General features: G+C 34.8%; 13 protein-coding genes, 10 long non-coding RNA genes and 1 pseudogene across 54 annotated transcripts; 20 read left to right on the plus strand and 4 right to left on the minus strand.

The window, feature by feature from the left end:
- The first annotated feature begins 255 nt into the window (after positions 1-255).
- On the plus strand, positions 256-4,445 carry LOC149923498 (uncharacterized). 3 transcript variants are annotated; one of them, XR_016476980.1, is made up of 6 exons: positions 256-507; positions 1,193-1,573; positions 2,166-2,408; positions 2,490-2,557; positions 2,954-3,684; positions 4,184-4,445. It is a non-coding gene; the product is annotated as an uncharacterized LOC149923498 (long non-coding RNA). The 3 variants fall into 3 exon arrangements; XR_016476981.1 differs by lacking the exon at positions 256-507 and having other exon boundaries at positions 1,144-1,573; XR_016476982.1 differs by lacking the exons at positions 256-507; positions 1,193-1,573 and adding an exon at positions 1,610-1,639.
- Positions 4,446-7,951: 3,506 nt separating this feature from the next.
- On the plus strand, positions 7,952-8,346 carry LOC149923499 (uncharacterized). Its single transcript, XM_090161939.1, has 2 exons — positions 7,952-8,000; positions 8,062-8,346. Exons 1-2 carry the CDS (start codon positions 7,989-7,991, stop codon positions 8,305-8,307), a joined length of 258 nt encoding a protein of 85 aa, XP_090018065.1. The 5' UTR covers positions 7,952-7,988; the 3' UTR covers positions 8,308-8,346.
- Positions 8,347-8,472: 126 nt separating this feature from the next.
- Positions 8,473-9,162, plus strand: LOC149923500 (FLYWCH-type zinc finger-containing protein 1-like). The gene is made up of 2 exons (XM_090161316.1): positions 8,473-8,515; positions 8,580-9,162. The coding sequence occupies exons 1-2, from the start codon at positions 8,483-8,485 to the stop codon at positions 8,865-8,867; spliced, it is 321 nt and encodes a 106-aa protein (XP_090017442.1). The 5' UTR covers positions 8,473-8,482; the 3' UTR covers positions 8,868-9,162.
- A 686-nt stretch (positions 9,163-9,848) lies between these two features.
- Positions 9,849-12,769, plus strand: LOC149923501 (uncharacterized). The gene is made up of 6 exons (XR_016477103.1): positions 9,849-9,923; positions 10,101-10,877; positions 10,945-11,305; positions 11,788-12,059; positions 12,231-12,310; positions 12,545-12,769. It is a non-coding gene; the product is annotated as an uncharacterized LOC149923501 (long non-coding RNA).
- A 4,200-nt stretch (positions 12,770-16,969) lies between these two features.
- LOC149923502 (uncharacterized) lies at positions 16,970-17,826 on the plus strand. Its single transcript, XR_016477060.1, has 4 exons — positions 16,970-17,024; positions 17,108-17,346; positions 17,444-17,502; positions 17,571-17,826. It is a non-coding gene; the product is annotated as an uncharacterized LOC149923502 (long non-coding RNA).
- Positions 17,827-18,831: 1,005 nt separating this feature from the next.
- LOC149923503 (uncharacterized) lies at positions 18,832-20,974 on the plus strand. Of its 2 annotated transcripts, XM_090160603.1 has the most exons (5): positions 18,832-18,889; positions 18,944-19,800; positions 19,873-20,456; positions 20,565-20,620; positions 20,685-20,974. In XM_090160603.1, the coding sequence occupies exons 2-3, from the start codon at positions 19,741-19,743 to the stop codon at positions 20,116-20,118; spliced, it is 306 nt and encodes a 101-aa protein (XP_090016729.1). In that variant the 5' UTR covers positions 18,832-18,889; positions 18,944-19,740; the 3' UTR covers positions 20,119-20,456; positions 20,565-20,620; positions 20,685-20,974. The 2 variants fall into 2 exon arrangements, with proteins under 2 accessions (XP_090016729.1, XP_090016728.1); XM_090160602.1 differs by having other exon boundaries at positions 19,873-20,620.
- A 1,784-nt stretch (positions 20,975-22,758) lies between these two features.
- LOC149923504 (uncharacterized) lies at positions 22,759-24,254 on the plus strand. 2 transcript variants are annotated; one of them, XR_016477070.1, is made up of 3 exons: positions 22,759-22,810; positions 22,872-23,488; positions 24,047-24,254. It is a non-coding gene; the product is annotated as an uncharacterized LOC149923504 (long non-coding RNA). The 2 variants fall into 2 exon arrangements; XR_016477071.1 differs by having other exon boundaries at positions 22,768-22,810; positions 22,875-23,488.
- An 88-nt stretch (positions 24,255-24,342) lies between these two features.
- On the plus strand, positions 24,343-24,870 carry LOC149923505 (uncharacterized). Its single transcript, XR_016477114.1, has 2 exons — positions 24,343-24,483; positions 24,544-24,870. It is a non-coding gene; the product is annotated as an uncharacterized LOC149923505 (long non-coding RNA).
- Positions 24,871-25,983: 1,113 nt separating this feature from the next.
- On the plus strand, positions 25,984-27,737 carry LOC149923506 (uncharacterized). Its single transcript, XR_016477026.1, has 4 exons — positions 25,984-26,085; positions 26,148-26,625; positions 26,695-26,931; positions 27,136-27,737. It is a non-coding gene; the product is annotated as an uncharacterized LOC149923506 (long non-coding RNA).
- A 9,612-nt stretch (positions 27,738-37,349) lies between these two features.
- Positions 37,350-76,435, plus strand: LOC149923507 (uncharacterized). Of its 4 annotated transcripts, none has more exons than XM_090159869.1 (10): positions 37,350-37,727; positions 40,623-41,388; positions 41,465-41,581; positions 41,667-41,865; positions 44,633-44,821; positions 74,161-74,403; positions 74,497-74,826; positions 74,886-75,368; positions 75,439-76,068; positions 76,306-76,435. In XM_090159869.1, exons 2-9 carry the CDS (start codon positions 40,675-40,677, stop codon positions 76,065-76,067), a joined length of 2,904 nt encoding a protein of 967 aa, XP_090015995.1. In that variant the 5' UTR covers positions 37,350-37,727; positions 40,623-40,674; the 3' UTR covers position 76,068; positions 76,306-76,435. The 4 variants fall into 4 exon arrangements, with proteins under 4 accessions (XP_090015995.1, XP_090015997.1, XP_090015998.1 ...); XM_090159871.1 differs by having other exon boundaries at positions 75,442-76,068; XM_090159872.1 differs by having other exon boundaries at positions 74,497-74,820.
- Positions 76,436-93,230: 16,795 nt separating this feature from the next.
- On the plus strand, positions 93,231-94,068 carry LOC149923508 (uncharacterized). The gene is made up of 2 exons (XM_090159877.1): positions 93,231-93,354; positions 93,418-94,068. The coding sequence occupies exons 1-2, from the start codon at positions 93,291-93,293 to the stop codon at positions 93,801-93,803; spliced, it is 450 nt and encodes a 149-aa protein (XP_090016003.1). The 5' UTR covers positions 93,231-93,290; the 3' UTR covers positions 93,804-94,068.
- Positions 94,069-105,825: 11,757 nt separating this feature from the next.
- LOC149923509 (uncharacterized) lies at positions 105,826-108,034 on the plus strand. Its single transcript, XM_090159873.1, has 2 exons — positions 105,826-106,955; positions 107,344-108,034. Exons 1-2 carry the CDS (start codon positions 106,199-106,201, stop codon positions 107,592-107,594), a joined length of 1,008 nt encoding a protein of 335 aa, XP_090015999.1. The 5' UTR covers positions 105,826-106,198; the 3' UTR covers positions 107,595-108,034.
- Positions 108,035-116,028: 7,994 nt separating this feature from the next.
- Positions 116,029-117,627, plus strand: LOC149923510 (uncharacterized). Of its 2 annotated transcripts, none has more exons than XM_090159880.1 (2): positions 116,029-116,402; positions 116,453-117,627. In XM_090159880.1, exons 1-2 carry the CDS (start codon positions 116,345-116,347, stop codon positions 116,647-116,649), a joined length of 255 nt encoding a protein of 84 aa, XP_090016006.1. In that variant the 5' UTR covers positions 116,029-116,344; the 3' UTR covers positions 116,650-117,627. The 2 variants fall into 2 exon arrangements, with proteins under 2 accessions (XP_090016006.1, XP_090016004.1); XM_090159878.1 differs by having other exon boundaries at positions 116,029-116,340.
- Positions 116,913-120,221, minus strand: LOC149923511 (uncharacterized). The gene is made up of 3 exons (XR_016476850.1): positions 119,959-120,221; positions 119,702-119,884; positions 116,913-117,119 (listed from the first exon to the last, which is right to left on the minus strand). It is a non-coding gene; the product is annotated as an uncharacterized LOC149923511 (long non-coding RNA).
- A 14,700-nt stretch (positions 120,222-134,921) lies between these two features.
- On the plus strand, positions 134,922-135,618 carry LOC149923512 (uncharacterized). The gene is made up of 2 exons (XR_016477092.1): positions 134,922-135,127; positions 135,377-135,618. It is a non-coding gene; the product is annotated as an uncharacterized LOC149923512 (long non-coding RNA).
- A 4,249-nt stretch (positions 135,619-139,867) lies between these two features.
- LOC149923513 (uncharacterized) lies at positions 139,868-142,757 on the plus strand. Of its 2 annotated transcripts, XR_016476849.1 has the most exons (4): positions 139,868-141,610; positions 141,955-142,007; positions 142,078-142,146; positions 142,340-142,757. It is a non-coding gene; the product is annotated as an uncharacterized LOC149923513 (long non-coding RNA). The 2 variants fall into 2 exon arrangements; XR_016476848.1 differs by lacking the exon at positions 142,340-142,757 and having other exon boundaries at positions 142,078-142,176.
- Positions 142,758-143,968: 1,211 nt separating this feature from the next.
- LOC149923514 (uncharacterized) lies at positions 143,969-147,358 on the plus strand. 3 transcript variants are annotated; one of them, XM_090159875.1, is made up of 5 exons: positions 143,969-144,339; positions 144,475-144,758; positions 145,816-146,355; positions 146,418-146,646; positions 146,815-147,357. In XM_090159875.1, exons 2-4 carry the CDS (start codon positions 144,731-144,733, stop codon positions 146,618-146,620), a joined length of 771 nt encoding a protein of 256 aa, XP_090016001.1. In that variant the 5' UTR covers positions 143,969-144,339; positions 144,475-144,730; the 3' UTR covers positions 146,621-146,646; positions 146,815-147,357. The 3 variants fall into 3 exon arrangements, with proteins under 3 accessions (XP_090016001.1, XP_090016000.1, XP_090016002.1); XM_090159874.1 differs by having other exon boundaries at positions 143,970-144,339; positions 146,418-147,358; XM_090159876.1 differs by lacking the exon at positions 143,969-144,339 and having other exon boundaries at positions 144,409-144,758; positions 146,418-147,358.
- Positions 147,359-169,939: 22,581 nt separating this feature from the next.
- On the plus strand, positions 169,940-171,121 carry LOC149923515 (uncharacterized). Its single transcript, XR_016477030.1, has 3 exons — positions 169,940-170,240; positions 170,348-170,491; positions 170,842-171,121. It is a non-coding gene; the product is annotated as an uncharacterized LOC149923515 (long non-coding RNA).
- Positions 171,122-172,497: 1,376 nt separating this feature from the next.
- On the plus strand, positions 172,498-211,419 carry LOC149923516 (uncharacterized). Of its 15 annotated transcripts, XM_090160987.1 has the most exons (7): positions 172,499-172,634; positions 173,157-173,871; positions 173,938-174,027; positions 174,088-174,229; positions 175,217-175,402; positions 203,818-203,949; positions 204,022-204,240. In XM_090160987.1, exons 2-7 carry the CDS (start codon positions 173,197-173,199, stop codon positions 204,219-204,221), a joined length of 1,425 nt encoding a protein of 474 aa, XP_090017113.1. In that variant the 5' UTR covers positions 172,499-172,634; positions 173,157-173,196; the 3' UTR covers positions 204,222-204,240. The 15 variants fall into 15 exon arrangements, with proteins under 15 accessions (XP_090017110.1, XP_090017117.1, XP_090017113.1 ...); XM_090160984.1 differs by lacking the exons at positions 203,818-203,949; positions 204,022-204,240 and adding an exon at positions 204,994-205,424 and having other exon boundaries at positions 172,498-172,634; XM_090160990.1 differs by lacking the exons at positions 203,818-203,949; positions 204,022-204,240 and adding an exon at positions 211,085-211,419.
- A 3,138-nt stretch (positions 211,420-214,557) lies between these two features.
- LOC149923517 (cytochrome c oxidase assembly protein COX18, mitochondrial) lies at positions 214,558-215,753 on the minus strand. Its single transcript, XM_090160529.1, has one exon. It carries the CDS (start codon positions 215,614-215,616, stop codon positions 214,609-214,611), a length of 1,008 nt encoding a protein of 335 aa, XP_090016655.1. The 5' UTR covers positions 215,617-215,753; the 3' UTR covers positions 214,558-214,608.
- Positions 215,754-218,691: 2,938 nt separating this feature from the next.
- La (La autoantigen-like) lies at positions 218,692-222,863 on the plus strand. Of its 3 annotated transcripts, none has more exons than XM_090161101.1 (11): positions 218,692-218,836; positions 219,068-219,228; positions 219,290-219,359; positions 219,424-219,620; positions 219,692-219,909; positions 219,965-220,100; positions 220,167-220,307; positions 220,369-220,492; positions 221,983-222,057; positions 222,117-222,176; positions 222,749-222,863. In XM_090161101.1, exons 2-11 carry the CDS (start codon positions 219,070-219,072, stop codon positions 222,820-222,822), a joined length of 1,254 nt encoding a protein of 417 aa, XP_090017227.1. In that variant the 5' UTR covers positions 218,692-218,836; positions 219,068-219,069; the 3' UTR covers positions 222,823-222,863. The 3 variants fall into 3 exon arrangements, with proteins under 3 accessions (XP_090017227.1, XP_090017229.1, XP_090017228.1); XM_090161103.1 differs by having other exon boundaries at positions 218,760-218,836; positions 219,056-219,228; XM_090161102.1 differs by lacking the exon at positions 218,692-218,836 and having other exon boundaries at positions 218,976-219,228.
- A 4,467-nt stretch (positions 222,864-227,330) lies between these two features.
- Positions 227,331-230,691, plus strand: RabGGTb (geranylgeranyl transferase type-2 subunit beta). Of its 4 annotated transcripts, none has more exons than XM_090160113.1 (10): positions 227,331-227,457; positions 227,537-227,903; positions 227,988-228,221; positions 228,290-228,487; positions 228,548-228,653; positions 228,714-228,766; positions 228,824-228,934; positions 228,997-229,108; positions 229,164-229,252; positions 230,431-230,691. In XM_090160113.1, the coding sequence occupies exons 3-10, from the start codon at positions 228,123-228,125 to the stop codon at positions 230,647-230,649; spliced, it is 987 nt and encodes a 328-aa protein (XP_090016239.1). In that variant the 5' UTR covers positions 227,331-227,457; positions 227,537-227,903; positions 227,988-228,122; the 3' UTR covers positions 230,650-230,691. The 4 variants fall into 4 exon arrangements, with proteins under 4 accessions (XP_090016239.1, XP_090016241.1, XP_090016240.1 ...); XM_090160115.1 differs by having other exon boundaries at positions 228,036-228,221; XM_090160114.1 differs by having other exon boundaries at positions 227,735-227,903.
- Positions 230,686-233,961, minus strand: O-fut1 (O-fucosyltransferase 1). Its single transcript, XM_090160112.1, has 7 exons — positions 233,793-233,961; positions 233,427-233,542; positions 233,229-233,352; positions 232,996-233,164; positions 232,738-232,933; positions 232,451-232,684; positions 230,686-231,061 (listed from the first exon to the last, which is right to left on the minus strand). Exons 1-7 carry the CDS (start codon positions 233,911-233,913, stop codon positions 230,864-230,866), a joined length of 1,158 nt encoding a protein of 385 aa, XP_090016238.1. The 5' UTR covers positions 233,914-233,961; the 3' UTR covers positions 230,686-230,863.
- A 10,082-nt stretch (positions 233,962-244,043) lies between these two features.
- Positions 244,044-244,737, minus strand: LOC149923521 (activated RNA polymerase II transcriptional coactivator p15 pseudogene; annotated as a pseudogene). Its single transcript, XR_016476954.1, has 2 exons — positions 244,647-244,737; positions 244,044-244,565 (listed from the first exon to the last, which is right to left on the minus strand). The product of XR_016476954.1 is annotated as an activated RNA polymerase II transcriptional coactivator p15 pseudogene (transcript).
- Between the last annotated feature and the right edge of the window lie 30,127 nt (positions 244,738-274,864).

The following is a 274,864-nucleotide window of genomic DNA, read 5'->3' on the forward strand; positions in this document are numbered from 1 at the left end:
ATGTCATACTTAGGGGTATTATGTTACTTATGTTAAAAGATATAGCGTTTTTAAATCGATCAATTGCAGGTGTTGGAGTTCTGTACAAACGCCAGAGGAAAGATCGGTTTGCGGTACCAAGGATTCCAATTCAACAGGGAGCGTGAAAACAAGGAGTACACATACTGGAATTGCAAAGATTACTACAAATATAAGTGCCACGTTAGGCTAAAGACGAGAGGCAATCAACTGGTTTGCAAAATTCACCAACATAACCATCTTTCCGACTTGTACTACTCGAAATAAATAACTTTTTGAAAATTAATGTTTACCCCACATTTGCATTAGATATTTGTATTATTTGAATTAGATATTTGTATTATTTGAAATCCTGGCAATTTAACCGGCTCCCGCGTCCCGTACATGGCAACATTTTAGAATTGTTATTATATTTTAGGGTATGTCATCAGAAGGGCCAAACCTAATAGATACCTCATCTCCAATGCGGATAGGTCGAATACCAACGACGTAAGTTGAAAACGAGGGGCAGCTCACTAACGTTATTAGTAAACTGATTAAATGGATCCAGCCATGATTAAAAAGTTTAAATCATAATTAAGTTTTTAGTTCACGATTGAAGTGTATTAAATCATGATTAAATTGATAGTTCACGATTGAAGTATATCAAATAATGATTGAACGGATTAAATCGTGATTGAACGGATTAAATCACGATTGAACGGATTAAATCGCGATTGAACGGATTAAATCGCGATTGAACGGATTAAATCGTGATTGAACGGATTAAATCGCGATTGAACGGATTAAATCACGATTGAACGGATTAAATCGCGATTGAACGGATTAAATCACGATTGAATGGATTAAATCACGATTGAACGGATTAAATCGTGATTGAACAGATTAAATTATGATTAAATAGAATAAATTATGATTAAATAGAATAAATACCGTTGGTAATGATTAAGTTGTTTTTAAAAATTTTACGACTAAATCATTTCGATAGTAATTTCATCATTTCAATCGTAAATTAAACCAGTTAACGAATTTAATCGTGAACTAAACATTTCATCATAATTTAATACATATCATAATTAATAGGACATCGTAATGCATAGCGTCCTTCCCCTTGGTTGACAAATATAGAAAAGCTAATCGCAAAACACTAATGGCAACTACGACAATTTTGTAGGTGTTATCGTTCGTAGTCAACCCAAAAGGAAACCCAGCGATTCTGTACCAAGGATATACTTTCTACAAAGAGCGAATGTATGCCGGTTACGCTTACTGGTATTGCAAGAACTACTACAAAAGCAAATGCCACGTTCGACTGAAGACCCAAGACGATCGACTAGTACGCAAAATCGACGACCATAATCATCCAGCGGATATCGCATTTTAAATATGTAATCGTTCTTAAATAAATACTCTCGATATGAAAATGTGTTGATTAGTTTCGAAACCGGATTCGAACTAAGCTTACGACTTGAGTCTAATTTTTATCTTAATTGGTTCAGGTTTCGTGAAGATTATTGTCAAGGATGGAAACTGACCATTAACTTTGGATAGTGGAGTAAGTTTCATTTTTACTGTCTTAATGATCTACCTCTCGAAAGACAAAAAGTTAATACTTCACAAGGTTGAACAATATTAACTCTTAATTAATTATAATTAAATAGATATTTTTACGGGAAAGAGCCACTAATGGTCATTGAATTATGTATAAAGTTATATATTAATTTTAATAAGCAAAAATGCAATACTTCGGCAGAATATGCCTTAGAGGCGGTTACAAAATTAGGAGTCGAAGGCATATTCTGCCAAAGTACTGCGTTATTCCTTATTTAAATTAACGGTAATATTTCCATTGTTTTACATTAAAGGGGTTTAATCGTTAATGATAGATTAAATCGTGATTTAAAAATGCTTTAATCGTGATTCAAAAACGCTTAAATTGTCGTTCAAAAATGCTTAAATCGTCATTTAAAAGTGGTTAAATCGTTATTCAATTATGTTCATTTTGCAAACTATTAACTTCTAATTGAAATTAATAATTTTTAATCACGATTAACTTTTTTATCAATAAAATTCTTTAATTCTTATTTGGACTTTTTATCAAGATTTTTTATTTATAGTATATATTACAACGGCATTATTCTTTTTAGGAAATTATTTTGATCCGCAGTAAAAGGGGACAGGAGAAGATGGTTTACAACTGCAACATCTATTACAAGCAAATGAGTGGTCCCACGTACGACCACTTTAGGTATGGCGCTCAAATGAAGAAAATCAAGTTCCGGGCGCGAATGCGAAGTCTTGAATATCTCAAACAAAGCTGAACATAACCACCTAGCGGACCTTCACCGTATTCTTACAACAATAAATTGATTTCTAAATTCGTTCACGTTGTATTTATTTCTTCCCAATTTCTTAAAACGCGGGTTTTTTCGAACTGCCTTCGTTAATTCGTTTTACGATCTACTTTCTAGAAATAAATAAAATTCTGAGAGGACGCACTATGTCGCAGTGGTCATACGTGATGGCACCCAACCCCAGCGTGAGTGACCTACCAGGGTGACCAGACTAACTATATTTCCTATTTATTTTCAATGTCTAACTATAAATTCTATTAATGTCACCTTTTTTTCGTATATCTTGCTTATTTTCCAGTCATTTTACTGGTTGTGCTTATTTTATTTTCAATTTTATTTAGTTCCGTGTTTCTAGAAGCTCCTTTGAGCAATGTATTCATTTATTCCCCTTTTTTATCTTCCAATTTGTATTATTTTTGCTTTTTGGGTTCATATGTTAAGCCTATTTTCTTTTGTATATTTTCCTTTTCGCCTCTAAATTTCCTACAAAAGTTTCGACGCATTTCTCTGGTCACACTGGGCTACTTTTAAAGCGTCATTCGCTTTTGGTAATAACGCTGAAGGTGATTTCATTTCATTAGAACCTCAAGTACGCTCTTAGTCAAAGGGGCAACGATTTGCTGATTTACAACGGCTTCAGCTTCTACAAACAAAACGCGAACGAAGCGAAATACAACAATTACTGGAGGTGCTCCGAATACCAAAAATCCAAGTGCAAAGTGATCATAAAGACCGTCGATGGCCTCATTTACGAGAACAACGTGCATCATAGTCATAGCCCGAGTCAAATCACCACGCGCGATCACCTATGGTGAAAAATTCATCAATTTAAATAAGATGTCGATATCAAAGATTGAATTAAAATGCTATTTCACGAATTATTCGCTAGTCCTTCATTTGAAGTCGCCATTTTGATGTATCGTATCAAGAATGTATTGAGGTTAACACGGAGAATATGAAGCCGCAACTATAGCCACTGTTTCCATGATCCCCGGATGATATTATCCACCTACAAAGAGAGAGAGAGATAAAGAGCCTGAACGAACCTGAGTGTTCTCCCCCCTTACACAGTGAAAGGGGGAAAGTTTACACTGAGAGGAAAAGCAGAGGGACCTAACTTTTCTTCCGGGAATCACTTGGCGAACATGGTGCTGCCCACCTAAATACGTTCTTGATCATACGAAACATGTTTGTTTGTTTAATCTGAATCTTTAATTATTTATTTTCAGCCGTGACCGAACCATTTGCGCATAATCGCGCCTTCAGTTTGTCCACGATTAGCTACAGACCCGAACCGGGCACTCAAATTCCTGTAAGCTATGCTCATGAATGTTTTCATTTCTACCATAAATATCGGACGATATTAGGTAGTCTGTCCTTGGTTTTGTTATTATGACGTTAGTTATGAAATTGTTTTGAAACTTTGCTATTTTTATTGGCAAGGCTTAACGCGAAATAAATTTTATCACTCATCGATTGAGCAAAATTATGTGAAAATTTTAATATCACACACCATTGTACTCGTATTTCTAGTGGTATTTTTCTACGCTTTACAAGTAATTATCTACGTAAGTTAAAAATCCCAATACCAGAAACGTTTTGTACATCGAGTCAACAATACAAATCTGTCCTCTGATTTACGTAAAATGCGGAAAGGCACCATCCATCCAAGCCCCAGATTGTAGAAAGGTTAATAATGATATAGGTTGATATACATGGTAAAAATTAATACATTCGTGCCATGTTGATCGGGACAGGACGGATAAGGGATTAGCAATGACAAAAATTAACACGTGTTCCGGTTCCCGCAGAAATACACTAAGAGTGTTCGGGGTAACGACATGATGATCTACGAAGGATTTCATTTTTACAAGCAACTCTTTGGTCCCAAGACGGACAACTACTGGGCCTGTTCGGAGTACCAGAAAGCCAAATGCCGTGTCAAAGTAAAAACCATCAACGGTTTAGCGTATTCCAATAATAAAGAACATAATCATTCGCCGCCTCCCGATCGAAATTGCAATTTGACTTTATTGTAGTCACCGTGCCATTGTAATAATTTCTTTACTGTAAACGCGCGAATAACTTTCACGAAGTCAAATAAAGTATTTATGAATTATTTACTTTTCTTGTAGTTTAAGAATAGTCGACTCACGCTTATATTAAAAAAACATATCTCCATAAATTAACAATAACTGCTCTTTACAGGAATAGGTGCGTTAGAAAATTACGTCCAGCTCACTAGGTTGTTAGAGCAGGGTGGACCAAGGCGCAAATGTCCACAGGTATTAAACAAATCTCTCGTTTGATGATCGTAATTTAACGTTTTCCTTTTTCAGGGTGAATATTACTTTACGATGACGCAACGAAATCAACCGAAACTTATTTTCAACGGTCACGATTACATGAAGTACCGCATAGGTCCCGAAGGCACTTATTGGCGATGCAGCCAATACTGCAAACTCAGTTGTAAAGCCCGGGCCGTGTCCGATTGCAATAATATAATCATTCAAACATTCTCCAGTCACAATCATGGCGTAATCGAATCCAGAAAGTAGTCCTATAATTTAGTCGGGTTAATAACTAAACACAATATTTAAAATTTTTATCATCACAACAAAAAGGTGTACAAATTTTGTGCTAATTAATGTAATTGAAATAAACAACGATTTATAAATTGAAAGGTTCACTTTGCGTCGCGTGTTGAACTGTTCTCGGAACTTACTGTTTGATGGAGGTTTTCCTTTTTTAGGTCTTGAAAGTGGATATTATTTCTTATTTTGTATTTTACGCGTGATTATACACTCTTTTTCGTGCCTTTATTTGACCCCTCTTACTCGCCTCCCGCTCGTCGGCCATGCCTCTGCCCTTTGCGGCGAGTCTAGCATCCACTCTTTGGGTTCTTGTAATGGGGGATGGGGCTGAAAGGGGGAAAACCAAACATGGAAAATACCGCGAAAAAGAGTGTATACTTTTGGCAAGAATGTTTCTGTTCAGGGAAAATGACCCCCGGCACGAGAGGGAGGAGGAAAAACTTCAACGTCGTGTGCTTCAGTGGCGTCATAAGACGTTAGTTTGATGTAACAAATGATTAAAGGGAAAGAGCTGACTTAACAGTGTGAGGTGGATTTTTTATATACACTAAAATTGTCCATACATTATCATTGCAAGACTGATATATGTCCCGATCGTTTAAAAACGACCAAAGGTGGTCGAGATGGTTTTCGATCACAATCATTTCCTTCAACAACTGTAAACATTTACCTTTAAAATAAAAATTTTTTGAAAAAAATGACACGCGAGTTATTTAAGTTTAAAACTCGTAACATAAGGTAATATTATTTTAAAACGTATGTATTTAAAGGGACTAAAACCTATTTCCTACAGGTAACTACGACGACATTGCCATCAGTTTTATAATCCGGCCGAAAGGGAAACCTATTATGACATACGCGGGTCATTATTACTATAATGAAAGAACACATCGTGGAACAACCTACTGGGTTTGCAGACGCCATAGTAGCATTCATTGTAAAGGGCGCGTGAAAACGCGAGGCAATGTTGTAGTCGCGGTAAGCGGAAATCACAATCACCCTATGCAAGAGTTGTAAACAGTACCAAAGATCCTGTATGTAAGGAGGATGAGAAGCTTGCCATAAAACGTGTCTTAGAATGTACAGCTTTTTCTCGCTCGCTTCTCATTCTTCGTACATGGTGGAACCTGCTAACAAATACATCTACACAGTTGACAAATAAAATGTGTTTGAAACCGTGACTAATTCTTTTACTGGAGTCATATCACACCTACTTTTATGTAAGTATATTTGATGCGCACTTACATTTCCCTTCAGGTAACGTGATCAGTTTCATTAGCCGTCTGAATGCAAACCCAATGATGACGTACGCAGGACATTTTTACTACAGCGAAAGGGTTTATCATGGTACAACCTACTGGGTCTGTCGACGTTACAAGCGTCATAAATGTAGAAGTCGACTTAAAACGCGAGACAACATTGTGGTCTCTCAAATCGGAGTTCACAATCACCCGCGAGAAAAATTGTAAATTATCGCAAAATCATCTTCATATTCGTTATTTATTTTTTGTCGAATAAAATACTGTTATTAAAAATGTCGCATTTATTTTACTTATGCCACAAGTAAATAATATACCTCTTACAGTAAAGTATTCATCACCTTATACTGCTTGAAACACGCGAGTTCGCGGCCCCCTACGGATTTTTCAAAATGTTTTGATTAATACACGTCACATATTTGGATCTTCGATGTGTATGCTTCCGCGGTTTGGCGGGAAAATCGCGCAAATTAAAATTGCATCTAGTTTTGTAAATGTTACATGATTTTTACATCCTATAGGGATACTTATCTTGTAAGAGATAAATTATATACTTCGTTTCATTTTGATACTGGTATAGCATCCACGTTTATTTTACTAACAATGTTTTTGTTTTTTTGCTATGTTCAGCTGACTACCAAAACTATATACTAAGTAGAACCATCGGTCTTATCAGCAGTAAGAATAGAAAACACATTGCGACGTACAATGGTTATCATTACTACAGACAGAGAGAGCATCGAGACAAAACCTACTGGATATGCCGCCGATATAAAACACAGAAATGTCGTGGACGTTTAACCACTCGCGGCGATTTGGTGGTCGCCATAGTCGGACAACACGATCACCATTTTGAAAACGTTTAAAAATTCTGGTTAAATAAAGTATTTTGCTTGTTTATTGTTAAATCAATTCTCATACATTTAAAACTGTAGTTAACCGTTTAAGTTCCAGTTCCACGACCTTTGCCTTTTCTCTTTAGTATTTCTTCAAATGATTTGGATGATTTTTAGTTGATCAGTTAGTGAAATATAATGCAAATGTCGTGTTCTTCTTTTATATTTTCAAAATCGTAAAAATTAAATGTTTTCATCTTGGTTAAAACTAGATTAAAATTTAAATAATGTTTGGGCATTTAAGATGCATTTTAATTGTTCAAAAATAAAATGTACTAACACAATGAAGTATCCGTCATTTTGTAAGTTCAATAACATCTAAATTTGAATTCTTTGGGTGTTTGTGCGTTTTGTTTTGACACGATTATTACCAGAAAGGTAAAAATTTTAGCAAGACATCAATTTCCTGCATATTTTGTAATTATCTTGCATACTTTTTTTACAATTTACTAAAACATTTTGTGTAGATAAAATATTTTTTTTACAATTTACTAAAACATTTTGTGTAGATAAAATATTTTTTTTACAATTTACTAAAACATTTTGTGTAAATAAAATATTTTATACAAAATAGATTAATTTGTAATTTTTTTAATTTAATAATAATCTTCTTCAATGTTTGCCTAAGATCAAAGTGTAGTAGCTTTTAGTAGCGTGTCAACTATTGAATTTAAAATTGTCCAAACATTTTTACCCATAGAGGATAGTATTTTCTATACTAATGTAAAAAGTGCTAAATTCCAAAATAAAGGGGTGGTACTGGAACTATAGACAAGGCAAATATTATAGTACCCTTCCCTCCTAAAATGCAACTACCCTCCTTCCCCAGGTCTCAATAAAGAAGAAGACGCTATCAGACCTGATCTTATGCATCTAGATGTAAGCGTCACTCGCTATACTATCTCATTTAGAGCTTATTTAATTGAACGATTACTTTCAGAAAGCCACTTTTACGGAGAATACCAGAGGTTCCTCGTGCTTAGTTTACAAGGGTTACACTTTCTACAAGCACATGATCAACGACAGAAATAAGGTCACTTACTGGCACTGCACGCAGTACCGTAACCTGAGATGCCACGCCCGCGTTAAAACTATCCAGGATTTCATCGTTGGTACCGTCAATGACCATATACACCCCATATCAACCCCAGTATGCGTTTTACGGAGCCGCACAGACTCAAAATAATCTCTTTAATGTACGCCTAAAATAAATTTGTCAATGAAAAATTCATCGAATTAAAGTTATTTTTTGAGCAAAAATATCTCCCGAGTGAAATTAATACGTTACAAATAAATACGCTTATCCTTGGAACAAATAGTGATGTGTGTTGTTTTTCTCAGGTACATTTATTCCGGAACCGATGACTTTAAGAGGGCTGGCAGTGTTGGACCAAGTACGCAATTTCCATATTTTAAAATTGAAGGTATATTTTAACCCATTGTGTTATTCGATTGCAGAATTTTAAAATGGTCCGTACCAGGAGTAACAATTATCAGTTAATATACGACGGGCATCTATTTACCAAGAATCGAACTACGAATGATGTTGTCTACTGGTTGTGCTCTTGTTACAGCAGACTCAACTGCCGGGCCAGGGTGACGCAAGCCGACGGCAAGATCGTTAGTTATAAAGGGGAACACGTCCACGAACGAGACCCGGTCACCATCCGAAAGGTCACTGAAATGGCCGAAGTTAATAACCTGATCATTTTTCCACGACCCCCCAATTTCAACGTACAGTTTTAGCATAAGTCTATGACTGCATTCAATAAGTGTGTCGTTTAATAATTACTGACAGCTGTGTGAATGACGTAAAACGTACATCATATCCCAATAAAGATAAGTGCCTAAGATTATGTGGTGTTGGTTATTTGCTCCCCGCTCGCTCACTGTGACACAAAGAGCGCCTATTAGGCTTAATGACTTAAAGGTTGTAGAATCTAAATCGAAAAATCGTCTGATAACCCGCGATACGACTAGCGTTAATCATCTCTAGCGTCTGTTAAACATGGAAGTTCACACCCTTTAAGTCAAACGATCACCAAAATGTGTGTCATTCTCGAAATGGCTCTCAGTAAAGATTAATCACAGTCATAGCATTTAGCAAACCGACACACTTACGCGAATGTACTTATAAACTTATGGTTTTTGTACCCACGAAAATTTACAAACACGGACGCCTGAAAATTTCTATAGTTCGGCTTATAAAAATTGTCACGCAGTTACCTGTTACAAAACGAAATATTAAAGTGTAGGTCCAAAAAGTTGAACAACGTGAAGGACTGTTTATTTGGCTACGATTTTCATGTTTGTATATTTTGGGGGGTGGCTAAAACTGTAATATTTCACTTTCCTGAACGGAAATACCTCTGGTGTGTATACATCATTTATATTTGTCTTTCCAACTGAAGAAAATAAAGAAATACCAAATGCAAGATATATTTTTCAATACGTAGTCTTAAATTCTTTTAAATTATACCAGAAGCATATTTTACGAGAGGAGTATCCATTTCGGGCATAAACGTAGGATCGAGGCAGGGCTCCAAAGGGTTCAATCTACAGAGGTACGCATTTCAAGAAAATAACCTTAGCAGTATCGGGAGATGGATACTTCTCAAAGAGACATATTATGTACTTCTGATTTTAACAATCTATATTATCAACTTCGTCATATCAACGCCTAAAAACCTAGTAGAACCGACACTAATATTTATTACATTTATATATTATTCAGTGTATGTCTTCGACGAATTGGGCCGAGAAATTCAAACTTTAACGCGCATTGCTAATCCCCTGAACCAGGTATCGTTGCTCAGTGAGGTTTAAAACCCTCTTCAGAACGTTTACGGGTACGCGTAGAAAGCTCAAGTATATTCTATTTTTCTACGCGTATACGTAGACGCGTTGGAAGAGCGTTATACGAAGCCTCGTTTATTGTTTTATCTCGAAGGATTGTTAATGAAGCTGGAAACATTTCAGACTTTCCATTACGTTAGCAGCCGCAAAGATAAGGCGATTTTGGTCTACGACGGATTCCGCTTCAACAAAAATAGGTGCAATCGTCAAATGAATTCCGTCTATTGGAAGTGTACCGAGTACGGCAAACAGAATTGCAGAGCGCGCGTTATCATGACGGATGGAGAAATTTCCAGCTACAGAGCTTATCACAATCATCCCAGATAAAGGACGCAATGCCAGATAGCGTACTCTCTAACGCTTTTATTTGCAATTCATCTTTGTAAAGCTTTGTTTATACATATTGTAGGTTGGGAAATTATAGTGCTTAGATATAGTTTATCTATTTGGTATCTGACGGAAATTTACAAGGGGTTTGAAAGGTTAGAGGGTAAAATTGTCATTTATACTGTATAACCATAAGTATATAATTGCGTTCAACGTAAACGTGTCAGTACTTTTACTAAGATACATTTCTAAAATGACATCATTTGTAGTTTTAACACTAATTGATTAGGTCTCGCTGTCCATAGTGAGTATGTGCACGCGACTAACTGACACAATGATGAAAATTAATTATAGACGTATGGTACAATCTATATTAAAAATCGAATGTTTAAAAACTGCCCAATTTGTGTGCCAAAGTCAGAAAATTTATTTGATTAAAGTCGTCAACGAAAACAGTACAATCAAACGTTGGGGATGAGTAAAGTCTCGCAATCACACTTTCAATATATATATGGATAAATCAGATAAACTATTTTTGTACAATTATATGGGCTTATATATGATGCTAGTGAGGTGCTAAAGATTTTTTAAATCAAAACAAATATATATTTGTAATAATTGAAAATTTAATTTTTCGCAGATTTGGAAATAAATAAAATATATTTCCTTAAAGCGTCGTTTTTTTCCTTCAGTTTTCCCTTTTGAGAGAATGAAAGGGAGAGACACTTCGCTGTCGAAACGAATTTCGCGAATCTCCGAGAAACGTTTGGAGAGCTCGCTTGCTCCTCCGTCACTATCGCTCGATTCTTCGACCAGGTCGGGGTTGAACGACCTAGGGTAACAAACAAGACGGGCCTAGACCATTATGATCGTTTCACACCATATACAGTTAATTTAATCCTCCCATTTTTCGGAATTTTGGCTTTCCAGGTGACTTTTACGAGAGTGTTGAAGACGTGGATAGGTGGCTGGATTATAAGCGTCCTCCTATTCCATCCAGGGTGAGATGCCAACTTTATTAACAGGGTGACCACATTTTCAATGTCCGTCTACAACGTCCTATAATTTCACTATTTTTCTATCGTAATTGTTTAACAACAATTAGTTTTGTATTTGTAACCCATATTTTTCGGTAGTAGAGACTTGGCAGCATGACGTCACGCCATAGCTTTGCTGGTATTCTTTTTTTTCAATTGGAAAAAGCATGGGTGAGGTATTATCTACGTCACGCTGCCAAGTCCCTATTTCACAAAAATTAACTCATATTTTCAAAAACAACTATAAAGTCCTCAAAATCGCATACTAATTTTCTTTAAAAACCATGTGTTTTCATTTCATGGCATCCCATTTATTTATTTTTAAAAAATATGTATAATAATCCTAAAATTTTTTGTCTTTTTTCCTATATTTTTCGTATTTCTGTGGTCATCCTGGATGAATTAAATGGTAGAGCGGATACTTCATTCTTTTTTATTTCTCGTAGGATTTCAAGTATTTCGCGGGCCTGACGGGTGGACGTTACTTGGTCTTCGACGACTACGTCTTCCACAAGACGAGAGACGGTATCCGTCTTAGACAAATGAAGGACGTCAGCTATTGGCGATGCAAAGAATACAGACGTGTTAAGTGCAGAGCCAGTCTCGTCATTGAAAACGACGTTATCATTAGTTTCACCAAAGGTCACATTCACGAACCACCGAATAGGCCTTAGTCTTCACAGATTAGCGCTTTTTTTCGGGTATTGTTTCAATAAATGTACGATTATTATTAAGAATGTTGGTTGTTATTTTGCGCTTTTTTGGCTTCACGTGACATTTTGTGACTGTTAAAGATGTGTATATCATATGACTCAGGCGTTGTAATTGTGTTTTAAAGCGTTTAACTTAAATGTGGGAATTTACATTATTGTATTTTTCTATACTTTAGTGGCCTTGGCACTGTTTCGAGGTAAACCATGGATGACCGGTAACGCTTGCATTTCTTTGACGAAGAATATCGCCACTAAGGTAAATACGGCGCGAAATGGCCCCCAAAACGGGCTCAGATTAACAGAGAATACGAAGCCTGACTACAGCATCTGAGTGTATCGTACCTTGAAGATATGATTAGCCTACCGTTAGAAAGGGGGAAGATTATGCGAAGAAAAGTCGTAGGGGCGTGGTTTTTTCCGGGAATCAACAGACGTGTATTCTCTGTTCACCAGAATATATTCTTTTTGCTAATAGGGTTGTTATTTTTAGGACTTTTATTACGTGAAGAATAAGCAAGGAAAGGACTTTCTGGTGTACAACGGGTACACTTTCCACAAGACTTCCGGCAAAAAGGAAGCCACCAGCGTCTACTGGCGATGCGTAGAGTACTTCCACATTAAATGCCGAGCTAGTTTGGTTGTTGTAAACGGATCAATTGTGAAATTTTCCAAAGCTCACATTCACCCGCCTAATGCGAATTTGTACGATAAATAAAGAAACTTTTTTCCGCTCTTGGTCCAAATGCGTATTCTTCTACCGTAATTCGGGCGAGGGTTCTAAACGTTAACAAAGCCGTAACTAAAAGTTATAATGCATTTCAGATAATCTCCACCAAGTGCTAGCGTCACGGACATCGTCCCAAGCGCAAAATGATAAAGTAAACACGACTCGTACAATTAGCGTCGGTGAGTGTAGAAATGGCCTGATGCCTGTTGTGTTTTCAGACTTACACGTTCTTGCAAAGCTCACGAAATAAGCCTTTGCTGGCCTACGACGGCTTCCTTTTCAGGAAAACGGGCAGTTCGTCGACGTCCACCTATTGGGGCTGCGTCAATGACAGGAACGATTTTAAATGTCGTTCTAGGGTCGTTATCAATCACGGACAGATACACCTCGGAAATTACGACCACAACCACCCGAAAGATATCACGATGTAGCCCTAGTTTCAAATAAAATAAAAGTTTTATTTAGATTTTGAGACGTTTATTTATCAAAGTACCCTGGTGGGTTTCTGCGCCTATCGCGTTTGGATTCACTCTACGAGTGTTTTTGGGCAATTTCTGCCCCTATAATGTGTCGACCGACCAATCTTAATCTTTCATCACCAAAAGCATCGGGTCTAAATTACATCATAAGTTTATAAGTATGTTTCACATAAGTTCGGCAGTTTCGCGTGTTATTTCAACAATTACCAGACATTTTTGGTAAACTTCGGACTAAGTCGCGGGGATTTTAATGGACCACATTATCATTAAAATTCCACTTATTTCCTGTACCACTAGTCTCCGAGAATCAGACAGTGGAAAATGCCAATTTTGTATTCGTTGATTCTGCTAAGACGAGGAGAAGCTACCTGAAATTCGGGCTGAATTTTTCAAATAATTCTGTCGCGTATTTTTTATCATTAGAGACGCTTATCTTTTCGGGTATGACGTCAATTCAATGTTACTCTACACGTAGTTATCAGTGATTTTTCAATTAACTGACACACTTAAGGAACATAATTATAGACTCATGGTAAAAGTTTTCGCAATGACGATTTGTTGTTGTGTTCTTTTTTTAGATGACGTTTTTGAGGCGTACGACATCAATAAATTTTCACCGGTAATTTCATACATAAAAATATATAACTTGAAATGGTTTATAATCTGTAGACATTTTTGCAGGATTTTTGTTTGATTCGCAGTTCCAGATCCGATTTGCCGTCTTTACTATTCAAAGGATTCGTTTTCCGTACTCACAAACGATACGGGAAAACCGGAACGATGTACTTGCATTGCAAAACTAAGAATTGTCCCGCCCGAATGATCATCAGGAACGACTGTTTGTGTCCGTTCAACTTGAGCCATAACCATGAAAAACCAGATATTGACGGAGTCGAACTTTACTGTCCAGCTGTATAGTTTGATTTTCGTGATAAAGATACTCAAATTCTTTTAGTTTTGTTTAATTTCTTTTAATCTTGCACTGTCAATCGTCAGTAGCGAATTAACTTCCAGTCGGGGCCCGTTTTTATTTTAAGGACACACTCCACCGTCCGCTTAAGCCTTTGTGTTACAATGGCAGGTTTGGCAGCGCCACAAATTTCTCTAGGGCTCTACAAATTTACTTGAGGTGGCCTTTCCGGCGCCCCCTTGAAATAGATTTGTGGACCACCCATATAGCGTGAATAATAGGCTCTAGCCTGCGAAACCTAACCGTGGCGCTGCTACTGGTTCCTTAATGCACCCAATTTTGCTTCTTCTTATTAACCGTTTGCGTTTTATTTTAGAAAAATATGAACGATCTTATGAAGTTACAGAATTTTCATCGTAAATATTTTTGTCTCCGTTGAGTAATCGTTGAGTCTGGTTGCTCAATCTACGGATATTAGCGGCACGTTGTCCATCTTGCACAACGAAGTTACCGACTGAAAATTCAGATAATGCTTTCCCCACAAGAGGTAGGCGCCATTTCATATAAATGTCCAGGATCGGAAAAGCGTGCAGTAAGAGTTGACCAACGGTCTGAACAATTTTTTTCATGTAACGGACAAACAGGGCCGTGCAGAATTATCCTGGGGCCCGGGGTCAAACTTACTCGCGGGCCCTTTCAAATTGCACCCCCCCTCAAGCCCTGAAAACGTTTCCCAGGTTATCTTGATTTGCACCCCCCCTTTCCCCCTTTGAGCTTCTTCGATGGGCCCTACAGCTACGGGGTCCCTCGTGGGCCCTATTCGCCTGGGCTCCGTTTATACCAAATTATATTTAATTAACACGATAAAGTGTTTATTTGTAGGATTTCCATTTCGTTCCTAGTGCCAGATCGAATGTACAGTCGGTGGTTTTCAAAATATGTTTGTTTCAGCTGAACAAAGTTAGTAAAATAACGGGACAAATTAATGATAGAACTGCAATCCATCTCGACTGTTCGTCCATGGCGATATCCTCTATTCCGTCACCATACAGCATAGTCCCTCGCCGCGTTTATATAAGAAAGGTTTTAACTATATCGGTCCTAAACCACCTATACCACAAGTATATAGTATAACTCTTAAAGGGCAACGCAAGTGGCCATGCAAGGGGTAAATTATCTTATAGATAAAAAGAACGACTGCGCATGCGCTATCTGCCATAGCGCTTCCCTTTGTAACAAAAGCAGAACCATATTGGCCGCGTTTATTTTGTATAAATCCGCCTATCGTGGTTCTTATGCGGTAGCAAAATCCATGCATTCTTTACTAATTTTTGGTCGCGAAAATAACCGAGGAAAGTGAAGTCTTCGAGCTTACCGACAAATCGGATCCTTTATACAAAAAAGTAATGCAATTATTCAAAAGAAATATAATAAAACAAATGATTGTAAATATTCAATTGGCAAATAATTTTTTCCCAAAACATTGTTAAATCTAAAATATCAACGTCAAATTCTCGGAAACTAACTCAGTTCTTTTCTCCATAATAAAAAAATGAATCTTAGCTAAGCCTAAAATCCTGGGTTCGTTGGCGGTGAGCTAAGAAAATCGAAAAATCCGCGAATGAGAGCGAATTGTCACCACGTGGTTTCACCAAGGAGAATAATGTTTTCTCTCGGTAAAACTCTCCTTGGAAAACCAACTAACGCTAATCAAGTGCCCGACGCTCCCCCCTACATGGCCATTTGCGTTGCCCTTAAAAGAGAAGTGTTCTTCTCTTAAAACTTGTATCTATAATTTTAACATTTTACACCGTTATTAATTATTATTTTACTTTTATCAATTATTCTTTCCCTTTTTAAATATTATTTTCCTTTCTTAATTATTCTTTCACTTTATTAATTATTATTTCCCCTTTATTAATTATTGTTTCCCTGTATTAATTATTATTTCCCTTTTATTAATTATTCTTTCCCTTTTATTCATTATTCTTTCCTTTTTATTAATTATTATTTCCCTTTTATTAATTATTTTTTGATTAATTATTCTTCCCCTTTATTAATTATTATTTCCTTTTTATTAATTATTCTTTCCTTTTTATTAATTATTATTCCTTTTTTATGAATTATTATTCTTTTTTATTAATTATTCTTTCCCTTTTAATAATTATAATTTCCTTTTTAATAATTATTATTTCATTTTTAATAATTATTATTTCCTTTTAATAATTATTATTTCCTTTTTAATAATTATTATTTCCTTTTAATAATTATTATTTATTTTTTAAAAATTATTATTTCCTTTTTAATAATGATTATTTCCTTTTTAATAATTATTATTTCCTTTTTAATAAATATTATTTCCTTTTAATAATTATTTCCTTTTTAATAATTATTTCCTTTTTAATAATTATTATTTCATTTTTAATAATATTATTTCCTTTTAATAATTATTTCCTTTTTAATAATTATTATTTCCTTTTTAATAATTATTATTTCCTTTTTAATAATTATTATTTCCTTTTAAATAATTATTATTTCCTTCTTAATAATTATTATTTCCTTTTTAATAATTATTCTTTCCCTTTTATAGGTGTATTAAGACCATGCCTTAAATCTGGTGTACCACACGATGGATATTTGTTTTTTTGTGTGTCAGAAATAAAACTATTATGATTTTGTGTATATTTTTTAGTTACGATTAGCAAACTGTAGTAGAGGCAAATTATTCTAGTTCTATTACATCCCCATCGTATACGTAACGTGTCTAATAACATGTATGACGCGGTTGTTAACAGGTGGAAACTATTTCATGCTCGAAGATAAATGTACTAGAAGCGGCTCCGACGACTCGCAGGTACAATAAATCGTTAAAAGTGTGTACGTATACTATAGTTCATTAGTAATTGAAAATTGCACGGTTTTATTGTCAAATTGCAGGCTTTCAAATATCAGTATAAATTTAGCATTTCAAATCCTAACGTTCTGTGGTACGATAACAACGTATTTCGTCGAAGTAAAACAACGGAAGGCGGATCCTCCTATTGGAAATGTTCGGCTTTCACCAAAACCCGGTGCTGTTCCACATTGGTTCTTCGACATTCCATGATTGTCGCTTACAACGCCGACCACAATCACGAATAATTTGTTATAGCCATTAACTGATTTTGCGAATAAAAGTTGGCGTCTTTTCGTTTTATTCTGTTCTAGTATTTATTGAACACGCGGACGGTATTCCGCGTACTGTCATTAACGCAATTTGATTTGATTCTACAGCCAGATTTCATCAGGAGCAACATGTCCGTCCTCTATCGACGATCAAGTCTATCATTACTGTAAATTTACTGTAGCTTTTCTTTTTGGTTTATTGTTTATTAATTTGATCAAATTTCGCGTGTGTTAGAACGTAAACAACAATAAATTCAATGAGAGAAAGAAGAGGAATCAGATTTTCCACGAAGGCTGCGGTTTCAATTTCAATACGAAATGGGGCGACAAGGCATATTGGAAATGTATCGAATACGGCCGTATCGGATGCAGGGCTCGGTTGATCACTAAAAACGGTGTCTTGATCAAAGCTACAACCAGCCATAACCATACCAGCTTGTAATTGTAACCAACATGCTTTTATTCGCTCAATAAATGTTATTTTATTTGGATTACCTTGACATGAAGGTCATTTCACCGTCTTTTGGAAGATCGCGTTAGTTCACTGCCTAGGCCTAATTGATTCTTTTCTATTTTTAGTCCTGGTTCCTTGGGAAGAATTCGGCGAAATTCAAGACGTTACCTCCGTACGTATCACGCCATCCACGCCGGTGTTTCTGGTTCAGATTCTTAATACGAAAGGTCTTCTTTTTGCAGGAGTTTCGATTCGGAACGTCGAAATTTCATAATCTAAGTATTTTGATCTTCCGTGATTACGCTTACAGCAAGATCAAAGATAACGCGTTGTCAAAGAGAAGTTATTGGCGGTGTTGCGAGGCTCGTAAAAAGACCAAATGCCCTGCCAAGTTGGCTTTCGAATCCGGACAATTACGGTCTGCCAACGGGGTCCACAACCATTCGCCAAACGCCGCTAAATACTCTATTAACTGAGACTCTCGTGTAGAGACACCCAATGTTACAAATAAAATATTTTGAACTAATCTGGGGCGTTACTTTCGCCGTTGAGTGTGTTAGGCCCGAAGAGAGACGGTTGCTCCAAAAATGCTTTGCGTTAATGGTCAGAATTTATTTAAATTTAGGGTCTAACGTTCCTTGTTTACCTCAATTACCGACCATGGATCCAACGTACAAGAAGTCGGCGTATCTGTGGGCTGGTAAATGTTACGCGGGGGATAGAAACTTGATGTACGACGGGTACGTATTCCAGGTCAACAGGGTCACCTATGAGACCACGTATTTTAGATGTCAGAAATCCAGATGTAAAGGGATTAAGTGTCCAGCTACTATAGTCGTCAAAAACGGAACCGTCACAAACTATTTTAATAATCATAATCACCCGAAATGTTAATGTAAATAAAGTGGTTTTAGAAATAAAATCATTTTACACTTCTTTCATAGCTATTGTTAGTCTTTTCTTTAAAAGCATGATTTATTTTTTAAGCCTAATGCATATACGGGCGTTGTTGATTAGTTGTTTATAATAACACATGTGTTGCAGTACGCTTTTTTGGAGAAATGGATATAAACACTTCTTCTGTAACGGAATTAAGACAGGTACGTGCTTTTGTAAATGGATCGCCAGTAAGTACTGAACTTATTATTTTCTAGGATTTTTCAATCGTACAAAATAGTAGGGGAAGCGACGTTCTTCTGCACGCTAACGAAGCCTTCCTGCGACACAAGGTGGTGTCCAAATACGGGACCATTTATTGGAGGTGTCGCCTACACCAAACTAAAGTCAAATGTCCAGCCAGGTTAACGACGCATCACGGTGTTATCATCAACTATTTCAACGCCCATAACCATTCCCCTCTAGCACCGTGTACACTGACAAATGACACTTTAAATAGCATATCTTCATAAATCTTTGGCGGTTACAAAATTTCAAAGTCCGTTGCGAAATAAAGCATTTTCTTCATTGAAGTCTCATTTTTGTTTACATACATTTCCATTCACATTTTTTACAGAATTGCTATTAATCAGTACTTTAATGTAGGTGACGATGCGCTCTTGCCGTTATGGGAAACAGACGATTCGAATGTCCCTCCCGAATTAACCACGCGAAGGACGAGGAACGGCAAGGATATGTTGATTTTCGAAGGCAATGAATACATTTTGAATCGCACTTCTGGTTCGGTGGCTTATTGGCGGTGTCGACAGTATAAATCGCTTTATAAATGTACCGCCAAAGTGACCGTTATGGAAAGTAACATGTTCTTCAAAACGTCGGGCTCCCACAATCATCCCAATGTACTACAATAAACACCGGTATTTTCCGTTCTTGTCCAATAAATAATTTTCCTCAGCGTTATTGCTTTGTTATTGTTTTATCATTTACATTAAAGTAATCGATACTTTTACGGTATCATTATCTACAACGAAACTATCTTCCAGGAATAGTTTCAATGTCTGTCCCATCGACACCGTATAAGTACGTGTGTAATTCGGATGAAGCTGCTGCCAAAGTAATTAAACGATTGTTGACTAACCGAATTGGTGGGTTCGTTGCTATTGAACCTCTTTTCCAATTGATCCAGGACTACGAATTTGTGATTGGTCGAAGAGGAAAGAATGTCCTTCTGTACGACGGCGACTATTATTACGAATACTTCCGGAACGTCAATACGTCATCGTGGCGTTGTGCTGAGTACAAGTCCAAATGCGGTGCCAAGGTCACCTTGAGTCACGAAGGGAAGATAGTGCGGTACAAGAATGACCACAATCACGCCCAAATGCGCGATAAACACCGATTTTCCGTTTTTCCACAAATTACTTTCGAATAAGATTTTGAAAAGAAACTCGTTATAATTATATGATTTTATATTATAGTTCATGTCTAAGAAATTTGCTATCATAATATTTTATAATTTTTGGCGTATTGCAATATTAAAGGTATAAAAATTGCATTTGTTTTAATTAGCACGTCACAATTATATCCAAGAATGTATTTATACGTAGGTAGAATGACTATATGTTGAGACAATTTTTAGCGTTTACGCAAATCTATCCCACGGTCAGTCAGTATGCTTAAAAGTGACGTTTCTCCTTGTCCCCCTCTCGTGGCCGGGAAAAATTGGACCTTGGCACCATCGGATCGTCTCAACATAGTCATTTTACCTAAGTATAAATAAATATATAAAATTATCATTATATTATCTAATATTTAAACAGCTTCACTAGTTTAATCGAGATATAATTGGACCTAGATTTGAAATGATTTTTATTGTAGGGTACCAATTCATTCTACATGCTGAAGAAACGTGGTCGTTACCCGAACCGTCCAACGTAAGAATCTCATCCGAATTTCTTAATATCCGTAGAGTTATATCGTTTTTCAATAATTCTATAGGACTACATTTTTTCGAAGTCCAAAATGGGAAACCATGTCTTACTCTACGACGGATACAAATTTGTCTTGAACAGGCGATCTCGAAATACTAACGTCAGTTATTACCGATGTCATCGTACGCAGACCAAAGTCAAGTGTCCTTCCAGATTGACTCTCAGAGATGGTGCTATTACCAATTATAATCACTGTCACAACCACACTAGATGCTAGTTTCGGAGTTAGTTTGTTAATACAACACAAATTAAAAGCTATATTTTGATTCAACTGCGGAAGTCGGCACCTTGATTACCAGTGGTTTAGCTGGGGGGGGGGGGGGCGATTGTTTAGTTTATGAAGCAAGTTTTTTATTAAGTTTTTAAACAAATTGCAGCTATTCTATCACTGCATTAACTGTAAACTGTAGCGTTTTAAACTTTTTAAACTACAAACATTTAAATGTAGATTATGTTGTTAATAAAATGGTTTTTTTTCGCAGTTTTTTATTTCAATGTAGAAATAAGCAAATGTGGAGAACATGACTCCTAAAACCTCGAAAACATATGATAATACCAAGAGCGTACTTACGTTACGGAGAACGTACAAGTCGAGCCCTTTACAGCAGTAAGAAGTACTACCTAGGCCAAACTTTAATTTTTATGTCCAATTGAAACAGTAACGCCATATGTTGGGCACTAGTTATTTTCTTGACACAATAATTGATAATCTACCAACTATTTTGTTATTTATGATGGATTAATTTAAATTAGTGTAAGTGGTGGCTCCAAAAAAAAACCCTTTCCAGTTCTTCCAGCAATCCTATAATTCCTATATTTTCCTATACTTCTGAAATGATCCTATAAAGTCTTATAATTTCATTTTTTATCTTATATTTCCTATATTTTTAGCATATTCGGTTAAAACCCAACTGATAAAATTTTAAAAGATTTATAATCAACAAGAAATATTAAATTTGTCATTTTTACCGTGAAAATTAAATCATAAAGGAGCAGACTATAAAATATTTTTCGATTTGTCTTACAATGTTACGACTCCTTTTAAATACACACTTTAAAACCTCCGTATTTCCTTATTTTAACCCTAAAACATATTTTAATTTTACCACCCGACTAAAGCCGTCATTTGCTTTAAATCCTTTAATTAAAGTTACACGAACTGAATTAATAGTTAAATTAATTCTACTCTACGATAAAACAAAACTCCAAAAAAATAGTGTACATTTTTTCAATAATTAGAACTGTGCACTATATATCTTTTAATATAAATCAGAAAAGTGGTGTTACATGTTTCGGTGATAGGCGAGAACACCGCTGTTTTCAATACTAATACAACTCGTTTTGTTGAAAGAAAACTTCGGACCCATAACTAGATGGCATTTCCGTTTCAGTGGAATTCGTACGTTCTCAGTTAACCTAAATAAGTTCATAAATAGATACATTCCGGCAGATTGTTTGATTACATCACGCACGTGTATTACAAATGATTATTTAAGAAAATAATTTTCAATAGTCACGTTAGTGTAATCAAAACATTCGCGTGCTACACTTCATTACGATAAAGTTAGGTTTTGTATCAGAATTTCCCCTTTGGTGTAATTTAGGTCAATTTATTAAATGGTGCAAGGTCATACATAAAATATATTTAAACGTCGCATATAGTTATCGTAATTTTAATTTATCGGCCTTCTAATGTTCTCAATAAGTATTAATAGTAATTTATATATGTATACACTTGGAATGTCTAAGGCATACTATGATGATTATCATAGAAACGGGCGTGGTTTGCGCGTGTAGCCTAAACCAGAACCGTCCCTTGGGTAGGGCGAGAGGGGCAGGGGCCCAGTGCGCCAAAATGTTAAAGGGCGCAAAATCGATGATTTTCATTTAAATTAGATATTGAAAATTTAAAAATTTCTACTTAAGGTTCTGGGGCGCCATTTTAGTTTTTGGCCCAGGGCGCCATTTGTACTAAGTACGGCTCTGGCCTAAACTCCACCCGTTTCTCCAGGTGCATTCGCGGCAAAATTTCAAGTGTATACTTGTTTGATTTCCGGATATTAACCATGTAATTTCGCTTTAGGTGTTATGGCAAGTCCTGGGATTTTAATATCAGATTCAAAGAGTTTACAAGTAAGATTTGAATACTAGAGTATCAAATTTATTACCACGGCTTATAACGGATTTTAAATAGCAGACTGAAATACCAGAAAATACCATAGAGTTTGAAGGAGAATGGTTTTACTATCTTTACGCCGACTTGAAATGGACAGAATGGAAATGCGTTCGCTCTTTGACCAGTCCGTGCACCGCCAGAGTTAAAACCAGCAACGACGGTAGTAGGCTTCATTTTATAGGTCGACACAAACACGATGTCTTGTAAATGGACGATGTCATTTGATCAAAATAAAAGCTTAACCGTTATAAACGCGCCGTCCAATTTATTTATTTTATTATACATATATACTGCATATGATTACATCAAGAACTCATTCGGGTACCTAAGTATATGGGAAGGCAGAGATTCTAAGCCAATCCTCCCAATTTCTTTGTAGCGAAAGTTCGTGAGAATCTTTGACACAGACGATCTCCATCTAATTGTTTACATTTTTTGATTAAAAAGCATACAAACGTACGCTCGGAAGTATTCCAGGATGGTACCACCGGCTAATAACTCCCATATTCTTAGTGACCCAATATATTCTTGGTCTCATTAATAACAGACATCAGACTTCTTGCATCCATTAATATGTGTACTTTGTAGGCTGTGAAGACATGGATGAATCTGTTGATCTCGGTGAATCGTCGGAGGTATAGTTAATTTAGAGAGATAACGAGGGGGTAGTTACTCGTAAAACGTATGTACCTGATACCCTGATTTGCTAAAAACATTGTGTAATAGACGCCTCAATAAAACCGATTAAGTGACTCGCTAGGAAGTATTTATACCCAAAGCCTAGATGTGCAAGTTACTCTTTATATGGTACTTGCCACTTGGGCTTAAGACGTTGCCAGAAATAAGGGCGTTTTTTAAAAGACGAAAAAACACGGCGCAGGCGAGCTTTAATACAAAATAAGTTATGTTAGGACTAACGGAGATTTTCTGCGTCGACGCTTAGCTTCAAGCCGTTTTTATATTTTGAAAAATTAAACCAGCCCTAAATAATGTCGAACCTACTTGACTTGATACTAATCTGGTAACCGACCAACCAATAATATTTTGTCGAATGGCTACGAAGGCGTGACACTAAGAGTTTTATTGAAGCGTCTATTTCTACTGATTACTAAGAACCTATGAGTTGTGACTACACCCTCACGACAATTCGTTATAAACTATCCTAAGTCTAACACGAGTATTTGCTTTCGCAGCTTTTCCGCAAAACGGCTCAATTCGACGGCCACTGTTTTTTCGAGCACGTCAAAGGTCCCAAATGGACCGTTTGGAAATGCGTCAATGTGGTGTGTCACGCGAAAGTGAAAGAAAGCAACGATGGGAAAATGCTTCACTTTGTGGGCACTCACACCCATTCCAAAAATGAAGCCGAAGAGATGTCCGATTTTCCTTTTCCTTTGTGATTCGAGTTTTGTTGTAATTGTAACCCCAATAAAATACGTGGGTCATTGTGTTTTACATTCCCTCCCGTATCTTATTCAATCATTTTACACTATAAATTTGGCAGCGTCGTAGAAATAATTAGCGTGTCGATGATGTTAAATCACTAGAACATTAACCTCTGTTTTCCTCCCCCACGGCAGTGCTACATCGTCTTCGAAGAAATCAGGACAATATGGTGGCCAAAGAGAAGGTAATCTAATGATATTATTATAGTTGGTATGGCAATGTCTCATATTACGATTTCAACTAGAATTTCAAGTACATCAGAAGCCGTCGAGGCACCGAGATGTTAGTCTACGAAGACCAAGTGTACTACAAGTACGGCGCCAGCGACACCACCATGTCACACTGGCGATGCGCCCATTTCAAAGAAAAATGCCCCTCGAAAGTCACCATTCTTGACGGTGTCATCGTTCGCTTTCCGTCTAATCACTTCCATCTTAAAACGACAAAAAATAGAAATTTTTTACAAGTTTTTTATTAGACTGTAAGAAAATGAACTGTTGTATTACGCTGAATCAAAGAAATCCAAGCTAGTCCAGACATTTAGTATTTTAAGAAATCACCTTGTGTTTAAAAAGGCGTTCACTGTTTTGTATTTTGTGCACTATTCGTGTAATATTACCGTGTATTTGTCTCTCAATAAATTTCCTCCTATATATTGCTTTAGGTATGCTTACTTTTAATGTAATAAATAAATTAAATAGTAATAGTTATAAGTTGAAGCTCTTGTATTAACCAATATTAAATAAATTCCGTTTCAGGTCGCTTCGTTCAGTTTCGTTCGTCCAAAATTTCATTCCCGGATGATAAGGTAATGCTGCTATATCTTACCGCAGTGGCGTAGCCAGGATTTTGTTCTGGAGGGGGGAGGACACATTGTAAAAATTGAAAATCCAATTTGCCATTACAACCATATGTTTCGGAGGGGAACGTGACCTCGATGCCTCTCCTCTGGGTACGCCACTGTCTTGATGAGTGGAATCCAGATCATCCAGTCGTTGAAGATCTTCGTTTCCGTGTAGAATTTCAGGATGATCAGGAGTCAAAAAGGCAAAAACCTGCTGATGTACGGAAACAACTTGTTCTATCAGTATCGCTCGAATCCCAATACGGGAATGAGCAACTGGAGGTGCACGAAATACAAGTACAAATGCCACGCCCGGGTGGTCTTACGTAACAACGTCATATTTAGCAGTGCCAACGAACACTCACACCCCGATCACGGAGCCGAAGAAAGACCTCTTTCTTTACCTTATTAAGTGTCAGCTCCAATTTGCGATATCAATGTCTTCAAGTGTGTAGATAGATATACAAGAAAAATAAAGTCATTCTACGTTACGCTAGTTTATTTTTAACTTCTTAAGCTTGTTACAAATTAACATCCAATGGAAGTATAAAATATATCTCTTTCGAGATAAGTATCTATCTATTATAATACATATTTCAATGGGCTCTATTTTTTAGACTGAAAATATACTTATCAACCTTATTTTCCGATATAAAAGTCCTAGAAAATTAGAATGCAATGTATTTCGCCTTGTAAGATGGCGAAAGTGTATATTTCAAGAAATAACACTATCAGTATAGGGAGATGAATACTTATCTTTCAGAGAAATATTATATAATTCTAGTTTAATTTTAACTTTCGGCCTTGTAAGATATTTTTCAATGCGTATTAATTAACGCAGGCAGTTTGGGTACTAATTGGATGACGAAAGATTATTCATCAGTTTCTGGTAAAAGTTTCGAAGCCAATGACGATTTTACGTTCACGGATACGACTACCGCAGTACGTCATGTCGATTTAATTATTTCAAAGATTCAGATTTAACCACCTTTTTATTTTAGCAGGGTTTTAAGTTGGTCAGGAGTAAGGCTGGGAAATTGTCAATTTTTTACGACCGAAACAAGTTCGGACGGGATCGAGTTCTCTATAATAGAGGCATTCCCAGAACAGTATTTAGATGCTTCGAATATTTTCGATCGAGATGCCAATCCAAGTTGCACATTTCGGAACAAGGAACCATTCTCAAATACGCCAACATTCACAACCACGAAAATAAATTATAAATTAGCTTTAAACAAATCTTCAATCTAAGGTCCAAATAAATGATTTTGATCAAATCAGTTTTGATTTTATTGATGCTTTTTGGGTACTTGAGAAGTTGAGCACCATCAGGCTATTGGCACGCACGGGATACGGGCTAACTTTAGGTAATTCACTACTTAACTGCCTCCACTTTTAGACTGGTCAATCGAAAGTGAATGTTCGATGGAACTGATAAACGCCGACAAAAATGATTTTTACAACTCCGCACTTCAGAATAGGGTATGTATCACCCTCTCTAGTTCTTCAAAACGCCTCCAATCTAAAAAAAGACTATTTTCTTTTCAATAGAATTTTAGGTGCCAAAACGGAAGTAATGGGAAACCGGTCATGTATTTTGACAACAATAGATTCGGCCTGGAAAGGGAATACAACGGAAAAGAAATATACCGATGCCACGAATATTATCGGACCAAATGTCGATCTAGGCTTCATTTTTCCACGGAGTATGGAGTCATTCTCAAGTACAGAGAGGTTCATAACCACGAAAATAAATGCGTATCCTAGGAAGGCTTTTAAACAGAAAATGTGATATTTTTTATTTTTATGTATGATATGTTTGTCTCGTCTCAACGCTATCCGCAAGCTAACTATACGACGTGTACTTTATAAAAACCATTTGCGAATAAATAAATTTGCGTTTTAGCGAAAATAATTAACGTGTTAATGTGACGAGCTAGTTAAGGCTTTTCCGTTTTAGACTAATTTTCCTATTTTTTTTTAATTTTTCAGTGTATCGTTGCAACATTTGCGGAAAAACTAAGAAGTCGTTTAAGTTCCAATGGCATCTGCAACGTCACATTAACTTAGTTCACCGTCGCGAAAGACTCTGCAACATTTGTAACAAGTATTACCCCAAAGTGCACTCGATCGAAGAACACGCGCTGTATTGTACCAAATTTCCTACTGTTTAGTAACGTTTTAGCGGAAGTTTTAAAACATTTCCTTATTTATTAACGATGTACAAATAAAACGGAATTTTTTCAAACCCATATTTGTGTCTTATAAAATAACGCCTAATTTAATATTAATTTTTTTATTTGACTAATTCGTGTGGATTTTTCTTTACGTTTTGTAGAACCGGAGCGTTTGAAAACGGGAGATTATCCCAAAATACACCAGTGTACTCTGTGTGGACTGAAAAAGAAATCTTTCGAGCGCTACTGGTGCTTGTGGCGTCATATTAAATTGGTGCACGAGGAGAACAGATTCTGTAGACTCTGTAATAGTTACTACTCAAAAACCATCCCAACGAAAGCGCACAGAGTCGTTTGTTCCAAAAGACTTTTGAAACGATAACGTGGGCGTTTGTAAATGTATTTATACCCGGTGTTTAAAATAAACGGCATTTGAAATGTTTGGCGTTGATTTTGCGTTTTTTGTAACGTTAACAAAGCTCTCAATACTACTCATCTGACGAAATTTATCCGTATTTTTCAGTGTGTTGTCCAATATGCGGAAAACGCTCTAAGAATTTTAGACACCAGTCGAAATTAAAACGGCATATTATGTGCGTTCACGGAGGTGCCCGACAGACCAATTTCTGCAGCGTTTGCTCCACTTATTTCCCGGCTGATTTTTGTATGGTGGAACATTCTTTTAGGTGCCCTTCCCAATAATTTTCGCGTTCTAAGAAATGACTATTTTCTTATCAGTTTTCCATGTACGGAATCACGCGCTATTTATGACAAATAAATATCGTTGCAATATTCGTATTACGTTATTTTTTAAACCACTTAAAACACTTTCCTTGTAGATTGCTCAATTTAGTGTTTGATAAAACGAGGTAAAGTGAACATTTTATTTCAGAGACATCATTCAGTCCCAGTTGCCCCATTTGTGGTAAAATCAGCGAAAATTTCAGGTTCGAGTCGCATTTGAAGCGTCACATAATGTGCGTCCACGGTAAAAAACGGCAATCGAATTACTGCGCCGATTGTAGAACTTACTTACCAGCAACAGAAAGTCTCAAAAATCACGCCATGTCTTGCCCTAAAACCAAATGGCTTTTTTAATTAAGATCAATAGCTTTATTTCCCAATAAAAATCTTAAAATTTTAACCAAAACGTTGTTCTTTCATTTCACCTCTCGAAAATTTGTGGTTTTCATTTGGTGTGTACCGTTTTTTCGACCCATATAGCGATTCCGTTTATGTCGGTGTTTATTTAATGAACTAACAATAATTGGATCGTTATAGACAACCAGGAACCTCCAAGCTGCCCCATCTGCGGTAAACAAATGTGGAACTTCAAATGGAAGTCGTATCTTAGAAGACACATCGATTGCGTTCACGGCGGTGCTCAACAAAAACAATACTGTCGTGGTTGTTGCAAATATTTTCCCGCCTCTGTGTCTATGCCCGACCATTTCGCTATTTGTCCAATGTTGGTCGGCCAAACGTCCCCCAACGTAATTGCGCTACCAGGAACTAACCTGGGCCTTTTCCCATTTATCCCCAAATCGAATTAACGCGTATTTTAGTTCCTATAGTGATTTTATTGTCAATAAAAATTTGGTGCAACAACGCGTCATTTTAATTTCTAGAATTAGGCCATTTACACATTAATTAGTTAGCGTAGTTTTTTTTGGGGGATGTTTAATTTCTGACTGACGAATTGCGCGGTTTAATTACAGCCAGTTGTCCAATGTGTGGCAAGACCAGCGAATATTTCAAATGGGGTTCGCATCTGAAACGACACATTATGTGTGTCCACGGTGGAAAACGACAGTCCAACTATTGCGTCGCTTGCGGCAATTACCTACCGCATACGGAAACCCTGAAGAGCCATTCCCTAAAGTGTTCGAAGAGAAAATTAGAGCTAGCCGTCCTATCTACCGTCATTGGGACGACCATAGTCCCATCCCTCGACGCTAACCTGATAGAATTTTGCGACGATGCGCTTTAGACATTTTATACTGGACAATTATTTCAATTTTAAACGATTCAATTTTACCATTTGTTATATATTCACTCGTAAGTATACCTCTGTATAACATTTCTATAAAAAAATATACACTTAGTGGATCCAAAAAAGAAAAATTCTTATATTCCATGGGCTATTGAAAAGGTTACCATGGAACCAAGAACCCATAGACGTACTAAGAACACGTAATCATAGCTTTAGCCCGTCGTGGAGCCTCCTAATCTATATTTTCAAAATAAGCCCCGCCTTTTTATATTTTCCGCCTGTAGTAACTTAAGTAACCAAAAAAATAAGCGGTCTAAGAACTACTTAAACTAACTAAAAACCTACTTAAAAACCACTTAAAACCAACTTTAATTTCGCTTAATGGAGGACACTTAAGGCCAACTTAGAGTAAACTTTAAACTTAATAACAACAACTTAAAGCCAACTTGAATCCAGCAAAATTTCCTTTCCTCTGTTCTTGGTAGGTCTATGGTTTCTTGATGGAACTAAACTACGTAGATTATCGTAGTATAATTCCGCCGGTTTTCAAAATCCGCCTCAATAACATCCATTACTCGTCTATAAAGTTGATGAGGCGTTTTTCGTCACTGAGTCGGACGGATAACGTAAATTACGTCATATCACGTGAACAAGTCTTCATTCAAGAAATGGCTTTTATGACATACTTACGAGTTATTATGTTACAAATTTATCTACCAATTTGTTTGTAAATATTTTTAGGCCAAAGTAAAATTAATTTTTATATAGGCCTTTTTTCATATTCGCTTAAAGGGAATATAACCTCCAACGCGTTCTTTACGGAAAGTCCCAACAATCATAACAAGCCACAAAACAAATACGGAAATACTTGATGCTATATTCCCTTTAATTAAAGGTGCTTATATCATTAAAAAAATTATTTTTCCAATCAACAATTCTCTTTCCTTCCGGTATTCAACAAACAGGAAAAGATGAGCCCAGTTGTTATATTTGCGGTAAGAAGAACAAATTCTTTAGATGGACGTCACACCTCAAGAGACACATTGATTCCGTACACGCGGGACAACGCAAACGCCATTACTGTCCGTATTGTCCCCAGCAATACTCCAAAGCGTCGTACATTTTAATTCACATGAAAAATTGTGCTCGTAGGTTTAATAAAACTCAGTAAATGCATTTTGCAACTTTCAATTAAAAAAATACCGAATGATTTTGTATATATTTTAATTTATATTTAAATTTACATTCGAATGTATTTTTCATAAATAAATATCGGCGAATAGAAGTGCGAATAACTCTTTATTACGTAAACATTGTGAAGCTAAACGTGTCATTTGAGAAAATTCTGCAGAAACTGGATATACACGGTTTCCCGAGGGCGATGAACTTTTAGCTATAGATCCCAAATTGAATCTTGCGTAAACAATTTCCCAGAGCGCGTGTTATGGTAGGAATTTTTGCTACGGCTTCAATTTTTGACTGGCTGCTCGTAAGCAACCCCCCTCCATCATAAAGAGGGGGAACTGCGTTAACAAGGCTCGTGTACGAGGTAAGAATAGCCGTCTTGTTACGTAGTTTATAACAAATCATTTTGCGTTTCTGGGACATCTTGTTTCCCGTTATATTTCCGGCGAAAACTCGGACTCCAAAATATATTTTGCGTAATCAATACTACAGGTTCAATTATGCAATTTGGGCAAATGTATACGTTTTGGTGTGGCGAGGGGGTCTGCTTAGTTTTAAAATAAACCTTTGGATCGATAGACGCATTACAATTTTACCGCGTCTCTTCGAATGCGACGCGCCTTCCCTCTACCCCGTAAAAATAAATATTCATTTCCTCACAAATTAAAAATGTGTTTTATATGTTCATCTATTTTAAATAATATGTAAATTTTTGGCAGCCTCGGCGTCGCGGTCTCGCCGAAATGCAGACTCCATCGCCTTCTTTTTGTTGGTATTTAAAGTAAACGAAGTTTCGAGAAGAAAAACGCGCCTCCTATCTTCTAACGAATCCCCCGCAGCTTACCCTTCGCGAGTACCATTTCGCGTCTCAAGTCTATCACGTTGTATACGCCATGACGTAAAATCGCCCTCCCCCCCCGTAGACAGCGTAGGGGGGCTGCATGAGCTTTTGAGAAGATGGGGATATTTTCTCTCTCTCTCTTCATACGCGGGTGAGCTCTTGCGTGAAACATGGGTCACGTAGGCTTCTAGAAATGTCATAATACCGGTACCCTGTTTTCCTCCTACCCCTACCTCTCACTCGTGTACGCTGGGATACCAGTTCCTTGCCAGTATGTCTCGATTCATCTATCGGTATAAATTGAAAACTGCGTTTTTTGTCAGGTTCCATTCCGTTCTTTGATAGGCTACGTTTTTACAGGTGCTATATTTACTTTGAGTGTTTATGGACAAAAAAAGGAAGGATCCGAATTCGCGTTTCGATGTTGTGGCTGGTCTAAACTACGGGCCCTAATAAGGTTCGAAAATAATAAGACTAGGGAACAGCTGGATCGACGCGATTTTTACAAAAAGGAGTACGGGTTTTCCTAAACTAGGGAGGGGGAAGGGGTATAGAGGATGGGGGCTGTAAAATTGTATATACATCTCGTGTATTGTATACGAGGGGGTTGGGTGGATTGCGTAAGTTGAAACATAGCTCTTTCGTGCCAGGCCCGGGCCGCCGGATTTTGTCGGCTCACTCCAGGCCGCTGCAGAAACATAATAAACCGAGACCATGCTCATTCCGCGAAATGAGGGAGATTCGCGAAGTGTGGGTACCGGTACCACGTACCCCCCCCCCCCCCCGTTAAGTTCCCTTTTAGGCGAAAACTTTTGACCCGTCTCCCGAGCAGTTTACGGGCAATTTCAAGCTACACTTTTGCCGGGACTAATGATAACAATTTGGTAATGCTGTAGCACAACTAATCGCTTGCCCAGATTTGGTTTTACGCTTAATTATTTTTTTAATTAGTATACTTTTTAATATCACGAAAATTGTTATTTCAAATTAGATATTTTCTTTAGCCTCGTGAGATGATATTAATGGACGGTTAATCTTGAGGCAAATGATAAAAAGCACTTTTCTAGTTTATCGAAAATGTGGTACCAATATTTAAGAGATAGGCCTACAATTTCATTTTTTCTGTGGATTTTTACTCTAATATCACAAAGATCTGTTGTAACTCTTCATAACTTCAATACAGCTATATAATGGGGGAAATTTAAATTTTTTGTTAGTTTAACCATTAGTAACATAATACCCCGAATTTGGTCTTAACCAACTTGTTAAAATGGGAAAACACACTCACGTGACTAGTTGAATACCATATCACAGCCAACTTCCATTCGGTAACTCGTGTTCATAGTTGGCCGTGCGACGGTAAGGAAAAAAAAAATGATTCCTTCCAGATACTGCAGACAGCTAATTAATAATAATAATAATCAGCTAGGCAATACCTTGGGCCTAAGTCATCTAGCGACTTTTAATGCATAAATCATAATTTAAACCGAAATAAGAAAAAGAAAATGAATAATTGTTCGTATTTCTTAGGATAGATGGCGCGGCAGTTCTCCACAAAGTCATGTCACTACCATCTTTTCAGCCCCCCTGGACTTTATAGTTTCACCTATTAACCGAATAATTCGGTCAAATATCGAGATGAATAACCGTTTCGCAATTCGTTTAACGCTTCTTTTGGTATTTGATCGAATATCGAAAAACATTTCTATTATTCGGCTAATATTCGGAAAAAATTTACTCTTATTCCCGCCTCCTCAATCAGCCTAGGCCACATTATAGCTGTGTACGGGGTGGGTGAATCCAAAACCTTTTTTGGGGGGAGGAAATTCTATAGTAGAGCTCTAACTTAGCAATTCTATTTAAAAGAACATACGTAATTGGTCACCTATGACGTCATTAAATAATTCAGTTCTATCTTTTAGATATTAAAATTTAAAATATTTTGACCTGTTATTCGACTAATATTTGGGCCTATTATTCGACGAAACGCCTAACTAATCGGTATTTCGTTCGAAAACTACTATTTTCTCGGTATTCGATCATAAAATATTTGGGTATTCGATATTCGTCTCGATAGGCTAAAAGTGCTATTCGCCCAGCCTTAATTTTCTCTTACTACATCCTTTCTTCACCAAAGATAAATCAGTAAAACGACTACCAACTCGGTTACCCGGAAGTTTAACCTTCTTTGTGATTTGAATTTTTCTATAAAGGTTTAAAGATTTTATTGAAGCCGTTGAACAGCGAGAAGCAACAAACACAAGGAGAACGCGGCTAGTACAAATTTCATTGGACGAGCCTTCACACAGAACGTTTTACGGAACGGGGGAAGACAATTTCCGAATTTTTCCCTTACAAATGAAAACTGAACACAAGAAAATGCACGACTTTTCACGGGTCGCGTGCTCCTTGTGTGGGGTGCTGTGTTTGGTGCTCCTAGCCGTCAGAAAGACACCCTTTTGAAACCGGCGGCTCTACAAAAATGAGCGCGGCAAATACCATATTTAAATATACATACAAACTGAGATATACCAATTTCAGTGCAGATATGTATTTTTGGATAGCAAATATTATTTAATTAAAAGACAATAGCTGAAATGTAATTAAGCTAAAGAATAAAGAAATGAAGTATTAAATTTAATTGTAGGTAACATGGTGATATTCTTTTGAAGTTTTTAAGTTTCTAGTGTTTATAAATTATTTAATGATTTATTTAACTCATAAATTTTGCATTTGCGAGACGTCGTGTTCCCTGCCACCTGCGAAGGATCACGCTTACTTTCGATGGTTTCCAAGTGACGAGTTTCAGTATTGGCTTATCTCACCTCCATTCCGCGATATCCTCGGATATGGTTTCTGCACAGTCTAATAGTCTTATGTCGTATGTCGTCTTTGGATGCACCACAGAGGCGACAGTTAGGGGTAAACCAAATAACTCTGATTGCCTAGAGCTTGTAAGTAGGGAACCCGTCCTAGCTTGGAATCAGTGGCGTCGCCAGGGGTGGAAGTTTGGGGGCGCTTAAGCCACAAACCCTGGAGGGATGTCCGTTGGGGGGAGGGAGTGGGAGTATCACCCCTAAAGTTTAGTTTTCGATGAACCTTTTTTGGACCAATTAACTCTTTTCAAGACAAATTCCAAGATTTCGCCAAAATTAAGAAGGAGTTGGCGCATTCCTTTTGTTTAGAATAGGAGGGTAAGGAGAGTAGCCAGTAAACATAGAAATAAAGGTATATAACGACACATTTGAAAAACTCAAGAGCGAAGCGGGACACACTTTTGATGGTTTTACTAGAATTTTTCGGAAATTTTAGTAGAAGCAATAGTTTCAATTTAGGAGGCGTTTATAAGAAATTTTAGGTGGCGCTTTTAAGAAATTTTAGGTGGCGCTTCTGAAATATTACAGGTGGCTCAAGCGCCTCCTAAAACAGCCTAGCGACGCCACTGCTTGGAATAGAAGTCCACTACTCCAGGTACCCCTGTAAAACTATTCCTTTCGTGGTTTTGTTTTAACAGGGTACATAGTCAGACTTCGTTTTGCTTTAATGTCAGCGCGCCATTTGATTTCGGCATGAGCGTTAGCTTCCCTCGTGATCAACTGTTTCCAATCATTGTAAATGAAGGCATTTCCTCTCGTTGTACCGATTCCGAAAACACGATCTAACTGAGCTACTCATGTAGTCCAAACTTATATGAAGGCCATTTTTCCTGATGTGAGAAGATAAGATAGTTTGCTTTTGGCCTCTCGTGCAACCATTGAGGTTCACTTTGAACCGAAGCTTTCGCGGGAAAAGGGCTAGCGTTTAAGGGGGTCTTACCAACTTCCGATTGGGTTATCTCCAAAATATCTATGACACGTGGGGATAATCAAAACACCTCATTAACATATGTTATTGCCGGAACAGCAATCACTTTCCTTAATTGGTCATCCAAATGGAGTCTGAGTTCAAATTCAGCCAATCATATAGTACTCCAAAAAAATCGTCTGTTGCGTAACCATAGTACGGCTATATACGCATTAAGCCTAAAAATTGTGGTATTCAAATTCCGGGAATATCACGTTAACGGAAGTTGGGTTAGATTAGTAATTCATGGCGCCGCTGCCGAGTGGTGCTATTTATAAAAAAAATTGGCATCACTGTGAAGAAAGGATGTAGAAAAAAATTTCCTTATGTCATACTTATAAGTATTATGTTACTTATGGCTTAACGCGAATGGAGTAAATTTAATGTTTCGATTTCTACGCCTACAATTCATTTTACAAATCAATTATATCATTGTTCAACAATTAATTTGGTTCTATGAAATTAAACATATTACCATAAGTCTACTATATTTTTTCGCAAGTCTGACTCAGACCGTTTAGCGGGCTGCGTCAGCCTGTGCGTCCATTCTCTCTCACGTAGAGTTTGACAGGGCCCCGCTGGAGGCGTTTTCCTTCCTATGATGACGTTACTCCGTGAAAATCTCTTAGTAAAACATATCCCATCAGGAATCCATAACGCTACTTGGAATGAGTATCTCCCCATATCCCCTGTGGTATTTTGTGGCGGAACATTGTGGGAGGGGCTAAAACGCTTATGCTGCCTTAAATGACGTCAAATTCAGTGACAAACAAAGGCTTATAAGCTCCGCCTACTATGTTCCGCCACAACGGCGGGGAATCGAAGCCGTTATTCATTCCAAGTAGCGTTATGGATTCCTGATCCCATAGATAGACTTACGGAGTGATATTATAGACTTATGGTAGTACCGTTAGGACGGTATTCCTAGTGAAACCCCTTCCCTTTTACGTGTAGGTCTGTACGCGCTAACTTCTGCCGTGATTTAATGATTAAGATGGATTAAATTGCGTGGAGCTTGATTATAGAACTTGTGCAGAAGGCGGCCTAGGCTTAACTTTTCGGTGTCCCCTAGGGATAGCGTCCTCCCTCTCTTTACGTAAGAGCCAACCTAGCATGGGCAAAATCGCGAAGGCAAAATGGACGGGAGCCTGTCTCTGAAGGAGGGGGGGGGGCAAAGAAGGGTGCGTATAAAGGGTTGTAGCTTACGCTTCGTTCAGGGTTCGAGGGGCCGATGCTTCAGTGATAAGCGAGAAGGAGGGGGAGGGGGAGGCAAGGTCTGAACGAGGGATGGAGGTGCGCAGGAGGGTCAAAATCCCTTTCTCTCAACCCAAAAGCGCTGCCATAACGGAAATCGATATTTCTTTTTGGATCTGCGCTAAAAAGATGGGATTCTCTGGCGGCGAGCATAAAGCGAATTTTTTCTTTATCTTCTAGAAAGAGCACCGAAGCGGGAAAATCTGGTCCAAAATTTCGCGAAGAATTTGGCGGGGATGAAAATAAAAGCGGAGAAAACTTGGATGGGGGATCATTTTTTTTCGGGGAGTTCTTTATTCAGAAGCCAAATCCCCTTTCTTCTTCTTTCGCCCTTGAGAGCGAGAGGGAGAGAGAGAGTAGGCCTATGTATTTGTTGCCGGGAAGAAAAAAGAGACTGATGCACCTTCGGGTTCAGCAGCGGCTCAGTTTATGCGCGACCTTGGGTTCCCAAAAACTTTTTCCTTTCAATGTCAAGGTCGTTAAAGCGGAAGTATATGGAAGATGTTGGATTCCAGAGAGGATCTCCTCACTTCCGCGTATAGAAGCGGACAACTACTTTTTTAGTGTTCCAGACATTTTTTTCTTTCCATTTTTGGTGTGACAGTTGGTGATTTTCAGGCTTATTTGTTTTATAAAACAGCAGGCGAAGGGCTTAAAATAATCGTGCCGACTGACATTTCGGAGCCAGGTCACTCTCCTTTTTTGCATCGCGAATTATGGAATTATTATATTCTACAGGATCCGTCGTATGAAATCTCTTTTACATCATATGTTATGTCTCTCGATAAATTATCTTGGAATAGGTCGCATTAGAGGCTTCTTTCCCCACCCACTCTTGCCCCTGCGCATTGGTCCCTCTTGCGGAGGTGCATGATGCACATTGCAGGGAAGCCCGCTGACCGTGAGCCTGCGCTGCTACTGCTGTAGCTTCAACATTACATTATTCACATTCACGAAGCAAAAGCCTCTCTAACCCCCAAATTTCTAGCGGCTCATTGGTCGAATTCACCGGGTTTGTTAGTTTGGAACCGAACCCCCTGAAGTCTTCGCCGGGTCGCCCGGAATTTTCATCCCCATGTAACCCCTCTATTTCCGTAGCTGTATTGACTATGCACACCCCGTGTCCCCGCACCCGCCACCCGAAACTGGTCTATCGCTGCACCCCGCGATAGGCCGAAAACCGAAAATCCGGCTCCTAAAGAGGCGCTCTTTTGTTTAGCGCTAGTAGAATCTCCCGTGCCTCGGAGAGGAAGTGGACGCCACACCGTGGAGAGGCGAAATTTTAAGTCAAGTAAGAACGATTTCTCGATATACCGGGGCTTATGCCAAATTTTTTACGCGACTGAATGCTATTTTAACGATTTATATACGGTATTTCGTTAAAATAAAGCTTTAAAAGAAAGATACGCTTGTGTAGTAAACTGAAACGTCTCCGGAGCCAAGCCTTTGCGCAGAAATCAGTTTTTCTAAGATGGCGGAGTTCGCGCTTCCTCCCCATTTTCTGTTCCGCACGTTAGCGTTAGCGAGCCGCGTCATGTCGGACGAAAGGGCCTACCTATCGTAGACGCCATATTGAAAAACTAAAAATAGGTCGCGTTCAAGATTAAACTTTTTTAAATTTGATTGAACATTTACTATCGTCCGAACCTTTCGCGGCTTTGGTCCGACCTCATTCTTGTAGCTTTGGGTTAGGTCTGCCGCTGTCAAAATGCCAATATTATTGGGACCCATAGGGCCCGTGTTTTGAAACATCTTGTCATTCGTTTTCTGAATAATGATTAAGGTAATGTAGATAAACGCTTATTTAAAGGGTATCCCTTGTTTTGTTAATGATTAACAGTAACTTTTTATCCAGTTCTAAACAATTAGCTTTCTTGTTTTTGGGTAACTAAGTGTTGAACAATACTGGTTTTAAATCCTGGCATGCTACCATTAAGTGTTCAAAAATAGTTGTGGAAATTGATTGCATGCTTAATTTTAATCTACTAGTAGCAAGTTTGTTATTAAAATCTTATATATTTTGCTGTTTTAAAACTCCACTCCCAGTAGTTCTGATTCTGAAACTATCAAATCCACTGCAAAATTAAAGTCTTCTACAGAATTTTTAATAAATTTAAATTTGGGGCAAATTGTATTGAGAAACTTAGAATTTCTTTTATGAGAGAAAATAGATTTCTGATATTTGTTTTCAACAAAAGTTTATCAGGAATATGACATGAGCCATCACTAACATCATGAATTTAACCCATGAATATTTAAAAGTAATACCATAGCTACACTCTCAAGGTGGTAGTTGTTAATTTTTAATTAATAGTTAAGCCACGATATATGTATTATTTCTCCCTATTTTAAAGGCGGCTTTTGGAAATAATATGGGACCTTTTAAAACAAAACTTATGTTATTGTACAATTTCCAGGGATGTTGAAAGAGGAAAACCATTGGTTTTTACATTACACTTTGGGTACTAACATATTTAACTTGTGACTCGTTATCCACAATTTGCAATAGTATTTCATCAATTTGATATATATCCTCAATTTCCCATAATTTATTTATTTTGCCCCATAAATGGTTTCTTCAAAATAATTTAAATGTATGAACAATTATTAATAAGAATATTGGATGTTATTATTAATCTAATTTTGCAAAAGGCTTACGGCATTTTACAAACAGAAATGGAAAATAAACTGAATTATCATCACTTATAGAGTACTCCAAAACCAAAAAATCTTTTATCACATTCATAGCTATCTGGCCATTATAATGATTGAGAAGCGTACCAGATTATTTGAAATACCACCATTAAATGTCCTTGATACATGATTGGTGGTACCATATCTGGTTGTCAACTGTATTTTCTATTTTAAGTGAAGTGCAGGGGGGGGGGGGGGAATTGGTAGACTCTGTACGAGATGCATTATATCATAATCTAATCTGGGATGTAGCGTTGTAAAACTGCAGATTTTTCAACATAAAGGAGCTGATACCTTTTGCATCAATCGTTTTTTTGTAAGTGCATGTGGTGACTAAAATGTTAAATGAGTTTGCTTGGTTAGGTAATTTTTACCTAGTGGTTAGCAAACCTTAATAATAAATAAATATATACGGAGTGCTTGTCAAAGTCTTTTTAATACTGCAAGCCTAAATTTTTGGGGAGGTGGAAAATCTTTCAATTTTCATTAACAGCTCATCCAGGTCGAAATTAGGGTGACTGTAAATAAATTCATCCAGTTGATATGAGTTGTTGTGATATTGTATGAAGGAATGGGGGAGACCCCTCTAATTTTAAATTCAATTCAGTTTTACCGAAATTTTCAAACTAGGTCTAAATTGAGAGGAAAACCAGTTTGGCGCAGTTGGCCAACTTAAATCAGATTTTTTTTTAAATATTGCTTATAAATTGCAATAAATGATAAAAAACCATATCGAAGATATCCAAATAACCAAGTATTTTATTATTCCTCAAGTCCAGACCAGAAAAATGTTTCACGTTTTATTTTAAAATATTTCATAATTTAGTATCTGTCATATTTTCAATGTTTATTGATTTTAAAATATATTTCGTTCGGATTTCCAGTTTTTAGTTCTATATTGAAGATTTATAAAGATAATCAATCTAGTTTATGAATAATGCAGCAGTTACTTCAATCGAACAGTACTGCTGTAAAAATTATGTGGCTTAGTTATATACTACAGGATCGTACGCAACCTGGAAAAGTCGGGGGGAATTTGAAAATTTTCCCAAACAGTCAGGGAATTTGAAAATGATTCCAAAATGTCAGGGAAAAATCAAGGAATTTGAAAATGGTCCCAAAAAGTAAGGGAATTTTAAAATGACCCGTAAAAAATCCGGCAATAAATTTTTGAAAGAAAATCTTTTTCAAGATTTTTACCTCAAACCATTCTTTTATTCTACAAAAATGGTCAGGGAAAACTTGGCAATTTGGCCAGGGAAAACTTGGAAATGTCAGGGAATTTAATCCCAGAAATTTTGTGCGAACCCTGTACTAGTAGAAAGAGGTTGAAAACATTTCATGTAAGCTTTCTTTATCATTGAGAGGCTGCTACGCAGGGATAGCTTAACTACACTGGTGTATCATTCTTATGAAATACAGTCGTTAAATAACGAAATTAAAAGTTAGTATTTTGTAATATATTCTGATAGGTTTTCTAATTCTTTTTTAGGAAGCCTGCCAAAGTTTTCTAGTCTAGTGGGAACTTCACAGTGATAACAAAAATGGGTACGCAACAGTTTTGTTTAAAATGGAACAATCATCATTCGAACATGCTAAATGTATTTGAGCACCTTTTATCGAGCGAGGCACTCGTGGACGTTACTTTAGCCTGCGAAGGGCTGAGTTTAAAAGCACACAAAATGGTTCTTTCCGCGTGTAGTCCTTTCTTCCAGAGCTTGTTTTTGGAAAATCCATGCAAGCATCCTATTGTGATTTTAAAAGACATGAGGTACGCGGATTTAAAAGCTATCATAGACTTCATGTATCGGGGTGAAGTGAATGTTTCGCAGAATCAACTTTCAGCTTTGTTAAAAACAGCTGAAACGTTGAAGGTAAAAGGACTAGCTGAGGTTTCGGGTGAAGATGGCCAATCCAACGGCAGTGGTGTAGTGCAACAAGAAGTGGTCCAACAAACTGTCCCACAGGCGACTGTGGTTCCAGGGGGTGGAAGCGCGTCTCAAACAACGACGACGCCGTCCGGCAGTACACGGGCAGAAACACCGCCTCTGTCCAGGCGAAAAAGAGGACGTCCTAGACGAAGATCCTTGAGTGACTCTAATCGTAGTGATAGTGAAGATCAAGTGCCAGCAAAAATTAGGGAAGCAGAATCACCTGAAGTAATTGAGGATAGGGACATGGACACATCATCATCGACTGTAGGGGCAGCGGAAGGGACAAACGGAGTACAAAAATTACCATTACCTTTACAAACTCAGGTCAGATGCATTTTAAATTAATAGATTACTTAAAAATTAAGCCTTAGGCTATAACCAAAAAATTTGTGTTTTGTAGACACAAACACAATCGCAACAAGAGTCTAGACTTACAATTGATGAAGTCACATCAGGCGATGAAGGAGATTTTGTAGAACCTTCCAAACTAATGGAGCAGTCTATGACAACAGAAAATGTAGGTTTATATTCTAAATAGATAAAAATGTGTAACAAATTTTTTGTAATAAAACTAAAAGAAAACTTAACTTATATTCTCTTAGGTGCCAGTTTTCCCCGATGGCCAGTCCTCCGGTTCAACACTATCACCTGTCCCTTCCCAACGCCTAGTGTTAGGTTCTTCGAGTTTAGTTGAAAGGTCATTACAAGGACCTTCAACCAGTGATAGTCAAGCGCTAGTTCCTGTTTCCCTGTCATCTGAAATATCTGTGGCAGGACACTCTTCCCAGGACATACCTGAAGGTAATTACAAGTTTGGTTTTTCTTCAAGGATTATTTCAAGTCAACCACTTATTGAAATAACCTACTTTGCATAAGTAGTAAGTTATGATTTTAGCCAGTCTACCTGCCATTCGTCATTTAAAAAAGATAAAATAATTGTGCTAGCCAAATTTCCATTTTAAATGAGTTTTTTTGGTGTATTGTGGCTTCCTTTCTTTGAAAAAACTATAAAATTGTTATTTGGTAGGTAGACAGGCTAATTTTTTAGACTTAAGACTACTTACTAAATAAATGAGTGAACCTAAATACTAAAAAACCATAAAGCGGGGTACTTCACCAACCTCATTAAAAAATGCCAATCAGAATATATCGCACCATTAATAAAGAATAGTCGAATCCAGCAGAAAAATTAATATTGACTCGAATGCTGGCTGAATTCATAACTGAATCTTAGTCTATAAAAAAAAAATTGAAAAATCATAAGTGTGATTTTTCTGATTGGCAGATGATGGTGGTTGTAAAGTAAAATCCGAACCGGAACAATCGACTTCTCCGAAAGAAGTCATGCTTCCCTTGTCACATCTACCTCTCTTGCCGTCATTTCTTGTACCTCTATACACTACATCTACTAAAGTTGGTAAATCAAAGGAGGGTGTCTCTATGAAATATTTAGTTGAGTCGGAGCTGGAAGCCTTGTATAGGCGTAGCCAAAATGCTCGGCAATTTGCTGTTAACATTGCCAAAGCATTATTTTCCCCGGAAGAAATGCGACATTCAAATTGTCGGGGTGCGCGGGATAAACAACAGTTAGATAATGAGAAACTGGTTTATATTCAACATGCTGTATTTAGATATTATAATGTTGCCCCTTTCGCCGCCTCTGATGTTTGGAAAGTTTGTTGCCAAAGTATAGATGCTCATTGCCGCCATGAGAGACGGTTACATAAAAAGTCTTTAGTTCAAGACTTGAGTTACATGATAAATACAGCTCAGCTACCTCTAACATAATTAAACGGTGTGTCAAGATCGCGGTAGTCATTAATTATTTACAAACTGGGTATGAATATATGGATTTCTTAACATTTTTGTCCGCAATGTAGTAAGAATGCGATAGGCGTATCTTTAATTTTGTTTGCAATATAACCCAGTGTTGATAAATAATTCTAGTCTGTTACGGTAATCAGGTACGAGAATTGTATTTGTAATTCAGGTTTTAAATCTAATAACCCCTCTTAAGATATTATTTCTGTTTGTTTTTTTCAAAATATTGTATTAATAGGCAATTTAAGACGGTTAAAAGTACAAAACGTGGGGAAGTAAAATTCCGCTTTCCCTAATTATAATTTGACGTTAAGTTTTAAAATTTTACTGTCGCTTAAATTAGTCAAAAGAGAAAAAAATGTTACAACGTGTTGTATATTAGCTACATATACGTCTGCGCTTTATTTATACTTTGTGTTAAATTTATTTTCTTATATGTATCACTTTGTTTTATGTAAATTGGGTGAATGGAAGATAAAGACCTAAGAATAATGTCTGTAAAAATACAAATCTTAAATACAGGAAATAAAGGAGTAAAAATGTTCAAAGTTTTTTTTTATTTTGTAATATGTCAAAACAAAAAAAATGTATTTTATATAAGCCCAGAATTGAGTTTGAGGCAAGCTGGGTTTCTACCCCTTGTGAGAAAGCTGATTTTATTTTTGCAGACTGGAAGGCTTCACGTTTTCACTATCAACCGCTGTCGACGTTCACACCAAAACGTGAGTCTGTTACCATAGACGCTAGTCGAATTGGAAAAGCTAATATATCAAAGCATGGAGCACTTGTAAAAACAGCCTTACCATCCTTCAGAATAAAGGCTAAATTTCATCAGAGAAGAATTATAGAAAGAGGAGATAATTATGGGGAAATGATGAATGCTGCAGTTTATAGTGTTGTATATGGAGGATTGGGATTAAGAAAAGCCGCTTGTAAATACAATGTCCCCCTAACTTCATTGTGGGCAAAGGTTAAAAAGAAGAAAGAAACTATGAATACTTAGAATTTATTCGTACTTGTATAGTAAATTAATGGTATTTAATAAAAGCACTCATTATCAATAATTCAAAACTTTCATTAGCTCCTTAGAACATCTTAAACAAATGTTCAAATTTAATGCCTGGAAATTGATGTCGGTTTATTTAATCTTGCAGATGTTTATGTTCTTAAGAAATGGAAGGACTATTCTGTGCCTAGTGGAAATATTAGAAACTTAAAAAATTATCCGATCGAAAAAGTTGAATCTGCTGCTGATTTTGTAATAGGCAGATTGCGGTGGGGTAATCAAGAGAGAAAATGGTCACGCGAGTCGCTTAAAGGAGCCCTAATTAGAGTGTTTACTACTGATATAAATATTAAAAGAACTGCTGACGAATATAGAATGCCTGTTGTAACTTTATGGCGTTATGTCCAAGAAATGAAAGACATTTTGGCCAATATGGCCTCGTAAAATGTGACAATGGAAGCATCATTGTCCTTCAGACAATTTTGGTTGCACAGTATCTATTTTTTAGTTGTGTTTAACAATGTGGTTTTCTTATAAAGGACATTAAAATATTAAAAATTGAATATGGTGGTTGTTTTTAGGTTCACCAAAATATTTAAAATGTTTCTGTGGCAAAATTAAGAGAAAGCTCTTACTTTTGCCACTGAAAGTACCATTGCAATGTCGTTCTGATTTCTACATGGGTGATATTATTTTAGAACCGAAAATATTTTGCGTTTTCTCCTCCTTCCCAAAACCCAGATATCAAACCAACGGGACTAGTATCATACGATGAACCTTCACTATCACCAGTTGCTGGTCCCTCACACCATAGTCAAGATGGTAGCGCCATGATGATGTATATGGATTCTTCCGGTGTGCCCGCTATCCCAGGCCCTAGCAATTATCAACCAGACAACAAATCCTCCTCGCAACCTCAGCCATCTCAAGGTAAGACGGAATTTTCTTAATTCCTTTGTTTTAAATACGCAACCAAATGAATATTGGGAAATCTTGTAAAATTTAAACTTTGACGTTATAAATTATTACTTTAAAAATTTTCTTTAAATTTCTAAATCCCATCTTGAAAAATTTGGTTGCTAAACCTGTGCTTTTTAATAGTGTTTTGTTTGTCTATGGTGGCTTATGTGTGAGTTTTAGGGTTCTCTATATTAATAAGCACAGGTAATTTGTAAGCTTAGTTTGTAAGAGAAGTGTTTCCCAATGCAAATTGTTAAGATATTGTTCCGCTCTAATAACCGTGGCCATGCAATGTTTTTTAATCTTTGTCCCTAAGAGCTAATTGTATCAGGTAAGTTTTAAGTTTGCAGTTTGGGAAAGGCTTTGTGCATTGTTTACTTTGATAAGGTTGAGTTTAAAAAAACAAATGTTAAGTGAAGCAGTGAATGGTATGTTGGTTTTTAAAATTTAAGAAAAACCAAAAAGTCACAGTGAAGTAAAGGTGGCAAAATATGAACCCATGGTGTTGTAGCTAGATTTAAGTTAGCTTTAAGTATGTTATTTTATTGTACGATTGTAAAATTATTGATCTTATTACTTTTAATAAAGAAAGTTTCTTAACTAGGGGAAAAGGGATTTACTGACTCCCATTTTTTTTTGCATGCTGTTTTACGGTTTGAGTAGAAACATTACGGCATAGATTTTATTTTTAAAATCGTGCTATATCGGTTTGAAACGTGTATCGCGCAACATGTGGAGCTCATTCCAATTCTGAGGTGACAATGGTGATAATTACAGAGAAGATCTATTTATATGGTGGGTATTGATTTTTTTACTTGGTCAAACTACTATAAGCCTACCAAATTGCCTATGTAATATTTTAAGCACATTTCCTACAATTAGTGTAAGCACATGTCCTTTACCATGAAATTTAAGTTCCAGAATAGTTTATATTATTCTGGAATAATCTTTACTTTTAAGCCAACACATATGTCACATGTAAGTATTGGTAGTGTTTAGTACTCCTCCCCCCCCCCTCAGTACTAAGGACTACGGTTATCTCCTGCCACTGAGCTGACTGTAGGACCATTGCCAAATTCCATGCTTGTCAAACTGAAGGTGGGTAACAATTATTGTTACTTTTTCCTTTAAGTTGTTTGTCAATCTGTCTATTTGAGCACCTTCTTAATCCAGTTTTTTAAAAAAGCCCAGTTGAATTTACCAATTTCTTGTTATTGAAAAAACTTATTTCACTTTTTTTTAAATGAAAAGACCAGACTTCTTCACGAAGTATAAGTCTTGTACTTTCCTCATTATTTTCATCGTAAATCAACACTTGTTACAAGGAGCTGAGCTTATGGCGGATAGTTTGAAATGCAGGCTTCCGTAAATTTTTAAAATATTTATTAAATATTGTCACTTTTGTTGTTTATTGGTGTTATATCTCACCTTGGCTTTAGTAAAATGTATTTTTTTTTAAACTTACTAGCTAACAATGTTTAGCTACAATTCCATCATTTGCAAAATTGTTAAGAATAATTTAGCCTATTTTCCAGGAATATCACCTGAGTAAACATTGCACAAGAAAGTCGCAATTCTACCAAAAATCAGCCTTATTGGTTATGGCCAATGGCAAAACTTAGTTTAGATTGTTTTTATCTAACTGAGGCTAGAGTTAACCTAGGGAGTGTTTTCCTTTTGACCACCCTTCAGATAACACCTATTGTAACTGGAAAGTAAGAGAATCTCTTAGAAGTCGCTACCAAGAGATGCTGGCTCTCAGGTATTCCGGGGGGTGCTGTAAAAGAGGAAAATACAACAGTGAAAAGATTTTTCCAGTACCCCCAGTCAACAATTCAGTTTCCCATTTCGTCAATGAAGAGGATAAAAAAATTAACCCAGAAGGTAGTTACCGCATGTTCACCTATGCCTTTCTTTAAGGCCTAACTTTTAGAATGTAAAGTGTTTTTTGGGTTAGAATGGGGTTTTGGGAAGGTATTTTTGAATGGGATTGAAAATGTAGTTACAAAGCATTGGCCCAGAATCCAATATTTATTTTAAGTACTAAAGAATAGTAATTTTGCTTTTGAAATTAAGGTTTCCGTTTTAAAGTTGGTTTTTTTCTAAATGGTCATAATCTGGTTTTGAATAAGGAATGAAAATTTCTTGCAATGGTTACCTTCATTCTAATAGTACTATCGTGGAGAAGTTTTTCAATGTTAGAGCTCTAAAAAGAAATATTAAATGCTTTATTATACAAACACTTTGAAACTGGGTATTTTAAATATGAAAGTTTAGTTTCATGAGATATTGGTCAAGATAGTTGCTGTGGATTGATGGCAAAGTGTTTTGGCGGAAAGGCAATGACACTAGACATCAACTGTAAAATCAGTGATATTGGTTTTTAAATGAGTTAATGTGGAAAAGAGATGATACTATACTCAAAATCAATAATGCCTAAGACTACTAAGGTATTTTATAACTAAGTTATCTTTCTTTTTTGACAGAGCTGTGTTTAAATAGTATAGACCGATATATAAAAATCTCACATGCCTACACAATGAAAATTAACATGGTAATATTAAAATTAAGGGTTTTAGAAGTCTTTGGTATAACTAGATTTATTTCTTGAAAAGAAATCCACAGGAACTTCAGTAAGAGAAAGAATAATGATTTCTTTAATTCCTTTTCTGGTAAGTTCATTTTCTGAGTAGTACGTGTCTTTCATTTTATTCTTGAAAGTCTTACTTATGATATAGTTTAGGCTGTATCCGGATGCATTCGCAGTGTGAATGAAATAGATTATTCGCATAATTTCCTGATTTAATTATTTTAATATTATATTACTTTAGATCTATTATCTAGTGGACAAAATTCCCAGTAGAAGCCAAAACTCCCTACCTTTAGTAGTGGTTGCAGGTAACCGTGATTTCGAGTTTAGCCATCCACTATTAAAATGAAGGTTTGCAAGATCCTTACCCGCCCCCAGAAAATATTCACTTAAGATATTATATTCTTAATAAATTTCAAGAGGTGAATGCCATTTAAAATCGAAATAACGTTTCTGAAATCTTATATAAAAATAACATTGCCATATAATTTAGTTCCTTTTAGGACTCAAAAGTAAAGCACCACGCACACACTCAAAAGTAAAGCACCACACACACAATTTTCTGCAGTTTGGTAATTAAAATATAAGAATTGTAGGTATCAAGGTGAAATAGTGTGCGCACAATTTCAGAGTTAGTCTCCTCAATACTTCAAGAATAATTTAAATTATAGGAAATATAATGAGTTATATTGTAGGATTAATTAAAAAAGTAATTTCTACACCATATCCTATTTTGCCAGAGTTTACACTGTACAAATATTAACTATAATTAAGTTAATTGAATGCGATTCTTCATGTTTGAAAGTTTTTACAAAGAAGTTACTTTGGCCAAGAAATGTATTAGGCTATATTGAAGGTTATTTTGGTGAGAAACCACACTCCTCCGCATTTCCTTGTATAAGATTTCCTTCGTAGTCCCAGCCAGTAAGGGGAAAGACACTTGGTACAAATGTATGCTCTCTTTCGAAGCGGATATTATTTTCTGGGAATCATAAAAACAGGCTATTGCTGCAAACTTCATATTATCTGCTAGTCTGAATACATTGTAGTTACTACAGTTCGTAAATACTACTTTTCTAAATTTTTCTGTGAAAAGAAACATTATCCCGCATTCCCAGATTCAACCACAAAATTTCACTACTTGGGTTGGGGTCTGGCTACGAACACTAAGGGGAAAGACCAAAAGCAGTTTGCTGTTAGGTGGTTTCTACCCACCAATAGGCAAAACTATAAAGTCCAAGGGGGGCTGAAAAGATGGTAGTCACGTGACTTTGTGGAGAACTGCAGTGCCATCTATCCTAAGAAATACGAACTATTATTCATTTTATTTTGCTAATGGCGGTTTAAATTTTGATCAATTCATCTAAATTACCTAATTATAATTATTATTTAAACCATTTTGTAATAGAAAAGTGTAAGTTAGTTAGATCAGCGGTTCCCAATTTTATTTTGCGGAACCCCAACTCATTTTTTTTACTCATCTTAAACTCTTGACACAAACAAAGATGGCCACGCTGCGAATTCTCGGAACCCCTGTGACCCTTTTACGGAACCCCAGGGTTCCGCGGAACACCTTTTGGGAACCGCTGAGTTAGTTGTCTGCAGAATTTACTGTATTTGGAAGGAATAATTTTTTTCCCTAAAGTTGCATGGCCAACTATGAACATGAGTTACCGAATCGAAGTTGGCTGTGAAATGGTAGTCACGTGATTTTATTTTCCCATTTTAACAAGTTAGCTAAGACCAAATTTACTTTATAGTTTCGCCTATTTAATAGATAAAAAGGTTGAAGAAAGTGGACTGATAAATATGATAAATTTTCGTAGTCTGTGGTGCCATTCCCTGCTAGTGGAAGTTATTGAGCCTAAAATCCATACTGGCATGTTTCTCCCTCACGTGGCTGGTTTGAACCCCTTTTTTAAAAAAAATTTAATGTTTCTGAAGTATTTTTTGGTAAGATAATTTTGGTTTGCCAAAATGTGACTTAAATTTTTTTAGTTTATGTGCTAAGGTTCCTATTTTGTGAAAAATTTTGGGTTAAAGTGGGCCATTTTTCACAATTATCCTGAAACTTTACTTACTTGCACTTAAACTATAAAATAGGAAATTATTAACGACTCTTAACTCAAACTCTTAGACTTGTTAAAGTTTGAGACTGTGACATAAGCGCTACATTAATAAAAGCCAAATTCCCAAAAATTTTAAAAGATTACGTGAATATTGTATATAAATTCCACAGGTATTAAAATAACTCAAAAGTGCAATATTGATCCCTTAAATAGTATGGTTCTAGAAATGGGTTAAGGGAAAGGATGCAAATTTGACAACCGTAGAGTACCGTAACTTTCCTGTGGCGGTTTTCTCTAAAATTTGTTAATGGAAACATTCTTGGATTCAAAACTTTTTATGAATGGAAATTTTAGATTTCTAACTTGATCAATCAAGTGATTTGAGTTAGAAGTCACCACTGTAAGGATTAAAATGCATTTGGGCTTATATGCTTCACAAGATTTAAAATAAGTAACCCTTGTCACACTTGTGTAAATTGTTTTACACCATCTTTCCTTTGGTAATGACTTCCATGCATTTAATTTGAAGCAAAAGTTAAAACTAAAACTTGAGCAAAATAATTATGAATTTTTGAGTTACAACATAAAGTTGATAATTTAAAAATGCTTGGTGTCTAGATGTAATATTTTTTGCGATTTGAGGTCTCAAATGTATTTTTGGTTCTTACCCATCAATGTACCAATAAGAAACGGCCAAACACTACTGAATTTCCCTTGCATAAGTATAAACTCTGTGAACTTGTCCCAAAGCTACTGATTTAAGAGGCTCATTTCCTAATCCCCTTATGAATATTTATGATCTATGGTTTAAAATTACTATAATTAAATATGGCAAGTATGATCCAATGAATTTCTTCTCTAGGCATATGGGCAACTTCTGAAATGAGTCAAAACTTACAAGATTAGAAATATTGAATCTTGTGCATAGTGTGTATTTTACTCACAGGCTTGAGCAGCAGTCTTACAGTACCTATTATACCCTAATGGCCTATTAATAACTAATAATTAAAAAGTGATGGCTGAGCCCATTTCTACGAGCTTCATCACGGCCGTCAAAATCTTCCTTAGACATTACATGTGTATACCTATATAGTTTCCTGCTTTAATTTATAATAGAGAAACTGACCAGTAGACTTCCATATTACGTGTATATGGGCAAGGTCTGAAATATCACTCTTTCAGCAGCCCTATTTCGTATATTTCTGACCAGCTAGAGGTAAGGTCTGAAAGGAGACATCATTAATAAGAATAGTATAAGGATACTTAATTGAGAGGTTAATTACTAATTAGCCAATTTACTTAAAGGCATTACCAAACTAACAGGGTTGGCTGGTACTGTTTTTTTTTAACTTTGCTACTATTTACTCTCAAATTATTCCCAATTATTTGTACATTTCCTTACCAAAACGCAAGGAAACTAAAAATATTTTTTAGTTAATAAAGAACAGTTTGTACAGTTAAAAATAATTAACACAAGCAAAGAAATAGTTTAGAAGTAATATATAACAGTGTTTTAATAAACGTGGCATGAGGTATGATTTAATGGAACTGTTAGTTAGTTTTATAGCGTTTTCTATTGGGACTGCTCTTGGATTGATTCAGATTTGAGTGACATCACAGATTTAGTTTTTGGGTGGCAGGAGTGCAAGATAGTCTCTCCCAATAAAATACCAATTTTTAACAGAGTGGTGTATCGTCTGCTATCTTCCGAAAGTCAAGCAAAACTATGTCAAGTTCGTATTCCATTTGCGATCAAAGCGATTTTAAAATGTCGCTCAACCTCTAGACTGAGCAGTTCGGATCAATCTGCGAGCGAGGAACAGGGTCAATGGAAGGCGTGAATCAGTCTTGGAGCTGCTACTTTTTCCCTAATGGAATAAGTTTCTGTTTTCGGACTATCTGAGACTGCTCGGAGCATCCCAATGGAAAACTCTTTAAATCTGTTCATTGGGGCACAATTTTGCTTAAATAAGGAAAGTTATCATTCATCTGAGGGTCCTTCATATAGTGTCTTCACCTAATGTTAAATATGTTTGTCCGTACACAATTTCCAGAGTTTCTGCTGCATAAAGCCATAAATGTAAGGGTGGTAATATAATTTCTAACTTTATGGGATATAATGAACATAGGAAGAAATTTATTTATAGCAGTCATAGCTATTATGATAATATCTTGATTAAGGATAGGCCCTTCAGCTTTGGGCACTAGTTCAAGAGAGTTTCATGTATAATATAGTTTGTATTATAAGGCCCCAATAAGTAAAGGTTTGAACCTTATTTTGAGATGATCATACATCTGTCATAAAGTGTTAGGTATCTTAAAAAGACATCCTGGTGGCACGATGACCTCATCTAGAGACATTTTTCAAAACCAGTTTGACCCATGCAGATTAATAACTTATAAATAAGCTATCACTCTCTACAAATTCTATATAGTCGCCTTTTATTTTGGCAATAATAACAAATTATTGGAATATTTGACTATTTTTAACAACAAGAATATATTTATACTTGCAGTCAAAGGCTATGTTGAGACACTTTTAATGCCTTTAATTCAGGTAGCTGGGTTATACTGCGTAAGAGGGTAGTGGAAAGCACATGGTGCCACACGACATAACAGCTCATTACTCTCACTATTTAACAATTTGTGGTTTCTCGCAATCCACGTCACTATTCCAGTATGCCATTTTCTTTAATTGACATAGTATCTCATTGTTTTCTTAAAATCATGCAACATGATTGAAACATACTTAGCTTAATTGTTTCTTTGTCTATCATGCTGGAGGAAAACTAAACTACATAGTCATTCTCTCCAAGTATAGTTTTTTAATCGATATAGAAGCCCATTTAATCTTTAAAAATGTTGCTCAATGTAAGGACATTTTACTTTTTAGCATTTTTAGTTTATAATGATCTAATTAATTAATAAATGGTATAGCATTTGTAAAATTTTGTATTTAAGCTCAGATTGTTTTTTAGTTATTGAGATAGTCCCTTATACTAGAGCATGGATATCAGTTTGTAGAGCTATTTATTACTAGGTTGTCCAATATTTAAGTTGTGTCACAGGCAAGGTGGTGAGTGTAAGGTATTTCTCTGCCTTGAGCTCTCTTTTTGGTTTATTAAACCTTGCTTAAACCCATCAATGTAGCTTTGCTATCTGTACGAAGTTTGTAGTATTGCCAAGCCAATTAAGACATTTTTAAAATTTTTAGAAAAGTAGGAATCGCTAAGCCTAAACCTGGGGGTGCGTTGTTTTCAACTTTTATAATGATGGAAAATTTTACTTAAAAAATTCCTATTTTATTTTTAAAGATTAATACTAAGTAAATTTAATATTTTATGCCTCGGTATCCTTCTTATTAGTAGAATCCCATATTTGGGAGAGGCTAGGCTCGGTTCTTGAAAATGATTTGTAGAATGGGTTAAGGCATACTTTGAATGGCTCGCAAACTGTTAAGATAATTAATTTATAAAAGCTAATAATCGTTAAAATTCTTGCTCTTGAATCAAGAGGTTAATATTTAACTAATATTGTTTCATAAGTCTATCACTTTAGGGAATATTTTACTGAGAGCTAGTAACGGAGTTAGCAAACGCTCGCAAAACGGCTACAAAGCCCTTTATCCAGTCTGTCTTGTGACTAGCTCTCAGTAAAACATTTGCATGTAAAGAATAGGAAGTGTCCCTTACCAAAAAATAAGTTGGCTAAAAACCACTTACGACAACTTGTATTTCAACTTGGTTTTCAGTTTGTATTTGGGACAAATGCCTACTAATAATTAACTTAAATCGTCTTTATTAATCAACTTATTTCCAACTAAACCAGAATCAACATTTACATTTAACTACTTAAAACCAACTTAAATCCTACTAGGGAAACATCTAAAAACCAACTTAAAAATATTATGTAATTTCCTGACTACTAAAAACCAACTAATTATAAACTTAGCAAAAGCAGTATTTTCTTACCAACTGAATAACAACTTATTACCCCTTTAATAGTAACTTGAAATATGCTGACAACTTGAGCCTACTTAATACCAACTCAATATCAACTAATAATGTGTATACAAACTAAATACAAACTGAAATCCAACTTATTTTTTGGTAAGGGGTCATACTTACGTGAGAATATTATACACTTATGCTTGTATTAATACAACATAGTAGGTCTTAAAATTGGACATCAGAGAGGATACTTATTGAACAACAATATATCACTATTTTATTGATTCTGAAAATCATAATTCAATATTCATTTGATTGAGTCATAGCTTTTCAGAGTGATTTAAGCAATGTCATTGGTCTCAAACATATATGAAAGAAACTTCTATCGTTTTCGATTTCAGATTTTGTTACCTTATCTAAAATAAACGTCTATTGTGATAAAAAATTATTTATTAATCCAAAAACCTTTAAAATTGGAAAAGTATTTATCTTAAAATTTATTTTGCTGTGTAGACAAATTGTTTTAAGGAAGACTCAGTGCAAGCAAACTGTTAAAACAGTTTTTGTGGAGAAAGTTGAAACAGGTTTGAATTTCTGACAATTCTTCCATTACCTGAAATTAAGCTATATTTGGCAGCTACTCCTAAGCCTTGGCTCAAATGAAGTTGGCATTTTTCGCTCACAATGGGAACTTTTTGCTGCCTATAGAAAATTAGCATAACACACAACCTCTCATATTTTATAGAAAAGTCTTGTAATTTCTTATATCATTTGTCTTGGTAATGTTTGGCAAACTAATGGTGTCCATTGGATGTCAGTGAATTTGAAAATGTATTCTACATCTTGTAAAGCTTAAGAGAAGCTTAAAACTATGTTTACAGTACTTGTTGGCAGTCACAGCCATAATAATAATAAAAATCATCTTTATTGAGGATATCAGTCTTAGCATAGCTATTTTACATAGGGTCCTCCCTAATTAAATAAACAATTAAAATTTAATAAAGACAATAAGGTAAAATGGACGTAAGAATACTGTTGTCAGTTGTCGAAGTAGAATAAGCTTAGGGATTTTTTTAAAGTATTATATATTATATGATATGGTAAAGAAATGCCAAATTATAAATTAAGTTTCCAGCCATGGTGTATTGAAGCTGGCTTGAATGGCTCAACAAGGTGGTACTTACTTGTATTGATTTCTTTGAAAACTATGTGAATACATTTATTTCAGACTGGAATGTAGGTAACATTTCTTTTAATCTTGTCATATTTAAGGTCATTGCCACTAGGTGAGCAAAATATTTATTATATTAATTGAATAATAGTCCGCTGCCCATCAGTCGCCTATATTATATACCACTTAGCTCATTTCAACTAATTGTCATTCAAACATATCTAAATTACATAAATTAACATAATACTAATTGTTTACTAATTATGTTAAGTGAGTTGATTTTATTTTCACCACAAACACGTGGGAAAGATGGTTTGGGTATACATATGTTATTAGCATTACATCACTGGTTTCAAGCTTTACAAAAACAAATTGCTGCAAACTAATAATAGTTCTGTTATTCATGTAAGTTCTTTCAAACTTGAAATACCATATGGCCCCTTTTGCTAAAATAATTAAATATAGGCCTATAAATTATGTAAAAGTCTTATGATCAGCACTTTCTACTCCAATTTAGTAGGTCTTTAAGCCATAGCAAATCAATAGCTACAGTATTTAATTTGTTCTTATCTGTATTAATGAACAATTAGATTTTGTGACTTGGAATTTTGGTAATAGAAATTAATTCATGGGTGTTTTCAATTCCTTCTCATATATGTTCATTTTCTGTGCCTACCTACTCCATATTTTTGTGGCTGCATTTAGATGAAACTATTTTATTTTTAAAACAACCCTTACCGAAATTATAATAATAAATTGCTTCTTTATTGGAATACCTTTCAAGAAAAACTTATTTACAAAAGGATCCGCCTGGTTGATAAAATTATTTAATTTCATTAGAATAATTATTAATTATCTAAAATTTCGTTCTTTTATTCAAATATTTGGTGATCTGGCGTTTAAACCCTTACCAAAAAATAGTTGGATTTCAGTTTGTATTTAGTTGTTATACACATTTTAGTTGATATTAAGTTGGTTTTAAGTAGGCACAAGTTGTCAGCATATTTCAATAGTTAAAGGGGTAATAAGTTGTTATTAAGTTGGTGGGAAAACACTTTTCTTTAAGTTGGTAATTAGTTTGTAGTCAGAAAATTACATTATTTTTAAGTTCTTTAGTTCTTTAGTTCTTTCCCTTACCAAAAAATAAGTTGGCTAAAAACCACTTACGACAACATGTATTTCAACTTGGTTTTCAGTTTGTATTTGGGACAAATGCCTACTAATAATTAACTTAAATCGTCTTTATTAATCAACTTATTTCCAACTAAACCAGAATCAACATTTACATTTAACTACTTAAAACCAACTTAAAAATAATATGTAACTTCCTGACTACTAAAAACCAACTAATTACAAACTTAGCAAAAGAAGTATTTTCCTACCAACTGAATAACAACTTATTTACCCCTTCAACTAGTAACTTGAAATATGCTGACAACTTGAGCTTACTTAATACCAAGTTAATATCAACTAATAATGTGTATACAAACTGAATCCAACTTATTTTTTGGTAAGGGATTTATTTCTCAACAAGAGGTCTAAGACCCATCACGTTAAGACAGTGGACAATATAATTATACATATACAGAGGAGATATTATATACAGTTTGTATGTACAGGAAAACAGTACAATGTGAGGGAGATACAAGGGAAATAAAACAAAATAAAGGAGTTACATTCCCTTACCAAAAAATAAGTTGGCTAAAAACCACTTAGGACAACTTGTTTTTCAGTTTGTATTTGGGACAAATGCCTACTTAAAAATAACTTAAATCCTCTTTATTAATCAACTTATTTCCAACTAAACCAGAATCAACATTTACACTTAACTACTTAAAAGCAACTTAAATCCTACTAGGGAAACATCTAAAATCCAACTTAAAAATATGTAATTTCCTGACTACTAAAAACTAACTAATTATAAACTTAGCAAAAGCAGTATTTTCCTACCAGCTGAATAACAACTTATTACCCCTTTAATAGTAACTTGAAATATGCTGACAACTTGAGCCTACTTAATACCAACTCAATATCAACTAATAATATGTATTCTGGTTTAATTGGAAATAAGTTGATTAATAAAGAGGATTTAAGTTATTTTTAACTAGGCATTTGTCCCAAATACAAACTGAAAACCAAGTTGAAATACAAGTTGTCCTAAGTGGTTTTTAGCCAACTTATTTTTTGGTAAGGGGCGAAGAGGGAAGGAAGGAGAGCCTGCGAACGGAAAGTCGAAAGTCAGGAAGAATGAGGGCCGCGGATTTCATTGCCAAGACGAGATGGCGGACGTAAGCGGGGCTAGGGCTCCGTTGGAGCGGTGAATAATACTGTTTACTATTGCGAGGCGTTTGACGCGGCGACGGTCCGAGAGGGAATCCCACTTGAAGTTTTTCAAGACAAAACGGAGGGCTTTACGTTGGATGGTTTCAATGGTATGCATGCTGCTGGCGGTGTTGGGGGACCAGACTGGGGAACAATACTCCAGAATGGGGAGGACATATGTTTTAATAGCAAGGGTTTTTGTCTGAAAGGAGCAATGTGAGAGGTGTCGGCGCACAAAACCTAGGGTACGGGTGGCTTTGGAAGTGACGGTCGAGATATGAGGATTCCAATCAAGGGTACAGGATAGCGTTACCCCAAGGTATTTAAGTTGGTTTTAAGTTGTCTTTATTAAGGAAGTTTTAAGTTTAGTTGGTGTGAAGTTGTTTTTAAGTAGGTTTTTAGTTAATATTTAGTTGGTATTTGTCTCAAATACAAACTTATAACTAACTTTTAACTAAATTCAATTTATATAAGTTTAAGTAGTTCCTAGACAACTTAATTTTTGGAAAGGGAAGAGACTGAGAGTACTGCTTGATTTAAGTTCATTTGGGAGTTGATTCCTAAGTTCTACTACATTGAATCTTACACTTTTATCCCTAAAATTTTACATATTTTTACCTAAAAATTATTTTTATGGCCTCTGGTAATTAATCCCTGATCAGGAACAGGTTATGGTGGGAAAATAAAGATTTAATAAAGTAATTGAAGTCTAAAATAAAACTTGGTAAGGAAAACAAAAGCTGAAAGCTTTGTAATCATGGTTTACTTAATTAAGTTACAATTTACCATTTTAAGTAGTGTTATGGATTATGCTGTCACTTTAGAAATGTAACAGGGTTGCCACAAGTCAGGGATTTTAAAAATGGGCCGGACAAGTTGGAATTTAATGAATTTATGAAAGGTCCGGGAATTAGCTTTTCTCTTGACACTTTTTGAAGGTAATTTTACTATAGATCTATGACAAATTCTATGATTATCATTTATTTCTTTGAAATTTTGGCAAATTTTTTCAACATTGCAATAGCTTTTTCACTGAAATATCAGTCCATTTAAATTTATTAACTTCAATGGTAGACCTCTGGTATGTAAATGTTTTTTGGTATATGAGTTAAGAACCTGGAATAGTGAAGGAATAAATTTTATTTACCTTACAGTTTTCTAGATTGGGAAATTTTACTTTCAAATTTCTAGTCAGTTTTTAATAGTCATTAATGAATTATTCTCTTTGATAAAAGTAAGGCTTCAGGGTGAAGCTCAACAGTGGAAATTCAAAAACATTTGGATCTAACATACTATATTCCGACTTTCTTCCTATAACTATTTATTTTATGTACTTTGCGCTTTGCTTTCAAAGTGTCAATATAGTGTTAAAGTTCAATAGTAGGTGCTCAAAAACAGCCAGTTTTTTACTAAAGCAATAATTTCATTGGCTTTTAATGCTGGCTGGTTTTTAAAAATGTTTCCTTAATGCATATATCTAGCAAGTAATATTGCTACAGAGCCAGAGTTCTTCTAAAAGCATTTATTATATTTTTATTTAAGTTATTCCTATAATATCCTATAAATTCACCTAAACGTTACTATAATTTCCTATAGGTACTTAAATATTATATTTCATATAAAATGACTACGAATTTACGGTTTCCTATTGGATGGTTTCCTGTGGTCACCCTGAACATTCTGAACTTATAATTCTTCAAAAATTAAATTAAATAATTTTTAATTTGTTACCTAAAATACCTTAAACTTTCTCCCATCATTACTAGTATTAGATTTTAGCACGAAGTTTACCAATTCCTTCTGAGATATGTGCATTCAACAATAGCTTCACCTCCTATCCACTCACGAGGGTACCTCCCCTTACCAAAAAATAAGTTGGACTTTAGTTGGTATACACATTTTAGTTGACATTAAGTTGGTTTTAAGTAGGCTCAAGTGGTCAGTATATTTCAATAAACAAGTTAAAGGGGTAATAAGTTGGTGGGAAAATACTTTGGTTTTTTAAGTTGGTTTTTAGTGGTCAGAAAATTACATATTATTTTTAAGTAGGTTTTTAGTAGGTATTTGTCTCATACAAAACTTAAAACGAATTTAAAGTATTTCCTAGACAACTTATTTTTTGGTAAAGTGTTTTTTTTCCGAATATTCGCCGAATATTAATGTTATTCAATATTTGATCAAATATCAAAAGAAGCGTGAAACGAATATCAAGATGGTTATTAGTCTCTATATTTGCCCAGCTGTAATTAAAGTGCTTTAAATTATTGTACAATTTCTTTTTCGTGAAAAAAGTGACAGTCACAGTTATTAAATAATCACCCTGATAGTCAGCTCATGTTTTGTTTGTTGAATTATATTAGGGTAGAAAAAACTTTCAATAAACTAGCATTCCTTATTGTTTAAAGATTTCTTGTTTCACTTCCACTTCCCACCAAAAAGCATATGAATTCATCACTACGCTTTGATGTAACTTGTTTCCAGAGCTGTTTAGTAACTAGGGGCTTATATAAGACGTATGAAACCAGCATAAATATTACACTTATATACATCGCAATTTGGGTCAAATCAGGTGACTAATTTGTAGTTTTTCAACGGCCCAAGCTAAATCTCAGGGATAGATGTCCCCAGCTCAAAAGGACAGTGCCAAAATCTTGCTCTACACTCTTTAAGTTTCAGGCTACCACCCTTAACCCTTTTTGATACAGGAGTATTTTCTTTAGAGTGCCAACCAAGTTTATGTGCATAAGTTTATAACATTTGCTCAAGTGTTTCATAAATTTTGTCATTGTCGTATCAGTTTTTTCTATATTTTATTTAGTGCAAATTTTGTTAGGAATAGTTTCAATTGGGTTTCTAGGTTGAGATTATACACTTCAAATGTCTAAGGAAACCATAGATGATTTCCTTAGAAACTTATTTGTTTACAACTTAGTTTTTAACTCATTGTATATGACTAAGCTTAGCACTGATTTTACTTATCACATTTGCTCTTTTTTTTTTAACAATCAAAATTTATGTGACTAGTTTCATGAAGAGCAATATAAATAAGAAATTCTTCTATAAAATCAGTTTGGATTTTTTTTGCTGCGATTGCCAGCCAATTAACATAAAAATGTTGGTCTCATTTGATGAAGTTTGTGGCCCATCCATTTCTCTGGGTCCATTTGCAGCACTGTTGCAATTGAGCCTGAACAGGTTACTCATTATGGAAATTATGGGATTCAATGGACTGATGCAGTATACCAAAATGTGTTGTTTATTTTTCAGATGGTGGGCTTAGGTTTCTATAAAAATTAATTAGGTATTAGGGTTAAAGATTAATTAATGGTACTATTCGGCTGTCCCATGGCAAAACCTTTTAACCAACACTAACGTAATTTTGAGATATTTGACTTTTTCAAAAGCTAAGTTATAAGATTTTAACGTGGTTTTTAAAGCAAAAATTATAAAATCCAAAACCATTTTTTAAGTCATAAATAGTTAAATATTTGACTTTTACCTCGAACTTTTACAGTACTTTTGTGCATGCCTTAGTAGTACTGATGCGTAAAATCTAATTAAAAAAAATTTGTTGGTTATAAGGTTTTGCCATGGGGCAGCCGTATTGTTTTACCAACCACAGTTTTTTTCTTTTGATAATATGCTACAGTGGCGTATATAAATATAGATGTTTCGTTTTGTGTGAAGATAATTTTGAGCATAATGCTGAATGTTATAGGTTATTAATTCTTAATTTTGTGTAGCCAATAGGCCATTCCCTAAAATGCAACTTTTCCTCTATTTGAAAACCCAATTTTTAGTTTGGGTCAAAATTGTCTCACTTAAATTATTAATACCTGTTTCAAAATTAAGAAACAGGAATCATAAAAACTTCAATCTTGTTTAGATCGTATAATATAAGAATAGAAAAACAAGTAAAAGGATGGTTTTTATATTATTTCCTAGTATACATAAGTTTGGAGGAGTTAAGAAGTAATTGTTAAGATAGGGCTGCTAGTGGTTAGCTGTAACACCATTACTCTCGCACTCAAATAATTTTTTCCGGTGGAACAGTAATCAGTGTCTCTGTGGGCTGTTATATAAACTTATTTATGCATAGTCATAGTCTAGTGAAATTGAATCCAAATTCATATTGTGTGTGTGTGTGTGTTATTTCAAATGAGTTTTTAACAATTGGTAGTATTAACGCAATGTGTCTATTTAAATGTATTGATAGATACATTGTGAAGCTTGGTGAAATATTAAATTGTGAGGTTTATTCTATAATCTGTGTGAATTTTTGTGTGCAAAACAAGAAAAACTTACCCATAAATTGATGATCTAGATCTAAACTATTGGGACAATAAAAAAATAAAATTTTGTTAGCCAACTTAACTATAATTTTATTTAAAACTTCCTGCTATAGTTGCATTGGGGGTCGTTTTAGTTCAGTTTTGGAGAGACCCACAACATGCACACAACTGAGGGATGGCACAATATTATAAGAATTTACAGGTTATTCATTTTTAAATTTTGTGTAACATTAAAAAAAGGGGAAAATGAAACCAACCGCTTTTCGGCAACTACTTATATATCAAATATTAACTTAGTACCCACTAGGGAATATTTTATAAAATTACACATTCTATTTCGAGTAGGGCCACCAAGGCAATACTTTTGAAGATATTTGGTTTATGCTTCACCATACATTCAAATTTTTTATCTGCAAAATTTAATTGGTTTTATACACTGTTATTGGAAAATCAGTAAATAGGGAAGCTAAAATATTAGATTGAACTTTACAGTTCTAAATAATATCACTTATGAACGTTGCAAATTTACTGGTAAAAGTCTTAAGTGAGCAAGGATTATTCCATCCAAAATGAATGGTAAAGTATTGTTCTTTGTATTTAGTTGCATGTGATACTAGTTTGTCTCTTGGGATATCTTTAATTGTTATATCAATTATTAGCAACCAAGTGCTTGGGATAAAAGTTTTAATTTTGTGAAACATAGTGAAATATAAGAAAAACTAAATGATATTATTATTATTATTAATGAGAGGGGAGAAGGGCAAAAGACATGTCCATTTGCGCAATTCGACCAGTGGTCCATTGTGCAACCTCAAACCTTATGACTTAAAAAGTCTGATATCCGACACAAAACTGAGAATCCTCTTGGCCGGCATGTTATGGAAATCAGAGGTTTCCAACTGATGCATACCAAGATGCTCTAACTAAATGATAGTTAACCTCTGTGACTAAGGAATTGGGGCAGTTTACAGAACATGTAACACACCAAAATTTTACTCCCCACACACTCATAACCATAAAAAGTGAAAAGAATCCTGCTTCCATAGTTATGTAGCAAATACTCAAATTGTGTAATAAATACGATAACAACGATTAGGTAAATACTGTGACTCCCTTATTAATATTTACCCCATAATTACTCTCTAAAATTATTAATTGTATTCAGAATTCAGCCTATTTCTGGTTTTACCTTTAGGAAACTTCTCACACTTACAAATGAAAAAGCTGGCTTGGGTATGAAGTTAATCACTCCTTCAAACCGTTTATGAAACCAAATTTTTTTAAAGTAAATTAAAGCTTTCTTATAGAGATTTAATCAGCTTATGCTTTGTATGGAAGTTTTCTGTTGACGTATTTTTACTTTATTTATTGCTCTGGGAGATAATTTGCTTAAAATTTAGTCTAGTATCCCCATATTATCCATTTAGTCTTTTATGTTTTTGATTTCAGTCCTGAGTGAAGAACAAGAATTGAAGAACTTCAAAATATCTCTGGAGTATAGAAAAGCACAGCTCTTTATTAAAAAAGACAGCCCCAAACAGGCCAGAAATATGTATAGAAAGAAACCTTCTTGTCCACGGTGTCTTAGAATATTCTATGACAAAAGTACTCTTAATCGGCACATGACTAAAACCTGCTATGCAGATTCGGTTACCTCCAATGTATCTAATTCCATTCCAGATCCCTCCTTGCTTGATCTTCCCACAACAAACTTTTCCTTCAATACTCACCAGTCTTCAGCTGCTTTTAATATGATTTTACAAGATTCAAGAAAAAGTTATTCATCAAACTTTGGTGTTCCTCTTGTTAAAAATTTGGAAACAAAGTCTGAAAATAATAGTTCTGTACCGGGAATTCAACATTGTTCTTTAATTCCCAAAACTAAACTTAGACTAGTTTCAAATTCCAGGAATTCCTTGGAGCAAGGGCTCTCTGCTACCATTCCCCCTCCAAAACGTTTTTCTTGGGCAATTGCTACTGATTATGCTTTGCCTCCTAAATCAAAAATGTCATAGTTGTTAAAATACAAGGTTTAATTTCTTATTACTTATGAAGTATAATCTTATCAAGATTTGTTTTAAAATTCATTTGTTGTTTCATGTATATTTTAGTTACAATGTTTTTAAGCTCCTCAAGCTGTTCATTATTGTATTGCTATATTTTTGGTTCCTATAGATAATAAATAGTAGGAAATCTAGGTTATATATATTAATGTTTTCTAAGTTCCCAGTGATAACTTTTAATTCGTTTGCTTCTGACAATACCTTATATATTTACCTATTCAACATATATTGATGTTCATAGTACTTTGTGATAACCTCCATTTTAATTGAGGTTTTTGAAGAAACTCCTTTTAATTATCATTTATGTGTATGTATGCTTTGTGTCAGGGTGTACAAACAATTAGAAGTTGGAGGGGAAAAGTATATTCAAACCCTGTCGAGGGAACAGAGTTCAGGTAATTTTCTTTCCTAAAAGCCAAAACTCTCCAGGTTTAATATTTTTTGGCCTTAATGGAAACTTTAATACTAATTTGTAGTTAAATAGTTTGAATTTTAATTATAATTTCATACAAAAACCATATTTATATTTAACCAAACTCTGCACAGATAATCAAATTACCAGGAGTGCTTAGTTTTCTTGTATGCTGTTAATTCATTAAGCATTTTATGTATGTTAACTCTTAAGTTTTAATTTTTGAAACAAAGTTGGAGGATGCAATTATAACCCAGGAAAAGTTTTGAAGTATACAATCGTCCCCCTTTTTTTCCAAGTTTTTATGCCCATGTTTGTGTAAATATTTGAAAATACTGTTTCAAGTTAAGGGATCTGAAATTTTACAATGAAGCTGTGATGAAAATTACTTGGTTAGGATATTTTGAAATTTTTGGACATTTAAATGGTACAATAATATAATACAATTAGATGTATATATATACATCTAATTGTATTATATTATTTGAAGAATAGCTTAACCACTATAGTTCTCTGATTATAACTGTTATATGTGCTGTAAAATGATCAAAATATATCTAGTAAAATAATTGACAGGCTGCTATTCGATTGAATTAAATCAAATGTGGTTGTTCATGTTTCTTAAATAACATTATTATTCACTAAGGTTGTAATGCAACTTTTCCCTACTTATTATAAATATTGACGATAAGCTCTATGAAGAATAAATAAATGTTAACTGCTTAAAATTCTAAATTTCCTGATTTTGTTGTGTGCCAAAATAATTAATTACATAATAATTTTTTATATATTGTTAAGCACAATTTTTTTAAATTATACAAAGGTAGCTTGGAATCCTTGTTAATACGAGGATGGGCAATGTAATAATATTAACTTTATTCATGGTGGTATGTGAGAATTCTGCTGTTGCAAGAGTGCCTAAATTTCACAGGCACCAAATTTGAATTTTTCGTCCTTCGTAATAAATGCGTAAATTTAACATACATGCCTTTGTTTGTATTTTTCGCAAGAAACCAAATTTGTTATAGTTTTGGCCCTATTGTTTTATGCTATAATTTGGTAAACACAAAACTTTAGGAGCTTAATTACAGGTAACTTCTCTCCTACCGGCACTTAACTGGGCATACCTTCTTCCTTCCCAAAGCACGTGAGTCTGTAGCCTCACCCTCTAAATTGAAATTATTATTTTTTTTTTATTAGCTAGTCTAATACCCTTGGCAACACCTTAGGCACATATCATCTAGCAACTTATAATGCCTGTAAATCAGGTGGCCGGGTCAAATGCGTAGGAGGGTGGTGACAACAGCTCCCAACACTAACTATTACCGTTAGCCTCAAACTTTTTACGGGAAGGGGAAACCGAAGAACTCATGGTGAAACCTCTGTAACCAGTGGGGAGAGAAGTTCCGAACTCTACACAGGAGCTGCTCCGTGTTTTTACCTAGTGCCATAACATGGCACTGAACCTGTTTCCTCTTTTTATAAGGTGAAAGTGCTAACCATGCACTATGCCACCCTTAGCCTTGGCTGTGGACAGTGGCATCTGGTGGAACAACTTTATACAAATTTTTTTTATTCGATTCTCAATATGTAATGCGAGAGTACTTCATTCGTATCCCATTTCTAGTGAATATGAAAAGATATTTTTTTCCTCATCTTGAAATTGTACACAAACCACATTTTGGACCAAAAACTTTTTTCTTTACTGATGGTGAATGACTTTTTGCCAAATTCACTCGTGTTATGCCAGTACACTCCTCTCCTGAAGATTCAATCAATTCATAGGTTCCTGGTTTATTAATTATTTAATTCCAAGTAAATGTGGCCCTCCATTGTATCAGAGTTCGTTGATTTATACTTCCATTTATAGAAAGGTAGTGGTTATTCCAACACCCTTGTGTGGGGGTGTATATCTAGCGGATGTCTACCACCTTCTTAGTATCCTTTGTAATATGTAGACAGGGGATAGTACTGTGAAAATATACTGAATAATTTTTGTAGTTATGGCATGCAGGTTGAAATTAAATTTAAGAATAGTTAATCTGAAATTTAAGTTTATGATGCATGGGAATAGGTCTTCTGTTAAGTAATGTAAACAAGTTAATTTCTTGTTTTAATGAAGCTTTTTCATCACTATCTCTTACTTTTGAAAATCTAAATGGTGTGAAGAATTTTGGATTTTCTATCATGCGTGCAAAGACTACCAATAAATCGTCTTCTGATGTTAAAGCAACATGTTATTTCTATTTTATGTTCAAATTATTTTATAAAATCATAAGGTACCCATAAGTAATGGTCTAGCATAGAGCCCCATGTTTATGGCATTGTCCATGCGAGAAGAAAATTAACATACGACGATAGTGCAGTAGCGACATTTTCTTTCTCAAAATTTCTACGTCTTAAATATTATCTTACTTGGTAGAGCAGCCACACTCGGATTGATATATGCCACACAAAACGCATCTCAAATTTGAAAAATAAATACCTTCAGAAACACAACTCTTATTTCTAATAGCCCGTTTTAGGTTCTGATTAATCATTTGGCAAATATAAGTGTTAATTTTAAGTTTTAAAGCTATAAAATTGTGAATAAGCCTTGGCTACAGTGCTAATGGCTCGCGGCGGATATTTCTCCGGCGTGGTTCTAAGTTTAAAAACGTTCGCACACAGCTTGTGCGCATTCATAATGCATTTAGCAAAATTTATTTCAGAAATGCATAGTTGAGGACGTAGCCACTAGGTGGTGCAGATTTTGAATACTACCTCACAATCACATTCCTGTTATTAAGATCTTAATAACGGGAATGTGATTGTCAAAAATTTGGCCTAAACCTTTGCTTATGGGGACCTTATGATAGGCTTATGGTAAAATCTATAATCCATCTATTTCCAATTAGAACTGGGTACCAAATCTATAAAATGATAAACTTAACTAAAAAAAATTAACCTTTTTTAAAAATGCACCCTTATGCTATTGGTAATAAATTTGTATTTTATGAACATTATCAGAAGTATATATAATACATATCTCAGAGAAAAGTATTCATCTTCCTATAGTACAAATTTTATTCGCTTGTTTTTCTATAACCATTACATCAATAAACAACTGGCCCTAGGCAGTAATCTTTGTTTAAGTTTTGTGAAAGTACAAGTTTTCTAAACTTTCATTTTAATTGCCTAGGTGAATACTTCTCTCATATTATTTACTTGTAAAGAATGGATTGCGTTTCTTTTGTTTTTTACAGCAATACATTGGCTTCAGACCTATTTGTAACCTTAGAAATTACTCCTATTGGGCAACTTCTAATGCCGTTAATTCAGGTGGCCATGTTATACCGCGTAGGAGGCGAGCCCGTTCATTTAATATTAAGTTAGATATAGTAAGAAAATCGTGCTGTCATTGAGAACCATATTAAAATTATTGTATTGAATAATAAACAAAATTGATCAATTCTAATGAAGCTATAGGCTTCAAGCTTAGGAATAATAGCACCATCTGCTTAAATGCCTGTCAACTGAATCGTTGAGGAAATAGTATTAGTTTCTGGTCAAACTTTAAGCTGTTGTGCAGAGAATTTTTAATGACCAGAAAGCTTTCACGCATTCAATTTAGAACTCAAATCTAAAATTTAATGAAACCTTGTTTCACATGGCCAAGGGACCAAAATGGAAATGTCTTATAATTATTGATGTTGAAGTTTTGTTTCATGGTTGGTTTTATACAATTAGAAGTTCTAAACATTATAAAAGAAACTGCTACTTCATGGAGGTAAATAAAAATCCATATTATTAAAAGGAGCTTCCGGGTTTTGATCCTTCTTCAGCTAAAATTAATCTTACATTAAATTTTGTCTTATAATCCTTGTGTTATTGAAAAGTGTTCATGATCACGTGGCATGCGCTAAGCTATATATTAAATAGTAAAGCCAGAAACACGAGGAATTATAAATTTTAAAATAGATTATGATGTCAGCTTATGAATTCTAAAATCAACCTAAAACTGGGAATCTTAATATCAGTCAGTGATTAAAAAACTTTGTAAATCCAAGTTTTTGTTGTCATCGCAAAATCACCCTGGTATTTTGGAAATGTTTGGAATTTTAACTCCCCTACCCAAATTGATCAATGTCTGATATTTGGTGTTAGGTAGTAAGGGCTGGCTGATTTAAATCAACTTGATTTTAATCACGATTTTAATCAATGATTTTTTTTTAAAAAAATCATTGATTTAAATCAATTTTATAAAGTATTTTTGAAAAAGAAAAAGCCTCGCCAATTGCTATAATTTTGGTTTAATTATAATATTTCTGGTATTTTTCCCCTAATGTTGCATTGGATTCTACCTGTTTTGTGAAGTACCAAAATAGGTTTTAAAAAATAAAAACTTCTATGTATGATTATTAGCTTAAATTTAACAAATTCATTATACATATTAGTCTTTAAAAATTAAAACATATTTGATTTAGGTAAAATTATTATACTAAATTATATAAAACTTTGAAATTTTAATTAAAATCAAATAAATCAAAAAAATCAATAAAAATCCAATTTAAATAAAAAAAATCGATTTATTTGATTTTTTTTAAAAAATCTAAAAATTGCCAACCCTGTAGGTAGTTATTTTTCAGCTAACAAATACAAATCTAAAAATAGATCATCATTGAATAATGAGTAGTTTATAGGCATTTAAAAATATATTTAAAAAAATGAAATTGTAAAAATAATACAATTTTGTTTTCTCTCTCCATGTATATAGCTTTTTTAGGTTAGTCTCTACAGACCAAATGCGCTTTCAAACCAGTATTTCAACATAATTCTATTCTATCTGAAGTTTCATTTAGGCCTTCAGCAAATCAGATTCTCCAAAATTGTGTAAAACAAAATCGTAATCAACCTGAGAATAATAGAACTTGCCCGGTGTGATTCACGTCATTTTATGTTGTAAGCTACTTTAAAAGACGCATACAGATACTTTTTGTAAAAAGGAAAACCTTCTTTTGCATGTACTGCCAAGAGATTTTCATTGATAACTTACTTATAAGACAAAAAAATGCATAGCAATAGTGTTAGATTTGGTAAATGTGGGAGTTGAAATTTGCATGATTTTTAAATGTTTTTTTTTCTAGAACGTTTGTAGCTAATTTTGAAAGGATAAAATATCAGGATTACACTCTTCCGGCTCATAAATTGGGTGATTCACTTCCAAGCTCCTCTGTTAATAATACAAATAGCAGAAGATGCTATTTACTGTCTAATCCATGGGAAAGAAATTTAAATTTACCTGTGATGAAACCACCTAAAAGTGAACGAACCTGTCCAGTGTGTCTTAAATCATTTTATGATAAAAGTAATATGAAAAGACACATACAAGTGCATAATTCGTTGAAACAAAGTTTTACTTGTACATATTGTTTGAAAGGTTTTGTTTGGAAAACCCATCCAGCGACTCATATTAGAAAGAGGCATTATTTTTTGTAAAACATTCAATAAACTAAAAGTTCCTATTTTAACATTAAAATGACTTATTAATAATACATGAACCTTTTAAGTTTAAAATTTCATCTTTCAGTCAATAAGTCAAGTTGTTTTAACTTTAGTATCCTTTACTCTTTTTTTTAAATATACAGCTCAATACGAAATATTTGAGAATTTCTGCTATCCCCAACTGCCACCCTCTCTGCAAGATCAACAAGAGTATAACCGTGGCCATGGCCAGAGAAAAATTGGAAAAAGTGGGAAGACCCTGAATCGTTTTAAAAATAGTGACTTTGACTTTAAAGAATCTACTTGCCCTGTGTGTTTCAAAACTTTTTATAATGTAAGCAATATGAAACGCCACACTGAAATTCATAGGGTTAAGAGAAAGAACTTCCTTTGCGTATATTGCCACCATCGATTTTCTTGGAAAACCCACTTAATGAGCCATATTAAGCATAGGCATAGTAATATGAAATGAGCTGAATTAAATTGTTAAACTGACTCACTTCAAATCTTGTTTGTATTAAAAATATATTCATATGAAACATTAAGTTCCTAATTTCCTTTTTTATATGTGCAATTATTGGTGTTTGTTCATTGCTTAAAGTTGATAGGAAAACTTTAACTGTACAAAAATTGTGCCATATATATGTGTTAAAATCAACTTAATCATTTTAGTCGGACGTTTATGGATAAATATATGTATTAAAGGAAAATGTAACATAGTTGAATTAAATATTATTTAATACCAAAGTTTTGGTTTTGCATCATTTTCCTGCTCTTTAATTTTGGTTTCTATGTCCAATAATCAAAGCAGCTGGCTAATTAATATTTTATGAAACTTCAACCACCATTAGGCTACTGCTTTTATTAAATGGAAATGACAATCAGAAAATACTAACTTATTTTTAGGGTTTGAAGTATAAATAATTTTGTCTATGAATTACAGATTTAATACATCCTTATTTAGTAAAGAAACCTGATTGCAAGGGTAAATTCCAATGCTCCACATGTTTCAAATATTTTACTGAAAAGGGTAATTTAAAGAGGCACCTTAAAATCCATGAAGATATAAGAACATTGTTTCATTGTCAGTATTGTACGCGTTACTTTACTTGGAAAGATAATTTAGATCGACATGTTAGAATGGATCATCCTGAAATTAAATCTAGGCCATATTGAAGATATTTTGGTTTTGTACTATTTATTAGAGCACTGTATGTATACACACCAGTTCCTTAAATAAATGTGATAATTTCATTTGAAGTCTGTATTCTTGAATAAACCTTATCATTAACAATCCAAAGTGTGCAAGATCCTTTTGGAGTTATATGCAGTGACAACGCTGACAATTCCTATATTGTATTTCAGAAAAAAGGAATTTGGATCATAGTAATGTCACTTCCACAGCTTACGATACTCGTTCCAGAGCATTCTGTCACGTATGTAAAAAGCCATTTTTCAGCAAACAAACGCTGCGCCGTCATATGGAAAGTCACAACTCGCAAAGACACTTATACAAATGTGATATTTGTTTCAAAACTTACGCATTTGTAACTGGCCTGTATAGTCATCGTAAAAAACATTTTAATCTCGAAATTTTACCCAGATAGTAAACTTAGTTTTAGAATGTGATATAAAATAGTTCCTGTATTTTCTTCCATACCAAATAAATTAGTGTTTAATTTTATCATGTGTTGTTTAATAATTCCTTATCAAACAGACCCAGATAAGAAATGTGTTTTTTCTCATAATTTCTGCATAGCATTTAAGTGGTCCTTGTGTTTTTAGGCAATTTTGTTTACCTTTCCACGGAGCGTAGTGTTGCTGCGCCAAATTTTGGAGGCTCCTTTGCCAGAAAAACGAAGAATTCTTTGAACAAGCCAATGTGCCTTGTATGCCATAAACGATTTTTTAGTAATCAAACTCTAAGGCGTCACATGGCAACCCACAGTGAAGCAAGAAGTTTGTTTCAATGTGATATATGCTTCAAAGTGTACACATATGAAACTGGTTTGGCTGAACATAAACGCATACATAGAGACGAGGGTGTTGGTGCCACTTGCCCTTTTTGCCAAAAAAATTTTCTTCATCGTCATTCACTTTCGAGACATATAAGATCAAATCATAGAGCTCTTAAAAAACGATTCAGTTGACCTAACTATTAATTTATCTGTCACTTTAGTTTCTTACGAACCAATTTTTTTAGTTTTTAATGTGTTAAACAATTTTGCTGTTTTGTACTAAAGATGATGTTTGTTCAATGGTTTTTATTTCCTGGAATGTTCTACGTTTATAAGTTGGGGGATACTGTTGTAATTTTTACATCACCCTTTACAGGGTTTTTAGGGATTGCCACTGATCCTCGTTGGAATATAAGTAGAGATTTTCAGAAGAACTGTATAGGGAATGGAATAAGTTGTTCAATTTGCCATAAGCAATTCCAGAACAAAGCTTTGCTCGGGCAGCATATGCATTCTCATAGCACGAAAACCTACAAATGCCCGTTGTGTTCGGAGGAATTTAAATGGAAAAAATCCTTGCCAGTGCATATGAGGAGATCGTGTCCAAAACGGCATGATAACCAAGGACTTTTGAATTCAAATATTCTATAAACTATCTAAATTGAAGTGTTGAATCTAGTGCTTCAGTGTATTAGTAATATGATAAAAGTATTAAAATTTTAATCACCAAACTTGATTCATCTAATTTTTGATACATGAAACAATCACATTACGTTGTAATTTTTTTATCAGTTACTCAGTTTATAATCACAGTAAAGAACACCATTTGGCGCTTCCTTGATAAATACATACAATGTGGAACATTTTTTTCTCTCTTAGGGTTGATTTGCCTGAAACAAGTACCAGTAGGGTCTCGGCGTTATTTTGCGAAATGTCCTAAATGTGTTCAAATTTTCAAGAGCAAAGAAGGTTTAGCCAATCATGTATGTAAGAAGCGAGAAGTACGTTGTAAAATATGCTATAAACTAGTGGCATCACGAAGTTACCTAGCCTTGCATATGGCCCAACATGATTCAGTGCGAGAAGTGTTTCGCTGTGACATTTGCGAAAAGACTTTTTTAACTAGAAACTATGTTGAACAACATAAATTAAAAAAACATCCTGAGGATGTTTAGTTTTTCGCAACTTACTTCCAATGTTCTTTAATCGTGCTTAGAATACAATTAGTTGTCTTACAAGCTATATTATCGTACTCGATATTCAACGTTGTTCCTCATTTGATGTTGCTATAAATAAAGGTACTAGTCAGGTCCATGAAGAAGTACTGATACTTTAACAGAAATCTAAAGTTCCTATATGCGATAACACTTCAGTCAATTTGCAAAGTTCCTTATGCGAATAAATTGTCTTATGAAAATGAGGTTACCTTACTTTTATAAATCCATGTGGTAATAGTCATATATGTATATACGTATGTAATAATTAGAAAAGGATTACTACAAAGCTCTATCAGAATTATATTAGTGTCTTCCGTTAGCTTCAATTTCTGAAAAAGGTTATTAGGGTGTAAACATTGTATTCCACAATATTGAAAAATAAATTTGATGTGCATAAATTTATAATTTTATCTTGTCTGTAAAAGTTTTTGGTTCTTAAATATTAACAACAAAAGCTATTCTAGAATTTTTGTTAGAAGAAGGCTTCTTTTTATAGGATGGGGAAAAAGCGTGTATTAATTGCTTTACATTTATTTTTTAATTTAACCGAATGACATACTTCAATTAGAGCTCCCAATGGTTGTAGAATTTGTAATAAATTTGAATCACTTATAAAGGCATGAAAATAATTAAAAAGGTCAAATAAATTTTTCTTGATGAAATTGTATGTTTCTGGGTTTTAAAAATATTAAACTAACTAAATTGGTATTGATAAAATTTAACCAAAAATGTAAATTTGATGTCTATAAGCTAGCAGCTTTAGCACGTTGGGTTTTTGCCTTGGTAATAGATGTTTATATGTTTTAGGACAGGAAAAACCTGTGGCTTCAGTGTCTTCAATTTATGAAAACATCTGTACCTTGTGCGGTAGATCTTTTAGTTCTCGTGGGAGTCTTAAAAGACACATGGATATGCATGCTCCAGTTAGACCTCGTTATCGTTGTAAAACTTGTAACCGTGATTTTTCTTGGAGGCATCACTTACAAAGACACACAAGAAATGTACATCAAGCTCAAGTTGGGCTAGAGCAGTGGGTAGCTGATACTTTTCAATTTGGATCGGGAATGTAATATAAAGAACTCTAAAAAACATGATATTATTTTGTATGAAACTGATATTTTTTTATTTTTCAACTATTAAGTTAATTAAAAGAGTATTGGAATATTAAGGCAGTTAGTTATAAAGCTATAATGTAAATGTGCCGCTTTAAATATATATACTTTCGTCCACTGTTTTTGTGCAGTAATTAAGCTACTTTACCGTTTCAATCATGTTTTTGTGTTGCCAAAGAAGTTTGACATGGATACAGACAAGTGGTTAAAAATATTTTGCAGATGGTGAAGGAATTCTTGGATTATTGACTGGTTACCCTCCACTGTTTTGCGCACTCTGCAGCAAACAATTTACTAATAGGCGTAACTTTCGAACACATTTAAGCAAGCATGGATCTGCACCAGAAAAATTTGCATGCTCACAGTGCGATAGAACATTTTTTTGGCAGAGTAATTTATCCAGACATCGTTTAGTTCATCGCAAAATGGATAAATGAATTTTAATACTAATAACATCTAGTCATAATAAAAAGTGCCAATTTTTATTTGGGCTTCACAAATGTTAATCCAATTTGCCATATATGATATATATTATTAAAATTTTGATCGAAACCTAGTTTGACGTTTTTACTAGTGATGTTAATTTTATTCAATATTTACAAATTGATGTTTGATTTCTGAAAGAATTTTTAATTAAGGTGTAATTGTTTAAATTTTATTAAAATTAAGGAGTGGCGAGTGGACTGGAAGTGAAACTTGGTCGGCGCCCAATTCCTCATGTTTGCAAACTTTGTGGAAAATTCTTTCAAAGCACATTCGAATATCGCCGACATCTGATAGTTCATCGATGTGGCCGTCAAAAACTTCCTTGCCAGTACTGCTCGCAATCCTTCTATTGGAAAAGCACACTTTATCGTCATGTTAGGGAAGTTCACAACGTAGAACCACCCCCTTCCTCAACCCCAACATCTGGTAATTGTCATTTGATTCTTAAATTTTGCTTTCAAAATGACTGATTTAAACACAACATCACTGACTTTAGAAAAAACTTGTTGTTTTGTACAGTTCCCATTGATCAACTTAGTTACATCTCTTTTTCACCCGGTGGAAGTAAAAAGAGGGGAAGGCAACCCGGAAGCCGCTTATGTGGCATATGTAAAAAAGTTTTCAATAGCTCTTCTGAATACAATGAACATGTAGCAATGCATTGGAAAAGTGGGGTGATGGAAGAATTTTCAGCTGACAGCAATAGCAAACCAGGAATTGGCGCTTGTATCTCTAATGCTGCTCTAAAATTACCTCCTCCTATTCAAACTAAACCTGTGATGGGTGTTGATTCAACTAACCCAAATGCATCTATGAGTGATTTTGGGGATTCAGATTCAAGTGGTATAGGTTAGGTTTTATGGTCGCCTACAAATAAAATGTTTAGTAACTCCTCTTTTTGCCTACAGAATTTGCTGCTATGAATATCAAACCACCAGCTACTTGTATTGCTTGCCATACCAAACTTGGTTCTTTCTCAAGCTTTAGCTACCATCTAATGGCCAGCACAAATTGTAGGGTGAAACAGTTCAACTGTAGTATTTGCGAAAAGTCATTTATTTGGCCAGCTACTTTATTAAGACATTTGAAAGAGCAACATACTAGTGACTATGGAAAATCTCTTCAAAGTTTTCATTCTCTAAATTCAACATCTCCCCTATCACATACACCAGAACCCTTGTCTAAGGACTGGTATTTTTGCGACATTTGCCATAAAGCTTTTTTAAACAAAACTGGTATTGGCTTGCACATTAAAAAATACCATCCAGAAAAGTTGCCTAGTTCACAGGAAAAGTTGGCTTCAGATGACCAGGGTAATGAATTGCCAGACCCTTCTGGTGTTGGTAGATTGAGTTCATCACCAACCAGCTATTTGGGATATTCGGGAGTTGGTCAGTAAATAGTTTTCATTGAAAATCGGAATGTATTTAATAGGCCTACAACATTCTTTATATGTTTTAGTAGATTATTTACTCAGTCAAAAGAAAAGGGGCAGAAAACCAGGCACCCGTGTTTGCAAAATGTGCAAAAAAGCATTTGCTGGGCCTGATACCCTACTGATGCATTTGCAGCACTGCCATAAAGAAATCGCATATGCTGAAAATAAATATGAACAACATTTTGAGGACCTTCAGTATGATTCTAGAAGTAGCTTATCAGCTATAGAGCCTTCACAATCCTTGAGACTTCCTTCCGTGTCTTCTATTCCTCAACTCCATCAACATACTCAGTCATCTCACATCTCATCTTCTGTACAGGCTACTCTGAGTGCTTATCCTATTGACACTTCTGGGCCTCTTTCATCTTTCAAACCTCCAATTACGCTGGATAATAACCCGGGCACTGTAATTCCCGTTACTTACAGTCCAGAAAAGGATGAAGAAGAAGACATTGATGATGATGATGATGATGAAGAAGAATGTGGGATTCCTTTGCCTGAAAACCTGTTGATCAGTAAAGCTTGTGAACCTAGTATCCATAGAAAAATGGACAAACTTCATCCTCAAATCAGTTCTGTGAATGACCCATCTTTGATTGATGCCATCAGCTTGCTTTCAACAAACAATTCTGGATTACATTCCAACAGCTAGGGTAAAGCTTTATCAAATGTTTATATTCTTTGCCAAAACTTGTCATTTGCACACAACTGGTTTATTACAATTTTTGCACTGTTTCTTTTTTTCTCGGTTTGAATTTTAGTATTTTGTTTTATTTATCTTATGACACAATTTCAAGGTGTTTATCTTTGTATCAGGCTTTTGTTCTAGCAATTTTTTAAGTAGTCTTATTTTTTAATTAAGGCTATAGTTTTTTTTGCGTGATTCTTAGGTTATTCCACCAAGGATGGTACTTGGCGAGTAGCAGCTGCTCCTCTTATGTCCTCTTTCAAGCAGATGCGACATCTTGGAAATAAATTACCAGATAGCGGTTTTCAAGAGCGATTACCTTGTGACTTGTGCCATAAAGTATTTAATAGTAAAAGACTGTTGCAGCAACATACAAACTTACACTTACCTCATCGCCGAGAATATCCTTGTAATATATGTGGTAAAACATTTCTTTGGAAGAATAATATGTATGCACACAAGAAGAAATACCATCAGACCACACCTTGTGTGTTGTCCATAGGGCCTTTACGTCCAAAATAGGTCATAGCATGTGTTTGATTGTATTTAACTAGTTGAACTTATGCAATATATTATTGGAAAAAAATTTGAAGCATTATTGCTGTCTATGTAAATCAGATTAAGATAAAATCCCAATGAGCTTTGTTGATCTCCATGCAGGGTTGTTGATTTCTTTAGTATTTTGAAAAAATAAAATACTATTTATTTGATACAAATCAAATTTATTTGTGTTAACAACATATACAATTTTGTACATAAATCTGATATGTTCCGGGGCCAAATAATTGTAGTTAAATCAGAATTTTCTAATATATATCTTACAAGATAAATATTCTTTTAGGCCATTAAGATACCTTCATTTCATCTCCATTGTGTATTACTTGGTCTTCACTTAGGGATATTTACCTATTTAAAAACCATATTTACTGATGTAAATTAAGTTTTGAAACGTTTGGAATCTTGTCTATTTAACCCATAAAACTACTGTATCTTCCAAAATGTGTTTTTTTTTAAACAAGGTACATATTTTAGGTACATGTTACCAGAGTAGGGAGATGGATACTTTTCTCACAAGAGATATATTACATAATTCTGTTAATAACCATAAGAACCTTCTCAATCTGTTTGGATTGTCTTGTTCTTTAATATTAAATTAATCAATAAATGTATTGTATCATTAATTTTAAATTGTAGCTTTCTCTAGCTGTTTTACTCTTAATACTGACCTGGTATGCAAATTTATTTTTAATGAAATGTTTCAGAGTGCCTTTGTTTACCTATAGCAACCACAAAATGCTTAATTGTTAAGTTTTGTCATGAATATATCTAGCTATGAATATCCAACCCTACGATATAGCCCTTCTATCATGTCGATTTGATTTGGGTGGCAACGTTCGAGACCAGTGAAGCGTTTTCCGCCAATCAGGAGACTGAAGGAAATGACGGCATGCTCCTCACTCGGTCGGTGATTGATCACGTGACTAGATAAGCCCAACCCAAATTTTAGCGGGAGGTTAGAGAGGCTATTGCTATTGTATATTCATAGCTAGATATATTCATGGTTTTGTAAGTGTCTAGTGGCTTATAAAAACATTTCAGTCAGGGATCTATGTAGAAAAGAATCAAACAGTAGTTGGTGATGTTCTAGAGTATAATTTTCAATGCGCTGTAACCTTTTTTTTCCAAATATTTGATGCGCTTATTTATGGCTTTGATTGTGAAGAAATGATATTTATATAAACTTGTATGGAATTGTATTGATATATGATGTTAATTTCCGAATTAATTGTAAAAAAATATAATCATATATGGTCTTTAAAGTAAGTGTTACTGCGTTAAATGTTTCAAATACATTTGGTAATGCAATTTTAGCTAAAGTTATAATTACTACAAGTAACTTTGTAGAAAATATTTTATCTGTGCGCACTATATGTAACTTTAAGTCTGTAGGGTTTTAATCATAAATTGTGTTTTGAAAAGAAATACAGTAGTATTTTTGTAGCTTTACCTTAATTGTACAATCTTAAATCTTTGGAGATTTAATTTTGTGTAAGTACCTAACAAGGTTTATAATTGATTAAAGCCCTCATATAGGCAGCTATCTGTGTAAAATACTTGATTATGTACCTAATTTGGTTGTTTCTCTGTCAGTGGTGTTCCTTTGGTCAAGTTTTTTATAATTGACATTTCAATTTATTAATAATAGCTTTTGGTGCTAATGTATAATGTCAGGAATTACATCCATGATTATAGTAACCTTATTTATAATTTTCAAAGTTTTTTTAGAATGTTGAATGTTGAATACTATTAACCAAGCAGAGAGTGCTTCCACTGACAAAAATAAAATAGTTTTAAGTGTAACTTTATATCTTTCATTCCTTTTAGGTATATTTCCCTTCTATGTGTTAATGGTGCTTATATCTCAAAAGAGAAATGGAAGTATTGCTGAGACACACCTTTTTAAATATGTTAAATATAATATTACAGTACCTTCCAACATGTTCACAAATAGTTTGCAAGGGTGTTAATTTTCTTCATATCCCACACTAATATTCTTCATACTAACACTTTTCTTTATTCTCTACTTATAGCTATCAAAGGAAGTGAAGATGTATATTTTTACAGAAGAAAACTAGTCTATCAATATGATTAATATTAGTTGAATCTTAGTTTCTCAGTATATTTTGAATACCATGTTTATATGTAGAATTTGTCACCTTTATCAGTGTGTTATTTTAAGATGTTTTGTCTTGTGTTTATAAGCCTTAATTTTCTCACTTTGCTAAAACTTGGCCTTGCTTGCTTTTTTTCCCTTTACAGAAAGTCAGCCACCCAGCCGTATTGAAATGCCAAGTCCAGAATCCTATTATTTTTGCGATCGTTGCAACGCATCTTTTAGCGATCAAGACCTTTTTGAACACCACCGAAATGCTCATAATGCAGCCGCTTTGGCTGCAGCTGCTGCTGCAGCTGCCGCTGCTGCAGTAGCTTCAGCCGCATCTCCGGGAACTAGTACTTCGTCTAGTACCTCGTCAGGCCAGGCAGCTGGTAGCAGCGAATACCAATACTTCTGTGATATCTGCAATAAATCATTCAGAATGCTTAGTAATGTTTTTGCTCACAAGTGGAGTGTCCACGGAGATCGTCATCAGCAACAAGGCCGCCATGGAGACCGAGAGAGCCCTTCTTCTTCAGAGGGTCCTAAATACTCCCATTTTTGTCATATTTGCAACAAGTCATTTCGTGCTCAAAGCGCTGTTAATGTTCACATGTGGAAAGTGCACCAAGTGCATACAGAGAAACATTGAAAATGTCATGTATAGTTTAAAGAAAATGCCAAGCTTTTTAAACGCTGTAAAACAGTTTAAAAAGAGTACTGAATTTTATATATAATGGGATAGAGCCTTTAAGTTCCCAAAATTGCATCTGATGCGCAAGTTTACACAAAATCAATTTTTATTTTTTACTTGGATAGATGGTGTTGTTTCAAAGCTCACTTATAAATTAATTTGTTTCAAAACACCAATTGAGGATAAGGTTTTTTTTCAAAAAGGAGTTTTAATGTTAACTAATATGGTTCTATGTAGTTAAAAATGTTGTGATGCAACATTAATAGGCCAACTATATAATGAAGGATCCTATAAAAGTTTATGGAAGTAGAATTTTTTTTAAAACTGCTCTTTAGCATAGTTATTATAACCTACAGTTTCATTCATTCTATTAAGAAATGTTCTCACTTCTTAGTTCTTCAATTTTGTTTAGTGTAGATAGTGATTGTCATAAAAATGCTTCGCATCACATGTCCAACAGAATCAAATGCTCTTAAAACCGTATAAATTGGTTTGAGCTATATCCAAAACAAAATCAAACGACTTTTTATAGTGTGGTGATATTGCTATATTAAATATAAATCCAAGGAAAGTCATATGTTATTTAGTCATTTTGAATGTTGTTAATGTCATTTATATAGGTTGAAACGCACTTTTATTTTCTTTCATTGGTGCACGTTAAAATAGAAGAGTACAAGAGTTTTAAATTTTACTTAAGTTTATTTTAAGTGGTATTGTCTTTTTTCAGGCAGGCCACCAAAATTTATTTTACTTTTATTTGCTGTGATAAATAAGTTAAAATCACCACTTGTTTTGCCAAAAAAAATGCATCTTTTAAGAAAAGAAATTGATTTGTTGACTGTCTATAACAAAAACACATGCCAAACAGTCAATTTATTAAAATTTTACCCGGCTAATTTCATCGACAAATTTTAAAGTATGCCATAGGAAATTACTCGACTGCGTAAGGATTATCTAGGAAGTTTTAAAGTAGGAAGATACTAATTTGTACAAATTGTTATATGTGCTGGGTTTCAGCATAGGTGTAGATTTTGATTAGATCTATTTTTTGAATACCTGATCAAACGGCTGAAGATTTTTCAAAAAAAACCCCTACCAACTTGTGTGTGTGATGTGTGTACGTGTTTTACCAAATAAGCCATATCATACAAATGACAGCTTTTTTCGATAAGCTGCGCTCATATATAGAGACATTATATTTTGTTCGAAAAGAAATTTTAGGTACCGGTACCAAACCCAGTATTTACACATTTTTTTCATATATGCATATTTTATTTTTCTTGTATTGTTCCGTCTTCAAGACAGTTTTGTGTCAAAAGATTAGAGTAGAAATATTTCAAGTATTTGTAAGAGATTTGGGTCTTTAAGGCTATGAAGTTTTGAAAAACTTAATGGTCTAAAAGACAAAAACGAAAAAAAGTTTGAAACATTGTCTTGTGAGGTTTTGCTCTCACCATTTAATGGTGTATAATATTAACTATGTGATCATTATATATAATATTGATATAATATATCAAACTGTGATTTGCTGTGTTTCTCAGCTACCAAAATTCGTGCTTTGCTCGCTTGATAAAAATATTTACGCTCTGCTTTTTAATAGAATAATAATAGATAACAAAAATGCTATGTGATATTTATGCTGCGCTTTTAGTATTGTTGGCTATGATTATTATATATTTTTAAAATCGCTCAATGTCTAGATGCATAAATTATGCTTAATCGCTGCTTGTTAAATTTTTATTATGCTCTGCAGATTGTTGGAAATATTAAATATGCTTAAAGAAAGATGTATCATTGTCACTTTAAATGCTAATAAAATTTGCTACGATGCACTACGTAATCAAAAACGTTTTAAAGCCTCTATCATACCTAAACTACTATACACACATGTTCGAATTATTGTTTATCGTCTCATTATACTGGATATTAGCTATGAAATTTAAATGTTTTACAGCCTCACTCTAATTAAATAGTTTTTTTTAAGGTGAGACTTTATCTGTAGTGTTAATTATCATTTAGGGCAGGTATTAATTTTTCTTTTTTGTTTTTCTTTATGCCTCATTTCCCCAAACTCCTCTAGATATTAGAAGAAGAGGAAGGCCTCCAGTCTTAGGACATGGCTCTGTATCCAGTGAATATGTCTGTCCTGTGTGTCACAAATCATTTTCCACCAAAAGCAACTTGTCTGGTCACCTTGACATGCATCGTACATATCGCAAAAAGTACTTTTGTGAAATATGCAATAAGGAATTTCTATGGCGTAACAATGTTTATGCTCATAAAAGAAAGGTACATAATTTGCCTTCAACAAGACAAGTGTTTCCTTTTTCATCTCATGGATACGTCGCAAGTACTTTGAGGAACTCTGCATTAAAACCTCTGGAAATTAGAAATTATACTACACAAGTACCATCTGAAAACAGCGGCAATATATAATGAAATGTTTTGGCAAGAGCTAAATGATTTTTTGTTGGATTATAAATTGCGAATTTGGTCACTATAATATATGCCTACTTCTATGACCTGTTAAAAGATTGTCGCTATTTTTTGGATATTATGCAATATAGGTCTCAAGTATTATTTTGTATCAGTAAGAATGAAAATTCATTGATTTAAGTATTTATCCCATTTAAGGCTTTATTTATGGTTATTTTAGTGCCATATGTAGACTTATGGTAATGATGGAATTCAGTGATGTAATGGTAATGTAATTAAACTAGTATTTTAGTAACAATTTAGAATTACAATACGAAATTAGATTATACTGGAACTTTAAATTGTGAGGGAAAAGAATGATGTTTGTGGAGTGATTAGACAAATGATCTGGTTATAAAGCTATTTATTAATCTGGTTAATTATTATCTTCCCAATCGTTTCTATAATGAAGATACTTCATATTGGTTGTAAACCAGAAGTACAATACCTCATAGTTAAAAAAGAGTATATTGATTCTTTATGACACTTCTTAGACAATTGTATGCATGTTTTAGAGATAATTATTGTGTGTATTTGAAAATGACTTGGATCTCCCAATTTGCCCAAAAAAACTTAATCTTAAAACACAAATAGATTTGTGATAAAATGTAAATTTGGTAAATATTCAAAGACCCAGTCTTTTATAAAAGTGCCAAAATTATTTTTAGCTGTCTTCTTTTACCTTCACTGCTGGCAGCAATATGTTGTTAGTTAATCACTTTGTTGTAACCTGAAATTAATAGAATTAGAATGAAATTGGTAACTAAGCGTAGCCTTAAAACTGTACACAAACTGTGTGGAATGGAAATTAATTTTTTTTTTTTTAGTTCTGGAACCTGGAAATAATGAAGTTGCAAATGTGGAGGAATTTTTACAAAAGTACACTTCGTACTTGCAACAAATTCGTCATCCAGCTGCCCTCGCTCTGCTACCTTCCATGGAAAATGTTTGCCCAATATGCTTGAAGACGTATTCAACCAAACACAGTGTGAAACGACATCTTCTGATGCACAAGCCCTTTAGTCGACGCTTTCAATGCTATATCTGTCAGGTATGCTTTGGGTTGCAGGATCAAAATGCTCATTTTTCATTTTTTTATTACAGAAATTTTTTTACAGAAATTATTTAACTGGCCTGGAAATCTCAAAACCCATATCCAGACTGTTCACCGTTTGCTTCCTAGCAGACGCGACCGGGTTATAGCCCCGAAGAATGGAAATTCCTCTCGCACTGCCAATGCCCCATCTCCCAATAGTAGTGGTAATGGTGGAAAATTAGGAACAGCATTTCGCGCCAACCCATCGCCTAACAATTCTTCCAAGGAAGAAAAGTAAATTAGTACCTCAGCAACTGAGTGCCAAAGATAAGAAAAAAATAATCTTTTTATAGAAAATTATATAGGGTAAACAAATAAAGATAGATTAAAAAAAAATATATATATCTGGGGTGTATAATTGTTATTAATATAGTGTCACTAATTATTTACCAGTAGTTGTATTGTTAAGTTGGTGAACATGAGCTTGATGGTTAGTTAACTCCAGTTTAAAAACCGGGGACAAACTTCTATGCCTCTTATAGATAATTTATCATCAACATACTGGTGATTGATTTTCAAATGTTTATAGAAGCTAGTATTCCAAGGATGTTTATGTGGGAATCGAAAGAGGAACTACATCCATCTTTGTTGTAACAAAAATCACAATTTTTTCAGCATTACAGGGTTAGTAATTAAAGCTTAAATGTAGGCTAATATGTTGTAAACGGGTATTATATTAGGTTTTGTACTGGTTTCTGCTACGCAATGTGTACAGTAGGTTGACATATAATCACTTTTTTATTAGATAACTAATAACCAAACTACATAGTGTTATATACAAGGCCAACAAGATAATTATTGTAAATTGAACGTTGGCTTAGATATAAAAAAATAACAGGGTTGGCATTTTTTAAGATTTAAATCAGTTGTTTTTACTGTTTCAATTGATTTTTGTTCTTTTTTTTTGCCCTTTTCGTGACTGGTAGATACTTAAGTTCTATATATTTATGGAATCTAAAGTTTTGAATTCTTACAGAACCTTTTTGGTCATTTTCTAGTTACGTGATTTGTTAAAATCCCTTAATTTAAATCAGTCATGGATTATTTAACTCACAAGAATTTCCTTTTCTGGCGCAAATCGTTTGCTAATGGTGTTTTAGTGAAAAGAATATGCTAAAATATATTGCACACTGGCGAAAAGCAAAGCGCAGAATTTATCTAGGTGTATACCCAGTTTTTCGTGAAGGCACATATATAGTTAAGCATTTTCTTGGAGCTAAACTGCCACTAACAAAGGTTTTTGCGTTTTATTTGAGCTGGAATATCCTTGTGCCATAATTAATCCATGAATCAGCCAACCCTGTTTTTTAGTCTTGAATTATGTTGTGCTGGAGACAATATGTAACACTGAACCTCTATTTAATCAGTAGTGTCTGACAGTTTTGTAGTGGAGGTATATAGATGTTTTACCCAATTTAGGAGCCATGCCGTAGTTTTAAATCTAAATATTTGAGTAATTTCACTCTTATGGCTTTTTTGGTTATTGTTTAGATGTATAGGCCTATAAGTCTAGTCTTTATGAAGATGACATTATATTATTAGATTTCTAACTTAAGCATTTTAAATTATAAAATAAATATTGTTAATAGTTAACTACCTAATTTTTTATATATTTACTGGTAGTGGTCAATTACCCATGAGAGCTTGTGATTATTAAATGTATATGTTATAGCGATATTCATTTCATTTTGGTGAGATTAATTATATAGAAATAGTTTTATATGTAAAATTTACAATATGCAAGTAATTATTCTTACAGAAAATATCTCATTTCCACTTGTTTTTAACATGTGTTTTTGAGCATTGTAAATTTGTTCTATTTTGTGTTTTATAGCTTTTCTACATTACACTTATAATAGAGGTGTAATTATAAATTCTTAACATGTATATGGTATGGCCAAGCTAAATTGTTATATTTAGATTTTTTAATTCATTTTAACTCTGAAATGCAGTCATTTGGCAACTACATTGGCTTCTACTTTCTGTACGTTTTAAAGTAGTGTGTTAACATTTACGATAAAAGTTTTCAACTATATTGCAATTATATAGCTCTACATAGCTTAGCCTCATAGGTACTACCTCTGCGCATAAATTACAGGTAACCATGTTTTGGCAACTTAAAAATTCTTACACTTTACACTGTATAACCTCAAATGTGTTACGGGTGTTTTTCACTTTTTGTTTCTATCAACGAAAATATACATATACTGGTAATAGCTAGTTTATTAATGCTAAAATGCCAGTTTCAAATCAGGAAACCTAAGTTTTTGTCTTAATTTTTCTGGCTGTTTGTCTAGTATTTTCAAATTAGTCTTAATTTTACTGTTAATTAACCAGATCTGTCATTTCTGCTACAACTGAATTGTTTATATTATCTGCTATAAAGCTATTCGTTTCCTGTTTTCATTTTTCTTGTGGTACTTATATTAACTCTGATTCTTGGTACGATCTTTCCATTCCATGTCTTTTAAATTATATCCATAGTCTATTCCATGTTTGTCTTCCATGTGTTATCAAATGTTAGCAAAATTAAGCTGTAGCTATGAAAGTCAAGAAATTTACCAAAAACAGTGTATGGGAAACGGGTAATATATTAATTGTAGAAATCAGCTAAAGTCTAATATTTGACTTAGAAGGGATGGTTGGGGGCTGTAATTATATCATAAAACAAATGCTACAGTTACATCAAAGTAAATTTGCAATTTTATTTTATTTGCAAAATTTTTTACACAAGTTGCAGCAAAGTTCAGTAATTTTTATTTATCATTATGAGATATAGTCAAATAGCAGGATTTATAAATCTGAAGTATAATTTATACTATAATTATAAAGATCAAACTTGTTGTTTGATGCTAAAGTAGTGCAATCAAAAACTATTCCAGTGTTTTTGTTTGAATGCTATAAAAGTAATGTTATTCAGACTGGGCTTGGAAATTTGTAAACGTGTTGCTTGAAATAATTGGCTTGAGCATATATAGTTGTTTCCTCTCAAATATTTACGCTTGGTGTATTGACATATCAGAATATGATCAATTCGCCTATGGTCTTTAAGTAGTTTGAAAAACTACAGTTAAATTGCTGTTAATGGTAATATCTATATGCTAATATCATAGAGGTGTATATTACTGATAATCTAACAAGATTTAGAAATAGCCCCTTTGGTAGAAAAATGTCAGTGTTTATTCGGAAAAAGTGTTAAATGGGTGTTTGTTAAGATAAAAGTTACTGTTTATAAACAGCTTTAATAAACCCTTTCTGTATCTTTGAACAAAGATTAATGTACCACTAAGTATAGAATGGTTCATTAGGGAGACTGCAAACCCAATTTTGAATATAAAACAAGAGTTTTTTTTGTAACTGAGCAATAGTATGTTTATCGAATGTAAGTTACAAGGCCCTTTTCCCAGACCCCAAATACTTGAAATAAAACTATTAATGCAGTTTTACTTTTGAATTTAATTACATACTAAATATTACATAAAGACATCACCATGGATTAAGCATATGCGTGTAAGACCTCTGTTCAATGTCTACTTTAGCGTGATACCAACAGCTGGTGTACTGTATTTGAAGAGGCGTAGTTGCACAAAGCTGGGATTCACATATGAAAGTAGCTAGGAATGTTATATTTTTACTTCAGTCTTCTACTTATGGAAGTTGTTTGGGTAAAGAGGTCTTCTATGCCTATACTTTTTCCTCCATGTCAATTACATATAAAGTTGACAATAACTTTTGTTCTAATAAAACAGTGTCCTAATAAACATTTCTCTCATCAGGTTTTCGTGTTTCTACTACTCCATCATACCATCGTTTGAATGATTTATTCCAGTGTCTTCTTTGTTTTAGAACATTCCGACAACTAAGTTCTTTAAGGTATATTTATACAATTTTTAATTTGCCAATTGAATTCTATTTTTTAAATACTCTTAAGGGCCCATCACCACTACACTCATCTAAACGGACGTTTTGGTTGTAAAATATGTAAAAAGACTTTTAGCAGAAAAAGATCTTTATTGGAACATTATCGAAAGAGCTCTCAGTGTGCGGAGTTAGCCATTCAGAATCTCACATTCTGAGGAATTTGTCTAGTTTTTTAGATAAACAATAACATATTTCAGTAATCCTTGGCCAAAACACTTTCTACATGAATATTTTTCAGTTGGTATTTACATCGTTGAATTTCAACTTAAAGTTATCTAAAAATGAATTGCTAAATTTCCGTCCTATATATGATTGTCTAATTCCACATTTTCCATTTATTTTCTTGAAAGTATTAATCATAATTATATGCTGGTGCCAGAGTAGAGCATAAAAAGAATCTTGTTTCTTTACTCTCTTTAATTTACAATGGTTATTTGAGCAAAAACTCTTAAGATTATAGAGGTTTTTAAGTTGGCAAAGCGTTTTTGCCCAGCCTGAAAGTGCTCTGCTGCTTACATTTATTTCTTTTCCACTGTAAAATAAGACGACTGTCAGTTTAAGGAATATACCAGCCACTTAAGCGAATAAATATTGGCTCTATCCTGATTTTGCCCAAAGGAGTGATAATTTAGGTATGCCTAATAAATTAGCCTTATCAGCCGCACCCTTTGCAGTTCTAAAATAAAATCAGGACAGGCTCCCCTTATGTAAATGGTGGAGCCTTTTAGGCCACACTTTCAATTGCATTTAAAATCATGGAGAATAGGATGGAAATTACTGTAATTCAGGGCCATAGCCAGGCTATAGATGTAGACCGGGCGAACCGTAATTTAGGAGGGGCGAGTAGTATACAGTGCCGTCTTTCTAGATTTAGTTCAAGGAACCCCAAGTTGGGCGAAAAAAATTCCAGTACGGGCGCCGCCAGTAACTACCACCCCCCCCCTTGGCTACGGGCCTGCTGTAATTTCAAGGTTAGTTTATATTACGGGCTTGATACATTTGAGGTTTAGTGTCTCATATTTTCTATGAAAACTATTGACTGTTGATAAAGCATTTATTTTTAAATAAAATCTTTTATTTCTTATTTTGTTTTTGCCTGCTTAGTTATTTTATTTTCCACAATAACAACATTACAACCATAACAGGGTTTTTCAACTAGAACAAGTTAGTTTTATTTATCAGCTAGTTAATATTAAATTTTTTCCTATATACCCATTCTCAGATAGTGAGTTAACTGGACGAGCCCAACTATTGTCATTTATACGACAAACTCATAAAAGAAACCAGCATAACCAGGATCAAAATGAAGGTGTTCTGGCAGTAGGTGCAGAGTTGCAATTGTACGAGGATGAAAATAGCAACTACTGTAGTATATGTCAAAAGCGTTATTCCAATCGCTATAATTACCGCCGTCATCTTGTGGTTCATAAACCAATGCGAAATAAGTTTGCATGTCCATTTCCATCATGTGAAAAAAAATTTAGCTGGCCCGGTGATTGTACCACTCATTTAAGGACTATCCACGGCACAAGGTCTTCGTATAGAACAATAAAATTACAACCTAAACCCTCTAAATAAAAGATTAATAAATAATTTTTGTAACATTATTAGTGACAGGTATAAAGTCTATTTTTTTACTTGATTTTTTTAGGCCGAAGGTCGGGTGTTTTATTTTTTCAAATAAGTATGAAGTTACAATGTTACATACCAGAGTTTCTGTCTTATAACCATTAAGAAAAATCATTACACTTTAAAAAACTTCACAATTGGTTCAAATAAGCTGTGACTCATAGGACAGAAGTTGTGGTATTTAAAAATATATCGACGAATGTATAAAATTTTTATAGAAATGAAATATATATCATCATAAGTTTATAGTAAATTTCTTTTAGGGGCAAATGTTTTCTATTACACCCATGTTCAAAATGTTTAATCTTTTTACAGCTAAAACTATAGAATTAACTTCATTAGTCAAATATAAAGGTAATCATTTTTCCTGACCTTGAAAAAGTTGACACTTCAGTATACTAGTCTGAAGTAGGAATTTTTGCTTTTTTAGTTAATTTATCAGCTGGCTTTCATCTCAAATGTTTACATTCATGACTCGTAATGTGTCAAAGAATGTTTCAAATAGTTGGAAACTTTTCCCCTTTTAGGGGTGTATTATACACTTATGATATTATTGACTTATGTAATCATTCCTTACGGTCTGTTAGTAATGGTAGATAAATTTATTGTTGGGTTTATATTTTTGGTTATGGGTAAATTTTGGTTGGTGAGAAATGTATAAAAATGTTAAAGCATTAAACAGGTTACGAATTATATTTGTTGTTATTTATTACCACTTTTTTGTTTTTACATGTCCTTGAATGGCAAAGGCCTTATCAAAATCAAGAGGAATAGTTCTGAAACTTAATCCTATTTTCACAGAAAATTGGAACTCATGTGTTTTCATTGCTATAAACCAATTTTGTAACCTAGGTTATTTACATCAACGTTTAAGACTACCTTCTGCAAGCATGAAAAAGCACAAATGTTTCACCTGTGGCCGGGAATTCAGTTGGCGAAGTGCATTGAAACGACATCAAGGTGTTCATGTTCCAAGCCATTTTAAGACACAATGTTCAATTTGCTTATCCGTGTTTAGCCATCATAGCTATTATAAAACTCACATGAGAGTAGTGCATAAATTAATTGTGGAAAAATAAATGGTATTAGTTTAATACATCTTAATAACCCAACTGGTGTATATTGTTATGCTTCCAAAAACCTGTTTTGATCTTTTTCAAACTCACTTTGTCTTCCTTTAGTTTTCAGCCAAATAATCCAAATGACTATTTTAATCCATAACACAGTGGTCCATACTCATTTGAATATATACTAATACTTTTTTCTTTTAGATATTCAATGCACTGATATTTTCATTGTTCCAAAGAAGAGACTTAGAATAATGCCAAAGAAAATTTATCTGTCAACTGATGATGTTAAGAAAGCTTATTGTCCAGACTGCAAACACGAATTTTCATCAACAAAATATTTGGAAGATCATTTGAAACTTCATGGAAATGTTCAAAGGCCAATATTTACTTGCAAATCTTGCAAAAAAGTTTACTATTGGAAAAGTGCTCTCTTGAGGCATCAAAATCAAAAAGAAAGATGTCCTTTTTGTTTCCTAAGATTACATTCCTGCTGTAAAATCAAAGACCACCTTAAAAATTGTCACCAATATCCTTAAATATTTAACATTATTTAGATCATAAGAAGTCTTCCTTTACATATGATCACCTTTAGTTTTTATAAGCCTTAGATTCAAAATTGCAATACCAAAGGCAATATTGGCTTTAGGTCACCAAAATATTACATTTTATTTCATTTTTCTTAGGCATTACCAACCATAGTGCTATATTTGAAGAACAGATGGCATTTGACAACCAACTGATATTATCATCTCAAGTTCTTAGAGTTAAGCCAAAGCATGTTTCATTATCCGCTGATAACCTTAAAAATGCTTACTGTCCAGTTTGCCAAAAAACGTTTTCTTCAATTAACTACTTAAAAAACCACATGAAACTTCATTGGAGCAACATTAGACCAAGTTTCCCATGTCCTACTTGTTCAAAAACCTTTTCATGGAAAAGCACGTTGATTAGACACACAAACAAAAGGAGTAGCAGTTGTTTCCTTGGAAATTCCTTGAGAAAATAGAATTTACCTAATAACTAAATGTTCCTATATTGTATTTATGCATAAATATTTGTGTATTTGTACTGGCAAGACAAGTATTGTGTTATTCATCTTTTTTAAGAAGAAAATAAAATATTAAGTTCAAAGCTTTTATAACAATGATACACTTTTTTGAACAAATAGGGTTACCATTAAATTGTAAGTAATGTTTTGTTTTCAAAAATGGTTTTGTCTAACATTTGGGTTTTGGTACTCTTAACATGGTGAAGAGATTAATTTTATTTTGCTTTAATTTAATAAACTCTGACCAATCTTTATTTTTTTCTCTTTTGTCAAAGGGTTGGTGTATTATAGTAACGGAGGGAAAGTCAATAATGAAGATGACCAAGATCCGTCTTACTGTCCTCATTGTGAAAAGAAGTTCTCTTCAAAATATTATTTAAAAAAGCATATGCTTCGCCATGGACCATCTATAAAACTACACAAATGCCCGCTTTGTCCAAAAACATTTACTTTTAAGAGTGCCCAAGCCAGACACATTATGGAAGCTCATGATAGTTTGAAGAATCGGTGTCCAATTTGCGATGAAAAAATTGAACATGGTTATGGCAAACTTCATGTTCATATGACACTCAAGCACAGTATGAAGATAGGAAAATAAACTCTTTCGGAATTCGTGGTTTTTTCATTTGATTATGTTTTTATTCCGTAAGTAAAATGCACTCACTTTTTCATAAAGGTGTTTGGGTTTATATTTTGAACACTGCTATTGGGCTAGTGTTTTCGTGTGCCTTTTCTTATTTACGTGGATGTGATTCTTGTAATGAACGTCCCACTTTTGTAGGTGATTTAGCACACAAATCCTTATTTAAGCAATACATTTTGTTGTTACAGGTTTTCCCAATGAGATTGCATGCATGGAGAATGCTTGTGAATCCATAGGCATTATGAGTTTAAAAACATTTTGTATGATATGCAACCGGTCCTTTTCAACTAGATCGTACCTTCTTCAGCACCAAGCGCAAATGCATAGGAGCAAAAAACGTTATACGTGTACTCTCTGCTCTAAAGATTTCAGCTGGGCAAGCGGGCTATCCCGTCATTTAGTGCTCATACATCGCAGCCAAGAAAAACTACATTGTGAAATTTGTGAAAAAAAATTTACATGGCCTTCAAACCTAAAGGCACATGTTAAAGCCCGACACACCTGAGCTATTCTGGTTTTAATATCGTAGTACTTATCCCATGTATAGACCACTTACATAATCGACTTGATCTATATGCTTAAGTAAATAAGATAATTTTATCACAAGAGCAATTTCAGTATAAAATGTAAATCTAATCAATTCAAACATAAATAGTTGTGTTATTTGTCTTATACAAAAAAGGCCAAAAAATGTGAAAGCATTTCTTAAATACCAATATGGTTCCTACATTTTTGACATTAATAATGTCAAGAAACTTACTGTGAATATTTTCATAGGCATAGCTTTAAAGTTAGACAACCATCACAATTTAAACTCTTAACAAACCATAAATGTAAATCTTAATAAGCTTCTGGTTTATAGTTTAAGCAATTTATGATTCAAACTAAATCATTATAATTTTTGTTATATTGTATCAGCAATAAGTTATCTAAAGGTAGTACTTGAATAGTATCCCAGACTTGTTTGTCTTTGTTTAATATAAAATTTAGAAGAAAAAAGTGTTTTTTGTGCAGTTCATATCTTATAGCATCGTACATGATTATTTCTATCCCAATTTCCTTAAGATGTATAATACTATAAGAATGGAAATAACAATACATGCAATATAAAAGCTTCAATTTAAGATATATGTGCCCATAACATTTTCACTCTGCTTACAATTTAAACCTAGTCAAGGCCAAAAAAAGTGATACATGGTCTATACAAGGTATAAATAATTTGTTTTAATACAATACAACAAAAGAATATATAATGTAAATTTTAATGAAAGTGCAGCTAAAGCTTTTAAGTCATTTTGTCACCGGATATAAAGGATATAATAAAGCAAGTTCTCGGACACTGAAAAAAATTAAATGATTTCTCAACTGATAGGTTACTCCAATGTTATTAGGTTATACTTTAAAATCCCAAAGCCACTAAAAAAAATTTTGACAAATATTTTTGCAGGCCATTATTCTTCACGTTTGTGGAAATCTTACTCATTTGCAAAGAAAAGGAACATTTCAGATTTTGTTTGCAATATTTGTAATCGGGTTTTCACAGCCAAATCCAGTTTACAACGCCACAGCGCAATGCACGGAGTTCGAACTAGCTATCCCTGTCCTTCTTGTCCTAAAGTTTTCAATTGGGTAGGGAATTTAAGACGTCATGCAGAAGTTCATAAGCCTGTTAGGAGAAAGTACAGTTGCCCACAATGCGACAAAGCATTTGCATGGAAAAGTGATGTTGTCGTCCACTTTCGTCGAATTCATGCATCATTTTCATAACCCCCCCTTACCATTAATGTTGTAATTTGTTGATACAAAATTGTTTATTTTAATTGAATAAAACTTGTCAAAATCAATTTCATTTAAGTTATTATAATTCTTGATGCTTAAAATCATTTGAGAGAATATGTTTTAAAAGGCTTTCTGTTATTGCAGATTGTATAGTGGTTGTTGACCCTATACGTTCAATGACAAGTATGGCAATTCCTTTCACTTATCCCAATTTGCCCTCTACTGCGTCTGTATACCAACGTAAGTAATGAAACTACAGAATGAAAAGCACCTTTGCTCCTTATCAAGTGGCATTTTCTTTAGAATCTCATGGCTTTAGGTCTCAAGGATACTCTGGTAGCAAACTAATGCATAAGACATTCTATTCTCGTTCTAACACCAATATGCATAGACTTATGCATTCTGGATCAAGTAGTAGAAAAGAATCTACATCTAGTAATATTTTTCAAGGTCAAGCTGCCACTTATAAGCCGGGCGATACTTATTGCCATATTTGCAACCGTTCATTCAGTACATCATCAAGTTTAAAGAGACATTCAATGCTTCATCAGTCTTTTAGAACCAAGTTTAAATGCCCCTTTTGCCCAAAAGAGTTTAGCTGGCAGGGTGATGTAGTTACTCATAAAAGAGTGGAGCATGCTATAATATCAAAAAGGGGAGCTAAATCTTTGGGTAGACCATATCGATAATTAAAAATTTATTTAATTTATTTATGTACTATAATATCTCTTATGACGCAAGAAAGTGAATTATTTTTGAAAGAACAGCTGTTTGTATACATGTATAAAATTAACTTTTAAGTTGATTTATTTGTCACAATGTAATAAAGTCTTACAAGTTGGCTGAGGCCAATTTTACGTTTTTTATAAGCATATTTCACCACCTTCTTTTAATTTAAGATCGCAGACAACTGTTTCAGCAGTTTTATCTTATTGGTGGTTGAAGTTCTTTTGCATTGACGTTTTATTTATTTTTTTCCAAGTTGTATGACCATAGAGCATGCATACACATTGAAGGCCGCTTCTGTTCTCTTTTTGGTGTAAGATTTAAGTGAAAACTGAATGCTCTTATAGTGTCTTATTTATTCCATTTCTCAGCTTAGAGCAAGACTTCAAACTATTAAAGCCCACATGGTGGCACGCTTCTCTGCAAATTTGCATTTTTTAATTTCAGATGTTGCGTCTCATATAGAGAAAGCTCTTACCATTGCCTAAAAACCAAAACCATGCAACTTGATCAGAGTTATTTAAATTCTGTAATGATTTCTGATAGTAATAACTAAAATTGTAGCTATTAATCACAAAAATATTTAAAAAGATAAAGCATGTGATCACAATTCCCTATTCTATCAAATATGCAAATTTATACTTTTCAAAATGCTTGTTTATGGTTTTTTTCTTTCACAGAATGTTAAATGCATATGCTTACTCTATGGTGTTAAATAGGATTTGGGCAGTTTATATGTAAAAGATTATTTTAACAACGTTTTTATTGGCGTGGCTTATACACCTCGGATTTACAGCATTCTAGATTTGTTAAAAAAAATTCAAATTATAGGAATGCTTTTTTCATTGCTTGTAAGTTACCATTAAAAGGCCCACAATGGCTTTAAACAGCTCTAATGAACATTTTTCTGTTTCAGGATCAAAATTTGAATGTCCTAACTGTAAACAATTATTTACTCATTTATCAAATTTGCGAAGACATGTCAAGTTTCAACATAACTCTAGAACTTGTAAATGCCCTGTTTGCCATCTTGTTTGTAGGAGACCAGATTATTTGAAGATTCATCTAAAAAACGTTCACAATATACATGAAAACTGTGTTGATATTTATAGAACTGCCGCATATAGTGAGATTTATGAATAGGAATGTAAAAAAATCATGGTTCAAAATAATGTGTGCTAAAAATGCCTACAACCTCCAATATCTAGCTTTTCTCTGATAAAAAGGCAAAAGCTTCCACTGTACAATTATTTGGTGGGAGGGGGTTGCTTTAAATCCCTTAATAATGTCAACTTGAAAAACTAACATTTTTTTTGTAAAAATGTATAATGTTAGATGATGTAAAATTTAATTATAGTTTTTATACTGCCAACTTGGTGTTTTGACTCCATAGGTTTTCGACTACTTGTGTGTTGTGATCTTATACTACCCAAAATTGTTGCATGATTTCTGGTTAAATGAACTATTAAATTGACAAATTTCCTGAAAAAGTTCAAATAAAATCCATAAATTTATTTTGTAGTGAATTACTTCGGAGGAAGATCTCGGGGAAGAACACAAATGAAATTTGTTTCAAAATCCAAGAGAGCCATGTTGCATCAGGAAACAGAAATTGAACTCGAACATCCGTTCAAATGTGACATTTGTTACAAAACATTTTCCACTGCTTTTACTGTTCGCCGCCACAGAAGCATTCACAACCCTAATTTTCATAAACACAAGTGCAATTTCTGTCCCCGTTTATTTAATTGGATGGATAATCTTCGGGCCCATATCCAGAGTGTTCATGGCATGCAAGTTCAGTCAAAAAAAGGGGAAATGAAGTTTGCTTATAAAAATAGCCCTACTGGCATTTAAACGTGCAGCAAATGTATTTCAAGCCATTCTAAGAATTTTTTTTGTAAAACAAATTTGTAGTATGACTCTACTAGTGTAAAACTATTTGTTACCAAATTTTTTCCGAATGAGGGTTTGATCTGAGAGGGTCCTGAAAATGTTATGTTTTGTATAAACAAATGGGTGTACTATATACTTTCAGACCATATTCCTTATGAAAATATTGTTCCTTATTCCATTTTGATCTAGTTGAGAAAACGTGCTTCCATTTAGGTACACAATGTTTTAATAATAAATTTATTACAAAGCCTTCGAGTGCAATGGCGTTAATATTATGATAATTTAGTGAATCCAATGGTTAATTGGTTGATATTTATGCTAGTTATTTATTAATAATGTTTTATAATAACCAAGAAATGATTTATTTCCATACACAAGTCTATACTAGCTCATGCATGAAAGGTGGTACTTGAAAAACTAGGGAAGGTTAATTTCCAACTTTTAGTACTTAAGCCAAAAATTTGTATACTATAGAGCTAGACAAAAAGTGTATTTTCTTACACTCTAAATTTGAACTTAACCAAAAATAATACAGTTGACTATGTAACTACATCAAATTAAAATTTCTGCATTAAAAAATTAAAGAAAAATGACAAAATCCTCTCGAGGTTAGTAAATTACTTTGAAATTTTTTGTCATGATTTTATTATTTTAGGTTGTTTATTTTGCTTGCTAGAAAGTTAACAGTTTTGGCTCTTGTTTATGTATTTTTCTATTTCCTAGTAGAATTAACAATTTGTTTTCTTAATAAACCTCTTTTCAGTGAGATTGTCGGCTGGCCTCCTTCTAGCAGTTGCTGGGAAGTGGAGGTGTCGTGTTTGCAACGTAACTTTTGCCACTCGGTCAGCCTTAAATCGTCATTCTTTGACTCATTACCCCCAGAGTCGGCAGACTTATCAGTGTAATATTTGTCAGAGAACCATCAGTAGGAAAGACCATTTGCTGCGTCATATAAGAAGACAACATATGCAGAGGGAAAATTTGTACATCTGTCCACTTTGCCAGCAGGTTTTTAACACTTGTGAGTTGTTAGAGTCGCATATTCATGATAATCACAGCGCAAATTCTGATCATGATAGCTATACCGAATAATAGACTAAAAAAATTTAGTGCCCATATCAAATTTACTATTGTTCAGAAATTTTATAATATTGACATGTTATATCGGCATACTGTTAAAGAAATATATATTTTATATCACCGTACCCTAATGTTACACTCATTGATCATGAAAGGTTTTGCCTTCAATGCTCACTTGCCTTCTCAAAATTGCATAACTTCAAACTTTATAATACAAAATATTATATTAAAAAATGTGAGACATATTTCCAGTGCATTTTAAATAAAATGGCCTTAACAATATATAAACCATTTTTAAAGTAGGATTTACTAGTGGCGTTAATAATTTACTAACTGGTTTAAAAAACCAAAGCTATTTAAGTATAAATTTGTTCAACTATGTATAATATGAATTTGAGAAAAAACTTGCATTAATTTTTTGGCAATATGTTAGCCTTAACTTGTTTATATGTAAAGAAATTTAGATTTATATAACCTTTAATGATTTTCTAAAAACAATTGTTGTTTTTCTAAGGAAAACCTAAAAATAATAAGTTAGTCTTGTATATAGAATATACTATCCTTTTACGTAATAGCCTACCCTCTCTGTGCTCCTGTTAATCAAAATATTTTGTTTGAATAAAAAATAGTTAGATATGAGTTTTTAATGGTGGTTGAAGTTATATATTGTATATTCCCTTTTTATATTTAGCTTTTCAATGTGTTATAACTCATATCTTTAGTTTATTGAAACCCGGTAAGAAATTTTTTTATTGTTTGTTGGGATTTGGTGCTTTTGTAGTTTTTGAGATTTTCAAATTACTGTTGTAAGTGCAATGTTTTTTAATCAAAAACAGACTGTTTTGGAAACCAAAATGTCAATTTTGATTTGGTGTTTTTTAATTTAATGATTTTTCAGTTACAAATGATCCATTAATACATGGAATTATTTTATAGTTAGTTTTTCTTAACATGTTTTCAACAAATCATGAAAATTGGTGCCTTGTGCATTTTTGCACATATTAAAAAAAATGTTGATTCTTACTTCTATAGGTGATGTTCTATAACTGTTAAACAAGCTATTAATAAACGATTTCTATATATAAATATATATATATATATACATGTATTTCAGATAATTTATTTATCATTTTATATTTGAAAGTCACATCATACATAAATGTAATGTTTATATAAAGGTAAAGAAATTTTTAATGTAAAATTTTTTGGAGCAGATATTTCATTTTGGTTTTTCTTTCAGGCTATTCTGGTGTAAAATTGATCACCTGAAGCAGAGTATTCCTATTCGTGCAAGATCATTTAATTGATATATATTTTTTGAAGAGTTCAGTTTTTCTTTACTTGAGTTTTAAAACAGACACATGTTTTGCACCTTTTTTTTAAGTTTTTTATTTGAAATGTGAATGATTGTGTTATTTATAAACATTGGTATGCTATTAAATTTATATTTCCAGCTAAAACAATTTTTTGTTATTCTCTATTTTCAGGATTTTCTTTTCCAATGGCCATGAATGTCTTTCCAATGAATGCAGTCTTTGATATATTTGGATTTGGGGGATCATTTTTTGCTTCTTCCAGTGGATTAACCCAATTTAAAAGATCCTGGGGTGCCAGTAGATCAAAATCCAAAGTTGTTTCTAGGGCTGTACAGCCAATGGCTCCTGTTGAAATTGAAGAAGCTGAACCCAGTGAATCTATTGGGGGTCACATCCCAGTTCCTTGTACCCGTAGAAGGTGCATAGTGTGTAGTGCAAAAAAGATGCAAAGAAGGAGTTTAATTCAATGTCAAAAATGTCAGGTGGCCCTTTGTAGAGATAGGTTTAAAAACTGTTTTGACGAGTATCACAAGATGAGTAATAAACTTTAATCCAGAAAGCTTCTCGCCTAAAATGTGCCTTTAAGAAAAATTAGTTGTGAGGCTATGGTTAGTTAATTGCGTTGAAAAATTATTAAAAATAAATATTATATTGAAAAAAAAAAGCATATAGGCATATTTGAGATTAAACTATTTATATTTTATCCTAGAATGTTGCTATAAGTGTAAAAATAGTCCTGCTAAAAGTTTGGCTTAAAATATTAATTAAAATCCTTTATTTTTCATGCGTCACAAGATATTTGTTACACTTTGGTCAGATAAATTTTACACATTAAGATATTACTTAATATCATAGTATATTTGACACTTGCGAGAAATAGTGCAATCATCATTTGAACCCAGCTTAGGTGGAGAAAATAGCAGCCCATTATCTGTTCTTCAAAATATGAAAAATGATAATAATGATTGCCAATAAACTTCAGCTTTGTTCCATATTTTTCCCATTTAGTAATATAAATGTTTTTATTTTGTACCGGTGTATTTTTCCTCTTATGGGTCTTATTCGGTTTTTTTTTCTTTATCTATTTGCCTTGTGTTAAAGAAAATAAAAGAGATTATATATTAACCAAAAAGACAAGTCTTTTTACAAGTTCTCTGCCTTTTTAACCTATATCCCTGATATGATAATATTTTACTATGGGAAAGGTCTTATATTTTTTTTACTAACAGTTCAATCAGTAACACCAGAAGTTTATAATATATCTCTTTATTGAAGTATCCATCTATGTCAAATAAATAGCAAACTCAGCATTATGTCTTGAAAGTTTACCGCATGCATTACTCTGCCTAAAAATGAAAAATGTCGTTAATAAATCATTTTCCCTCTGTAAGATTGTTATAAAATCACTACATGATTTATTTTGACCCAAAGTATTTTTTCTTCTGAACCATATTTTTCAAAAATGGTCTGAGACTGCAAAGGTACATGTTACCTCTTTTGTAACAGATATATTATTCACTTCTGATAATACTTACTAACAACTAACCTAATTTCAGACTTTACTGCTTGTGTTATATATAACTTACATCATTAATTTTTTCATTTATGAACTTTTTTTTCTATTTCTGGGTTCTAAATTCACACAGGTTTTGAAGTTTATTTGGAAGATCAAATTCTTGAGACAGAAATTAATTTTTCAAATCAGTGTACCATCTGTTTAAAATCTTTTAGTAGTTTGGGTAGTCTGAAACGACATGAACTAATTCATAAACCTTATAAAGGGTTCTCTTGTGAATTTTGCGATTTCAGTAGTGTTCGCAAGGATAGTATGAAGAGACATGTTAGAGCACTACACAAGCAATAATTATATTTTTAAAGTACAAAATTGTATTGAGTGATTTTTATAATAAAAGCTGCGAAGCATTTTTATGACAAATATCAGTATAGAGCTTCATTGCATATTTTAAATTAACTATTAAATTATAACCAAACACTGAAGTTTTTAAATCAAGTTCAATTTCTTTCTTATTGTCAGGTGAAGATTTGTGGTCTTCTCACTCAGTTAGTAAAGGCTCTATTCAACATTTACCCATTCCCAGCACAAAACGGCGCTGCATGCTTTGCAGTACAAATTTAAAACAAGAAAGACGAACAAAAACACAGTGCTCTTTGTGCAAAATACCCTTATGCTTTGATAGAAAGAAAAACTGTTTTGATGAATATCACAAAGCTTTCATGAAGATAAAACAGTTTAATTACAAAAGGCTAAACTTTTGATACCCCTATATGTTACTTATCTGAGGTTATAATAAAAATATTTTACAATAGTTTTTTTTTATGTACAATCAAAATTAATAGACGTACTGAACCAGAATCCACAACTTATTTTAACTTTAGTCTTGTAATAGGTTTTATATTAAATTGATTTTCTAATTAATTATTAACATATTTTTATTAGGGCTTACAGTTGGAAATGAAGTGTTTGAGGAGGAAGAGTATATTCCTTTTGGAGTTATAGAATACCAAACTACTCATTGCTCAATTTGCATGAAGGCTTTTACCAATCTATCTGCCATGAAAAGACACGAAAATATTCACAGAGTAGGCCCGTCACGCTTTAAGTGCCCATATTGTCTATATCGATGTTCTCGGAAAGACAATATGAATCGACATGTCAGAAATCAACATTTAAAAAATAAAAGAAAGAGGTAGTATGGAGTACCTGTGTATATCTAGTAAAGTCTCTGGTATATGGAACCTAAAATTTGTACCATCCAAACAATAAAAGCAAATACAATGATATTTTGAATTTGCTTATTTTACAGCCTAAACTGATTTTCAAAATGGTTTTGGAAACAAGTTAAAATATTTTTGAATAAAGTATATAGTAACATATGTAGTAAATAAATTCATGAGTCAGCAAAAACAATATTTTGAACTTTTTAATAATGTTTCATAAACTCCAGATCTATTCCAATTCTATTTTTGAAACTGTACTCTGAATCAGTTGTATTTTTAAAGCTCATGAAAAATAATATATTTTTTATTTATCTTAATTTGAATTTAATTTTTTAATTTTATGTTGTAACTGTTTTGTTTGAACATAATTCTATCTAATAAGCTGATTTGGTATTCCATCTACAAATATACAAACGTTTTTGTTTTCTTTGTCAATTGTAAGTCCTTAAAACAATATAAGCTCTCATAACAAGAGCAGCTACTAACTTCATTTCTTTTCAATTTCAGCTTTTTCAAAATCCAAACTTAGTGGAGGTGCCAATCACCCTGTTGAACAAGGTCAACCAACTTGTGAATTATGCCAACAAAAATTTTATAATCAAGCTAGTTTAAAACGCCATATGGAGCGACATTTAGTTACTAATAGGAAACGTTTTGAATGTGATATTTGTTTCAGAAAATACTCACGAAAAGACTATGTTCGCGAGCATAAACTTTCTAAGCATAATTTGTTTGAATTAGAAAACACTGAAGACTTATATTCTGAAACTATTATGCCTGATAATTAAAAGCGGTTTTTATTTATCTGCCATATGTCTTGCACAAGTTTCATTTCTGACAAACTTTTTTACTTGAAAATAGCTTTATAGAGTTATAGATTTAAGATTTTTTTATCAATATATCCTCATATACGCAAGAATTCAGTATTTTCAACTATATGAAGGGTTTATTCATTAAATTTGAATCTAATTTTACAACAATCTATTGAAATAAATCAGAATTTTTGCTTTATCATGAAGTGTAATAGTAGAAATATAGCTTTGATGCTATAAATATCTTTTGTTGCACGTAGGGCAAAATCTAGCTATAGAACTGTATGTTGATATTTGATAAGAAAAATAAATTTAAATAAGACAGTGCCGTACACTAATTTTTGGTAAAGAGAATGGAGATACAGCTTAGAAATTAAGTTTGTTTGTTCGTTCATAACTTATCTATAGTTGTATAAGCATATACATTTTTAACAAACTAAATATTATTCAAAAGGTTAACTACAACCAATTCTTATCGAGAACTTTACCAAACAACCCATTAATATTCCCACTATTGAAGATTTATATAGTTCTGTTTATTTCTTACTTTAGAGTTAGAAATCTCTGATATAAGCCAAGAAAAAACCAATCTAGTCTGCCCATATTGCAACATCAAATTTTCTACAAGGGGAAATTTAAATCGACATATTCAAAGACACACTGTTAAAAATAGAAAGCGTTTTCAATGTAGCACATGCGGTAGACTTTATAGTCGAAAAGACTATGTTAAAGAACATAGATTAGCTGCGCATCCTGAAGAATTCAATTTAGATTCTTAGTATGAAACTGCCTTAACTATAATAAAAACCTAATTGCTTTATTTTAAATATGTAAATAACCTATTAAAACACCAGTTTGGTAAATAAAATAAAATTTTATCACGTTTTTGTCATTTTAAGAAACATGACCTAACCTTAAAATGACTTGTTGTATTTACTAACCATTTTATTTTAAATTTTGTTTCTAGGGAAAAATATGCTTGCACCATTTCGAACTCAATATTTATTGCCAGTAATCCAACAGAATGTACAAGCTCCTTGTGATCAGAAATTAATTCAGAACATGTGCCTTAATCAGACTGGATATAACAACCAAATTACCAAAAAAGAAACCGCTTTATTTCCATCTTACCAACCAACAAAACGCATCCAAACATATGAGGAAGACTATTCCAACCCGGATATCAAACCTCCATTTTCATATAACAATATGATTTCAATGGCTATAGAAGAGTCCAAAGATAAACGTTTGACATTGAAAGAAATATACTCTTACATCACTACCAAATTCCCTTACTATGCTAAGTTGAAGAAAAACTGGAAAAACTGTGTTAGACATTGTCTAAGTCTAAATAGTTGTTTTCAGAAAGCACCTCGAGACCCTCATGATGGCTATAATCATTTTGGGAGCTATTGGGTTTTGTGCCCTGAGAGTTTGAGAAACTAAGCACTAAGAATGTCACTGTAAAGTTGTGTTCAAATTAATAAGATAACTAAAAAAATGTTATTTAAATCGTACACAAGTGATTAGGGTAATTTGCCACTTTAACTTCACATATTTCAATCTTTGTTTGATGTATGTGCACTTCTTGGCCATACATTCTGTCTGTCTTTAACCTCAATATTTCACTTTGTTGCAGGACAATCTTTATTCCTCCAAAACTCTGCGCAATTTTTGCTAGTACCACATATTCAACATTCCTCATCTGGAACTCAAATAAAATTCTTGAGGTGCCTTCCAGATGGAACGCTAGATACCTCAGCTACTACCACCAACCTTGACCCATCAGGTTCACAAATTGATGAGGAAAATGGAAATAGCGCTATAGCTTCTGTGGAGAACACTCTTAACCCTGATGTTAAACCTCCATTTAGTTATGTAGCTATGATTGCAATGGCTATTAAAGACTCCAAAGACAAAAGACTGACTTTAAATGAAATTTATTCGTACATCATGCATAAATTTCCATATTACGCCAAAAACAAAAAGGATTGGAGAAATAGCGTTAGACACAACCTTAGTTTAAATAGCTGTTTCCAAAGAGCACCCCGAGATCCTAGTGAAGGCTTTAGTCGTTTGGGTAGCTATTGGATATTAAGCCCAGAGAGTGAAAACATGTTTGAAAATGGACATTTTCGTAGAAGACCCAGAACTCGTTAATTTCAAATTATTGCAAAGGTATTTCATCATTAATCTTACTTTCATCTTCATTATTTTTTACAAACATTAAATGCTTTAAATTTGCCCAGGGGTTCAACAATTTTTAATTAAATCACATCCATTTAAATAAGTACAAGTTTTTATAAAATATAAAGGAACCAGTCATTTATTTATGTGCCATTAGCATTTGTTCACATCATAGTGCAAGCTTCAAGTAGTTTTTAGTAAAATTTCTGTATCCCTTTTTATTTCCATTAATCTGTCCAAAACTAAAATGCAAATGTGTATTCTTCACAAAGTATAAAAATCTACTTTTTGGTAGGTTTATTAAAATTGGTGTATAATATTGTATAATGTAAATCATTTGTGACGTGTACTGCTAGTTGAAATTCTGACAATAATCTATTATAGAAAACTAATCTTAACTAGCTTTTGAGTACTTAAGTAATTGTGAATAATCTATACATAGTAATAGAAACATTTAGTTTTACCAAAGGTATCTAATATTTAGCTTATGAGTGAAGTGGGCCATTAAAATGAAACATGTACCTTCGCAGGCTCGAGGCACTTTTCAATCGGCAAGAATTTTTGCGCCAAATCGCAGTTGTGCACACCCCATTACAGCTGAAAATTTTACTTAGTGAATAAATCAGCCCATGTAAAATGTAAAAATGTTTAGGGATATTAACTTATATTAAAACCATTTATTCCCAATGTAATAGTTTTAGAAGGTTACTGTATCATGTATTTCACTCTATTTTTCTTCCAAAATGTATATGGAAAAATCAGTAAAAGCTTTCGAAGATATACATTTCATGCAAAAAGCATTAGCGGTATAGGGAAATGGATACTTCTCTCATAAGTTATGTTTTATATACTTCTAGTTTTACTGACAACGTACAAATGTACTACTTTATTACTTATGTGAATAAAATGTGATAATCTCCTCAATCTTGTTATTTACAATTCCAAAAATATTTTAAACATTTTCCTCTTGTGTAAACTTCATCATAAGTAAGTCTTCAATTATAAAAGTATTGCTCTGTACAATTATTACTATACTTTGGAAAAGTACCATTTCTTTATTCTAATAGTAATTAATTCCTTACAGAACACACAGTTATCATCCGAACTATTAATGATGATGAATTAATCGAAATGCAACATTACGGATTTACTTCAGGAAGCAATATAAATTTGGAAGATTTTATTCCTGCTTCCATTCAAATTAGTAGAAACTCTGCTTCTCAAACAAGTAGTAGTGATAAAACTGAAGGAATGGAAGTAGATCTTATAACAATTCCCGATTCTGATGATGAATCAAATGTTGAAACTGGAAAACCACCATATTCTTACGCTGTTATAATTGCAATGGCTCTGATGGAAGCTCACGATAATACAATGTCAGTAAATGAAATTTACTCGTACTTCACAAATCGATATGACTTTTTTGCGAGTAGCAGAAATAAACACTGGAAAAATAGTCTTCGCCACACTTTAAGTTTCAATCGTTGCTTTATCAAAGAAGATGTAGAAGGTGATGCTGCTGTTTGGAAGCTCAATCCAGAATATCAGCTAAATGAAAAAACCAAATTAATGATAAAAAATATACTACTGCGTGACAAATATTGTAAACAATAAGGAAATTTTGTACCATGCAATTAAAGACAAGCTAGCTTTTGGAACCACACTCATTGTTTAAACCAAGGTACATATGAAATCACACACGTTTCATTTTTGTTTATATGGTATGTATACTAAAGTAAATAAATCTATTGAAATTATCACTTTGAAGAATGTTTTTAGTATGAAATGTTTTATTAAAGAAGCAATACATAACATAAATTTTTTATTCACATGTAATTTTTAGTTTCCAATACCAGTTTTTCTTTCCGGCTCAGAAGGCAGTTTATAATTTTATAGTTTAGGAATATAGAATTATTAGTTCCTCATTATTTAATTTAATTTTTTTTCTTCCCATAAGCAGTCATCGTTTTAGGAAGAAACCAGAAAGGAGAATCTCACATTTTCTACAATGGTTACTTATACCGATCTTACTATACCAAGTGGCGTTGCAGTGCTCTAAAAAGTCATAAATGTCCCGGACAGTTGCGTGTGGTAAATGATTATTACAGTCCGGTTCCGCTTTCAAACCATAATCATCCACCAATTACCAGTTTGATCGATTTAGGAGATCTCCCCGATCTCTCAGAATCTATCAAGCAAAGACTACAAGCATCTACAGGATTTAATACAGAGATTGAAATATCTGAGGAACATTGGTCACAAGCATTGAACCATACAAATCATTATAAGAACTTTACTGAGGAAAACTTTCATGTTGACAAAACACCAATGATCCAACCAAATCAAAGCCTAGTTGAAAATAATTTGCCAAACAAGAGAGGTCGAAAACCAAAGAAACATTTTCCAATTCCTGGAACGTTTAATTTTCCTTTAAAAAAAGGACATAGGAAAGTTCCAAAAGGAAGACCACGCGCGGATCCTGTTTATAATGGCTCCGTAATGAAAACTACTAAAACTCCTGAATCTCTTATTCTCGCAAAGAAAACTGCCAAAGCTAAGCTTCCAAGTCTTCAGAATAAGTCTACATTGCCAAATTTAGCTTCTCGTAAAGAAATTGTGCCAGTCAAACCTTCTCCTCTAGCTCGACAATCTACTTCAAGTCAGCCAAATGTGGTCAAAGGTAGTCCAGTCAGTCAATCTTCTATTATTTCTAAAACCAAAAAACCTGTTGGAAGGCCCAGGAAAGAACCTATTTCTGGGGCTTTTGTACCATTATTTAAAAGAAAACCTGGTAGGCCCAGGAAAATCACAGTACCAGATACTTCAGTTGGTTTAACAAATGATCAAAGCTTTAGCATTGAAGAAAATAATGCAACAAATAATTTTGAAAGTTCTCAAAATATTCGGGAAGTCTTATTAAGAGAAATTCCTGCTGACATAACTCCTGTAAACCAAATTAATATAATAGAATCTCTTCAGCCAGCTGTTGAACCCCAAACTTCGACCAGAAGAGTATCTAAAGTAGTTCATGCTCATTCTAGTGAGGTTTCAAATCAAACATATCCAAGACGGATTCCTAATATGGGTATTTAATGATAATTATTTTAACTGGAAAGTTGCATTTTTTTCTTTGACGTTTTCCCTATTAGTTTTGAAAATAGTATGTAGTTATTTTCTCTTACAAGCATGTAAGTTACAACATTTAATTTTTCTGTCAGTTTATGTAACAATCTGTTATTATTATAGTTAATGGTATAATTCAATTATACAACAAATAATTTGTGTTGTATGTGAAACTTCGCTTTTGTTGTGTATGCATGTCACATCTGAATGAAGTTTACTACTGTTATACATACAATACAAATATATCTTGTGAATTTTAAATCTGTTTCACCCTTTTTAATTATATATGTGGTTGGCCCCTCCCCGGATTTTTTACCACGTGTGGGTAATTGTCATCCTTATATTTTCAGGCTTTCGTGGATCCCAAATTGGTAAAAAGAAATCATCTAAGTACTCAGACAATTTGAATACCACTGCTAGCGGTAACTGCCATTTTTGTGGGAAATATTTCCTCTGTCTTTTACGACATATGGAAACGCATCGTGATGCTAATGAGAGAATGCGTATTCCATGTAAATATTGCGATAAAATGTATTTCAGGAAAGACCATTTAAAAAGACATTGCCAGGTAGCTCATTGTGAAGCTGTCAATAATTCCTAATTTTAATTTAGTTTTTGAATCTTTACTCATTAATTGTAACATAACCCAAGCAGTAATTTTGTGGGCCATTATTATTGACCTACAATACTCAAATCATAATATTATACGTATATGTTTCTTCATCAATTGTAATTATTAGATGATAAGATAATAGTTGTAGCCATGATATCTAATAACTTTGAAAAAAATTAAATTCGTTGTTATAGTACAACGCTTTATATTTTAGTTTGACCCACTGTTCATTTTTATGGTTAAGTTTTGTAGCTAAAGCTAGGTTTTCAAAGGCGTTGGAAAACTTTAAAAAGTGCGGTTTTTGCTGCGTTTATGGAGATATTCTTTAAGCCTTCGAAATACATTAGCAGAAGCTAAGTGCTCTTGGAAATTTTTATACACAAGAAAATTCCTACTTTCTAGTTCAAACCCACCTATTTTTTTTTAAGTAATATACCTCTAGTATTATTTTGTAAAAATGGATTATTTTATTTCGAAAATATGACCATAAGTGATGTATTCGTTGGAAAATGGAAATAAAATATCGTACATATAACCACGCTTTTCGTACTGGTTTATTACAAAATATTCTGAAAATACGTTAAGTGAGTAGGGGCTATCGCGAAATTTGCCTGCAAATTTTACATTAACACCATACGTTTTTTTGACATTTCAGACTTTTGTTTTTGGTTGTTTCGCCGAGAGAAAACGTACGAGGGGAGTATCGCTGGCATAAAGGCCAGCGGTTCGTGTCCAATTTGCGGTCGTTATTTCAACGACAGCCTTCCGAGACACGTCGAAACTCACCGCGATAAACGCGAACGGAAGAAATTTCAGTGCCTGTTTTGTGATAAAAAGTACTTTAGGAAAGAGCACCTTCGAAGGCACTGCTACAATACCCACCCCGAAATCGTCCCAACAAGCGAAAAGCAGGTCTCTCCTTTCACCATTGCTATCGAGGCGATTGTTAAGGAATCGAAATAGCACCAACAGTACAATGGAACCGTCCACATATAAATATAAAATTTTTATTACTTTACACTATAAATTTGCAACAGCGTACACGTTTCGATTAACTTTTATTTTGTTACGAATGGGGTCAATGTTGATACGGTGATGTTGTGTTGAAAAATCCAAGTGCAATTTTATAACACTATCGGTTAAGGTTATAGTAAATATAAATAATGTTGATCAGCTGAATATAGTATATAAGGTTTTTATAAGATAATCAAAAAACTTATTCTTAATAACATTTTACGCCATTATGTGCCTTTGATTGTTAAATGATTAGGGTTTTTAGCGGTGTTTTCGAGAAATATTAAAATATATCGTAGTAATTATAATAATTACTAGTGTTAATCTCAATTCGTTCTCGTTTTTATGTTCTATGTGCCCCGATTTTTGCCTTTCATTTACTAATCAGTCTTAACTTAATTTGTATAAACAGTAATCGAGTTGCTGAACAAACGAGGTGGACGAAGTATTTTCTACGGCGGTTTCACCTATTGGAAGCATTCCCAACACAAAGACAGGATTCGATGGCGATGCACCAAATGTACCTCTCAGTACTTCATGTGTAACGGAGCCTTGTTCACTACCCTGGAGTGCACCAATCCTCGGCTACGGGTCGAACACAATCACAGTCCAGAACACCTGCGTCCAGCTGACGTTCTGAGGTCGCTCTTTCGTTCCGAACAGGAGGCCGCAGGACGAAGCCGGCCCCTGGCTATTTTGCCCAAATTCCAATAACCTCTACGGCCACCTATTAAAAGGGTTTAATAAAATGTTGAAAATCTCAATTCCTCGAGGAGTGTCACAGAGTCTCATGTTGTAATAACTATTTTCTAATAGGCATATTATTTCGCGGTTGATGGTTATCCAATTTGATATGGGTTTTTTGACTGAGTCGGATTTTTAATTTTAATTTTTTGATTAACGTGTAGTTCTCCCGACTGTTATCAGTATTTGTTTTATTATAACCTCGACTCGTTATGGGGACAATGGTTTTGGGTCGCGGTTTACTCCAAAGGTTGGACAAAATATATATTATATTATGTATACAGTCGGAACAGATATTTTACAAGGTAAAAAAAAATGTATTTCTTATCACAAAAATAAAAATTAAGGTGTTAGCGTTAAAAATGTTTATTGACTCACTTCGCGGAATCTTTCGGCTTCATAAATCAGAAAGAATTAGCTTTAGGTGGCAAAACCGGCTACTAACACGCATTTTTTCGCTTTTTACATGACAGTCAAGATCTGGATGAACCGTAAAGGCGGATTTAACCTTCTATGGAATGGATACCGCTACTGGAAGCACAAAGACACCAGAAACGAGACCATCAGATGGAGATGCAGTTCCAGCAACGTGCTAAAATGTCCCGGTGCTCTCGTCACGGGACGCAACGGAGACAATCCCCGGCAAACTTTATTCCATAATCATCCAGCTATCCTCTTGCACCATTGTCCCCCAATTTAAACATGACACGTTATTGGAAAGCTTATTGGCAAAAATTCGAATATTAAAGGTTTTTGTTGGCGTGCTTGTTCCATTAATTCGTTTAGTAGGGTAGATTGCGGGTTTTTTTACTTCTTCGTAGCTTTTCCGAACACAAAAGTAGCCAGGCCACACTTTTATAATTGACCACATTACTTTCGGACGATAACTAATTCCTTTGATTCACTACAGCGGCCACCGTGGACGAAGTGAAGAATCAAAAGGGAGGAAAGACTCTGTACTTTCAAGGATATACCTACTGGCGTCACTCGAAGATGAGAAACAAGATGCGATGGCGTTGCGCCTCGCATTTCCGAATCTGCAGAGGTGCCGCCTTCACGGACCTCGACGGAACCAACCCGCGCCCGGCTGCCCACCACAACCACGACCCTTCACCTCTAATCCTCAACGAGAAAGGGGAACTCCAAATGAAACGGAAAAATTCGCGACCTCCCAGCGCCAGAAAGGCCATCAAGGCGGCCCCCGTCAGGCCCAGCCTGGCCGAATTCGCGTCTAGTACCCCCGGCATGATTTTGAAACCCGTAGTTATCAGTTTACCCGAAGACGTGTCCATCACGCCGGTGACACATGCGATCGAGCACCACATTATGGAACCCATTTCGGGGACAGACGATAGTGACTGAAATTGCGAGACTTTTTCAAAGTTTTTGTCTTCAACGCGTTGTTTTCTTTTTCTTACAATTTGCAAATAAAATATTCATTAGCATATTATTACACGTATTTTGGTTATGGAGATTTGAAACCTATTGAAATAACACTTAAGTTTGTTCATTTACGAATAGTATTGACCATATACAACAGTCGTCGCGGTCGGACGATCTATCATGACGGCTACAATTATTGGAAACATTCGCAGAATAGGAACAAGATATGGTGGCGATGCGTTTACCGACGTAACTTAAATTGTAAAGGCAATTTGGCTACCAATTTAGATGAAACCAATCCAACGGTGTCCCTTCCCCATAATCACAATCCCTTATAACTTACATTTTTTTGTTCTCATTTCACGCGATATAGTCGTAGACAATACTTTATCTATTGTATATAAATGAGGTTAACATTAGAATAAATGTTTTCAAAAACGTCACGGCGTTTCGATTCGTTCATTCTCTTAATAAGCTAGTCCGGTATTTCTTTTCTAAGAGGACGCGGTTTTGTATAATTTTTGTTTTTATCTTTTTGTTTTATTTGTCAGTCATTCTGACTAGAAACCGCGTCGGGGGATCCAATATAACGTATCAAGGCTTCACCTATTTTAAGCATTGCTCGCTTCCCAACAAAATATGGTGGATTTGCTCGTCGCGACGAGCTTTCAAGTGCAAGGGTGCTATTACGACTAAAGCGGACTTCTCCGACCCGAGAATCAAAACGCAGCACAGCCACGAAGCCAATTACGTCTTAGAAGAGTTCGAATTGTCGCAATCAGCCATCGACTATCAGGATCTTCCAATGTATCTGACTTTTCATTAGGACTGGGCGCTTGCCTTTCATTTTCCTATAGCTACGAACGAGGGGCTGGCCAGTGGCCACTGGCCGTAATTGGTAAAAATGATTATGGTAATCGTTGTGTAATCACCGTAATTGCTCGGTATTAAACCATCAATCATTTCGATTACTTTATATATGTACAGGAAAATGTTAAGTGGTTAGCCCCTCGGTTACAAAGTTTTAAATTAAGGAATGTTTTCTACTGCATAACTTTATAATCGATCTATTTAGACCTATTAATTTAATAAATAAAATTGTAATTTTGGATAAAACTTTGAAAATAAATCTGTTTTGACAAGTTAATTTTGTTGGGTTCTTGTTTGTCTTGGGTCGTGTCGAGACTGTATTCAGGTTAACAAAGAATTGACGGGCAGCAGCCTGTTTGCCTCGCGATACCCGGGAGAAAAACCACGCCCGTAGTGTTTCTGCCGGTAAGGAGGGTGGACACTCCGATATGATCACAGGCTTTCTTTGTGTTGGCTGAGAATATTTCCCGAAAATCATGAAAAAGGAGGCAATAGTTACATTCTCTGTTAATACGAATAAATTCTTGGTCGTGTAAAACCGTTTTATATTGACCAACTTTGTTGTTTCGCTACAGCGCTTCGGCCATTACACCTACTGCAAAAATGGTATGTCAAAATCGACCATTCGTTGGAGGGGCACTTTTCAGAAGTCTTCGAAATGCCATGCTTATACTTACGCACCGATATGGACGCCAACCATACGTACATACCCATTTACCAATCCCAAGGTCGCAAGACCCTCCGTCCTAAACCCAGATGTTAAGGAAGTTTATTTTTTGTCTACAGTATCAAAATTAATTATATTAAAATAAAGATATTTACAAAGTGTCCGTTTGATATTATTTCCATTATAGTTTTACCGTTAGTCGCATATCTTTATACTGACCAATCATTTCTTTGTCCTTATAGCGCTTCAAGATTATCAGAACCCGGCATTTCGCAACTTAATCTTCAACAACTACATGTACTCCAAAAAGGGCGTTTCCAAAACTTCGATACGCTGGAGGTGCGCTTTCCGAAAATCCATGCAATGCACGGCCAAATTACGGACGGATTTGGACACCAGCAACCCCTGCTTAACCTCGGAACACACCCACTCGCCTTTTATACCAGCTCACCAAAACGATAATCGGAAACAGCCGAACAGCCGAAATCCTTTGCTAGACTATCGATTTAATCCCGAATTGCAGGTTTCTACTAGCGCCAGAAGCAGACCGAGATCTCTCAAGGCTCGTGGACCTTTTCCTCCTGTCACTTTGCTAAATTTAGAACCGGATATTCCCACCGACTCCAACAAATCCACCGACGATTAACTTAGTTTTTAAACAAAAATGCACCTAAATCAGTATTTTGAAAAAGTTGCCATATATAAATATATATATATATATATATATAATAATTGTGTATTCGTGCTTTTATTTTCATGTCCCAAAGTTAATAAATAACTTCCAGAGTTTTGAAAGTACAACAACGGGTATATCTAAATAACTATCGCCAAAAATGCCTTTATGACTGTGACTTTATGGTTTTAACGTATATTCTCTTTGTAGTAGTTGTGAATGTGGTTTAATTTGTGTCTTTTTTGACCAATAAGAATCTCTACGATATAACCAAAGTTTCGTTTTTTTTTTTTCAATCTTCTCCCCCGTTTAGTCGTGGTGATCCCCAACTCAAGAGGCGGTGTTAACATTTACCACGAGGGCTTCGTGTATTTAAAGAATACGGAAAGCAAACACAACAAATGGTGGAGTTGCGCTCTGAGGCAGAACCAAAACTGCAAGGGCAGTATGATCACTAACTTGGAGTACCAGAACCCAACCAAGAAGATGCCCCACAACCATTTGCCGTTTTACGCGCCCGAACCGAATTCTTATCTCAGAAAACAAATACTGATAGGACTAATTAAAAGTCGCGGCGGTAACGCCAATTTTAACATTTCTTAACTTAGAAAAGTGCGAAAAAAATGGTTGTAGTTTAGAGTACCCTGCCTTTCAAGTTTTCCTATTTTTGGTTGGTCTTTTTTGACTTCGAGAAAGATTTTTCAGTCTTCCTAGATGGCGTTGTGACGAGACTATAAATAATTTCGGGTTGTGACACAATGTAGAAAAGGTCCCAAAAACGTTTACATTTTGGTGGATCGCAAATTATCAAAAAAAAAAACTAATAAATGTTCAACGGGTTTTTTTTTTGAGATTTGGGAGAAAGGGGATTTAAGTTTTCGTTCATTTTGGCCGTTGTATCCAAGAGAAATGTAAATCTTTTCAATAAATTAGCGTTACTCATAAATCGGTGTACGTTTATTCTCTTAGGCACACGTACGAAATTTAAAATCTATTTTATTTACGAATTTAGTACAGATTTTAACGTTATTTTAGATATTCATTTCAATTTAATATCAAAGCCAAAGAGGCCTGGCAAGTACTTTCGAGTGATGGAAGTTGGTAACAAGTACGTACCTCTGAGTAGAAGTCCGGGTAATTGCGATATTTGCGGAAAGTATTTCGCTCGAAGGGACAGTATTCGAATCCATAAGGTCTCCGTGCATAAAGTGTAGAATCTTCTGACCTCACGGGTCACGCAAGTACGTATTTTCTTAAGTTGTTTGTTGCTTAAATAAATCAAGAAAGAACGCGTAGCTTGAAATTGGATAGTTTAAACGATTAATTAAATAACATTCTGAAAAGTTTTGTAGTGTTTTTGTTGTTTTGGGGTAATTTTCCAAGGGTTTGGAATCTGGAACGAAAACTATAATTTTTTTTAACAAATTTGAGATACGGAACATTTGATAATTTTTGCATGACCCCCTTGAGAATCCGTCCTTGGGATGAATCGAATTGTGTCAGTTGATAGCACCAACGAAGGGGAAGAATAATGTTATACCCGTATCGTATATTTATAGTTATCTCTGGCTTTATCGGTACTTCCAAATGACCCATTATATAAATATTTTTTCTTCCCACTTGCAAAGATAACGATGTAGTTTATTTTTTTTGTTGACATCTTGAATAAATAATCCTTGAAAAACGAAAAATAAAAAACGTATTGTGTTTATATGAAAACAACCTTACATTTTTATAAAATGCAGGCTCACTTGCTAATGCTACTAAGCGCTTTGACAATGCCATTAAGTTGTTTTCGCTACGACTATAGGCCTCTTGTAAAGCGGCGGAAGCAAAGATTATCGATTGCTCTGTAATATATAGTCGTACTTTACAGGTCGCCATACGTTTATAGGTCCCAGAGGCGCTTTCCGAGGCCCCGTTCCCATTTGGAATAAATATCGAATAGGCCCAGGTAAACATAAATACACGTTCCCAGCCAAACAAATGTTCTTGAATTCGAAGAAAACGTATGACGCATAGAGAGATGGAATTATTATTATTATTTTTAATATTTAATTTATAGCTGGAATTTTTAAATTGGCTAATTCTAAAACGGCAAAGAGCCAACGGGACACGTTTCAAAGTCGACGACCGGGAAATTGTGACATTTGCGGGAAGTATTTCACTCGAAGTGACAATATTAAAGCACACAAACAAGTTGTACATTTTCAAAGCAATCGGGGACGTTAATTACCGCAGTTAAACATTATATTTCATATATATTATGTATAAATATATAAAATGATATATTTTTATCATATATAACACAATTTCGACTAAGTTTGTAATACACATCATTGTTTAATTAAAAAGTTAGTTATTTAATGTTTGGTTTAAGTTTTATTTAATACGCGATTTTTACATGTAGTTAATAGAAAATCACGGCGCATAAAAATTCATACGTATATTAATGAAACAACATAATTGTTTTGTAGGTAATTTCCGTCGCTTTCGTAATTGTACGAATAATTATCGGACTTCCGCAGGATATCCTTCTCGTAGGAGTAGAGTTCGCCGTCCTGGGACCTGTCACGTTTGCGGGAAAACAATAACTCGCATTGAGAATATTAGAAAACACATGTTATCCGTTCACGGAATCTTCATCTAATGCAAAATAGAATACGATTGTATCACTTCGCGAAAGCACGGTGATTTAATTTATTAAAGATTTTTGTGTCACGCTTTCTCTAATTTCGTTAATGATGTGGCATATATTAATCTGAAACCACTATAAAAGGTTAAAAGAACGTTTGTCTTCAACGCTATTAGTGTCAGGTTAAATTTAGTTTATTCTAGAAATATATTGATTTATCATAATCCCCTTAGTGGTAATTTTCCGTCGTCTCTAGCAATAGACGTCGTTGAAAAGCACCGGGGAATATAAAATTACGTCAATTTTAACCTATTTTGATTGGTTGTAAATGACGTCAATCTTGCTTAAATCCTTTACAGTTTTACCATATTGAAATATGCATTACACAACGCAATTAAGATATGTACCTATTATATTATTTGCTTGAAACATGTACATTCGCAGGCTGATTTTTCAAAATACATTTCGAAGGAAAAACATTTGTGGGGTGAAATGGTGAGATTCTAGAATTATTACATCGGAAAATATGGCTAAATATCAAATTAAATATCCTTAAGCTTGTTTTCCACTGGCGCGCGCAACGACGCGTTTCTCAGCTTTGAAACGCTCAAACGTTTTTACGCGCGTAAAAAAAATAACATTATGACGCGCGCTACTGGAAATGAAGCTTTACGCATTTTACATTTTATACGTGGTACTTTTCGAGTCATGATGCTCGTGAAATTCGCGCCCATAACAACCTGGGAAGGTACATGTCTCATTTCCGTGACCTCATCGGTTACTTGTTAAGAGAAATGATGCAGACGTCTGGTACGATATGTAGGCGTAACTGGTAACATGCCATAAACCGCTCTTTGTAGGTAGAAAGCGGAATAATGCAAATCGAAAGGATGAAAACCACATTCGACTCAGTCGTCGTCCGGGCGTTTGCGATATTTGCGGGAAATACTTTTCACGAAGTGACAATATTAAGATTCACAAGCTCTCCGTCCACAAACTGGATCACAACGAGTTGATTCCGCCCAACAAGTACTTAGGTACTTTAATTTTAAAGTGAGAAAAAATGTTTTTTGCCGGTTATTACATTTCAATGTTAAATTTGTACAAACATCAGTCGTTACACTTCAATGTTAAATTTGTACATTTGAATAAAAAAGGATATATTTTGGTATCAAACTAAACTGATTAGAATAGTGTTTTATTTTCAATACCGCCAACGGAATATCACTATTACGGTTGGAAGAATCGATGACTGACAAAACCGTTTGTCTATTTCAGATAGCGTTACTTTAATAACGAATCGATTTGGGAACATGAACGTGTATTACAGGGGATATTCCTACGCTATTCACTATAAGGATCCATTTAAGGATAAAGTTAGATGGAGGTGTACCAAGAGACGATCTTTCCGATGTCACGCCGGTCTCTTTACCACTTACCAGTACCAGAACCCTTACCCCAGCTCGGAGCATACGCACCCACCCGAAAACCAAGGTTTCTCGTGAGCTTAGTCCAAACACGATTTCCCTAAAACAATAAAAGACGTTTTTCAATCATTGTCAGTGTGCCATAATTCATGTAGTTTCGAATACACACGCATTACACTTTCATCTATCGAGGGTATAATACTTCGACAACTACTTTTTTATACCCAGGAATTGTCGGTCTGGACAGCAGCGTTAGTAGAACTGGCATCGATTCCATCTACTACAAAGGATACGCTTACGCCCAGTTTAGCAGAACGGAAACGACCATACGTTGGCGGTGCAGCAACGTTACGTTGAATTGCAAAGGCAGTTTAATCACTGATTGCTATTACGACCACCCGGAACACTTCGTCCCTCATAACCATCTTCCGTTTTTGGAAAACGTCGTCCACATGGAGGATCAGTTTCCTAGTCTACTTCCTTAGAAGACTTAAACCGATTTTTCCACATTTCACGCGTTGTATCCATTTTGTGTCTAGTAAATACGTGCCAAAAGCAACTGACTTATGTTCTTTCATAACTCTCCATCTCTAATATACCAAAACGCATTCAATCGATTGTTTAAGCAAAGCTCTCTGAAGGTTTGAACCACAACGTGGAAAACAAGTGATTATTTCCTTAATAATTTGGTAATGCCATATTTTCGTCGACCTTGTGTTATGTTTCTTATAGTGTTTAATTTAAAATACTGAATTCATTGGTGGAAACAAATTTCGGCGCATTCGGTCAGTGCTGCTCAAAGTCAAACTATTGTCGGAAAGTGTAACACACGGAAAACTATTGGTCAAGTGTGTTTCTAAAGTTTAACACTAGTTTTACCATAGACGAATATTTTTAGTCTGCTCCCGAACAGTTTCCCGTAATTTGTAAACTTTTGTTGACCCTGAATGTAAAACGTCTTCGCTACAAAAGCTTACGTTTTCATTTCAGACCAATTTTCGTTACTAAAAATATATCTAACAAATTAGAACAAAATAAATGTTAAGCCTTGGCAATTATTGCTCTGACATTTTTGGCAAAATGAATTAACTATTCGCGTTAGTGGCTTGAACTATATAAGAAACACACTAACAAATATGGACATAGAATTTCCCACACATTGAATAGCTTGAGTATAGGCAAGAGTTTCCACTAAATACAAAAAGGTTAGCCAACTTCAAGCATAAAAAAAATCGATAATTGTTCTTGATTTAGCATCATGTCTATTAAAATCCGTTCTGAGTGGTTTAAAATGAAATGCCTCTTACCTAAAAGGTACTAATGTATTATCATTTGTCTTCCTTGCCTATCGAATTAAAATCACTACCAACCAATATCAAATAATGGTTCCTGGTGACCGAATATACGTATTGCTGACGTTGTCGTTCAAACGTTTAGAGCGTTTTTACTAAACTTCTGTATTATTTCCCGTTATTTATAATTTATTTTTTGCCGTTCAGTGGTGCAGGAATCTGTGGAAGACGACGAAAACGAAGATAAAGTCAGAGTAGTTTTAAGTAGACATTTGCGACCAAATATTATGTACAAAGGCTACACTTATTGCGACCATTACAAAGGCTTAAGAAAAATCCGTTGGCGTTGCAGCAAAGGATCTCTCAAGTGCAAAGCGAGCTTAGTAACGGACATGGACTACTCTAATCCGTATCATCCAGTGCCTAATATTCCCCATAATCACCCGCCAGCTAAATTCGTCTTTCAAGATGCGGAACCACTTCCCCCTGATTAGCATATTTTTATATTTATCTCAAAACAAAGATATGTAATATTGTTTAATCTTGAATAAAGGGTTAATATTGTACCGAATTTTACCCCGACAACAGTTTATTTACCAAATATCAGTCAAAGCAGACGTTTATAATATATCTTAACAGAGACGTATCCATCCAGACCATTCAAATGAAATATCTACCTTCACAGGTTCGACATAGATTCAAGTGGGTAAAAATTTCCCGCCAATCCGCGGAAGCATATATCGAAATCACGTCTCAAAATATACCTAATGTATTACTTCGCCTATAACTATATAAAATGTAATCGTTACACTGCATAGCGATATGCATTTGTATCAACTAGCTAGGCTAATTCCCAAGTCATCACACTATGCCTGAGTCGTCAAACGACTTTTTAAAGCCATTAATTCAGGTGGCCGGTATTTGGCTACTCAATATTTTTTTTCCCCAACGTCTTTTCGCCAATCTAGCCAGTAACATTAATGGTATAGATAGATGCATACATCTCTTGTAAGATATATGTTATGTACTTCTGGTCAAATGAAACTTGTAATTGAAGTGTTTTTCGGCATTGTATTTGCAGATATTATTTTTAGTTTGAGCCGGAAGAAGCGGGTTTGCGCGTTTTACAAAGGCTACGACCACTTTATCGGCTATATTTCCAAGACTAACGTTAAATGGAAGTGTAGTAAAAAAAGCAACTGCAGAGGTTGTTTCTTCACCGATATGTATTACGGCAATGTGACGCCCCTTCATATGGAACATAATCATCCGCCGGTTGACTTTAGCACCCAAAGATATCGCCGGTTCGCGCCTTTGAATCCGGAAAATTTGCCAAAATTATTTTAATTTTACCGTTCAAATAAGAGTATCAAGTACAATCTTTATTTACTTTATTTATAAGCAGTGTTTCGGGTTTCTAAATTTTAACCCCGCATGTAGAACACCAGCGAGTCTTTTAACATCGGCCAAAATTTCGATTTCCGGACTTCAATTGCTCTAGACCACAGTCAGTCCAGAAACGAAACCCACTTCAAGACGCATCCATAATTTTGTTACTACATCCAATATCGTACTGTTGTTGTAACAATAATAAAAATATAACATCAAAGATCTTTGGAAATAAAATAAGTTTAATTGACAACTTACACGTCAGCCTTTATACTTTATTCAAGAAACGCGGATATTTTGCGTTAACTTAAGCCGTTTTTCCATTACTTTTCAGTCAGTTTTTTCATGAACAAAATGCAAAGGGTTAACTTATTGTACGGAGGATTCAAATACGGCATTCATTACGTTCAAGGAAGAAGCGTTAATTGGCGATGTGTTGGCACTAAACAAATTCCTTGTAGAGCTAGTTTATGGACGGACGTGTTTTACGATAACATCATGCTGCAAGGAATTCAGTGTCACAATCATAACCCGTGCGACGTTAAATTCGAGGTACGAATGCGTAAAATCATTCCGCTAGATCCTATTGACTTGCCAAAAATAAATTACGTTTAAAATTCACGAGGTGTGTACATAAGCGAACGCGATTAATAAATTCGAATTATCTAAATCTCGTTTCATTCGATTCTTTCAACATTGTCACTTTTTTGCGTCTCTTCGTTTGGGATAAACGTTTCTTGTTCTTTGATTTACAGAAATTATATTTTACATGAACAAGAAAAATCGTATTAACGCGGTTTACAGAGGATTCAAGCATTCGATTAAGTACATCGGCACGAGTTACGTGAAATGGAGGTGCAACCATTCCGGGGGCATTAACAGGAACTGCAAAGCCACTTTTCTGACCGACCTGTTCTACGGCAACGTTGCCCCTCTAATACTCAGCCATAACCACCCTCCAATTAATCTCAATATGGAATTGAGTTGCGGAAAAATTATACCGATCGAATCTATCAATCTTCCATCAATTATGTTTAATCAAATTGCCTCGAAGAAATAAATAGTCGTCATTACAAATTTGTCTATTGTTCATTTACATTTTCAGTCTAGTTTCACCAGGATATCTAACGGCTTTCGTTAACTCGCAGATGCGGGTCTTCTGAGCGCTTTGCTGAATACGTTGACTTCCGGTTACTTGTAATGCCATTATTCCAGGTGGTAGGAGGGTGATGCCCGCATTTAATTTTACCGTTAACCTCGGCAAATATTTATGGAAAGGGGAAACCGAAGAGCTCTTGAGAAAAACCCTTCAACTCGCAACTTCTCTTAATTTTCAGCCAGTTCCACAAACTGCGAATCGAGAGTACTTACTTCTCGTCAATGTGAAAATCATGGTGCAAGAGTGTAATTAGTCCTTTCGCGGGTTACATTGTTATGCATGCTAAGAGGGGCATGTCATAGAAATATCATCGAACCTGCCTTTGTCAACCCGCGTTTGACCAAAGCATGAAACATTCAGGACTATCCTATCCAAGTGATTCTAAGTCATATATGGACATTAAAAATAAATACTCTATCAGTTTCATTCGATTAACTCTTAAACAACTAGTTTATCGATTTTAACACAAACATCTAAATGATTTCGTTTAATTTTTTTAGACTTGATATTCTACTTGAATAAGAATGGGCGAGTGAACGCAGTGTTGAACGGCTACAAGCACGGAATATACCGCGTTTTCAGCCAGAGAGTTCAATGGAGGTGTAACCGAAACGGTGGAGTATACCTGTGCAGAGCTGGTTTTTCCACCGACCGTTTTTATGGAAATTTAACCCTCGCTCCGCACGGTCACAATCACGATCCTATTAACGTTAGTTTTGAGATATATTCGCGAACCATTATCCCTATAGATCCCCTTCAATTACCCCCCATTGACACGAAAAATAAATAAAAGTTGTTTATTGTCAAGTTTGATTGTTGTTTCATGGTAAGGTTGGGTTACATCGAGGGCTCTTCACAAAAAACTGCACACTTTATTATTGATTGTGTGATTTCCAGTGATATCTCACAATTTTTCGATGGTTTTCAGTTATAACCTACGACTTGTGCACCTGATTACTAAAGTGACTATCCCTTCGGGCTACACTTGAATTATAATTTTCTTAAAATGATATCGTGAATCTAAATTAACCCCAGGTTTTCGGTTTAATGTTTCAGACATAATATTTATCAGGAGCAAACATGGAAGAATTAACGCGGTGTACCATGGATACCGGTTCAGAGTCAACTACGTCGGCACTCACCGGGTTAAATGGAGATGCAACAAGACGGGCGGACACGTTGCCAATATTTGTAAAGCAACATTTTACACCGACCGGTTTTACGGCAACGTAACACCCATCGAGAAAGGCCATAACCACGCGCCTAATAATCCGCCCACGAGACCCGACATCCCTTTGGATACCAACCAGCTACCAGCTCTTGTTTAGAAATCGAACGGTTCAAATTAAAACATGACGAAGATACGTACTAACAAACTGCAATTTTTAATAAAATTATTATATCGTTGGCTTTGTTGGCTTATTAATTTATAGTCATCAATTTCGTTTATAGCTTTTTAATTCACCATATAACATATGTTATGACTTAAGTACCCCGCGCAAACCTTAGCTTTAAAACCTCGAGATACATTTTTAAGTTGCTATTTATCTCATACATATATTTTTCATGAATTAACTGTATTATTTTGGAACTCCGTTTTTTCAGACGTGAAATTTTTCGTTAACGAGAGAGGTCGTGTTAGCGCCGTTTACAATGGTTACAAACACGGAATTCACCTTGTGTTCTCCAAAAGAGTTAGATGGAGATGTTCTAGTCGGGCGTACGGTCCCAACCCCTGCAAGGCCGTCTTTTTTACAGACAGATTTTACGGAAACGTCACTCCGATGACGGTCGGACACAACCATGAACCGTCTGATTTATTTTCACGATACATTGTACCCGTAGACCCGTCACACTTACCCCCCATTGCGTAGAGCTTAATAAATTAAATTGATCCTGAATCGTTGCGTTTTGTTTCCAGATTATACTCCGCGTTTTCCAAGGACTTATTGCGTTATTGGCTGGGTTGCGTTTATATAGGAGAAAAGTTCACGTTCAGGTTAAGCCCGCGCTAGAAAATGCGTAGAGAGAACTTCTAGGAGTGTAAACGTAGCTTTTTTTTGTACAGATTAAATTTACCTACGCGCTCTCTAGGGCTGGCCTAACCTCTCTATTATTTAACAAGTTTTTCCCTAATTGCTTTTTAGGCGTAATATATTCTATGAACAACAGAGGCGGAGTGAACGCATTTTACCAAGGCTACAAGCATGGGATACACGCTGTATATTCGAACAAGTTAAACAGAGTCAGGTGGAGATGTTGTAAACGCCTCGGTGGTGATAGGTCCTGCAAAGCTTACTTTTTCACGGACAAGGCCTACAGGAACCCATCGAATTTTATCATCCAGCACAATCATGAACCGACTTATGGCGATGTTGAATTGAATTCCGAAAATATCGTGTCGATCGATCCCGCTTGTTTACCGTCTCTTGTCTAGTCAAATAGTCTTGGGAAATAAATGTGATATATGGAAAATATGAAGCCGTCTCTCTCATTTGACAATTTATTTGTGTTAATGGTAGTTACGTCTTTGTAACATTATTTGTGCTTTTATTTTACAGACAATGTATTTCGTCCTTGTAAACGGGCACGTGAAAGTTTTTTTTTCGAGGTTACAAGCGTGAAGTCTACCGTAAAAGAATGCAATTGAGCGGCTTTAACCATCTCAGTGGTGCCGTAGTTCACTGATAAGTGTCACTCTCAAATATTATCGACCAATACCGAACGCATTGACCCAAATTTTATTGAGCAATAAAATATGGTGGATTTCCATAAAGTGTCGTTGCGTTTTCATTCTTTCGTTTTATTTCTTTGTCATTTAACGAAAGACTAACTGGTTTCGTGATTGTACGTTTCAGATTTAATGTATTTCACGAACAAAAAGGGAAATGTGTTCGCTTTTTACAACGGTTACAAGCACTCGATTCATTATAACGGCAACAGAAGGGTGCTTTGGAGATGTCACCGTTCTGGTGGTGTCAACTACTGCAAGGCTAGTTTTTTCACTGACAAATATTACGGAAACCCTACGCCTATGTTCAAACCCCACAATCACGAGCCCATTAATATCAATTTAGAACTACTCTCGCGTCGAATTGTTCCCGTCGACCGTTACAGTTTGCCCAGCTTATATTTGAGCACCAAATAGAGTTGAACTTCCCGCTCGAAAATGGCTTGATCCAATGTCGAAATCAAGACGCATCCAGTTTAAATCCAATTCTATTTGCATAAAATAATTCTGATAAACTCGGAACTACTCATACAACGTATTACTATGAAATGTAACACATTTTGATTGTAATTTTGGTCAAAGTCAAATTTGGACATCGTTTTTGAACATTCAGGGGCATTTTGGGTCAATTTTATCCCAAATATATGTAATTCATGGCATTCGATGTAATAAAATTGTTTTAAAAATCCGGATTTTCTTAAAAAGTTATTAGATTAACGCGGTTAATAAGTAAAATTAACAACATTTAACGCACTTTTTCCAGATGTTATATTTTACATTAACTGTCACCAGAAAGTGAACGCAGTCTTCAACGGGTACAAGTACGGTATTCATTATATCGGTGTCAAACATATCAAATGGAGATGCAACGGTGGCTATCGGAATAAATGTAAAAGCGCTTTTCGCACGGACAAATATTACCGTAATATATCGCACGTTTTTGAACTGCACAAACACGGTCCTCCGATTGATTTAAGTTTAGAAATACTCATAAGAAAAATTGTACCGTCAGATGCCGATAATTTGCCCAAACTTACTATTTGAATCTCTCAATGTATATAATAAAAAGAAGCGATCTGTGTTTGACTCAGTTTACTTCATTAAAAGGGTTAACGCCTACTCACACTAATCAACAATTTTGCCTGTCTTTTTTGGTTAAGGAGCTCGCGTGTTACAATAAAATTTACCGAGATTTCGAGTGTATATTTATAGAGGATCTGTCAACAGTCTAAACAGAAGCTAGGGATAATTTACGCCAGTTACGCGAAACATTATTTTTCTTTAATCGTTGAAAAAATTATTCGTAATTCGTAAAACAAAGTACTTCTACATCCAAAAAATTGTTCAATTACCAGTAATAAAGGAATGTATTATTACTATTTTAATAGATTTTTATTTAATCGAAGGGATGAGTACGAATATTTTTGTTTTTAATATTTCTAGTTAACCAACTAGAGAGTTATGGAGTCCAACAAGTTATGAACGTGTTCTTTAATTTCGAACTTTGTTTTACGAAAATGTTTGGCTCTCAAAGTAAAGAGGTTGGTTCGCGCGAATAGGCCTTTAGAATTTTTTTATTATAATTGCACTAAAAATGTTTGCAAACGCCTTATATTTGTCGTTTTTGAAAAACTTTGCAGACGTAATATTCTTCGTAAACCGTAATCAGAAAGTAAACGCTATATACAAAGGTTACAAACACGGCATTCAACACGTTGGAAACAGATGCGTGTATTGGAGGTGTAACAACGCCGGTGGTGGCTATTCCAATAAATGTAAAGGTTCCTTCTACACGGACTTGTTCTACGGGAACGTGACGCCCAATAATATCAATCACAATCATCCGCCAATTGACGTTTCCAAAGAAACAATGCGCGGGAAAATAGTACCCATAGACCCAGCTTCTTTGCCGAAGCTGATCATAACCCTTAAAGATAAAATAAAACTTTTTTAACCGTGGTATTGATTATTTCAATTTTGGTTCAATCTGGGTGGTAAAAGTAGTGGCGGGATACCTACTAGCTGGCTGGGTTGACCGACCGCTCTCCCGTTTCATTTTATTTTTAGCTAATATTTCTATAACTTATTGCCCAACGATCTGACAATCTTAACTTTTTTGTCCTTTACCGCGACGCGTTCCAGGAGCGGGTTCCAGCTCACAATTAATATTTTGCAAGGGCAAAAACGATAACATCAACGTCGCTTGGAAGGGATTCAAGTACGGCATTCATTACGCTAGTCACACCAAAGTTAGATGGAGATGTAACAAGTACGGTTGCAAAGCGTATTTCCTCACCGACACGAACCACAGGAATCCCACGTCTCTCCGCGTCCTGCACAATCACAGACCTGACACCCGCCCCGATTTAAAAAGTAAAAAGAATGTTCCTTTAATGACAGTTACTAAGATACTGTGAAGTTACCCCTCTTTGATGTACAATTTTTTGTCGTTTCTTCAATAAAGGTTTCGAATCGCAATTGCGACTTTGATTTGGAGAAATGTGTCCGATCTAAAAGAATACGGCGACAATTCGAACGTATCTGACAAAATGATTTGTCTTACAGACTCGAAGATCACTTTTTTCCTGAAAGAAAATGGTAGAATCGTTGCCCTTTACGAAGGATATCAGTATGGCCTTCATCACGTGACAAACAGCCAGCTGCGATGGAGATGCAACAAGAATGGAATCGGCTGCAAAGGGGCCATGTACACGGACAAATATTACGCTAACCCCCAAATCAAAAGTGGTGCCGAACACAAGCACGAACCCTACGATCACAAACGATCCCAAATGAATCGAGCAACGCTTCTGGGTCCCACGGAATTAATGAAGCTGTTTCCGTTTGTAAAATAACTCATTTGTTGAAGTGCATCTTTCCAAAAAAAAAAAAACAATAAATTTTAAACAGCGTCATTGTGTAAATTAATCTGAAGGTGGACTAGAACATTGATTCTCACTAGATTCTTGATCGGCGTAGTTATTATTCGTTCAAGTATCTTGATGACCTTAACTGACCAATATCTGTTTTTAATTATTTTCAGAACTTACTTTCTTCATGACGCGGAAACAGAAACTGAACGCAATTTATCGAGGGTATAATCACGGAATACATTACGTCGGTGTATATCGGGTGAAGTGGAGGTGCAGTCGCAAAATGAACTGCAAAGGCTCGTTTTACACCGACAGGGATTACCGTAATCCTACCCCGTTTCTGTTCGAACACAATCATCCTCAAAGATAATCTCTATAACGTATCCGTTTTAATTTTGTTAATCAAGGTTCATTTTATCGAATAAAATGTATAATTTAAAATTAAAAGCGGTTATTCCATTTATTTACATCGCGAAATAAGTAGATTACATTTTCAATGATCTTTTACTGACAAGTTGATCTTCGAATTCCTTTCAGGGTATAAAGAGACCACATTTTTCATGAGCAGAAACGGAAGGGTAAACGCAGTTTACAAAGGTTACGATTACGGAATTCATTACGTCTGCAACCAACGTGTTAAATGGAGGTGTAATAAAAATAGTCGAGGGTGCAAAGGTTCGTTTTACACCGACAAATTGTACCGCAATTTGACGCCTGTGAATATTATCGAGCATTGCCACCCACCCGATCACAGAACTAATTTCTTGTCGACCCAGCTGGAACCAAAAGATCTACCTAGATTGTAACGCTACTTTAAAATGTACATTTCACTCGGTTCAATAAAAGAACAATTATATTGCACTCTGGGCTCTCTTTCTGAAGGGGTTTACTTTTGATCAAAATATAAAAAATTATAATGTCGTGACAAACCTTGTTCCATTTGCAGTAGAGCTGTCGAACTTTAAAATAATCGCTATCGAGAATCAAAGACCGAGAATTTTATATCAAGACCACACTTACACCATTCACAAGGTGACCAAGGACAAAATCCGCTGGAGATGTCCCAAAACGGGTTGCACAGCTTGTTTCTACACGGATTATCAGTACAAGAATCCTTCTCGGATCCATTCCGAACACTCGCATCCCAAGCGACCTTTACCTCAATTTCTAGACATGATGGAAATGTATTAATTTATTCGGGCTTAATACTCATGGCAATTGTAGAGGGAATCAGGTGTTTTATAGCTCTAATAAAATTTGTTAATCCTGTTTTTTTATTACATGGTAAATGTTATCTCTTAAAACATTTAGGTATTCTTACACAGATATTTGCTTACGTTTTAATTCATAACCTCTTTCGAACATTTCAGAGATTTTCGAAGTGCATAATGTTGAAAATGGAGAAGACACCGTGAGTTTGTTTTATAGGGGCTATAAATGGTGCGTTAAGTACAAAGGGAAGAAGCGAATCAGATGGAAATGTAGCTCCAAAAGCGATTGCCGAGCTTGCTTCACGACGAACTTGAATCACCTTGATCCTCAGGACATTCGAATGGAACATTGTCACGGCCCATCGACCAGAGTATCGAAACTGTGGAATCATTTCAAGTTAACGATAAGCGACGCGTCACCCCCTCGGTAACAATTTTCCCAGGCAGATTTTCGCGATTTGTTTCTCTTTATTTAGTTTGGCACAAATAAAGATTGTTCATTTTCGGTTTGTTATTCTAAACTTAAATAACACCCAAATATGACATTACGATATACAGAGATATTCAAGGCTGCGATGAGCGTTAATAAAGTTTTTAACATTTTCGTTTCGTTTTCCGTTCAGACAAGGTAGAGCTCGTGGTAAATAAAAAGCAGCACATAAACATAATATACAAAGACTACGAGTACAGTTTCCACTATAAAGGGATCAAGAATATCAGGTGGCGTTGCCCTAGGAGCTCTTTGAAGTGCAAAGCGGCGATGTTGACGGACATGGCTTATCAAAGCCCCCGAATTCTGGTGTCCCATAACCACCCAGCCCCCCGGAACCGGAAACGCGAGGTGTTAACCACTCCTTACCTGCAATAAGCATTGGTTTCGTTTTACGACTTATTATGTTAATCATCAAACAATAAATTTTATTTTGTAATCCATTCTTTTCCTTTTTTTATTTCTACCAATTTCTCGAGATATGTTAGCTTTATTTCTAACCAGAAGTTAATTTCTTCGAGTATAGGTTTGGAGGACGAAGTCGTTCGTATTACGAATAAGAAGGGGAACGAAAATATTGTGTACAGAGGACATGTCTACGGAATGCATTACTTAACGCGGGACCAGTTGAAATGGCGGTGTTCTTTGCGAGGGAAATACAAATGCAAAGGCAGTTTGTCCACCGATAGAAATCTTAAGTTTCCCGTTCCAGGAAATCAACACAATCACAACACCTTCGATTCGGAGATATCCATTTTTTGTGTTTTGAACGGACTCGGAGAATACGTATAATATATTGTTAAATAAAGTATGTTTTTAACTTGTTTTTCATTTGTACGTTATTTGCTTAATGTGAACGGATCTTCAGTTTTAGTATCTTAAGTATATAATATATTTCTTACGAGAGAAGTATTTTCCTAAAATGAGTTGCAAATATCAATGATGGCGAATTTCCCGCAAAATCTCCGATGTGTAGAAAGAATCAAGACTCTAAATTTACTCTGCTTTAGGACGCAAAATGTAAATTTTACGCTAAGCAGGGATTATTTAGAAACCATATTTTCTCGATGTAACAGTTTAAGAACCCTATTGTATGATGTATTTCGCCCCGCACTATATTTTTCCCGAAACATATTTTAAGAAATCAGCTGGAGCTGGCGAAAGTACATGTTTCAGACGAATAAAATTAGGGGTATAGGAATATGAATACCGTTCTCGTAAGAGATATATTATATTCTTGTGGTCGTATGTATGGCAAATTAATTCAATCAGAATGAACCGTTGTATTGTTTGATACTTTGCCTAGACATATATTGAAGCTCAGTAAGACTTTCATCCGTCTTCTATTCCCTTTGTAGTTAGAGCTTCTTTAAATGTGGAAACGATCCCTTTTTAGGTATGATTATCAACGTGACAACGAGACGAGGTCCTGGTCGTCCCCGAAAGTACCCTTCTGCTCCGACTCCCGACTGGAGTAACAGGATGAAATTGTCACTAGATAAGGCCAAGGAACGTCGTAAGAAGAAAATGTACCTGTACCCCAAAGGAATCGACAAGTCCTTGTTGTGTCCTAGTCGCCAGCCGGGGAATTGTCAAGTCTGCGGACAGTATTTTGTTCGCAGGGACGGTATTACCAGACATATGCAAAAGGTACACGGAATTCTAAATAAACGAAAATAGAATGTAACATTAAGGTCGATATAATTTTTTTAAGGGTAACATGGTTTTCTATGAATAAAATATAAATTTGTATCAAAATCGATTCATTTGTGATTTTTTTGCTGCCTTTAGGGGAATCGCAAAGTACATTGATTTGAAAAATGTTTGTTTTTAGAGTCGCGATTCAAAGAAAAACAACGCTTTGGAAAACGTTCATTCAAAGGACAAGAAACGAATTTATTATTGCGAAATCTGTCCGACCACATTTACAAGCGTAGGTAATCTAAACCGACACATGGTTACTAAACACTGCGAACATTTTATGTAGAATATGGTGAAATATAAAGAATTGTTGTAAAATAAACGACCTAGTTGCGTACTTTTAATATCGTATAGGATTTCTTTATTTCAATGAAAGCTCGGGCCAAAATACGGGAATAAAAGTCAGGGGGTAACCTAACAGTTTTCGTACATTCCTTTTCGTGTATAGGAACGTTCTTTTGTCTCGAGGAGGACGTGTCGACGGCCAACGAATGTAGATGGTGGTGCCATTTCTGTCAGAAAAAATTCTCGAGAAGATTCACTCTGAATCGGCACATGGCTGACAAGCACGCCATAGAGAAGCCAAAGTACAGCTGCCATATTTGTGATAAAGAATTTTCTCGAAAAGACAGTCTTCGAAATCACGTCGGCATTCATCATCCGGGATATTTCGAACAAGACTAACGGGATTTAATTATTTAAGAACACGGTCTATATGTACAGACTTAACTGTTTGAATTAAATGTTTTCGCGCAACTATATTGTCCATTTTATTCCAGCTTTAATCTACAATCACAAATTTCGAAGAATGACCACTTGAGATTCTGTAGAGTAGGTCCTTGCGTGTCGAGCCCCGAATGAAAGCCTTGTTTTCTTTAGGTACCAAAGTGTCATTGATCGTTGAAGGGGATTTTATTCAGCGAGAAAGGAAGCAAGTCCGTGCTAGACCGCGTGCTATATGCAGGTTCTGCCGTAGAATCTTCTGCAATAACTACACGCTAATAAGGCACATTAAAACGAAGCACACGGACGTTCAGCCCACCTTCAAGTGCTCTTATTGCCCCAAATCGTTCAATCGCGCCGATAATCTCAAGAAACACGAAGATACTCGCGCTTGCCAATTACTGACTAAGCCAGGACTCTTTAATTCGCTTTTGGGGAAGTGAATTGTTAAGTTTTAATTATTTTCCTCTTTAGTTAGCAGTGTTGGATTAACCGCCACTCTGGCCACTAGACTTGAGCTTTATGAGGTCCCCTTTGACATTGCTTCCTGGGACCCTGGTCCTACTTAGCCTATTGGTTAATCCGCCACTGTAAGCTAGGTTTCCAAAGCGCTTGAAATAGCAAAAAATAAGGCTGAGCTTCTGGGGATGCGTTTCGTTAGCTGGTTGAAAATTATCATAGATGAAGTTCGAGAAATGGCAGAAGCTCGGCTTTTTTTCAGTTTGTAAGAGCCAACGGAAACTTAGCTTTAGTTTAAAACGTTAGATTTCCTATTTCGAATTGATTGCTCAGCCGTCCAAGATTGCACAGGACGGATTTTGTAAAAGAAAATGCTTTCTGAAATAAAGCGTTCGTCCTGAAATTTTAAAAATGGATTTTTCTTCTTTTTACTTATGATTTCTTATGATTTGTTTCACTAAAACTATGGGTTTACTTTCTAGGATGTGTAGGGCCTTTACAAAAGGAATCACTATCTTCGAGGCCTTTCGTTTGCCACATTTGTTTCAACAATTATCGAAGCAGTCGCAATCTGCGCAGACATATGGTCTCGCATCAACAAAACCCGCCGGCTTTCCCGTGCACTTTCTGCCGACATTCATATTCCCGCGAAGACGCCCTCAAAAGACATCTGCTCAAGTGCCAATACCGAATATCCTAGTCATTCTTTTGTTTGTAACACGGTGTTCGTTTGAAGCTTTCTGAACCCCGAAATAAATTACACATTAATATTGTTTTTCGTTTCAATTCATTCCAAAACTGGCGCCGCTATTTAAGGCTACATATGGATCCTCACAGCCTAAATCCCACTTTCCGTTATTGTAGGTTTTTCGTTGATGAACGTACTATTCCGTAAGCACAATAGAGGCAAGAAAAGCTCTTCCAAATCAGCCGTGTGTCCAATTTGCGTCAAATCATTCTACGACCAATCTACCCTGCGCAGACACATGGAGCAACATTCCCAGAGTCGATATATGTGTGATCTTTGCAATAAGACTTTCTCCCAAAAGTATTATCGCGACAGGCATCGCAAGAAGAGCTGTACTCGCTCCAACCTATCCGTCTAGCGGGATATTTTAGACTGCGTATCACCAGTTACAATCCGAGCCACGAAAATTCGTTACTCATTTTTTATACATTATCTGTTAACATTTCGTATAATCAAAAATAAAAATATTTTTATAGGGAAATTTGACTATGATTTTAATTAGACAAATTTATTTTTGGTATTCCTTTTTAATAACTATATCACCGTTTCTTTTAGGTGTATTTCAGTCGTATAATTTTAGTCGACGAAAACGCGTTGTAGCCTGGCAACATCTAAATACGTCTGGTCGTGTTAAATCGTCGACGTGTTCAGTATGTAACAAATGTTTCTTCAATCACCAAACTATGCTTAGACACATGCAACAGCACATGAAAAGTCGAAAGATTTTTCTCTGCGCCAAATGTTCCAAAGGTTTCAAGCAAAACTGGTATCGTGATAAACACCAGGAGACTTGCACCAAAAACGCCTGACTCTGATAATATTTAGTCATGTATCTTGTCACGGTGAATAAAAACTGAAAGTATAACAACACGATCTACTTTTCATTATATTTGTTACATTTTTCGCGTTTCAATAAGTCAGTCTGTGTACTTTAGCCCAGTATACTTTGCAGATTACAATATACCATTGGCTCGAAGAAGGTATTTCGTCAAGAAAGGAATCCCGTTATCACTAGCCAGATCGATTCTAGAGCGTCCGAAAATATGTCCCGTCTGCTCCCAATCTTATTTCGATTATTCCACCATGCTCAGGCATTTGCAATCGCACTTGCAAAATCGGCCACTTTACAAATGTAGTAAATGCCATAAGCCTCTCAAGAGTAACTGCTATCGCGTGAAGCACGAACAATTTTGTAAAGGACTTAAAACTCCACGAGCTACAACTGCTACAACCACACCGAGACAGACCCGTCAGAAACCTCAGTCATCCGATGAGGAAGAGCATTCACTCGAGCTATTCCAGGAAAGTGAATCGAATTATAAAGTCGTGACTTGAAAAATAAACTTGACAAGTTGTAAATTAACCGCAATAAAAAATTGGTGTAAAACGAATTACGGGACTATTATATTATTATTCTATCGATCAATTTGTGATTGTAACACTGATTAAATTTTTTCAGCTAAATTAAAACGTCTGTAGCATCGTTTTATCAGATCCGACTAAGTGTTCCGTGTGCAACAGATCCTTCTACAATCGTCTCAGTATAATACGGCACATTTCATTTCTCCCGCCGCACTGTTTTTTGATGTTCGAAATGCTACAAACAATTATTTTCAAAAATGGTACTGTGAAAACCCACAGCATCTTGCGGCCAAGTCAAAACACAAATATAAAATAATAGTCATTTATAAACCTTTGTTCCTTTATTTTCCTTCCAATAAACAATTTTTTTTTTTGGTTTTCTTTGAGAGAGGATATGCTATGACAGTACCATTGATTTTTGATTTATATTAACAGTGTTCTTGAAATTTATAGAATATTGTGGTGCCGATTTGGATCCCAACACGTATAAACGAAATTATAAAGTGGATAATGTGTGTCCATTTTGCCAGAAAACATTTTACGATTACGCCACCATGTTAAGGCATAAACAACGGCATATGGAGTCAAGAAAAATGTACCACTGCGAAAAATGTTCTAAACCTTTCACGCGAAAGTGTAATCGGGATTCTCATCAGAAATACAGCTGTTCCGCTTATTAAAACTGAAAAACACCACACTGCCTTAACTTTTTATTTTTACAACCCAGAAAAATACTTATTTTGTTATTTGGTTTCTTGCTAAATAACGTATGTCATGTTACGATTCTTTTAAAGGTTTCAGCCTCTCATTAGCTGCTTTTTTCAACAACAACAACAACAACAGCAACAACGGCCACAACAACAATAATCAGAAGTTGTTCCAATGTGAAAAGTGTTTGAAGTCCTTTACGCGGAAATGGTATCGAGATAAACACGAAAAAGCTTTTTGTATGTTCAAATCTTCGGAATAAAAAACAGTATTATTTACGAATATTTAGTAAGAACGACATTTTTACTCATTTCTTTGTTTGTTTCTTTGTTTTGTATAAATGTTTACCAATAAAACTGGACGTTTCTTGTTTTTTGGAGTATCACGTTCGTTTTTTAACACAATGAAAACATCTCGACTTTATATTATTGTAAATCGTAAATATTAGTACAGAAACTAATGAACATTTTTCTTTTCAGAAACGTCAACGTTGGCTCACAATTTCTACAAGTCCCTGACTATTCGGTCTCTCAGAAACAGCGGAATGCCTTGGTGTCAATACTGCCACAAGATTTTTTTCGACAGATCGACCCTGTATCGTCACATGAAACGACACTCGACAGTCCGACAGCGGTTTCATTGCGACATTTGCGATAAACCATTCACGCGTCGAGACAACCTGCTAACGCACAAAAGAACTTTACACGCTCAAATAGAAAAACCTTAAAATACCCCCAGTTGTTATATAATACGAAGTGCCCTTAGCGTTAAACTCCGCCGTTAATTGTTAATCCAGACAGTAATGTCTATTTTTATAATATAATTATATTTGGAAAATATTACATTTTGGGAGGGAGGAGATTTATTTTAGGTCTTGTTGAATGAACCCTTTAAGTACCTGGTTTCTCAAAGTATTTACAAATTACACGCGTTGATATAACGGTGCTTTTTAAACTAGCATCGGATAAATTATGTATATTTATAAGGTTCTGTACTCATAAACGATTCGTATTTTGAATGTTTTGATACTTTATTGACACAATAGAACTAGTTTTTTAATACCAGTTTTTTAGTTTTTTTTATATGAGAGCTACGCCCTTCTATAACTCAGTTCAGTTTATTGATATTGTTTCTACTGTGTATTATTTTAAATTTGCCGGCTCAGGACGGCGGTCGAGACGAAAAGATGATCAATTCCAGAATCAAAGTCCAGTTCTGACCTTGCAGAAGAAAATGGAAAAGTTTCTCAGGCCGCAAATTCCGTAATACTTTTTCTTTCAAAATTTTCCGTTCTTGTCCATGATAAACTGACTAGTAAATCGGCTCTTCGATTAGGGTTAAAGTCTGAGAAAATATTTCTTCATCTAGATTAGCGACTCACATTGACCAACAACATTTTCAAAAAGTGTTAGTTGGTCTGAATAGTCATTTCTTACAAATATCATGGACAGGGAACGATTATCGAACGAAGAATTAACGTTCTAATAAAGGATTGTTTGTTTAATTTCCAGTAACGAACAAGTAAGCAACCTCCCGACTCAGAATTTCATCGTCACAAAATACGAGTGCGACGAGATGGGTTACCTCAACCCCAACCCTTACGATTACAACCCCCGATGGAACTGATAAATACTTGTAGACTGCTCTGGCTGTGTGTCACGCGGTGTAATTTACAAAAAAAGATCGAAATTATATATTTCATTACGTTTCAGACAACGCTAATCAAACCGAACGATCACAAATGCCTAAACACTTAATTAAATCTTTTTTATGTGAATAAATTACTGTAGATTTGTTTTGGTTATTGTGTTTTTGTTTTACTAGATCTACTTTTATTTTTCACGACGCATCGCCTGTGTTTCCATTTTGCGGTACAAAAATCAAATTGATTGTGTCTTTAGGATTACATTTATCATCTATAGTTTTATTGGTGGTTTTCGAGTTATACTAAAGTGTTCCTTTTGTGTTTTAGCTCGTCCCGTGTGTCAAATATGCAACCAGACGTTTTTCGATCGCTCAACTTTGAATCGTCACTTGAATCGCCACATGAAAACGAGGCCCAAGTACTACTGCAACATTTGTTTGCGGGTGTTTAACCGATCCGACAGCGTGGCCTTTCATACTCGCACCAAACATAACACCGGATATTAGATATTGGGTTTTTTCTGAACATGATAATCGGTATTTGGTACAAACGTGGAGGCCTTAAAAATGGTTGTTAAATATTTATTACATATTTTTGGATCTACATATATCGTTATCAAATAAAGAGTATATTGCACAAATTTAAACTTAGTCTTCAATAGTTTATTTTATCTGTAAAGTTTGGTGCTTGAAGAATTTTACTACAGTGTTTTTTTATTATTAGATCATGGATATGTCAACAAAAACTATTGCGGATTGTGCCAAAAAACATTGGGCAACAAATTCACCCTGAGGCGTCATCTTAAAAGTCACATAGACGCGCAGCAATTCCAATGCGAATTCTGTTTGAAGTTTTACAATCGTAAAGATAATCTGGATAAACATAAGAGGCTACATCACAGTGATTTGTTGGTTGAATGTGCTTTAAGTGAATTGTGAGGTAGTAGGTTAAAAATGACGTCGTCAGCTCTTCGTTTTGGTTCTTTATTAAAACAATTTTTGCAAGAAAGATTTTGTTTGATAATTTATTTTTTCATACATTACTTTCACAATGAATTGGAATTAACCCGTTGATTTGTTTCGTACAGGATTTGTTCCAACTCTTTCGTCATATATTTGCCCATCGTGTCTACAATCATTCGGCACATTTGAAGAATTAAATACCCACGTACAGAAATTGAACCGTAAGTTTTCTGAGTCTACAGCGTACTCTTGGACCTTTGACTAACGAATTTCAATATTTTTATATTTAGGAAATTGCTACAAACGCGTTTTGGAGCAGGCGACGAGCAGACCTCGCTTTGTTCAAGAAGAAAAGATAGTCTGTCCAATTTGCACCGTTTCTATCGCGGGGAATAAGGACAGTGTGACGAAGCACAACGAGTACCATAGGAAGTACCAGTTTATGTGCAACATTTGTAAGAAATGCTACACCAGGGAATACATAAAAAAACACATAGAAGTTGTCCATTCGTTGGCGAACTCCGGCGGGAAAGATATGATAATGAGCCACGTCACTTGGACAATATTCGATCAAAACCCCGAACCCACTTCTCACTCATTTGTGCCTTTTCCATCGAACCCCGAACCGTTGCCGATCACAGTTTCCAACCTTAGGCAAAATTTCGGAAGACCTAATATACTTAAACTTAAAAAGGAAAAAGTTTAAACTGTATTTGCAAGCTATTCCGTAATCTTTAAACTAAAAAATATCACCTTTTTGTAACTCTTAACCATAGTTCCTTTACTCTTTATACTGAAAATAAAAGTAAATTTTACTTTTCTAACGATAACTTAGTTTTTACATCCATTATTGCAAAACGTAGGTTTTTATTTATTTAATATTTTGTGGAAATTTGTTTTCTTAGAAGTGAAATAACCGGAAATGCTTTGTTTATTTTAATTATAGACCCATTGATAGAAGTCAGGATGTCTCAAGATGGGAAGTTCATCTGCAATTTATGTGGAAACTCCTTCGTGCGATTGCGAATCTTGAAAAGTCATTTCCAGTACACCCATAGCGCCAGCGCAGTAGCAGCCAGATATTACTAAAATCGGAAGTTCATAATATGTCTCTCTTACGTGAGAAGTATCTAGCTCTCTATACTTCTAATGTTATAGGCTTTGTACCTTCATAGGCGCATCTGATTATTCCAAATATAGTGTGAGGTGAAATACATCAAATTCTCGACATTCTTTACCTATTACACTGGTAAAATATGGTTTATAAATAAATGTCCCTATTAGGCGCTGTAATAAACCCGTTAAATGTGCAACTGTGATGGCATATACACATCCGAGCCTTGACCAACTTGGAATCTGCCTATAGCCTACGAAGGTACAAGTCATATTATTTTACTGTAAGAGATGTATTATTAACTTCTATTAAAATAGAGACACGTTTTATAATATTTAGATATAAATAGATGTAGTTATTGTTTGCTACTAAAGAATTAAAAAACATAGCTCACCGTTTATTATACCAAACGGGTGTCAATTTAAAAAATTTACTACAAACCTTCCACATCATTTGTCATTTGCTTTTTTATCTACATTCCACGAATAAATAAACTCATCATTGAAATGTATCCACATTTTTTTTCTCAATTACGGAATAGGCCTAAAACGTCAATATTATAAATACATTTTTCTATCTTTCACCGCAGTGAACGAATACATAAATGTGGCCAACTCGGACGAACAAGAAAAGGTTTTGTGCAGCGTGTGTGGAATGAATTTCACGACCAAACGAGGAATGGTACGGCACAAGGCTGTGAAACACAGTGGCACGCCGATATTGCACGTTTGTGACGTGTGTGGAAATGTCTACAATCGAAGGGACAATTTGAAAGCTCATAAAGCGACCGCTCATGGCGAAACCGGCCGTCCAAGAATTGGGCTATGGCAGATATGAATCTGGAACGCCTATTATTGTAATAATAATCTAACTGAAATAAATATAGTTCATTTTTAAAGCTGACACGCGGGAGATTATCTGTAATTATTTACGGGGTGTTGTTGTTTCGTTGTGTAGTGTTCGGTATGTATGTTTTCTCGTTTAAAAGCGTTCTCATTTTAAACATTTCGGGGACATTTTACTCATCTATTTATTTTTCTATTTATTTCAGGTGTGGGAGCTATTGTTCTAGCAATGGTAGGGGGTCCGGTTGACAAACCTAACGTCTGCAATTTCTGTTCCAAATCCTACACAACGTCCGGGTCTCTGAATCGACACATTGTACTGAAACACAGTGGCAAGACGACCATGTTCCAATGTAAATTTTGTCACAAGAATTTCGTGAGAAGAGAAAGCTTGACGATTCATCACAGACAACATCATAAACGATATTATTGATTTATTAAAAATTCCCTTTTTTACCCCAAGAAAATGTACTGGGTATTTATATTCCATTTTTTTTTCAACTAAATATATCATGTACGTAAGAATTCTAATCAAAATAAAAGGCAGTAATATATGCGTTACGTAACTACCATTTATAATTAACTCCTCAAAACCATACAAAACATTTTACATCTTGAAAAAGGCATTTTTCTAACTTTTATATTTGGGAACAATTTCAGATATTGTTTCGGATAATTCCACCGTCATGTTCGAGCTACTGAACGAAGATTTCACGTGTGCTGTTTGCAAACTAAAGTTTACTCTGAAGGGCAATCTTTTGCGTCACATTAGGACGAAACACGGAATCAGAAACAACGTGTTTCAATGTCATATTTGTTTACGGACTTACAATCGCAAAGATAACTTAAAGCAACATTACTTTATGGCGCATAAGAACGTTTTAGATCGGCCGTTTCAAATGTAACATTTATTCTATTTTGTTTATGTAATAAAACGAATCAAATACAACGCTGCTTTTGGATTATTTTCGTGGGGAATTCTTCGCGCAGTACTCAAGGCTTTGTTTCCGTTCGTACTAACACTAAAATTTCGATTGCAGATACTTCGGTACACAATTTAGTCGAGGAAGTTGTAATAAATGGGGAAAAGATGTTCATTTGCAAGTTGTGTTCTATGCCCTTCACCGCTCGCGGTAGCGTTTACCGACATTGTCGAGTGAAACATAGCCGACAAAAGGAAAAGTTCAGCTGTCTATATTGTCAGAGTGTGTTCAACCGAATTGACAATTTAAGAATACACGAATCTGCCGTTCACGGGATTCACTCTTCCAAAGCGAGAAAGCGAGAACAACTGGAACAATGAGTACATCACACGATTGTAAAACGCTAAATATTTTAAAATAAACGATATTTTAATACTAATCCGAACGCGTTCTGTTAATACCACACCAAAATTTTCACATTTTAGGCTGCATTTTCCGGTATCGTTAGTTGCGCGAGACAATTTTTAAAAACTGATACTGACCAGGTCGATTCTTCTTTCAGGTTACGTGGACGGTGACTCGAGCGGGGAGCATTTTAATAGCGAAGATTCTCAGGGTAAGGAATTTGGCGGTCTTTACCACTGCAATCAATGCAGTGCCGTCTTCACGCTCAAGGGTAGCTTAACCAGACACTGGAAGACGAAACACGCCAGACAGCCTTCGTTGTACTCGTGCCGGTTCTGCACCAGGGTCTACAACCGATTGGACAACGTCAAAATGCACGAAAAAACGCATTTAGAAGTACGAGAGATATCCTAAACGGCCTGTATTTACTTTTAATCTTCCTTCGGAGACGTCTCGCTGGTTCTCTTCTCTTTGGATCTCTAAGACATATCCGGATGGTCCATTTGACTTAGTAGGCTTTTTGTTCCGCTGGTGATGGTGATTGTTCCAACTATATAGAAACTCTCTCGTTCCTCTTGTATAAAAGCGTTGTTTCGAATAAAGACGCCTCTAACCCTGCTACTATTTTCTTAAGTCCCTGGACAACTGGCTGTACCATGGTGGCACGGTCGGTGTCCGGTACTTTTTTCTTCATCACGACTAACACGTCTTATTATATTAAATCAATGTCTTAACGATTGAGTACCGATGCTCTCTGTTTATCCGTGCTAATACCACCGTTTTTACCCAATTTTATTTAGTTGGGAGTAACAGGAGGTCCAAGACGATCGTTAAGAAGATCACTCGCTCTAAGTTCGCTCATTCCGGAAGTACTTATCAGGGAAGTGCCCGTTCCTGTTCAGTCTGTGGCCGAGGATTTGCGTGTTCACGAAATTTAAGACGTCATTTCCGGGAACAACATTGCGACAAACCTCCCACCTTCAACTGCCAACTCTGTTCGTTTACTTGCAAACGCATCGAAATTTTGAGCAGTCACGAACGCACTACTCACGGTATTAAGAACTCTCTAAGACAAAGAAGTCACAACTATTTCTTAGAATTTTAGTTCCCCGTACCAGCGTAAGTTTCTAATTATGTTCTTTAATTGTGTGTCAGATCCCTATCCTTCGCGTGTAAAAGTTTTATTAAGCGCCATCTCTAACTTGTAAGTGGACCGGAGACCCGGGAGGCTATTCTGTAAATATCAAAAACGAAAAAAAATCATGATCCGTCAAAAATGACAATGCGCGTGTGCAAAAGAGGCTGCTATCGAAGTATCGAACTATCGATAGTATTGGTGAAATTCAAAATCGTGGCGGTCTGTAAGGCCGACACAAGTGATTTTAATGAAATGCTTCGACATTCGGTCGATAAGGCCAATTTAAGTCTTGGGAACAAAAAATAAACCGATATTTTCCGTCGGCTTAAGCATTTAGTTTATGATTTGACTATAATACCGGACAAAGCATAACATACTGTCACTACTTAAAATTGAACTTACACAATCGATTGTTTGATATTTAGATATCCGCCCTTTCTCCACATGCGCATTGCCATTTTTGACGGATCGAGATATTTTTCTCATTTTTGATTTTTACAAAAAAGCCTTCCAGGACAGGGTGGGTTGATATTTTTACCCACCATTTAATACAGGAGAGGCGTGAGTTGCGTATTTTTATCGCTAGAGGAGCTTATCTCTTCAGGTATGATGTCAGAGATGCGTCATTATCGTTAACTGGCCCAATAGCGGAACATAATTACAGACTTACGGTACCAGGTACCGGTAATGGTTTATGGGAGAAACCGGTAATGGTGTGTATTCACTACTATATTGTTTTTGATATTACATGATCAACTCTACTTGTACATTTCATAACTAAACCCAATACCTCGGTATTCCTCGAGTTTATTTTTGTCGGTTAATTGGTATGGTTAAAAAGTACTTTTTTGGTGCATAAAACGGGTACCATTAAGTGCCGGGAAATGAATTTCTCATCAAAACTATAGAATAATTAAAGTGTAACGTTTTAATAACAATTTTCATAACGTAATATTGAAATTTGCGGAGAATTTATCGGAGTTGTACCAATACATTTTTTATGCCAAATAAATAAAGTTTATATTTTTATAATGAAAGCGATTATGCAATTTTCTAGTTTCATAATTTGAAGTGCATTAGTCATTATTAAAAAGTTCCTGCCTAAACACGGTAAGTTCTTCAATTAAAAAATATCATAAAGAACGGGTACTAATTCTTGACTCTTTTATTCTATTTTAAGATACCAAAAGCGAGAACCGCATCTATAAGCCAAAAAGGAGTGAAGCAGTTGTTGACCTGTGAAGACAATGTACCTTAAATAAAGTGTCCAATCTTAAAATCTTACATTTGGTATTTTTTTTAGTACAGTGGTTGGGGTTTTTTTCAAGTTACGGAAACAAAATCCCGATATTTGTATTGTAGGCAGCTAGTTCCTGATTTTAAATGACGCGACGATAAAAAATACGTTGATGATCACAATTAAAAACTTTTATTTTTTGAAGGTTACAATGTCCAAATTTACAAGAAATACTATCACATGAGAAAGAAACGCTTTTGCGCCAAAGACCGAAGTTATAATTGCGAAATTTGCGGGCTGTCGTACACGGAAAAACGAAACCTACGGAGGCACATTAAACTGAAGCACTTGCCACCAGGTGCACTGTTAGCGTCGTCCAAAGGTTCCAGGGTAGCTTTGGATCAGCTAGCTGCTCTGAATTACTAAAACGCTTAATCAGCTCCTCTATCAGAGTGCCGCGTAACTGCGGAACAAAAATCCTTATACCTCAAAAATATTTATTATATCTTGGGTTACACTTAACACTGGTAAACAGGTTTCATTACATTTGAAATACAAATAAAAATTATATTGGGTATCAGTTGTATCATTGATTTCGCGTTACACTTAGAGAAAATTACCACGTAGAACTGTACAATATAACTCGTTATTCGCTAGAAACACGCATCTTCGCAGGCTCAATTAACTTTTTCAAAATAGGCTTTGAAATAAAAAGTAGTTGCTCACAAAACTGCCCCTAATTGTTTTACATTGGTAGGCGGAGGAATACACGTGGTAAAGGTTCATCCGTGATTCGGTGTAAGCTTCTATGGTTTAGCGGAAAATTCTAACCACTTAATTTTGCGTCGAGCCTGCTAAGATGGTCACGTATCTCGTAAAAGATATACGCTTCTGCTAGAGTACATATTTTATAGGCTGTTTTCGTTATGCTATTGTAAATACGGTACTCCGAGTTGGGTGTCGCATCTGTGATGCTTTACTAATAAAGTAATTTTTGTCTACGTTTAGCGAGGTATTTAATGCGAACGAAGGTTCTAAAGATGAAAGCCTCGAAGGACTTTGGTTGCATATTTTGCGAGGCGTCCTACACTGACAGAAGCAGTTTACGACGCCATCAAAGAAGCAAACACGAAAAATCGCTCTTTTTCTGTGACATTTGCGGTTTCTCGTACACGTGCTTCGACTTACTTCAAAGACACAGAAAATCTACGCATCACGTCACCGCTTAAATTAATTTGTAAAAGAATTATTACAATTAAAGTGCAATTCGCTAAACGCTAGTAGGTGTTTACGTTTATTTTGACGCGATAGCGGAGTACTTTTGAAGGGGGTAGGCGATAAGGTATATTTTTAGACTTGGTTTTCTTCTAACACGTCCATTTGTTTCTTTAGGTACTTTTGTGCTGTTGGCTGATAATCGGTTTGGTTGTACTATTTGCGGGGCGTCCTACACCGACCGCAGTAACTTGAGACGTCACCAAAGGGTTAAACACGAAAATAGCATATTTTTCTGTGATCATTGCGGTCATTCTTACGGTCGAAGCGACCATTTGAGAATCCACGAGCAAACCGTCCACAAAATTTTCAAAACCTATCCTTACAGCGTTAACAAAACTTCACCCTGATCAAAATCACCTAAATTGTTTGTAAATGTATTTTTTTAAAAACGATGGTGTCGGTGATAATTTTAAAGAATATATATAATATGTATATTTTTTATTGGATATATAAATATATATTGGAGTTGGACCAATAAACCGGTAATAGTTTATTATAAAAAAAGTTAAAAATAAAGAAATTTATCTTTTCGTAGAACTGTGTTTTATTTAGAATGGTGGTCTTATTTGGGGAACTTTTTTAAAGAAAATCCGGACAATCGCGAGGTTTCTCGTAAACTCACACAGTTTACTTTCGTTCTAAGGTACCATTATTCGTTATCGAAGGGCGAACCCCAAATTTCTTTCTAAAAGGACTTGCCAGTGTAGATTTTGCCCCTTAAACTACAGCGACCCGGCTAGTTTGAGACGTCATATCCGCAACATCCACCCCGACCAAGTACGCCCTCGTGGTCGACCACCGTGTAACCTCGTCTTCGGAATGAATGTCTTGAACCGGAAGTGAATATTTGAATTGATCATCTTCGAGATATTTTAAGTAGCGCGAATGTACAAACCGGTAATATTAAATCTCAAAGTTGAAATAAAGGTATTTATGTTTTCATGAAAGTTGGGTTTTTATTTTTTTTTTTTCCATTTCATTGTGGTTTTATAGGCACCTTTTTTGATAGTAAAATTCGCGTAGATTCAACTTAAATTCACGTCTTTTTTCTTCCGTTCGAAGGTACCGGTGGGCTTTTTCGATGGGTAGGCAAAGTGTTTCAGTCTAAAATGGTGTACCAGTGCAGTTTTTGTCCCCTGAACTACAGCGATCCCGCTAATTTGAGACGTCATGTTCGTAACATACACCCCGACCAAGTGAGACCTCCTGGTCGACCTAAAGCGCCACCCTATCGCCTCGGGTCCAGAATTAACGTCTCGTATCGAAAGTGAACGAGTGTGGTTTCGTAACTTTTCATTTTCGCGTGAATAAGTGCCATATGTATCACGTATCGAGAGTACTTATCGGTATGTAATTGGAGCGTTGTTTATTTATGTCCAGTTTTTTCAATAAAAACATTCTTCCTTCAAACTTTCTAGTCTTTTATCTTTCGGGTTCTTTACTCTTTTGTGTCTTTTGCGTTCTCACACGTCTTAAACCGGAGCTTCTCTGGTTTGGAACTCGTACTAACCCTTGGCGGTTTTTTCTCTTTTTCCTTTAGGGAGTAAGCCACGAAAGGGCGTTCATTCTTGTCGATTTTGTGGATCTTCCTTCACTTATTCTAGTGCCAAACTTCGGCACGAACGCGCCAAACACACGGCGGAAAAGGTCTTTAAGTGTTCGTATTGCAACTACGTCAGCACTAGGCGCGATTGCTTAAAAAGACATTGCATTATTATGCACAGTCGAAAGCCATAGCACGCGTTCTCGGTCCCGGAATTTTCTCTAAAGTTCCTGTATTTAGATAATTATATTTTATTTATGGAAGCCAAGACGAGAGTTTCTTTTATGTATGGAAAATAAATATTTCCCGTAATTCCGTTTATATTGCCTATTTTGTTTTTAGACGAAAATACTAACTTACACCTTAAGGCTTATTTACTTATGTAGTCATTTCTTTTTATTAACCCATACTTGGTTTTCTTCGATTTCAGGATATGTCTGGAGTGGCGAAACTGCTCAAATGCCAAAATTAAAATGTCGTTTTTGCGACGCCACTTTCGCGTTCGCCAGTGGACGATGCAGGCACGAGAAAGCGCAACATTTCGACATGAACGAACAACTGAAATGTAGTTTGTGCAATACGTTATTTTCATCCATTCGGTTCTACATTCAACACCGACGTACTATTCACGGAATTTCGACTTATTGATGGAACCGTTTTCGCCAGTGTCGGCGCCGTAGCTTAATATATGTTCGTTTGTATTTAGTCGACGTGTTCCACGATAAATAAAAGTTTGATTTAAAACGAATCCATTGTTTTTATTTACACGTAACGCCCCCTTTTAGGCTATAGGAAAGCGCGTTACGTTTTATGTAGTGCGTGCTTCTGAAGCATTCTCTGACCGATTTTCCCACTTTTAGAAACAGTGAAAGCCACTGACGCTGGTGGTACCAAATCCACCACTGAGAAGAAGGACACAGAGGATGACGAAGAAGCTTACGACAGTCCGTACGAAGATTTCTACGAAGATGATGATGACGACGAGGAAGAAGATGACGAAGAGGAGGAAGACTACGAAGAATTCCTCAACGAAGACGTCTTGAAAAAATCGGACATGGATATCGGAATCGTCGAAGAGATGCCGTCTACTAAAGAAGGCAAAAAGGATACTAGCAGGGACGAAGAAGACGCGGAGGAAATTCAGAATCCAGACAGCCTCAAAGCCGGGGTGGAATATTCTTTCTGTCGTTTCTGCAACGCGCCATTCTCGCTCAACACCTCTCGCGTCCGACACGAACGAACCATTCACTTGGCGCAGTCTTTCCACATTTGCTCCGAATGCGGATACAAGTCAACCAGGACCGACCGACACAGAAGACACATGAAGGACTGCCACGACATCGACATACCATTACTGAGACATACTAGAACTACCCCAAGATCGTCTAGGCCATCTCAAGGTTATATACTTTTCACTAAACAATTTAATCTAGTCCTAACACCTTTTGTTTTACATATTTAGGCCAGAAATCACCCTCGGAAGATAACATATATCAATGCTACGTTTGCGAGAAGACATTCAGGGCCAGGAGAAGCGTTCTCAGACATTTCCGCGAGAAGCATAACAACCCTGATACTTTTACGTGCTCTTTCTGTGGAAAAAGCTACACTCGAAAAGAAAATTTGACCAAACACATGGATTCGGTACACAACGTTATCGTGTGAATATGACGTATACATTTTTCAAAGAAGTGAATAGACAAAAATATACACGAATACCAATACGTGTTGTTTCCATGTTATTTTTCCTTTATTCTATAGAAATAATTTCTTAAATGTTTAATATCTATACGGTTATATAACTCAGTACCGTTTAGGTTCATCGTATTGTCGTTTTTTTTTCTGGATTTCTTTTACAGATAGCCGTTTTGTGCTATTGGAACGGGACGAGCAACAAGAATATTTTGATTGCCAGTTATGTTCCCGTAGTTTTTGCCACCGGCGTAGTCTTTATCGCCATACTCGCGAAAAACACCCTGAACATTACCGCAATTTGTTCACTTGTAGTGTCTGCAGTACCCAATTCAACAGAATCGATCAGTTAAAGATCCACACCTTGGCCAACCACGTCAACCCATCCTCTTCGGAATAACGTTTCGAGGGCCTTTAACTGATACTTTTCATTTCGAATTTTTGGGATATTTGGGGTTTTTGGGGTTTTTGGGTCTGCATTCTTTTTAACGAAAATTTAAATTTTCGAAACTTATATTGGTTTACTTATTGACCAATTTATTTCTTTTCATTGTTGGGATAACTTGGCACGGTATAACTATTTCTTTACTGCACGGTTTTGATTCGTAAAACGCGTTAACAGCCTCGCGTTATAAACAATTTTTTTACGATGTTAAAAATTAAACCTCCGATAGAAGACGTGTTTTTGGTAAATATTTTACAACTTTAATTCATCGCAATACTCGCTATGAATAATAAGCTGTAACAAAATTTCCTTTATTGTTAATCCTAAAAGTAGTCTACATGACGGATCAAGATATTAAACTGTACCCAAACCAAAAATAAATAAAATTCTATTTCTTAAAAACAAACGATCTTGTTTTTCTTAAAACGACCGGTGCATCAAAATTCGATTTGTTTTGGTCAACTTAGGCCTAACCCGCTGCGATTTCCGAATCTTCCCGCTTCGCCGCTTTTGAGGTTTGACGGTTGGCTTCGCGGAGAACAGGTCTCTCCGCTGCGTGCTGTATTTTCTCCGCATCATGTGGGCGTGGACGATTTTGGCGCGGCGTGTACGGAATCGATAGAGCGACAACTCCTCGGGCTTGAACGCTAAAAGTTCAATAACCACGAAAAAAACTGGTATGAAACCGGCTTTTTTCCCTTAACCCCAACATCTAGATTGAGCGCGAAACTATTACACTGATACCCCGTGCTCGCGTGTACGTTACGCAATTTCCTTTTGGTTATGAACTCAACTTCTGCAACTGTACTTTTCAGACAGCCACGACTTTCCGTTTTCTTTCTGTATTTTCAGAAAGCTGTTTTTGTCAGCATTGTCACAAGGTGTTAGGCAGCCAAGAAGAATTGAACTGTCACGTATGTTTGAAAGTGCAGTCCAGCTATGCTACGGCTTGCTACTGTTCAATTTGTAACTGGAACTTCCTAAAATTAGAGTACCTAGAAGTGCACCAACGCTGTTTTCATCCCAACGAACAAGAGAATTTGAAAATTTATTCCCATCGCGGCATGTTCTTCCTAGACCGAATACGAAAATAAATTAATTTCCTTATATTAGCTCGATCTTTAAAACCGATCTTGTATTGATTTAAATTTAATAAACTTATCGAGCTCTCTCAATCTGCGCTTTTAATTTACTGTTCAATAATCGATTTAGGCTTTTTAATTAACTAACTTGCAGGTACTAATTAATATTTATTTCCAGGATCCGTCAAAGGATTATAGGAATACTGGCTGAATCTGTAGCATAATTTTAACAGGAAAGCTAACTCTTGCGAGCCCCTCAAAAGAACGATAATCATGATTCACATCAGTTGCTGTCCCAAGACATAACTTGAAGTTGTTGTAAAAATTTCTTCTCTATAAAATACAGTTTGCAGAGGCATATGCGTGTAATACATGTCTATAACTTCAATGTATGTTTCTTGAAATAAAAATTTGATCTTAGTTTGTAACTCGCGACGTACAGCGTAATGGCGGTATAGGCAAATGGAAATGAATATAAGTTATCCAAAAGCTGCATATTCCATATTGGAGCCATTTTCCTAATGTGACTCCCCTTCAGTCTCCGTTTTAAATTTTTTCGTGTTACGAAACGCTGAAAGTTCAATGAAGCTACACCATAAGTTAATAATTATGTTGGACATAAGTGAGTCAGTTCCCCATTTACTATGTGCAATTTCTAGAATAACTACACATTTTTGGTCAACTTCAGATTAAGTCATTAGGCGTAAACGGGCTCTTTGCCTCGTCTTCATAGTGGAAGCCGTGCCTAGGCGTAGAACCAGCTCGTGATAATTGGTTTTAAGTATCGTATTTTCCATACTAGGTGATCTTTTCGGACATGACTTAACTTTGATTATAACTATCAATATCTATGTGAATAATTATAGACTTATGTCGTTACCGCTCGTCTTTTTCCTTTAATAGACAGTCATTTGAAATTACCCACATATCTGTACTGCAATGTTTCACGGAAAAAAACAGACATATTGTACCATAAGGAAAATTACACCAATTTTTTCGAATCTATTTCAATAATTTATTTTTAATGACGCGTTACGCTCAGATATTAATTTAAATTTTCTTCCAGGATTAGACAAGGAGAAGTCTTTACACGGGTATACTTGTTGCATTTGCAAGATAGTTTTACCGAGAAAGGAACTCTTGAGAGTCCATAAGAATGTAACGCACGGTTCGCATCGGTTGCAGGAAGAAGACGTCACTTGTAATTATTGTAACAGGGTCTTTTCGAGAAAGTACAATTTACAGAGGCACGTCAGTATGATGCATAATTAAAAATCCAATCATTGTGTAAATGTTTTTCTAAAATAAAATTTTGAACAGTATCTATTTTGAACATTTTTGTAGTTCAAAGTATTCGAGGCTGCTTACAGTGAGTAATAACGGTATAAGGGATTAACTTTAATTTTCTTTCTTGCAGAAGGGTTAACTTGCGAAGCGTGTGATAAAACTTTTAGCTTTTCGCAAGCTCTGAGGCGTCATTTTCGAGAATGTCACTCTACTGGTTCGGTCTTTTTCTGTTCAGGCTGCGGTAAAACCTTCAAAAGACGTTACAAATTTTCCAGCCATGTTTGCAAATTCACAGATATAATTTAAATTTTATATATTTGCATATATGGTTGAAACTTGTTGTTAATTTTGTGTATTTTTAAAGTCGATATTTAAATAAAGCGTATTTGTTGCAATAACGTGTTAATCACTCTATAAAGTAATTACCACAGTTACCTCTGAATCAAACCGATTGTGAAAAGTCTCTTGCAATCTAACTTACGTTATTGGAAATTTAACAGAACACGGGGAACAACGACTGACGAAGAATTACCGATGTAGCGAATGTTGGAAATACTTTACACATTCTCGAAATTTAAAGAGGCACAAGAACGAAAAACACGGTAACGTCTTGTGCCCCATATGCAGTTGTTCGTTCGCCAGAGAGTCTGGTCTTAATCGTCACCTGGACTCTATTCACAAGAATCACAGCGATTACCATGTTTTAAAACGGCAAATGAATGACGAGCTGTGCTAATTTTATGAATTTTTCGTTAAGTCGAAACTTAAATATTTATCTTTCTTCAAGGTTTAGTTTGTAAATTAAATCTCACTAGCACTATGAATAAACGGATTGTCAAACATAACTCGCGTTCTAATTTATTTTATTGGTAATTTAACAGAACGCATGAAGAATCGGGCGTAATAAATGTAGGAAATCTTTCACCTATTCTAGAAATTTGTGGAGGCACAAGAAAGGTAATCATGGTAGCGCTCGATACGCGCTGTGAACCAGTGGTGTAGCCAGAAATCCTTCAAGGGAGGGGTTCAAACTATGTTAAATTTTAGTATTGCCAAAGCTACGCCCTCCAATTGTCTACGCCACTGCTGTGAACCATATGCAGTGTTCTTGTATCCATCTCTCATTCACAGTGATTAAATCCTTTCCCAGTTTTGCTAATATTAATAACTTTATTCGATATTATCAGAAACCGAAAATGTAGAAGATAATTTCAAATATGACCCACGCTGGAAGTGTTACAATTGTTTTCTGGTACCTAAATACTTACCCGAAGAAATGCCATTAAATCGTTCCACAGATTTAACTCTGTCCAATTTGCAGCGTGTCGTTTTTTAAGCTTACTAAACTGAAACTGCAAATTCTGTAAATCTAATTGGTTGCATTCATTTAATAATGTTACACAAGTAGATTTTTAAAATTTAACTTGCAAGCTAGTTTACTTGAATTGTAATGAACGGACCATGTGGAACAGAGGCTAATGAAAAATTACCTTGGTAACGAATGATAGAAGACGCATTCTAGAATGGCATGGTACGGTGCCAGAAATTTTAGTCTCTCTATTCACAGAAATCATAGTGATTACCATGTGATAAAACTTTAACTGAATTCCCAGTTACTTTACTATCATTTTGTATTTAAATAAAGCGTATATTTAACTGCTTTGTGGTATAGTTTCTAAGGCAAAAATAACTACAACGACGAACAAAGAGATTGTAAAACATCCTTGGCATTCTAATCCATTTTATTGGTAATTTAACAGAACATGTCGGCCTATCGGTGACGAAGACCTACCGATGTACCGAATGTTGGCGAACTTTCACACATGCCAGCAGTTTAAAGAGACATAAGCAGCAAAAACACGGTAACATCCAATTTTCGCTGTGGTATAATTTCGAAAATTGTGACAGTTTCTATACTTTACAAAGATTTATTGAATGTTCCGGTCAAGAATGGAACAAATGGAAGGCTCGAGTTAAATGAACTACGTAACTACTTTTAAACAGATAGTTAGTGGTAGTGTTTGAGTCGCTTTAATAAATCAACCAAAAGCCTTTTCACGAGCTTCCTAAATTTTCGGGATTCTAACTAGGCGGCCGTATTTCTACTTTTTAACTTCATTAAATTCACGGTCACACTTTTGGTAGTTATGTCAATTTGTCCCATGTTGTACGTTTTCCAGTTATTATGATCCTATTTAAAGCGATGACAATGGTTAGATATTTTTCACTACCAAATTCGTGTTGGATCGCTGCAATGTTTTTTTTATTCATCGACCTCTTTACCCAGAGGCATCGGATATTAGTTTGTAGCGCCATCTCTAATAGTTATAAAGTAACGGTTTTTTTTTGCCCCCGAATAGAAATTACATTTCTGATTTCTACCGCTAGGTGGCGATTAGACAGTGAGAAATTAATGGTGGATCTAATTCATAAATGTTTTAATATTAAGTTTCTTAAGCCAAAACTTTAATTAAGCGTATTTCCTGCATGGTATAGTTGGTTAATTGAAACCAATAATGTATTTATTTATGTTTGAGGAGAATGAATGTGTTGAGATGATTGCTCATAATTTCATGGTGCTCGAAGAGTGCTTAAGCTCCTCCCTCTAAAAAATCATATCATCCGATTATATCTTTGTTTCCTCTAAACTGGTGTCTTCCGACGTGATTGAAGCACACGGCAGTGACGTTTTTCATTCCCCCTCTCGTACCTGTGGAAAATTCAACCATGATGCGAATCGTCTCAACCAGGGGCGTAGGAACAGGGGGCGGGCAGGGGAGCAATGCCCTAGAACTTGGCTGGGAGGGGCAACTCATGTTATTGCCCCCTCCAACTTGTTGGTCAGTTGAAATCTTCAAAAGGCTCAAATTCTCATTTTAAAAGCATATAGAGCTTATGGAACCCCAACTGTGTTTAAATTTTAGTCTTTTCCCGCAAATTTTTATAGTAGTAAACAGTACACATGCATTCGGAGAAGCTACACGCCATTAAAAATTCAAAACCATTCTCCAGGCCCCTTTTCGTTTCTATTTGCCCCCTCCAACGTCTAGAACGTTCCTACGCCCCTGGTCTCAACAATTTTCCTTAAGTATAAACAAATAAACTACTGGCGTAATTAAGAAAAACCCTTCTTTTTCGAAATTACCAGAAATCGTGGAAGAACCGATATTCAAATGCGACGAATGTTATAAGACTTACAAACATTACGGCAATTTACGTTCGCACAAGATATCAGTCCATCGAACCGTCCCGGAGATTTCACTCTGCCCAATTTGCAGTGTTTCATTTTCCAATGTTACTGAACTGAAACAACACATGCAAGAAGCTCATAAAGGAAACCAAAAATTCTAAGTAAATTCCTAATGTTCATTTCATGTAGTTTTAACATGTTTTATCTGTAATAAAACGACCTTTTTCAATTTTTATAATTTATTTAATAAAGTTAAAAAAACAAACTAGCAACCAGTCTACTGAATTATCAATAGACCTTTAACGAAATTAAAAACATAGAAAAATCATGTGGCTTAGGTACAAATTATAAAATCATTGTTAGACAACGCAGTGGCATATAAAGCATTGTGGCATATTTAAGACATATAATGTAGATTGGTATTTGGCAATCCTGTTCTTCAGTAACAAGTTCTAGGAATGCAAACAGCTGATCTTTATTTATAAACTAACATTAAGATTGTTTGGTCAGGAGTTGTTGTTAGCTCAAGAAAAATGTAAATATTCTGCTTAGGGGTATTTCTGTGAACCAAGAATGTTTTTGGGTTAACAGGTAATATGTAGGACCTTGTTTTCCTCGTGATCCCCTGAAGAAAAGCCATGCCCTTCCGCCTTTCCTGGTGTCATCTTCCCGCTTTTCGCCACCGTTAAACCCCTCCCGTAAGATCGGAGACTCGCCGTGTAGGCCCAAAATCGTGTAAACACCGGCTACAGTTGGGGCTTCATATTATCTGTTAACCTGAATATATTCTTGCTGTGACATATACATACGGATTATACCCCTGGTTAGTCTATTTAAGTTTCCTCAAAGGTGAATTACAAGGTTATATAATTTATTGAAACTTTAACAGAATGCGCGGGCGAGATGCAACGGATCAAGAAATTCAAATGCACGGAATGTTCGAAAACTTTCACCCATTCGGCGAGTTTGTCTAGGCACAAGAAAGAACAACATAAAGGAGATCATCCGAGCTGTCCAATATGTCACTTTACATTTTTGAGAATTTATAGTCTAAAGCGACACTTAAGTTCCATTCACGGCGAACGGAATTTTACTTAATTTTTTTCTAAACTAAAATAAGGCCCAGGTTCAACTCGCTTATTGGTTTAAAATAAAACCCCAAAACCACAGGTTTTTTGTTTAATTTAAAATACTGATTTAAATTTACTAATAGGTCTATTCCTAAAGTCAGTTTGTGAAAATATCTTTACCCTGTATCTCGGGAGGAGTAGCTTCCCCAACGTCATTATGTCGTTTGTTACCACTTTCCAAGACGACGTTATGACGTAGGGAAAGTGAGTCTTCACAAAATAGAAGGAACTACTGACTTTCAGAATCACTTCTGTAAGTTAGGTTGAGCTGTATTAAAATAATCAAAATTATTCTTTTTGAAAATATGGTTTCTATTTTCTGAATGGTTGAAAAACAATTAAATCACCAAAGTGTTTTTAAATCCTGCTCTTGGATCCCGTGTGAACTGACAGCAATTGAATACCATCTTAGTATAATGAAATTTGATATTATTAAATATTTAATTATATTTATTGATAATTAACAGAAAACGTCGACGAGATACCTGGAAAAAAATACAAATGCTCCGAATGTTCAAAAACTTTTAATCAATCTAGAAACTTGTCACGACACAAACGGGAACAACATCGAAGCGTCTTAGGGATTTCTGTGTGTCCTGTTTGTGGCTTATCGTGTTATAGGATTTCTAATCTCAAACGACACGTCTATAATGTTCACGGTGATTAAAATGTATATTAATTGAATTTAAGTTAACTTTAGTTTTTCTAATTTTTGTTTCATTTTATATCAAGTTTAATCTTAAAGAGAGTGTGAAAGTCTGTATTTATGACGCCGATGTTTTCTCTAATTAGATATGGTTTATTGCGGTTTATAATTTTTTGAACAGGGCTACCAGATATTCCGTTGATATCAGTCTCTTGGCAGCTTTAACAAAAATGCAGTTCTTTCTTTATCACGTCTGTTGGTAATTAGTGTGTACTCTTAACGTCTTAAACTCATAGAAAAGGGATTGCTAAAACGTCTTACAATGAAAACAAAATTTCATATAAACGCCGCGCCACGCCGCCGCCGGTCAAAATTTCGTGGCATCGGGGTCTAATTTATGGTCGATCCCAGGAGCTGATCACTTTCCTGTATGTTTATATCATTATTAAATCTGATTAAATCAAATCTGTATTTTGCTCTATTTCATTATAAGGACACCCTGTAACAGAGGTGGATCAACGAATTTCACATATCTGACAACACATTTAACAGAAGCTTGGGTGATTGGGGCTAGTTACGTTAAACCCAGCATCTATTTGCAGACCATGTTTCGTTTTCAGTGGCGTAGACAAGGGGGGTGTTCCGGGTCCAGACTCCCCCCTTGGGCCTACCTTTGACTGTACTAAATTTCGACCCCCTCTTAACATTCACATATTTTAACCCACCCCCCCCCCCTTGGCGAATTTCTGTCTACGCCACTGTTCGATTTAGCATCAAATTTGTAAGGACATGTAGGGAAATTCCGCGTGAGCAGCATGTGAAACTACAACGATCAAATTATATCAACGGAGAGAAAAAGCTAATATTAACTATTGGTAATTAACAGAATATATCGACGCAGCACCTGTGAAGAGATACAAATGTTCCGAATGTCCGCAAACTTTCAATCACGCGAGAAACTTGTCAAGACACAAGAAAGAGCAACACGAAAGCGTTCAAGATATTTCGGCCTGTCCTACGTGCGGTGTTTCATTTTCTAGGATATCTAGTTTGAGACGACATATGAATTCCGTTCACAGTGTTGTCGCGTCCAAGTGGATTTAAAATTAGGTCAATTTCAGTCCTAGAGATGTTCTCCCTGCCTTCTAGACTGTCTAAATAAATTCCTATTATAAACTGGTTAATGATAATTATTAAAAGTTATTTTGAATTATATAATAGTTATTATATTTAACATTTTTATATAACCAAAAACTTACCTAAAAAAAGAGTAAAATTAGTAGAGAACAAATCTAATGGTTATTTTCCATTTCAGATTGGAAGAGATTTGAGTGTGTGATTTGTCAGAATAAAAGTTACGAACACAAACGCGACTTAGTACGTCACGTTAGAGAAAAACACTCCAACCACGAAAATATGATTTGTCACGTGTGTTTCAGGGGTTTCACTCGATCCTCAAGTCTGCATAGACACTTTAAAACTGTCCATTCCATGGCTGCCAAGACGTGGTCAGAGTCATATGTCAATAAACTTTAAATTTTAAATGTCTGCTAAATTAAGCATTGTTCTACACTCGCGTTATAGAATAAAATATTTCAAACCTTCAAGCGTTAAATTATTGCCAATGTTATACTCTGTATAGACATTATATTCGTGTTTTCGCTGTTGTTTATCCAAATTACTATTTTAGGTCGATTTCAATTACTGCGTGCAGCGAATTTAGCAAGAATGAAAACGGTTAGAAACGCCGGGTCCACTGTGTTGGCCTTTTCACCCAAGTACGACTCGTTGGCAAGTATGGTCCGTGAGACGAGTGTCGCTAGAACTAGACGCAAAACTGGGGGAATTCAGTGGGCGGCTCAGTTAATAGGTCACAAGAAAAGGAAAATTTTCCAATGCAAGCAATGCAATTGTTTCTATATGCACCAGCCCAGTTTGAGGCGCCATGTCAGAATTGTACACGAAATGGCTGGTCATTAATAAAATGACGTTGTATAATGAAAATAGAAAAGTATTTCAATACTGGAAAGTCTATTTTGTCTGTAATTCCTTTGTTTTCCGAAGTGAATAAACTTATCGGTTCAATGAAAATAAGACGTGTTTCATTGCTTTTTTTAAACTGTTTGAATAAAGATTTAAAATGCATGAATAAGATTTCATTACAACTTTAGACCGAAGACGGAGGAAAATAACTTTGCGTTGTCGTCAGTGTTGGGAGACCTTCGACAGACAGTCAGCGTTAATTTCGCATTTGAATTCCCAACACAAAGAATCTGATCTCAAAGACCAATCGATGTGCTTCATTTGTAACAAAAGCTTCACTAGTTTCTCTTCCTTGAAAAAACACCGCGCCGAACATACATTAATATATTCTTGGTTGAAGCTACGGTTGCGGCCACATATTAATTGTTAACCTGAATACATTATCTGCTAACCTAAATAAATTATTGGTTCAGTTTGAGTAATATACATATACCCCTGTATTTTAAATAAGTTATAATAAAGAGAGATTTTCGAGATTAATATGGTTTAGTGAAATTGTGAAATTTTTTATAGCGACCCGACCGACTTGTTTTCCGATGCGGCGCTTTTTTATTTAAAATATTTTTTCTTTGTTATTTTAGCGGAAGATTTTATCTGCGAGCGACGCGTCGGGATCGGGTACACTTGCAAAATATGCCGAGAATTTTTCCGACATCATGTTGACATAATGCGTCACGTTAAAACGCGACACTTGCCCCAAAGCTACGACTGTTCCAACTGTAACGAAAGCTTTTTGCGTTCGGTGCAGTTGAAAATTCACATGGCGATTGTACACAAAAAGAACTGATTTTTTATTTTGAACAAAGTATTGCGTTATTATTTCTTATATCGTATTTGTTATATATTTTTGGACAAATTTACACGAATAAAAAAGTGCCTTACATTTTTTTTAAATAAGTGCTTCAACTATTTCTAGACTTTAGACGCGTTCAGGCTTTACAATTTTTAATGGGCAATTAGTATTTTCCAACTAATTGGGAATACAATTAGCAGGTGTCAATAGCAAATGTCGGTACACTTTTGGGGGGATAAACACAACTTCTTCTTTGAATGTAGAATATGTTTTGAGATATCTATTTTAATTTCAACGAATACAATGTCACTTTAAACTTTCTTTACCTTTGACACGTAGTCCGCTTTTTCTAAATTACCTACAAGAAATAATATAGCAGAGAAAATAGTAGTCTAGAATAATATTTCCATTGGAGATCCCCAAAACGTTAATCCCAGTGTGAAAAGAATCTGTGCTATTTTCACCCACTAAAATGGAATATAAACTTCTTTTTGGTGCAATGGTGTGACTAGCGTATTTTTTTGGTACGTCGGATATGAACTACAGATTGGCAACAATTAAATTGCATTGTCTGAACGTTACTAAGCAATCAATGGTTAATCTTAGGTCTAAATATTAAAATTTAAAATTCTGGGTTACGACAACAGTTGTGTTTTTATTTCAGGTAAAAGGTTTATGTGTCGTTTTTGTAACGAAGGCTTCTCGTACAATCAGAGCCGCTTACGTCACGAGAGGGAACAGCACCAATCGGCGAAACCGACCTGCGAAATCTGCTCAAGATCCTTCTCCCGAAAGGACACGTTAAACTCGCACTATCTCAAAGAGCACGGCTTCCTCAACAGATAATGCCACGGAACAGCCCCCCCCCCCCCCCCTTAAACCAACGAAGTCACGTGGATCTGGAGGGGGGAGGAAGCCGACTGAACTGACGCTTCCCTCGAACCGGTTCCAGCTAGTTACGAAACATGTATATAAAATATATATTTTAGAAATAAACATTTCGATTGTTTTTGCGTCGTTTTGCTTGATAAAAATGTTCCTTCTACACTACAAACTATAGACACCAAGCTACAACGACTTTAGCTCCGTTTTATTTTGAAATTTTAAATTTTAAAATAAGTAACGTAATTATTTATGAATATTAGTCGAGTTCTATGACAAAATCTGCTCTATTCCTACAATTTTAGTCGCTCCTTTTAAGACACATTTGGTATTATAATCGTGTAGGTGTGCTTTAAGTAACTAAACTAGTGGGAGGGTTCAATTCCAGAGGTTAAACCACTTGCTAAAACTCACGTACACTGATTTCAGACATCCGAAACTGAGCACAGCCGTTGGTAATTCCAGATCTGTAATCAGTTACGTAATCACTTTTCTACACTCAAAGCTACAAGCTTTTATACTAACTACGAGAACTGATAAACCCCTCGGTTTAATAAGAGTTAAGATAAGTCTAAATCGAAGCGTTTTTCTCAGTATTTTCACAGGAGGATCGTACTTGTGAAATATGTCACAAAGCATTCGCCCACAGAACGAGTACACTCCGTCACATTCGTTTGAAGCACCCACTAGCCTACAAACGTCGCTCTAGGTGTCCATCCTGTCACTGGTCATTTAGCGATAAAGATAAACTGCGGAATCATACGGAAACTGCGCATCAGTGGCGCGCCCAGAAAAAAAGTTAAATAAATTCTATGTAATTTCACAGTTTTCACACCCCCCGTAGGGTGCGCTACTGCTACTCGTGGCTTAGTAATATCCATTCCCAAATCATTGATAATTAAAATTGCTTATAATTTTATAAAATTACTTTTTGTGTTTATTTTATTATACCTATGTAAACATGATTTATTCTATTCGTTCATAAAAGTAACTCTAATTCAATTGTTTTTCTTGTATCTTTCAGGTTGGGCATTGTACGTTAAAAACTGTTTGATATGCAAAATATGCGGTAAACAGTTTCGTCACCGTCCCAGCACTTTACGTCACATGCGCGAAAAACATCCGGATTTTTACAAGCGTCAGAAAAAAATCAATCCTAGCCGTTGATATTAATAAAATTATTATTTTTTGCCTTTTGTACATGTCAATAAAATATTTCTTAGCGTATCTAATTATTTTGATGAAAACTATGGTTTACACCAGTGCAGACGCCAATATTACGTTGTTTTTAACGATTTTAGTTGCTTTATTATTTTTGATTACAGTAATCAACTACGACTACAACTACTCAGTGCACAATGAGAAATTTAATTGCAGGCATTGCGAACAAACGTTCAAGTACAGTTTCAACAGAAACCGTCACGAACGCGAAAGCCACACCAACCGAAAAATTCAGTGCAAATTTTGTTTGCATTCCTACACTCGCAAAGATACTCTGACCGCCCATTTAAAGATCTGTAAAAAGAATAATCACGCGAAAAATACCTGGTCATAAAAAGCATGATCTGTAGCTATAATACCAAATCACTAATAAAAGCTAATTTCATTTGTCACTTGATTCCATAAAGATTTTGTATCAGAGCTGGGGAGTGGGTCCGAATGAAGTATGATCAAGAAAGTAATTAGGAAAGCGAAAACGTACGAGTCTTAGCTTCTACGCCCGCTACCATGATCTACTACCTACTCCTAAGATCTCCCAAACGGAAACCTTCCATTTGCCCAATTGTATCGGGCGTTAACACTTTTATTTTATTTCACTTTTTAAAAATAAATAGTTACGGAATAGTAATATTTTACTATTAATTTAATTAAAGCTGTATTTAACGATTTATTTTATTAATAATAAATTCCCAAAGCATTGGGGGATTCTCAATAATAGTTGATTTTATAAAATGTCTTTACGCTTGCCCATCTTGTTGAAATGTTACCCTGGAAATGTTCAGCCAATGCCTAAGAATGAGTTCATAAACTCTTTAGTGGGAGAGAAAACGGATCCACACCTGAAGCGGGGAGGCAACATTTCAACAAATGGCCAAGGTTATTTTATAAAAAGAACTATTGTGTCGAGAAAAATAGTTTAAATAACCTAACCGTCTGATGTCGTTACTATTTCCATTTGAATTGCGATTTGTACGTTCTCAGTTACCTAAATACGTTTTAGGCCTATTAAATTCAATAATACACCTTAGTGGCTATGAAAATAGCAGAAGTATTAAAGATATCTCTTGAAAAGAAATATCCGTCTACATTTACCGATGATGTTTCTCCATTGAAACATGTACCTTTGCATGTTCCCTCTGCTTTGTCATATAAGGCATGATTAATTAATATTTTTCCCTTAAGATCGACGCAGGCATAGGCGTCGCGGGATATCGGTTGAAATTTTTCACAAATGGTTTTTTTATATATATTTATTTAGTATTTAAAAAATAATTTAATATTTATTTAGTATTTAAAAAATAATTTTATATTTATTTAGTATTTAAAAATAATTTTATATTTATTTAGTATTTAAAAAATAATTTTATATTTATCGTAGTTAAAAAATAATTTTTTATTTATCGTAGTTAAAAAATAATTTTATATTGATCGAATTTGAAAAATAATTTTATATTGATCGAATTTAAAAAATAATTTTATATTGATCGAATTTAAAAAATAATTTTATATTGATCGAATTTAAAAAAATAATTTTATATTGATCGAATTTAAAAAATAATTTTATATTGATCGAATTTAAAAAATAATTTTATATTGATCGAATTTAAAAAAAATAATTTTATATTGATCGTATTTAAAAAATTATTTTATATTGATCGTATTTAAAAAAAATTAAATACGATTAAAACAATTATGAAATTTTTTCATGAGGGAAGAATTGCATTTCAGGTGATTTGCGACATTTTGTAGGACAGCGGAAAGCCGATCACTTTAAGTCATATAGTGACTTTCTAAAACTATTACAATCGTTAAAATATGGATTGTAAATAAGTAAATACCCCACGCGTTGTATTTTTATATTATACAGTAAAATTGTTAATCGGATAAGTTGAACCACGATGCGATGCATCCTCTAGATACATACTTATCTCTTTGGAGGTATATTATGTACTTGTGCTAAGACGTATCTGTGCCAATTAGGCTTATTCAATTTCTAAATAAACCGTATTGAAGATAGATGAGATATTTGGGTTTCTATATATTTTCTTTTATTTCAGTGCGTTATTTCGCTTGCGAAATTTGCCACGCCTCTTTTACGCAGAATAGAAATTTGAGACGACATAAACGCGAAAAACACAATAAACGCAATTTCCAATGCAAATTTTGTCTGCGTTGGTACACCCGCAACGATACCTTACTATCGCACCTGAACATATGCAAACAGAGAAATATCAAAAGAAGCAACTGGCAATTGTAACGTCATTTTATATCAAATAAAGATGTATAAAATATGTATAATTTATAATTGTAATAAAAAAATCCAACGGAACAAGCTTGTTTATTTCCTAAGAACGTTGAAAAGTATTTAACTTAAGCTTAAGCTTCTAATCTCCTCTGGCATTCATGAGTTTTTTCATCCCTCCAGATCCGGACTTTGGAAAGAAATTCAAGTGCTCTTACTGCCTAGAAAGATTCACGTACAATTACAACCGGAACAGACACGAACGCGAACGACATAAGCTCCCCAACGTGTTCGAGTGTAATATCTGCTTGCGAAACTTCGCTCGAAAATCCAACATGGAAATGCATTTGAGGAACACGCACAAGCGGCTCTGAATCTACGCTACACCACCTGTTTCTTTCAAACTTCACCGAGTACTTTTAACAGACAGTAGGGATGGGTACATTCCGCGTATCGTCGTTTCGGATTTAACTATATAGTGAGTCGTAAGTATAACTACGTTATCTCGGAGTGAGTATTTGGCGTGGATCGACGCTCGTGTACGCGTATAATTTGCGCCCGAGTACCACCCAATTTTTCCCCTCCGTCCTCCGGTTAAACCCCCTCGTTTCCTGCTGAACAGGACTCTTGTTTTTTGCGTCCGCACTACGAAGTCATAGGGGCAGAAGTTCGTTGAACCTCAAACATATACGCTTTTGATAACAACCCCCGTTTCCACGGAATCCCATCAACCCTGAAGGGCCTCGCTATTCAACTAGTTTTTCTCGGTGGTTTTCTACCGAAACGACTTGTTAGAAACGATCGAATGAACTTTTCTTTCGTATTTCATTTCATACCTCAAAGAACACGCGAATAAAAATCACAAAAAAAATTTCTTAGAACATTTTTGATTTATTTTTATTTAAATCTAAGCATACAACTACCTCAGTCGTATATATTTATAAGTTTAATGGTTAATTACTTCTAATAGGGGATAATTTTTGCAGGTTTAACCTACAAAAAACATAAATGTCGTAGATGCGACGCCACGTTCGCGTATGATTACAATAGAAAAAGACACGAAAGAGAACAACACTTGACGGAATCTACCAAAGAATACACGTGCGAAATTTGCTCGATTTCATTCGTGCGCGCTTACAAATTAAAGTACCACATGAAATCTTTTCACGATTGGGAAGGAATTTAAATTGATATTAAATATTTCTAACAAAATTGTAGTCTTATATTTTACTAAATAAAACCATTGAGTTCTAGTCAGTTTTGGTATCCACTTTTATCATATTGGTCCACTCTTTGTAGGCCTATCGAGCTATTGCTAGAACGGTTATTCACCACTTGTATTTTCTTGAAGGGTCGCCGTTACATCAGTGTAGGGAATGTCACATGTGGTTCACCTTGAAAAGGAGCCTTTTACGACACCTACGCGAAGTGCATTCTCAAAAGGCCACGAAATACGATTGCCATATTTGTAAAAGGGATTACAGGAGACGGTATAAATTGAAAGCGCACATGCAGGAGGTTCACGATATCACTTGGGACCCCACGGAATAATCAAAATTACGCTGCTAGAATTACGTTCACGTTTAGGAATTCGGGGAAAAGTGCCTTTAAAAATTACGTTTATGAAAATTTTATAAGTTTGTTTATTGCTCAAAACCCGGGTCTTTATTATTATTTTTTTTTGCCTTAAACCAAATCGTGCCATGTAAATAAAAATTACGAAGATGATTGTTTTTTTTTATTGTATTTAAGGACAATGCTTATAGTTTGTAAGCTCATAAAAATAGTTCTTTAAACTACACGAAAAGGTAGAAAAGATAAACGATTTTAAGGGGAAACTAAACTTTATTTGAGGTTATAGGTGGTTCTTTGTCCGATAGGCCTTCCAGGCGAAAAGACAACGTTTCCCTCCTAAAGTAGTTGGACTCTTTTACTTTTTCGGGTAGTTGACAGTTCTCTCAGTCGTTCTTGACGATCACCGTAACACCATCCACAGTTATAAATTAGACCGAAATTTTAGCGTTTATCTAAAACGCGAATGGGCTGAATGGATTTAGCTGAGAATGTACTTTGGAGACTTTAGTAAACGTAGATTTTTCCACTTAACGTAACTTACTCGATCGTTCATTGTAGGCAGGAATTCCAATTACTTGTTACACCTGAAACGAGGCTCCAGGTCATCGAAACACGTCTGTGACCAGTGCGGTAAATCTTTCGCTCAGAGGACGAGTTTGAGAAGGCACGAGAAAGAGAAACACCACCAACCGGAGATGCATCGCTGTGATACTTGCGGAGGAATGTACTCCAGGCGAAGTTTGGTCCGGCACATCCGGGAACAGCACGCCGCGGAGCCGTTTCCTTTCCATTGCAGCTTCTGCGACGCCAAGTTCAATCGAAGATACAAGCTAAGGGCTCATCTCAAAACGAGTCACGGCCTGGAGGATGATATTTACTAAATTTATTCACCTTTAGGCCTATATCCTTTGATATATATATATATATATATAAATTAATTTATTTTAAAAGTTTTTGTCGGAAAATTTAGTCAATTCTATATTAAGGTTGCACGAAATATAACTAAATAGTACTTCAAAAAAAGGGGCCTTAACACTTTTCAAACAAAATTATTATATGTAACGAAGATGACGAAGAATTTATAAAAACGAAAGTTATATTTGGAAAATGTTGATTTTTATTGCACGGTTTTTATATATATAGTTTTAGCGTAAGTCTATAATTGAGTTCCTTAAGTGTGTCAGTTAGTCGAAATTATCATTGATAACTGGGATGAATTAACTTAGATTTCACGTCATAAACAAAAAGATAACGGACCCAGCTAGAAAATATTCGCTTTAAAATCAAAGGTCCTACTCCTCGCCACTGCACCCTTGCATGGAAAATACAAAAGAGGAATAGCACCTCTAGTTTTCGGAAGTTTTGCGCGGGGTACTCCCGGCAGGGTTGCCACGGTACCTGGAAAACCTGGAATTCCTGGAAAAGTCAGGGAATTTGAATATGGGTCTAAAAATCAGGGAAAAGTCAGGGAATTTTAAAAAGTTGTCTAAAAATCAGGGAAATGTCAGGGAATTTAATTTAGGTTGTAAATAGAAAATCTTTATTAAAATTTAAGGTAAAAAATTCAAAATTTTCGCACAAAATAAGTCAGGGAAAATGTCCGGAGATGGTCAGGGAAAACCTGAAAAAGTCAGGGAATTTTAATGTGAAAAACTGTGGCAACCCTGCCCGGTTTATGTATATTTCATTATCGACTTTTCTACCTTTTCGCTGGTTTTGACATTACTGGTAGTTAATCGTTAAAGTTGCTATTCCTCTTATATATTTTCTCTGTCTCTTGGACGTGCTCGCAATGACGACAAGGCAAAGAACGCGTATTGGGCCTAACGACTTAGTCCGTGTTCCATTAAAAAGTCTCCTCATTCTAGAAATGGCTATTGTTGGATATTAAATTTAATTTTGCGCCCGAAAATACGCTTCCTTGTATAAAAGCGGGTAAATAAGTCTGCTGTACCTCATAATGTAAAGGTAGTGTCGCGCGCAATAATGTAATTTTAAAATCGGTCAATTAATAAAAACTATAAAACGTGGAAGATAGCGAACTGACACGCTTATGTGAATCCAAAATAAACATATAAACAGGCCTAACGCTCTAGTATACAGTCTGGAACCTATAACTTTATTTGCTAAAATTTTTATTTTCTTGGGAACCTTTTCAGACATGTCATTGGTAATTTACCATTCGGAGGCAGAGCATTTCGCCACGAAACACGTGTGTCCTATTTGCAACACATCCTTCAGTTACCAGCACGCCATGAAGAGACACGTGAGGGAAAGGCACGGGGATATTGGAGGGGATTGCAAACTCTTTTATTGCAATGGTTGCGGGAAATCTTTCAAACGACGCTACAGAATGGTCGACCATATTTGCAAACCGTTGCATCGATGAACTATACATATCACGATGTTAATTTTTATAACGCTTTTTACATAAGTCCATCTAATATAAATGGACTCTCACGGCGGAATGTGTAACAAATTTAGTTAAATTTTGCAATATTAAATGATTTATTTCATATTATATAACTCTTGTATTATTGTCATCACTAACAAGTAAGTAAGAGCCACAGGCGCGTAGGAACGTTTTGTATTCAGAGGGGTACGGTTTGAATTGGGCGCTGGCTTAAACGTAATAAAAAAATAAGCTCTTGGCGCCTCGTTCCAATTTGAAGAGGGGTACATTGTTAAACTGTACCCCCCGCCCCTCGTTCCTACGATACTGAAGAGCTGGTTTTCAGTTGGGTAGAAACGCTGCGCTGGCGACTGGCGACGCAAAAAAAGTGTATTAAGGCTGGTTTTCACTAGGACAGAAACGGGACGACGGCGACGGCGGACGCAAAAATAATAAAATATTGTATTAGGCCTAACGGGAATTTTTTCCGTCGAAGCTAACCGTTGTGGCATTTTTGGACCAGTGAAAACTAGCCCTTAAGGCTGGTGTTGCGTCGACCATTTCAAAACCAGCCGTTAGGCCTAACGGAGATTTTAAATGTCAACGCTCACCGTCTCAGCGTTTTGGGCCGAGTGAAAACTAACTTTAAAGCGTCTACGCATAGAAAATATAGAAGAGGACGGTATACTTAGAATTTAGGGATTGGGGGTACCTAATAAATTCCGGTAATGTTATGAGTTAAGACCCGTCTATATATATACATATATATATATATATATTAGCGTTGCTATTCCTCTTCTATATTTTCTCTAGTTCCTAATTATAATTTCCAGTGACCTTGGGTACGTTTAGTAACGCTCATCAATAACATCGCTGAGTAATCGGTGATGTTATGACTTAAGCGACGTCTATTGAAATATAAATCAACCGAAAATACCCCCCGCAAATTCCAGTAGCGCATAATAGACGCGATTTGCCTAGAGCTAGTAATACAGAGAGGCAGGACTTACTTTTAAAAACGTTATGTTTTAAAGCGCGCGCTGCTTAATATTTCAATATAAAAGGGCTCGCTCAATTTCGCACGCGCCTCCTGAAAGAAAAAATTGCGCGTGCGCTATCAATTTTAGCCTTACAAATAAAACTAACATAAACACGTGACTATTTTATTTAGAGACTCGCGCCGGCGCATAGGGGAAGAGAGCGGCATTTATTGAAGCGCCTATTAAAGTGAATACTTCTAGTATTTTTGTCGCCCTCAAAGGATTCCAATATTGGTGGCTCCCTTCTATGAATTAAGACATTTTCAGCACTACTTAGTCTGGTCTTTTGGTAATCTATAAAATTGCAACGATTTTCCATAAAGAATTCATTGACGGTCATATTCCCTTTAAATGATGTAGAAACAAAATCGAAAAGTCGTTTGCTAAAACGGGCTACGACTTGTTTTAACGTAACTAGCGCCAATTAGCTCCAACTTCAGTTAAACTTGTGAAATTCATTAATCCATCATAAATATGGAACTTCACACTTCCCTTTATGTTTAGACTTTATAAAAAATGAAACGAAAATTAGCAAAACGAAAGTCAACTTTAATTCAATTAATAGACATTTGAATTGCCCCGAACATTATTGACGTGTCGTTTTGAAATGTTTTTAACAAATTCTTAATGTTATGCTTAAAGGGAATATAACCTATATTATTCCTGTCTCCCAAAGAGTTCCAATATTGACAGCTCCCTCTCTTTAAAGGGAATATAACCTCCAATACGGTATTTATGGAAGACCCCAACAGATAACCTCCTTAACAAACCACTAAGCATTTAAGGGAGCGCTTAATATTAGAAATCTTTAGGGGTGGAGGCCAAAATATTAGTGGATATATTAATTTTAATCAAAGAAAACCACAAAAAAAATGAATCTTTAGTCGCTTTTAACGTAGCAAAATTATAATTTTTAAAACATCTTTAGAAGATATCATTCTTAAGTATTAGAAAGCTTTCTGTTTTTTTTTAGGAAATTCGTAAAAAACACCTAATAAATTTTGGGCGTCCTTTTTCAAAATTTGGAGGCCCTTATAAGATAGCTCCAATCGATATTTTTGCTGAAGTTGCTATTCCTCTTTTATATTTTCTATGGTTTTACTAAAACATGAACTGAGCGAAAATAAAATATTTTATTGACATATCCATATTTTTTTCAATGTCTGCCCGGAAATAAACCACGCTCCTTTGGAAGGGTTAGCATACATTCAAGCAAAGCTTAAATAAATTTTGGTCTGTGATTATAATAATATATTCGATCTGATTCGATGATCATATTTTCGATTTCAGGTGCAGGAAGATATTTTGCTTGCGAAATTTGTCCCGCCATTTTTACTCAAAATAGAAATTTGAGAAGACACAAACGCGAAACACACGAAATGTCGGCGGCCACTTTTCCATGTTACAACTGCCACAAGGTGTTTAAAAGGAATTGCGTCTTGGAACAACACATAAAAACCACCGTCAGATTGCCCGGGATATGTCGGCTCAAAAAGAAACGCCATTCATTACTGCTTTGACAGTTTTGTTGAAGACGCATAGTAAACAAACAAAAAGCCTTATCTTTTGTGTTTTTAATAAAATAATTAAATTTTCAGTAGATGTTGTCATTATTTTTGGTCAAAACATATACGGTTATTTCAGGGGAATTACGAAGGGAATATTTTAAAGTTTATCTTAAGATCTAGAATAAAATCGTTAGTGGGGAAATTTTCATGAGAATTTCTCTACAGTTCTTAAATCTGCAAAAAAAAAGTTCAAATTGGTAAGGAAAATCTTCAAAACCACGGCTAATTAGGGCGGTTAAAGCCCTACTAGTCATAAGAAAACGTAGACTTTTTGTTAATATGAAATTTATTTCCGTTAACCTTAATTAGTTTTTGACACTCCACCTGATTCCCGATACACTCGGCAAGGCTTAACAAGTGAAAATAGAGGAACAATTTCTGGTGAATTCATTCTTTGAGTCGTCTGCTTTGATTTATGTAGTGTAATGCAGATTCTGTTGCAGACGACCAGACGTGTTTCGACTGAAATGTCCCCCTATTTAAACTAATTAAGCCTTGCCGCGTGTATCGGGAATAAGATCCATAGTTGTAATTACATCATTCGTCATTGATTTCTATGAATTGATCGACAGTTTCAAATCGAAAGAATACATAATATAAACCTAGACCCTGACGTTTTTATAAATTAGACCTTAATATTTAAATTTATTTTATAGCCTGTTCAAACTAAGGCCAAAGTGCCAAGACTGCGAGTGTCGAAACAATTAATCTTCATAAGACCTATGTATTTTTTGCGTCAAACCTCGGCATTGCGGAGGTTTTCCGACTATATTAAGATTATTTAGTTATATTACTCATTTTTTAGGCTTATAAATCAATATCGCACCCCAAAATTAATAGGTGTTTCCATAAAAAGAAACAATAAAAAAATAAAATTATTTTATCTACGTCATGAGCTTTAGCTTGATAGTACTTTATTGGTACGCACTAGAGTTGAAAAATAAAATGCGTAAATATTTTCCCCAAATCGGAAAAATAAAAAATTGAAACATAAATTACTTTTCAAGGGTTTTTAATATTTTAATTTTTTATCGATATAAAATGTGTAATAACAGTAAACATACTACAAAACATTAGTAGTGTTACATTGTTATCAGTTAAACTAGTCTAGAGGTTTAGATTTACTTTTATTTTAGAAAAATGAGGCGTAAATCCGACTAATCATGGAATAAATTTTTTTCCGGAAAAAAGGCCTCGGTCATTTTCTGCGGAAAATTTTCCGACTTACAATACTAGTACGCACGTTTCACACGTGGACTTCAAATTTCCAAATCTTTATCGACTCCAACGCGGGCTCTCTATCTTCAATAGCTATAGCTTGTGACGTAGAAAAAAAAACATTTACACGTGACTTCCCCTATTTTATAGAAACAACTATTAAAAGGGGGGAGGGGAGCTTCTAGTGGTATGTAAATTCTATGCGTTCGGGATGGGCTCGAACACCCTGGGGACGCCACTGATCAACATAACAGCATAAATAACATAATCACCATAAGCATTGTTTTAATGCTAATTATCCGACCGAACCTTTTCTCGACACTGAAACTTTCGCCCAAGTCCCTTACTATTATAGTCTTTGGTAGTAGTATAATTCGGCTATGGTATATTTAAGATACTAGGGAACTCTGTGCTAAACTAAATCTTATTTTTCGAATAACTCTGAGATCAGTTCGGTGATAATTTCTGTGCATTGTTATACTTATGTTTTTATGTTATCTATGATAACACGTACACGCAAATACTGTGGCAGCCTGATGATAAATTAATTAATAACGGCTTAGATGTTTTTCATTGTTCTATGATATACAGATGATCATGTGTGTGAATTTTGCCTGAAAACGTTTACATTCCGAGTCAATAAATTGCGACATGTCCGCGAAAAGCATACGTGTACTGACAGACGTTTTCATTGCCCCTTCTGCCAAAAGGTTTTCAAACGAAATTGTAATTTGGAATCGCATCTCGAAGTTCACGGAAAATACAAACGCCTAGAACGACGATAATGGAATATTGAAAAAATAAAGTGTTAAACCAAACTGAAATAAAAAATAATAATGGTATTTGTCAAATTTTTCTTTAGTAAAGTTTGGCCCATTAATTAATTATCCTTAGCTGATAATTAATTACGAATGTCTAATACTCTACCGCGCCTGTATTCTTGTAGGTATATTAGACGAAGACGACTTTATTACCTCACTCAATTATCCTGGGAAGAAATCGAGGAAAAACGTGTGTCCGTACTGCGGGGGAACCTTTAGTCAAAGACAAAGTTTATTGCGTCACATTAGAGAAAAACACGAACGCCAGAGTAATTTATTCGCCTGTACCTTTTGCGGTAGTACCTACAGTCGACATTTCGCCCTCTTGAAACATCAAAAGAAATGCTTAAATCAACCCGATGAAAATCCCCACAGAAATTTCCAAATTAACATATTGAAATAACTATAGCGATATCAGAAGTAAATTTACTTGTGACAATATTTAATTAAATTTTATGAATTTTACGAAATTTTCGCCAGTCGAAGCCGTTGTAACGCTGACAAAATAAAATATTAAGTTTTAAATGAAACTGTCTAAAAACATTTATAAGACAATTGTTAAGACTTAAAGGGACAATGACGTGTTTTTTATGTTGGGTATAATTTATTTTCATTTCAGTTCTGAGGCGTTTTGGGCGCCATAATAGCAAGACCGGTGTCGTATTCAGACCAAGATTTTTCTTAAATAAAAGTCACGCGTACGAATGCCCAACATGTGGAAAGCGATTCAGTCAAGACTACGGCTTGAATCGTCATATCAGGGAAAAACACTCGACTCCATTTTTGCACGTTTGCGAAATATGCGGTCATTCGACCAGTCGAGGGTTTTCCTTGAAAATGCACATGATGAAAGTACACAAAAATGAATAGTCAATATTACTTCAAACACTAATAAATAATATATGTTCAACAAAAATACTGAAATTAATTTTGTTTAAAAAGTTAAGTTTATTTTAATCTATTAGTAATTTTCTTGAAAATTGGCAAAGCGAAAAAATCGCCTCAAAAACTTCAACGCGTCTACTGCGAAACGCCTTTTTGGAAAAAATATTCGGAGCGCAAAAATGGCGGCGAAAGACTCCAATTTTGCTGGCGGTTTCATTTCTTCTCCGAGCCAGCAGCAGCTCGGGAAAGCGGAATATGGGCATGGGAGCCGCACAGGCGCCGCCAACGGACCGGTTAGTTCGCGTCGAGCTGCAGCTAGGCGAAAACGGTTGAATAGAGGCCATATTTATCAGCCTCCCGTTTCATCGTCCCGTTCTACCCACCCTTATCCTGCTGCTGTCGGCATTCTGGTGACTGAGAGGGGGAGGGGGGTATCAAGCGCACTAACGCCTATGCCTATAAAACTGGCGACGCAAAGACCTATTCCTTGCTTTCGAAGGGTTTCTACAATATTGTAGATTCGTTAGAGGCCACGCGCTAGCTGCTCGCCGAACAAAATCCACCGATCCACTCCGCAGTTGCCCATATCCTCCTCCCTCCCCCTTCTTCCTCTTGGGCTGGCAACAAACATGGGGCTCGCTTGGATACAAAATGGCGGATGGGAATTTCGATTAATATGACTTTATAACTAACTGTACGCCGTTTGTAGGGTATAAAATTAACTAACAAAACAAATAACGACAAATTATATAATATATAATACATTTTGTGTCAGGCTTTTTGGGTGTTAAACCGTTTTTTTAGCGGTTGGAGTTAAATCTCAAATTGATCATAACCAACTCAAATACCGTTATCGTTTTTAATTTTGACGATTTTTTCGAAATGATATGTTTTGTAGTCAAGTGCATTCAGGTCCAAAGTAATGTCTAAATCCAAATTTTCTAAAAACTAGAACCGGTACCGGTTAAAATGTAGCACCGGTCTCCCCATTTCTAATAAAACGTTTTAAAAATTATACATCTTCTGCTTATTAATTACACGAAGTTAAGTTAAATTAAAATATAATTTTTCTTCATAAAAATTATGTTTTTAAGGCTTGAAACACCTTGAAACTCAAGTAAATTTGGCTTATGAAACCCTTGTAGGAGTTTTCAGTGCAAAACCTGAAAAAATTGCTCCAAAACCTAAAAGGACGCCATTGCTCCTTCCTCGCCAAAATACAGGGGCTTGTTTAGTGCCAAACCACCCGGCTAGCCCCACGAAAATACCTCGCTCTGATTGGATAGCGCAACTGCGCTTGAATTTCGTCGTCGGATCGTTATTTCTGCAGTCAAAGCTGAAATCAGCGGGGTAAGAGGCGGAGTTATCTCCTGTTTTTTAGTTGGAATTTTCCCGGCATGCTTTGCGAGGCGTCCCTCCGATCAGCCATCTTAGCAAATTTGGCGGTTATTGTTGAAGACGACGTTGAGCTGTTAGGGCGTCGCAATTTTCGTTGCTGCGTTCCGTCAGTAACTTTTATGTTACTAAGTAAGATTTTGCTCCTATTCGTTTAATTTTTAGCTAGATAAAATATTCCCGTTTAGTTTCCCATTTTATAACTTTTTATTATTTCGGTATTTCTTTAAACGGCTTCAGATAGAAATTTGCTTCGTCTATGGGGCCGGTTCCCTCTTTCGCCATTTTGGCTCTCCGGCGAAATTTTCGCGTATCGCTGACTTATTCGGGAAAAACAGCTTTAATCTTTTCCCTTTGTCCAGACTGTATAGTCTTAATCTAATTTTTTCTCAACGTAATTTCCCGCTTCCGCGATTATTGAAGTTTTTGTAGTTCGTGTAATTTTTTTTAAATTTGTAAATATTTCGATTTTTAATCGGCCGAAGTGGGCGCGTTCAGCGACGCCATTTTATTCCTCGTCGTTGTGAAGAAGGTGGGGTCGTTTCCCCCCTTCACTATAAGCTCCCCCTTATTAGCCCCCCCCCCCCTTTAGCTGGACTAGGACTTCGTTGTTGAATTCTATTTTTAAAAAAGTTTGGCTTTTTTCTTTCGCAGGTATCAAAAGTATTATTTATGATTGTTTGACGGCTTAAAAATGGGTACACAACAATTTTGTTTAAAATGGAACAATCACAGTTCGAACATGTTAAACGTGTTCGAGACTTTGTTAACAAGTGAACAGTTAGTGGACGTTACGCTTGCGTGTGACGGTTTGAGTTTAAAGGCGCACAAGATGGTTCTCTCTGCGTGCAGCCCGTTCTTCCAAAGTTTGTTCCAGGAGAACCCCTGCAAACATCCCATTGTGATCTTAAAAGACATTAGGTACACTGACCTGAAAGCCATCATAGATTTTATGTACAAAGGAGAAGTCAATGTTGGACAAGCGCATTTATCGGCCTTACTTAAAACCGCGGAAACCCTCAAAGTCAAAGGGTTAGCCGAGGTTTCGGGTGAAGACGGACAATCAAGCAGCGGTAGTGTAGTGCAGCAAGAAGTGCCAGTATTCCCACAAGCTCAACATTCGTCCGACGTTGCAAATATTGTTCAGACTATTGACAATTCTATCAGGCCATCATCGGATTCTCCTACGGGTCGGAAGAGAAAAAGAACTAAATGGAAGAATCGCGGACAGGGTAATGGCAATGATAGTGAGACTGATGATCAGGGACCGGCAGCTAAAAACCAAGAAATTGTTTCGGCTGATGTGATTGAAGACGATTCCTCATCTATTGGAGTGGTAGATGGACCTAGTGATACAAGAAATGCCAAAGTAAGCCCTTTTTGCTTAAATTTGTTTTTTAATCATAGCATTAATGTTTTTATTATTTTTCTAAAGGAGTCGAGAATTATTATTGAGGAGGCTACTATCGTGGGAGACTACGTGGAGCCTGCCGCCTTGTTGGAACAAAATATGACCACTGATAACGTAAGATATATTAAAAATAACTTGTAGGACAAAACTTTTAACTTTATTATAACTATATAGGTCCAGCCCATCTCATCTCAACTCATGCTCACAAATGCCACATCAAAAGATAACGAAATAAATGTTCCTGATAGCCGTTCTTACGACAGTACTGTTGCAACGCTGACCCCGGAAACTGTTGATCTCATAGATAGGCCTGAAGGTAAATATTGCCCTTTTTCAAACTTTGCTAGGTACATTAGAGTTTAGTTAAACAAAGCCTATAGAGATCCCCCATATTTCTTGTATGCGATTTAAAGTGCATAATTGTTACTGTAATTGCTGTCTCTTTGAAAATAATGACTTAGCAAAGAATTATTACGATATCAAAATACGAAAATGTAGTTCTTTGCCAAGTTTCAATTATTTTCAAATATTGAAAGCAATTTTTGTGACATTATGCCCTTTAATTTACAGGATGGACTAATACCCCGTCGACTTCTAACTTGTCTTGGATTAAAAAAGAGCCAGTTCCTGTTGAACAATCTCCAACAAAAACTGCTTACAAAGTTGTTACTGTAGAGAAAGTTATACAGAATAATTCTGGTGTAGTTAGACCAATGAAATTTAAAATAACTAAAATGATCAAGAAACCAGTAATTCCCACAGCGCTCTTTAAAGCCTCTAATCCTTTAATCATTAAAGATAATCAGAATTCAATAGAATATACTATTAATATGGACAAGGCTGTTAAAGCTGTGACAATGGGGAGAAAATCTCTTCGAAAAACTGCCCGTTTTTATAATGTTCCCTACACATCATTGTGGTGTAGAGTTCAAAAAGAGAAAAAAAAAAATTCTATTAAGTTGGATACCAGTTCTAGGATACAAGATGGAGATAAAATATAGTCCAATTTCCCTGTTTGATAATTATTTACCATGATTTTAAGGTTTCAATTTTGCCCTTATGCCAAAGATTACCCATTTATTTTGTGTAGAATTTAGCTTTACCAAAACTTGCGTAATTTTTAATGCATCTCCTAGTCTTAGATAATTTTGTTAAATAATTGTCATACTTAAATCTATATTAATTGTAAATTTACCAAGCACCTAGCAATAAATATTTGGTACAAATTTTTTTTGAAATTGCAATTAAATTATTGAAATTATTTTAGATGAGTGTCTTAAATATTGTTGTTTGTTATTTACAGATATAAAACCCACTGCACTAGTCTCATACGAAGAACCTCCTATGTCACCAAACGCGACCTCATCTCATCATAGTCAAGACGATAGCAATTCCATGACAATGTACATGGATCCAAATTCCATGCCAGCGATTGCTGGTCCCAGTAACTATCAGCAGGATAAACAACCCTCAGCATCAGCGGGCCAAGGTAAGCTTCAGTTCTTTTACAGTTTGCATTTCTGCAACCATGCCGTATTCTGAACTTCAATTTCTTTTATTGGCAAATTATAATGACCTAAGAGTGGTTTTGTTGCAGAGTGCAAAAGAAAATTCTTAGATATATTTAGGCTTAAACCTACATAGTTTTTGAAAACCCAGGTTCTTATTTATAATTGTTGGCTTTCTCATCTGGGTTTGATGAAACTTAATTTAAAAAAATATTTAATTACCCAGAATAGACTTTTTGTTTGGTTTGAAGGCATACAATCAATTTGATTTACATACACCCAACTCAAGTGACATATTCAGACACGGTTTCGCGATTTCCGGTTTTTATGGGCTCCTAATATTTTAAAATTAAGGTGGGGGGGGGGGGTAAATAAAGTAATACAATTTAAAATTAAGGTTTTAATTAGCTTTAATCAATTTTCATGGGGGTTTAAATGATTAGAAATTAGTGTAATTTTGATATTTTGCCATCTTTTTAAAGTCATTGGTTATGCCTACATTGCGTGTATTAGTTTAAAAAAAATTATTTCGAAAATATTTAAATTCTAATTTGGACTTAAGCGGGTTTATAACTTAACGTCAACAAAATTCGGGTTAACGGTTGCTCGGTTGAAACCTCGCGGGTTCCTGATTTTAAAAATATCCCAAGAAGAAATAACCAAATGTAAGTATCACGTTTCTTTAATAACCTCTGGTAATTTGTTGTAATTACCAGGGATGAATACTCCTACGTTGGCAGAGTTGAAGTTTATTGGGCAAAGTTTGATTTAAAACATGAACAATTTACTTTGGTTCTTCCACAAATATTCCAAAATTTTTAAACCTACAAATTAAATTTAAGCTTAAACCTATTCTTTACATTTTAAGCATATGATTTTAGTATTTATGCATACTATGTAATATTGAATGTATATGTGAATGAAAATGAATGTGATGGACTTAACAATTTATGTATAAGCTTATATATGATTCAACAAATGATGATCCTCTGCTGGTACTTAGAATAGTTTTAGCTTTTGTCAAATGATTTGATTAATATAGTTAGAAATATTGAAACTTGGCGATCTTAGTTAATTTAAAGGTTAGCTTGGTTAATGGCTGATAAACAAGGTTTGTATGACTTATTTTAATTTTAAGCTTATTTAATTATGATCTACAATAGTATCAGGTCTATATTCTAATTCTAGACTCCTACTAAAACAAATGATTACATTTTACAATGTAATTTTATTTAGGTTAAAACATTCTACAGTTACCTGTAGAATTAGTGCTAAACAAACTTTAAATTCAATAGGCATAAGTAAAAAGTTAAGGCGTACAATGAAATAAGCTAGTGAGAATTGACTTATTTCTAATAAATTGTAGAATAAAATTATAGATCCAGGGTTGCCACACTTCAAGGTACTTCAATGGGCCTAAAAAGTCAGGGAATTCATTTTTCTTATTTAGATCCTTGATAGGGTTTTTAACGTTGAAATAACTTAAGTAATGAAATATTAAATTTAACTTCTGATAAATGTAAAATTAAAAAAGATTGTGGCAACCCTGTAGGTGTTAAATGTTGATAGGGAAAAAAGTTAAGGAAAGGATATGTTAATATTTCGCGATATAACGAACTTTCGGGTACCGGGTTGTTCGAGATCTGTGCTCTGCTGGTTGAGAAGTCTGGTGGTATTATTGATTGACCTGTGAAAGAAATTGTCCAATTAATGCCAAATTCCAAAGAAGATATATTCAACTGGTGGGTATTTTTTTCCTTTAAAAGAGTAGCCTGTATCACAGACTACAAAACATTTCTGTATATATTATTAAGCAAACTCTTACCATTGTTTTAAATTTGTAAAGCCTATTTAACTTATTCCTATACCCAACGTACCATGAAGCTTAAATTCAATTTAAACTATCATGTACATTTTTGTTTATAAAAACTGCCTTTTATTGGCAAACAAATAAGTTTAAACATATGTTGTAATAATATTAATTTGGACTTTTTTATGATTTCCTATTTAATATTGTTGAACATTGTTGTAAACTACGTCTTTTTGTGTTTTTATCTTTATTCATATAAGCCTACCCTAAACTGCTGCTAAATTTGGTATGAATAGTTCACTTTTGTCTTTTTTAAATATTAACTATTTCAAATAAATTTGAACTATTCATAACAATTCTTATGGAAGAACAAAGATGGAAAACTGGATGGAGGAATATCATGTTTGAGATATTTAACATTGAAACAATTAGCGCATCAATACATTTTAAAATTAATATAGCACATCAATATCTGAATTTTTAAAATTAATTAAAAACCTTTAATTTTGTAATTTTAAAAGTTATGTAGAAACTAAACTTAAACTAAATTTAATTTAATAATTTAGCTAGCCTTCAAATAATTTTAGAATGGAAAGTAATTCAATTTTTAGTTAAGCAAATTGTTTTAATCTTAAATATCACCAGAGTAAGTAAAAAACGTTTTATTATGCATGAATTATGTACAGATATTAATTTAGCAAACCCATCTTTAATGACTTTTAATTTTATATTTAATTATACTCGTTTCAGTAGAGCAATACTCGAAATATAGGATTAAAACGCCCAGTTAGCTACCTGGCTTAATATCTTTATCTCCGTTACTTTTTAATAACTTGGTCGAGATACCCCCATAAGCTAAACTTCATTTTAATCACTTAGTCAAGACTCCCCATTAAGCTAATTTTAATACCGCACCGCCATACATCGGTTTTTGAAATTCGTATAATATCAAAGGCGAGTTTAACCTGACATAGGTCGTCGTAGTTACTCATGAGGTAAGACGTTGAATGTCCAACCTTGTATGCTGTTTTCGTCTTATCGACTTATTTTATTGTCATATTCAAACTCTTTATTTAGCACTTACAGCAGCTCTTTTATAGCAACCGTAATAGTCCCCACGCACTCAAAATTCAGCAATTTCGCTAAATATACTATTTTGCTTTAAATAAGTGTTATGATAACATCTACGTACACAATGGTGTCTAATACTAGTTAAAAATTTAGGTAATACCCTAAACTTAACATAATTAGTGGATTTTAAATATATCTAAGAAGGTTCTTGTCCCTAAAATGAGATAGGTCCCATTTATACCAGTTTTGAGCAATTATATCGAGAGGTTATCTGCTTTCAAGTGATAGGAGCCAAAATATAAGAAATCTCATTTGCAAACTTGCTTAACAATATTGCTACAGCCTAATGGTGAGTTAAATAGTGATCTTTCGAATCTCGGTATGTACGATGATATATACCTTATACACTTACTTAGTGTAAAGTCACGGTTTGTACGAAATTTGGATACGTGGGATTTTCAAATTTGGGTAAAAGTCCGAGATTTAAATATCTTGTCTTTGGATTTTATTAATCGGCAAACTTTGAATCGCATAGAAAATAGGTTTTGGGCGCTCATGTCTAGTACCTTTTCCCGAGAGGGGAAAATCCATAGGTATAAGAAATTTATATAAAAGTCGTAGATAAATTTCGGGGCATACAGAATTGACACCTAGCAGACACCGAGGAAGGTACGTGACGAAGAGCGCGAGCTCTTAAGCTTTTTGGTACTAAGCGCTTGACCTCTCCGCAGGCCGTAGTCTTTAGACACCATCTGTTAGACTTTTAGTATAATTTTAGAGCAGAAGACAATGGCTCTCGCGACGATAGCCCGAGCTTTCTTACCGATAGATAGCGCCTTATAAGGAAAGCCTGCAGAAATTACGCGTTTCTGCTAGCTGTCACCTCCGTATTCACTCCCTTTGATATATTTTATCTAGACCTTTATTATGATACGTTTACTATATCTATGGGAAAAATCTTAGTATGACGGTTACGATTGGTAAGACACTGCGAACCAGATCTACACTTTCGTACCTAAATAGAACTCAAAATTTTTGAAAATATGTACCTTTAACAGTGCTAAATGCACAAACTCTGTGTACAGATTATCTGAGACTGTCTTAAGATTAATCAAGTTAATCTTTTCAAAATGGTCTTAAAATATTGCCCTGAAATGGTCCGGGATTTACGATTCGCAGCTTTCGTACGAACGGAGAATGTGTAGTTAAAAGTAGTGTAAAGATTAAACAAAATTTAGAAATAGCCAAGATCTTGTATTAAAGATAATGTAATCCCTATTCCCGGTACGTAATTGGACACTCATTATTATGAAACTCTAATAGTCTTGTTTAGATTATGGGGATCTTTTGCAATAGCCTTAGGTATTATAATTTTTATACCCTTTAAATACCATGTTTAGAATCTTTAAGGAAAACTATTTTATTTCCAGTTTATACCAAGGTATATTTGACCCTCAATAGTTAAATAACGTGGAAAGTTTTCTTGGTTTAGAGTATAGCATATCTTGGGAGAAAACTAACCTTTTAATCTTATATACATTGCTGCTGTATTACCCATTTAAGTATTCCCGAGGATGAAGGTGAACAAAGAAGAGTAAAAAGTTTGAATTGTTTCGTTAGTGCCTGTAACATGTACCAATGAAAATCTCACTACCCATTACTTAGCTATCCCTTTTATAAATCTGGAGAATAGCTTTGCCTAAATTAAAACTTAGGCCTTTCTATCAAACCAGAAAAGTAATAGAATAATGAAGTCGTTCATTAAATTTTCATAACTAGCAAAGTTCCTTTTCCCCTTGATTAAAATTATTAAATAATTTCAAAACTTATCACCTCAACAACTATAATAAGCGCTCTTAAATATTTAAGTGTAAAAGTTGACTATCCTCTTCTAGGGCAAATTAATGAGAGTTAGCGCGCACTCTCATAAATAGTTCCAGTATAGATAAAGTAGCGATGTTTTAATATGGCTGTTAAGTTGATCCCTCTTACTTGGGCTGCGTTCAGAAACGCGCACCGGTGAGTCCGCCGAGTCACCGCTGACACCGGTGTTTTACTGAGCAGTATTTTAATTTCGGGTAATGACGTCACGATAATCATCAGTGAGACACCGAAAGAGATAAGTCAGTTTTTCCGATGACTGACGTAAAACTACTATTAATGCTACGTTAATTTAAAAAACACCGATGACTGAATAAAAGCGTTCAGCAACTTACGACGTCATTATGACTAAAAAGCTCATCGGTGGAAAACATAAATCCATCGGGGGTTTATTGCGTTGACTGTTTCTGAACGTACCCAAGGATATTACAATCGCAAATAATATTATGGCAATCGTTCGAAGAATATGCTAATAAGGCTGTCTTTTGAAGTAAGAGAAAAGATTTTACCATTGCAAGTATTATTTTATAAACTACTATATCTTGCATACTTAGTGTTGTAGATTATCTGCCGTCACAAGCATGATTTCCTTTAACAATATTTAATCTGGGTATCTGTTACATAGTCTACACGAAATTTTCCCCTTTATTATTGCTCAAAATTGGTTAGACTAAGCTTGTAAGAACGCGAGCTTTGCCCTTTAAGAGTTTTCCATTGGGCTGCTCTGAGCGGTCCAATTCCATTGGAGCATAAGGAACAATACTAAAGGCCTTTTCACACGAGCCAACTTTTTGACCTAACTAGTTGGGTCCTGTGAATAAAAGTTCGATGAGTTAATCTACCAAACAAGTACGCGAAAAAATAGATAACTGATCTATTTTTGCTGACTAAGCATTTTGATTTGAAAAGTTAGCTCGTGTTAAGAGGTCTTAAAAGGATGGCAGTCTTCAAAATTTTTAGGGGCAGTGAATAGTCAATGCAATACAAACTTTTATTGGACTGCGTTTAGTAACTCTTTTTTTTTAAGACGTTTAAAACCACTATCGTACAGACAACTAACGAGCAAGCCCTCTACCGCAGCGCACGGAAGTATGCTAGAGACACTTCGTTCTACGCCTTTTGTAAATTAGGTAAAACTAAGTGTTGTCACATTCAGTAGCAATGTAATACTATAATGTTGGTCCATAAGTTAGTCACTGCAAACTAGTAACGGTGTAACATCATTATAAGAAGGTAACACTTTAAACGAGGCGCTGTTGAAGGCCACGTGTGACACGTTTACAAGCGAACGTAATACGGCGACGAAGCCCATAATGCAGTGTCTTTTGCATTACTTTCAGTAAAACGTTAGCATGTGAAAAATTTAATTGTAACGCTCATATAAGAATATATTTAAAGTTATTGCGTATATAGTGGAGAGTTGCTCAACTCAGTCACAGTTGCTTGACTTTCGATATGAACCACTGTTTTAAACTAATGGGAGCGGTTTTATCTTGCATCCCTGTCACCTCAGAATTGACACTGAGATGACACCGCCAAATATATCAATCTGGGAGCGGTTCAAATGGTAACTTTGAAGTAACATCATCATAATACTCCTCAATGTAAAAGCATTACTGGTTAAATTACACATCTTATAGAATTTTATTCGTAGCTATATAAGCTAATACTAATAATATTGACTTCCACCGTAATATTGAGGGAAAAAATTCAATTTCAACTTATCCTGGACGCATTTAGAAAACCAATGAGTATCAAAAGGCGACTATCACAACAAAAAGATTGAAGATCATAATTTTAAGGTAAGAAAACTGAATCCAAAAGTTTGTATCAGATGTTCGTATCATTGGAAGTTTCTAACATATTACTATAATAATATAGGCTATTATTCGCATGACTTCAAAACGTTTAAAATTTAGTTTGCAGATGTATAATATATTAAACGAGTGAAATTACAGGAATACGAGTAGATATAAAGCCGCGTTTAGGTGTTATTGCAGCTGTAGCGAAGAATATACTTTTTCAATAAGTCATTAAGTAAATTTCCAAGAAGAAAATATTCATGGGTCCGCAACTAGCTCTCATAGTTAAGAAAAAAACTTATGCGCCCGAGACGAGCTCTCGTACTTTTAGGAAAGTCCACAATAAGGTCAATCAAAACGTTTGATGAGGCTTGAGCCCAAGACCAAGTCTTAGTATGCTGCTATGCTCCGGTGAGGCTGACAATTAGGATAAAATCAATGAGGTCTCATTACGGGAAAAGTACGAAACAATTTGTACTCTTGTCACTTAGAAGCAGCTAACACAACACCCCACACTACGTACATATCCGGTCAAAAGTCTTCTATTTTCTTATGTACTAATGTCATTCAGCTGCCATGGAAAGGAAAAATTCGGAAATTGTCAACCCCCCCCCCCCCGCCCGTAAAACCATTAACAAAAAGTTTCGTACAATATAATTTTACAGGGTTCGTACAGAACATGAAAGGTCCAGGATCTGTAAAATTTAATAATATCCGAGGGGCTAGTTCCTTGGCGTAATCTGTGTACAAGCCCGTACCTTTGACTGTACTAATGAGCTGACGCGTAATCTTAAGAGTCTGTACCTTCATCAGTGTTGAGTACGCGTAATCAGTGTACAGGTTATCTGACAGTGGTTAGCCCATCGATAATTTCGTAGAGATTCAGGGATTATATTAGCCAATGAAACCACACATTAACAAAGAATTTCTACCAATATTAACCTAAAACGTCAGGAATCTGATGTGAAATTTTCGTACGAACCCTCTGTTAGTACTTTATTGGCACGTGTGTTGCATTGTCATGTGACCATTCCTTTACGTTACTTAACTAACTCTTTAGATTTAGAGCACGTACTGAGGGTCAGAAATCAATTAAAAAAATAATCATAAAGTCCTTAATGTGTATCTTTGTAAATGCGGCGTCCGAATAATGCATATTCCCTTGAAAATTCTTTTGGCTGACTAATGATATAGTTAAGGCTTTTGCTTTCATGCTCCATTTGCGTGATCAAATATGTTAATTCGCGTGTTCTAATTATTGCCCTCAACCACTCTGGGGTCTGATTCTACAACTCTTCGTTAAATAAGGATTCTTTACGTAAGGATAAATTCTTATTTCGATATTAAGGATAAGTTAAAGACACATTATGATCCGTAAGGTATAAAGCATACTTGACTACGAGGCCTTTTCTTAGCCAATAGCGTTAATCGAAGCTATCCCTGAAATGTTTGACAGGAGAAAACGTCGTTTATTTTAGCGTAGCTCGATAAAGCGGGACACTGTTTAGTTACGAATGACATTTAAGGTGGTATCTTTTCGCTTGTTCCGGGATTTCGGAGTAGGATAAGAAGAGTAAGGCTCAGCCGTCAATATACTCAGACTCTGTGATGGCGAATAGTTTGAATCGGAGTAAAAACGTTTTACCAAGATAGCTGCCTGTATCCTTTTTAGCAGAAAAATACTGTCTAGTAGACGACAAAATCCGAATTACTCCTTTACACCTTTTCAGAAAGAGTAAAATGTGTAGTCCTAATACTCCGGAACAAGTGAATATATTATGGGCCGGAACAGGCGAATAAAACGTTTTAAGGTAAAAAGAGTATACTTTTAGCAAGAATCTATTAAAGTTACTACAGGATTCTGATTCCTATCCTCTCCTCACAGCCTTTGTAGGTTATATTCGTCTGCTTTCCCATTCAAGTTTGCTATATGGTTTGACCTTAAATGCAGACGAACTTTCTCCACAAAAGCTGTGAGGATGGTACTAGGGTTTAATTTTATGCTGAAATATTAAATTTAGTTATTGTTAAATACACTAGTTACCTTTATTCATGGGAACAAATACTTAATGCTAAAAATAGTAATCATTAATTAATTCATTATGTCATTAATTTCTTTCACTATAAAAGCTAAATATGAAATTTCAATATTTATCAAGGTAACCATCTTAAATAAGACAAATTAAGGTTAATTCTTGGTCCGTACGCCTCTACGGAAAGGTTTTACCCATATAAATCGTAGACATAGCTAGAACGCTCATTCGAATAGCGACAAGCAGTCCAATTAGAAGCTGTTGCTTTGATCATGCTTTGTGATTGGCGGAAAACGAAAGTATTGCCATCTCTGTCGTACCTTGAAAGTTTTTTTCCTAAATGTTCAGGCCTTTTTTTAAAGAAAATACACCCATAAAATAATTATGGAAAAGCGTTATACATTTATAGGGGCCTTTTTCATTTCTCCTATCACCAGAGTTCAACAAATTTAGCTCACATTACACAACAAGTAACTACTTATTAGAGCAAGTTTCTAAATACTTTATTAAAGTTACCTTAAGCTTATAATAAGAGAAGCTTCTAACTACCTATATCGCCAATGTAAAACTTTTGAAACGTCTTGTTTTCAACATGGAGCAAAGAAGAAATTAACGCGGCCTAGGACTAGCAATCTAGTGAGCTCTATATTTAGTCTGTAGCGAAAAAGTACTTTGTTCTCCAAAACGTCGGTTGGCCAACCTGAAACTTGGGTATAGAACGTTCTTGGTTTAAAACTTGAAACGCGAAAGGCGGGCAACGCTTAAGGTTTTTCAAAGCGTATTGAGAAAATTATACGGAGAATCACGATTATTGTTCATTAGTATGTATATTTATGATCGCAAATAAGTTTTAACGTATCTCATAATTTAAAATCCCTTGGGCATTCTACGAGCAAAAATTTAAAGAATCATCTGCATTTTTCAAATGTTTTCTCCGCTACTGCTCGCGTATGAATCGAGGCGCTATCCATTCATTCCAATGTTAAAAATTTTGTACATCTGATATCAGATTTCAAGTGATTTCGATATTTAATTGATTAAAGTTATTAAAGCTACTAAATTAACGTCATTTTAAGTGATATCACAGCTTATTTGTACACCTGAAGTCCCTCGGTATGAATATATCGAGAGGACTATATTTTCTGGCCATATATCGCCTTAACCCCCCAGTTCGAAGACTAGACGTTACACGATTTTATGCGAGTTTGAGGCTTCAATTTTTTTAGGCTTCTGTTGTTACTTTATTCATGGACAGTAAATTAAGAGGACAGGTTTTTGATACCCTTCCACAGTTCATTTTATTTGTCCCCGCGTATCAATCAGCTCTAGAGACTCCCAAGGGAGTCTTGCAAGGTCGTTTGTACCACGTGATCTTAAAATTTCAAAATGGCATATAGTTACGTAATTTTGGGTTTTTTAATTCAATAAACACGATCAACTGATAATTAGTATATCATATTTAATCTATAGAAACGTGAAAAAATACATTTTGACGTAAAAATGTACTTCGTGTTTATCTTTTTTTTTCGAACAATATCGTCCACGTCTACCTTTAGCGATACTTGTTTTTTTTTTCAAATAGCCTTGGCCAACTCCCTTAGTGCAATTGGTTTACGGGGGCTAAAAACCAGGCTTTTTACCGATCCTCTAAAATCTACTATCCATGCTTTATTATTTAAGTTTAGCTGACAACCTGTCAACATCAACAAAGTGAGGAAGGTCTAGAATGAGATATCAGTTTCTAAAATACTTTTAGTGACCTCTGGCTTACTCCCTTTGTAATCTGTTATGTTATGCAACGAAATATAAGCTGTAGTAACTTACATTATTTCATTAATTACTGATGTAATGCTAAAAGTGGGCTATATAATTAATATTTTACCTAGTTTTGGGTAAATATAGGTTTTCTGCACGGTTTTAAACATATACAATCGGTTTTTGAACCATTGGTTGGTTTTTAAGCAGATAGATTATTTAATTATAGTTGTGAAAAGGCTGAGGCCACCTATTACCAACTTGTTATATTTCATGACAAATTTACCTATTTCGTTCAAACTAATATCATTTATGGTTTTCGAATATGCTCTACAACTTGTTCATTATCAGTTTTCGTCTACCACCTAGCGTTAAAAAAATAAAGATATCAAAACCGTGAAAATGTTACGATTTTGCTGGAATTTTCAATTGACAACGACCTTCTCCGATAGTATACATTCTGTAAATTTTACATTTCTATGTATACATTCTGTAAATTTTACATTTCTATGTAATTTAATTTTTGAGAAAAATGCCTCGGGCGATCAAATTAGAAACAACCTGTATATTTCTAAATATGAATTTCTATATATATTAATTCCTGGTGTAATGTGAAGAGAGAGCAAAATAATTTAAATTTTACCTAGTTTTGGGTAAAATATCGGATTTTGCGTGTTTTTCAAAATATACAACCTGTTTTAGAACAATTGGTTCGCGAGTCAAAAAGAACGAGGTGTATGGGATAATTGCATTTGCGATACCACAACACAGTTTGTCTGCTTTTTTATATTGAGATTGTCATGAAAATTGGAAAGATAAATTTCTAGCCGGGAGTAGTACGTACTCCTGAAATCCCAAGCGTCTGGGAGGCAGAGCTTGTAGATGACCGTGTGAGGGCGACTACCAATCCCCCAACGGGTGGTCGGAATACTTCCGCCACGGGTGTCCCCACGTATCCCCCCGTTGGCGTGGCCGTTACACATATCTCGCACCTGATTAATCAAATGGACAAGCGGACTGAATTGTCCCACCCGTTACAATCCACAATTAAAAAAAAAGATTAATTTTTGCAACAGAATAATGAAGAGGAAATTAAACTATCTACCGTAATTCTTAGGTACCCAATATAGATTATAGAATGCATCAAAGTAGGAAGTAAACTATAGGTAGGGTGGTGAGGGGTCGGACATTTACCAAAATCCCGTACACTTTGTCTAAAATCGCAAAATCTTTTAATTCTCTCTATGGTAAACTAACATTGAAATCCCAAAATCACTTAAAAGTAATGATAAAATCGCTAAAATCTCTACGAAATCTCCCGTACAAAATAATGGCAAGTGTCCGACCCCTCGTAGGGTGAGATACGGCAACTCTGTTTTGCACTATAACTCCGTACAAATTGAAACAAGCATCTGCTCGAAATAGCCTTTTCAGTTTACGTAGAGCCAAATGCGAGAAGCTCATGAACTGCTGGATTTTCGTCTGCTAAGCAGACTATTTTTCAATAAAGCGTCTGCTTAGCAGACGAAAATCCAGCAGTTTGTGTATTCGCGCCAATATCTCATGGCGAGTTGAGTGGGGAATTATTATTTTTTGTCCTCGATACAGTAGCCCTTCTTGGAATGTAATATCGCCCCTTTCTGACCAGTACTGCTTGACTTCTTGTCTATTTATGGGCCAGCCCTTCAGAACTAACTGCGTCAGTGACTGATAGACTGGGTCTTCCTTTGTTGTTTGCCGCACATATTCTAAAGTTGCTGTTCTGACTGGCAAGTACTGAACGGGACTAATTTCTGATACTTCTTTTAAAATCCGTTCGACTGGATAAACTATATCTTGGTCTCGTGACTCTGGTGACTCCGGTAGGTATGCTCTACTCAGCATATCCGCAACAAACAGAGTACATCCCGGATGATACTGCAGTTCGAGTTGATAATTTTGGAGCTGTAAGATCATCCGTTGCAGTCGTTTTGGCGCACAGCGTAACGGCTTCTGAAATATGGGTATCAGTGGTTTATGATCGTTGTGTATTGTGACTAATGACCGTGCTCCGATATAGTGATCAAACCTTAAACACGCAAACAGAATTGCTAAGCACTCTTTTTCTATCTGCGCGTAATTGCGCTCAGTTGGTGTTAGTGCTCTCGATGCATATGCATTCTGAAGCGTCGCATTGAATAGTTGCTTCCTTAGCTATATCGTAATACGAAAATATGGGTGCGTTGCTCAACTTATCTTTCATGCGATTGAAGGCCGCGACTTGGGCTTGTTACGAAGTAAAAATGGCGTCCTTTTCCATCTGAATTCTCAGCGGTTCCGTGATTGCAGACATTCATGGTACAAAACATGCTAAGTAATTAACACTACCCAATAGTCTTTGTACGGATATCCGATCCGTCGGTGGTAGAATTTTCATTATCGCTTCCACCTTTGCTGGGTCTAGATAAATACCTCTGGTGGTGATCACGTGTCCCATGTATTTAACTTCGGCCACAGCCAGTCGTAGTTTCTCCTTGTTAAGTATCAGATGTTTTTCTCTGGCACGAACCAATAGCGCGTGAAGATTACGATTGTGATCTTCTATATATTCCTGCGGTGTTTCTCCTCGACCCATTATTAAATATCATCCGCTATGTCTTCAGTTCCAATAAGCGACGTTGAAACTCTTCCGGAGCGAAGGATATTCCAAATGGTAGTCGACGGTATTTGAAGCGACCAAACGGGGTCCAGAATGCGGTCAGATCGGTACTCTCCTCAATTTGGTGGAACCCGTCTTTGGCGTCCACGGCTGAAAAAATCTTGGCTCCTTGTAGTTGAGGTAAGATGCTATCCAACATGGGCATTTGATATTTTGGGCGCCGAATGGCTTTATTCAGATGCTTCGGATCCAGACAGATGCGAATTTTTTCCTTTCGTCGTACAATCATTAGGCTACTGATCCATGCTGTTGGATGTGTGACTCTCTCTATGACCTTTCGCCGTTGTAAATCATCCAGTTTATCTTTCAGAGGCTGCAGGAGTGCTACCGGAACTCTCCTAGGTTGGTGTTGCACCGGTACTACCTGCGGATCCATGTCTATCTGGCACTTACCCGGAAAAGAGCCCAATCCTTCTAACACGTCTGGAAATTCTTGAATTTTCTTTACTGCTTCTGATTGCGTTCGTGCCAAAGCTCTTGTTTCTTGGTCATCTTGCTTGATTTGGGGACTGGATATATTCAATGTACTTGAGGTGCTTTCGCTCGGGTGCTTTAGACTTGATGAACGGTGAGATAACGTTTATCAAATGTTACGAGTCCTAGCCCTACTGAGGTTCTGGCTGACAGTAATGGTGTGACATATTGTTGCAGTACTTGAAATTGTACGTTATATTTCTTTTCTCCCAAGGAGCACTGAAGAACACACGTTCCTTCTGGCTTAATTATATGACCATCATAAAGACGTAACTGTGAATACGATACATTTAACGGTGGACGGTCCTGATGTGTGATGGTGCAGTAATCCCTGTAGGAAATAATGTTGCAGGTGGCTCCTGTATCATATTGACAAGTTAGTGAAGCTGTCGGTTGTCTTGGCTGAGAAGAGACTGTTAATGTTACGAAATATTTCGATGCCCTTTGATCGTGTCCGATGGACTCTAGTGCCTCTATCTTAGCTTCATCTTGTCCGATGGACGCGATTTCTTCTACCAAGAAAAGATCTTCCAAATAGTTGCTGTATTCCTGGGTGTATTGCCCCATTCCAGAAGCTACGAGATAACTTGGTCTATATTCTTCACCTTGCACCTGACGAGCGTCATCTAACGTTTTGTGCTTCTTCTGTTTTCCGCACACTTTCTTGAAGTGATTGTAGGATTTACAGTAATCGCATTGCTTTCCCTAAGCTGAACATTCCTTTGGACCATTAATGTGGGCTGTACTGCTACCCCAGTACCCACATCCCCTGCCTTGGTCTGGATAACTGTTCCGCCGAAAATTTCCCCGTGAGTTGCCCCGCTGCTGGACTGTGGAACCGCCTCTTCTTACCGCTGCTGCCCCTCTGCGTTGATACCGCTGTATTTGGTGAATGGTGTCTGTTTCTCCTTCTGTATTTAACGCTTGGTGTGTGGCGGGATCAAGTTTGTTTAATTCAATGCTTTGTCTATTGTGACAATATCCTCCTCTCGAAATAGAGATTCCTTGGCCTTAGTGTCTTTAGACCCCATTACTTATTTATCACGGATACACTCTTCGACCACAGCTGCACTGTAATTACAGTCCTTGACGAGTTGTCGTATAATGATATAATACTGATCTACAGTTTCATTCACTAATTGGTGAGCGTGTAAAAATATGGACCGTTCGTATAGAACATTTGTCTTCGGTTTAAAATGGCTGTTCAACGCTATTAAGATACTGTTGTCATCCTGTAAATCTTCCGCAGAAATTGGTAGGCTTTGCATTATCTTCTTACATTTGGCTCCCATTAACGATCGAAATAAGGCCACTTTATACGTCGCTGGTTTCTATTCAATTCCGTGAATATTAAATAGTCTCCGTACGCCTCCTTGAAATCCGCGAAATTCTGAGCTAAATTCCCGGTCATGCACATGGGTGAGGGCATAGGCCCATGAGCTTCCATGATTCTTGGCGCCGATGGCAAGGCTTAGCGTGGCGTGAGAAAAATTGTACTCAATATATTGCACACATCACTTACGAACTTTCTCTTCCCAGCGAGCCACATCTGACATCATGTTTGTTGTTTATAATAAAGAGTCGTATTATAACTAACAAAATACTTTAATCGTGTAAAAGCGTGTCATACATGCATAGCATTTGTCAATCGTCTGACTGGTCTGTCTGTTGTGTCAGACGCCCCCCTTTGCTCTTTTGGTGGCGCCCTCTGTGGCGATCCCAGCAAACATAAAGATACCCATAAACACTTATATCGACCACCACAATACACCATTCATTGCCATCTTGAAAACAAAACTTGATAACACCATCTCGTCCTTTGAACTCCTCAGCCCGAAGTTAGCCGTCTATCGTAAGGGCCGCGATGCTGATGGTGGAAGCGTGTGCCTTGCCATTAACGCAGATTACAAATCGTTCCCTATGGAGCTTCATTCACCCATTGAGGCTGTTTCTGCAAGGGTAAACATCGAGTCTTCATGTCTAGGGCTGTGCCGTATAAATCGGCCTCCGTCCGCGAAGCCATCATATAATAAGCGTCTCAATGCACTCATTCAAAAACTGACTGATACACATTAATTCCTATATTATCATCCTTAGGGACTTTAATTACCTAAGCATCGACTGGGTCTTGCTTACTACTCCCTCCACATATGGTTCTCCCCTCTAATCTCGCACAAGTTGTTATTGAGCTGACGCGAGAATCTGATTGCGTTAGCAATATTCTAGACCTCGTACTCACCCAAACCCTGCGTTACTTGGTGATGTAATTCATCTCCCAGGGCTCAGCAATCGCGACTTTCTACTGCTGGCCATTCGTGGTGTGTGACCTCCCCTTCGAGTTCCACCAAGAAGGGTGCCTGACTTCAACCACGCGGCCTTCCTGGCAATATAATAATAATAATTTGGCCCAAGTCATCTAGCGACTTTTATCCGCATCCCTGTCAACGCTACGACTTTCTTCTCAATCATCAGAGCAGGAAGCATGGGCCGTGCTTGAAGGTGCAGTACACTCTGCTGTGGCAGCGCACGTGCTGATCATAACTCTTTCGTCAAGACACTACCAGCCTTGGGATGGCTCCTCTCATCGCCGACTTATGAGAGTTACCAAACGTCGCTACAACCGCGCCCAACAGTTCCCCACAGCCTACAATCTGCGTCAATTTACGCGACACCGAGTGATTGTGAGATTCGCTGTCCAGGCTGCCAGGACTTATCATGACGATAAAGTGGCCTCTGACATATCCTCCTACAGACGACGGTTCTACCAGCTTGTTGCTTAGAAAGCTTAGACTTCTAGCATTCCAGACCTAATAGTTAGTGTAGGGAGCTGTTGGCTCGCGTGGAATGAAGGGCTTTCCACCACCCTCCTACGCATTATAACCCGGCCACCTGAATTAATGGCTTTAAAAGTTGCTTGATCTTAATCTGGATTAACATTATAGGTGCTCCAGAGGTTTTGATTAGCTTCGAGAAAGCATTCTTTTATTCCCTCTTCGGTTTGCTACTGGAAGTCTCTCCCAGAGCACCACGTACCTCTCAATTACGAAAGGAGCATTTATTTATTTATTCAACATTTTCTCAATAAGTATCTAAAAATGAGGACGGGCTTTTGTTTAAGCATCGATACACGCAAGATTATTTATTCTATATTTTTACGATTTCGAGGGTAATCTATGTTACGCAAAAGGGAAGATACATAGCGGCGAAAAGTGTGGCGATTGGGGATAGAAGTAATTGCTTGGGGAAGAGAGTTCCAATCATTGATGACCCTTGACTAAAAGTAATTATGGTGTTTCGTGGAACAAACGAAGAAACTGTTTCATTTCCAAGTGTCTTGACGTGATGGGTCGCTGACCTTTTGTCTAAAGCACGTCCGACTCTGGTGATAAAATTGTATTAGCAGTTCATAGCCGTCTGTATTACAGGCCATATTATAGAGAAATTTAGTCCAAGAGCCCATGACAAAATAAGCATGTGATAAGGTACACGATATGTCCAGGTATTTTTTAATTAGGTTAGTGATTTGTAACAAAGAACTGTTTGTCTTACGGGTTAAAATGGGGGCTTTCCGGAAATACGAACCACGTGAAATCACTTCCGGTGACCTTGAAAATTAATATCATTCGATTGGTCTCAACGTGCTCTTACCAAATATCGCTAAATTAACCTTCAAATCTGAACCAAGAGGCGTATAAGATTAAAAACCTAATTTCGAGCCCCTCCCAAATTTACATGTATAAGACAAAATTACTTTTTTATAGTCTTATACGCCGTTTGGTTCAGATTTGATTTGATATTTGGTAAGAGCACGTTGAGACCAATCGAATAATACCAATATCAGGTCATATAAATTTTCAAGGTCATCGGAAGTGATTTACAGAAAGCCCCCACTTTGACCCGTAAGACAAACAATTCTTTTTTACAAATCACTAACCTAATTAAAAAATACCTTGACCCATCGTGTACCCTATCACATGCTTATTTTGTCATGGGCTCTTGGACTAATTGGAGAGGGCGGCATTACGGTTTTTTGAAATCCAACGGATGGCGGTATTATGAGTAAAATAAGAAGCGGGATTTTTCAAAGTTAAAATTTTTTTCACCCTAAGCCTTAAAATATCAATGTAATTATGAAAGTATAACAAAGTACTTTATCACTTAAAACATTTTTGATTGTGAAAATAACACAAAATAATTTATCAGTTAATATATTTGATTTTGAAAATATGAAACAACTGAATAGAGTGAGTAATATCACAATATATCACAGCACTTGTTTCAAGTTGTTTGTTCAAAATTTTAACTAGGAAATGTTTACTACAAATACGCGGATTTTCGTCTAAGTTCAAGGTAACTGGTTTATTTTCTTTGTCATTAGGAATCTTTTCTAAAATTGTCTGTTCACATTTCTGTCGAAGTTTTTCATTTTGATAAAATTGTGAAAACTTACTTAAGTTGAAGTAGCGTCCGTTTGGTTTTTAGTCGACAATCAATTTTTGATCAAACAATAATGATCAACCATGGCTACGTTCAGTGAAGCTTAACGGTCTTACGTTTGCGTTAACTCCGTTCAAACTATTGCTGAACGCTTTTTTACGATTGTTGTAATTTTTTAAAAATCGTATGCTGAGTCGTCCGTAGCTAGCTTTCCCGTGTGCTGTGACGTCACGATTCCGTTTGACAACGAAGAAACCTGGGGTACGTTCAGCAGAGCTCATCGGACTCACCGATTACTAATCGGTGACATCGGTTTCCTACTGTACGCTTTGTCGCGTTTCCGGTTTTGACGTCACGATAGTCATCGGTTAATCACCGAAGTCATCGGCTGGAAGAGTCGGTTTTTCCGATGACTGACGTCATTTCTGACGTAAAACTACTAAAAAAGCTACGGCATTTTAAAAAACACCGATGGCTGAATAAAAGCGTTCAGCAACTTACGACGTCATTATGACGAAAAAGCTCATCGGTGGAAAATATCAAATCCATCGGGTTTTTTTCCGTTGACTGCTGCTGAACGTAGCCCTGCTCTTTCAATCGTTGAGTTTGTTGAGCTAACGTTGCCAACGTGACGTCAAAACCGGAAATTACAAAAACCGTTCAGTGAAAAAAAGTTGTCAACGTTGAGACCGTTGAGCTTCACTGAACGTAGCCCATCTTGGACTAAATAAAAGCAGACAATTCTTTCATGTCAATTGCATAATATGCGTAACATTATCATAGAAAGTAAACAAATAAGCCTTAGCTTGTTGTATTAAAACATTTGAAAAATCACACGCGCCACCGTTTTAATACAGCAGTTGAGTAGCAAGCTAACGTCACATGGATGGTTTTTTTCTCCATATTACCGACATCTGGCGGTTAAAAAATGCGGAAGCTAAGAGCCAGATTAAAAAAATAATGTTCATAATATGGCCTGTATTATAGACGGCTATGAGCAGTTCTACTATTCTTATTTCAAGAAATTGGCTGAGTTGGCCATTGGCTCCCTTTCTGGCAAAACCAAAAATGTTAATTATTTTACAGGTTTGCCAATGCAAGATTTCAGTCTTAACCTCAGCGTTGCCAACCAGTACGATAATTATCGTTTTGTACGATTATTTCACCTTCCGTACGATGTACGATATCACAACGTACGATATCGGCAATTGTACGATAGTTCAGTAGGATGTACGATATTACAACGTACCATATTGACAATTGTACGATAATTTAGTAAGATGTACGATATTACAACGTACGATATCAAACAATTGTACGATAATTCAGTAGGAATTAGTTTTTGTATTCCTCCATGGTTTTTGTAATGTACGTTGTTGAAAAATACCCGTTTCGACGCTTAGGTTTGGTATCAAAGTTTATTCTTAGAAATATGTTTACAGCTAAAATATAGTACGCTCTCAAAAAAATACTACCATTTATAATATTATGCAAAATGGTATTTGTACCATAATTATAGTACGTATGGCAACGCTGCCGGTGATTCTCTTTGCCTTGGAATATCGCGCCATCAGTGCTCTAAAGAGAGAGAAGAACCGCTCCCCTTTTTAATTTTGCCCCCCTTTTCTACTCGCTAGTCAGACCTCTAGGTATTTTTGAAGCGTACGATAAATAAAACTGAAATACGATAATTTTTAGGTGTTGGTACGATAATTATATTCGACCAGGTTGGCAACGCTGCTTAACCTCCTTCTTTAGCTTGACGCGGACATCTCCCGGTTTGGTCGCCATATTTATCAGTTTCGTGAAAATTTATTTGTTTCTCGCGTTTGTAATTAAATTTTGTATTAAAATTGTTAACAAATTCTTAAGTTGAATTAGGATGAAAAATATCGTGATATGTAGTCATCTAATATGTGTAAGATATAAAACATTTGATTGAATAAGCCTAGTTCAACTGGATTTTTAGGGTGACATCAGGACTAGTTCTTAGCCCTAGGCTTTTGTGTAAGTTTAAAGGACAATAACCCGAAACATGGGAACACAACAGTTTTGTTTAAAGTGGAACAATTATAGTACAAATTTATTAACAGTTTTCGACACTTTTCTGACCAATGAAGCGTTTGCTGATGTCACTCTTGCTTGCGAGGGTTTGTACATAAAAGCTCATAAAGTTATTCTCTCCGCTTGCAGCCCATTTTTTCAAAACTTATTTATGAAGAACCCTTGTCAGCATCCAATTGTCATTTTAAATAACGTTAATTTTAATGATTTAAAAGCTTGCATTGAGTTTATGTACAAAGGAGAAGTTAATGTTGCCCAAAACAGCCTTTCTACTCTCTTAAGAACTGCTGAAACTTTAAAAATTAAAGGCTTAGCGGAGGTTTCAAGTGATTTTGTAAGTAACGAGAATGCTTCCCAAGATAATATTTCCAAGTCAGCATTAACGAACTTGAATGAAAATCCAATTGTGTCTGGTTATTACCCTACTATCGCTTCTGTGTCCTCTTTAAATGAAAAAACTCAGGAAACATGTTTGCCTATGGTTGATGTTAGTAACCTATCTTCGAAGTCAAATAAGCGTAAAATGTTATCTCCAGTTTTAAATTCCTCCAAACAAAGAAAGAAATTCAATAAGTATTACTCCGATCACAATGATTCTAATGAAGATACTGATGCAGAAGATTCTGTTAGAATAGTAAGCTTTCTTCTCATGTTGTATTTATCTATTTCATTTTTAGAATATAAATATATATAAATTATATTTTAGCCTGAAGATTTGGACAAGAGTTTTGCTCAAGAAAATACAACTGAAATACCATCTACTGATGATATGACAGATCAAAACCAGCCTTTAGCATTGAGTTTAATTTCTGAGAATACAAGGGAAAACAATTTGATAGCTGAAGGTAATTGTTCTTTTATTATTTTGCCTCTGATTTTCCATAGCATCTCTAACAAAATCAATCCCAAGTGTACCTTTGTTTCAAAATCTGCATAAAGAAGGTTTCTATGAGATTCAAGCTGAAAGATTGAAATGTTTGTTTCCCTTTTCTGTAATTTTGACAAATCTAAGTGCAAATTATAGTAAAGGGTACCCAAGTTAATTTTTGTTGTCAAAGAAGAAATTCCTCAGGCTTTCCGACTTGGTTTAAAATATTATTTAATCCTGTGTTCCATGATTTCCATCATCACAACGTTTAATTGATAATGTAGCATATGCTTATAGTAGGTAATATTTTTTGTTTTTTTTTTCCTTTAGGACTTTCATAATGAAAGGCATTTTCATATTATAGAATCGTTATACATTATTCTTCATTATTATTTGACATTTTCAGTTTTACCCTTTAATTTCACTTATGTTATAAGAGTTGACATTAATGGTTATATTTATGCTCATAGAAATTTAATAATTTATTGGATTAACAACAACATTGAACGTTTTTAGAAATACCCAAGACGGCTGTGAAAACTGATTCTTTGGATGGACGTTGTATTTCTCCTGTGGATACATCATCACAATCTCATCTCAGTAATGATGATAGCAACTCAGCTTATTATGATTCTAATGCTTCAATAACCGCTGGAACCAGCAGCATTCGTGAGAATCGTCAGCTAGTGCCTTCAAATTCCAGTCAAGGTCTGTCTTTAGATTTCTTCTGGGGTTTTTTTTCTAGGTAAGGGATCACAAAGGAAATCCATGCCTCTAAACTGGAATGATAATTTTAACCCATTTCCATCTTGAATCCAGGGATAGGAATGGACTATCCTTATGACATAAAATCATACATATTTGGGCCTGTTATACTAGCTCCAAACTCTTTAAAAAGACCGGGTGAGAGCATGATTCACAACTGAAATAAAATGACCAACTTTCAACATGGCCAGTGCTCCAAAAATGTAGGTCCCTCTAGTTAAAATGTTTGACTTAAGATGAACAGTGGGGATTATCTTGCTTTGACGGACTTCAACAATTCCAAGTTGGAGGTATGGATTCTTAGTTTCCAGAAGGTAATTTTGACTTTCTCCTCCTAGGGGGGGGGGGGGGGGGATCTTCTTCCTAAATTTTATCCCTGGGATCTATTTATCACCTTTTCTATATTTTCCTGAAGTTTTCAATTGCACCTGGTTAAAAATATGATAGGAAATGATCAAATAAGTATTAATATTACAAACGTGCAATTATTGGTTATTTTGAATTTTCAAATTGCATTCCCCTTTTTGACCCCCTATTTTTGGTATAAATGTAAATGCAGCCCATCAACGTCAATCCTCTTTATATAATTAATCCATGAAACAGCATTTAGGGTTGATTAAGTAATAGCCTTTTCCATTGAAACCACTCTGAGAGTGACCCAATTTTGTCTCCTACGTCCTCTATCTAGATCGCAGGTGCTCGGAGGACCGATCTAAATTGCTCCCAATTTTTTAACGGAGTATTGTCTGCTATCTTCTGAAAGTCAAGCAAAAATGTATGAAGTTCATATTCCATTGGCGATCCAAGCTATCTGAAAATTTCGCTCAGTCTCGAGACTGGGCAGCTTGGATCAATCCGCGGGGGGAGTTAATCCATCTAGGAGCTGCTCCTTTTTCCCCTATAGAATACTTTAAGTTATTCTGGGCAATCCGAGACCGCTTGGAGCAGCCCAATGGAAAACGCTATAGCTCATTCCTTTTTTAAAAAATCCTTCTGCTATTACCATTTTAGGCCATTTTGATCCATTAGGTTAATAATTAATTAGTCCATAGTCAGTCAGATTGCCTAAAAGAGTTGCTTTTGACAGTACTAAATTAATAAATTTAAGGATTTACAATATGCAAATGTTTACCAGTACTAATTTCTTTAAACTATTTGTTTTAAATAATTTTATAAGCTTATCATTTTAAGTTACAGTGTATGAATTTTTGTTTCATAAAAAATTGAGGTTTATAGTTAAGTCATTCAAATTTATAGTATTATTGAATTTCCCTTTAAAGCAAGTGGCGGCTTTAACCTAGTACCTAGATGGTACGATAGAAGTTATATCCAAAACCTCATACAACCTAGTGTAATAAGTCTGATTAGTTGAGATAACCAAAGCTTACAAACGTTTCCTTAATATCTGCCTGCCGTATGAGAGTGATTTTGGCGCTCCCCTACATGAAAGACAGATTGTCGCCCAATTCAAAATGTACCCCCTGAACCTGGGTCGGTACGCCTGTGTCGCTATTAAAATCCTAGTCTATCTCATTGTACTTGATTAATTTTTTATATAGTTATGAGTAATTTTCTTTGAGAAATCACTGTAGCTTCTTGTATACCGATGATTAAATTAAAATATTTAACGCTGCAGCTTCAATAGCGGGCTGTACTTTATTGGGTCTCATTGTTGTAATGCTGAAAAGCATCCAAGGCGTTTTCTTAATAACCTCCACTCGCTTTATATATCAAAACCAGTTTTTTTGCTCAATGTTTATTTTGGATTTAGAATATTTCGGGTGACTTTACGTTTTTCCTTCTATCTCCAAATTTGATTAAGTTACAAAATTTTATTTGAATGTGTCACTTCATGTTTTTGATATAGATTTTTCCCGTTTCCTTTGTTTGCTTGTTACATTCGGTTTTGGTTGTTGATTTGCCTGTACCTTTTCCGGTTTTTTTAGTGTGTTCTGTTTGGTATTTTTGGTTTGTTCCGTGCAATGTTTTTGGTTCTTTTCCAGTTGATGTTTAATTTTTTTCACTATCCATTTTGAATGATTACTAAATAGTTGATAATTTTTTTAAAACTCGCGATATATTAACGTCATGTCAAGTCTACAATGAAGTTCCTCTGAGAGAAGTTATATTAAAGAGATATCTTCAAGGGTTTTTTCTATCAGTATATTCAACTCTGAGTGGCAGTATCTTTGGTACTATCTTTTAATCATTAATTTCCTAGAGCAGCGGTTCCCAATTTTGTTTTGCTATGGAACCCTAAATTATCCACCTAATTCTGGCGGAATCCCAACTCATGGTTTTTTATATATCATAAAAGACTCTTGACACAAACAAAAATGGCCGTGCTGCGAATTCTCAGAACCCCTGTGACCTGGCGCGGAACACCTTTTGGGAACCTCTGTCCTAGAGCACAGTGATTGGATTGGGACAGCGTGCTGCCTCAAGTATGAATAGCCAGTCCAATGACTAAGTTTGTAGTGGGGCGTGGTTTGATTTTATGACAAAGTCGTTGCTACTCCAAGAAATATTGAAATGCAAAACCACTGCTACCATGAATTTATTTCACTCATGAATATTCAACTCAATCATTATGTTGTGGTCCCCTCTCCAGAAGTGAAAAGTGGAGCCTATTTTCTCACCCTTACCTTATACCAATAAAATTCCTGTGGCTAGGAGGTAGTATGCTTGTCTCTCCCATGGGTATCTACAGCAAACATTTTCATTACTATTATTTTTGGAAAAAAAAACTTCACCCCTCACAAATCTTTATTATAACGCTTTTAAACAAGATTTACAAAAAAATTGGTATTGGAAATGTTAACTGGAGCTACAAGGAAACTATCATCGTCCTCCGGCATAATAGGTGAGCATCAAGCTAAAAATTGGTACTTTTTGTGTTGTGTTTTGAGTAAATAAAAAAAATACTGTTGAAATTAACTAGAGAACGGCAAAATCGTTAAAGCCTGTTTTTCTCAAAGTTGTAATTAAAGTTAATTGATAAAATGAATGAGTATCATTTTCATCCTAATTTTTAAATATGAAATTGATAGAATTAGATAAACCATTAAACAGTCAATCATAATTTACTTTTTTAATAGGATCCCCCTTCCGTGCAAGAAGCGACCTAAGGTATTCCAGTTGAATAAATTCATGGTACTACGTATGAACTTGAAGGAAAATTTAAATTAAATGTATAATTTAAAAAAAGTCGTTTAATGGTGTCCTTATATCCTGACTAACTCGTGCAAAGGCTTAAATTACCCAAGTATTTAGTTTTTATTTCTATGGTGGAGGGAGCTTTTTTGTAGACTTATGCATGGAGATAATCTTTCCACATCTTGTTGGGCTCACTAACAGTTTTGTTGAATGAATTTTAAGAAAGGCTGGTTTCTATGACTTATCGCTAAACATTTCATTTTATAATAATGTAAATCGACAAATTTTTTACTAGAACGAGTAATTCTCTAAGAATTACTTGTTCTAGTATTCTGCGCTGGTTAATGTGTTAAATATTTGTATTTCTAAGTCTGATTTCTGAATGAACTAATACATATAAAGTCATTCAACTCCCTCCCCTACATAATCAGGAAATTAACAATTTAGATAAAATTGAAAATGCTGTAAATATTGCAGACTTTTCATGAACTTGGCATAAAGAGGTATGCATGTGTGCGTAGATCTTAACATTAAAATAGTGGGGTTTCATTAGTGAATATGGCCACCCATTGTTTTCAATATATGTTTTGTAAAGCATGGAACCTATACAACCATTTTGATGAGTTACTGGTGTTGAGGTTGGTAAAATAGTTGGTGGTCAACAAATTTTAAATTATAAAATTATCAGTCAATAATTGTCAGTGCTGTAGTGTGTGTGGATTGCCTTACTTTACAAAATTCAGAAGACATTTGAACACTATTTGAATTTTTATTTCATCACATGCACTTTAAGTGTATTTTTTAATTACTTTTGAAGTCTTCTTTTTGGTGGCAAGATCTTCAAGACTTTGTAAGAATGCCCTTTTCTTGTTTGTAGGATATCGAAGGATTTCCTCTGTGGGGTTGGCCATCTTGTACCATCTATATTCTTCATCTTTGGACTTTTATAAACTAACTATATTCCTCAAATGCCCTACTATGATTCTGCTTCTAAATTGACAAAAATGAACTTGGCTGAAGTACGATTTCCTGGTCTGGGTGACGGGTAGTATTCTGTGATGTCAAAATTAAACCACCTTTTGCTTGTTCTACCCTAATTGCTATGGCTATCAATTCCACTCTTGAAAAACGGTTCACTTTTTTCGACATATTTTTGAAAATTATTGAAAACTTCCCTTAACAATTATTTTAATAAGATCCTTGCGTTAATAACGATAATTGAGAGAAAATGTAGTTTTTATATATTACGGGATGGGATCGAAGGGTTTGTTAAATTTAACATCAGATGTATGAACAAATGGTGATAAATTTGGTTTTATATCGACTCCTTTACATTCAAAATACGTTTTTATTAATTTAAACTAGCTTATGAGTTAAATGTGCAATATCCAATATATTTTAATAAAATTCAAATACTCTTTAATAACTTTGTTATAATTTATCACAGGCTTGATATTTTCCGGTATACAGGACGTTATCAGCGGGAACGACTCAATTCAGTACATTCGGTACGCGAAATTGATAGCCAATAACTGTGACTTTTCCTTAAAATCAAATTCCTCGCCAATTTCTCCTCAAGAATGTTTAGAGTGCCCTACATGCAAAAAATGTTTTGCAAGCAAAGGCACTTTGAAAAGACATAGTAAACTTCACAAAGCCCAAGAGCTTGTGGCCTGTGAAATTTGTCATCGCGAATTTAATCGAATGGATAATTTACGTGATCACAAAAGAAGACTTCATAATGTCCTCGCTTAGCATGGTATTTTTTTATAAGTTATGTAATTTTTGTTAAACCAGGTCACCAGATTTTTAATTTAAGGAATGTGTTGGGTCATTGGGAGTAAGCAAAAGGTTTTAAATTTGAAGTACTAGTACTTTTTTGGTAACTTTTTATTTTAATTCAACTACTGGTATGAATATAATTTGACACTCTTTTTTATGAAAATGGTAAAATTGTTAATCGGGCATCATAAATATTTTTGAAATATTACCGAAGTGCATAAATTTTATCGTATAAGAAATATTAGTGAAGTTAGAATGTTGCTACATATTAATTAATTACAAACGTGTCACATACATAGATTAAAATGTTCGGCAAGTAAAAATTTTGCAACGAGAATTACCTTCCATGGTAGTAATATTAAGGGCTTTTGTTTCCTAAATTTTTTGAATACCTGAAATTAAAATGCTAATTTCTTTTTTCCAAAAAATGTTAAATAAACAATTTTATTTTGGTTTTGTTTTGTTTTATTGTTTTTGTGTGCACAACTAAATTAGGCATATACTCCCACAGTTCTATACTTAATAACTCACGAATAGTATGTTTTTATTTAGGACCAATCTGTTAAAGTATGTGTAAGCAATTGGCTGAGATTTTGATCTTTTTTCAGCTCAGTCAGTTTTTGATAAACATGCTAGAAGAATGAGATACTGGTGCAAACTTTGCCCCTCCAATTTTTTATCTGTCAACAGTTTAGAGCGACACAATAGAACGTTTCACGATAATAATGAACTGAAATGTTATATTTGTAACATGAATTTTGAAGCAAAGAGTGTGCTGACAACTCATCTGAACATTTATCATGGAAACCTTAGGAAATACTCCTTATAAGCTAACACGGTAATTAAACCAAGTGAACTGGTGCTAAATTTATCATATTTTATAATAATGTTAACGTAGGAGTTAATCTCTTTTGTAAGCTGATTAGTTTTTTAATCTTGTATAATGGGAACTCGATCATTTTAAGGTATAATTATAATGAGACTGCTTATTTCATATATTATATTTTATTTTCCATGTTGAATAATTGTGTTCTAAATGATTTAAAATAAATTGTGTAAACCTATATGAATTTTTCTTTTATTTTTGGATATTAACCAACTTAATTTATACGAATTATCAAAGTAGGCCTTTTGAAAGCAATTAAGGAATATCTTTGTTTAACGTTGTGTAATTGTGGAATGTATTTTACAGATTATTTTGTTAGAAATGAAAAGGGCTTGTATCAGTGTCCATTCTGTATCTCGACATCCTCTTCAGCTGGTAACCTCACGAGACACATTCGTAGACAACATGCAGGTACAAAATTCTACTGTCAAGTCTGTAATCGAGAATTCACAAGAAGTGACAACATGAAAATCCACATGCGAATCCATGAAAGACCCAATACCAACTACAAATTTATTTATGGTCATAGTGGTAGCAAAAAGGAGAAAGAGAGGCGCAAAAGATCCAAGTTGAATTTTGAACTTCTGCGAGGAATACGGCTCAAACGAGAAGGCATAAATGATAACGAATAATATTGAATTTTTAATAACATAGATAATAACGCTCAAGATGTATATACAAATATATTTTTGTTTACATGGAAAGGTTAATTTTTAAATATGGTTGACTTCTTAAAAATATTTATTATATGGTGATTGGTTATCACATTTAAGCTGGTTGTATTTTGGTTAAAACTTGTTGGAAATAAACTATTTATTAATACCTGGTAATCGCAGTATTTTTTTTACATTCTTAGACAACTCCGAAGCATTATGAAAACTAACTCTTACTTAATTGTAATTTATATATTTTAGCTTTGTGCAATACTCTGTACTGTCATATTTGCAAAGAATCATTTTCTTCTTTGGATAAATATTCAACGCATTTCCTTTGTCAGCACAATATTTACACTACTGGCTATCTACCTCACCATATGTTACCTACCAGTAAGTGGGGAATTGGAAAATTATTTTGTACGTATCGGTATACTAAAGCAAATCTCAAATGTATTTATGCAGGGCTGCAACAAGATGTTGATCTATCGCGGTTCTGGTGTAATCTTTGTAGCACTTCGTTATCTTCATTAGGAAACCTAACAAGGCACATACAGTCACGTCACAAAAAGCGAATAATGACTTGTGAATATTGCTCAAAAACCTTCGGAAGAATTGATCATTTTAAATTACATCTTAATAAGCATAAACAACACATGCCATAGTTGAATATTCTTTATCTTGTTTTTGTATACAAATATCTTTAAATTTATTAAATTATTTTTCATGATTACAGATATTCATTTAGTAAAACAGTACATTTTTGTGTATAATTAATTTTGGATTATTAAAAATTAATATATCATTTTCTCAATTTAGATGTACGCCCTTCTTGGAGGACCAGTTCGTATTATTCGAGTAACTATATTCAAATGAGTGACAAATCAAATATATCGTATTTATCGCAAAACCAAACAAATTACGCCTATTTTTCCCGTCTGGCTAACAGGGATTTGAATAAACCACCCTACTCTATTAGAAGTTTAATTAATATGGCTCTTCAGTCTTCTAAAGATAAACGTCTAACTGTTAAAGAAATATTTTCTTATATAACCACTAAATTTCCATACTATGATACCTGTCAGACTAGTTGGAAAAATCAAATTAGAGTCACATTAACTATGAATGCTTGCTATGTCAAAGAGCCACTTGACCACAAAAACCACTATTGGAAACTTTTAAATTAGTTCTAAGTTATATAAAATATTGTCAATTAAAATGGTATTATTTAACAAAAGCTTTTTCATTCCATTGTTACTAAAATATTATTAGTTGAATAAATTGTAAGAACATAATAAATTCTTAATCAATAAATAGAGATAAAACATTCTCATAAGGTTAATTACTAAATACCTAATATTATTTACATGAACACCTAGTCTTTACTTATATAGAGAAAAGCACATCATGAGTTGAGTAAACACCTTTTTTTTATAGATGATTCTTCCTGTTCATTTTCATTAAGTTCAAGAAAATCCAAGTATAGATTTCGAAATTTTAATGACATAGATAATGCGTTTCTGTTTAAAGAAGAAATGAACCAAAGCTCTTCCTTGCCCGCATTTTCGAATAATTCCCTTTATGACCTCTCAACAAGACCTCCCTTTACTATAAGAAACTTAATAAACATGGCAATTGAAAGCTCGGAGGCTAAACGCCTGACTTCCAAAGAAATTTTATCTTACATTATGATAAAATTCCCTTATTATAATGCATGTGACCCAAACAAATGGAAAAGTCAGGTTCGGGGCATTCTTTCAAACAGTGGCTATTTTGACAAAGAACCAAATAAAAATTCCACTAAAAAGAATTACTACTGGAAAGTGAGGTATTCAGCTGATGATAAATGTTAATCTGAAGGCACTTTTATTGAAGTAATATCGTTATATTTTAATTTTTCTAATAGTTTCACCATTTAATGTTTCCAAATTATTTTGTTCCATGCATTGTCATAAATTTCTGTATAAATTCCTCTTTGTTCTATTCTGTATTTGTAACGTTGGTACAAAATTTTGTGCCATTCATTTTCTATTAATTGAATAAAATTTTCAAAACTTTTTATTCCTTCATTCCTTCCAATAGCATTTGTATATTGTATTTCTTTATTCAAAATTTATTGTAACACTTTTTGACTTGTGTAATTTAAACTTATTTAGATGCTTATCCAATGCGAACGAGAGCTTTTAAGCCCAGGAAATATTTTTCTGGTTACGACAATCTTAGACGAAGACGGTGTTATGAAAGCATGACTCTTAAATATAACTCTCATTACACTGGTCGTCCTAAAGAATCAGAAAATGTGGTCCAGTTTTCAAATACCAGTTTTGAGAAACCACCGTACTCAATTAGAGAACTGGTTAACCTTGCAATTGATAATTCCTCCGAGAAACGACTTACTGTCCAAGAAATATATGCTTATATAAGTACCATGTTTCCTTATTTTCAAACTTTAGATAATAAATGGAAAAGTCAAGTTAGAGCTCTTTTAACCAACAGCGATAATTTTGTGAAAGAAAATGCGGAATTGTACATCGGAAAGACAAGATATTACTATAGGAAAAAATGATTTGTTTTTCTTTGAGCATTCTGTTTTTTATAATTGCCTTATTAAAAATGTATTCTTAATAAACAAGTACTCTTGATATAATATTACTCATCATTCAATTTAATCAAAAGTTACACATCAACAAAAATAAACTAGCAAACCACATAACTTGCATGGAATATCCTTAATTCTTAAGACACTGATTTTTGCTGATAGCTCAATCTCTTTTATAGGAATACTTATGCGTGGTACCATGTCAAATTCCTTAAAAAATGAAATCACCAGTCACAAAAATGTAAAAAATGTCGACATTTTAGATATAACTCCAGTATCTATCAGAAGAAAAAGTTTATTAACACAGCTTGAGTCTTTCAAACAAAGCGTTTCTTTTTTTGAAAAACCTCCTCTTAAGATACGAGAACTAATATGCTTGGCAATTGATTCATCCATTGACAAGCGACTAACGGTTACTGAAATATATGATTATATAAGTAACACATTCCCATACTACAAGAGTGCGGACAATAACTTTAAAAACTTAATTAGGGTTACACTTTCATCCAGTGGATATTTCTCTAAAGAACAAAATAGTTTAAGAATGTCATTTTGGAGGAACAAATATTAAATTAACTACCAAAGTAACGTAGTTAATATTTGTAAAATAAAAGTATTCTTTGTAAGCTTCTCTGGTTGGTATGTTCCTATTGAAACTGCTATTTTATTTTTAATTAATGTTTTAAGAAGTATGTTATATACTTATTGTGAAATAAACAAGCCATGTGCACAAATATCATAGAGTGAGACAACAATTAATATTTCCTTTTAGGCAGACAAAAATGACCTACACTCTAACTGGATAAATAAGTTGAATACTTTATATCACTGTTGTATAGTTCATAGAAGAGAATATTTTAAGTCTTCGTTACTTGTTGTGCCACGCAAGGGACCAAGTTTTAATCAGAAACGATCATTGAGGGAAATGATGTGTGCAAGCATTTTATCATCTCCAGAATACAAAATGACTGTAGCCCAAATGGCTTCTTACATATCCCAACAGTATCCAGAATGGAAGGATAAATACCAAACGATAGTTTCTCTAAAAAATAATATTATGTCAACGCTAGTTATCAACAAAGACACTTTTTATAAAACTAACCCAACTTCTGGAACATCGCAAACGGTTTTCCCAATACGAAATATGTGGTCTCTTAGGAATTAAAAGAGATTTGCTTAAAATTATTTATGTAGCTGATTAAATATTTTCACAATCATTTATAAGTTCAAAAAAATTTGAATGCTTTAAAGTACTTGTATGGTTATATGACATTATTTGTAAAACAAAATTTGCAATAAGCGTCTCGTCTCTTATTTCAACCTTTTTTGTTTTAGTGATGAAGAAAAACCCAAATACAATTTATGAAAGTGAATTGGACAATAGTAAAGTTATGTTGACTACAAATACCAATAAGAGAGAAAGGCGGTATTCCTACAAAGAAATGATTGATTATGTTATACGATCGTCTCCTATGGAACGAATGACAATTCAAGAAATCTATGAATACTTTGAAAAAATGTTTCCAGATTGTACTGTAAAAGATGCCAGAGTGTGGAAAGGTTATATTCGATCTAATTTAAGTCGTAAAGATTGCTACTCGAAAGAAAATTTATCAATTTGTGGTCCCTTTTATTGGAGTATCAAAAATAAAGAAATGAGATTCAACTTTTGAAATTTGATTATAAATAATAATTTTTTAGTTTGTTTAAAGGGCAGAATTAAAGAAATTTTAATCTTCTTTGTTTATTATTGTGAATAGAAGAAATTTTATTGTGTAAATGCAGTATAGCTTACTATAATTTTTGTGGTTTATAGGCTACTACTTCACTTATCCAACACTTCAAAATTTGGAATTTGAAGTGAACCAACAACAAAATGTTTTGGGTAGCACATTCCTACCCAAATTGTCATATAAGAAAATGATTGACGAAGCCATAAACTCCTCCCTTGAAAAACGAATGACTACTCAACAAATTTACAAGTATTTTGAATTAAAATTCCAAGAATGCATTAAAAAAGACCAGTGTACATGGAAAGATAATATTCGTGCAAATTTATCCCGCAAAACCTGTTATTATAAAGATGATCTCCCAACAAAGTCACATCAATCTTTTTCTTGCTATTGGCATATATTACCCATCACTTAGGTATTTAAATAACATTTTAAGCAGATAAATTGTTGAATTGTGCTACATTGGGTATGAAAATTTACAACTAGAATCTATTGATATGGCCATTTCATATTCCTACGAAAAACTCTTATTTACCAAAGAAAAATGTGCTTTTATTCAACATTATTTTCACTGAATGTGCTGCTACTCGAAACAAAAAGCAAGTTTACAGAAGAAGTGTTTAAGTCACATAAAGCGTGAATAAACATTACTATAATTTAAAAGGATGAATTTTTTTTAACTTTGTAATTGCTTTATAACGTATCTTTGGTCAGAATCTCAATGTATACAGCTTTAAATAAATAATTTTCTTGGGTAAATCATGTTTTTGTTGTATTTTTTTTAATTTACACAACTTTGATTGTGTTTGTGCGTGTATCAATTTTTAAAGTTTCTTCCTTTTTTTCAGATAACATTTACAGGGACAAATTAAGTTATAAAGATATAATTGACATGGCTTTGGATAATTCTACTGATAAGTGTTTGAATATCCAAGATATTTATGAATATGTTAGAAATATTTTCCCCCACCGAACAGAAAAAGTCAATTGGAAAGATCATATTAGGGCTACATTAAGCAAAAATAAAAATTGCTATACGAAAGTTTTACTTACCAATAATTCTCTTAACTGCAGAAGTTCTAATTATTGGATGAAAATTAACGAATAAATTTCAGAGATTCTGTCCTTATAAATTTAGTATACTTTATAAAATAATGCATTTTTATCAAAATATTTCTTATTTTGTTCCTATGAATTTTCTTAGGGACTATGTTGAGATTATATTTTGCTTTTCCACCCCATAGTCTAGACAATATGATAGAGATGATTGAGATACTGGTTCCCGAAACTTACAGCTTCCAATGTGATAGAAACACAAGCTGGTGAGGTTGCCTCATTCACCCGATGGGGAAACACTAGACTAGTGCCAGCATATCACAACATAGTCATTCTAATTGTAAAAATAATAAAAACTTTATTATATTTTATAAAAAAAATCACACTTTAATCAAAATATTTTGTATTGAAATATCATATGTTTAGAATATGGGATTTAAATCAAATTTATAATTAAAGTTTTAGTTAAATTAATTTAACCAAATAAAATAAAATTAGTTGATTATTAGCTTAGAAATTATAGTTTAACTTAGTCAACTTTTTTGTTGTCAATATTTAAAGTCATTAAGATTATTCAAAACTGAAATTTAAATATTTAACTGGATTTGTACAAATTTATATTGAAATAAATTTTTTATCTTATCATATAGCCAGAACATTTCATTTTATTCTTATTAGAACATATGTACTATGATATTTTAAGAGCTATTTGCAAATGCTGTTGAATTTTATTATAAAAATAAAAAAGCGATATAGAAGCAGTTGAAGAATTCTTTGAAGAACTCTACGTGAAATAGAAACATAATTGGTATAGTATATTTTTTTGGCTGATAACTTATGCCAGCGTTTTAACTGATTTATACTGATATTTTATTTGCAAATTGTACTTTTTTGTTTGAAGTTTTAATAAAATAACTTATCTCGAATTGTTTATTACTTAATTAATTGAGCTACATTATTTTGGTATCTTGATGTTATAGTTATTCTTAATATAAATAATTTTTCAGGTGAAATACTTGGCTATTATGATACAAGCTCCCATCTTTACACCCATTCATCATACTACAAACAAAACTCTACAGATTATTTTGCACCAGTACCTAAAGTCATGGAAAACTACATTTTGCCTGAAGTTACACCTAACGTTTCAACAGAAAGCTGGAGAATTAATAAAAAGGGAATTAGATTGATCAATAAGTTTTCATACAAAGAAATGATAAAAATTGCTCTCAATTCTTGTCCAGAACAGAAAATGACTGCCAGTCAAATTTACGCGTATTTTAGGCAACATTTTCCTGAATGTACTCAAAAACTGAATGATACATGGAAAAAAGACATCACTGCAGTACTGAGTAAAAGCAAAAAAATCTTTATCAAAGAAACTAACAACACTAGTGTTATTGGGGGTAGATTGCCACATTTTTGGAGAATAAGAACTGATAAAGATTAATACCGTATTTTCACTGTAAAAATACTAGATGTTTTAATTTGGAAGTTGAGTGATTTTTCTGTATTATCTATTATGTGGTTTCTTTTTATTGTAATATATATTGGTTTTATATTTTAAAAATTGTATATTTTGTGTATAAAAGATATGAACTTTCAAAGCTATTTGGGTCCCTTTTACTATAACTTCATATTTAAACAGAAGTATATAGTCTCATATAAAGAGAAATATCCGCTAGTATTTTTTTCTTGAAATGTGTACATTTCCAATTTCCCTGCAGTTTTTAGATTTTAATTCCTGAAAGAAGACGTAATATATTATGAAATATGTCATAGTGGTTTTCAAAAACCATTACATTGAGAATGTGTGGTTCATAAAGAAAAATCCCTACGCTGTGAAGTTAAACAATTTAACTCTTGAGTTATTTATGGATGTGCTTAACAGACGAATAACTATTTAATAAATAAATAAATATTGTAAATTTTCAACCGTGATTTGGTGTATGCTTCCAAGCCTTCGATCATTTGCAGGAAATTTAGTATGCGAAGGTACACGTTTCACTTTTATGGGCTATTTGGCTACTTCTTTTCCATGAGATATAATGTATACTTCTGGTTTAAAGTATTAAAAATGATTTGCATGGTGTACACATAATTTGAACCAGTATAATGACAAGTATTCTTTTTTGTGCAGGAAATATGGAAACTCTTTCTATAGATGAATCTAAGATGTTAGTTTATTCATTATATCCTGAAATGAAACCTCCATATTCCTTTAGAATGATGATTATCATGGCAATTAACTCTTCACCCCAGAAGTTGATGTATTTAAGTGATATTTATTCTTTTATTTTAAAAAGGTTTCCATTTTACCAAAATGATATCATTAAGTTTAAAAATAATGTTCGTAAAACACTGAGTCGAGAAAAAAATATATTTATGAAAAATGATAATCATCACTGGGGAATAATAACTACGTTCGAGACTTTAAAGGGAATGATAGCTTCAAAATAGTTAGAGTTGAGAAATTTTTATTGAAATGATAATGTCCTGGACAAGATCACAAGTAAAAATTACCAGTAATACATTCGCATATTCATTAATCTGGAATTTTTTATCATGCTATAAATTATTTACAATTATAATCCATCGCTTTGTGTACATACTATATAAAATGGAAAAAAAAATGTTCCCACATCATTTTGTTTTTCAAAAAATAAAGTTAACATTTTTTACTTTAATTTCCTTAAATTGTTCTTTCAGTATGTGTAACTTATATTGAAACTTACCCTTTGAGTAATAAATTTTTATTTTGACTCTGCAGGCAGTAAATTTGCAAATACCATCATTCAGCCTCATCCATCTTATAAAGATCCAACTATAAAACCTCCTTACAACTTCAAATCATTGATTGTGATGGCAATCAAAGCATCTCCCAATTGTAAATTAACTGTACAGGATATTTACTATTATATCACTAAGAGGTTCCCGTATTACAATGCTAATTTCAATGCTGGTTTTAAAAACAATATTCGTAAAACTTTGAGCACTAACAGACAAGATTTCTTCAAAGAAGTACCTGTATTTAAAGGTATTAATTTTAATGAACATAGAAATCATTTTTGGACACTGTCACCAATCACTTTTCAACAAGATTTTTCATTTTAATTATAAAATTAATTTAAATCAATTTGCCCCTCATAATTTAAAGAATAAAACACTTGTTTTTATTTAAGAAATTTATTTATTCAACCTACATAATAGCCTTTGAAAATATTTTTAAATGTGCTATTTATTTTCATCTCCCAAAGGCAGAAAAAGATGCTAAAAGTATAAAAAAAATTGAATTGTCACTTGAATGGGTTATTGAAGAACAAATATTTATTTCAAATTCAAGTATATGTGACTGCTGTTATGTCTACTTATGAATTTTTTGGTTTAGTTCAATTTGAAAAATATCTAATTGATTCCAGAAGACGATCATTGAAGACAGGTATGTTTAATGATTATGCCCTTACATAAAACAATCTGTAAGCTAATAAGAAATATCACTAATTAAAATTTTTCAGAAGATTTTTTACGACTAGTTATGGCTATAAATGAGAAGGATATTGAAAAGTTCACTTTAAATCCCCATATTAAACCCCCTTTTTCTTATAAATCAATGATTTTTCTCGCTTTGTATACTTCTCCTTCAAAACAACTGAGCTTAAATGCTATATATTCTTTCATAATGAAAAAATTTCCATTTTACGCTAACCAAAATAAGACAGTTCAAAATACAGTTTGCCAAACCCTTCATCGTGAAAAAGAATTATTTTTCAGAAATGAAAATAATCTCCTCTGGAGTTTAAAATCTGATTTTTTTTTTACAAATGAGTGATTACATGAGTAGTTAAAGATGTTCTACAAACCACCTTCCACAATTTTATCGACCTTTTTTACTATGTTTTAAAAAATTTTGTTTATTCCAATTCACAAATGTATCTGTATTTATTAAGTTTGTAATAAAAACTTTTTTATGTTAAAACCTTAAACTTGTAAATTGATTGATTTTAGGCATTGTATAGTAGCAAAAGTAAGTAGGGGAGAAAGTTGAAATGTTTTTGAATGAGTGCAAGAAAACGTAACTCCATGAGCCGTTAGAATTGCTGGAAACTGGCACCCTTCTCTTCTAGATAATTTGAGTAAAGTTTTGAAATTCTTAATGTTTAGGCTCAGTTTTTCTTTTCGGTGTAATAGTCACAAGCCAGATTTCCCGCATGGTACTGATTAGTCCCAAATAGGATGTAACCAGTCTATCATTGGATTTTCTGGCTATTTTATTTGGTTTTTTACCCAAAGATCTATTTGGTTCGAGTTTCAGGTCTTTATGTTTGCTCTAAGATCTATTGGTACAAGTTATTTTTTTAATTTCTTCAAATTTCTTTAGGGTTTAGCTTATTTTTCACTTCATTATGGACTATTCTAACTATTAACGTATTTTATCACTCTAGATAATTTGAGGCCTTGTTGATAAATAATACCAAATAAGCAATTATGGTATTTGATTGCTTTCATGTAAAATCTCATTTTAGCAAATGAATTGGATAAGTTCCTCCCTCATTTACTTTTGATAGTAGCTAAGATATGGTAAAATTAATCAGTCTTTTATAAAGTGAAACGAATTTATTTACATACCAATTAAGAGAAAAAGATGTGCCACCATGGTAAATATATCAAAGTACCAGTAGTTAAAGTAAAATTTACAGACAAAAATTATATTGATCAGTTAAAATACAAAATTAGATAAAAACACATTTCAGAATTAATATAACTTAAAACCAGCGTAAGCTGATTTTATTGCCTGTAGTGTATGTGCTTTTTTTAAATGATTTTTTATTAGGTCTATAGAGTGAAACCACGCCGAGCATATTTTGCATTGAATAACTCCGCAATTTTTATCAATAGCAGTTTGTTTTTCTAAAGATGACTTTGCGTAGAAAGTGTCAGTATACACTGAGCAATTGAAGTCATTCATATCTCCATTATCTATAAAGAAGTAAAATTGTCAAGAATTTAGAGATATGCGTTAATGTTTACACTTTAAAGAATAACAATGTTAAACTCCCATTGTAAAGGCCTATTAATGAATCAGGGAAACTAAAAGTTAATTTCAAAAAAGGACTAATAGGTTAGAGCAAGATGAAGTATTAAGTACACACTGCTGATAAAATGTAAATTTTTATTGAATAAAAAAGAAAATGAAAGTAATTAAAAATAAAAATACAAAATGAACTGAAGCAATTTTGAATTAAAGGACCACAGAATCATTTGAAAAATTGACCCTAATTTCAAGTGGCCTTTCCTCATGATAGCAGGTGTGACCAATCAAATAACTGATACTATGTCCCTTTATCCATCTAAAAACATTTTTCAAATTTAAAATGTTTATGCTCCATGTGATACTTTAAATGTTCATTTCGACTGTAAGTGGAACCACAAAGTTGACAAGTAAAACGTCCAAGTTTTTTATGTATAGATTTTATATGTCGGTTTAGAGCTGCTCTAAAAGTGAATTTATAGCCGCAAATTGAACAAGTGGTAGTGCTCATATCTGAAAAAGAAATACAACTTAGTATCATTGAAAATGGTATCTCAAGATTTTTGAGTAAGACGATAGCAAGGTTTAATAAAATTATCAATTTCATTTTAATACACTTTTTATTTAAATACAAATTATGATTCATTTTTATGTAATTTTAATTTAATCTTTAAATTAATGAACAAATTTCTCAAAGGAGCATCACATTCTGTAAGAGTTTTAGGAATCCCGAAAAATCTCTTAACTTTGGGATATTGTATGACTAGATTTTGAATTAATCCAAAAGTGCTGGAAGTAGCCCAATAAAGACAGACGGATGACGGCATAGTTGCTGCAACTGGAACAAGTATAATGATGACACCACGCATTATATTTTTGATCCACCTTTGAAGTCTAGTAGCAGTGGTAAGCTGAACAAGTGCATGTGTTTCCAATGTTATTAAATTTATTATACCAAACAGAATAGGCAGGGCTAAAGTTGAGTCAATAATTGTGAGGTCTGGAAACCATAGCAAGCCTTCAGTCATTAGCTCAGTGTGAGCTTTTTGAACATTAACATTTTCATAATTATACAAAAGTGATAAATTCCTCAAGCTCAGTGACATACAAAACCAGATTGGCAATTGGATATACACAGCGATAATTCCTTTAGCAGGATGGCAGTTTTCACGAATTACTAGGTTTTGGGTTTGTTTTTTCAAGCTACGTTTAAATAAATTATTGGCTGATTTATCATCTAATTGAAATTTCTGAACAGCTAATGGCATTTCTTTGCTTATTTCCTTTGCTAAAGTGTTAATTTCTGGCTTTAAGTTTTCAAATTTTGCTAAAATGTAGCTCTGGTAGATTGCCAAAGGAAACGTTGTAAGTAAACGTGTTCCAACCACTGTGCAAATAATAGTAGACCACCATGGTAGTCCAGTTAAGTCGTGTATTTGGATAAAAGCTTCTTGGGTCCACTTGATTGGAGGTGAATCAATAAAATATGGTTTGTAAGATAAATATCGTGGATTTGGGAAGGAAAATTTGCTAGGAACTAAAATATATGTATCTTTAGGTACATAAAACTTATTTCGTAGGTGTAAGATCGAACAGCCTGGCCTAAGCACAAAAACATTCGACAAGACTTTACTAGTATTCATAATTAGCAATTACAGTTTAAAAGAAATCATCCATAATAAATTACTATTAATACTTATTTTTAATTTTATTTGATGTGAAAGCAGACGACCTAAATTAATCCTATGCCAACTTTCGGCGTTCGGGTTATTTATTTTACCCATTGAGTTGGTTGGGAATATAGTACTTCTAGAGCCAAAATTTGTATTTCATGGCTGGGGCGTTTTTTTGGAATCGAGTACGAAACAAAAGTTATCATTAGTCGGTGGCGTCATCTATCGCAAGTTAGCGGTAAGAATAATTTGAGCCAGTAGCGCTATTTACCACTAAACGAGTATAAGCAGACAACATTTAAATTTTTTTTTCTCCAAAAATAAGAAAGACTTTATTGGTGTTTATGGCAGCGGAGGCCTTCACACCATGTGCATCATACAGAATTAGACTACAAATTGAAAGTATATACCATAGAAATCTCATAGGTAACTAGAATGCTGCCGCCTACGGCCGAGCTTGACGCCAGTTCGCCTTGAACCTATAGCGCGAGATAGGTGACGTCATTCTCTCTGGTGACATTAAATTCTTGGCAGAACCACTCTTTGAGCTCTGATTGGCTGAGATCTGGCTATCGTCTGCCACGGCGTTTGGCCCATTTGCCAGTTACACGGCAGCATTCTAGTTACAAATGAGATTTCTATGGTATATACAAACAGCGATAAAACGAAAAATACACAAACCAAAAACGAATGCCCACGGCGCGGAGCAGATTACACACGTCCGAAATAATCGGTAGTACACCTCGAGAAAAGGCCATACGGAGACCCGATACAGAGTGGAGAAAGTCACCTGCCGTAAGCGACGCCAAAAACAAATGGCGGGGACCGCTAGCCGCCCGACATTCAAAAATAATGTGGTGAAGCGTCTCTATCGCCGCGCACTGACCGGAGCGACACACCGAAGACGTTCTTAAGCGAAAACGGAAAAGCACCGCAGCAGTTGGAAGCGGGTCACAGCTAACACGTGCTACTATCGAGTCTTGCCAACGTGGCAACCGAAGACCCGCAATACAGTCCCGTGACGGATCAGTCTTGTACCACCCGACGCCCCGAGCCGAAACAAAGTGGTTCCATGAAACCTGCCAAGAGTTCGTAACCAGAACCGAAACCCGTGTTTTAAGGTAGCTTTTGGTGCGAGGCAAAAAAACCATCGGCCGCGCAGGATGGTCGATAGCCGCTACCATAGAAATCTCATAGGTAACTAGAATGCTGCCGCCTACGGCCGAGCTTGACGCCAGTTCGCCTTGAACCTTCAGCCAATGAGATACCGTAGAGTGGTTCCGCCAAGGAGGATAATAATCCTCCTTGGATCCGCTACTAAAGCGCTAGATAAGTGACGTCATTCTCTCTGGTGACATTAAAATTCTTGGCAGAACCACTCTTTGAGCTCTGATTGGCTGAGATCTGGCTATCGTCTGCCACGGCGTTTGGCCCATTTGCCAGTTACACGGCAGCATTCTAGTTACCTATGAGATTTCTATGGCCGCTACTGTGGCACATTTGTCCGCCATCTCGTTCCCTGGGATACCGGAATGAGCCGGACACCACAATAGTTTAACACGCCCGGGGTAACCGTGACAGAGGCTCCGGAAACGTAGCACTTGAGGGTCAAGGCCGTCCCCCAAAATCATAGCCAAGGCCGATTGGGAGTCGGAGCATACGACAATGTTCCCGAGACCTTCACTCAGGGCAGGAAATAAGAAATTAAAGTTATCGGACATTTGTCCAGTGACCCCCCTCATTCTAAAAATTTTATCGGACATCGTCCAATAATTTTAAATTTTTTATTTTGTAGAAAAAAACATTCCCAGTTTATTGAAAAAGTTATCGGACAAATGTCCAATGACCCCCTTAGATTTTGAAAAAGTTATCGGACATATGCAAAATTTATCGGACAATGTCCAGTGTCCTGTGCTTATTTCATGCCCTGCCTTCACTGCGAGCGAAAGCCACCGCTTGATTAATGGCAAAGAGCTCCACCGTGTTAATCGGGTGGCCCGGATCCACAACGAACGGACGAGCGACATCGCGATCAGGAATGCAGAAGCTGGCGCCGGCACAGCTGGATACGTCCTGGAGGGAGCCGTCGGCATATATGACCACGGAATCGCCGGCCATGGCATGGAGTTCGTAAAAGGAGAGCTGGCGCAACTCGACATCCGAGAACTCTGACTTTGAGGAGCGCAGCCAGCGACAGTTGACGTCCGCCTGGACAGGGGTCCAAGAAGGAAGGGAAATAAGTCTGGGAGAAGGAACCAAATCATGAAGCCAGTCAAGATTAAGAGTGACAAGTTGACGCCAGTATTTGAGGATCGTTGGAGTATTATGTATCGTCCAGAAGTGTTCAAAGTGACTGAGAGTGGCCACCGAGCCAGTAATGTAGCGCCTGTAGTAGTCGGGAGCATCGGCGGCTGCGGCCAGGTTGACAAACTGCATACCAAGCAGATCTCTTTAAAAGATAGGTGACGCCACCGACTAATGCGAACTGTACATGAGCAGGGCAGGAAATAAGAAATTAAAGTTATCGGACATTTGTCCAGTGACCCCCCTCATTTTAAAAATTTTATCGGTCATCGTCCAATAATTTTAAATTTTTTTATTTTGTAGAAAAAAACATTCCCAGTTTATTGAAAAAGTTATCGGACAAATGTCCAATGACCCCCTTAGATTTTGAAAAAGTTATCGGACATATGCAAAATTTATCGGACAATTTCATTACCTGTACATGAGTCATGATTTCAAGAATGGTTCCTCAAGACCGCAGCCACAGCAGATATAAATTGTGGCTCCGTGAGTTTTTTCTCTTCGTTATACGTAAATTTGACTTCATACATAATAATACTGGCATTTTTATATAATTTTTGCCTCATTCGTTTCGGTCGCGAATAATTTTTGAGTTCGTATACCGTATACCATAATCGCGTGCGTGAAAGCTTCTATCCTTACTCCCTGTCCATATACACCAATTTGATCTTTTGTGATTTTGCCCCCCCCCCCCTTCCCATAATTTGCAATTTTACATCTGGCAACGCTGATTATGTATGTTCTTTCACATTATTTCCCGGTCATTTGACAAGTAATTTTATAATTTCATTTCGAATTGAAGTTGGTTTCTTTAACAGTTATATTTTCATTGACGAAATTTGGAACCCGAATTTAACATTGAAAATATATTTAAAAGCTTACATAAGTTCGTAATTACTTTATTACCATTGGTTTTTTTGCTAAGGCTTATAGTACCGTCCGGCGTCCATGTGGGCTTGGATTAATAATAGGACTACTATTAATCCAAGATGTGGGCATTGCAGCATGATTAGAGACTTGACTTTTCTTACCTTAGGAAAAAAATCAATATTAAACCATAATTATACCAGTGAACTATTTTCATATTTGCCACTGTAAAAACCAGTTTCTTTATTAGTTATGTCAGAAGAAGTTACGAAGGAAAGTCCAGAAAAGTCTGTAAATGTAGATCCTGATGAAACCAAGGAAATTTCGGAACAATCGAAACCTGTTGAAACAACCAAAGGTTCTGGTAAAACAGACCATGATCTAGACCAAAAAATTATTCGTCAAATTGAGGTACAATTCTTGTTAGTTATTTAAAAAAGTCGATATTAATAATTTTTTTTTGTGAGTTTAGTATTATTTTGGTGACCATAATTTGTCTAAGGACAAATTTTTGAAAGAGCAAATTAAAAATGATGATGGATGTGAATAATCATTTACTTTTAAAATTATATTTCAAAGTATATCTAAATTTTAAATTTTTTTCAGGGATTTCGTTAAAGCTTCTCGTCACTTTTAAACGATTAAAGGAATTATCAACTGATTTTGAAGTTATAATTAATGCGTTAAATAAATCAAGTGCAAAACTAATTGAGATCAGTGAGGATAAAGAAAAAATTCGTCGGGATCCAAATAAGCCCTTATCCGATTCCACAGAGGAGGAACAGAAAAGATCAGTTTATGTAGTAAGTGAAAGTTTTAAATACTTAAAACCAAACCTTTACTTTTACTTGAATTGTCTGTTTTCTAAATTCAGAAAGGATTTCCATTGGATTCCACTTTGGATCAATTATTGGACTTTTTCAGACCATATGATGTAGGGCATGTTTTCATGCGGCGTCTAAGGACCGGCAAGAATGAAGGTTCATTCAAAGGTTCTGTGTTTGTACTCTTCAAGACGGTTGAAGAGGCGGAAAAGTTTTACAAAACTGAAGGACTTAAATATGAAAATAAAGATTTAGTACTTGAAAGAAGGTAACTTATTCAAAGTATTTAAAAGGTTTTATAATAAAAAGGCACTCAATATTAGATTAGAGTACAAGAACAGAAAGGAACTACAGTATCAGGAAGTTGTGAAACAGCGACAGGAGAGAAAAGACTTGAAGAAGAAAACCAGGTCCGAATCTAACGGCGATTCTAAATCTGAAGAAGCTGATGAAAATAAAGTAATTTATTTATTTTTATATTAAGTTAGAAGTTTGCGTCTGATTATAGTGAACATTTTTTTATAGTTTGATCCAGAAAGTTTTGAAAAAGGTTGTCTATTGAAACTTGTTGGTTTGGGAAATACCACAGGTTGGGAAGATATTAAAAAAACCTTTAAAGCTCACGCAGAAGTGGCGTATGTTGAATATTCTCGGGGCCAAACTGAAGTATGTTTCAATTTTATCTCTGTATAGCATTTTTTACCATATTAACGAAATTTTTAATTAGGCTATTGTTAGGTTTACTGACAATGTTGGCGCGAAACACGCATTAGAAGAATCCAAAACGTTAGTTGATGATGAAAAAAAATTAGTAATTTGTGACAGTGAAATTCAAGCTGCAATTTTAGAAGGTAAGCAAGAGTTTACTTTATAGGAAACTCTGTGAATGTTCATTGTTCAGTAACATTTGCCGGCACCAGATGGAGTATGGATTCCCTCTGCATTGCCCTGTACTGCTAGAATAAAACTCCAATAAATTGTCTCTTAACCAGAGGCGAGTAAAAGCCAGTTCACTTAATTCATATCTCAGCCACAAATTAACAAGTTGGCAAGCCAAAATATACCTCTCCACGTAAGAGTTTGCATTTGAAATTTTTATTTTCAATATAGCAATGTGAAAGTCAGTGGCTCAGCGGTAAACAATCTGCCTGCTAAAAATATGAGATGGGTTCGAATCCTGGTAACAACCTGGTCACAACCTGGTTATATTTAAATAATTATTTAATTCATTAATATAAAATATTATAGAATAAATTGACGTTAAACCGTTTATAAAAGCGTCGGTGGTTCTGTAGTAGAACACTCAAATCCTGGTCACCGAATTTGTTTGTGTTCAATAGACAAGCTGCAACATTTGAATTTCTTCTACACAATAATTTAAATTGAACACGAAATCCTGTTTTATTTAAATAAGAACCAAAAACTAAAACTATTAACTATTAATATACGCTTCCGCTTTAGCTGAATTTCTAATTTTCAGTGAAGCGTAATACCACCCGACGCTTTCGCAAATTGATAATAAGATGTATACTGTGAGCATTTGGTGGAAACCCTGCCATTGGGAAGCTTAGACGTTTACTGTAACCCTAAGCGCTCGGTTCGTCCCAAAAGTAAAAAAATAGAAGTTGGCGAGAAGAAACCCCGTACTTACAAAACACAAACACGTCACAACACAAACACGCTACAAATAACATTACAAAAACACTAATTCGAATACAGGCGTTTTAATAAAAATAAACACTTTCTCAAAATTCAAGAAACTGTGAACGCGGTTTTTACAATTCGTCCTGATATTGCAAATGCGTTTCCACAGCCAGACACACACACACAGACACTGTAATTGTAAAACCTCCTAGGGAACATAAGTACCTTGGAGAGGTAAAATGTAAGAGATTAAACATGTTTAGATTTTAGAAGAGTTGAAACTATATTAGATAATATAAAAACAATTTATAAATGTTCAGAACAATGGCTAAAGTGTGACTTAATACACCAATTTTAAATGATTTTTTAAAATAATTAAGGTTCTATATTGGAAAGTGCTCTGAACAGATTTTAAATTATTACCTATTTAATAAAATAAACCCTATTCATTTATCTTGCATCATTCTAAAAAAAAAATTGATTTTAAACTTGTCAAAATGCATAGTTTTGAGTGGCATTGCCAAGTTTTTTTTTAAAAAATGCACTGAAGAAATTTGAGAATATATATTATAGTTTTAACTCCAAGTAAATAATTATTCTATTAAAAACCAAATGGGACATAAATTGTTAGATTCCCAGGGTTTCCCCTTAAATTTCTATGAAATCATTTCTAATAATAATATTTTAATCATAACAGGTGAAGAAGAAATTGAATTTTGGAAGAATCTTCACCAGATGAAACAAAACAGGAATAAGAGAAACCATTCGAGAAGTATGCGTTGGGTTTGTGGTTGTAGCAAAAAAAAATTAAAAACCTTTTTACTGTCTTAGATTCAAGAGGAAGGGGTAGAGGTAGAGGATCATTCAGGGGAGGAAGAGGATTTCATAATGGTATGTTTTGTATCCACATTGTTTACTGCAAAGGTAAACCTTCAGTTTTGTTGCAACCTCACTCAATGTCCCTGCTACAGGCAAGGTGGCGAAGTGGTTAGCTTTCTTTCCTCGCAGCGAAAGAAGCCTGGGTTTGATCCCAGCTTGGGGAACTGGGTGAAATATCAGAACAACTGCTTTTGTGTTGAGTTCTCTCGGGGCTGTTAAAGTGGTTTTCCTCTGAGTACTTCAGTTTCCTCTTTCCATAAAAACTGGTAGAGGCTTTAAAGCCATAGTGAGTGTTAGGGAGGCTAGTGGTTTTCTGTGGCAGGGCTAGACTATACCCTCACATTAGGTTTAAATTAATAATAATCAGCTAAGCGAATACCCATGAAACCACACATGCGTTAGTCAACTAGTAACTTGTGAAGCGAATTACCAGTGGGACGGTTGAATCATCGTGGTTAACAGGGCCTCATGCCTGCTAGCAGGTTATAATTTATTATTCTAAAAACCAGGGACATAAGCTTGGGGTGAAGATTTTTATCCATTGGTATGTTTGTAATGAATTTCTTTGCTTCAATGTTTTTTAGATCGTAAAAGGAGAAATGACAGGAGTGAAAACGACAGGCCTGTAGCCAAAGAAGCCAAAATGGAAAAACCGTAATTTTTTTACATTAAACAAAAATAAAAATCTCAGCCAACAAAGTGTGAATTTATTTTCTTCATTAAGTTCATTTCCAAACTTCAATTTTGAAATTGCAGGAGGGAGGACTGTTAAAGCTTATCTTGGTTTTTTATAGTAAGGAGGATATTATCCCCTGTCAATGATTCCCCCAAAAACTTTTTTATTTTTCTTATTTGTGTGGTTTTCCAAGGATTTACTATAAAAGATATTCCTCATAAAACGATATCATTGCCACCCGAAAAGAGATCTTTTACCTATTTAGTTCCAAAGATGTACCTAAGCATCTTTTATCTTCAATTATGTTAGTTTTCAGATTCTTGCTCTTAAAACTAATTAGATTTACAGAAAATACTACCTAAGAACGGTAATAAATATATATATATATATACTATCATATGTAACATAATTAGTGATTATGTTACATATGATACTATTAATAAAGATTTGTTATTATTAAAGATTTATAAATTTTAAAGAGAGAAACGCTCTAAACACCTCTACAGCCTTCAAAACTATATATTCTAATATGGCGCCTTCGCGTAAAAAACGCGTCTCTTTTTCTTCATTTAATATTTATAAGGTAATATTTTTTAAATGTTAATCTATATTATAACAAGTTCGCCAAGAAGGCGATAATATTATTTCAAGCCCGTATTCCATTTAATGATTGATAAGAATGTTACTAAAAAAATTTTTAAATCAATTTATTTGATAAGATGCTAGACCAAAATCGTTTTTAATAGCATTTAAGGAGTTCCTTGTATTTCAAGAATTAACTTTAATAGTGAAATTAGACCTGATCTAGTAAAAAAGTAGGGAGAACCTGTGAAAGTACAGGTGTCACTTTTATGTGCGCAAAATAATAATGCCCACACATCTAATATTTTTACAAATGAATTCTCAGTTTGTCATGATACTTTTATCTGGAAAATAGTCAATATCTGTTTCATAGTTTTTAAACACAAATGTAATGTAAATTTTTATAAAAGAAGTAATAAAGAAAAATATGCAAATTTTTTATTGTTATTGTTTTAGTAATTTTTGGTTAAATATGAGATTGGGAAAAAGTGGTCTTTAACCATGCACGTTACTGCATAAATACCACTACTGGCTTAAATCAATATTGCGACTTAATCATAAAGCCTTTTAACCAATGACTGGGTTATAATGCGTAGGAGGAATGTGGCCAGCTCTTCAATCACGCAGCGCAAACTAATCTACAGCTCCTTTCCCCCTCTAGTATACTGTTAACATCAAGTCTTTATGCTACTGTAGTATTGTTTGAAGACATGTGGATTTAATATAATTCATATATATAAATCAGGTTTGAATTATAATTAAGTTAAAAATGCCTGACAATTTTTTTTGGTTTTACCTCTTTCTCAAGTAATTCCAAAATTGAAAGGGCCCCCAAAATCTTTAAGACGCCCCTGATGATATCACCTTCACCTCAGTAGCGGCCCCAAGATTTTTTACGGGTAAGCACCAAGCTTAAATTTATATCCTATAAATAAACTAAATAAAATGTGAATAGATTAATTTGAAATTTTTAAACCAATTACAAAAATATAGGCTTTTTTTATTAAAATTAGGAGGCCCTAGTTTACAATTTCAAGGCCCCTATCAAAATGTTAGGTAGGTCTGGGCCTACCCCAGCTTATTGCTGGCGCCTCTACCAAATTGACTGCCTTTAAACTGGCTGGTTACCAGTTTACCACCATCATTTGCTTGTTTTGAACTTATAGAAATGGAATTGGAATATGTATGCCGTAATAATTAGTGGAACACAACACAATTTCACAAAGAAAAAAAGTAATAATTTTAAATTTGTTAAAAATAAAATTTAACACGTATGAAATTAAAGTGTCAAAACAATGCTTTGATAGAAAAAACAAAACAAAAACCAACATTAATATCTATTATCAGAAGGATTATTATCTTTTAGTGGAACTGTGTGTACACAGTTTCACTAAAAGATAAATGAGAAAAAGGGTTCTGCTTATAGTAACCATGCTCTGATGACATTTTGAATTTTAGAATCAATGTGTAGGCCTACAGATGGTATATACATTTATAATTAGTTGAAAACAACATTACAATAAAATGGTTTGTAATAATTTTGCTTTTAATCATTTATATAAGTACAATTTCTCCAACTATTAAACCAAACTAAGGTTGATGAAAAGAAGGGAGCGATTTACAAGAACGTGTTGCGATTTCAATCGAATATGCAGTTATATTTAGTAGAATACAATAAAACAGGTAAGAAATAATATTGTTTTTAACAGTTGCTTAATTTTTTTCTTAATATCAAATCCAAATTTTCCACAAATGAATTTAAAGTTCCAAAATAATAAATAGAATGAAAGTCAATTTACAGTTGTATCTAACCACAAATTTCTTATGCCACAAACACAATCTTCATTATAATCGGCTCTACAGTCCTGTTTATGAGAAAATTTGTGGCTGCGTTGCCAATTATAGCCACACTATGTTTTATATATTGTTGGAAGGTTATAATAATGTATTTATGGTGTAACAATTACCATCTGCTTGCCAGAGAAACCACCATACATTTCTTTACAATCATATTCCCAAGACAGTTATAGAATTCATTCCAGTTGGGTTTACTGAGTCTTCTCTCCAAAGCAACAATTATAAGGTTAATTTCCCTTTCATCGATACCCGCATCAGCCATATATTTTGTAAATAATTTTTTTTAATTGTTCTGCGTCATACTCGGTTTAAATAGCTCCATTAGTTCGCTGCTTTGATAACCCGAAAAAAAAGTTATAAACAAACATTTCAAATGGCCCGCCGTTTCTAACCCAAGGCTTATATTACGACACATTCGCGGCCGCCGAATATTTTTTTTACATGACGGTATTAAACACCGCGGTGCCATTTTGATAAATACTTTTTAGTTATAATAATTATAATAAAAAAATTTCTAGGAGTACATGAATATACAAATACTATATTTTAGAAAATATGATCCGCGATCACCCGCCATACTTAAAAATTAAAAATAAAAAGGCATCGGCCAATCAATTGTTGGTACTATAGTGACGTAATGTATATAGTAATTTTTTATTGTTGACTACACAAACTAGATGTCGTACGTCACCGGCCGTAGTCACTCTTTGAGTTCTGATTTGTCGGTATTCGGTGATCGTCTGCCACGGCTGTTTGGCTATTTTCCAGTTACGCGGCAGCATTCTACCCTATGGGATATCTATGACCTGACCACCGTTATTTCCAAGGCTGGTAGGAAGCCAAGATGGGCAGATTACGTGGCGTCATCGATGAGCGGTGAAATGTAATACATTATGCCTCTTTGAAAATCAACTGTCATTTGATGTAAACAAAGGAAGGATAGATAGCGTTACAAATTCTGCCCATCTCCGCTTTCATGCATGCGGGGGGGGGGGTGAATTTACCAGGTCAAAAACAGGGGTGCCTTAACCATTGAGTTGGAAATATTAATCTAGAGATCCAATCATATCTGCTCCCCGCGAAACAAGTTTTTGAAAACTACGAATGTGCAGTCTCCTCTAAAATGACGAGAAAACGTTATCATATGACCTGTGGCGCACTCCATTATTTAAAAAAAAAAAGATCTTTTTGCCGGAAAACGCGTCTTATTTGAACCAAAGATAATATAACTACGTACCCTAGATTGGAAATCAAGCTCCTTGCACGTAACGCAGGCTCTTACTGAGTTACCGGCGGAAGTCGGAAAAAACTGCCTCTATGGAGCAGTAGCGGCGCTAAGGTTTTTTCACAGGTGGGCTAATTATTTTGTGGCCCCTAAGAATTTTGTGGCTCTTACAACCATGGAGTGTAGCTACACTCCATTTTACAAATTTAGTGACCCCTTATAAATTTTCCAGGAAGCGAGAAGAGCAAGGTCGTTTTATTGTTGCGGTTCTCGTCGCGTTTATTGGACCCCCTATGACCTTGTATCCGACCTGGAGGGGACACGTGCATGCCCGGGGTATTTCCCTAAATTCCCTTTCTTTTCTTTCTAATGTCTATTCAAATTTCTCTCAATTTCCTGTTTATGGTCTACTATCTTATTGAGTAAATAAAACAAATTTCTAGAGATAAAGAAAATTCGTAAATTCAAATATGTGGCCTCTTAATTTTAAATATGTGGCCCTTTTAATATAAATATGTGGCCCCTAAAGCCTACTTCAGCCCACCCTTAGCGCCGCTACTGCTATGGAGCTGGCAGGGCTACCGACCTATAGTTAAAACGTAAAGTTTTAGTGAAAATTGCGCCGTGGTTTTTGACTTGTGGTTTTCAAGATACCAGATATTTTTGTTTTATGTTGTTTTAAAACAATAATGGATCATGCCTGTAGCTCTAAAAATGTTTCTAAACGAAAGAAAACTAAAGGTGAGTAATATAATTTTGGGTTATCTATTGAAATTCCTTATTTATCACCCTGCTATGGAGCCCGATTTTTCCGACTTCCGGCGCCAACTCAGTAAAAGCAGAGAGTGTAAAGTCGCTTTTACTGAGTTGGCGCCGGAAGCGACTTTACACTCTCTGGTAAAAGCCTCACGAGAAAACGGGCTATCGAGAAACGCCGAGATTTCGCATCTAGGGTACGTAGTTATATTTTCTTGTTTTTTAAAAACTTGTTTCGCGAAATACTGAAATCCGACGTTTTGATTGGACCTCTAGATTAATATTCCCAACTCAATTACCTGGCGTTTTCCATTGGGACTGCTCCGAGCGTGATCCGGATTTGCCTTCTACGTCATCGCTCTACCACGGAGAACTCCGCTAGGTGCTCGGAGGACTAGACTTCCAGCCCTCCCAATGGAATACGAATTTTTCTCGGAGTCACTTTGCTTAAAAATTGCTCTTTTTTGGTTGCAGCGTCCCTCGAGTTGGGGCAGCTCGGATCAATCCGCGAGGGAGCAACAGTGCCAATGGAAGACGTGCCTCCTTTTGGGAGTTGCCCTTTTTGTCCCAATGGAACACGTTTTATATTTAGGAGCGCTCCAGGAGCGCTCAGAGGACTCCAATGGAAAACGCCATTAACGCGGTAATCTTCCCTCTATTTCTTTTCTATCTCTATGGGCGATACCAGTTACTGTCGTCTGCAAATTTCAAATTTTTACCAACCTAGGGTGGGAGCAGTCATCTGGCCCATGTTTTGACAGTTCTGTTATTTTAGCCTTAGTCTGGGAAAATAATACACCGTTCAACAAAAATATTACCTTTTGGACTTTGGTTAATTATTGACCGACGTTTAACGGAAGAAATGAAAGATATATCCATTCCACAAACTGCGTGTGTTGAACTTCTACTTTCAAAGCACCAGGATTACATTGCTTCATATGGAAATCAGAAAGATGATTATGTACATCAAAACAAATTTAAACAATATTATATTTACAATAACACTAATTATATTCGCCTTAAATATAGGAATACTGTATGACTGAGTACTTACGAATGAGTGGAATATACTGGGGTTTAACAGCAATTGATCTTATGGGCCAACTTCATCGGCTAGATAAAGATGCTATTTTGGATTTTATAACTAAATGCCAACACGAATGTGGAGGATTTAGTGCTAGTATTGGTCACGATCCTCACCTCCTTTACACTCTTAGTGCAATACAAGTTTGTTTGAAACTGGGAAAATGCTAAATATATGGATTTTAAGATCATATTTTTTTCTAGATATTAATGATATATGATGCGGTTGATAAAGTAGATGTAAACCAAATTGTCAGTTATGTTAAAAATCTTCAATTAGAAGATGGAAGCTTTATGGGTGACAAATGGGGTAATTTCTCCAAAGTAGAGTATTGTTAAAAATAATTCATTTAACAATATTAATATACAGGGGAAATAGACACAAGATTTTCATTTTGCGCCATCGCTTGCCTTTCTTTATTGGTAATAAAAAATTAATACTAGCTAATTTGAAACGTATAATATATTATCATGCAACAGGGAAAACTCGACGCAATAAATACAGAGAAAGCTATAGAATTTGTACTAAAATGCATGAATTTTGACGGAGGTTTTGGTTGCAGGCCCGGATCTGAAACTCACGCTGGACAGGTTAATTTTGTTAAAGATATTTTATTAAAAGTAAATTATAAAATTTAATTCCATTTGAGAAGATATATTGTTGTTTGGGAGCGTTATCAATAACTGGCCGTCTTTCTCATGTCAATGCGGATTTATTAGCTTGGTGGCTTTGTGAAAGGCAATTACCATCTGGGGGTTTAAATGGTAAGAACAATAGATTGTGTAATTAAATTTTTTATAAACACTTAAACTTTTATAGGCCGGCCGGAAAAATTGCCCGATGTATGTTATTCATGGTGGGTTTTGTCTTCACTAACAATACTAGGGAGGCTACACTGGATTGACAAAGTACTTATTTGAGAATATTTGTAAGGGGCTGTTCATAAATTAATGGGGAGGGGGAAAGGGTTCATACATTAGCAAATTTACTGTAAGAAACAACCACAACCTACGCTTCTGATTTATAATATCGTAAGTAATAATAATAATCTTAAGTATGACACTTGCACTACATCCTGGTTGCAACACTTTCGTGAATGTAATTTTGTGCTCATGGGTGCCCGCATGTAGTTGGGCAAATGTAGTCAATGCCCCTTTATATGAGAGATAAATGCACTAGATTAGCGAAATGTCAATTAAAAATCAGGGTTGCCACAAAATTTTTATTCAAATTCCCTGTTTTCCTCTACCATTTTAAGAGATTTTCCCTGACTTTTAAAGGCCAATTTTTTTTTATTATATTCTACTTTTATCAGAAGTTAATAAATTAAAATGGACTTATATTTCATTAAAAAGGTTATAGCAATGTTGAAAAAAATGAGTCAACTTTCAAGGAAATAAATAATAATCATAGACTTTGTCATAGATGTAGAGTTAAATTACCTTAAAAAAAGTGTCAAAGTTAATTTGAATTCCCTGACTTTTTACAAATTCTTAAAATTCCCTGATTTTGTTGGCCCATTTTTAAATTCCCTGACGTGTGGCAACCCTGAAAATGGAAAAATAAAGACTCACTTTGTCTCTCTAGTAAATGTTTTAATTTACGGTTGTGTGTGTATGATGAACTATATTTTACCAGTATTATAAGATAGGATGTCCAATAAGAAAAAGAAATGCAGAAAGACTATTAATTAATAATTTTATAATCCTTAAATAAAAATATTTGGGAAGAAAGGCTTTATCCCCAAGTTTTAATAAATACAATGCTGATAATATTTTTAGCACTGCTAACAATCCCCCTCTTATTATTAAGGTCAACTCCTTCCCACTAAAAAATGACAAATTTCATTGGTTCTGATCCGAAGCGAATGGTGGTGACATTTTTCCTCCCTTACTACTTATTTTAATTGTTACTTATGCCATCACCTTTCTTCATTGCAATAAAACCGAATTGACTTTGAAGTATTTGTTAGTTAGGATCTTTTTAAATTTTACTACGGGGTAATGGACAGCCCCGAATGGCAGCTTGAGTATGCCTTACCTTTAACTATAAGCTACGATTAACATTGTATTGTCTTTAAAACTAGGAAAAATTAGTCAAATTTATCCTTGCATCCCAAGATGAAGAAACTGGAGGTTTTGCCGATAGACCCGGAGATATGGTGGACCCATTTCACACCCTATTTGGCATTGGAGGGCTCTCACTTTTGGGTAATAACACTTTGAAACAAGTCAACCCAGTTTTCTGTATGCCAGAGTACATTATTAAAAAGTTGAATATTAACGTGCAAATGCTTCAAATGTAAAATTATTAAAACTTTCAATAATATTAAAAATATGAAAATTTATTTTTGGTTGTGTGTAGAAATGAATATCACCTCTATCGAGTAAAATTTTACAGTTTAGTTAAGTAGGACGCAACACTTTGTAAAAATCCTATTCTAATTCAAATAAATTTACAATTTTAATGGGCCAAATTAGTGAGAAATACCTTCTGTATTTTGTAATTGTATTTTGAGTTTAAAATTCCTCATGAACAACAGTCTTTTTAGCTGGGGGAGGAAAAGCCCAAAATGAAGATGGAAGTCCTAAAACATCTCTTTCTCTTTTGACAAACGCCGTAAACGATGACACGCAATTCCCAATGAAATGATTTGCTCTGGCCAAAATTGCCAAATCAATGTGTGGATCTGATGATGGAAGTTTATAAGCTTTGACCTAAAATAAACCGCAAGTTTTTGTTAGAATGTTGTTAGCAGAAATTAGTGTTGGCCAATATCATAATTTAACCAATTCCAATTTTGAGAATTTACCGATACTGATTACCAATACCATTATATAGTTTACAGGAAACAGGGGGTAAACACACGAATTAATTATGGCAAAATTTTACATTCGCTCCTCCAATTTCTTTTTTTAATTTTTGGGCCAAAGTAAGTAAAATAAGTAAAATGAAATGGTGAATGCGAACCAATTTTTTTTTTTGGCAGAAATGAATATTTAAAAAAATTAAGGGTGTGCGAGTCCTGTTTTTTGAAATTCGAGTCGAGTCTCGAGTCTTAGAAACTTGGACTCGCGAGTCCTCGAGTCCAAATATTAAGGACTTGATCGAGTCCTCGAGTCCTAAAGAATTAGGTTTAAAGCTTTCGAGTCCAATACGAGTCTGGAATGTTTTTAACGAGTCCAATTCGAGTCCTAATTTTTATCGAGTTCAATTCGAGTTATCGTGGCCAATTCGTCTGAAATTTATTTGTCGCTGTTTAAATAATCGCCGAGAAATAATGGACTTGCCTAATAATAATGGACTCGCCGAGTAATATTAGACTCGCCGGGTAATTTTCAAATTATCTATTTACTCGAGTCCGCTTCGAGTAATTATGTACCCTTTTCGTGGGAATCTGGTACCCGTGCGAGTAATAAAATTACGTATTCCGAGTCCGAGTCCAAGTACTCGGACTCGGACTCGATAACGAGTACTCGCAATTTTCAAGTACTCGCACACCACTAAAAAAAATATTAAATAAAAACCAATTAACACTTAGCACGGGAAATCTTAACTAAACACCAGTAAGGCATTGGTGACTAACAGCGCCGCACATTTATTTCACTCTTGTGCTCACCCCCAGCCCCATTCTTTATAATCAAGCTGGGCTGTCTATTATTCTAATCTAGTAAAATAGTACCTAGTACGCCCAACTTCTACTTTTACCTATACTAGGGTCAGCTAACCCTACTCGTAGGCACAACAATAGTTCAATTGAACTTTTTTTAAATATATTATTAATTTTCGCCGTATTATTGTTTTTATAGATCAAGGGACGATATATAAAAATTGGACCATATATAATTGGAGGAGCTATTATTACACTTGGCCATAATCACGGACCTACGGTAGTTTAGCAAAACCATTGGTCAAGGTTTAGCGACCCTATCTGCTTGGTTTTTGGGAAAGTCAGTTTTTAAATATCAGGAAAAAATTGGTATCGTTATTTTAAAAATCAGTATTTTGGACGCAAACTAATTAATTGAGAAAATCACAATATCGATAACCAATATAATATTGGTTTAGGCCCGTTAGTAGCAGAAATATAAAAATGGAAATATCACTTTTAAAGCTTTAAGATTCTCATTGATATCATGTATCATATGATCATTATCCGAGGCCACAAAAACAGATCGAGCTTTTATGGCTTTAATAGTTCTTTTCAACTGTTTAAGAATTGTAGCCTTGCTTGGGAAACACATTTCTTTGTCTAATGAACCGTATTCGCTTTCATACCCCAGACATTGAGGTGAGGAGAATAATAGTGGGCTTCCTTTTGTATGTTCACAAGTACGAACCTAAAAATGACCAATATAGAACAAAAAAAAACCAAATTTTTGTACTCTCTTACCCAATCAATTCCATTTCGTAAATGAACACCAACAAATGTTCCAATTGGTAAATTGTCTTTGATAAATTTATGAGCTTTGGAACTTATATGATCACTCCAAACTAAATATTTGTGTAAATCACGATTTTCCTTTTGAACTGGAAAGCTCGCAGGTGCTCCCGTAAAAGCTAACACTGGATATTTATCTATTGGATACCTACGAAAGAGGATGCTATTTTAACTAACCATTATTAATAGGAATATCATATGCGTTTTAACCTTTCTTCCCATTTTAAAGGGGTGTCATGGTGATGGATATCATAGTGTAATGGAGCATAAAACTCCGAACCATCAAAATCTACATTGAATGTGTCCCAGAAAGGTCCAAAAGGATTTCCATCTTTTGCATTACAGCCATATGTTTCCCCCCTACTAGTATAACAAAAAACTTTGCCACAGATTCAAAGGTAAATATATTTGGGTTTAGCAAATAAATTTGTAATATTGTTTACCTATCCTCTGGCCTTCAGGCCATATTTTAGGGGCTAAGTCTTTCATAAACCTTTCCATAGTCATGACACTTGTGAACTCTGATAATTTTTCTACTTTGAAATAAGTATCAAAAGGCACTTGAATCTGGAAAAATTTTACATTTTGAATTAAAATGGTTTTAAGTTAATAAACTAGAATAGATGGTTAGTAAAACGCACTGATTTTGGAAGTCCTTGACGGAATTCCACCCATGGAGGTAAAACCAGAGTTCTATTTAAAGCATGAGCAAATGATAACGACCCAAGAAAATGGTCCGCCTGATTTCCAAAACGTCCTAAAGATAATATGAAAAGCATAAACCACAGCCATGAAGATTTAGGCGTTATTTGTTAAATAGGCCTAAATTGAAAAGGGCCACCACAGTCCAGTTTGGACAGCCTTGTTAAACTTCTTCGCTTCGAATGCATATGTGTCGAAGTACCGCTTTATTTCAAATAAAAAACAGTCTACTTTAACGGGTGACCCTTGTCCATTTAATTGTTAAACTTAAGCCTTGGTCTTTCAAATTTCATAATTTAACTTACCCATGCAAGGACAATACAAAATATAGGCATTCGCTTTACATATTTCAAATAGAATCAGCAGCTTAGTAACGTATTTAAACAAAGTAATCTGAAATTTATACTTTGAAAAAAATCCAAACATTTTACTTTTCCGGACGATTTACTACTAATAGGTAGATCACGGCATTCGGTAGCAGACTACGCTTTGCTTTGTAATTTGATTACGCGCGTAATTTAAGCCCAATTTTAGGGGTGCGTAAAATTTTCTAAAATCAAGAACACTTCAAAGTAAGGTAGTTATTAAAATTTCTACCTTTTAACACACAAACTTGGTCATGGTATTTAAAGGAAACTATACACTTGGAATGTCTAAGGAAGATTTTTACGGCCGTGATGAAGCTCGTAGAAATAGGGCGTGTCTTAAAGCGGGAAAACTCACGAGAAAAACTCTCGCGCCTCGCTACCCTTAATCGACGAAAACTCTAAAGTTTCCTGGTATTTAGTTATTTACTATTGATAAATTTTACTTAGGTCAGTTTGAATACAATTATAGATTCCACTATTTGCATATTATGCCCCTTTATGTACCGTTGTATATTTTTTGTAGGTGATGAACGCGGGTTAATCTCCTGAATCCTGATATGATGTCGTAGGTGATGTATCCAAGGGACGATAGCGACCTTGCTTTCGTTTTACATCCACGAATTCTCCAAGCTTGGAGGAGTCATGGACTAATTAACAACAGGGACGGTCCGGCACGGGAAAAAAGTAAAAAGAACAAGCATCGACGCCCTCTAGCGGTACTCGTGGGCATAACAGGAAATGCTTGTATAGGCTGGTGATTCAAAATAAGCGGGGGGAGAAAATAGGGCAAGAAGCTTCCTTGGAATGCTTGGAGTTTAAAATTTGAACCACGAGATTACCATGCGGGGCTAATATATTAGTATTTTAAATTAATCGTCGTAAAAATTTAGAATGTCGAGCTTTTCCGATCGTACATATAGTAAAATATTCTGCTTACCGTACGTCTGGAAGCAATTCCCAAATTTGTTACGGTAATTATTATTATCATAATATAATATTATTCATAAATATAAATGATTGTACCTAAAGTTAAATAACCTGAAGCCAGCGTTAATTCTTCTTTTCCATCAGCTGACGAGTGGTGAGGAGAAGATTTTTATGGTGGCAGTGTCCCTAGATTGGTATAATGAAAGAGGAAGAGCGTGAATACCCCTTCGTATCAAAATACATGCCCTAGGTGTGGCAGGCTTGTGGTCATAGTATACAATACCTGCATTTTTGAGACCCAGGATTCTTTCATTATGGATCCAAGAGCCACCTATAGTCCCTCCACAGCAGAGGACTGCTGAGGCTGCCTTTTAGTGATGCAGATTAATCTGTATCACCTTCATACCCAACCACAGTTTCCGGTGTTGGTGCTGGGTTACTCGCCGGCTAAGGGGATGGGTAAAGGACTAACCCTACCTCCCTCGCTAGCCAGGCCAATCGCATCTCCACCTAAAACCCCTGTGGGTTGAGCTGACCCTTTTTTACCGGTGGAGATGTTCTCCACCACCGTAATGTCGGAAATATCCGACAAGGAGCCCGAGGTGATGTCACAGAAAGGGAGATTGAGCCTATCATATTCTGCCATTTTTCCAGTTTTATTTCGGTATTCATACATGGATGAAAAAGCACTGGAGCTATAAATTATGGGGGAAACCGTTTTCGAGCGCGATGCGAGTTTTTTCGCTCTTCACTAGGGGGCGTCAGAAAAATGGGATAAGAATATAAACGCTCATCTGGCTAGGCGAACGCGACGCCATCTATTAGGCAGTGAAGTAAACAATTTATTTTTAGGGCTAGGTATATTAACTTCAACCACCTTTTTAAAAAGAAATTAGAAGTCATGAACATGGTCATGAATGATCACAATTATTCCAAAAAAAATCAGCAAATTCGCCGAGAATAACTTATTCAAAAGGTATTTTTCAGTGGCGGCCTAAGGGGGGGGGGGCGGTCCGCCCCGGGTACCAGGGCAGCAGGGGGTGCCATCGGAGAAGCTCGAGGGGGGGGGGGGGGGTGCAAATCAGAACGATAAACTGGAGGAAAACGGACCCGTGAAAACTTCTGCACGGACCTGGGGGTGTCACAAAACACTGCCACCGCCCCGGGGACCCAGCCTTCTTAAGCCGCCACTGGTATTTTTTAACCTATTTCCTATTTGTTTTAATTGCAATAAAAGTATTTTAGATATTTTAGTTTCTAACGGTATTCACTCAATTACAGAATCCAACCTTGTTACTGTCTATAAAGAATTACTTTCGAACTCCCACATTTAATGAAGATGCAATATTTGACCATTTTCGAACCGATTCATAACATTTGAAAGTGCTTACGAATTTCGAATTTCATACAAGAAGCACCTGCCATAAATTTTTACCTTAAATGTATTCCAGACTATGAATATTTAAAAAAGAATAGTGCTTATAAGTCTAAATTTATCGTCATTTCTGTAAAATACGAACCACGAAATAAGGAGACTACTTGCAGATAAAACATATTTTATTATCAGGTAGATGGCGTTGCGGTCGCCTAGCCGGAGGAGCGTTTCCAGTTATATTCTTCTCCCCTTTTTCTGACGACCCCCCCAAAAAAAAACTCATACAAATAAGTTCAAATTTCTAAGATGGCCAAATCATGTTAGTTAATATTGCAATATAGATGGCGCTTATACATATCTAGAAGCATTTGCGTGGTAAGTTCGCTATGGCTAAATAGATGGCGCCTCTAGGCTCCTCCTTGCCATATGTTTCCAAACGCGAAAGTTATAAGAATTGATTCTAAAAACCCTTAATTCCTATCGCATAATCAAAAATATCCATTAAACCTCTAATTGGGGTAATTAAATTTTAATCGAACAAAAAATGTTGTCAAGGTTCGTTATTTCAATAGGTTAAAGTTTTTTTACAATTGTGCCTGGGGATTCAAATTTCATTCATTTCTTAAATCTAGTTTTCCCCTCAGCCGCTAACCAACAAACCAAGCTCCACTATAAAGTAAATATAACCAGAAGTTAATAATAACGTCCCTTAAGTAAGAATCAAATGCAATTTAGTTGGATAGAATAATCGAAAATCTTTATGCGCATGCCTTAGAAGCGTTAGATGAAATGGCGACCGAATATAGATTTGGGAGATATTTAACGAAATTAAACTTATATTTAAAATAAAAGTTAGTTAAAGAAATTCACAAAAACGATAAAAGAGGTGCAGTATTTTCAAAGTAAGTGTGAAAAGAATTGCGTGTAAAATATTTAAGTTTACCAACAATCGCAGTGGCGGCGCCAGGAATTTTCGCGAGGGTAGGCAAACCAAATAAATGGGCCCCCGACCCGGGACCCCCCTTTTCTCAACGAAATGCTTCAATAAAATAAAGTAGTGATGTACATGACGAACAAAAAAGTGTTAACAACAGTAAAATGAGTCCAAATATAACAGAACTGGTTTTATTTACTAGGAGATACCTCAAAAATTTCTAAATACATTATCGACAATTGTTTCATTGTTATTTATAAATAATTTTATCTCTTGGGACAATTTTGAGACCCTTTCTAGATCAATTTGGGGCGTCCTATATGGTTTTTTTTGGGCCCCTCAAAATTTTAAAGTAGGCAGTGGCCTACCTGGCCTACCCCCTAGCGCCGCCACTGAACAATCGCTGAATCTTCTAGCGTCCTTACACAACTAAAGATGGCACTCACATCGTAACCCCGAAAATTTTAAAATGCTTATATGAGGTCAATGCAGTCTACATGGGATCGAGCTAATTAGGGATTCTGACCTTATTATAAACTTATGATATAACGAATAACAATTTTAGAAACACCTATTTGTTAAACTTTATAAAGCAAAGGTTCGATAATTTTTTTATGGGGTGGTTAGAGAATTGTTAATTTTCGTACGAATATGTAAATAGATATAATCAAATGTGGGCCGTAACCCGTTCTCCTTGAAAAACGGAAATCAGAAGCCTTTAATTTCCGCATTGCTCTAGCCAAATTAAAACGGACGTTTAGTATATATTTAAAAAAGGCATCGATTGGAAGGAGGGAGCAGTGAAGTACCACCACTCCCTGCCCCAGAGCTAAGTATTCTCGACAATTACTTTTAAGTCAATTTCTGTCTGCGCTTGTTCTTTCACGCGGTGATTCCTGGTGTTTCTAATCCTAGTCTTAATTCTTAACCCAATGAAAAGTTAATGGCTTAATTCCACGTGCAATTTAGTAATTAACTTTTGACCTTAGATTTTTGTTAGACCTTGGATAAAGTACTGGACTAAAACCGCATTTTTCAAATTAAAACTTAAAATTTTAGTCTTAACTTTGTTCGCTTAAACTGCGTACGTGTTCTATATTTGGGTGGAAATATTTCCAATATTGGACACTGTGGCGCTACAAGCGGCGCTGTTTCGGAATAACTTAAGCGCGCAATCTAGATTCGGGTCCAGTAGTTTATTTGTTCAAAGGTTAATCTTAAAATCCGGACATAACATAGGTCAAAGACCTCAATTTTGTTTCATTTATTTACAACAAGGGGCAATGTATGGCGTTTATTAAATATTCTCTACTCGGAAGCTCGTAACATTATACTCTTTCCAAGCCTTGAAAAACTGGAGAAGCACTTTAAAAAAACCCCTCAACTTAAGCACGCTTTTTGGAAAAAATATTTTCTAATGAAATACTTCCTACCCACTTAACGTATAAGAGTGTTTTGCCTTCTCTCAAATAAGCCCTACCCTCTCTGAATTCATTTTCTTCCAACTCAAATAAAAATTTCTAATAATTCCTCACATACCAGACAATGGTGTAAACGTCCTTTCTAGTATACCATAATGAAACGTAATTATAGTTTTGCGCTTTTAACATATTCATATTTTATACGTTTTGTCTTCCCTGACATTTTCCGCTTAAAGGGAAGGTCATAGTTCCGTCAATACCCACTCGTGTAGTAGAAAATTCAAATTTTCGATCCTACTGGGAGATGTATAAAACTCTGGTAATGGCTAGGTTTATTTTTTTGATTTTTATTCATTGAATATGATTTTTGCTCAATCAATACGAAATTTTACAGAATAAACTTAATGGTCTGGTTTTAGTTTATTGTGTATTCTCCTTTGGCCAAGGCTAGCTAAAGCCCTTATCTCGACAGATTTCTACAATAAATAATGCCAGTTAAGCTAACCACTCTTTTACGTCGTTGTTGAATATTTGGAAACACGGCTATTGAATGTGAATTATATTGGTTAACACTTTTATTGGGTTCCTGAAATTTTTTTAAACTTTAAGGCGATTCTAATTTGAATTTCGTGATTTAGTGAAGTCACGTTAATAAACTATAATTTAAACTTCAAATTTTTTTAGGAGCCAAATCCCTAGGCACACCAACATCTAGAAAAGAAAAGCAAGGAAGGCGAAGAAATAAGATTTATTGTATAAAAAAAATGATAATAATTTCTAAATAAATACCGTTACATAGTATGAATACGTAATGGTTACCATTTTTTAAAGAATATTTATATTTTCAAGAAAAACATATCCAATTTGAGACTTAATAGAGATATTAAAGGTGCTCAGAATCGTTTGGAAAATTCTGGGTGAATTTCAGATAGCTCCTCCCCTTTCGTCACGTGACTGAGCCATCAAAACATGGGATACTGTAACTCCACCCTCAAAATTGAAACGATTGAAGAAGTATCGCGTTACGCGTGTAAATTTAACTACGCAATCTCGAATATTAAAGTTTTGATCCATGGTACTGCGTAAATTGGTTGAAAAGTTATAATAAAAAGACTTCTACTTCATGGATTTATAATTGTTTATTTTGATTAAAATATTGGGAGCTTTCGGACCGTAGTCCTTCGTCAGCCACTAGTTACAAGCAACTTTATTATTGTTATTACCAGAAGTAAAAGAATATTATCTTCGATAGAAGTATTCATTTCGATGTAGAATTCAACTTCTATGGTTTTGACCGATAGATATTTTATTTACTTTTGTTAGTCCCCAATTAACGTTATTTGAAAGAAATGTCAGAATAAAAAATAAAATATCTAGGCATCGTTTAGACGTTCTCCTTTGACGTTTTAAAGGTCTCATTCAATCTACCTCGTGGGAAACAGGTGCAGGAAGGAGGCTGGGTTGATGGGTTGACAAATCCTTGAAAGGAACATACTACTCAATTTTATCAACGAAATTTGGATATCAAGTTTATATTGCTTTTTTTAATCACCAAGAATGTATTTATTTATATTTAGGAAGAATGATTATGTTGCGACAATCGCCGGGCACGTTGAACGCCTTTCCCCCGTCTCGCGCTGGGGGGAATACAAAACGTCACCGGCGTTTGATTACCATCGCGTTAGGTGACGTAAATTTAAAGCAGCCAATGAAATACCGGGACTATTCGTTTTATTTTAAGCGGAGGAGCGTACTGGGGGGACCAACGGGTGGATTGAGAGAAAGGCTAAAAACCGTCTCGACATCGACATTCTCCCTAGGTATAAATAAATATATTCTTGTAATCACCTTGGAAATATAGTTGACAGGTTATCCGCTAAGGCTCCCATTTGTCAAATAACGTAGTACGGTTAGATTTTTGACCGTATTATTAAATAAATAATATTTCCATTAAAACCTTTTTGGTTAAGAATTCGCGATTACGTCAGCGAATTATAACGTAAATTTAACTGGGACCGGATTTACTATAATTTGAGCCCCCGCTGGTGTGGTTTTTTGGGGCTTAATAATAGCCGTTATTTCGTCCCAGACGGGAGTTAGTAATCTCGACGGCCAATCTTATGAATGAACGGTATTAAGATCTCACCCGATGTCCCGGATGGTTTGTCAGTGGTACGAAGGGCAGGGCGTTGGTGTGTGCTTTATCCGCTTCCCCGCCTTCCCACGTACTGCCTTTATATATATGTCCCCTCCATCATCAACGATATGTCTAATGGTAGGATTCTTAACACTTATAATTTTCTTTTCAAAATTGCCGATAACAACGCGCTGTATCAAGGTTATCCGCTTTTGCCACGATGGAATGGATTATTTTGATGGTATTTTTTAATGGCTCGTGACTTCATCGGTGTATTGTAGTCTTCGTATTTGGACGTAGGAGGTTAAATTGACGACTAAATAGCCATTGGCTACGCGTTTTAGCTTCCTCCTAGTTTGAACCTGTGCCGGAATAAATTGAAGATAAAAATTAACTTCGGTAGGTTTGGGCGATTTGGGTACATTTGTTCGAATTTCATTCGTCCGAACGGTGGTGCAAATGTCCAAATGATCATTTGTCCGAATGCCGGAAAACAGGATCGTATGTCCTAAAACGTATTTCATTTGCCCGAAAAATTTATCACAACTTTTGTTGGTGATTTAGTCGTTCAATTTATGTTAACTTTACTGGCGAATTTCATTTGTTCGAATAATCGTTTGTCCTTTTTTTCGAACATTAGGAATTGTTTTTTTTTAATATTGTTAATATAAGAAAATAGTAACATTAACGTGAACCTAACCTAAAATATCCACAACATTCAATGCAATTCCCACTTACTAACAAACAACGATATTTACAATGTAGTTTTTTTATTTTTTATTCTTGCACTAAAAAAAATCCGGACCAACAAAACAGCAATAAGAAATACTAATTTAGCGACAGAATTCGGACAAGTGATGCTACCGATTCGGACGAATGAAACAAACAAGTTGTCCAATTCGAACAATTGAAACAATTGTTATTTCGGCAGTTCGGACGAATGAAATTCGAACATTTGTTCCACCGTTCGGACGATTGAAATTCGAACATTTGTTCCACCGTTCGGACGATTGAAATTCGAACAAATGTACCTACCCCGTTTGGGCACCGACTGAAAAAAAAAACCTAAAAGGTATTCTTACTCTATGGTTCAACTGGTGCGTGACTACGATGATTTTCAATATCGCGAAATCAACGGAAACGGATTTCAAAACCAAATAACTTTTCCCTATTTTTAAATTTAAGTAAAATTACATAAATATTGGTAGTCGCGGCTAGAGCATAGCGCCGATTTGATTTATGTCGGCGTTTAAAAAAAATTACTCAAACGTTTTCCCCCAAAATATTTTTGAAAAAATTAATAGTTGATTTTATAAAATGTCTTTATGCTTGCCCTGGAATAGTTCAGCTAATGCCTAAAAATGAGTTCATAAGCTCTTTAGTGGGAGATAAAACGGATCAACAGCTGAAGCGGGGAGGCAACATTTCAACAAGATGGCCAAGGTTATTTTATAATAACCCCTCCTAGGGGACTTTGTCCCCTCGGAGTGGTAAAAAGGAACTATTATACGTAAATAAATTGAAAAAACCTTTCGGCGGCGGCGGCGCGTGGAAATGTAAATAAATCAGCGGCGGCGGCTCGGCGCTAGAGAAAATATCGGCGGCGGCGGTGTTTAACAGCGGCGGTGTTTAACAGCGGCGCTACGCTCTAGTCGCGGCAGCCACAATGATGAGAGATGGCTGGCTGAAACTTTCTAGATAGGAAGTAGAATTTTTGGCGCTCAAATTTTTGTTATTGCTTGGTAATTTTGCTTGGAAAACAAGATCGACTAAATACCCAGCCCAGTTTTTCTTAAACGGTGTGGCTAGCATGGGTGGCACCCGGGGCGGATCTACTTACTAGTCAAAAGGTGTTAAAATATTTTTTCAATTTCCCTAGTTATGTAAGTTTTATTTTATTCACGGTCGGGTGTCACCCCCTAAACGGCCATAAACGGGTGGCACCCGGTGCGGGCCACCTCCCTAACTACGCCACTGGAAAGGGCAGATATCCCAAACATAGCCAAAGGGACCAGCGTTGACTGTGTGAGGCTAGCAATAAAGTAACGTTTTTTTAGAGGGGTGATTCACAAAATATTATATATTTTAAGGGGTTTCATGAAATTTTCGAAATAAAATTAGTTAACGATAAATGCAAATTAAACCTGAAATTGATTACATTTAATAGAATAGAATAATTTAACAGAATCCTTCAATTCTTAAAACGGCGTCTTTGCGAATTGTTAAGCTTTACCTAGAGACCGGCGGAACGAATAAATTAACCGGCAAAATTTCGATTATTCATAAAAATTTTGGTTAACTGTTTATTTATGAAAATTTTATACGAATAAACAAAGATTTAACATGCAAAATAATGTTTTTTTTTGGATAAAAACAATAATTTTTATAATTTCTTATTCAAACGCCGATCTCTAGCTTTACCTACCGTTCTTTTAAATTACCAAATATTGAACAAACTCTACTCGAGATGGGAACCCTAGAGCGATTGCCTAATTTGGAGTTTCGGGACAGGAAACTGGTCCCGGGGTTATTTAATAGTTAAACATTTAATTTCCTATTTGTTGTAATGATTTACAATAAAAAGTACTGCTACTTCATGGAATTTAAAAAATTATTTTAATAAAATCATTTCTTGATGATCTACACAACGCAAACTAAGAGGAATTTCCCCCGCTTGGCTACGTTCCCAACCATACCCGATCACACACACATGGACGACACCAGCCTATAATGACTCGTTTACTTAAGTACACGATTCATAAAAACCAGGGATAAGTATACCTCGTTGGTTCAAACGCGGGCCCCAGGTGGCACGGGCCCCGGTAATTTGTACCGGCTTCCCCCCTCTCTAGGCTACGCTAATATAATACCCAAGGCACCACCTCAGGCCCAAGTTATCTAGCGACTTTTAATGCCTTTTATTATGGTGGCCACGAAAAACTCGGGAGAAACCCCATTAACCAGTGGGGAGAAAACTTGCAAACTCTACGCGGAAGGAGTGGTTCCGAGTTTTCACCCAGTGCCACAAGCTGGAATCGAATACGACTCCTCTTGCTGCGAGGTGAAAGTGCTAACCACTTATGGTAAGAACCTAAGTGTATAATATTTTTACATAAGACACATATAAGACACTTCATACTTTTCACATACAAAATTTTACTGAGAGCTATTCACAAGACAGACTGCATTACGGGCTTCGTCTCAGTTTGGCGTTCGATCGCTAACGCGTCACACGTAGCCTTTGACAGCGCCTCGCTAGGAGGAAATTTTCTTCTTGCGATGACGTCACTTTCGTTACTAGCTCTCAGTAAATTAAAACCAAAGTGACAGACTTATGGAACAATATTATAGACTTATGGTAAGACTAGCAATTACGAGTAAATCTTCAACACTCTTACTATTAAAGTTTTGTTTAATTTCACAGATGAAAATAAAGTAAATACCGATAATCGGTACTTTCAACTAAGAGAAACATAAGTAGGATTGACGAGGGTTAGAATTTCTTCTTAATTTGCTCGTCCACTCGTTCGGTGACTTTCTTGAGCTTATTCCATTGTTCAATGTTCAACGAAATTCCCTTCTTTCCCGGCTTCATTTCGCCGCCATCCGATTGGTAATACTCACGGATATCGATCAAAGGCTTGCCTCGAAATTCCCGGACTGTCACGTAGCGTTTGTCGGAAATGGCGATCATGTCGTCATTCGCGTCATCCTTGTCCTCCACCGCTGTCGGCTTACTTGTGGCTTGCTCGCGGTCGCTGTCACCGGCGGTCTTGGACGCTTTCTTCTTCTTCTTCTTTTCGGGCGACTTGTCCTTTTTCGGCGGTGAGGGTTCCTGATCCTCTGACCCGGATGACGGATCGGATTCCGGCGCCTTTCGCTTGGACTTGGACTTGGATTTCGTCTTACTCGACATCTAAGAATTATGCCAAATTCAGTTAAATTACTTAAAAAATATTGTACGAAAGACCATCGAGACATCGTTAGGGAAACTCACCTTCAAATTATAAACGAAATAACCCTCAGCTAATTGAAATTTTATTTACTTGACTTTAATCCTTAAAATGGCGAACCTTCGTAAACCACGTTGTTTTCCGAGTATTATTTCGAAAAAAAATTAGGTATATAGCGCTGTGGTTACGTAGTGGCCGGGCAGTTTTTTTTAGAGCAAACTGATGGTGTCGGGCAAAAGCCTTAGACACCAAATGGCCGGGGAGTTCAATCGGTGTTAAAATTTAATAGAAACAGCGCCACCAAGTGCAGCGCGGCACAAACGTTTGGCAAGATTTGTCTAACGAGCAGTCACTGTATCTAATTTTAATTTTGGCTGGCTATTGCTTGGAAACCAGTGGAGTCCAACATATCTTGAAGATTGGTGAATTTTACCAATGGACGTCACCTTCAACCTGACATGGCTGACATCTAGGACAAATGGATAGTAATCGCCTGTACGCTTTGTGTCTCCCTCTCCAGAGTCGTACAGTACCCGAACAACACGACAGCGAAACGGGGTTATTGTAAACAACTTTATCTCTAATTAAAAATTAAAATATAAAAATCCGTAAAAAAAGCTGATCTCTTTTGGCATCGAACGATAAATATTTTTTTTTATCAAATCATAAATTTTATATACGGCCTATCAAAAAACCTACAGTTCGAAAGTTCAAGGGCAAATTACACTTTATATTATTAATATTATTTCATTTTATATAATAATAGTTGTTTTGTTACGATTAGAAATTAAGTCTGAATTATTTATGTATAGTTTCGTCTACTAATATTTTTTTCTGTGGAATTCTGGTATTAAACGGTGGAAATCATTTTAACGAACGTCAACGTCAATATGTATTGTCATAAGTAACATTATATCTATAAGTATGGAATTTTCCTACTCTACAAACGCTATTTTTTACCGCATAACGTGTCTAAGGACTGACGACGTTTCGTTATTATTTGGAAAGCACGACGGCGTTTTGAAAGCTGAAACGCTTTTAAAAGTAAAATTATCGCTTACTTAATAATTACTCAATTATGATGAATTATTGAATCTGAACGTAAAATTAGATATTAATAACACTCATTTTATCACAATCAAACTAACAATTATAAGTGGATTGTAATTTTTCCAAAGAAGGGAGCAGGAAGTGACAAGTTTCCTGTTGGGAAAAAATTTACGATATCTCATTACCGGAAATCTTTCACCGTTTTACTTACGCGTATTATGTTACTTATGGTATTGTTTAAATATGAAGTGTCAATGCTGGAAGGTTTATAGTAAGGAAACCCATATTTTTTTTTCAAACTGATGGCTTGTCAGCTGTCACGATAGACGATTGTAGTGAACCCGCCCTGTCCGAAAATCGTTACGACATGTAGATTCGGGGCATATCCTTCTAACATTAGTCGAACTTGCCTCATTAGGGATGTCAGCGCTCTTTTGTCGAGAAACCTCATTAAAGTTTTAAAAGTCGTTTGATAACAGACACCCAGTCAGAACTGTCTGTCGGTATTAAGTTGAAATACCACGGTGTTCATTAAGTTATCCAACCACCATTACGTAGAAGTACTTGGACTAGACTAATTTAATTCGGCGGTGAAGGACACGAAGAGGACCCGTGGGTTTATTCCTCCGTTTGATACCCCTAAAACGGGCCCACGTTCTTGGCATTGGGACGGCCGAATTTTTGTACATAATTAATAATCCGGGAAGATTCGTCGTCCTTGAATACTTGATGAGGCCCACTTTGCCGTTACTTTCACGGTACCCCAAACGATACGATGGTTGCCTGACAGTTCGAACGCGTTAAAATCGCCGTAGTTTTTACCCAGCTACCATCAAACCGCTCTAACATCTGTCCTATTTATGTTGGAAGCTAAAAATCATCTGCCTGGGCCCCTGCTGAACGTTGCAATCGGTCATGGTTGAGGACATTAATTTTGTTTATTTTGAAAGCAACTATGGGGATATTTTTGGCGACTTAAGGTCAGCTCCATTTATAAATACCTTGCAGGCTGTTTAAATTATTAATTAAGTGATGTTTTCTTAGAAATACGTGGTTAATTTAATATCGTATAGTGATCACTTCATAGCGTCCATTATACCTCTCAACGGAATATCATTAAGATCTTTGTCAGGGTGTGGTTACAAAATGGGAAAGAGTGTTTTAAGGGGTCAATCGGGACGTCGTCGCTGGCGGCGTTTCGCGAAGCTACGAAGATTTGTCGTGCCTGCACGTAATTCACTTTCCCGTTAACCAATACCGAGATTATATTCGGGTTGACAAAGAATGTGTGGGCAACACACTGATCGACGGAAGAAAAATCACGCCCCTCCACTTTTCTTAGTGCAACCTGGACTCTTTCTGCGGGTAAGGGGGAAGACATTTCGGATAATATCTTCCTTGAATCACGAAGACAAAGGCTAGAGTCGCGGCTACATATTCTCGGTTAACTCGAAAATATTCTTGCCAATACTAATTGTTTTCGGGAAAGTAGAAAGAAGTTGGACAAATTCGTGCACATAGAGATTTTAAAGTAAAATTTCTTTTGCGCAATCAGAAGTAAGTTAATAACGGAAGTTCTTATTAAATTGTGATTGTTAAATATTAACCGGTGATAGTATGTATAGGAGGCTGCTGGCTCGCGTGGCATGAAGGGCTTGCCACCACCATGGACTAATTAACAAAGGACACCCCGTTCCCGAATATTTGCTTCGGGCGATTGTTAAATGTGCGCTCTGGTGGTATAATTAAGAACTAACGGAAAACTAGGGTCAAACGGGGATGAGAAAAAGGGGAATGAACAAAAAAGTTAGTCCATGTGGCTACCATAGATCGAGCCATAGATGTATGAAATGTATATAAAGGTCTAGATAAATTTCGGGGTGTCTAAGCCTAACATGAAATACGGAATTGACACCTAGCAGACACCGAGGAAGGCACGTGACCAAGAGCGCGAGCTCTAGTAGCATTTTAGTACTAAGTGCTTGACCTTTCCGCAGGCCGTAGTCTTTAGACACCATCTGTTGGTGACTTTTAGTATAATTTTAAAGCAGGAGACAATGGCTCTCGCGACGATAGCACGAGCTTCCTTACCGATAGATAGCGCCTTATAAGGATAGCCTGCAGATATTACGCGTTTCTGCTAGCTGTCACCTCCGTATTCACCCCCTTTGAAATATTTTATCTACACCCCCTTTGAAATATTTTATCTAGACCTTTATACAGGGTGTCTCAATTTGCTCGATCAGGCCATTTTTCTCAAAATGTATTTATGCTAGGGTTTATTGGTAAGGTATGGAAGGCTTTGGTTACTAAATTTCAGAAAAATCGAACGATTTTGTGCCGTTTTGGAAAATGTATTTTTTCACCGGTAGGTGTTACGCAAAATGTTTCAATAGAAAAGTTGTAGGGCATAGTCGAAAGTGTAAAAATAATTTTGGTTCGGTTGAAAAAGACCTATTTTTCACTGAGTTTGGAGGTCGGGGAAAAAAACAAGTTGTACTAGCAGGCAATAGCCTTTAACGTAAACAATCGTACATAATTACAACACACATGTACATTTATTTTAGGAAACTTATGCTTTCAGCTATGTAGTTAATAATCAGATCTGCAAAAAGTTATTGCCAGCTTTGACTTAGGGTTGGATCGAAACTACGTTTGGAGAACACTCAAAAGACACCATTTTCATCCTTTTCCAGCGATACTTCAGCAAGGACTGCATGACGTGATAGACAGCGCCGACTCGACTTCTGCAATTGGTTTTGCCTCATGGCTGACGCACACCAGGATTTTCACGATCAACTACTGATGTCCGACGAATGTTCATTCGGAAGAGATTATCCTTTCAACCGTCAAAACCAACATATGGGGGACTACGAGAATCCACACTGGGGATTTCCTCACCGCCACCAAGTGCAGTTTCGCTTAAATGTGTGGGCTGGTCTGTTAGGTGACAAAATTATTGGCCCGTTCTTCCTGCCAAATCGTCTGAACGGTCAAAAATACTTGGAGTTCCTTCAAAATGAAATATCCAACGTGTTTCCTATATCTATGGTGGCTTCGGATTTAAATTAGCTAGAATTGTCCTTCTAAATTAGAAGTAAATAGAAAATTAATTTTTCTTCATTATCTTATGTTAATTTTTTAACCTGAAAAAAAGGAAAAAAGAATTGGATGTCGATTTTGGTTTGCTTAACTAACAGCCTTTTTATCGCTATCAATTTCAGAATTTCTCTATTGTAATATTGATTTCATTTTGTAGATGCTGATGATGATTTAGGATTTACGGAATGCTATAAAAAAAACCTCCACTCATATGCTGCTTACTGCTGTATCTTGAATCACTTTTACACGATTTACATACACAGAGTGTTTTCATTTTTCCCAATTAAAATATTATCTAATGCTAAAAAATTATCGTAAAACGTATTTTTTTAAATAGAGCTAATACCCAAGGCACCGTTAGTGTTCGTACGGGGACCCCGACCCCGGTGCCGAGGATCAAAAATAAAGTCGGGGGTGTTATTTTTCGGGGTTAATATTCGGGAATGTATGTTTGAAGTTTGAGATTTGGAATTGGAGCCTATTTATTCCCCTATATACGTTTTTTATATTTGACTTTATCTCCCTGCCTAAGCAGCCTAAGCAATCGGTTATTTGGGACAATTTTTTTAATTCTGTAACTATAGCAAGTTGTAAGTCTGTAATAAATAATATAGAACTTTTTATTTGGTAATTTTTTTTACTATAAACCTTTTCCCACGAAATTATTTGGTTCTTTTAGTTATAAATAAGCCAGTATAGATGTTGTAGGCGGTGGCCTACTGGCATTACCTTATCCAAACTATTTTTTATCAGGGATAGCTTAACCTTGACCCCGACCCCGACTTAATTTTGACCCCGTACGAACACTAATTGCCGCGGCAAAAGGACCATTGTAAAAACTGAGATAGAACCGTCTGCCATAGAGTGTTGTCGTTTGAAACCCTGTGACGTCACCATTGTAATTTGCCTATTGATAAAAAACGGTAACTGTCATGGCGGCCACTATTAACACTACAGCTGTGATGTTACAAGTTTTCAAAATCGTATCAGACCACAACACTCTATTTCTTTTCAAAATTCAGAAGCGATATTGAAAACTACTAGATGGCAGTAGCCGTTGCCTTTTTGTGAAGTTTTGACCCGAGTAAAATTCTGTCGGGGGTCAAAAAGACGAAGAGCATTTAACAAGGGTCTTAAAGTTCATGCCCCCCCCCTCCTACGCATTGCAACCCGACCACCTGATTTAAATCCATTTATTTATTCAGTTGCCATCCACGGTAGTTTTTCGAAAGCCGGCGCTATTTAAATTTCGTAGTAAAGGAAGAACGGGAAATTATATACTAAGCATATTTCTCTTTTCTGATATTAGATGGCGCGTTGGTTACTTAAATTTAAGCTTACATAAAGACCCATCTTTTCCCCGATAAATTTTACTAAATTCGATCGTGATTTGAAGATTTGAAATAGATTCGATCAAGATTCGTTCGTGATTTGAAGATTCTAACGAGATTCAATCAAGATTCGTTCGTGATTTGAAGATTCTAACGAGATTGGATCCTGATTCAAAGATTCGAACGACATTCGATCGTGATTCAAAGATTTGAACGAGATTCGATCGTGATTTGATGAGTCGAACGACATTCAATCGTGATTTGATGATTCGAACGAGATTCGATCGTGATTTGAAAATTTGAACGAGATTCGATCAAGATTCGTTCGTGATTTGAAGATTCGAACGAGATTCCATCGTCATTTAAAGATTCGATCGTGATTTCAAGATTCGAACGAGATTCCATCGTCATTTAAAGATTCTATCGTGATTTCAAGATTCGAACGAGATTTCAAGATTCGAACGAGATTCCATCGTCATTTAAAGATTCGATCGTGATTTGAAAATTTGAACGAGATTCGATCAAGATTCGTTCGTGATTTCAAGATTCGAACGAGATTCCATCGTCATTTAAAGATTCGATCGTGATTTCAAGATTCGAACGAGATTCCATCGTCATTTAAAGATTCGATCGTGATTTCAAGATTCGAACGAGATTCCATCGTCATTTAAAGATTCGATCGTGATTTCAAGATTCGAACGAGATTCCATCGTCATTTAAAGATTCGATCGTGATTTCAAGATTCGAACGAGATTCCATCGTCATTTAAAGATTCGATCGTGATTTCAAGATTCGAACGAGATTCCATCGTCATTTAAAGATTCGATCGTGATTTCAAGATTCGAACGAGATTCCATCGTCATTTAAAGATTCGATCGTGATTTCAAGATTCGAACGAGATTCCATCGTCATTTAAAGATTCGATCGTGATTTCAAGATTCGAACGAGATTCCATCGTCATTTAAAGATTCGATCGTGATTTCAAGATTCGAACGAGATTCCATCGTCATTTAAAGATTCGATCGTGATTTCAAGATTCGAACGAGATTCCATCGTCATTTAAAGATTCGATCGTGATTTCAAGATTCGAACGAGATTGGATACTGATTCAAATATTCGAAGGAATATTGATCGTGATTTAAAGATCCAAACCATGCAAAATTCACGAAATTTAAAACAAATTACAAAACATTTAAACTTGGATTTAAAATATCCGAATGTTAGGACTGTACGTAACTCGAACAAGTGCCGGACCCTTAACAGTCCTAATTATTAAGTGCCTAAAAAGTTTCCAGGGCTTTACTTATAGCCTCTAAATTGACGGGTTAAGCCGAACGTCTTTAAAACGTGAACGGGAGAACTTCTAGGCTTCTAGGCGTGTAGTTTTCTCTACAAGTTTTAAAGGGTAGCTTAACCCGTCTATTAACTTTTATTTTACACGACACCCCTAATTATCATAGTAAGCATACCGATACCGGTAATTGTCGAGCCCACAGAAAATAAACACCCACTCGTAAAATAATTTTTAACCTTTTTTTTAGTTATCCCATTTGCGGTCGTTCACATGAAATTGTCCGGGTAAATCTAGGAATCACCTTATGTTTAATTCAAAAGAAAAGCTAGCGGAGAGTGCTTAGTCTCTAAAACCACGCAATCTTTACCTCTCACTGCTCCTTGGACTGTACCGTCATTTTTATTCGACCTCGACCAATATTTCTTGGCACGCGTGACGCCGCGAACAACGAATGGGAAGCCCCCCTTTGCGTAATCTGGGATTCCGTTGAATACCTATAAATACGTATTTTGCTATGGCCAACAACAAAATGCTGAATTTGACAATTTCTTGAAGTCGAAGTGGGTCGTCATTATTACTCGGTTGAAGGTCGTATTTTATGGTTACGGAAGAAAACAAGCTGCTTTAAAGCAAATTACACTTTGGAGATCAAAGCGCCAGATAGGCCATGAAATTATTAACGATTTTAAATAATATAGACCTAGATCAAGAAGTAAGATTATGGCCTTAAAACCTATAAAATTAACGAATGCTGTTCAACGAACGGATAGATAACTGCGTTTTCATTTTTTTTTAAATAAAAGTTACAAAAAGAAATTGCCCCTTACTCTCCACTGAGCTACACCATTACCACGTGTTACCGTTTAGTCCCAGCAAAAATGTGTTCAAAATTGGTCACAATCTGCTCGTTAGAAGGCTAAAAGTATTTGCTAAAAAGGCATATTAGCTATTTGTATATCATAACCATGGTTAAAATATTTTGCATGCGTAAGAAGAGCTACTACCTACCTGGAAGTACATCTATATCACTGACGACGATGTTAAGGGTGAGACAGATCCACTCAAATTCGCTTTCCCTTTCCATAAAAACTTGTTGAGGTTAACGGTAATAGTTAGTGTAGGGAGCTCTTGGTTCGCGTGGCATGAAGGGCTTGCCACCACCCTCCTGCGCGTTGTAACCTGGCCACCTGAGTTAATGGCTTTAAAAGTCGCTTGATGACTTAGGCTTAAGGTGGTTCCTTGGGTATTAGCCTAGCTGATAAAATTTTACAAGTGACAACTGGGAAATATTTTTTTTCAACACCACCTCCGTGTCAGAAAAAAATAATTAGCACTAAAATTAGATGGCGCTCTCATCATCAACAGTACAATTTTTTTAAATATAGCTCTTTTGCGAAAATCGTAGATGATGAGCTCAAACCCAGCTTAAAAAATTGAAATTATCCACGATTCTACATCATTAACAAAATCTAGTAATATCTTAACTAGATTTTTTTAAATATTTCTTGAAAAAATTTACACAAACCAGCCATTCGTTATAAGGCAATAACTTAGGAACTCCAAAGTAAAAACGAAGAAATCTTAACCCGTCTTCCTATTTGTTTATATATAATCCTATAGGTATTTTAAATTCTGCGGAGGTCTAATGGCGACATACTAAGCGATGTGTGAAGATTTTTCACCTTGATTAAAACACTTTTCCATTCAACACCGCATAATACGAGGTTTGAATACGTATAAATATTATTCTCTATTGTATTACCAAATTGATTTTTAATGTGTTACACGCAATACCCTTTAAACAACTTTTTGCTCGCGTTAATCTCGATTTGAGCTGCAAGATGGCGCTCTCATCGGCGCAGTAGTTGATACATTTTACCTTAACCCACATTTCTGTTCATTTGAGGAATTTGATAATTTAATAATTTTATAATTTTAAGAATTTTTTATAATTTGATAATTTTAAGAATTTTTTATAATTTGATAATTTTAAGAATTTTTTATAATTTGATAATTTTAATAATTTTTTATAATTTGATAATTTTAAGAATTTTTCATAATTTGATAATTATAAGTTCATAATTTCCAAAACTGATATTTTTTTGATCTGGTAATTTTCCTATTGTTTATTTTAAAAATCGTACAATTCGAAAATTTAAGAAAAAATCGGTGAGTTAACGAATTTATTCAATTTTCGATTAACTAACAAATTTTCTAATCGTAAAATTTCAAAACAATTTCGATGAGCTAACAAATTTTTTAAAAATTTCTATTAACTGACAAAATTTTCAAAAATTTCGATTAATTGACAAATTATTCCAAAACTTCAATACGAGTATAAAAACTGCATTCACCATTTTTGCACAACTCCGTTACAAACTATTTTGAGGTGATAAAGAAGGAAGACTAATACGGTATGAAGTTGCGCGGTACTGTAAGCTTATATTGTGGTAGGATACCCGTAGAGGTTTCCTCATTGACGCTATAAGTTGGAATATTGCTTCATCCGGCGGGTTTTGATCTCACGAGCAATTGGAGGTCACCGTGACCCCTTTTTGCCACGAAAATAGGAAGCAGCGGATGCATCCGTAGTTTTTAGGTCAAGAATATTTAAGTTTTTGCCAAAGAAACGTGATCGACCGAAAAAACAAGCGAAAGTGTCGAGATTAAAAGGAAAGATTAACCCCGGAATAATTCGTCACTTTCTCTTTTAAATTCTCAAGATTATTACCTCAGTCATAAGTAACGTAATAGCGTAAGTATGACATTGAACTATTTGCATTATAATCATTTTTCCAGGGTTGCTACAGTTGAGAGAAAATAAAGAAAAGTATGGGAATTTGGAAGTAGGTCTACAAAGTCAGGGAATTTTAAGAATTTAAGAAAAGTCAGGGAATTTAAAGAATTTGAGAAAAGTCAGGGAATTTTAAGAATTTGAGAAAAGTCAGGGAATTTAAAGAATTTGAGAAAAGTCAGGGAATTTTAAGAATTTGAGAAAAGTCAGGGAATTTAAAGAATTTGAGGAAAGTCAGGGAATTTTAAGAATTTGAGAAAAGTCAGGGAATTTAAAGAATTTGAGGAAAGTCAGGGAATTTTAAGAATTTGAGAAAAGTCAGGGAATTTAAAAAAATTGAGAAAAGTCAGGGAATTTTAAGAATTTGAGAAAAGTCAGGGAATTTTAAGAATTTAAGAAAAGTCAGGGAATTTTAAGAATTTGAGATATGTCAGGGAATTTTAAGAATTTGAGAAAATTCAGGGAATTTTAAGAATTTGAGAAAAGTTCGGGAATATTAAGAATTTAAGAAAAGTCAGGAAATTTTAAGAATTTGAGAATTGTCAGGGAATTTAAAAAATTTGAGAAAAGTCAGGGAATTTAAAAAATTTGAGAAAAGTCAGGGAATTTAAAGAATTTGAGAAAAATCAGGGAATTTTAAGAATTTGAGAAAAGTCAGGGAATTTAAAAAATTTGAGAAAAGTCAGGGAATTTCAAGAATTTGAGAAAAGTCCGGGAATTTTAAGAATTTAAGAAAAGTCAGGAAATTTTAAGAATTTGAGAATTGTCAGGGAATTTTAAGAATTTGAGAAAATTCAGGGAATTTAAGAATATGAGAAAAGTCAGGGAATTTTAAGAATATGAGAAAAGTCAAGAAATTTAAGAATTTGAGAAGTCAGGGAATTTTAAGAATTTGAGAAAAGTCAGGAAAAATCAGTGAATTTAAAATATAACTTACTAAAATAAAAGCTAAAGTAATAAGATTAAAATCTGATAAAAAGTAATATATAAATAGTGGTCAGGAAAATGTCAGGGAATTTGAAAATAAAGTTTTTGGGGCAGTCCTGATGTCTGTCTGTCACAGAGAGATTGTGTAAAATGGGAAAAACTCGTGTTAGTCCGTATGGATAATTTTTGCGTCGAGAAGAAAACATTGTCTATAGGCTTAAGCGAGATTTTTTGCGTCAACGTCATCGCGCAGTTTTTGCATTTTTATAAAATTAAAAGGACGTATAAAATAGCGTTTATAAAGAGAGTGACGAATGTAGTTGACTTGGTTTGACTTGAGTATGGATTGTAATTGGCTTTTTGGCTAGCCACGCGAATCTAGTAACCTACAAACCGGAAATTTTTCATTCAGCGATCCTCTCGCCCCCTCGCGGAGAGTTGTCGGTCCTTGGCCATAGTCCTAGTCGATAATTCAAAATAACGGTCAAAAACGCCGCCGATCAGTTTAGTTAAATATTTTCGACGGCGTAATCGTCGGCCATTTTCGGTATGAAGATACAGGCTAGAAGGCAGGCAAAGCTGCCAGTTTTCGATAGACCGAAAACGGCCAACTTTCTCAACTGTTTTCGTTTCAAAACGAAAATTTTGCGGCGTAGCGAAACACACTATCATTAAAAAAAATTGCATTGGAAGAATAGGAAGTGTCATACTTACCGCTAGTATGTTACTTATACTTCAGGGATCATATTGATTAAACGCGCGTTGAACCCGTTCGCGTATCTATAGTTAAATTTTATACGCGAGGTGCATCTTGGGATGCCCTTGAAGAAATTTCGTTTTTTTTTGTTACAAAATAACTTGGCGGCTTTGTTAATCTCGAAGGATATCCACACCGTTAGTATATTGTTTCAAAAACCTAAGAAAATCTCGAATTTTCCAAATAACTCGTTGTGGTTGTGACCCATATAAACGTAACTATGAAAACGTTTGATTCAAAATAAGCAAATCCCACCCACGAAATAACGTTATTTTAAATCCCTTATATCTCGATCAGAGCTGCCAACAAGTCCTTCGAATATCTGACATAGCCTCTCTTCTCTTCAAGGTCCTGTAAAATATCCTAAAGTAGCCTATTTTCCATAAATCTGACGAAAATAATCATCGCTTTAAAATATTTTTTTACTTCTTTTCAATTTAAATAATGATATAATTAACATAATAAAAATAAGTATGTCAATTAGGAAAAATTATCACCGAACTGACTTTCTGATATATTTTGTTATATTTTATTTTAGTTTAATTTAACTTTAATTTAACTTAATTTAACTTTTATTCAACTTAATTTAACTTTTATTTAACTTAATTTAACTTAATTTAACTTTAATGTAACTTAATTTAACTTAATTTAAATTAATTTAACTTAATTTAACTTAATTTAACTTTAATTTAATTTAATTTTAATACTAATTTACTAACATTTTTGTACATTTTCATACTTGTTTAACTTCTGATTTTCTTAAAAATAAAAACGTTTTAAATGAGACGTTTAAACTCGAATTATTACAGACGTTTATAGTTATTTCACCCGCACACCCGCAGTAATATTCTTTAAATTCCGTTGAACTAATTTCACTGAAATTTTGCTTGGTTATTAAAATAAAAAACTTGAAAGTTAAGTGTGAAACTTGGAGAACAACCCTATTAAAGTAAAAAAGTTGTAAAATATGCTGCCTTGACATACAACTAAAAGAAGATTCAGTTGTCCCAGGTAGTTCGAAAGTGATTGTGTAAGTACGCAGACCCCCCTTTCCTTTTTGGTTGAACTAATAGCCTGACTGCTTTACCACACAAAAGTCCAATTATAATTTAACACAGATTCTGAGTCGTGATTTTAAGGTTGTATTTCATTGTTTTCCTTTTTGTAGACAAACTTGTTCGTGGGAGGTTTTTTTTAAATACCCTCATTAATGACTGTACAGTGTAAGATGATATTTAATCTTAAATAATAATGATGTTACCAATAAGAAACTGGTTTTTTTTCACCAAGTACCCAACGAAATCTTTCTCGAATTTATCGAACATTATGACATAATACTTTGCCGTGTATTAACGATTCCAAAGTTAATATTTTAACACCATTTTGGGTTTTCCTTTGCTTAGCCGGGACGTCCATTTTGAAAGTGACCCCAAAAATCACTTAAGCGTTTCTTGGTAGTTTCTTTAAAAAAATATCGCGTTTACCGTGACCCTGTCGGTTATAAAAACCGACCCACTGTATCCCATACAAAGGCCCATTATTATGTTTTATTTTAGAGATAAAGTGATTATACTTTTATTTTCTACCATAACAGGTTATCATTGTCCACTTTTTATAGCGGTGTCAAATATTTCATAACGTTTATTACACTTTTAGGCGCAAAATGCCTCTTATTTAACTTGGAAATATCGAAACTTGATGCTACGTACCTTTGAACAGGACTGTTTAAATAAAATTAATTTTAAAACAAATTATTAAAAAATGTTTTTTGATATTGTATAATATACTAAAATTAGAAATTCACTAAATTGGCAAACACATTTTTCGTAATAATGTCGAAGTGTAACCCATAGATTTTGTTCAAACTCGGGGGATTGGTAGACGTTCATGTATGACGAAAAATCCTAAAGGGAATTTATTCAATGGGCAACCGTTTTGCCATGGCAACGAAAAATGTTTTTGACAACAAGAAATGGAAATTTTCCCATTGAAAATAACATGGGATTCTGACCGATTCCTAGGGCCCACCCCCCCCCCCCCTTGTGAAAAATTTAAGCAAATTTCAAAATTTCGAAAATGCCAAAAAAATAAAAAAGAGATAAAAATTGACAATAATAACATCAAAATTGATCAACTTTTGATCAATTTGAGGTCAAAATCCCATGTTATTTTCAATGGGAAAATTTTATATTTTGTGTTGTCAAAAACATTTTTCGTTGCCATGGCAAAACGGTGGCCCATTGAATAAATTCCCTTGAGGATTTTTCATGATTCATGAACGTCTACCAATCCCCCGAGTTTGAACAAAATCGGTGGTTTACACTTCGGGATGCCTCCTTGTTAGACCCTGCCATACAATTTACAATCGAACTCGAAATTAACAATTGCATCCCCTTTCTTGACGTCCTAATTACTAACAAGGAAAGTACCTGAGGTGTTTATTGCCGATTTTGTTCAAAGTCGGGCGTAATGTAGACCTATATGAGATATGAAATTTCCCAAAAGGAGACGTTGCACTACCCATTCGTTTTGCTATAGCAACCGAAAATGTTTTTGATCACTTAAAACAATAAAATCTCCATTTAAAAAGCATGGGATTTTCTCGGTTTCACAGGGTCCTAGCTACGAAAATTTTGAAAATTTTTGAAAATCACGAAATGTGTAATTTGTACCACATTTAGGTAAATTTCATCAAGTTTGGGTAAATTGAAACATTTTTAGGGTAAATTTGTAACAAATTTTGGGTAAAATAAGGGAAAAATCTTATTTTGGTTGTAAGTGGTCAAAAACATTTTCGGTTGCCATGGCAAATCGAATGGGTAGTGCAACGTCTCCTTTTGGGAAATTCTATATCTCATATAGGACCACATTACGGCCGACTTTGAACTAAATCGGCAATAAACACCTCGGGTACTCTCCTTGTAAGTCCGCCAAGTCCGTTCAAACGGAAGAATACCGTAAACCGTTTTCTGTATGCATGACGCCACATGCTCGGTCCAACAATATTGCTTTTAAAAAATAAATTGCATTTGTTAAAGGCCTAGGTTTTCTTCTGCCTGTTTGCTTTTAAGTTTACTTCCCGCCGCGCAAATATCCTGGTTGTAGTCCAACCGCAGAACACGTTGGCCTACAACCAGGATATTTCCGCGGCGGGAAGAAAACTTAAAGGAAAACAGGCAGAAGAAATACTAGGCCTGTAAGTCAATTGCCTCAAGTAGAGGCTTCGAAAACTCCATTTTAAATATAAAGGAATAGACCTTATAACACATAGACAAGCCATCGAAAAAAATACTCTCCTGAATAAGGACTTGAAAACCCAACAAATTATAAAGTGAAAACTATTCGCTAGTTTTGGAGTAATGTTTTATGAAATAGCGAGCAACTTCAAAATACAGTTTGGCTGTTATACTATGGAAGAAGTTGGTAGTTTGGGGTAAAAGGTGTACTCTTATCGTCCCAAGGCGAGCGAATAGCTTTGACCTATAGTTCTACCGTACACTAATGTCTCGAGTACTATCGGCAATGAATTTAGCAAAATCAATATAAAACCGGTTCATTAACCTATTAATAAATTACAAACACTTTTTACTTCCACCAAAGACAAAACTAAACTTTCCGAAAATTACGGAATTCATCAAATCCCTTGTAGCTGCGACTCTGTCTACATTGGACAAACGAAAAGTAACTTTAAATTTAGAACTAATGAGCGCAAGTTGGCCGTCCGTAACTTAAAAATTAACGAATCAGCCCTAGCCGAACATGTTTCTGACACTGCCACAAGCCTGATTTTGAAAAAATTACCTGTTTATTTAAAACTGATAATTATTTAAAACTTAACGTTAGAGAGTCGTTAGAAATAATTAAAAAACGTAATTCGGACGAGGAGCTATGAAATAGAGATGACGGTTCTGGTAGTTTTATCGCACTTTTTTTGGAATAAAAATTTGCTTTAAATATTTGCTTTACTTTTTATGTAAATCAACTTCTATATTGTGATTTTTGTATATATTGGCCTACGCCCGATGTTAGAGTTAGACCTGATGATGTTCCCGAAGGGGTCACGAAACTAGTAGTCGTTTTTATAAATAAATAAAAACTTTTATTGTACAAGAAGTGAGGTTGTTGTTTTTTATCTATTTTATGTACAAGTGTCTATATTAATTTTAATAAGCAGTAATTAAATGTATAAATAATAAAATATAATATTATATATATATATAATATTATATTTTATTATTTATACATTTAATTACTGCTTATATATATATATATATAATATAATATGGTATTAATTATAATTTTCTTACCGAACTTTTTTTCAACACCAAGCTCCGACTTAAATACTGTGTTGAATTAAACCTTGATTGCTCAATAACTGTGAAAATCAGGGCAGAAGTGTTACCGAGGGCAAATAGGGTCTTCATGGATAGGAGAGAGTGCTTGGCTAGTTTTGCTTCTTCCAAGGAAGGGAATTCAGGGATTCGTTAAATTTTAGGGATTCGTTTTCCAGTCTGTAGGGCTCACCTTTGCCAGTCTCCTGCTTGATGAAGGCGATTTTAATCCACGGCTGCCAGACCTAAATGGTGTCGAGTTTCGTCCTGAGGATGGCAAGGTCGATCTCTAGAACCTCGTTAACGGATGTCAGAGAAGGGACAACAACACCTTTCCATATGATGATTGACAAATCTATGTACAGTCGAGCTGATTGATCTAATTTCAAGTTTCATTTAAACCAAGGAATACCTCTGCGTATTCTTCCATACCAGAGTGACTGAGAAAAATCATATCACCTCGGGCAGGAATTAAACCTACGACCTTTGGGTTACCGTCCCAACGCCACTACCATTGGACTACCGAGGCCACGAAATTCTCAATGATCTAATTTCAATTATTAGTAAATTATTTTTAGTTTTTAAAGAAACCGACACAAACATTAATTACAAATATTTTTAAAATAAGATAACAAGAATATGAAATTTTACAAAATATTCCACTTAAAGCAAACTAGATAATAGCAAATAAATTTAAAATAAATACATTCTTGGAATAAGCTATTTTGAAAAAACAAAAACGTAGATGATAAATTTTGTCAGCGTGGGATGTACATCGGATGAAAAGTGCTCGACGAAAAGACAACAACCAGAGTAGACAAATGTCTTCGTTATTATAGGAATGATCTACTTTCTTTATTCGATCTAATGGTATTCAATTTAACTCTGCGTCGAAGGACTGTGACCCCTTTAAATTTCACGATTTGACTTTTGTCGAGTGAATAACTTATTCTATACATCGGCATTATCTGTGTATGGGGGCAACGATTCAATGTTTAAACATTGTAATTACATCTTGATCTGGTAAACAAAGTAAACGCTGGCGGCCCGGGTCAATCGGCTCTTTCGCCGAACGACCTTAATGGCACCCGCTATTTTGTCACGATAGACCTTGCGTTTTCCACGAAATTCGACTTCGTATTTTAACCCGCTTTAAAATTTTGAAGCGCCCTATTTTACTTTAGGGAGACATTTCGCCCGAAGCCTTTGTGACTTGCAGCGATGATCTTATAGGGTAGTTTCATTTCGTAGCTTTGACCATGGGCGCCATTTTGTGGGCTATTTGTTTTCTATACGAAAAAAAAACTCGTTTTATCTTTAGTTCAATGTTCATGTTTGTTAAACGGAATCGTGTTCCATTGTTCATTGGGTCAGTGTTGACCCTTCTTGAATTATCTGGACGAACCTGAAACCATTCTTTAGCATTTCAACGCTTTTGAACCCCAGTTTGACAGACATTTTAAAAATCTGAACTAAACAGAAATCATTCTTGACAATTTTTAAATCAATTTAAATTAAATCATGATTTAAAGTAATTTCATTGAAAAACCAGTTAAATACAAGGCACACGCGCAAATGAGCTATTAAATAATAATAATAACAATAATAAACGCAAATTAACCATTAATTATTCTGGAATTTTTAATTTTTTTTTATAAAACCTTAATAAATCATTTAAATAATTTAATTTCAATTAAAAACTAAAGGGCCTACTTTGTTGGCAATACAATCCCTTATCTCAATTTGAATATGCAATAAGCAATATATAGCATAAAATAACTGGGTTTGAATTAATACTCTGTAATTTTCGTAATTTATAAATTCTTTCATATACCTATAGCCCAAATGTCTCGAAGAAAAGTAATTTCATAGCTCTACGCAAGGTCAACTGTGACTACAAAGCGTTTAAGCACCACACCCCGAGTACGTGGTTTATTTCAATTCTGTCTGTAAAAAAAACGCTGGAAAAAAGTTAAATATGGGTCTATTTTTTCAGTTTTTTTATAGATTTTTTATTTTAAATTTAACCCGGGTAAACCCCACGTTTTTTTTCAAATCGAAATTTTCATTGTCCCACTGTAGCCTTAGAAATACGTCTTTAAAATTTGCGGTTACTATTTTTGGGGCAATTTATCGGCACTATTGTTTCGAGTTTGGGTTGTATAATTACAATGAACACGTGGTGCAATAGAAATAGTTAATTAATTATTTATTTAACTGAACTGAGATATCCCTTTTGCAAAGGCAAATAAAGATATTATTATTATTATACATGTCAGGATCATTTTGAAATTTCTACCAAACATTTTTTCCTAACTTTTTTACTTGACTTCGTTAAACACTTTGCACTTAGCCCTCAGCACGATCCACGAAGAGTGACCTTACTCTGTTACTCACGATTCGTACATTAATGTTTTTTCGTGTAAGATTTAATTGTTTAATAGAGAGGATGTGTATTAAAATTTTTAGATTTCAATACTTGAAAGTCACAAACACTTTGTGAACAAAAACGTTACTGTGTCCTACACATTGTTGAAGCTCACCACTTGGTCAATAAATGCGTTACTGTGCCCTACACATTGTTGAAGTTCACCACTTTTTCAATAAATGCGTTACTGTGCCCTACACATTGTTGAAGTTCACAACTTTGTCAATAAATGTGTTACTGTGCCCTACACATTGTTGAAGTTCACCACTTTGTCAATAAATGTGTTACTGTGCCCTACACATTGTTGAAGTTCACCACTTTGTCAATAAATGTGTTACTGTGCCCTACACATTGTTGAAGTTCACAACTTTGTCAATAAATGCGTTACTGTGCCCTACACATTGTTGAAGTTCACCACTTTTTCAATAAATGCGTTACTGTGCCCTACACATTGTTGAAGTTCACAACTTTGTCAATAAATGTGTTACTGTGCCCTACACATTGTTGAAGTTCACAACTTTGTCAATAAATGCGTTACTGTGCCCTACACATTGTTGAAGTTCACCACTTTGTCAATAAATGCGTTACTGTGCCCTACACATTGTTGAAGTTCACCACTTTGTCAACAAAAGCATTAGATTGCCTTACACACTTAAAATTCAAAACCTTTGCCGACAGAAGCGTTAGTGTGCCCATTGTAAAAATGTTCTTTTATTCACACAAAAATATTGGCTACTGTGAATAGGCTTTAAGGTTAAGCTATGGGAATCTCCAGTTGAAAATTAGGCTCTTGGTCCCCCACGCGTTTTTTTCTAAGCGTAATTTTGGAAAACCCCCGAATAGCATTGAACTTGAGAAACCTAGATAGACATGTTTTTAACTTATCGCGGCTTTGCCCTTTTGCTTATTGACACTCGCGGTAGATGCTTCGATTCAAAGGGAGCATCCTACGCCTAATTTATCAAGTTTTGTGTTTTCCCCCACCTACACTCTAACGTTGGTTGAAACCTTTCTACCGGCTTTCACTTCGTTGGATTCGCAACTTCTTGACCCACTTACGCGCTACTCGATTTCGATTTTTGTGGGATATTTTAATACGATTACCCTTGAAGGACGATAATCTCACATTTCTAGAAGGAATAGATTTAAAAAGATTAAAATTCACGGGCCCACATACGCTTGTTTTGAATGAGATAATAGATAGTATTTTTTTTCTTTGAATTGATTATAATTTACCTCGTTTTGATTTGAGCCGTCTGTAATTTATAACAATTATTCTGGATTTCAAGTTATTTATCAGAATTATTTCCCAAAAGTTTTCGGTGATTTTTAGTTACTTCCCATAATTTATTAGTTATTTTCTACAATTTTTCGGTGATTTCTATTTATTTCCCACAATATTTCGGTGATTTCTAGTTATTTTCCATAATTTATTAGTTATTTTCTACAATTTTTCGGTGATTTCTAGTTATTTCTCACAATTTTTTATTTTTTCGGTGATTTCTTGTTATTTTCCATAATTGTTCGGTGATTTCTTGTTATTTTCCATAATTGTTCGGTGATTTCTAGTTATTTTCCATAATTGTTCGGTGATTTCTAGTTATTTTCCATAATTGTTCGGTGATTTCTAGTTATTTTCCATAATTGTTCGGTGATTTCTAGTTATTTTCCATAATTGTTCGGTGATTTCTAGTTATTTTCCATAATTGTTCGGTGATTTCTAGTTATTTTCCATAATTGTTCGGTGATTTCTAGTTATTTTCCATAATTGTTCGGTGATTTCTAGTTATTTTCCATAATTGTTCGGTGATTTCTAGTTATTTTCCATAATTGTTCGGTGATTTCTAGTTATTTTCCATAATTGTTCGGTGATTTCTAGTTATTTTCCATAATTGTTCGGTGATTTCTAGTTATTTTCCATAATTGTTCGGTGATTTCTAGTTATTTTCCATAATTGTTCGGTGATTTCTAGTTATTTTCCATAATTGTTCGGTGATTTCTTGTTATTTTCCATAATTGTTCGGTGATTTCTAGTTATTTTCCATAATTGTTCGGTGATTTCTAGTTATTTTCCATAATTGTTCGGTGATTTCTAGTTATTTTCCATAATTGTTCGGTGATTTCTAGTTATTTTCCATAATTGTTCGGTGATTTCTAGTTATTTTCCATAATTGTTCGGTGATTTCTAGTTATTTTCCATAATTGTTCGGTGATTTCTAGTTATTTTCCATAATTGTTCGGTGATTTCTAGTTATTTTCCATAATTGTTCGGTGATTTCTAGTTATTTTCCATAATTGTTCGGTGATTTCTAGTTATTTTCCATAATTGTTCGGTGATTTCTAGTTATTTTCCATAATTGTTCGGTGATTTCTAGTTATTTTCCATAATTGTTCGGTGATTTCTAGTTATTTACAACCATTGTTTGATGATTTATAGTTATTTACAACCATTTTTCGGTGAGTTCTAGTTATTTCCTACAATTTTTCAGTGAGTTCAAGCTATTGCTCACATTTTTTCTGTGATTTTCAATGATTTTCTAAAGTGAATTCCCGTGATTACCTATACGACTTGTGTTCAACTCGTTATTTACGGAACTTTTAGGGATTAGCGTCCGATATTGGAATCCTTTGGGAAGGGCGTGGACCTCAAATACTAGAGGTTATATTCCCTTTAAGTGACTACCCCTTCGGTAGTATCGCGAAATATTCAAGTGTTTTAAGCTCTATAAGCCTAGAATTCAAATTATATAATGCACCCTATAAATTTCGAAACTTCGTTACTATAATTCAACATCTGCCTTATTTTACCGTCAATTTTCTTTCAACTTTGAGAAATAATTACACGGGTTTTCCTTTTTAATTAACACCCCCATTGTAGTATCTTTCTTCGCATCGGGATCACGCGGATAAATTTAACAATTGGAGAGAGTTGGCGGAGTAGAATTAGAACGATTACGCAAGACGACTGTAGATGGCGTCGTTCCACTCCCGTTTGCTTTTCCAAGTCACGCCGTTCTCCAGAGGCAGTCCAAGGTCCGAAGTGGTCACGCTTTTGATATTGGCGGTGGCGGCGGGCAATTAGAAGCTGGGGGTACAGATACTCTCTCTCTCTGGGCGCGTGCTCGAGGCGAATTTGACCCACATCGGACCAATCGTGCGCGGCCTTTCTTTTTTCGCAATACTTAAATAACTCCCTGAGAACTATTACGGAATTTAGTAATCCGCGTTTACGTTTTGTTATTCTATACGCGCAACAAATGAGTCTATAACGCAACCGTGTATTTAACTTTTCAAATCGGTTCGTAGGAAAAATCGAAGATTAGAAATTCGATTAACACCTCTTATGGAAATTGGTATTTTTTTCTCTAAAACTTTCAGCCTTCATTAATTTCTGATTACTATCGACCAAAAGAGTTTTTACTTTTTCCGATTATAGAGATTATCCGATTTATCGTAGCGTATATTATGGTGGACTAACTTTTATTTTTTTATTAGTTTTATTGGTGGTAAATTTTAGTGTTGTAAGTCGGAAAATTTCCCGTATTTTTCCGAAAAATATTAAAAACGTTTTCATTCCATGATTTGTCTAATATATTGTTTGCAAATTTTAATAAAGCGGCATTTTCACCTCATTTTTTCTAATCTAAAAGTAAAACTAAACCTATAGACTAGTTTAAACTGGTTGAAATGTAACACTATTAATGTTTTGTAGTATGTTTACTGATATTAGTCATTTTAAATCGATAAAAAGTTTAAAACATTAAAAACCCTTGAAAAGTAATTTATGTTTAAATTTTTTATTTTTCCGATTTGCGGAAAATTTTCCGCAATTCGGAAAATTTTCTGGAAATTTTTCCGCATTTTATTTTTCCGGAAAATTAACAACCCTAGTAAATTTCTTCGTATTTGAATTAAAGGGTAAAACGGGTGTTTGAAAGTTTCTAGTTTCTCGCGCGAGCTTCGAACAAATTCGAAGAATATGATTGACCGGTTGTGTTTTCCTCTTCAGTTACCATTTAGCCACCTACCTTTAGTGACCAGTCCTCGGACCAGTGCACAGACGTTGTTTTTGCGTCAGCTAAGAAGACGGAAATTCAGCATCAAATAGTTTATCTCGCTAGTCGCTAGGTGGATTTATTGTAACAGATAAGGGTAATACTCAATTCGTGTAGAATGTGAAATGAAAAATTTACACTATGTAGGGTTATTTACCTATTATTAAACTATATTTTACCGATGAAATAGTATTATAAAATGAATTACAATGAATAGTAAGTGTAGGGAGCTGTTCGCTCGCGTGACTTGAAGGGCTTGCCTCCACCCTCCTACGCATTGTAACCCGGTCACCTGTATTAATGGCTTTAAAAGTCGCTTGAGGACTTGGGCCTAAGGTGGTGCCTTGGGTATTAGTATAAAGTCTATACTCACTTTTATTTATCTTGTTATATGTTTTTATAAAATTATCTGTAAAAGTCATACATGATTTAGCCCTACTTAAATGTACCTGACCAGTACTAAATAAACAACAATATATTTATTATTACTGGGATTTAGTTCAATCTTAGATGCAACTATTTAGACGCGTTGAGATATGTTTAACAGCAGAAAAAATATCACACTTCGTTCTTACGCAAACAATGAAGCTTACTAATAAATTAAAAAATATATTACAAGTTATCTATTTTGTACAAAACATTGATAAGTGCCTAACTACAAAATAAAGGTTTATTTGCGTTTTTCAAAAACATTTGTTAGACAACTACACCAAAACATATATAGCAAAGAAAAGTTTATAAATTGATGTTTTGCTAAACCATCAAATGTTTTGGAGTGATCTGAATTCGATATCTCTTGTAATGTACCATTAGGGTCACATTCTCCGTTATAAATCTTGTTTGGATTATTTTCAATTCGGTAAAATAGATAATGTACATAACAACTGAAATGAGGTTCGTAAATATCACTTAAATTTTCTCAATGAATAAGAAAATATCCTGAACATTTTCGCAATATATTTTCCTCTCGCTAGAAATAAACGACTTATCTTTCCTTCGTGTCAAGGTTGGAAATTTCAGCGGGAGGGTTATGGAATTATAAAAAGCGGTTTTTTGTTGAGGGGTGCGATATCCCAGTAAGTTCCTAAAAAGTTGAGAGATATTTTTCCCCAAACTTTCACTTTCTGTGGCTCTCGAATAATTGAATGTTGGCCGTTGAATTGAGTAGCTTTGTTGTTGGGTTCTCGTCACGCACTGACGAGCAAAAATATCGAAATCGAAAGTGATTTCGTTTCGCGGAAGAACTGGCGTGATTGACGAAAATTACTCACTAACGAATTCCAATGACGTTTCTAATGATTGTAATGAACTTGGGGATTTTTATGGGTTTTTCTTTCGCGGTTTTTACTAATGATCTTTTACTTCTTACCTCAAAATTATGTTTCTGTAAATGGCCCCAATTGGATCGTAAGTCTTGGGGCATAAATGAATTGAAAAAAACTTAGTAGTTATTACTTAGCAATTATAATTTTAATTAAAAAGATGTCTATGTTTAATATTATAATGGTAGCTTTATCCAAAAGAAAATTTAGCATACTTTGATCTTAACCTTATTGTTAAATTTCAAAAAATAACTTTTATACGATGTCATTTATTTGTCAGCAAACCAAATATCTGCACATAAATGTTTTATTTATGTTTTTCAAAAATATTATCATTATATTTCAAAAAATATATTTCAGAATTACATCACAAACCGTCACAAACTACGCAATAAAGAAAGACATATTTGCTATTGCAAAAATCGTTTCTGAGAAAACTGCTCTTAGTACGGACAGACGCGCGAAAATATTTCAAGTCTTCAAATCAAAATCTTTATGGACCTCAGCGCGTGTTCTCTATTTTATAGAAAAATCTATTGTGGAAATCAGCTTTTTTCCAAGCCTTTCGTGGATATTTACAAGAGTGCATTTTTTAAAGTTTTATTTAAACTCTTTAAACTACAGAGATAAATAATCTCGGAGAAATTTTTTCAAGCATACTGACCATGAATCTAAGAGCGCTATCGCGAAAACCCTTTTCTCAAAACGTCGACTAAATCAATCAAAGTAATCTTGAGGACAGACATCTCCGAGTTTGCACCTTTTCACTTTCGAAATTTAGAATCTTAGCTTACTAAGGGCAAATAATCCTTCAAAAACGCTTCGAAGGGTGTCTATTTCGTTTCAATGCGGAATTTAAATCCGACGATATCAATAGCGGCCGAATTTTTGCATCTGCCCACGAACGCGGGGTGCTAAAATTCCCACTAATCTTATTGGGTCAAATCAAATCTGTTTATGACGTTTGTGACCAAGTATTTTGACTGATATAGTTGACGGATTATCCGATTTACCCATGGTTTGGTAAATGATCTAAATTTTGTGTTTAAAAAAAAACACATTTCGTAATACAAAACGTTTAAATTGTTTCTGGTTAACACCTTTCAGGGAGATTTCAAAATATTTCTGCCGACGAGGTTAAGCCAATTTATAGCGAAAAATTTCGCGAACGCTGAGATAATAACGCGAGATTTATGAAACAAATAACTCGCTAATCTAACGAACAATCGTCTTTTAAATTATCAGACAAATAACTCATTGAAAGCGTATGCTAATTTTGACCTGGAATTTGTAAGAGTAATTAAACTAAGGGAAGAAAGTACGTTAACTTTCAAATTGCTTCGCAGATAATTTTATTGTAATCTACAAGCCTACATATAGACATTTTTCACGGGATTTTATAGTGGAGGCCGACATTTACTATCGGCCCGGTTTTCAATTGCGAATTCTGAGGTCGCGAATTTTAGAGTCCGATAATTATTGAAATTTTACAAACTGAGAAATATTATAATTTTCTAATTGGTTATTATTTTAGAATTTTCAAATTTTAAAATTTGTTATTTTTTTTAATTTAAAATTTTTTTCTTTTTAAAATTTTAAAATTTGTACTTTTAAAAAAAATAAAAATTTGTTTATTTTTGAAAATTTTCAAATTTGTTCTTTTTTAAAAATAATTTTTTTTTATTTTGTAAAAATTACCATATTGATACTTTTTAGACCAAATTTACAATTTTGAAATTTTTTAGACAATATTTACAATAATGATATTTTTTAGAGAAAATTTACAATAATGATATATTCTAGACACAATTTACAATTTTAATTTTTTAGACCAAATTTACAATATTGTCCCGCAGTCCATAGGTCGTTTCTCTTAACTTTACAATATTGATATTTAAATAAAATTACAAAATTGATATTTTTTTAAGAAATTTACAATATTGATAATTTTTAATATATTTACAACATTGATATTTTTAAGAAATTTACAATATTGATATTTTTTAAGAAATTTACAATATTGATATTTTTAAGAAATTTACAATATTGATATTTTTTAAGAAATTTACAATATTGATAATTTTTAAGAAATTTACAATATTGATATTTTTAAGAAATTTACAATATTGATATTTTTTAAGATTTTTAAATTTATATATATTTTTAATTTTAAAATTTATATATATTTTTAATTTTAAAATTTATATATATTTTTAATTTTAAAATTTATATTTATTTTTAAATTTAAAATTTATATATATTTTTAATTTTAAAATTTATATTTATTTTTAATTTTAAAATTTATATATATTTTTAATTTTAAAATTTATATTTATTTTTAATTTTAAAATTTATATTTATTTTTAATTTTAAAATTTATATATATTTTAAGACGTGACATTTCTAAGTTCTAATTTTGTTCCACCCAAATACCTCGAAGTGTGGAGTTTATTTTCGAATCAATTTCCGTAAATAACATATAAATTTCAACGGTTATAAATGGATAATAACACGCATTACCGCGGTAATTGTCTCACTCTGGCGTTTTGTGAAAACAAATTTATATGGGACGAAAAAAAGATTTCAACCGTTAATTTGTCAGTTAAATTAGAGGTTAGCTTCGGGTCTTCGCCCACTTGCGAAGTAATTTGGAAATTTGTCAATTTAATGTTTATTCGACAGACACCGATATCATATCTCAAATATTTTGAGGGGAAGGCAATTTAAGCGCCAAATATCACTCAGTCGCTTTTTAAAAGGGTTTTACAATTCTACAGATAAAATCGACCAAGTTTTCGCAACTGGAAAATTGGCAATTTGCGGCACTCAGCTCAATTTTATTAACACTTCTGTGATAATCTAGATTAATAGAAGCCCGGGGAGATACGCGAAACCTTTGAAATTTTTCGTGTTTTAGGCGTAGCATCATATAGCAGTAATTACCACCTATTAGCATTGACGTAATTCCAGCAGCCAATAATATATTTCTTAAAGAAAAGTATCCCTATACCAGGAAAAAATTACTTATTAATTTTTATTAATAGATATTTGGTAATGAGTAAAAATAATTAAAAACCACTTTAGATACGTAATAAAAATGATTTAATTAAAATAATTAAAAATAACAATTTATTTTGTTGAATTAAATCATTTTTATTGCGTAACTAAAGTGGTTTTTAATTATTTTTGTTCATTACATTAATGTAAGTAGACTGTACATACAAATTTCCTCTGCGCGTTTTCGAAGGGGGACGTAGTGATTTTCAAAAACTGTTTCATCGCGGAAAATATGGTTTATAAATATCTCCATTTCAAAAAGCATGGGATTTTTAAAAAAAATTAAATAACGAAATGATAATTTGGACCACATTTTGGTAAATTTCATCAAGTTTGGGTAAAATTGTAAGAATGTTTGGGTAAAATAAGGAAAAAATCAATTTTGTTTTAAGTGGTCAAAAACATTTTCCATTGCCATGGCAAAACGAATGGGTAGAGCAACGTCTCCTTTTGTGAAATTTAATATCTCATGTAATATCTCCATTACGCTCGACTTTGAAGAAAATCGGCAATAAACACCTCGGGTACTCTCCTTGTTAGTGTAATTAAATTTGAAATTAATCTCTTAATGACCAACATGGCTATTAACCAATAGTGAATTATTGGCAAAGGATTTCCTCCTGTTTCGTAAATTTCCACCGTCCGCATCCTTTTGCGAAATAAGTATTGTTAAGTCGTCGATATCCGACAGAATTATTCTTCGGGCCTTTGTGCGAGAATGTTACATTCCTGGCGCTAACATTTTAATACGAAGTTTATTTGTTGGCCTCATTACGCCATAGCCATAATGCCATAATAGATGAACACTGTTGACCCCCCGATTCAATTCGCTCTCCCCCCCCCCCGGTACAACAAGCGAAGTTTTGTGTTTTGGATCTTTCGAAATTTCTGTTTCTCCGCCCCCTCTTCCTCTCCCTTCCTAAGAAAGGATATTTTTTGTTTTTATTAAATATTCGCTTTTTTATTAATGTTTGTTTAGTTTGAATATATTAAAAAGCTGGATTTTGTTATTGAATATTCCTTTGTTATATGGATTAGTCGAGATAGGGAAGATAAAGTGAGGTCAATCGGGTATACGAAGTGTTGCCTTGGATTTTATTTTACACTGATAATATTACTGTTGTCAATTCTGATAATTATTTCTATATTCGATTCTGTTAATTTTTTTGTTTTACTTTATTTTACAAATTATAGACTGATTATCTTAGAAATATTCCGACTCTGATAACCTTAGAAATATCCTGATTTTGATAATCTCAGAAATATCCCGACTCTAATAATTTTAGAAACTTAATTTGTGATGATAACTGAACAATTTTATTTTTTGAATGATAGCTTAACAAATTTCATTTTTGAATGATAACTGAACAATTTTATTTTTTGAATGATAGCTTAACAAATTTAATTTTTGAATGATAACTTAACAATTTTATTTTTGAATGATAGCTTAACAAATTTAAGTTTTTAATGATAACTTAACAATTTTAATTTTTTGACTGATAATTTTACAAATTTTCAAGTCTGATAATTAAAAAAAATTGATCTTAGTAAGTTGAAAAGTTTAGAGCCTGGTAATTTTTTTTTCAATTTTCAATTTGATTTTTTCGAATTTCATAATTTTAGAAAATTTCTATACACAATACTCTGCGGAAATTTGAATTGATCTAATAGGGTTTGTCAAATAATGTAGAAATCTGTAGCCTTCCCTGGAGACGGGTAAATTATCGTTACATTTCAACTATTGAAAGTCTAAGCTCCCATTCCCATTAAATTTCAAGAGCTCTATTGTTAAAACTCTCCAATATTCATTAATCATTATTGAACTTTAATGTAAGACTCCCACGTCTCAACGAAAAACGTTGAAATATCTGGAGCAAATTAAGACTGATGCCAGGCCGTTATCTGTTAATTTTCAAATCGCGATTATTATAAACAATACGAAAATTAAACCACGCTTAAAAGCAAAAGCAAGGTTAGACTATATATCTGTAATTCGTACCAGAACTGTCTAGTTTACTTTTTATTAAAACATTTTTATTTCGTCAAAAGAAACGCGTAACAAATAAAATTTCGTTTTAAATCTGATTTATCGCGAGCCATTGTACTTTCATTGTTATTGGGCGGACACTAAAGCTGAAATATTTAGTAGCTGGTTGCAGTTCATAGCGTTCTCAGTTCAAGGAGATTTTTTTCCCAAAAATACAGAAATGAAAGCTAGCCAAAACCGGGTTATGTGAATTGAAAAAAGGATTTTGACCGCTCCTATAATAGATTGTAATTTATAAAGATATGTTTTTATATATACGCGTAAATTAACCGCGTGTGGAAATTATTCTACGTAAGAATGCGTAAATTAAATCCAGAATGGGCAGTTTTTAAGCTGGTCTTTTGAGGGTCAAGTTTGATAGGTTTTCCGACAGTCGTTCGACTCTATTTCACACGTTTTATATTTCCCATTAAATTTATACGCCAGTTTAATCAGGCGCCACGTGTATTTTCTATCTCTCTTTTTGCGAAACAAATTCGATGAAACTTGGATACCTTTTTCTCTTTCAGCCGATTGATTTATTATTGCGAATTTCCACGTTTTCTCCCTCAAAAAGACCCGCTTGTATATCTTTTATTTACAATTCTATAAATTTTTAAAGTGACGTTCTTGGCAAGTTTATCTTCTTTTTGAGTTTGAAAACTAAAGATTTATACGAACTAAGGAAAATTTTGATTATCTTTGTGATAAGGATGGTCCATGAATTTTACATTGATTGCGGGAGGACGTAAAATAGATCAGAGCCACTGAATATAGTACTGAACGTTTGTTATTTTGCTTTGTTACGAGACCTCGACGGCTCACAAATTGCCGGTTAATGATTTGTTAATATAACATGTAACATATAATATATCATACAATATCATATATAACATTGGTTCGTCTTAATTTGCTAACTAATACATGTTTTTTTGCTAGGTAATTACGTGTGCGTTTGCTAGTTTATTACGTAGTTATTGTTTTTAGTTTTGCTAGTTTATTACGTAGTTAATGTATACTTTTGCTAGTTTAATACGTAGTTAATGTATACTTTTGCTAGTTTATTACGTAGTTATTGTTTTTAGTTTTGCTTGTTTAATACGTAGTTAATGTATACTTTTGCTAGTTTATTACGTAGTTATTGTTTTTAGTTTTGCTTGTTTAATACGTAGTTAATGTATACTTTTGCTAGTTTATTACGTAGTTATTGTTTTTAGTTTTGCTTGTTTAATACGTAGTTAATGTATACTTTTGCTAGTTTATTACGTAGTTATTGTTTTTAGTTTTGCTTGTTTAATACGTAGTTAATGTATACTTTTGCTAGTTTATTACGTAGTTATTGTTTTTAGTTTTGCTTGTTTAATACGTAGTTAATGTATACTTTTGCTTGTTTAATACGTAGTTAATGTATACTTTTGCTTGTTTAATACGTAATTAATGTATACTTTTGCTTGTTTAATACGTAGTTAATGTATACTTTTGCTTGTTTAATACGTAGTTAATGTATACTTTTGCTTGTTTAATACGTAGTTAATGTATACTTTTGCTAGTTTATTACGTAGTTAGTTTTTAGTTTTGCTAGTTTATTACGTAGTTAATGTATACTTTTGCTAGTTTAATACGTAATTAATGTATACTTTTGGTAGTTTAATACGTATTAAATTTGTTTTGTGCTAGTTTAATACGTATTAAATTTGTTTTTGTGCTAGTTTAATACGTATTAAATTTGTTTTTGTGCTAGTTTAATACATGTTATTCTGCTACTTGATTAATGTGTTCCTATATTAG

This window comes from Leiobunum rupestre, chromosome 10, assembly GCF_980474605.1.
Source record: "Leiobunum rupestre chromosome 10, qqLeiRupe1.1.hap1, whole genome shotgun sequence".
Classification (NCBI taxonomy): Eukaryota; Metazoa; Arthropoda; class Arachnida; order Opiliones; family Sclerosomatidae; genus Leiobunum; species Leiobunum rupestre.

Bases quoted from the DNA above. Each gene is read 5' to 3' on its own strand.
- LOC149923516 (XM_090160984.1), top strand. From the start codon at position 173,197: ATGGGTACACAACAATTTTGTTTAAAATGGAACAATCACAGTTCGAAC. The intron at 174,028-174,087 runs GTAAGATATATT...ATAACTATATAG, and splicing joins AAAATATGACCACTGATAAC to GTCCAGCCCATCTCATCTCA. The intron at 174,230-175,216 runs GTAAATATTGCC...TGTTATTTACAG, and splicing joins TCTCATAGATAGGCCTGAAG to ATATAAAACCCACTGCACTA.
- LOC149923514 (XM_090159875.1), top strand. From the start codon at position 144,731: ATGTATCACGTATCGAGAGTACTTATCG. The intron at 144,759-145,815 runs GTATGTAATTGG...TCCCACTTTTAG, and splicing joins CGTATCGAGAGTACTTATCG to AAACAGTGAAAGCCACTGAC. The intron at 146,356-146,417 runs GTTATATACTTT...TTACATATTTAG, and splicing joins ATCGTCTAGGCCATCTCAAG to GCCAGAAATCACCCTCGGAA.
- O-fut1 (XM_090160112.1), bottom strand. From the start codon at position 233,913: ATGTTTGGATTTTTTTCAAAGTATAAATTTCAGATTACTTTGTTTAAA. The intron at 233,543-233,792 runs GTAAGTTAAATT...TATTATCTTTAG, and splicing joins TTTGTATTGTCCTTGCATGG to GACGTTTTGGAAATCAGGCG. The intron at 232,685-232,737 runs GTAAGAGAGTAC...GGTCATTTTTAG, and splicing joins TACGAAATGGAATTGATTGG to GTTCGTACTTGTGAACATAC.
- LOC149923500 (XM_090161316.1), top strand. From the start codon at position 8,483: ATGACTTTAAGAGGGCTGGCAGTGTTGGACCAA. The intron at 8,516-8,579 runs GTACGCAATTTC...ATTCGATTGCAG, and splicing joins GGCTGGCAGTGTTGGACCAA to AATTTTAAAATGGTCCGTAC.
- LOC149923508 (XM_090159877.1), top strand. From the start codon at position 93,291: ATGACAAGTATGGCAATTCCTTTCACTTATCCCAATTTGCCCTCTACT. The intron at 93,355-93,417 runs GTAAGTAATGAA...CATTTTCTTTAG, and splicing joins TACTGCGTCTGTATACCAAC to AATCTCATGGCTTTAGGTCT.
- LOC149923503 (XM_090160602.1), top strand. From the start codon at position 19,741: ATGTCTGTCCCATCGACACCGTATAAGTACGTGTGTAATTCGGATGAA. The intron at 19,801-19,872 runs GTAATTAAACGA...CAATTGATCCAG, and splicing joins CGGATGAAGCTGCTGCCAAA to GACTACGAATTTGTGATTGG.
- La (XM_090161101.1), top strand. From the start codon at position 219,070: ATGTCAGAAGAAGTTACGAAGGAAAGTCCAGAAAAGTCTGTAAATGTA. The intron at 220,493-221,982 runs GTAAGCAAGAGT...TAATCATAACAG, and splicing joins TCAAGCTGCAATTTTAGAAG to GTGAAGAAGAAATTGAATTT. The intron at 222,058-222,116 runs GTATGCGTTGGG...TTACTGTCTTAG, and splicing joins TAAGAGAAACCATTCGAGAA to ATTCAAGAGGAAGGGGTAGA.
- LOC149923510 (XM_090159878.1), top strand. From the start codon at position 116,235: ATGACGCGCGCTACTGGAAATGAAGCTTTACGCATTTTACATTTTATA. The intron at 116,341-116,452 runs GTACATGTCTCA...CGCTCTTTGTAG, and splicing joins GCCCATAACAACCTGGGAAG to GTAGAAAGCGGAATAATGCA.
- LOC149923509 (XM_090159873.1), top strand. From the start codon at position 106,199: ATGATCCAACCAAATCAAAGCCTAGTTGAAAATAATTTGCCAAACAAG. The intron at 106,956-107,343 runs GTATTTAATGAT...TTATATTTTCAG, and splicing joins AAGACGGATTCCTAATATGG to GCTTTCGTGGATCCCAAATT.
- RabGGTb (XM_090160113.1), top strand. From the start codon at position 228,123: ATGAAAGATATATCCATTCCACAAACTGCGTGTGTTGAACTTCTACTT. The intron at 228,767-228,823 runs GTAATAAAAAAT...ATCATGCAACAG, and splicing joins TCGCTTGCCTTTCTTTATTG to GGAAAACTCGACGCAATAAA. The intron at 228,935-228,996 runs GTTAATTTTGTT...CCATTTGAGAAG, and splicing joins CTGAAACTCACGCTGGACAG to ATATATTGTTGTTTGGGAGC.
- LOC149923517 (XM_090160529.1), bottom strand. From the start codon at position 215,616: ATGAATACTAGTAAAGTCTTGTCGAATGTTTTTGTGCTTAGGCCAGGC.
- LOC149923507 (XM_090159869.1), top strand. From the start codon at position 40,675: ATGGGTACGCAACAGTTTTGTTTAAAATGGAACAATCATCATTCGAAC. The intron at 41,866-44,632 runs GTAATTACAAGT...CCCAAAACCCAG, and splicing joins TTCCCAGGACATACCTGAAG to ATATCAAACCAACGGGACTA. The intron at 74,827-74,885 runs GTTAGGTTTTAT...TTTTGCCTACAG, and splicing joins TTCAGATTCAAGTGGTATAG to AATTTGCTGCTATGAATATC.